The sequence below is a fragment of the Sabethes cyaneus genome, chromosome 1, assembly GCF_943734655.1.
Source record: "Sabethes cyaneus chromosome 1, idSabCyanKW18_F2, whole genome shotgun sequence".
Classification (NCBI taxonomy): Eukaryota; Metazoa; Arthropoda; class Insecta; order Diptera; family Culicidae; genus Sabethes; species Sabethes cyaneus.
In genome coordinates this window covers 100,267,212-100,555,569 of record NC_071353.1, presented here as the reverse complement: position 1 = coordinate 100,555,569, position 288,358 = coordinate 100,267,212, and the positions used below count along the sequence as shown (strand labels likewise).

The window sequence follows — 288,358 nt, the reverse complement described above, 5'->3', positions numbered from 1 at the left end:
TTCTATAAATTCGCTCGCCGCAACCAAGCCGGTGGAGTACCAGGGCGCCCTCCACAGCAATTTGCCCTTGCTGCATCAAGCCGGTCACTGATGCAGTGGACGATTTCTTACCGTGCAAGCTCTCTCTGCCGAAAAACAAAGAAACGAGTGAGGTGGAGAGAAGAGTAGGGGAGGAGCAGGACTTGAACGATGCGCTAGCAGAGGTTCAGTCCTGATCCTCGTCTATCATCAACACGCCGACTCGTTGTGAGTCGACAAACGAAGATGTGGCTCCAACTCTCTACTCACGGGTCGAGATTTACTCTATTTGCTTATTTAGATCACCGTGACACTAATATTATTAGAACTTGTTGATTCTTTTCGGTGAAAATCAAAAACTATTGATTTGGTGTGACGTTTCTGCCTACTGTTTTCCTTCGGCCATCATCAGACGTCTACAGAACAATTATAAAATTTATTTACTATTACATTTTACATACAACATAAAATTTTCAGTCAATTTCTTAATTACAGTACATTTACTTGGTCTAATTTATCACTTACAAGATTCACTTACGAGATTCACTCTGCCTGATCTCTGACTGTGTGTTGGAGGGTGAGCTGAAACAAAAGGAGAGCCGAACAGTTATGGCCAGTAAGATGGCTGTACAATTGCTCTAACAATCTATAAAAGAATATATAACGTCGAGTATCCACCCCTAGGTTACTCAAAAGTTGCCGAGTCTCAATAAGAGAGATCTCAGCAAGCTTACCGGTCTTGCGACAGGACATTATCCGAGTAAATATCATCTTCGGAATCTCAGTTTCGTACAAGATGATATTTAACCTCGGAACACTTGCTCTGCTATCGTGGAGCACAAATAGTACGCAGACTGCAGTATCTCAAAAAGGGGAGATCTGGTCGACGTCGCCGATCAGGATACTAGGTTCATAAACCTAGTCATCCCTGATTGGCACATGTCTCGCTCCAGCTACCAGCCTGTCACTTTCTCAATAAGTGATAGGTAAGCTTGAAGCGTACAGTAAAATAATGAAACGGGGCATACCACAATAATTCAAAATAATGGACGCAGTGGTAAGAGTACCCAACAGAGGAGAAGAAAACGGTACGACGAATTTAAGAAATAAAGTCAGTTGCGTAATTTCAATAAAATGGTTTAATAATCGCTTTTTCCTGAATTCAAGGTACACGGATCGGAAGGTGGGTGCGTTTGAGTCAAACCAACACAAGAACTTTTGGAGTATATCCATCCAAGAAATGATGAAAATTAGAGTGGTTTTCATTACTACGACGGGAATTAGAAATAAACGCTAGATATGTAAATATCGACTTACCATCTCAAAATATGTCGTACTTAAGGCATTGTCCTGTTCAATCATCATCAATCATCAATAAAATACATGTGACAGTTATGTTTTCCGGGATCTCAGTAAAACGATACCAAAGAATGAGAATCGGTACTTTATTTTACTGGCCTCAGAGATTTGTTGTTTTGCCAAATTTTTCGGCTAAGTAATTTGCTGTATCTCGGTGAACATCTTTCTTTTCTGATATTTTAGTATTTTTTTTAAATTGCGATAAATGAGAAATACTTACCAATGTCATGGGAAAATAGACATGCTGCCATGTAGTTCAGTATTTTGCTTTACCATATTGTATTATGAATTTAAGTGTGTAATACATACTTACGTTCATGGTTAATACTTTATTCACCTTGCTTACGTTCACTTTTATATATTTAGATTAATGATCCTCTGAAAATAACGTAATCTTCTGAAGAGAAGTTAACGTGAGTTTTCGCGAGAAAGGACGCGTAGGTAATTTAGAATGTATTTGATTTTCAAGTTCAGTGTTTAATGTAAAAACTCTGTGTAGATTCCCTTTTTTGCTATTTTGTGTTCCCTTGTAAACATTGCCATTGTACTGTTCATAATAACTGTTTGATAAAGCTATGTGGAGTTCCGATAGGAAACATGCGATTTTCATATAAATAGAAAGAGAATTGAAAATGTATTTAACGTATAAATGCAAAGAAAAATTAAAGAGGGTTATTACTATTGAGATATTGCTACAATAATATACATTTAAACTATCTTATTGAAATAGCCACTTACTATCTCTATAAACCTACGTTATACCTACTTGAGCTTCCAAAAAATCAACAAATAACGAGTTTGGCAAATTCTAAGTTTTACTAACAAATGGGTTCAAACCGGATTAAACAGCCGGAGGTTTTACGGCGTCGTTCTGTATGTGTTTCTACGTCAGCAAAGATAAAATCAGTGCGCACGAGAAAAAGGACGTTATCTCTGACGATGATGACATCCTTGCCTTGAGTTCCGTTCATTCGCTCATAAATTACCAACGTTTCTCTCGTACGCGCGTGGCACCTACAACAAAGACCAAGGCTCCGTGGTTTTATGATAAACAAATATGCCAATGAGTAGCGCCGCACCGGTGGGAGCTTCTAGCTACAGAATTGTTGAGCAAAAATCGCAATTTACAATCGGACTGAGTCTGAGGGCTACACGCCAGAGTCGGCGCCTGGGCTGAGTAAGACTTCGTGTGCCACAGAATCACACTAATGTTCACAAAAAATGCGCGAAATTTCCATCTCATCAAAACGAAATAAAACTATGAAAAATTACCGAGAACTTCCCTGTCATGCTGAAATCATGCGTAGAGTCAACTTCCTTGTTGGAATATACACATTAAATTGAAGTTTCGCGACCGATGGTTGCACAAATTGAAACATGAAAGAAGCAACAGGGCGCTCAAATTGTTGGGTTGATTTCAGGTAACGCAATGTTAATTTACCGTTTTGATTCAAGTTTCGGGCAGATGGACACGTAAGGCTTAATTTTTCAGCAACTCTATAAATCACAGTATCTTTACAGAAGCAGAGGTCTCGTGTGCGGTAATACCGGCTCTGCGATACACAGCCACTAACGTCATACTCATAGTAAAAACAGGTTCGCTTCTGCCAGGGATTCGGAAACCGGTGGTGATCTTGTTTTTTTTATTTCGTAGTATAATTCACCATAGCACTAAATCCGTTGTTGCCGATAGTGAGGATGCTGCTAAATAGAACAATTCCCCATAGCTGCACTCCGCCGCTGACCGTTTGCTAAATTAATTCTTCTTTTTGTAGGCTCTTATGTAAAAAAAAGGCGGAATGATGCTGATATTAGCATGCTAGAAAAACAAACGGTTATGTTTATATTAGTTGGATTTGATTGAATTTATCTATCTCTTATGTTATGTTTATATTAGTTGGATTTGATTGAATTTATATCATCTCTCAACATATTAAACAATATTTTACTTTAATACTTCTCTATTTTTTTCTTTGCCGTTTCATATGATGTTAAAGAGATTTTAGATTTTATTCAAAAGAGATTATATTTAACCACCTATTAGTATGATCTGAGGTCTGAGGTCTCTTTCAACATTTATAGATTCTTAAATTTTCATAAATTGAAAGTTTATTAACACATCATTTCTCGTTAACAACTAGGAATGAAGACAAATGAATCCACATAAAAAAGGTAATAATCCTTATTGTGATAGAGATCGAAAGATTTTCAAATGATTTAACATCGGTTACGGGGGGCCTGTAGTCGCAAGGTTAGTGAATCTGCCTTGACAAAAGGGTGGTCGTTGGTTCGAATCTTAGTAGAATCAGGCCATTCGATGTTAGCACTTTACGTTAGTGACTTTGGCATGGGGAATTCTACATTTACTAACAATGAAGCCTTTTGCCAGGGCGAGTTATAAGAGTGAGGAGCGAATGAAGCCTCTTGTTCGAGGGCAAATTATAACAAAAAAACACATACACACATACACACCCTCACTTTGTGCTGAACTCTGCTTTACCGACCATATAACCTCTAGTCGTGACTAATTATAAGAATGGTACTTGCTCAAGATGCGAATGAAGCTTCCGGTTCAAGGGCAAATTATAATTAATCCCCGCACTTTCTGGCTCTAAAGAGCGAGATTGGTTGAAAAGTAATAAGAAGCATAAAAGGAAAATAGGGGGAAAACACCGAAACTTAAGCACGGATAATAAGCAGTTCGCTCACTCTATAGTGATACTGCTAAAAAAGAACGAAGTACGGAATACAACACCAGAACACCTAAACGATATACCAAAAGATCGAAATACTGGTCGCAGTGATAATATCCACCCAAGCAACCAAAAGTTCGAATTTCACTTCAGGAACGAACTTGGAAGTTTATATTTGGTTAAAATTTAGTTCCGCAGAACTTTCTTGCTGAACATTTGTAAACTGAACTTCATTCTCAATAAAGTACCGTTAACATCTGTAGCAACTTGAAAGTTTAATATACAGCTTGAAACATGCAATTTGAAGGTAACCAAGAGTTCGGGTAATGATGTCTAAGGAAGCCCAAGCAACAATGTGAGTTTTATTGTACTCTTATGGCGGTTTTCATGACCAATTTTGGTCTTAAATGCCATCATAAGAGTGTAATAAAACCCAAATTGTTACTTGGTAGATTAACATGCTTTATGTTATAGTTCTATAGCTTGCTAAGCAGCTTCACATGTAGTAATCAACCGAACTTTAAAGTTGCCTTGAGTTTGCTGCATCGAATGTCAAAAATTAATAAAACGCAAATATTTAGCACTTTAGGTTATATTTTCATACATTTCTCGATCTACCTACTCCTAACTTTTGCATATTCATGTGATTAAGATAAACCATATAAAAGCTTAAGGGAGCATAATACTTTTTCAATTCTAAAACATCGAATTTTTTTTATTGTTTATTTCAAAAGTTTAACCACTGACGAACTGACATGACACATAGAAGAAAATCCTTTAAAAACCATCGTTCTACATATTTTACTTGCACACTAGCACCTTCTGTTACGCATGTTGCGGAACAGCTTGCATTTGCAGGGTTTTATGCTGCAGGGCTTTTACATTTGTATGGTTTTATACTGAAAACACGAAGCAACACTCGTGCGCCGCGGCGTGGCCATGTTGCGAAACATGCTTTTTTGAAAAATGTGTGGTTTTTGATTGGACGATGGGATTAACGCGAGTGTCTCGTCGGTTTGGCTGTAGATTCACATTTTTAGCTTATGTATTTGAAACCGTTGCGATGGATTCCAAAAAATGACAAAGTTACAGTTATTTGTACCGCGCATGTCTGGAACGATTGCACAGTACATAAAAACTTCAATGCCGTTTTTCTCGAAACCAGGTTTTCAAAGTCGGTACCATAAATATCTCAAGAACGGCTCAAGCGATTCTCTACCTGTTTTCCATCCTTTTTTCGATATTGCAATTTACATATTTTTAAAAACGTTTAAGTCCGTTTTTCGGCTAAAAAACTGATTTTGTTGTGCGTTTGAATTGAAAAAAAGAAGGATAAGTCAAGGAATGAGAAGGATGAGGATCTCATATGTAACCAAAATTGTAAATATTAGTATAAAATACAACGTTTAGAATGCAAAAAACCGAATCGATTTGCCTTCCGCGTTATCGAGAAAAAAATATTTGAAATAAGGCCAAAAATATGGTGTAAAAAAATTATGCCCCCTTAAACTACCACATTACCGCTGCTGGATTTAATCCCGAGCATTCCGCGTTGCTGACGCCACAAGTGACGTGAATTTTGCCAATGAGTTGTTCTTGAGTGTAAGTTCGTTTCGGGACTGTTGTAAATGAGAAACTAGTAAATTTGAGCAAAATTGATGCAGATCGCATATTTCCGCAACGGCGCAGTGGTATGCATCTATAAGTTACCGAAAGGATTATTCGAGTTCAAATCCCCGAGATAGTGTGTGGTGTGGTAAGTTGCAACTTATATTTATAAAAAACAGTCATTATTCTTCTGATAATCTTTCATTAACATAGTTAATATTGTATCATTGATAACCAAAATAAATGCTTTAATTAAGGAGAACTGTGGCGTAGTGGTTAACATTCACGCCTCTCACGCTAAGGACCCGGGTTCAAATCCCAACCCCACAGAAGTCACGAATGACCCAAGCTGGTTAAAGCGACTATTATCAAACAAAAAAAGGAGAATTGTCGTGAATCAAAGATTATTGAAGTTTTTTGTAACTGAACAATGTTGTATATAACGGCTAAAGTAAACTTTTTGTGAACTTTCTAGTTCTGTTTGAAAGTTGCTTTGCATTCCCTTCGAAGTTTAATTATCAAATACGGACTTGGACGTACGGTTAATTGCTTAAAAATTGGGCTGATTAGAATTCTTTTCATCATCATTTCGTTGACTGATTAAAATCCCCTTTTATCGGAACTTTTGGTTACTTGGGCATACACGTCGGTTACTCTAATCGATTCTGCATTAGTTGTCCTGTAGTTTTACGAGAAGGCGAAACAAACTCGTAAGGAAACAGAACCAAATCTAATCACAAACGAGCGCGAGGTGATCGACAGGATGAAGCAGTTTTTCGATCAACATCTTAACGGCGATATAACAGAAGAAGACGCAACGGAAGTTTACCTAGAAGTATCTACAAACGATAACAGCGTACCAGCTTCCGATCTCGAAGAGATCCGGTGAGAAATCAGCCAAGTGAAGAATAATAGAGCCGCCGAAAAGGACCGACTCCCGGCAGAACTCTACAAAAAGGGCCAAGAGCCGCTAACAACGGCACTTCACTAGATAATTTCAAGGATTTGGGAGGAGCGGAAACTACTGGAAGAGTGGATGAAAGGTGTGGCTTGTCCCATCTACAAAAAGGGTGATCGGCTAGATTGCGGTAATTACCGCGGCATTACGCTGGTCAACGCCATCTACAAGGTGTTTTCCCAGATTTTGTTACGTCGTGTATCCCCAATGGTAAGAGAATTTGTAGGGCAATATCAGGTGGGCTTTGAGGAGGCTCCTGGTACTACGGATCAATATTTTACTCTCCGACAAATCTTCCGGAAATTTCGGGAGTACAACGTGGCCTTCCTTTTACCAGCCGAGAGACGGGGTAGTTCTTGCTATTTCATGAATTCCTCTCCATTATACCCGATTCTGGGCTACTCGTCGTCAATTCGTTGCGCGTCTCGACACAGCCATCCTGGTCGAGCCATCTAGTAAGTTGGGCCCCTCTATTCCTGGTGCCGGTGGAATTCTTGAAGGGAACGGATTTCACTGCACAGTCGTCCGGCATCCTTGCAACGTGGCCGGCCCACCGTAGTCTCCCAACTTTTGCCAGGCGTACGATGGGAATCTCTCCAAGTAGTGCCTGCAACTCGTGGTTCAACCGCATACGCCACTCTCCGCTTTCCGTTTGAACTCCACCAAAAATAGTACGCTACAACTTTCGTTGAAATACGGCAAGTGCACGTATGTCTTCTGTAAGCAAAGTTACTGCCTCAAATCAGTAAAGGACTATCGGTCTGATTAGCGTTTTGTACATCGTCATCTTTGTGTGGCGGCGAATGCTCCCTCATCGAAGCGTCTTATAGTTAAACCAGGTTCACTATATGGCTCATTTGGCAGAAACCGTTTTCCTGGTCACTTTAGTCGGAATGCACGCGGGACACATCTGCAGATGATTCCTATCAAGGTGCTATCCCAGATTTTGTTACGTTATCTATCTCCAATAGCAAGAGAATTCGTAGGACAGTATCAGGCGGACTTTATGGGGGCCCGGGCTATTAAGGATCAAATTTTTTGCTCTCCGACAAATTCTCCAAAAATGTCAGGAGTTCAACGTGCCCACACATCATATTTTCGTGGATTTCAGGGCAGCCTACGATACAGTTGAACGCGAACAGATAATACACGAGAATGGTTTTCAGGACAAACAGACGCGGTTGATCAAAGCGAGTTGTGTGCTGCGTTCGCGTTTTGGAGGCGCTCTCAAGTCCTTTTAAATCGCGCAGAGGGTTACGGCAACGGGATGGACTGTCCTGTAAGTTATTTAATATCGTTATTGAAGGTGTGATCCAGCGAGCGGGCATCGAAACGTAAGTAACGATCTTCAGCAAGAATAGCCAACTCCTAGCCTTTGCAGACATCATTACTAGAAACTTTGGGACGGCGAAGGTAATCTACGCCGGACTAAAAACGGGAGCTATGAGGATTGGGTTACAAATCAATGCATCGAAAACCAAAAATGTGGTAGGAAGAGAAAGCAACATTTGCCTCCCATGGACAGTGATTATTGACGGCGATGAACTGGAAGTGGTTGATGAGTTCATATATTTTAGATCTCTGATCAACGCCGATAATAATACGAGTAAGGAGATTCAACGACGCATTCAAGTTGGAAGTCGAGCCTACTTTTCTCTCTGCAAAACGCTTCGATCAAGGGGCATACGTCGCTCAAAGCTGACGATGTAGACCAAACCTCGTGTTTACAATTGGTGAAAGGACGGTAGGGGAAAGTAATGAAGATTTTTTTAAATAGAGGGGAAAGAGTGGAGAGGTGAGAGAGGGGGGTTATTGGTAGCTACGCTTAACAAGTTGTCATTGTGACTCCTATCTTTTGTAAAATGCTGGAAGGTGCGTGGGTCGAACCAAGCTATAATCTGAGATTATAACCGGATTCGACGATGTACAAAACGCTAATCAGACAGGTAGTCCTCAGGTCTTTCTCTACGGATTTGCGACAGCACCTTTGCTCACGGAAGGCATACGTGCACTTGCCGAATTTGAACGAAAGATGTTGCGAACTATTTTTGGCGGAGTACAAACGGATAGCGGAGAATGACGTAGGCGTATAAACCACGAGTTGCAGGCACTACTTGAAGAGATTCGCATCGTACGCCTGGCGAAAGTTGGGAGACTACGATGGACCGGTCACACCTCAAGGATCCCGGATGACTGTACAGTGAAATCCATTCTCTTGAAGAACCCCAACGGCACCAGGAATAGAGAAGCCCAACATGCTAGATGGCTCGACCAGGTTGAAGCCGACTTGTGAGTATCGAGACGTGCAACGAATTGGCGATCAGTAGCCTAGGACAGAGTACAGTGGAGAGGAACTCTTGATTCGATAAAATCTACCCCGACTCTCGGCTGGTAGAAGTAGAAACTAACTCATAGCTTTTCTCCGACATTTTAATTATTAAAGTTAATTTTACGGAGACCTTCATGCTGGCCCATAACTTCTCCATCCATCGAAGTTCTAACGAGTTCGGTGGATTGACGTCGTTTGGTATAAAAACAATTGTTTCTCTGTACCAGTTCAACACCAGCCACGGGCTGTGGTAGGATGTCAAATCCTTCCAAAACAGTATCTCGCCACTGTGAGACTGCAGGACGGGCAGTAGGCATTTCTGAAGGCGCTTGTCCGGGTAGATTGGTCCGTTGGCGGTACCTGTCGTAATCTTGACGCACCCTTAGATGGTCTACCAAACAAAGAATTTTTTAGCGGATTTTTCCACCTTCTTCTTACTTACCTCGCCGGGAACGACCAATCATGATGTAATAACGTAAGGTTCTACCTAGTCACCCTAACCTTGGGGAAGCACCGGCTTAGCTTACGGTATCTCTGTAGAAAACAAAAATTAATTAAAGTTACTGTAAAATGAAGCATAATACCCATATCACGGAAAATTGTTTGACTACAAGATTGCCATATAGATGGTTTGGTAATTTGTATTATTGAGGATACGTTACGTAGAATAAATAATAATATTTACCGTTGACAGTTATGCTCGCTTTATCGATCGTCATAGAAAATAACATAAATGTCATGAAACCTTCAAAACAAGTTTATGTAATTCCTATAATTGTAGATGTTTTCTAGTTTAGACACTGTTTATATATAAAAGTCATCGTTTGTATGCAATAAAGAATGATGGAATTAACGCAAGTGTCACCAGATTGGTTCGTTCGTCATCAACGTGATGCACCAACGTCGCGGCTCACGCTGCCTTCGAAACGTCAGCGTGTTTAATCTCTCATAGCAAACGAACTCTGCGTGCTCCGTTCTCACCGGTCCTGTTTATCAAAATTATTTATAACTTTATAACCTATTATCCTAGTGGCAATGTGATGAGTTGTGTACAATGATACGGTGGCCTTAGTAGGTAGATAATTTGTATCTAGAAAGAGCGCACAGGAGTTACATAAATGTGTTTCTTTGAAGAGAATTATTGCTATTATGTCATGAATATTTGTTAAGTTAAGTCTGCTCGAGAGTTTTTTCTTGTTTACTACGAACATTCTTTTATAATATATTGCTCTTAATATTTGTTGTTATTAACCTATATTTGATTTCCCTCGTCGTAGTATTAGTTATACATTACAAGTCGGATTATAAGTCGGAACGTAAAATTTTGATTTCACACTATTTGATTCTTTAATACATTTTACATCAAACGTAATCAACGGTTGTTAACATTTTATTCATTAGATGAATAATAAAACCTTTATATTTATGAAGAGTGTCTATATGAGAGAAAGCGTGCCATAAAGTATGTTCCATTTAGAATTTGACCGCTCAAAATTTTCAATCTCTCTATGAGGAAATAAAGTGCAAAATTTGTAAAAATATATTTTGATTGGTTTAAAATTAAGCTTTAAGCAAAAACAATTCCTCTTTTCTGATAAACTTTCGTACTTTATCCGGCTGTAACGGCAACTGATCAAGTCGGACCAGACCTTCACAGGACATTCGTGTGATCGTATGAATGGCAAAATTATGTTCTGAAAATACTTTTGGCTGTAAAGTTGTCTATTCACAGTTGCACCAGTGATGAAAACCTTTGTTTTCCTTCCACAACCACAAATACCTTGCCAAATGATCAATTTCAGAGCAAAGTTATCTGCGAAGACAAATTTGAACTTACCCAGAGAATCTCCCTTTCGTTTCGCAATATTTTTGAACCGGGATTTGTCCAAAGTTCCAAACCTCGTGTTTTTAGTCTTGACCTTGAAATGCGGTCAAGCATATATTAATATTTGTTTGAAACGGTGGTTCTACAATTGATGAAGGGGCGGTAAGGGAAAGTAATGAAGAATTTTTGAATGGTGGGGAAAGAGTGGAAAGGTGAGGGAGGTGGGGGGGGGGGGTATTGGTAGCTATGCTTAACAAGTTGTCGTTGTGACTCCTACCTTTTGTGTTTTGTTCAGTGCTAGACTCCCTACCGTTCCTTCATCAATTGTGGAACCACCGTTTCAAAAAAATTCATGTTTCATCATCCATTAAAATACATCGGTTGTACTATAGATCAGAACTAGATAGTACAATCATGCTTGCACGGGTTTTAGCAACCAGGTTCTGTTTTCGAGTGTCCTACTGGGATGTTTGCTGGCATGGTACGACCGAAGTCCTTATTGCATACGGATTCGCCGAACTGTACTGTACGCCACAGTGAATCTTTTCGCCAAATCCAGGATGGTTTCGGACTGACCTAATGATCCTTACTCGCAGTTACTGGACATATGTTCCACTACTACGTTTGGTTTGCTTTGCGCGATCCAACGTCAATGTTTCCTGGTAATGATTGAACATGATTGAAAAGCCTTGATGATAATTTTTTCTGACCACGTTGGGGCTTCAACGTGAGTCTGCAGAATTTTCTCACGTCTCTTGCGTTCCTTATTCGATAAATTTTCATTGCATGCATCAATTTTTACCACTAAGTAAACATTTCTTCCAGATCAAAATACTGTCATATATAAATACTTATATTGAGATAGAGGAATGTCTTATAAGATATTAATATAAAAGCACTGCCCAGACGATATTCGAACATTCAACGACTGGCTTGTCGGACCAACATTATACCTCGAAGATAATTTGGTCGGTGTTAAATCAAACCGGACCAAGTCGCAAAATTTAAAACAAATAGTTAATTACAGCATTACATAATTGTTACAAAGAGCCAGAGTTATGAAATTATTTTGAAAGATCAATAGCTGTAAATGATACAGAGTAACAAACTTTGACTGCGTTTTTCTCGAAAGCACATTTTTGTCACTTAGTTCGGTCTGACTTAACACCGACCATTTGGCTAATCGTATATACGAAATGGTCACGTGGCTCTGTATCCATAATTTGAGCCAGACATTCGTACCGTCCACCAGAGCAGTGGCAATACATACGACCCGTATACAGCTTTTGTCGTGATGGGCGCTATGAGAAACGCGTTACGCAGTTGACAATCGACAACCGCATGTGCTAGTTAAGAATTAGAAGCCAACAGGACTCTAAGAACACTGTACGCGCAGCTGAAGTGTTAATATGACAACTGTCCAAGACACGACTTCAACATCGTTATTGGAGACCTCAACGCTCAGGTAAGCTAGGAGTTTTTTTTTTTTTTTCATTTTATTCAAACTGGTTATTGGGAAGATCAGCGCACACCGGCTTATGAGTGAAAATGGCTTTTGACCCATTGACATCGACACCACCAAAAAAATGGCCATACGAAGAACCTACTGCTGACATAGTTACGTAGATATAGTCATATCGGTATACTTGGATATAATAAATCCAGTCGCAAATTGACCACCAAGACCATTCTCGAGGACTTGTGGAATAGCATTAAATCAGCCATTAACAGCGCAGCGAGACTTGAGTCGGTCTTATTCTGTAAGACCTTAGGCTCCGCTGGGGTTCACCACCGTACTAGCTGTAGGTCTCTATAAGTACGAGACGTAAACAGTGCTTGATAGTGACTGCATCTCCTTCTGGGTTATGGCTAGAAGGTACGATACCAACTATCAAACAACGCCTCAAAAGGCTATACGTCTTACAGTGCCAGTAAACATCCGAATCGGCACTTGAAGTAGAATTTGGTAACTAATAAGTATGCTAGGCGTTTATACGTTTATACGGCGTTTATACGTTTAAAGTGCCCAAGTAACAACGGTAGCTGAATTGCAAGAGCAATGGCTGTTTACGGGTTGGTTTAAGGCGATCAAAGCTGCATAAAGTAAGCACTCAAATGGTATTAAAATAAGCGATGTTTAAGCTACTTTAAGTTTTTCAAACCAGTTCTCTCCAAAAAGCTGATAAACAAGCTTAATAGCGGATTTTTCTGCTAAAAAATCTGCTTCTAAACAGCCATAAACATCAAACCGTTTTACGGCTGCTTAAAGGTGTTAAAATGTAGAGTGGAAGCTTTCATTAGGCTCACAGCTTTCAAACTACGTTAAGGTTGCTTAAGGAGGTTAAAGTGGCTTTACAAACTTCTACCAAGTTTTCTTCCTGCTCACAGCACACATACTGTCAGATCACAGAATTTCGCAATTCGGCTGACAGCAAAAACAGTGTCAGTTATCGACATTATCGACTGCTTCACGCTAGGCGGGCTAGGCTTCAGGTGTAAAGATATTCTCACTGTCTCTTCTGCAGATGCAAATGGGGCGGATCATACGATGAGTGCTTATGGATCAAAAGATGGCGGGTTCAATTCCCGGAAAAAAGACATGCATTTTTAATTAGCTAGCCTAATTATTCGAATTAAAGTTATTCGAAATTAAAAATATCGCGTTCGAAACATGTTCACGGCAAAATAAAAAAGGCCGCATTCCATTTTTTTAAATTTAAAAATAGATTTTTTTGGCTGCATAAAGGTTGACGAAGCGTTGATTAAGCGACTGGAAAAGCAGATTGCAAAACTATTTCTCGTTCTAAAAATAGAATTGACAGCATTGCGCAAATTGGCTATTTAAAAGTGCTAAAAAGTTTCTATTAAGCTTCATAGCAGCTTCGAAAGCAGCTATATTAATTAGCCTGAAGCTTGATAAAATCACCAGATTTAGATGTTTAAGAGCTGAAAAAAGGTTTTTATTTCTAAACCTAAACCATAGATCAGCCACAGGTTGAATAAAATCAGCTATAAAAGCGTTTGATCAGCCTGAAATTGTTACTTGGGTGGTGCTAGAGTGGTATGCAGCTAATGATGTCGATTTCGTGCCAAAAGAGATGAACCCTCCAAATTGTCCGTAGTTTCGACCACCTCCTCGACATCTTTATCTTGGTTGACAGAGTTTAACAGTATCCCCATTAAGATATTCCCTCGATACTAAACGCTAAGCAACAATGGCCGTCGAATTGATTTACTTCGAAGTGATTTTCCGTTCAGTGTTTTTGACGTTTCAGATTCAGTCACAGAAAAATGGCGACGTGTCGGGGGATCGGTTTCGATCTATTGAAAAATTTTGGGCAATTGTCCACCCTATTGACATATGCATATCGAGCTGCAATAAGTGACAGCGACTGAATGTCCCGGGCTGAAAATTTGACAGCGGGCCCAAAACACTGTCGAGGCAGTCGAGTGGAACGTAGCGACGAAGTGCTATCTCATTTCTGCTCACGCTATCATGTTGGCAACCAAAACATGGTTTCCTGCAAATAGGGTGCAATTGTCCTAGGACAGGATGTGACACGTTGTATCGCAAAAGAACTATCAAAAAGAACCAGCTTTCTGATCGGCTGATTTGACGCGTGCAACTGTAGAAACAAAAATTCAAAAGGGAAGCGCAAAAGTGTTGCTGTAAACCTCAACAAACAATTAAACCATCAAATTTTTCACGTTACTAGGTTTTTAAGAGTTTGTTTGTCGTGGCGTAGTGACATAAAACAAACTAAATTGAATTGGAAGTGTAATTCGTCCAGATTGGATCTATTTTTGTGTAATTCTGTTGCTGTTTGTGATCAACTAGGACAAGTGGCTTTTATTACTGCACCTTACTTACTTACTTAATTGGCCTAACGTCTTATGACAAGGCCTGCGTAGTATAATTTCTCCATCTGTTTCGGTCCATGGCAACTGATCTCCAGTTCCGCGGGCACCCAGTGCTCGCCAGATCTCGCTCCACCTGGTCTTGCCACCTCGCTCGCTGTGCCCCTCTTCGTCTTGTTCCTACCGGATTTGATGCGAAAACCATTTTTGCAGGATAGTTGTCCGGCATTCTAGCAACATGTCCTGCCCAACGTATCCGTCCAGCTTTAACCACTTTCTGAATACTTGGTTCGCCGTAGAGACGCGCGAGCTCGTGGTTCATTCTTCTCCTCCATACACCGTTCTCTTGCACTCCGCCAAAGATGGTTCTTAGCACCCGCCGTTCGAAAACTCCGAGTGCTCGTAGGTCCTCTTCTAGCAATGTCCACGTTTTGTGCCCATAGAGGACAACCGGTCTAATTAGCGTTTTGTACAGTGTGCACTTTGTACGGGGGCTCAAATTGTTCGACCGCAAGTGTTTGTGGAGTCCGTAGTAGGCCCGACTTCCGCTGATAATACGTCTTTTAATCTCACGGCTGGTATTGTTGTCCTCTGTTGCCAGCGAGCCAAGGTATACCCCAGTAAACCATTTGGTTTGTATATCTCGATTGCAACTGAGGTATACGAAATCATATCTGGACGAAAAAGTTATATTTCACGCCATATAAGAACATATATGTACCAAAGTGGAGGCGATATACGTGCGAAAGTTTTGACAACTATTTGTAATTCTATTTTGCGCAGTTTTTATAACACGCAACTAAATACTCCTGAATATATGATTAAGATATAATCAAATATTGCAATTGTCTATCCTGCTTTATAATTCACGGTCATGAATTGTATATGAAGACACGCACGACTGCAAAACAACTTATTGTTCACTTCGATTTGACATACTCTAATCATTATACAATTCCAATGTGAAATTGACATGAAAACGATTTAATGTGAACTTTCTATTACGATTTTGTGTTATCTGGGACGAACTCGTCGACTACCTCGAACTCGAACGATTACCACGGTACTGTCCAAGCGAGCCCTGTCGCGCTCGGTCCCGCCCGCCAGCATATACTTCGTTTTAGACGTATTTATCTGCAATCCAATCTTCTCTGCTTCGCGTTTCAGTCTGGTGTACTGATCTTCCACCGCCTCAAATGTTCTGCCGACAGCATCCACGTCGTCAGCAAAGCAAATAAATTGACTGGATTTATTGAAAATCGTGCCCCGCATTTCGATCGCCGCTCGCCTTATAACACCTTCAAGCGCAATGTGGAATAGCAGGCAGGAAAGACCATCTCCTTGTCGAAGTCCCCTGCGAGATTCGAATGGGTCCGACAATCCACCCGAGATTCTCACACAGCACTGGATCCCATCCATCGTAGCCATGATAAGTCTAGTAAGCTTACCCGGAAAGCCGTTTTCGTCCAAAATTTTCCATAGCTCTTGTCGGTTTACGCTATCATATGCGGCTTTGAAATCGATGAACTGGTGGTGCGTGGGGACTCGGAATTCACGGCACTTCTGGAGGATCTGCCGCAGGGTGAAGATTTGGTCTGTTGTAGACCGACCCTCCATGAAGCCGGCCTGGTAACTTCCCACAAATCTATTGGCTATTGGCGATAGTCGATGAAAGAGGACTTGGGACAGCACTTTGTAGGCGGCATTCAGGATAGTGATGGCTCGGTAGTTTTCACAATCCAGCTTATCACCTTTCTTGTAGATAGGGCAGATAATCCCGTCTTTCCACTCCACTCTTTATCTCTGCACATTTCGGCCCGCGGCACGAAGCCTTTGCGAGATCCGTTGAGTCTCTGATAGAACTTCCGTGTGTCATGAAAGCGGTACAGCTGTTCGAGTTCTTCGCACTTCTTCTCCTCTTGGTGGCGCTTCTTTCCCTTGAAGAGTCGGGTTTGCTGCCTCCGCTTCTGTTTGTATTGCTCCACATTCTGACGGGTGGCTCTACGCAGCATTTGTACCCGCGCTGCGTTCTTCTCATCCAATATCTGCTGGCATTCCTCGTCAAACCATTCGTTACGTCGATTCGGTGCCACACTGCCTAGGACGTTCTCTGCTACGCTGTTAATGGCTGCTTTCACGGCATTCCAACAGTCTTCAAGAGGGGCTTCAGCCAGCTCACCCTCTTCCGGCAGCGCGGTTTCGAGAGATAACGCGTAGTTTTCGGCGACCTCCGGTTGCTTCAGTCGCGCTAGATTACACCGTGGCGGGCGGCGGTATCGTATGTTGTTCACAACAGATAGTTTTTGACGTATCCTTACCATCACTAGGTAGTGATCCGAATCAATGTTAGCGCCCGGATAGGTTCTGACGTCGATAATGTCTGAAAAGTGCCGACCATCTATCAGAACGTGGTCGATTTGTGATTTTGTCTGGTTGGGTGATCTCCAGGTGTACCGATGGTAGAAGTTATGCTGGAAGAAGGTACTACGTATGGCCATGCTCTTGGAGGCGGCGAAGTCGACAAGTCTTAGGCCGTTTTCGTTCGTTTGCGGGTGAGCGCTGAACCGTCCAATCACCGGTTTGAATTCCTCCTCCTGACTAACCTGAGCATTACAGTCCCCGATGATAATTTTGACATCATGTCTTGGGCAGCGGTCGTATGCACGCTCCAACTGCGCGTAGAATTCGTCTTTGTCATCATCGATACTTCCGAGGTGAGGACTGCCCCGGGTAGAAATGCATAACGAATATTAATGTAAAAACATTACGGTTACTATGAATTTTACTGTTTACAACACATTACCCAAGTAACAATTTCAGGCTGATCAAACGCTTTTATAGCTGATTTTATTCAACCTGTGGCTGATCTATGGTTTAGGTTTAGAAATAAAAACCTTTTTTCAGCTCTTAAACATCTAAATCTGGTGATTTTATCAAGCTTCAGGCTAATTAATATAGCTGCTTTCGAAGCTGCTATGAAGCTTAATAGAAACTTTTTAGCACTTTTAAATAGCCAATTTGCGCAATGCTGTCAATTCTATTTTTAGAACGAGAAATAGTTTTGCAATCTGCTTTTCCAGTCGCTTAATCAACGCTTCGTCAACCTTTATGCAGCCAAAAAAATCTATTTTTAAATTTAAAAAAATGGAATGCGGCCTTTTTTATTTTGCCGTGAACATGTTTCGAACGCGATATTTTTAATTTCGAATAACTTTAATTCGAATAATTAGGCTAGCTAATTAAAAATGCATGTCTTTTTTCCGGGAATTGAACCCGCCATCTTTTGATCCATAAGCACTCATCGTATGATCCGCCCCATTTGCATCTGCAGAAGAGACAGTGAGAATATCTTTACACCTGAAGCCTAGCCCGCCTAGCGTGAAGCAGTCGATAATGTCGATAACTGACACTGTTTTTGCTGTCAGCCGAATTGCGAAATTCTGTGATCTGACAGTATGTGTGCTGTGAGCAGGAAGAAAACTTGGTAGAAGTTTGTAAAGCCACTTTAACCTCCTTAAGCAACCTTAACGTAGTTTGAAAGCTGTGAGCCTAATGAAAGCTTCCACTCTACATTTTAACACCTTTAAGCAGCCGTAAAACGGTTTGATGTTTATGGCTGTTTAGAAGCAGATTTTTTAGCAGAAAAATCCGCTATTAAGCTTGTTTATCAGCTTTTTGGAGAGAACTGGTTTGAAAAACTTAAAGTAGCTTAAACATCGCTTATTTTAATACCATTTGAGTGCTTACTTTATGCAGCTTTGATCGCCTTAAACCAACCCGTAAACAGCCATTGCTCTTGCAATTCAGCTACCGTTGTTACTTGGGATATGCTGTAACTTCACTGTACCGTTCTTAGAAAATTTTTCATATTAATGTAAAAACTTTACGATTACAATGAAATTTACTGTTTACAACACTTTATGCTGTAACTTCACTGTACCGTTCTTGGAAATTTTTTCATATAATTCGGCAACAATGCAAATTGTTTCGAAGCAGGAAATAATCTATCTAAGGTCCAATCCTTGGCAGGTTGAGTTATTTTTACACACAAATTGTGTCTCTTCCTCCGTCTACTGTAGAAACCGACGAGCCAGAAGTTTAATCTAATTCGTTTTACTGGCGGGACGACGACACTATGCAGGCGCTTGCGAGTTGCGACTTACTTGTTCGTCTGTCAACATATTAGCCGCGATTCTTAACGCGGGTGTTCGGGGAAAGGCTCCGTTCCTATGGAATAGACCAACCTCGTTGTTTCTACGTCTTGACATCGAATGAGTGTCAGGCATATTATTAAGTTTTTATAACGGTAGATTGTACAATTGACAGACGGAACTATAGAAGACAGTAATGAAACAAAGAGTCGATAGGATCTAACAGATTGAGATAAGGCGTGAATGGGAAAGAGCGGATTTGTTTATGTAGGTGTACTGACCTCTAATACTTTCCTAATATGAGCGATGAATGCGGCTCGAAAATCATAATAGTTCGAAGTCTATCAAACTCATTGTCATCATATCTTTTCAAAAACATGAAATACGGTAATTAATCAGCCATTTTGTCCTAATAATCCGAAAGCCTACAATTTTTTTTGCAGAACTCACCTTAAATTTCATTGTAACTTCGTTGTAAAACAGTGTAAAACTTATAGTGAATGTACCACAAATTTTACTGTTTTTGGTTTTTATTTGTATGGGAAAAAGCCGAAAAAATTAGTGTTACATCACTTAATCACCACCTTATTCGCTGTAAAATTGGCGGTTTCCATTAAAATTTACTGTGAAAACAGCGGTATTCATGGTAACTTCAGTGTAACTTTTACAAAGTTTTTCACTATTTCAATGTGGTTTTTCGAAGTTTTTCAATGTTTGTAACTGTGAAATTTAATGTTTTTTCGCTATACTTTTTTATTCGGGTATTAGCCGCAATTCTTAACGCGGTTGTTCGAGGAAAGGCTCCGTTCCTATGGAATAGACCAACCTCATTGTTTGTACGTCTAGACATTGAATGAGGTGTCAGGCATATAATTAGGTTTTTATAACGGTAGATTTTACAATTGACAGAGGGAACGATAGAAGACAGTAATGAAATAAAGAGTCGATAGGATCTAACAGATAGAGATAAGGCGTAAATGGGAAAAAGCGGAATTTGTTTAAGTAGGTGTACTGACCTCTAATACTTTCCTAATATGAGCGATGAATGCGGCTCGAAAATCATAATAGTTCGAAGCCTATCAAATTCATTGTCATCATACCTTTTCAAAAACATGAAATACCGTAATTAATCAGCCGATTTTATTTTGTCCTAATAATCCGAAAGCCTACATTTTTTTGCAGAACTTATCTTAAATTTCATTGTAACTTCGTTGTAAAACAGTGTAAAACTTATAGTGAATGTACCACAAATTTTACTGTTTTTGGTTTTTATTTGTATGGGAAAAAGCCGAAAAATTTAGTGTTACATCACTTAATCACCCCCTTATTCGCTGTAAAATTGGCGGTTTCCATTAAAATTTACTGTGAAAACACTGATATTCATGGTAACTTCAGTGTAACTTTTACAAAGATTTTCACTGTTTCAATGTGGTTTTTCGATGGTTTTCAATGTTTGTAACAGTGAAATTTAATGTTTTTTCGCTATACATTTTTATTCGGGCTGTCAACATATTAGCCGCGATTCTAATAAACGCGGGTGTTCGGGGAAAGACTCCGTTCCTATGGAATAGACTAACCTCGTTGTGTACGTCTTGACATCGAATGAGGTGTCAGGCATATAATTAAGTTTTTATAACGGTAGATGTTCACCTTTATTCTTGTTTACGGCCGGATCCTGCATTCGTACGAATAGTTTGCTTCGAACGAATCGGGAAGCACTATTCTCATATTCGTATGAGCAAAAGGAAGGGGGCGTTCGAACGTTCGAATTGATTCGAACGAAAACAAGAATACGAATCGGTTTAACTTTCGAATGAATGTCATTCGAACGAAAAAAAGAATAAGGGTGTTTACAATTGACAGAGGGAACGATAGAAGACAGTAATGAAATAAAGAGTCGATAGGATCTAACAGATAGAGATAAGGCGTAAATGGGAAAAAGCGGAATTTGTTTAAGTAGGTGTACTGACCTCTAATACTTTCCTAATATGAGCGATGAATGCGGCTCGAAAATCATAATATTTCGAAGCCTATCAAATTCATTGTCATCATACCTTTTCAAAAACATGAAATACCGTAATTAATCAGCCGGTTTTATTTTGTCCTAATAATCCGAAAGCCTACAATTTTTTTTGCAGAACTTATCTTAAATTTCATTGTAACTTCGTTGTAAAACAGTGTAAAACTTATAGTGAATGTACCACAAATTTTACTGTTTTTGGTTTTTATTTGTATGGGAAAAAGCCGAAAAATTTAGTGTTACATCACTTAATCACCCCCTTATTCGCTGTAAAATTGGCGGTTTTCATTAAAATTTACTGTGAAAACAGTGATATTCATGGTAACTTCAGTGTAACTTTTACAAAGATTTTCACTGTTTCAATGTGGTTTTTCGAAGTTTTTCAATGTTTGTAACAGTGAAATTTAATGTTTTTTTGCTATACATTTTTATTCGGGTGTGCACGTTAATTATTCTTATATTGAAGAATCGGCCCTTGATTCTTAATCTGTACATTCGGGGGTTGATCGGCCCTCACCCGATCACCCGCTTCTGCATCTCGCCCATCACTATAAAAGCTGTGCCCAGCTCGTGTGTATTGCCGCAGCTCTGGTAGATGGTATGACCATCTCTATACGTACGTACCATCGTTCCTTTCCAGCATACCTCCTGCAGCGCTACGATGTCGAACTTGCGGCTCTTCACTTCTTTAGAAAGCACGTGGGTACTTCCGAGGAAATTTAGAGACCGACAGTTCCACGTTCCTAATTTCCAATCGTTAGTCCGTTTTCGTCGCCTGGGTCTTTGCCGATTGTTCCGATTAGAGTTATTATTATTACTTACGGAGTCCATTGCTTTGGTTTTTTTAGTGGTTCAGGCTTGCAAAGCCCGCAACCAACCCCACAGTATCGCCGGAGGGCCAACGTAGCTCGAAGGAGCCCTCCTTCCCTGTCAGCATACGACCTTGGTTTCCACCGGGGTTGGTTACCTGATCTCCATCCGAGGTTGCTCGTATCCCGGCTGGTACCACGAGGAGGTTGGGGTAGGAGTTGCTAGGTAAGAGGCTGTGAACCACTGTGGGGCCTATTTTATGCCCAGTGCCCAAGGCACCGATGGTACGCATTACCAAGCCGTTTACCAGCCTTATTACTGCACCTGCATTCTTGGAAACATTTTAAGTTGCCGTAGTAAATTTTGAAAGGGAGTCGCCAAAACAAAATGAAGAAGAAGCAGAAGTCACGTGTTACGTCTAGAAATACTCAGAGGTGAGAGATACGCGGAAGCAGCCATCTTGGGCAGAGCTGCCATAAATACAGATATTTGTGCATGCATAAATTTGGGACCCTACCGTTTTCTCCGGAGTATTTAATTTTCTCGATCTAATCTTTTAAATAACATAAATAGTTTATGGACTACTTTAAAATTCAGGAATATTAGTAAAGCCAGAAATCACAGCAACTGAAATAATTGATGGGTCCCAAATTTATGCATGCACAAATATCTGTATTTGTGGCAGCTCTGATCTTGGGAGCCAATCGAGCAGCGAGAATTGTCAAAAGGGAGCCAATCGAACACGCATACTGTTTGCTTAAATGTTTGATTAACAAGTATTGAAATAGTTATGAAATCTACTTAAGCTATTGTCACGCACCTTGAATATTACACTCGGACACAGTGTGTATAAAGCTTTGCAATGCATTTTACACTGGTTAAGTTGAAAGATATATCGCTACACACTTAAACGATTCGGTAAAATTTACCGAAATCTAAACAGCTGAACGTTCGGTAAAATTTTTTATTGCACCAAACATTACTAATGATCTGTAAACATCGATTGGCACCATCGAAATTTTTACCGAACGTTCAGCTGTTTAGATTTCGGTAAATTTTACCGAATCGTTTAAGTGTGTAGCGATATATCTTTCAACTTAACCAGTGTAAAATGCATTGCAAAGCTTTATACACACTGTGTCCGAGTGTAATATTCAAGGTGCGTGACAATAGCTTAAGTAGATTTTACCGAATTCGGTGCTTTTTGTTAAGTGTGTATATTGTGCAAAATTGATGTAAACAAATCAGAAGCGGATCATATTGAAAACAATCAAGTCACACTGCTACAGCATTTTGCTCCTCAACAAGTGCTGGCAGTTTTTGTACACTGATGCCAAACCGTTGGCTTTAGTTTCCGCGTATCTCTTACTGTGAGTATTTCTAGTTACGTCCTGTCCTAGCAATTGAAGATAGAATTAACAAAAGGGCGAATGTCGCAAGCGTAAACAAACCGAGTGAGGGTTGATTTCCCTATGCTGGTCCAGCAAAAAGTAACTGTCACCCGGTTTGTTTACATTTGCGACATTCGCCCTTTTGTTACTTCTATCTAGAATTGTCAAACAACGACTTCGGTGAAGCGGGGGGACAGTCAACTAAAGAAATGCGTTCAAAGTTGAAGAAACATGCTAATTCAGTCGCATCCTCAACTGTGCAGGCCTGCAGGGTATGAGGCGTTCTATTAAAAACTACAAGGTATACAGCCCTAAGGGTTGTACGAAAGGGTGACGTAGGACTATATCAGATCATCAGATCAAAGACTAATGTAAACTGCATTTCTGGCATATGTATGTTTATAAGAATCTGTGAGTGCCATTGTTTAAGTGAATGTTCAAAAGAGAAGAGCAAAATATTCAGATTCAATTCTTAATTTATTGCAATGGTGACTTTGAAAATACGTGGACGCGGGTTCATAAGTACAATACCTGCAACCTTTGAGACATAGAAATTTCTTTTAAAAATCACTTGTGTGCATCATAAAGGTTGAAATGGTAATGAATTGTCCTCCTACCACAGGAATGAGGGGTCTCAAAGCATCATATAATAAATAAATTCAAAATAAATTCATGCCTCCAAAAAACAGAACACGCCAAATTTGGTTCTTTTTGCTCAAATAGTTCTCGAGTTATGAGGAGATTTGAATATTATTGGTATGGGGGCCCCCTCATAAAGAGGAGAGGGGTCTTAATTTACCAAAGAAAAAAATTCGTGCCTTCTGAAACCCCCACATGCCAAATTTGGTTCCATTTGCATGATTAGTTCTCGAGTTTTGAGAAAATTTGTGTTTCATTTGTATAGGAGCCCCCTCTCTTACGCCCCCCTTAAAACTGCTCTCTTACCCTCTAAAAAAATGCTGGTCATTTTATCTATCCAACGACATATAAATTGTTCAGTTTCGTTCAGTAGTTTAGTAGTTATTAGCATTTGAAATCTTTCATTCAAACGTTACACTTCTATTTTCGTTTTTATAAAGTGCTACCCAGTCCCAGTATAGTAAACAAAGACGTAGTCCTACGTCAAAAAAAGTTCGAGATTTTATCACAACCAGAAAAATTCAATAATTTAACACTATGTAACTAAAATCTGAATAAAAATACTGTAATCCAGTTATTTCTGGGTTTTTCTACAAGACTTGTCCTGAGTTATAGATTGTTCTATACGTCCAAATTTACTTTTAGCCAGACTTTAATCGGACTAACTTTGATGCAATTTGTAATTTAATGTACGATAAAAAATTTAATGATCTAACGGCGGTTCTCGCCGTATTCAAAGAAGGTAGGAAAATGAAGAGTACGATAGAAATAAATTCGATTTTGTCGACTAGTGTGTCGATGCAAACACTCCGATAAGCGAAATGAATTGCTGTACAGTATTTCTTTGATTATAACTTGTCATCGAAAATGTCAGTCGCTTTTATTTCGTCTTTTTTACAGCAATATCATAGGTTGGATTCTTTGAAGCAGGTACAAGCATGACTCTCAGTTTCGACGCGCCTCCAGAGCGTAACGTGACTGTAGATTATTTAATGCTGCGAGCATAGATGCAAGATATTAAACAAAATCTTCAATCTTTTACCGCAGGAACTGGAGTTTACCGGTTGATGGACCGGTTTAATTAAATAATAAAAACACTACCTATAAAAATGGTTAGCGTCCGTCATGACTATTAGATTACGATTCCGGATGCTTAATTTGATGAATATTTTTCACTAGTGGATTTAATTTTTAATTGATATCACTGTATGTTGCCACACTCTATACATATCGCTTGAGTATGTCGATAATTATTTTGATTAATAAACAAACTGAAATTTTTAGGAGCGTCTTAGCAGAATACGAAACCTGAAATTAAATAAAACGAAAACTTTTTCTAAATTAAATTCAAGTATTTTTATTTATTCGCGACAGATACGTATTTCGCTTACGACTTGCAGGGTTCATCAGCATTGGCGGGGGGGCTAAGCCCCCCCTAGAAAAATTGACTTGGCCGACCAATAAAACGGTCGAAAAATATTCCGGGGCTGTAGCCCTCCTAGAAATGAGCGCTAGTTCTGCCAATGTTCATCAATGTCTGTTTTCGAAACGTTTATAAAAGTATTTCTTAAAGTCACTATAACATTAGTATAATATTTTACGCAGTTTTTTACACGGTTTGTTTTTTATGCGACTATTTTTACGCGAATTTCGGAGTTTGCGATAAGGCACCCCACTGAAACAATTGATGGAATACCAAATCTGTGTAGTTTTCTATTGTATATGGACTCAAAATTAAATTACTTAGAACTCTTAGAACATGAAAGATGAAATCAGGTTTCTCCACGGTCGACAGTCACCAGTGTTGGGCACCGCTAATTTGCTAATTCGCTAGCCGTTACAATTTGCTCGATAATCGAGGAAATTTCGCTAATCACTAATCGCAAACTGCAGATTAACAGTCATTGTTTATTTTCAAACATATCGCAACAACTTGCATTGTAATCTGTTACTGTACAAATTATTACTAATTTGTATATATTACACACTTTTCTTAATTTAACTAAGATCAAAATCTATTATAATGGATAAAATGCTTTACAGTTTATTAATTTTAAAATAAGCAGTGGCACTTCATTTGGAATCATGAACCAGCAATAATTCGGCTGGTCTGAGTATAAATTATAAAGTATAAGTAGCGTTTCTCGATTGGTCGGTTAGCGAATTAGCGAATTAGCAGTGCCCAACACTAACAGTCACCAACCATGGTCTCTGGCCTATCCCTGCGGATTTCAGTCGAGTACCTCGGATAGATATCCTTCGTTCATTTAAACGGACATTTAAAATAAAATGATTGATCTCTATATTTTTCTGTGAGTAATATACCTACATGCTATATTTAAATTTTGTCATAGATCTGACCCGAAAGAGTTATCTGGGTGTTAGACATGAAAAACGAAAAAGTAGACTATTTCTTACTTGGCACTACTTCAATCAATCATTTTCGCATGTATATCAAGACTTGAGCTTCTTTTTTGTTTATTTGTTTATTTGTTTATTTGTTTATTTGTATCATAAAAAAATCAGAGGGGTTGTGTACAAGACACGACCGCATATATAGGTGACGCAGGACTACGTAAGCTTCTTTGTAGTGATAGTAGCATGTATTCATGCGTGTAATCATTCGACTCTTCATGTATACATGCTATATGCAACATATATACATGCTACATGCGTTGTATGCAACATTTATCAAAGTAGTAACATTGCATACGTTCAATTCTCAAAAGATTGTACATTTGAAAACAATTTAACAAAATCAAGAACACAAACTATTGCTTTCCTGCTACCTTACTGAAATTAAAGATTGTTTTTATTACTCATGGTTCCCCACGTTGAAGGGATTTTGCCAATTCAATCCTATTTAATCAACAGCACATCTTTTCACTACACTTCTAATGAAACAGCAAGCATGCGTATTCATACAGAGTCGTATTATAACCGAACACTACAGCTGTAGCACATTTTTCCAACACAGACATCAAATTTGCCGAGGTTTAATCGTCTCGCAGTAAAGAATTTGCGATCTGTTGGGACAACGAACTTGTGTCATTTTTTCTGGCACACTTCCCTAACACAGACATCAAATTGGACTAGGTTTAATCGCGTTCGTAAGAAATCTGTTGGTACGAGGGGGCTTTGTCACTCTTTCTGGCATACTTCCCAAGCAAGGACATCAAAATGGTCTAGGTTTAACCGCGGTGTTAAGAAATCTTGTTGAAATGAGGAAACTTTGACACTTGTTTTGGCTTACTTCCCAAGCACAGATATCAAATTGGTATAGGTTTAGATCATCGTAAAGAATCTTCCAACCAATCACAAAGCGAGAATTCTGGTAAAACATAAGTTCATTATTTTCAATTTTTCAATAGTTCAACATGAAAAATCCATACTTTTCTTCATTTGGGTCAATTCTTAGAAGATTTTCCGAACGGTTGGTGTAAGAATATTGAAAATCGATCGGAAAACCGCTGAGCTATTAGCGCTCAAAACCTTTCATTTTTCGTGACGCTCGCATTTTTCGATTTTTTGGAATGACACCCTATCTCAAAGCTTGCCGTAAGACGTAGTCCTACGTCAAAACTCATCTGACTCAGTCTTAATGAATAAGGTAATTCTAACTTCTACTAAAAACATTAACTAGACGTTCACGGAAAACGTCAATTGGCACATTGAAGTCAAGCATAAAAACATTTCATTGAACCGATGGCACATAAATCTAAAGGGCTCATGAGCTCCAAATAAACGGTTCCGCGGTTCCAAGAGCAAGAAACTTAGTTGACGTAACATTCTGATTGGAGCATACATGTTCAGCTGTTGTAATAGTGACGGGCAGTTGACGTGGTTGTATAATAACTTCGCGGCAAAAATCACTTGGGCAACGCGTCGTCTGGATTCCAGAGGCAGGATACCAAGAAATCGGCAGCGATCATCATACGACGGCAGGTTCTACGGAACTCTCCAGGGCAGATGACGAAGCGCGTAGCGGATGAACTTTTTCTGCACCATTTCGATTCTATTGATCCAAATAGCGTGAAATGGATACCACACAATTGAATTCATTTCGAGGATTGATCTGACAAGGGAGCAATAAAGCGATATCAGGCATAGAGTTTCGCGAAACTCATCAGCTATTTTAAAAATGAATCCAAGTTGGCGGTTAGCCCGGGATATGATGCTGTCAAAGTGGCTCCTGGTTGCATCTTGCATGTACTTTCATGACAAAACCAGGCTTAGCCCCTCTCACCCTTCCCCTAATTCCGTCAATAGACGAAATAATCATAGGAGGTTAAGTTTGATTTTCCAAAGTGACAAAAGTTGGTTCCATAGGCTGGTGAAATCGAGCTTAAGATACGCATATCAAGATTGAATCAACAAAAAATTCGTACGTGATAGAGTACTGTATTTAGACGTTTTATCTGTTCATCTTTACAATGTTCTTAAAATTAATAAAAAAGCACCAATACCCACAACTAAAATACTCGGTTTTCTTTGGGTCAAAATTAACCCTTTCCCCTTACTCGTCGAGGAAGGCAAATCAGACAAGCCCCATGGCCTAACCTGTTTTCTTTGACGTCGTTGTACCAAATTAAGAAAATAACTCTTGTGGGTGTAACCCATGTCTAAGGTTGACTGCCAACTGTTGCTGACGAGTAAAAATCCCCAATCGACACGGTGTATGACCCTCTCTTTGCAACGTCATTCTTCCATTTTTTGTTTGTTATTTACATATTCGCCAAGCAAACCATTACATAGGTAAACTAAGCTTTTCATGAGCGTATTTAAGAAGTAAATTATATCCACCTTTTCGCGTGCGTAATGGCGGTTGGTGCGACATTTGCCCCTATTTAGACCCTATTTGGTTGCGACATTTGCCCCTATTTAGACTACCCCGATTTACACGATTATCACAGTCGAATCTCGCAGTAAAATCAACATATATTGAGATTGCTGACAGCTACCGTACGCACACTATGCCGCATATACGTACACGCGATTTGTTGCTGCTGCTGCTGTTGGTTTTTCCATGACGTTTTTCAAACTGGGGGAAAACAAACCACCAACACAATCGCAAATTAGCAAGCTCTATATTGATTATAGTTACCTGACTCATAGCGAACATACGTGTTATTGAAATAAAATGCATACTATACATAATATAATATGCATAGCGTATAGGCATATTATTCAGTTAATACGAATATCAAACAGTTTATTGTAAGCTAAGTTTTATTATTGCCTTATACCTATAAAAAGTTGCACGCATAACACGTAAACATAAACGAGTAAACTCTGTACGGGGCCTTACTGTGAGTATATTTCTAACAGTGAATTCATAAATTAACCTGGGTTCGTGCTAACTCGAACCCGAAATTTATGAACGATACGGGCAGTTTGATGTTTGGTAAATGGTTGGATAACGCGAAACACAGACCCCATTGTGGTCCCTAGCCACTTATCTAGCAACTCCTACCCCTACCTCCACGTGGTACCAGCTGGAATACGAGCAACCTTAGCGGAGATCGGGTAACCAACCCCGGTGGAAACTAAGGTCGTATACCAACAGGGGAGGAGGCACAGTATGTCTCGACACTGCAAGATGGCAGCCCCATCACGAGACTCGTTAGCGTAAGCCCTAGTACGGCTACCTATCTAAACCAAAAAACAACTTACAACAAGAGTCAAGAAATATCTTCTCGGAATATTCGGCATGGACCAAGGCGACGAAATAAGTACATGGAATGGAGACTTGGTACCTGGAACTGCAGATCGCTAAATTTCGTTGGCGGCGACAGGGTGCTACTCGATCAGCTAGAACCCCGAAAGTTTGGCATCGTGGCACTGCAGGAGATCTTTCGCAAGAGCGAGAAGGTGTGGAGGATCCGTGGCGGCAGAGCCCGATTTTTCCAGAGTGGTGGAGCGACCAACGAGCTGGGAACGGGCTTAGTAGTGTTGGGCAAAATGCAGGATCGCGTAATGGATTGGAAAGTTATCAACGAGAGGAAGCGCGTGTTGAGGATAAAAGGCCGTTTCTTCAACTGCACCATCATAAACGTGCATTGCCCACACGAAGGTAGACCCGACGACGAGAAAGAAGGTTTCTATGCGCAGCTGGAGGCAACGTACGACAGCTGCTCACCACGGGACATCAAGATCGTCATCGGGGATATGAACGCCCAAATCGGCAGGAAAGCAATGTATAGACCGGTGATCGGGACCCATAGCCCGCACACCGATACGAACGATAACGGCCAGCGATGCATCAATTTTGCGGCTTCCCGAGGCTTGGTGATCAAAAGCACCTTCTTTCCTCACAAAGATATCCACAAGGCCACCTGGAGATCACCTGACCAACGAACCTCGAACCAAATCGACCATATTCTCATCAAGGGCCGGTTTTTCTCGAACATCACCAACGTAGGCTCCCTACGGAGTGCGGATATTGACTCGGACCACTACCTAGTAGTAGTACATGCGCGCTCAAAACTATCGACGGTTTATACCTCACGACAAAGTCGCCCTCCTCGGCTAAACATTCGGCAACTAGACAACCCGCGAACTGCCGAAAACTACGCGTGCGTACTGGATGAAGCTCTGCTTTCCTCTGTAGAGCTAGATGCTTCGAACCTCGAAAACGGATGAAGTAGGATACGCTCGGCCGTCAACGAGGCCGCAACCGCGGTGCTAGGTGTGGAAACCTCGAGTGCACGAAATGATTGGTTTGACGGGGAATGCCAAGAAGCGATAGAGAGGAAAAACAGAGCTTGGGAAAACTATCTGAGCATATCCACGAGAGAGAATTTGTTGACCAAATGAGTTGAGAATGAGTTGACCACGATCCTGAGAAGAAAAAAGCGCCAGAAGGAGGACAGAGATCGTGAGGAGCTTGAACAACTATTCCGGGCTAATGATACCCGCAAGTTTTACGAGAAGGTGAACCAAACTCGCAAGGCCCACACACCAAATCCTGACATGTGTAGGAACGAGGGAGGGGATCTAATCACAAATAAGCGCGAGGTGGTCGACAGGTGGAAGCAGTTCTTCGATGAACACCTCAACGGCGATATAGCAGAAGGAGACGCAATGGAAGTTAACCTCGGAGTACCTACAAACGACAACAGCGTACCGGCTCCCGATCTCGAAGAGATCCGACGAAAAATTAGTCTGCTGAAGAATAATAGAGCCGCCGGGAAGGACCGACTCCCGGCAGAACTCTTCAAAAATGGTCAAGAACCGCTAGTAACGGCACTTCACTGGCTAATTTCAACGATTTGGGAAGAAGAGAAACTACCGGAGGAGTGGATGGAAGGTGTAGTCTGTCCCATCTACAAAAAAGGCAACCGGCTAGACTGATGTAACTACCGCGGCATTACGCTGGTCAACGCCGCCTACAAGGTGCTCTCGCAGATTTTGTTGCGTCGTCTATCCCCAATAGCAAGAGAATTCGTAGGGCAGTATCAGGCGGGCTTTATGGGGGCGCGTGCTACTACGGATCAAATTTTTACTATCCGACAAATCCTTCAGAAATGTCGAGAGTACAACGTGCCCACGCATCATATTTTCGTGGATTTTAGAGCAGCATACGATACCGTTGAACGCGTACAGCTATGGCAGATAATGCATGAGTACGGTTTTCCGGACAAACTGACGCGACTGATCAAAGCTACTCTGGAACGAGTGATGTGCTACGTGCGCGTTTCGGGGACACTCTCAAGCCCTTTCGAATCGCGCAGAGGGTTACGGCAAGGGGATGAGCTGTCCTGTATGTTATTCAATATCATTATTGAAGGTGTGATCCGGCGAGCGGGCATCGAAACGAGAGGAACGATCTTCAATAAGAGTAGCCAACTGCTAGCCTTTGCAGACGACCTCGACATCATTACTAGAAACCGTGGGACGGCGGAGGTAATCTACGCCAGACTAAAAACGGAGGCTAGGAGGATAGGGTTACAAATTAATGCGTTGAAAACCAAATATATGGTAGGAAGAGGCTCCCGAGAAAGTAACGTTTGCCTCCCACGGACAGTGCCTATTGACGGCGATGAACTGGAAGTGGTTGATGAGTTCGTATATTTGGGATCTCTGGTCACCGCCGACAATAATACGAGTAAGGAGATCCAACGACGCATTCAAGCTGGAAATCGAGCCTACTTTTCCCTTCGCAAGACGTTTCGATCAAGGAGCATACGCTGCCGCACAAAGCTGACGATGTACAAAACGCTAATCAGACCGGTAGTCCTCTACGGACTTGAGACAGTAACTTTACTTACGGAAGACATACGTGCACTTGCCGTTTTTGAACGAAAGGTGTTGCGGACTATTTTTGGCGGAATACAGACGGAAAGCGGAGAGTGGCGGAGACGTATGAATCACGAGCTACAGGCACTGCTCGGAGAGATTCCCATCGTACACCTGGCGAAAGTTGGGAGACTACGGTGGGCCGGCCACGTCGCAAGGATGCCGGACGGCTGTGTAGTGAAATCCGTTCTCTTCAAGAACCCCATCGGCACCAGGAATAGAGGGGCTCAACGTGCTAGATGGCTCGACCAGGTTGAAGCCGACTTGCGTGTGTCGAGACGCGCAACGAATTGGCGACGAGTAGCCCAGGACCGAGTACAATGGAGAGGAATTCTTGATACGGCAAGAGCCACCCCGGCTCTCGGCTGAATAAGTGAAGTGACGGGCAGTTTGACAGATCGACCCGTAAACCGTAATGATAGACAGTTTTAACCTGCGCTTCAAACTGAATGTGTCAGTTTAACCGAGATGCAATCTCGGTTAATTTATGAACGCTTTGACAGCACTTCGCTTAAAGCTGAGTGCTAATCGAGCTAATCTAGTCCTTACCGCTCTCAGGGGTGTGAAATTGTCAAAATTTTGCGGGCTAAACATTCATGGATGTCCCCAATTTGGAACCAGCCAGCTTACCGAAAATAACAGCAAATAATAGATAAATTATAACGCCGTAATGGACTGCTTTCTAATGAGTTTCAGTTGTTTTAAAATAATCTACCCTTAAGTTAGAACCAAAAGTACCAAAACCAATGAGTGGGATATAGACAATGTATGTAGTTTGACAGCCACACCACCTCTCCACTATGGGCCAGAAATTGAAATTTCGGGACAAATATATTTGCGGTTAAACGGCATGTCTCAGCTCAATGTAGTCTTCGGCAACTTTTTGAATGAAAAAATGATGCATCTTTTGAAGGGGTCGTCTAATATTTACGTGTTACTTTAACAACAATTTAAGTAATAACTTTTTGGGTAAAATATTTTCTAGAACATCTCATTGAGCTGTCTGTTGAAATAAACATGTTATAAGAAGAAATGTGTTTTGAGGGGTCGTTTATAGACAAAGGTCTATTGCTGAAAATGGGTAAAAGGTAGAAGTTTCATATCTTCACAAAAATTACTTGAAATTGGTTTATCTTTAATATTTTAAAACCAAAAAGGTAAAAAATAGTTTACTCAAAAAAATTTTACTAAAATTTTTGTTTAAGTAATGCTTAAATATTGGACGACCCCTTCAAAATATGTATCAATTTTTTATTCAAAAAGTTGCCGAAGACCACATTGAGCTGAGACATGCTGTTATACCGCAAATATTTTTGTCCCGAAATTTTGATTTCTGGCCTATAGTGCTCTCTGACCCCTCTATTCAGCTTTCCGTGAGCGACAATGTTGGCTATTGGGCAAAAGTGGGCACAATCTTTTGACATTCATTGCAGGTGCGTCGAGTTCGCCCTAACGGAGTTACTATGGAAACATCCATGGTTGTTTGCTGTTCGAGTGAAAAATGTAAACATTGTTTAGTTTTGCAGATCAGCTGAAGAGGAACATAATTGAACGGATTCAAGCTTTTGTGGTTTGTGGTCATAATTTCCTGAAAGCACCGGCTCAAATACTTTTTACAGTCGTGCGAATTAAACGCTTGAATTAAACATTAACTTCACGTTGGTAGCGCCGTATGTAAGTTTGCTCTCGAACAGCGTCTCGGTTTGATAAGAAATTTTTTGAAACGGTGTTTCTACAATTGATGAAGGTAGGGGAAAGAAATGAAAAATTTTTGGTGAAGGAGGGAAAAGAGCGGAAAGGTGAGGAGGGGGGTATTGGTAGCTACGTTTAACAAGTAGTCGTTTTGACTCCTGCCCTTTGTCCAATGCTGGAAGGTGCATGGGTCGAACCAACCCAACAAACATTTTCGTTGAATAACAGTTTATCAATCGCTTGCTTCCCGGTAATTAGCTATACAATGGTTGAATAAACTACACTCAAAATAATCCACACGTCCTTTCCACGTGAAAAATCACGTAAATTTCTCTACAGGGATTTACGTGACTTTCAGCTGATTGTTATTGGAAAAAATAATAACATCTATTTGATTTCCACGTTAACGCATTAGTATGCGTGCGAACTACCTGAAAATCACGTAAATAGTACAAGAAAAGCTGAATGGAAAATATTCACATAACTTTTCAGGTAACTTCGACGTGAAATATATTTTGAGTGTACTATTCAAAAAAATGTTTGTTAGGAAGCTATAATCTGAGATTATAACCGGATTCGAACTCACAACACCCGTCAGTGGCTCGCTGGTACTTGTACCTTTGAACCATAGAGGCGCTGGACAAAAGGAGACTGCAAAAACCACTTATTAAGATAGCGACGCGTCTGGTTGGGTTTTTAGACTTAAATTGTGCCTCTTCCTCCGTCTACTGTAGATAACCATCGATCGAGAAGTTTAATTCTAACTTGTTTTTTACTGGCAGGACGACGACACTATGCAGGCTCTTCGACTTGCAAGGTACTACACGTGACGTTGTTCGTCTGTCAGCGTGTTAGCCGCGATTCTCAGCGCGGGTTTTCGGGAAAAGGCCCCGTTCCTATGAAATAGACTAATCTCATGTTTTTAGTCTACTGTTTTACCTGACTCACTGCGAATATGCGTATTATTGAAATGAAACGTAACCATACGTTTTATTCGTTTATAACGCATATGCAGTTAATATCGATAACAAACGATTTTTTATAAGTTGTGCTTTTGTTATTGCATTTAATTTGTAAAAAGTTGCATAAATAACAATTCAGTTTCACAATACAATTATTGCGTACTACTGGCACATGAAATATAACGTTTAAGTACGTTATTTTTAGTGATCAAAATTAACGATATTTTCGATACAAGGGCGATATTTTTCGAAACCTTTCGAACCAACACGATCCCGCGAATACAACGCATTTCGCAGTGAGTCAGGTAACACAGTAGGCCTTCACTCAAAATAATTTTCACGTCGAAACTACGTGAAAAGTTATGTGAATATTTTCCATCCAACTTTTCCCGTACTATTTACTTGAATTTCACGTAGTTTGCATTAGTATGCGTGCATTTACGTGGAAATCAGGTAGATGTTATTGTATTTTCCAATAATGTTCAACTGAAAGTCACGTAACTCCCTGTAGAGAAATTTACGTGATTTTTCACGTGGAAAGGACATGTGGATTATTTTGCGTGTTGAAATGCGGTCATACACGGTCGTGTTGAAATGCGGTCATACACGCAAAATAATCCTCACGTCCTTTCCACGTGAAAAATCACGTAAATTTCTCTACAGGGAGTTACGCAGTTACGCATCCCGGTAACAATGTGACAGCTCCCATACAAATCAAACGTACCTAAAACTGCTGGTTCATGGTTCACGACCGATGTTTGAAAGCGACGTAAAAATCAAAGAAAGTGCTTATTATTATTTTTTTGGCAAAAAATCCCTTGTGCATATAAGAACTGTATTGGTTTATTATTTCAATAGAGCATTTTACGAACTGACAACATTATAGCAGAACGTTTTTCGTGGTAATGACAATAACAGCATAACTGGTTCTTCTGTCATAATAAAATGCTCTATTTGGTGCTGTCATGTAACAGTGTTTTTTGTACAACTGCAAAAATCTGTATTGCTTGGATCTACTCTTGAATTTTGTTTAACTTGTTCTGTTAACGACAAAATCGATCCAGTAATCATGAAAGAGCATTTCATTTTAAATTGCGCAGTGGATAACTTTTAATGAAACACGCAATATTTAAATACTTTAGAGCAGACAACTCGTACACAAGAGTGACAATCTTGTATTAATACCGCTATTTATCTTGTAAACAAATCAATCAAGCAACCCACCAAGAATTTAAACAGTTTTGCCGAAAACATGAAACAATGCTGAATTAGTCAATACGCACTTTTCGAATCGTTGTCCAGACAGCTTTTTGCGTTCACATTTAACGTAATAAAAGTGAACATTTCCTTTGGAAATCGAAGGTGCGTCAATTTTGACCGGCAAGTAAAAACGATCGTCGCGACATTTTTGACACTTGCGGGTATTATGGGAAACTGTTAATAACTGTCACTTTCAATAGCTAGATTTTGGAATTTTTTCTGATTTTTGTAGTTAGACGTCCGAAATCACGTATACCCTTCCTCCCCCACAGTCCAGTAGTGTCCGTTTTTTTTTCACCCTAATGGCATCTCCATATCGAGCTGCGATGAGTGACAGCGTGAGGATGTCCCGGTCTCAAAATTTAACAGCGGACCCAAATCAGACTACTGGGAGTTGAGTGAAACGAAATGCTGTCTCATTTTCGCACACACGAGATGTTGGCAGCGAAAACATCCCAGATAACCAACATTCATTACCATAAGCAGTAAATCAATCGCTTATTAGCATATCTCGCGTTTTATACAGCACACTGCTGTATATTAGCTTTTTGAATGCGTAGCTGTTGTAAATTAGCATGCAAAATTCTACAGTCAACTTTCGCTAATTGCACTAAGCTCTTAGCCCATTTAGTGAAAGACTTTCGTTAATTGGGCTGAGATGTCAAAACCGAAGGATAAATTGATTGTTTTTGTCGAAATCGTCGCAGAAAGGTTTATACAAATACAGTGGACCCCCGTTCGTTTGAACGATTCCTCATGCAAACTAACGAGGTTACTTTTTAATTTGAACAACTGGTAACCCGAAATATGCTGAAACCTGTGTAAACTGGCCGCCCTGCTCTTTGTTATTGTTTTGGTGGTTTGTTTTAGTTGGCAGTTGCAAGTGCGAATATTGCATTTTCCGATCGGATTTCTCTCTTAATCGTTAGGAAAACGAAATGTGAAACCGTTTAAACACGCTAGATCAGTACAAACGAATCGTGTTTATGTGCATTGTCTGCATAAACAAATGATGTCATGTTGAGAATGACATTTGAACCATTTTTAATTTGCACGTCGTGCAAACCAACGGGGTTCAAATTAAAAAGTGTTCAGATCAGCCCGGTGTCACCAATACACTCTCAAATATGATTTGACAGTACCCCCATACTGATGGGCCCCTCGTTGCTGGGCCCCAAACAACAATGGCCGCTCCATATATTTTCTATGAAATGATTTCCCGCCAAGTATTTTGACGTTTAAGATTGCGGTCATAGAAAAATGGCGACGTGCCGGGGGGTCGGTTCAGATTAAAAATGGTCAAACGAACGGGGGTCCATGGTATACACTTATATCAAACACAGAATCAAAGTGGAAACTAATCTTTTCGTTGTTGAAATTTATTTCTAGATTATTTAACAAGTTAATAGTATAATTTCATGCGACAATGTTAATATATATTAGCATTTTTAACTGTTTAACCGTGATGCTAAAAATGGGAGGGTCAAGTTCATAATTGATCGGAAAACGATGTGATGGAATTGTATTCCATTTAATTAATTTTATTATTTTCTATATAAAATATTTTCCACACTTGAATGAACTATATTCAAGAGCCCCTCAGAAGAAAAAATACGCTGTCAGAAATGACGTTTGACTTCGTTTTAGATGGGCTATAGCCAAATTAACGGAAACCCGATTAAAACGTAGCCCACTTAAAGATAGCCCAACGAACGAAAGTCGACTGTATTTTAAATCTTCTTGTCGGTAATCAGCTGGTAACAAGCATTGTCAGCTCTATAAGAGGTTTTGCAGTAAAGTAGCTGTATATTTTGCCAAAGTAGCAATTAAGGTGACTTAAATGCTTATTGGCTTGCATGTAAATAGCATTGGTAATGCTATGGAAACCTGGGATGGTTTTTTCCAAAGGTTTTTTCAAAGCCCGCCACCGCACAGTGGTCGGAAATTTAAAATTCTTGGCCAAAACCTCAAGATGATGAGATTCCATGTTTTTCGGGCTGCTGATTTCAAAAATGGTATTGAAAATATGAAATTCAAAATAGCTAAACCAAAATGGCGGCCTTTTTTGATAAATTTTAAAGTTTTTGCTGTAAATTTTATCTAAAGGTGACTTTCAGGTCGTTGAGCTCAACAATAAAACTCCAAATGTAAAATGGCTGACCAATATGGAGGACCACTTTTGTATCTTTTAGTCCTTTTTAGTTTATATCTGGCTCAGCACGTTTTTGGTCCCTTTTTCAAGAAACAAAATCGCCTTATTACCCCTATTTAAATTGCAAAATTCTATATTCTATTAGGTTATGCAACATTACTTTAAAAAATAATATTAATCGGAGTGATCATCGCTGCCACTTTCATCACCGTCGCCGATTTTATCGCTGTCAATGTCATTCAATGTTGTGTAGCGCAACAACGCCATTGCAAGCAATCATTCTTCGAAAAATATGTTCCTTTATCTTCTCACTCGTATATTTCCTTGATGCTTTATATTCATGTTGCGCGATTCCCAAGCTCCAGAATTTGTGCGGACACTTTCCAATATTCAATCAAACGTCTTGCAGTATTTTCGTCATTAGAATTGCCCAATCCTGGTTTCGAGCGATAAGCAAGTTTGAATGCTTATGCATGCTTGTATCTATAATTTCCATGTTTCAACCGTTTTCCTCTCAACATTCTGAGCGTTCACTTAATTCGGCAAATAATAATGTGGCCCGTCTGCCTTAATTTCTCCTTTTGGAGATGCTGCTGCACGTTACCCTCATCCATTCGTTAATTTGCAGAAGCTATAAAATGAATCGTAAGAGTTATTATTAATAATCTGTCACATTAAGAAGGATCAGGTGCTGTTAGAGTCAGTAGGATTGTTGAACTAGCCCCGTAATTGTCCTGTACTCGCGAAGTCTGTCGATCAAGAAGGGTAGTGTCTAAAGACGGTTATCCCCTAGGTTTTGCTCTGCACCATCAACAATTTATTTGTAAAGAACAGGAAAATAGCAAAAAATAAGGTAAAAGCTAGCACAGGTTGTTTGGAGTATCAAAAGCTCACACGTCCGATTTCGCCTACAAGTGCGCGTCAACACTAAATCTCCATTTTCTCGTGGAGTTGCAAATAGTTGCAAAAAAGCTACACACCTTTCGAACAGTCACAATCTGACGCTCACAAAAACATATAACATTCGACGGCACCTCGCGGCACAAAAAGTAAATGCCAATTTCATTGCGCGCGCTAATTGAAAAAACTAGCATTTGCGAAGGAAACTTCAAGCGTTGTAAAAGTATATATATAACGAAAAAAACTGAATACCCATATAACGCTAATGAACTACATTCCTTCAGAAACGTTATCCATTTTGGTTCATTGTTAGTTGATAATGCGATAACGAACCACATGCGTTATTGCCGAGAGCCACTAAACGTATGCAAGCCGCACTAGCGAAGAGTCTCTCATACACTGACGTTTGACAGTACGCCAAACCACAAATCTACATTATCGATAGTTGATATTACAGGATATGATAAAATGACTTATTCTACGAGTAATTATGCCAGAATATGTCATGACTGATAACTTTCGATTTTGGAGGTTTTGGCCAGGTTTTTAAGGTTTCCAACCACTGTGCACCGCGCTGATTGACGGACGTCCTTTGTGAATGGCGCCTAATGACAAACAAAGCTTTTAAAAAAGTAATCTGGCACCATTGACAAAATCCCACGGCGGGCGAAAATACTGTAATGTCATTTGTTGAACACTTTGCTATTTGCTTTAGCTTTACCAGGTCCAGGTTTGCTAATCAGTGAAGTGTTGGTAAGAGTTTTTCGTTTTTGCCTCGAATATTTTGCTTTATTTTATTCACTAAATTTAGATTTCAGTAATTGCATTAAGGACTCATCTAAAAGAATCCGCTCAAAATGTCTGCCTGGAGAGCCGCTGGATTGAAGTAAGTTTTTTTTTTCTCATGCAATTGTTTCACCTCGTTACGTTCGGTTGTTCCCTTACGTAACCTGGAATACGCTAAACCTTTGATCGACCAAACTATTTAATAGCATATTTTTATTTGTATTAGCTATATCAACTACTCGAACATTGCGGCAAAATTAGTTCGCCAAGCATTAAAACCGGAACTGCGAACGCAGGCGGCTCGACGAGATGAGTCGCACATCAAGTTTACCAAATGGGTGAACGGAAAACCTGAAAGTAAGTACCTTATTAGTACCGTTTGTTTCGTTGCTTGGCGGTCAAGTCAATAGCACACTGTGCTGTAAGTTTATTAAACGTAATTTATAAATATTTAACCATTTCACAGCCGAGAAGTAATGAAGAATATTTCAAGTCAGAAAGAAATAATAATACAGATGGATGTAAGTTGAAATGGTCCAGTCTTGTTTATTTGATATTAACAAATGCATCATAAACAGTTTTGACCTGTGTGTTTTACGATTCCGCAGTAATCAGTGCTTAATTACCACAACAACTTATAATACAACTAATCCTAATTAAATACTTTTCCATTTATTTTTTGTTCTTAAAACCCAATTTTTATACATTTACAATACGACGAATCTGCAAACATAACACATTAAGTTGTGGTTTTTGATAGTTTAGTAGTATAATTTTCACTAGGTTTGTCTGTCATTTTATTTACTAGTTTTAAAATTAAAGAAAAAAAAGATGCATAGTGATTTTCAAGCAGGTTTTTTACACGTAAGCAATTCTAGCTATTTTTTCGATTGGTCTCCAGAACTGCTCTAAAACTATGCCCGATCCTTCTCGCCAAATTTAACTGTGTTTTCAACAATAATGTGATGTGTGTTTTGAAATTACTAAAACGCTGCGGAAATTTGACAGATTTTATTTTTGTATCCAACATTATTTTAAAATGTGTGAATGTTACTTAATTATGCTATGATGTTTAAATACTAAAATGCAATTTTTGAAACCTTCTATAACAAAAAAAAAGTGAATTTACGAAAAAAAAGTATCTTCTATATAATGACAAATATGATTGAAATTAAATTGATTTTGAGTAATCGAAAAAAAAACCGCGTCAAAAGCGACTTTATCTGAACTTATATTTCTTTTTTGCAGAACTGGTCGAAAACTAAACATGGATGTCATCAGTACCAAGTGGAAAAGTTAAGAATAAAACTAATATGAAGAATGAGCCAATATTTTAAGGTATTTTTATATTTATTATTATTGCTTCATAGTAATCCGAAAAACCGTCCCGAAGTAAGCTCAAATTCATTGTTCCAATGCTATTCGATGCGTTTTGGACCTTCGCCTACTTTAGTATAAATGATATACTTCAACAAGTTTCGCTCATTGGCAGCAAAATATGGATCAGCCTGTGGTAGCATTGCTGTATCTACTTTTATTCCTTTTATATACTCAGGACTGCTGCATTTGTCATTTGGAAACACCTGATTAATCGTGGCTAATACCTCAGCAACATCCTTTTCCAACAAATAAAGGCACGCATTTGGACCAGCATCAAATGTGTAAGCCAAACTTATGCTGCCCTTCCGTTCATTGAATTTGTGCACCATGTCAACTATAGCATGGGAAACATCGTTCATATACACACATGGTGGATAAGTGTCTAGGCACACTGCATGGAACTGATTACTATCTTGCATGGTGACTTTTCCGAAAATCTCGAAATCCTTTCTGTAAAGAGCCTAAAAATCTAAATGAGCTAAAGAAAATTTTATTCCAATGTGTTATTTTCAAACCTCAACTAATTCCTTTGTATGCTGAGGAACACAAGTTTCCGCTCGATATTTAAGTAGTTTCGACGTTTTTACACTGGTAGACATTCCACCAGTAGAGCTAGTCTTCTTGCGGGAGTCGTTAACCACTAAAACAATAATTCGCATTTCTGGCCAAAACTGGTGATCAGCCAGTTGGGCAGCAATCGAGTCGCTGCCGTCGATCAGAGTCCCTTTTTGCCACTGCACAAAACCTGAGTGCAAACTACGGCATGCCGAACCGCTGCCTAGACGAGCGATTGAAGAAATTTCATCTTTCTCTATTCCGTATAAGCAAGAGAGGGCGTATACTGCGAAGACAAAAAAAAATTGTACTATCTGGCTAAGCAAATTTTTGATGTTACATTATTTTATTCGACAAACTGGCAGTCAACCGTCAGGGTATCCTGAAACTGTTTCGTTCGATAGAAATTAAGATACATCAGAACAGAAAACAAGGATGATGGGTATGAAATGGGGTAGGCAAACGAGAAAGCGTCCAACATAGCTTTCGCCAGCCCAAGCTCCTACCTAGCGCCTCCACGCGACCATACCCGGTAATACTCTATTGAGTAGCTAAGCTAGGAGATGCGATGTTCCTTGGTCACTGCTGCCTGATCTCAAAACTGAGATTTTAGGCAGACGGTTGAGCCGCACGGCTTTGTTATCGGGTAAGCTTAATATGTTTTTTTAATTCAATTATTTTGTTCGTTTTAGTTCAACAAGCACCTATACAGTAAAAGTTTGGCCGTACTAAGTTTAAATAATGCACATGGAAAGAAGGAAAAATTAATTATTTATTGGCTATTAGATGCACTGATGGAAACTCAAATGACGCGATAAGTAAGAAAATGTTATATTGACTCAATCAGCAATTTGGTAAGATCGTTTCAAGTCGAATTTTTTCACATGTTACCATATACGGGTCGACTCTTTTGGTAATACATACCAAGCGAGTTGAAAGTCCGAATGTAATAGTAAAATCCATATGATTCTAGTATTACCTTCTGGCGGGGCTTGCTGACTAGAAAATGATTCCGGAATGCGCTGCAAGTACTCAGGCATTCTTTATGGGTCTTTGGATAGTCAGTAGAGCTAACACCATCTATAACCCGAAACTAAGATAATTGCATGGACTAACTATCACTGCAGTTACCTTTTTTCTCATCACTGCCGGACAATGCAAGATAGATAGGAAATACACACATCAGAACAGAGAGTAAGGATGATTGTAGAAAGAGGTTTCATGATTGACATACCGATACTTTGCACTCAAGAATATGCATGTTGGTATATCGAACATATAATCAAATTCAATGAGCATTGTTTTTTCAACTAAAAGGTAATCTTCGATTGTTGTCAACTTACCGAAACATGCATACCCCGAGGCACTGGAAGCTAAACCAGCAGCAGTTGGAAAATTGTTTTCAGTCTTCACATGAATATTCCATTTTAACATTTCTGGCTTACATTGATTCGCTGCTTGTGCACGTTTTTTTACTAAAAATATCAATGTTAATTTTCTGTAACACTCATCTTCTTTCGCTTAACTTACTTTCTTCGAGGCATCTTAGCAATCGTGGGTTACCGAATGATTCCTCTTTACCATTGAGCACAATTTTATTTTCCAGATAAATTTCACTAGTAGTAACTGTTGTTCTTGTACAAAGCTAAAACAAAATTTGCATTTCAAATGAATTCTTATTTTCCTCACTGAACAAAACAAGTTTGATTTCACTTACATGGTCCGTAGACAGAGTAGCACTGACGGAATCGTTGAGTGGTAGAATAAGATCTTCATCACGCTTACCCCCTGGCAAAAAATAAAAGAATTACTCTTCAAAGTTAAGAATTGCCCTTATTATTGAAAACTTTGTATCTTATTTTCAATTTGAAATACTCAAAAGCCTATACTCTGTTTTCAACACTAAAGACGAACTTTAAATTATTTACAGTATTTTATCACAGCGATGTTAACTGGCGCAACGCACGTTACAGAGTACATCTTTTTATGTTAATTCGAACGCCGACGTGGCTAAGCTGAAAAATTGACTCGGAGACGTCCGTGCTGTCGAAGATCAGTATGATAACTGTTGATATTCGCTTTCACTCGTTACCTTTCTTTCGACTCTTTGTGATTATTTATGTGGAATACCATCGGCAATGTCAAATGTTTGAGGATGATACCTGATATACAAGATAATTATTATTATTATTAAACAAGATAATTATTTTGATATTAGGTATAGGTAAACTAAGATTTGTTTATTATTTACTAATAAACCTATTTGGTGTGTTATTTTACTATGTAAACAAGTATTTTTTCCAACTCCAGCTTCGATTTAAAAATGAGCTTTAAAGTCTTGATGATACTAGACAAGTTTACTGTTGATTAACTTACTGGCTTCTGGTCATGACGACATTGATGGGCGAGGGTACGATAAGCTCACTTGCTAGCAGCCAGCAAATTCGCTTACTGGTATTGAGGAACAGTTCCAAAATGATCTACACACGAAGCTACACGTCGCACGACCCACGCGTTTGGCTGCGTATATGAATGAATTAAAGCTAAATGTGCGCTGTATATTTTCGACTGCATTCGGAATTGAGCGAATGTTTGCTGCGCCTGTGTCTTCCTCAATTTTCCATCTTTAATCGTTTTAATAAGAGTAATTGATTTATTGGATTTTTAAAAGCAGTTTTTATGCTTAAATTAAGTTTACGTTTTTTCGCTGCAATCGCTGGTTGCAGTCGCCTTGGTTGATCAGCCTTATATGGAGCGTACTCCGGGTGGCGGATAGAAATAGAAGATTAATACCTTTTTGTTTTTGCTTAGGCCCAAGTTCCAATCTAACAGCTATCAAAATGTTTGTTTTTTCACTCAGATTGAATTTCGCTCTAGGATGCACTCTTTAGATGACGGGTTCGCTCTGGGTGTTTTCACACTTTCAACCCGCCATTATCAATACACTGACAACCCGAAAACGTTTGTTTGTTCTCCCGAAAATGTTTGTTTATTCAAAGGTTGGGTTGGTACTAACCCAGGTTAAAAAACAAGAACGCTAAGAATCAGATTTTTTTATTTCCGGTTTCTATTGTCGTTGAAGGGTTCATTTGTGTCGGACGGTCACTGACCAACAATTCTTACCGGATCTACTATATTTTATCCATGATTAGAGAATTTTAGTTTCTTTTTCAATAAGCAAACCTTCAGTATAGATGGTTTTAAGACTTGACCCTTCTTTATCGATAGACTTCGCAGCCGGTTGTTAGAGTACAGGACAATTACGGGGCTAGTACAACGATCCTATTGACTAGCAGCTCTAGCGATTGCGTTGTTAGACTGGCATCGTACCTCGGTACTAACTGGGTGGTTGTATTTTGTGTGTTTATTTGCTCTTATCTGCCAGATAAAATTCATCCAGTTCCAACCCGGATTGAATAAACAAATTTGCTATTAACGTGGACCCCCGTTCGTTTGACCGTTTTTAATTTGAACCCCGTTGGTTTGCACGACGTGCAAATTAAAAATGGTTCAAATGTCATTCTCAACACGACATCATTTGCTTATGCAGACAACCCAACAAACATTTTTGTTGATTAGTAGCTTATTCAACCGTTATATAGCTAATTACCAGGTTCCAAGCGCTTAATAAGCTGTTATACGACAAAAATGTTTGTTGGGAATGCATATAAGCACGGTTTGTTTGTACTAACCTAACGTGTTTATTTTGTTTCACATTCCGTTTTCCCAACGATTATGACCGAAATCCGGTCGAAGAATGAAATATTCACTGCTTGCAAGTGCGAACTAAATCAAACCACCACAACAATAACAAAGAGCAGGGCGGCCAATTCATACAAGTTTCAACATATTTAGGGTTGCCAGTTGTTCAAATGAAAAACAAACCCCTTTAGTTTGCATGAGGAATTGTTCAAACGAACGGGGGTCCACTGTATAAAAGTGAGCGTGAGTATGTTTGTATGTTCCGCCAAAACTTCGAAACACCATGACCGTTCTTCATCAAATTTGGCACACATGTTTCTGGACATAAGGGAATCAATACTAGAGGGTTCACAAAAGGAGGGGGTCTCTAACAGGGGGGAGGCCATAACTCCACAACGCCTTGACCATTCTTCACTAAACTTGACAACTTGACACACATGTTCCTTAACATAAGGAAATCCGCACTGGGGTTGACAAGGGGGAGGGGGGTTCATAACAGAGGGGAAGCTATAACTCCGAAATGCATGGACGATTCTTCATCAAACTTGGCACACATGTGATGTGACAGATTTCCAAGTGGCAACATGAGAGGAACTGACAAAGGAAGTAAGTAAAAGGGTTTTGTTTTTTGCATTATGAAAATTTTCGTTACCATAACAAATGGTACAAGTGGCTGAGAGACACAGGGGCCCAAGTAAGATCGGGTAATCAGCTAGTGACAAATATGTGTCGATGTCTCAAATGCCATATTATAGTACAAAACAGTTGATTTGGTAAAATTTCAATCAATTTGATGCCTAACGACATTGATAATAATGATTCTGTTGATAACCATAGCCAACTAAGCCGATTCGGATAATTCGTGGGGTGCACGGCATAGTGGATATAAAATTCTGATCTCAAGTAAATTGTCTTCTTACTTGCTCTCCACGTTCAAATAGAAAAGCAAACATAAAACTTGCTCGATCGTCGAAAGTCAAGTTCATGAAAACTCAATCACCATCTCCAAGCGTTTCAAACTCTTACTTATCCTGGTGCGATGTTCTCTAGGATTTTACCTGCATAACAATGTTCCGCCAACAAACTCGGGTCATGGTTGCCCGTCTCCAATTTCTCGACTGTCCTGCACTTTCCAGGTCTTGCTCCACTTGGTTCAACCATCGCATATGCGCACCTCTGCGTCTGGTAGCAACCGAATTCGAGGCGAACAGAATTCGAGGCCTTCAGCTTTTCCGAGTACAGCTCCCTAGTTGTCACAGTCACAGGTTGGCATCAGCTTTCTGGCACAGCTCCTTGTAGCAGCTGCTTTTGCTCAGCTTTATCTCCCGTTTCAATGCAGCCCTGGCTGGTCTGAACTTCACGCTCTGCTCGATCTGCTGCAGCTTTGGCTCTTTGGACGTGTCTTCTAGTTCTAACACAACTAGCGCGGAGGTTCCTAAGTGTATCGGTCCGCCAGTATGCTGGGCACCGGTGATTTCTCGGCTTCAGCTTTCTCGGTATAGTGGCATCGCATGCCCTCGTCAACATATCCATTAACTCGTCCATAGTCAGTATCGGTATTTCACTGTCCCCTCAAAGTGCCTGAACAAAGAGATCCCTGTTGAAAGCTGTCGTCTTTCATTTCTTCTCGTAAGTTCTAGCCTTTTGTGTAACCAGCAAATTCCGCCGGCCGATGCTATACAGTGGACCCCCGTTCGTTTGAACGATTGCTCATGCAAACTAACGGGGTTAGTTTTTAATTTGAACAACTGGCAACCCTAAATATGTTGAAACTTGTATGAATTGGCCGCCCTGCTCTTTGTTATTGTTTTTGTGGTTTGATTTAGTTCGCACTTGCAAGCAGTGAATATTTCATTCTTCGATCGGATTTCGATCATAATCGTTGGGAAAACGGAATGTGAAACAAAATAAACACGCTAGGTTAGTACAAACAAACCGTGCTTATGTGCATTGTCTGCATAAGCAAATGATGTCGTGTTGAGAATGACATTTGAACCATTTTTAATTTGCACGTCGTGCAAACCAACGGGGTTCAAATTAAAAAGTGTTCAGATTAAAAACAGTCAAACGAACGGGGGTCCACGGTATCTGATCGCTTGATGATCACTATGTGTACAATCCTCACATATTCTCCAATCCATATTTGGCATTTGCGACGGGTTGCAGAAGATTGCGTCGATGATGGATTCGCATCCGTGTTACCTTCGTTCAACAGCTCCACATCAAGTTCAGCCAAAGTCTCCAACAGACTGTACCTTCTAGAGTTAATACACCTACTATTCCACTCCACAGTCCAAGCATTGAAGTCTACTCCGATGCTATCCGGCGTTCGCCCAATGACCTTCGCGGTAAATTCATTCAGTATCTGGTGGAACTGCTCCATGGTTCATCTTGATGGTGCGTAGCAGCTGCATATAAAGTTCCCGGTGATTTTGACAACCACGATACCTTCATATGAGCGAAAAACCCCTTTCTCAATGAGAAACTCACCCATTACGTATATCGCAGTCATCGGTGCTATGTCAGTTATCATTAGAACTCGATACAGCTCTACAATAATTGCGACGTCACACATTAGGCCGTATGAATAAAACAGTTTGCTTTGCTCTTCCCGTGTAAATCTTATGGGAGAGTTTGCTCTAACTCTTTTATTCATACGATCTATTGTTTCCATTGTTGACTGCAACAACAGTTGCTGTGCTGCGTCGCAATGATTGAGATTTATCTGGGTTACCCCTACCACTGCTGGGCCGCATTCGCTTTCTTATACGCTGGGCAAGCCCCTCATCGTGTGGTAATCTATCTCTCTCTTCGTTTTTGCAAAGCATGCACCACGGTGAATTTGCGCAGTTTGCAAAATGGCCGTTCTCGCCGTATTTTTGACACGATCTGGACAGTGTCGCGCCCGGTGTCCGAAGGCCGAGCACTTGAAGCATTTTCTTGGCCACGCGAGGAATGGCTTTTAATATGCACACTGACCACCAAACTTTGTTTTTGCCCTGCGTCAATAGTTTGGGAGCTGCTACCGCCGAAAGGCGAATCGCAGCCGTCTGCATTCCTCTATAAGCCTTTTTTAAACGGATTACCTAACTCGCACTATGCCTTCAGTGCACTTCTCAACTCCTTTTCCGTAGTAACTTCGTTTAGGTCCCTGCACTCAATCACGGTTCCTTGAGAAAGCGGTTTAACGTTTGCTTCATTTCCCAACGCTTTGGCTGCGCTCCTGACCGATGGATCAATTTACCACTTTTTCGCCGAGCTCTTTCAGTTCTGAAGCCGCACGTACTTTTCGGAAGACCGCTGCGTACGAAACGTTGGCTTTCGCTTCAACAACTAGCGCATCGCCCTTAGTCCTCTGCCTTCTCTTCTGCTCGCAATTCTTCACACCATTTTGTTTCTGCTTCATCCTATCATTCTGGCTTACAGCGGCCCGCCACCCGCTGCATTCGCCTTGGTACGGGTTGTCTTCCTCTTCGTTTCTAACTTTCTTTTTCTCCTCTTCTACATCAGACGTATCCATCCTCCTTTTGTTCGTACGAGAATTCACTTTTGAAGGTTTCTTCGGCGTCTCTGATACTTAAGCGGTTCTTTTCGTAGCTTCGCTAAGTGCGTTTTCAGCAGCCAAAGGTCTAGCCTCGAGTTTCATCTGCTTGCATTCAACTACAACCATAGCAAATTTAGTGCTCGCCGCCAACTGCTTGATCTACGTGTGGACGTCTTTAACGAAATTGTAAAGGTAATCGATTTTCGTTTCGTTTCGATCATCTATTAATCCTTGTCGTAATCAATATGCCCTAATCAGAATCTTACTGGCATCGATCCTAATATACCCGGGGTTACAGTGCTTTAAGCACCGCTGACTCACTTTAACGGAGCTACTTTTCGAATATTTAATCGATCACCTCTATTTAATACATTGAACACTAAAGATGGTCAGGTCATCAGCTCGGGTACCTGTGTACGTACCCGTACTCAACGGGTTCGGGTTCGGAAAATAAATTTGCATACCCGACCATTTCTAATGATTGTGCTAAAAATCAAGCCAAAATATGTTAGTGGACCACAATGACCACAATACCTCAGTTACTACACTCTCGGTGCGGTGGAAGCATGTTAGGTACATTTTGTCATTTTCGTCTTTCGACATTTTATTGTCGTTATAATTCGATATATATTTCTAAAATGTGAATCGAAAACATGATGTTTATACTAGAAAAACTCGGAAAAATTTGAAGACAATTCTCGCATAAGTTTGCAAAAAGTCGCATAATGCATGCAAAACGGTTGATTATGCGACCTTATGAAAACTAAAGCCAAAATTTGTCCCACTGGAAAACATCAAAATTGAATAATTTTAGAAATCAGCTTTGCGAATTTCTTGAGTTTGCTTTGAGTGCGATTTTCTCATTTACGTGTTTTGTAACATGGGACAGATATGCTTCCAGCGGCAGTGCAGCAAACCGTTAAAGTTTTACCAAAAGTGTAAAAATATTCAATATTTATATTATTTAAATAGTCCACTGCCTTAAAGTAAATTGAAGCGAGCTAAAGTGAGTAGAATTTTACTCAATTTATAGTCAAAATGTACAAGGGTGTTGTTAAAACACGTGCTCTTGTTTACAAAAGCGACCAATCGCAGGGTTTGTTGTTGTTTTCCTTGAGCAGCTGATTTTGACGATTCTTTTCGGCGCTGTCATTATCGATTTTTCCACTTTAATCGATCCACCCGACCGACCACACTTGCAAGCAAGAGTGAACTTGTGCGATTGCATAGGGAAAGTCGTCCGTTGAAAAAACCTAAAAGTGAAGTAGATTTGTTCTGTTATGTCTTTATTTGTGCATAAATAAAACCGTTAGGATGGATATTTTAGATTGTGGTAGATACAGCGAAAGTTTTCACGATATTTTCGTAAGAAATCTCGCAAACAGGTACATAGCGAATTAGTTTTATGGTTTCCTTTGTAATAAAAATACAATAACTAATATTTTGTAATAATCTTACGATAACGTCCTAATTCGTTTGTAATTGCTACAGGAAAAATAGTGATGATAAAATAAAGCGTAAGGAACGTACTAACAAGGTAACAGCAAGGCGTATTTGCTAGATGTTTTGTAGTAGCTAAAAATGGCCGCCATTTTTCGTTTGTACAACTTTTGCTTATCGACACCCTTAAGACCACCCCTTTTGTCAAGTGGGTGGTGCTGAGGGTGAATAAGTTCGTTGAACTTTTGATCGATTGTTTTGGTTCGTTTTGTTTTGTGTGCGTATACGTTAATCGATTTAATACGAAATTAAATAGTACTATCGAGATCGAAAGTGAAGCTTACATTTAATTATTGTTTCGATCAACAGGATGGCGAGCCTTCTTCTTGGATTGAAATTGCTCCGAATGCATCCAAGTTTGCTGTTTACAACGCTGTCCGTTCAATTGTATTGGAGGTGGAAACTAAAAACTCGAGATGCCTTGGAGTCGGAGCTAACGGTTCTGGCAAATACGTTAAACCCTTTTGCTACCATCAAAATTCCGGTAATGACAATGAGCAAAATTGTCTTTCGTGCAAGGAAAAATCAAAGGATAGTAGTAGCCTTAAGGAGGCAGATATACCAGAATTTGATTTTGATGACAATTTCGAGAGCGATGAGCCGCAAATTTTCAATGTACCAAAAGTTTGTTACCTCATTCAGTATAAAAATGCTTGTAAATTATACTTTACGTTGGCATGTTACAGATTGTTGGCGCTGGATTGGAAAGCCTCTATGAAATCATCTCAGAAACCAGAACCGAGCATCCTAGAATATGTGCGAAGGCGCTAAAATCACTGTACGATATTATTCAAGGTGATTAAGAATATTAAAGTAGAAATATGATATAAATTTATAGCCTATTTTATTTTGTTTTTAGGACAAGACCCTGAAAGTTTTCGGAACGAGCCCGACAAATTATTCAACTCTTTGTATGATATCCTCATAGAGTTAGCGACAATGCACAGTCAATCCCCGGCAAACGCCAATCTTCACCAAAAAGATTTTAACTGGTCTTCAATCAGTTGTTCTACGTTACTGGCACTTTGCACTGCAAAAGGAGACACTGGAAAATTACTCAAAGCAGTCACCTCTATTCTAATGTCACCAAAGATTCTATCGGCCCAACTAATCCAACTACCGCAAACTATTATCAAACTACAACGCAGTGTGCACTCAGTTACGCTTGGCAAATTGAACATTCCCGACTATTACTCGTATGGAATCTCACCAAATAGTCTGATTGATTATGTGAGTTTACTGAAATTGTCTTCAATGTTTCGACTTTAAATATTTGTTTTCGCAGTTTTACATCAAGGATTATATGTTTGTTGAAAAAGTTTTCACACCAAACTGCATAGCATCCGATGGTAAATATATCTACATTCTTATTTCTAAGTCGCTGGTAAAAATAGGTTCGGGCTTTAACGGTACCGTACCGGGATTCATTTACGGTATTGCCAAAGACTTCGGCAAAGATCGCAATGAATGGATTGGTTACTGTAATGTACGTATGATAAATTTCCTCTCAATAGAAAATTAATTTCATTTATTTTTTTTTTTATAGAACAAACTTTTCTACAAGAAACTGTCAAAACGAAACATGGATAACCTTCTGGTCGTGGATACTGAAACTTTGCAAATTACAGGTTCTATTCAAACGCAAGCAAACATCTCTATGAAGGATGGCAATAACTGTCTGCTGTTTACCGACGGTGAATCGATATCATGTATATGTACTACGACAGGAAGCGTAAGTGTAGCTCATTCCTTTTTGTAGTAACTTTGTAGATTTTGTTGTCCCTTGATGCCGTCATTAGCTAATTTAAAAGAATGTTTAGGCGCGAATAAGGAACGCGTCAAAACGACAATAACTATAGAAACTATTAGGTAATATTACGGCTTCTAATCCACCTTTGCTTTTGATTGCTTTTACAATTCCAGGGGCTATTAAGTTTAGCACAATTTTTTTCAAGGATAATAATCAGTCACATATGTGATATGTCATAACTTTACAACTTTTTATAATTTTAATATTGAATTATACTACCGCTACTCGCATAACAGTCCCATTATTATAAGAAACTCCATAGAAAATGGGACTGTTATGTGAGTAGCGGTAGTATACTGGTCAAGTTTATTTGTACTTCTTATATTAGGGAGTTTTTGTGTTTTTGTGAAGAACGAACATTGGAAGAACTGGGAAAAATAATATGCAAACTGTGAAAAATAATTAACTATCCGGGTGGGACATAAACCCACAACTCTCAACTGTCCCACCTGGACAGTTAATGTTTTTTCACAGTTTGCGTATCATTTTTCTCAGTTCATCCATAGTTCGTTCTTCACAAAAACACATTTTATTTACTCCCTAATAAGAAGTCATAACTTTATCATGATTTGCTATCGTAGAAGTAGACTCACCGACAAACTATGAGAAAATGGCATTCGTACAATATTAGCTGTATCAGGTGTTTTTACTTCGCGATGATTACTTTTACTATTATAAAAACAAGCGTGGTGAATGACCACGTGGTTAAAACCACATTAAAATAATAATTTAAAAGAAATATTGTAAAAACTGTTCTAGATACTTGCTAAAACAAAAGATAAGTGTGTAATAGGGAAAGTAAATATATATTTTCATTCTTTTATTTTCTGTTTCCAGGATAACCTGCTCGTCAAGCAACTGTATTCGAAAAGTTCATTCGCCTTCGACTTGAACCTAAAGTTAGCAAGAAACGGATTTTTTACGCTTGGGTACTCAATCTTTGAAGAGGAAATCTTGAGCGAAAATCAGCTAAAGAAAATTCAAAGTTCGAGTAACAATTTCGTGCCTACGTTACCGAATGAAGTTGACTTGAGTGGAATAGCTTGTGGAAAAGAATTTGGTGTGGTATTGGGAAATAATGGCAAAGTTTTCTACTACGGTAAGGGTAGCAGTCTTGGGCTGAAGGCTGTCGGAAAAAATCCAAGTTTGAAATTAAATGAAATTGTCATTTCGAAAGCCACCACCTTTTCCCAGGTTGCCGTTGGTCATGATGGTATTCATGCACTTCTTTTGAACGAAGATGGAACCGTTTTTTTCGCTGGTAAGGATAGCTTATTAAGTTTGATCGATGCAAGCTGAATCAACTTTCTGTTTATAGGAACTGCTCGAAGAGGGGAAGACGGAGAGCAATCAAAAAATCGACGACAATTGAAAGCAATTAAACCAAAAAAAGTTAGTAAAATAGACGGATACTTCATTACTCATGTGTCTTGCAACAACGGCACATCTGCTTTTGTTACAAAAGATGGAAAATTAATTATTTTTGGAAAAGACACTAATTATTGCGATTCATCTGGAATAGTAACTGGACTAAGTGACGTTCACATTGTAAAAGTGGCATTGGGCAAGGCGCATTGCGTGTCACTTGATGCCAAAGGTCAACTTTATACGTTCGGGTTGAATAACAAAGGTCAATGTGGTAGGAAATTTACGAAGGATCGCAGCGGTACGTCATTACATTTCATTTCAATAATTATTGGCTTGATTTTTACAATTCGTTTTTTAGATGATACATTCGATCCAAAACCAAAGCAGCAAACGTTCAAACCTATGTGCCCAATCGATGAACACACCATCGTTGATGGAAAGTGTAGAGTATGTCTCTGCCATACGGTAGCTTTAGTGCAGTGTTTTTTGATAATGTCTTTTTTTTTAGATTTGCAACGTTTGTCGGGAGTGTACAGGCTATAACACCGCGTGTGTATCATCTAAGAAAATTTTTGTTCACGAGCGCATTCCTGGAACGTAAGTATATGTTGGAGTCGGGTTAGCAACATAAGGCTGAAAATCATAAGGCTGAAACACGAAAGGCTGAAATTCGAAAGGCTGAAAACTAAGTAACGCCTACATAAGGCTGAATGGACAAAAGGCTGAAATCTCATAAGGCTGAATGTTCGAAAGGCTGAATAACGAATGGCTGAAACTTTGAATAAACAATATGTATGTAATGCTAAAGGCAGAAATTTCAGAATTTTTCACAATTTTAACTTAAATCGAAGAAAACTTAATTAATTTTTGATAATTTTTTATAAATTATGAAAAATAATTACACTACATTTTATAGTGTCCTACGGGGACAGCGTATCATTTAAGCTTAACCTGTGCACTGAGAAGGCATTGCATGCTTTTCATCTCGTTTCAATGTGTTCCAGTAAATTTTTACAATGATCCCATGTTTATGTGCCAAATACATTCCTAGATGATTCAGGACGAGACGGCCGCAGGCCGCGAGTGTTCGCCGGCGACCCGCCGTCGCCGGGGGGGCAGCCCCCCCGCAGAAACCACCTCTATTTAGGTGCAAGCATTTTCCTAGGTTTACTGACTAGTAGGGGTTATCCCTTAGTTGAGTCCGAACGAGCGGCAGCGAGTAAGGACAGCATATAACGAACACTTGAGCAGGCAGAAAGCCGCGAAAGTTTTATGACATACTCGCCCGTATGAATAAAACAGTTCTGTTTGCTTTGCTTTCCCCTGGCAAACCTTATAGACGAAGTCTTATATATTTTTCAGCCTTATGATGTTTCAGCCTTACGTGATATTCAGCCTTTTGATTTTCAGTCTATCGTAGCTTTCAGCCTTTTGAAATTTCAGCCTTTCGGTTTTCAGCCTTTCGAGATTTCAGCCTTTCGATTTTCAGCCTTTCGTAGGAGACCCGTTGGAGTCAGTCGTCAGTTAAGATTTTCACATAAGCATTTTCGATATAATTGCTATGAAGATCTATATTATGGCTTACCAGTTATTTGACTTAACGAGTAAACTGGGGAGCTTCAGGACCTTATTTGGGTAATTGATATTGCTTGGTCGCACGTTAGGCCATTAAGCGCAGATGCATTAATAATACTATGCGGGGTACCGCTACCTGGTTGCCATCATTTGGTAGGCAAAAGGGAGTGGTTTGGTCCAGAGGGTAAACAAAACAAAAGAAGATTTTTGTTGAAGCAATTTCATCGTTGCTTTATTTACTTAGAGTCAAGTAGAGCAAGACGGATCACGAGGCAAGATATGTCAGATAATCTTTCAGTAGTTTTTACAATCGACGGTAGAAGAAAGTAATGAAACAAAGCTGCTTATAGTATACAAACAGAGTAGGACAAAACGTAAAGGGAAAAGAGCGGTAAATTAGGTAAGGGTGGATCATTGGAGCAACTCTTACCGTTTTTCTTTACCCACGGTAGGGATCCGCTGATCGAGTCAAGTTAAAATGAAAACCAATTATAACCGGATTCGAGCTCAACTTCTCCTCTTAGTTAATCACAATCAAACTTTTCAAAAATGTATTATAAATATCTCACATTTTTGAGACTGACCCATTGTGCCCCAGAGACTGCCGTCTTGCCCCAACAGTTTGAAGACCCATACAAATAGAAATAATGATTTAAAAAATGTTCAAATAAGTTTAATTGAATCATAAGCATAATTTTACAATTGGGTGTTTTAATAGAATTATAATGTAGGTACATCATTAGTAGCCTAAGAATAGCTTCATAGACAAAGATATTGCATTTGATCCTTACGTCTTGCCCCACCTTACCCTACTTACATTTTGGCTATTTACAGAACATGTTCCTGTGGGCACGGAAGCGCTGGATGTTCCAAATGTGGAAGTTGTAGCACATGCGTTGCCTCACAAGAAAGTGGTTCGCTAGGTAAGCAAGACATAAGAAATAGGTATTTTATGCTTCGCTTGTTACACTAGATGCTTGTGTATATTTCACATATTTTTCCCGGTTATTTTCCCCTGGTTTTGCCATATCTTCCAGAAAACAATGCTGAGGTAACGTCTGTGGTAGATCGGGTGAAAGAAGTTCTCCACAGAAAGTATGATAACTTGCGTCATGGAGAAGATGGCAATCAGCTGTCGGATGCAGATGCTCCGCGCGTTGCTCCTGTTCCACCTCAACGGGTTGAGTTACCTTCAAAAAGTCCGATAGTGCAAATCAGCTGTGGACTTCATCATACCGTCGTTCTAACTTTATCCGGCGAAGTGTTTACATTCGGTAGTAATCAGTATGGGCAACTTGGCACAGGCGATCTTCAACCCATATCAGGTGCCCATCTAGTTAAGATACCACACATGGTCAACCAAGTTGCTGCCGGTAGCAATCATACCGTTGTACTTACTTCGAAAGGAATTGTGTATACATTTGGAAATTACCAGAAAGGACAGCTTGGTCGGCTCCCGAGTGAAACAAATCTCACATCGGATTGTTATTCCGGATCTAATAGCTCGACTACAAGGCTAGAGTCAAATGATAAAAATACTGTTGGCGATATTCTATTACAACGACAAAAATTTCTATGGAATTGTTCCCCGGGTGCTGTGTCGTAAGTCATACCTAACAAAGTGCTGTACCGATGCATTAAATTAACTTCACTTTCAGGGGAATTGGACCATCAACCGGAAAAAAGGCGTCTTGGATAGGAGCCAGCGGTGATCAGACATTTATCAAAATCGACGAATCATTAGTTAACGCTTCCATGCTTTCAAAGTTCAGTGTTGTTGCCGATAAAAATACAATATTGCTTGTCCCAAATAACCAACTTCAACTCAATTCAATCGCCATAAACCGTCGCAATGGAAACTGTAAAGCTCACAACACAAATCAATTTGATTTCAAAACAATTATCGACAAAATTGACGACAAAGGATGTCAAGGTGGTAGAAAACGAGTGAAGGCACATCAGCCTCAACAACAACCTTACTACAATGCGGAAGGAATAGTGGAAAATCAGGACATGGTTATGTCTGAGCTAGACCTGTGCCATGAATCGAAGCACGCGCCCGATGGTAGTAAACAAACCACTGTCAGTTTTGCGTTCACCATGGATCCCTGTTTCAATATATTATGGGGATTTGACAGTGTCTCAAAAAGTATGATGTTTTTCAATGTTATAGCTTCGGAAATTGCACCCCATTCTGAAGTATGAGTTGGTTTTTTTTCTCTTAAAGTGAAAATTAATGTTTGGTTATTCTAGCATGCAAAGGATTTAGTTGCTATTCTAACTCCCGAAATCGCTCTGCCTATTCAAGCAGATGCGGAAGTTGCTCGGTATCAAGTTTCCCTTAATATTCTGGCTACTCTGGATATCCTGACTACCAATCAGAAAGCACTGTATGTAACTGAGTCTTAATTTCATTTGTGTTTCTTAAGTTGATTTATTGCAGCAAAAAGTGCTTTGTACCATCGGACGATGCCCATAAAGTTAATGTGGATGGCAAAGACAGCTGCGAGTACAATACGGTTTGCAGATTCGAAAGCTTCGGTGGCGGATGGGGATATTCGAGTTACAGTGTAGAGGCTATTCGTTTTATGAGTGACACTGACGTTATCATCGGTAAGCTAAACGGTTTTTTTCTGAGCATTGCCTCATCGTTTTTGAATGTTGAACACGGAATGATACTTTTTTTAAAAAAATAATTTCACTTGCTCGCATTTTGACACATTTTTTGCTTAATGTATGTTTCGCTTAAAATTACGATATTTTATAGGAGCTAATCTATTCGGCGGTTATCAGACCAATAGCAAGGTTGTCTTGATTCTTCATGCATGCCAGTAGTATAGTTTCTTACGGAGAGCTTAAATAATGTTTTATCCTTTACCTTGCAGCTGGTTTCGGGATGTACGGAGGTCGCGGCGAATACACTTGTAAATTAAAACTGTTCGATTTAGGCTATGACGGCGGCACTGTCGAAAGAGATGGAGTTTTACTATCAGAAGTCGAAGAGGTCCCGTTTGAATGTCCCTCAAAGTGCAAATATAATATCACGCTTCCAAGCCCGGTGACAATCAGTGCCGAACGGTGGTACGTGATACTGGCCAAAATTTCAGGCCCATCATCGGACTGCGGGTCTTCGGGACAAACTTCTGTAACCACGGCCGATAATGTGGTATTCCAGTTCAAGACTTCCAAGAAGGCAAATAACGGAACTAACGTAGGCGCCGGACAAATTCCGTCCATTTTGTACCGGATAATTTCACAGAACAGCAAAGCAGTATTCCCAACTGTTTTGAATGATCCGGTTTGCAAGCTTTCGAAAAATTTTGCTAATACTCTTACGAAGGATTGCTTTGAAAGTTTAGTTATGCTACTGAATTGGTCATGGAGTTCGTTCAAAATTTCTACTGCCGACATTCTGGAAACGGTTAGTTATTAATACTATTTACTATCAAAATTAAATTATGACGCTATTTCTTTTTCAGAGAAAAACGAATCAAAATATAATCTCCCTAAATAGACTTGTGTACATCTGTAAAGCTAGCTTGAGATTGTTAAGGAAGTACATAAATGAAATTTATCCCTACAAAGGATTTAACAACGGTGACAAGCTTTCAAATAAAGGCAAAGTGCTAAATCTTAAAAGTGACATTAAGCAAGAGAAGTCTCCAAAAACAAAGAGCTATGACGCAAATGCTCTAGTGTCATCAGTAGACAGCAAATCTGATTTACTCAAAGTTAATGACATTAATATTATGGAAATTAATACTCCAATGTTGAACAAAAAAGTAGCGTCTGAGAGTATTCAACTAGCTGAATGTATTGGAGACGTGCGCGCTTTGTTGACTCAAATCCTCTGTGATGAACTACCCTACCATTCTGGTAACGATATCTCCACCATGATACTAAATGTATTAGATGAATGTCATACCACGTTTGTTAGCTGTTTCAATGCATTTTATCCTACTTCGTTTCTGAAATGGAACTGCATTTGCAACCTACTTGCTCAGATTGATAAAGGAGTTCTGCATTCACGTTTACTAAGTGGTGTTTTAGCTGGTTTATGTGATCCAAACATTAACCTTCGGTCAACATTTTCTATGCTATCGCCTAATGTGGAATATAAGTCCCTTACTAGTCCTAGCGACAATCTGGGATTCCCAATGCTCGTCAGTTCGGAAAACTACCAGTATCCGATTCTTGTAGAGCAAATGTTGTATCGAACGCAGAAAGAAAAAAACATCACGTGCAGCTCGTGGACCTTCAAGGATGTACTTAACAGACTGCTGGATATCATTTCAAAACCCGTTCGATTGAAAATAGAGAATATTTATAACAACCAAAGTACTGACATCTATAGTGGAGACGCTATGAAGCGACGATTGAATAACAATTTAATAACTAATTCATGTAGATTACTATCTAAGGTATTGGCAGAAATTATCTATCAGAACTGTTCTATTGATGTAAGTATGCGAAATTTGAGTCAAGATCATTCTATACATTTCCTATCAACTGTACAGGTCGAAACGGCAGTAGTTCCATCAAACGTATTGCATTCAAGTGGTAACCGATTTGCGAAGGTAGATGTTAGCAAAACATGGAATACCGGCAATTTTGGTCCAGATGCCATAGCATTTACTGTCGATCGGCCGGGTATATCGATTGCGGGAGCCTGTGTTAGTATCCTTCATAACCTTGTAATATTAAGATTGCTAAATCTCAGAACTTTCAGGTTTACTCCGGCTCTGGTAGTTACGAATATCAACTGGAACTGTTGTATGATGTAATGTAGTCATGTTTTTTTAGATCAATAACAATAACAACTTAAATGTATCATTTCAGAGCATGGAATCCAAAAGTCAACTCCAACATAAATGGGAAGTAATCGAATCAGTGGTCGGAGCGTATGATCAAAGTATGGTTAAAAACTTTATGACAGAAATCAAATTCGATCGTTGCATAAGCATCAAAGAGAACGTTCGATACGCATTGCGTTTGTGTTCTCAAGGAGCACGCACTTGTTCCGGTGATGGAGGGTTTGCAGCTATTCGTGGCCCTTGTGGAGTGACATTCAAGTTTTATCCTTGCGATTTAAGCTTTAATGGGACTACCCCGGCTCGAGGACAAATTCCTTGCATTTTATACTATAGTATCCCAACCATCAATGACAGTTACGCCGGAAAGTATAGCAAAGAATCGCATGCTCGAGATATTGCCCTACAAATCTCAACCGATATTACATCAAGATGCAAGGATTTACTGATACATGCTAGAAACGCAATAGCGTTTTCCTCCACATCAAGCGACAAAAGCTCTAATTCGTCACACAATACTCATACCGTAGATTCCGAGCATAACATCACACCAATCGAAGAGCATCTAGATATTGCCTGGATTAACAACTCGGACATAGCAAATGTGAACAATGTTACCAGCAGTAGTTTCGACCACAATTCCTCTACAGCTAAAGATATTACTAAACGTATTGAAAATTTTTCAAAGGGCATTATAGAAACACTTAAATTTGATAAAAAGTCAAGGAATTCGATTGATTTTGATATAGAAATAGAAATTGGCGCTGAAGAAATAACTCCCAATGATTACGTTGACGACAGAAATAACAAATTAGATTCCATTTCTAATGGAAATGCTTCAGGTCTCGGAATTCAAAACAAAGCAGATAATTTCTCAATGTTGAACGATGCAGCTAGTGATGCAGAGGAATTCAACCACCAACTGAATCAGGAAAGAATTATCCAGCTTTTTTCAGCGGAAGACTCGTGTTTGTTTACAATGCTATTGCCGCTGACCTTTGCACACATCGGTCCTCTTGTGTGCAGCAATTTGAAGAGTTCCGTAGAAGTACTAAGTCTTATTCGGGCTATTTTACCGCATGTGTCGGCATTGAATCAAATCAATAACTTCAAACTTTATGAATCGAGCAAAGCCGAAAACAGCGAAGCTACACGTAAAAGTATACTCGGAGATCACAATGATTTGTGCACTACAAGTCACTACTATTGTATTGTTGAAAGTGAGCATCCTTATAAGTCTAGCTCAGTAGCGAACTATCGTGTTGAGTTTCCTCCCAGTGTTCGTTGGATGACTATAGATTTCGATCCGCAGTGCGGTACCGTACAGCCGGAGGATTATGTTTATCTGAAAACACCCAAATACCCGGAGAGAGCCAGAGCAGAGACGGCCTTTATTAATGATAATCATGCATCGACAATAAATGCACGCAAAAGCAAGGAGGTTAAATTGGAAAGATGTGTAACCAGTGAAAAGGCTGCAAAAAATGATTTGCCAGATATTGAATGGATTGTTATCAAGAAATTTAACACGTAAGTCACATTAGCCTCACATACATATACGCAAAATTAATTATTAATCTTTTTTTCAGGCCACAGAACTGGAGCACTAATGCCATAGTTCTTCCGGGAAATAAGCTGGAAATTTCATTAGAAACGGCTTCAACTTATGTGCGAGAACCAAAAGGAAATAGGTACGGGTTCAAATGTGCTATAATAGGCTACGACAATAAGAGTGTTGTAAAATATCCAAGCACTTCGTTGATTCATCTCGAGTATGAATTATCTTATTTGGGAGGTCTGTGCAGTGCAAATTTGCTAAAAAAGGATTTAATATTTTCGGGTGTGTTTCTCTATTTTTTATTAAGTTATTTTAGAATTCAACTAACGCTATCTGCTCTTCTAGATGACATCAATGAGAGCGTTGTTAATGTAGAAGACACTATTAAAAAACACTCCGCATTACTATCGAAAGGCTTGATGGTATCCGATGCAGTACTAACCATCAGTAATGCTTTGGAAGCAAATCTACCAATCACGTAAGTACAATCGAAGGTTTTTCTCAAATCCATCAGTGAAATTCACGTAAAATGTCTAACAGTAGAAAGATTGAGTAGATCTGTTTGATGACTTTAATCAAATTCAGTATTCAGTTGGAGAAATATTATATCTCTATGACTGTTAATTCAAGTTTAAGTTTGAAGCGTATTTTTTATCAAATTAGATCATAGTTAACGCTAAACGTTTTAACTGATAAATAATTTTTATACTACAGTAGTATATCACATTTTCAAGCCATTCTAGTAGTTTCATAAATCTGTTTTCAACAGACCGTGGTTTTCGATTTGCATCACAATTTGTGTTTCACGATATGTTCGTGGTTCTGGTACAATTACGTCGAGTCGTCGTTGCTTTCGCTTCTGTGCCAAACAATACCAAGCTACAAGCAAAGTAACTAGCACCAAGACGACAGAAGCTACGACAACACCTATTATTAGATGTAACCAAAAGGGATCATCCATACATCGCTTTCGCTGAATGTCGTTTAGAGATTCAAACGACTCCTTAGAACCGAAATAGATGTATTCTGAATGGCTCAACAGTAAGCTAGACTGTTTAAGGGCTGCAGTTTCTGCACAGTCTATGTTTCGCTCAATGTAGATTTCTCGTAGCTGTACGTTGAAATCATTCGAAAAATTCAATGATCGCGCATCGTCCAGATGGCTGATTCTGTTATTGTGAAACAATAAAGAAGGCTGCTCTGAATGGCGACTGTAGTAGGAACTATCCAGAGAAATTCCTGGAACAAAAAAGGCAAATTTTTTTGTCTATAATTTTAAACAGTAATCAACAAGTTTACTTACTGCGAAATGCTACTGAATCAATTTTATTAAAATAATTTCCAGTTATCTGTATACTATTTCTAATCTGCATATTCATTGAATCACCAGATAAATTTTCAAATTCGCTGAATTTTAGGGAAAAATTTGTCACATCTGTAATTAAAAATGAAAATTATATAGTCTAGAAAATATAGAGGAATACTACTTTTCATCACAAATCCACTTGGTAGTATAGCGTAGAACGAGCAATTACTAATCACGAATTGGTTAAGCACGTCAATTTCGTAGAAACTTTGCGATGGAATCGGTGCTACGAATTTACTTTTCTCTATGGTAAATTGACTAACATCGAAACGCTTGAATGCGTGGCGTTCTATACGATTAACAAAAGTTTCCAAGATGTTGATGCTTTCCAATTGTTCACGAATGTTTGTAACACTGTATGGACGAAAAACACCTACGCGGCATCTAGTAAATGTAATCTCTCCAACATAACCGCTAACCAAGTGTGAAGGAACCTCCTCTATAACATTCTAAAAAATACAGAAGATGTAGTTTTTCAGAACCTTTTTTTGTATTCTTATGAATATACGTTAGTAAGGAAAATCTTTAACCGTGCTGATGGATTATTACGTGTAAAAGCCAATGAATTCGGTTCCAATATAAGCTCTTCCACATTTATTATAGTCAACTTAGTCAGCTGAAAGAGTGCGGCAAAAGTATCCCGTCGAATTCGCAGAATTTTACAGTTGGCAATTTCTATCTCTGTTGTGCTTCCCTCGAATTGCGGAGCGGTATATTGCTGCAACACAAAAGAATATAAATTTTAAGCATTTTTGAGGAAAAGTAGGTAAAACATAAAAGAAAGAGTAATGCCGATTGCCAAACATAGTTGATCCTTGCAAGTTGCACTATAATAAGGAAAGAAACGTACTGCAAAGAATAAAATTTCTTTCAAGTGTGGAACAAATAAAAACGCGTCTCTTTCCTTCATTGATCAAATTTAATTTTCCGAAGCAGATACTAGCGGGCATGAATATAAGAAGACTTATATTGTACTCAATATTTAGTGAACGGAACACAACACTAATAGTTCTTACAAAACGGATAGTTTACCTTTTATGGGGACATAAACGACTAATTTTTTTGAAAAAGTCATACATTTTTTATTTCAGAATCTGATTTCGCAGTCCTTTCCGCTTATTTTGATACTAATTTTGTAATGATCCGACCACGGGAAGTGGCCGAAAAACGATCATACACATAAGCATTCTTAATAAAACGCCGCTCCTGAAAAACCACTATTTTCAAACTTTATGTACCTTTTTCTCAGAAACTACACAACGTATTGAAACGAAAAAGAAGAAAAACAGATGAATGAAAACATAAAATTTTGTCTTCTTTTTCTTTTTTCTCTGTCAGTGTTTCGTTTACAAAGCCCAGAAGTTATGAAAGTCTTTGCTAAGCTACTACCAACAAAACAAAAAAAAGTTTGTTTCAATACGTTGAGTAGTTTCTGAGAAAAAGGTACATGAAGTTTTCAGGAGCGACGTTTTATTCCGTCGACGTTGTTCCACACCGCACTGGAATGCTTATGTGTATGACCGTTTTCGGCCACTTCCCGTGGTCGGATCATTACAAAATTAGTATCAAAATAAGCGGAATGGACTGCGAATCAGATCAGATTCTGAAATAAAAAATTTATGACTTTTTCAAAAAATTTAGTCATTTCCGGAGTGATTCGCGATAAGGGCGCAACTAACAAAGTGTGAACAATGAGAAATATCACTGTGATAATTTGCCAGTACATTTTCAAGTCATAATTTAAATAAAGGTTACAAAAATCAAGTTTAAAGACATAAATTGGTGGAGAATAACGCAATCTTATAATTTCACAACAATACTGCATAAAATTTGTGCATTCAAGCTCAAAATCTAAGTTTTATAGTTGAACCCCTTGGAATGAGCCCTAAAAGCATTTCGACAATGAGATTCGCCCAGCCCTGTTTCGCCTTGTTTTGATTTTTTTATTTAAATTTTATGTCCCCTTAAACCGACCGGCTTCGGTGAACTATTAGTGTTGTGTTCCGTTCAGTAAATATTGTGTTATTGGTTCTTACGTTGGCATAAAAAAAGTTTTTGTAGTGAACTTATATTTTAGGTAAAAACAGTACTTTGAAAAAAGCGATACAAACAGATGTGGTCGCCCAAAATTCATTTTTGGTCGGATTTTTTTCAAACTTTCAGGGCATAAACCCCAGTATTATGGTTGCTCTCTGACACTCTGAAACCAAATATGATTATCTTAGCCGACAGACTACCACAGTTACGAGACACTCACATTGGATGAATCGTGGCCGATCTCATCGTTGAACTTAGTGAAAAATGCTGCAGTTTTGCAGTCCAGGTGCAGTGCAGAGGAGGTGCTGAACGCTCCCAAGCTACCATCTGAGGAGATAGAATGTGAAGCACACTTCCTTTCCCCCTACCAGCATGAGGAAACAGCAAGGTTCATCGTACAGCTGCCGTTTAAGGACAATCTTTCCCTGCTAAGTGATTGCCATTCTCTGGATTTGAAGTGCTTTCTAATGTAAGAGAAGCGGCTCATCCGTAATCCGGAGCTTCAAGTACAGTATGTAAACTTCATCCGATAGTACGAATTCCTCGGCTATTGCCAAGACGTCAGACAACATCGAAACTCTCCTCAAACGTAGTGCTCCAAGTCGGTCTTATTTACTTACTCACATCTCAGTGTCCGCCGGTCCGGCAGAACAAAGGAATGAAATCAGAGATCTCGACTGTTGACGGTTACCTGCCATAGCTTTGACCTGTCGCCAGAACAGGTTTTCGTCTACGCCTGGATGTCGTTGGCTAAGCTGCGTCGCCATGAGCTTCTGGGTCTGCCTCTTCTACGCTGTCCTTGCGGATTCCAGTCGAGGGCTTCTCTGTAGATCTCGTTCGCTCGTTTCCTCAAGGTGAGTCCGATCCACTTCTATTTACGTTTACGAGTTTCTGTTGCTATCGGTCGTTGATGACATCGACGATGGAGTTCCTCATTGGCTATCCAGTTGTCAGGCCACCAGCTACGAATGATATATTGCAGGCACCGTTGCGTTGTCTCCGCTGGAATGCACCACATTTCGCAGGCTTACAGCAGTGCGGACTTAACATTTGAGTTAAATTTTTTTTCGTAATGTTTCGCAGACATGCAAAGGCACCTCCGACCTTCCTGATCCGTGTGGCAATATCAGTCTTGGTACCACCATCGGGTGTTTTCTGGCTACTAAGATTTTGAAAGGCACCCCCCTGCTCAACTAGTTGTCCCGCTACTGTGTAATTGGTGGGATTATCAGTGTTACACTTAGTTTTTGCTACATTGACCTGTGAGACCTACTGCCTGGAAGCTCTCGGACAGATCATCTAACTTGCTCTGCATACCATTTCGGCGTGGTGCAAGCAAGACAATGTCGTTGGGTAGGTCAAGGCCATTTAGCTGCTTCATCATTAGAGGATTCCAAAGCAATCCTCGATCTCATCCGTAACGATGAGAAACGGAAGCGGTGATAAAATGCAGCTCTTTCGCACGCCAGTAGTAACCTCTATAAGATTGGATTAAATGCCGTTGTGCAAAACCTTGCACGAGAACGCCTCGTACTCGTTCAATGAGATGGACTACTTGAAGCTCCTCTACGCCTAGAACGCCCAGATGTTTTCGTGGTTGTGTCGGTCAAACGCCTTTTTGAAGTCAACGAACACCTGCAGAAGAGAGTCCTGGAAATCGTTGATCTGCTCCAATATAATGCGGAGCGTTGTGATATGGGCTACTAATAATCGGTTGGCACGGAATCCATCTTGCTGCCGCCGGAGAGTAACGTCGATCTTCTGCTGATCCGGTACCTTACACAGTACTTTGAGAGTAATACAGAGCAACGTGATGCCACGCCAGTTACCGCATTCAGTTAGGTCTCCTTTTTAGGGACTTTGACCAATATGCGCTGCATCCAGTCCATCGGAAAAGTTGCGGTTTCCCATATATTGCTGAAAAGCTGATGCATAATCTGGGCTGATAAAAATGGGTCAGCTTTGAGCATTTCGGTTGAAATACAGTCTATGCCTTAGAGTGACAGAATTGAATTTCATACTCTTGATGACAGGCTTAACTTCATCCTGCAATGGTGCCTCTGGGTTGACGCGATTTATTCGACGAACTGCTGGCGTCATACTTTGCTGGTTTTGTTGGTGTCTGACAATTGAAGCTCGGAAGAATTGTTCAAAATGTTTAGTCCATCATTTAAGCTGTTCTGTACGGTCAGTCAGTAGCTGACCAGCACTGTCCTTTAGCTCTTTGTATTCATCCTGGCACCACTAAGGCGGCGAGAAAAACCTTACAACAAATGGCCATTGGCGGCGACGGTTTCTCCTTGTTCGGTTAGGAAGTTAGTTCAGGCTCTCTTGTCCCGCCTACAAGCTCGTTTAACACCCCTCTCTAGTTTGGCGTATCGTTGACGGACAGCTGTCTTAGCCCATCTGACTCGCGCTCGCTCAATGCCGGCTTTCGCCTCTCTCGTCGATCTTTCTGCAAGTTTCATCCGAAATCCGCTCTCTCCGCCAGCTGCGTGCTTTGCCGAGGGTCGTGATGAAGGTGTTCTATATCCTGGTCTATTGCTCTCCGACGGTTCCACCAGGTAGAAACTCCGAGACTCGGAATTCAAGTTGTTCGACAAAGGCCCTTTTCACCTCAGGTTTCTCCAATCGGCAGACATCGTAACGGAACCCAACTTTCTGCTTCCGACTTTGGACACCTGCGATGCGCAAACGGATTTCAGCGATAACAACATGATGGTCGGATGCAATATTAGCGCTGCGTTTTGTTGCGTACATCAAAAAGGCTCCTTCGCCTTGTAGTCGTTTTGGTTTTCTGTTCGGCCGTCGCGGAAAAAAAGGGGACTTTATGTGTTGCTCTATGGGGAAAGAGCGATCTACCAATGACCATGTTGTTATTTATTACCACTGAATTTTGTAAACAGCTCCCTTGACGCGTTCCAGGTCCACATTGTTTGAGCCAATCTTCGCGTTGAAGTCGCCCTAGTGGATGTGGATATTCCCCTTCGGGATTTTCTCAAGCCCGCTGTTCAGCTGGTTGTAGAAACTCTTGTTCTCCTGCAGGTCGGCAGCGTCTGTTGGCGCATATCACTGGATTGCTATAAGGTATCTAACCTGTGTTTTGAACCTGGCAACGATTATTCTTTCTTTTATCGGTTTCCACTTCATCAGGGCTGACTGTGCCCCTGGCCTCCAACTCCTCTTTCTCGAGTAGCATTTTCAACTCATATGCCAGAGCAGAGCAAGATTTGCTAAAGGTCATTGCCAATAATCCAGATTGATTTCTCCTTTTATTTTCATTAGCTTTTTTTGTTTTCGGGTACAGTAAGTTGTTAGCCTAAGGTCCCTATCTCATTGACAGGGTTGCCATCTTTAGGTGTGCGGGTCATGTTCCCGAAGTTCTCAAAAATAACAACCTCTGGTGTACCGGTCCCGAATTCTTGCCAATGGTAGACTACAAAATTTATACTGTTAAAAATTAACCGGATGAACTGGTATCCGAACTGACAGCTATAGCGTAGTAAGTGAAATTGCAGATTGGCTATCGATCTTTCGCAAATTTAATGATTTCCGCTAAATCTATCGTGTGACAATTAAAGCTGCATAAAGTAAGAACTTAAATGGTTCTTCAAATCAGCTTTCTTCCAAAAGCTGATAAACAATCCGCTTCTAAAGAGCCGTAAACATCAAACTATCAAGCTTTACGGCTGCTTAAAGGTGTTAGACCGGCTTAGGTCGACGTACAGTAGCAAATGTCTCGAGAAATCTACTGTTTGTTTGTGTTAGTAGCGAATATAATGGAAAGCTGATGTAGAGCTGACCTGTTACGAATACAAAGCTGGCATAGTCGTCGTACTTAAGAAATGCAATACATAAATATGCAGTAACCATACTGTTGCTGTTGCGAGAAACTTCAGACACCGAAGGAATGCTGGAGTTCGGTATACTGCTTTCTTTTCGCAGTTTTTTGACGAATTAACCATTAATCGATGATTCTTGTTCAGGTGGTTTCCGCACGTCCACGAAGTTTGGTTGGTATTGTCACACAAATAAGGCCATTGCAAATCATTTTCAAAGTTTTTGTCACCCCCCCTTGGAAATTGGCTTGAAAAATCGGGGGGCAAAAAAAATAATTTGTAGGACACGAGTTAATTTTTTTTATAAAATCAATCGTCTGTGGGCTCTCTAGCCTGAAAAACTCGAAAAATGAGTGAGCGAGTTGAGTTAACGAAATAGAAATGAGAATTCAAACAGTGAAATTTCCGAAATTCGGCCTAAAAATTTTTCTTTCGTTTTTGTTTTTTTTTTCGTAGATTTTTGCATGGAAAATAATAACGAATATATTAAAAGCAAGAATAGATTTGATTTTCGCGTTTAAACTTTAAGTAAAAATGTCTAAAATCCATATTTTTAAGTTTGTCGCGCTTAATCGGATCTTATCGTATCAAAATACCTATATAAGTGTATCGCTCAAGGTTATTCTTCAGTGCATATATCGCCTTCAAAATGGCACGGATAAGCGGCTTTTGGGCGTCGAATACGATTTTGTTGGATACAGATCAGTACGTGACTCTTATTTGCAATCTAATTATACATATAAAAATGCTGACTGGGGAGATGGATAGGTTGTTCACTTCGAACCGCTGATTGTCCACAGCATTCACCTCTTCCGCCTCCGAATACGAGTCTTCCGTTCCCTTCTCAATCTTTACATTGCACATCGTGTACGATTGACGAGTCGGTCCCTGTGGCTATTGCTGAATCGACGCATCGTTTGCGAATCAATTCCCAAGTAACAATTTGGGTTGTGTTACACTCTTATGATGGCATTTAAGACCAAAATTGGTCATGAAAACCACCATAAAAGTACAATAAAACTCATATTGCTGCTTGGGTTCTGCAGGCATGGAACTCTAGCTTTCGGAGATTTCTTGCTATCTTGCAAGTTACCCTGGAACGGTAATGAGGACGCATGTTATCCTGAACTACTTCAAAAATCCATTGGTGGTGCATCGGCGTCGTGATTAGTTTGATGGGTCGCTCAAACTCCATTTTAAATGCAAGGAATGTTTCCCCTCTGTTCTGCTTCCGCTCGTAATTTTTTTTCGATATCCCTGGTCTTTGTTCGGGTTCCCGTAAATATACCTGATTCTCTCCTCAAAGTCTTGTCAGTTTGGAAAATCATCTACATAGCACAAATACCATTCATAGGGCTCGCCTCTCAATGTGGTGTGAACTCTCTGCAATAGTAAAAAGCAAAGCCATGGGTATAAACGTCCTGTTGAGAACTTGACCCTTCTTTAGCGACAGACTTCGCAGCTGGTTATTAGAGTACAGGACAATTTCGGGGTTAGTGCAACGATCCTATTGACTCTATAGCAGCACCTCCTAGGCGAGATTCGTGCATACGACGATTGGCTTGTTAGGCCTGCATCGTACCCCGAAGCTAACTGGGAGGGATAATAGTGTATGTGTTTATCTCTGCAATAGTATCTCCTTGTAAATCCTATCCATCCCATCCATGGCTAGATGCCTAGTTTTCTGCAAAAAGTCCTCTAAAATTAGCTGCCGTGTATTTCCAGTGAAAGTGAGATGCCATTTCTCCATCCTGTAATCGGCGTTCTGGGTTTCCCTGTCGTCAATTTCATGCTGTGAGAACGTCCCGATCAGTTATGGTTTGATATTGGACAGTGCTCATTACCTAACACAGTGTTAGACTTCCAAACAAACTTCCTGTATTGATATCAGATATCGTAAAGTTGTATGCGTAATAATTGAAAAATCATCAATGATCATCAATGAATGTAAGAGTAGAACACAGTAAAACCCGCATGATGGAACATTCATTTCTTACACATACATGTTAAAAACGTAACTAACATTGAGAGCAGTCCACATTAAATCTTGCTTCATACAATGTGTTTGGGGTAGTCCGGGCTTGGTCTAGCTTCGGATAAATTTGTATTATTTTTTTTAAACAGCCAGAACACTCGTACAACTTTGGTTTTATTTTTTAATGTGGAATGCATGAAGCGATGTTGATCGCTCCTTCTCGTCACCCTCCTAGTATTGTTCAGCTGTAAAGTACTCAAATGAAAGAGGACTTCAGCGAATTATTTTGCCGATCTTTAAGGTGAAATTAGTCGTCATCGATTCTGCACATTCCAAACGCATTTTTTTTAAACAAAAATTTTGCTCATGAAAATATATTCTCTGTGTTCAGATTGGCAAGAAGAATGCGGTGAATACATTTCTATAAACAGAACCCCACTTTTAGGCTCAAAAACTGCTTCCGAAATTGAGCTCTCCGACGTTAATGACTGTTAATTTCCCGTTAATTAAAACAAATACACCTTAAATAATACCATAACCATAATAAAAACATTTGAACTTGTTGAAAATGGACATTCTGATATACCTTGAACGTAGATAATCAGTTCCCAATTTAGATCACTCAACCAAAGTAGCCGATTTTTAAAAGATTGAGTTAAAATTCATAGTTTAAGGGCAAGTTTGAGCATGAGTAATCTTATTAACTATATGGCTTCTGATTCTAAAATCGACTACTTTAGTTGAGTGATCGGAATTAGGCGCTGATCGGAATTACCTGCGTTCACGGTAACAGCTATCACAATTTTTTGCCAGTAAGTAGAAGTACTACTTTTCGTTAAATACAGCCCCATGCCCAAAGTTCCATGAATAGCTCACTCATTTTTTCTTTCATTTTGCTTGTTTAATTCCATTCGCATTAGTATAGCTACCTATGACTAATACATTTCACAGCTTTTATCAATATGTGCTGTAGGTTCAGATGGATGATTTTTTTTCGATAACACTTGTATTCACATGCATGTAACATTATCACATACTTCGTTTCGATATCCACAATCGCAAATTCGCTTTCCGAAACGAGGAGTAGCATCGTGAGTACAGCTAACCAACGATAATTCTTCGCGATCGCCACGAAATTCATCAAGCTCATCAGCTTTTATACAACCGGGAACACTGGAACTGGCCAATAACAGTAGCAAAGTGTATATCTTCTTTTTCATCGTTTCATAATTCAATCGGAACTCGGCGAAGGATTCTAGACACAGATTCACTATCCGATTCACCTGAGATTAATTTCTAATTCGCACAAACCATGCCAAGACACCGAATCCTAGTGAGCTAGCTTGAAGGTAATGGTACACTAACGTACGTACTATATCTAATCGGGTAGCAATGATTGTAACGAATTTGTTATTGCAGAGTAGATAAGTATGAGTTCCCAAAGATAGCATTCATGTGATAACGTCCAAAGCAAACTTCATTTTTGTACGAGTACCTACCTTCGTGCGATGTTTACCGAACCGGGGTGTTGGTTATCGCTAGTATCGGGTTTTTACTTATGCTATGCATAGTGCCTATCGTAATCATATTTCTTTCGTTATGGCTTGCTTACAGTGAAAGAAGAGTACAATAATGGTTTTTGGTTACTTTCATTAGTAGTCGTCTGTTTTATTAATTTTCTCGAAGAATATTACACTAGTGGAGTAATGTGTTAGAACCTAGATATTGCATCGTCTGATTCTGGACTAACTTAATATCACTTTTTCAACTGCGCACCATGCTAGTGCATACACGATGTTTTGGACGTTTATTTTTCGCTAAAAATGTTTTGAAATGGATTTCGTCACGCGTCTGCATACTCAACTATGTCGTCTATTTTTACAGTAATATCACTACCACCCGAGTGTTCCGAATGGTCGGAATTTGACGTCGAGCTATCAGAATCAACTGTTTGCTCCCGACGAAGCGCGGGTTTTGGTGGCACTTTTTTAATCGGCAGCGAATATTCGGGAATTTCCCTACTAGTTGACGGAGATCTGTCCATATACCTGAGTGACTCGAGGTTCACAATGGCATTTGCTGTGCCACTGTTGTTACTACTGCTACTGGTACCACTATTCGAATTGAGAATATCAGGCAAATTTCTCGACGTTGTCGGTTGCTGTTGTTGTTGTTGTACAGTCGAGCCAATGTTGTTTCCTATTGCATACGGTGTTATAAGCGTTCGCGTGTTATCTAAAGGAAAAAGATAGATAATTCGTTACCGGTTCTAGATTAGACAGTTCTAGTTCTAGTTTAATCGATTTTACCTTTTTGTGTAATCTGTACCGGTTCCGAGTAGTGTGAGTCACTCAAATCCATCGGCGCAGAATATTCATTCACGAGCAGCGGCTGAGCCGCACTTGTCAGTTCAGCATATATATGATCGGAAGTTGCAGGAGCTTCGATCACTGTTGTGCCCTCTACAGGACCGGATGGTTCTGCATAGATTGTTTCAAGCGGTGTATTGCTTGTGCTAGGGGCCAAGTGACGATACAAAATGTCTGTGAAGGCCACAAAATCATCACCACTATTTTCGCAATCATTCAATCGTCTTACGATTTCTCCAATAGTTAAAACTTTCTCAGTTTCTGTAAAATTACCTTCCATAAGCTTTCTAGAGTAGTTCAAAATTTCTTCATACACTTCTGGAGTTTGTTTTTCTTTGATTTTTTCTAAAGTTTGATGAACAATCACTTTATCTTCCTTCGTGAACGATTTGGACGGTTTGTGAGTCATGGTAAAAGAATGATTTGAAATTACATCGGCTGAAGTACTTGATTCTCGTTTACATACTTTACAAAATACAATACTCAAGATTATTACCACTAAAACAACTACGATAGCAATTGCTATTAAAATATATTGGTAATAATCATTATACTGAACTGATTCAATTTCGTTGGGACTAACAAAGTGTGGCACAACCTTTTTCTCCTTTTGACTACGCGCGCAATCGATTGTTCGCGTCGACTCGTCGCACACTTGTTGTATATACATTTTTACATTGAAAATTGTCGCGTTAAAACAGAACTTCAACGTCTCATCTATTCGACAATAGCTTTCTCGAAGCAGTTTGTCGTAATCTCGAAATAGCAGATCCTCCAGCCATGTTTCATCACATGTACAATTTTTATTGAATGATATTTCGCTGATTGTACACGTAGGATGCTGCGTGAAGCTGAGGCTACGTTTTGCTGGCTTCGTAATTGAATTGGCATGAAACTGACAGCTCTTCGATGTTGTACTCTTTTCGATCGTAAAGTAGTTAAACTCTCCGAACGAGTTATTTGTGATGATTACGCTCGTCCAGTCGGGTTTTTGGTAAAACCAATTCTTGCCAGCTTTGATGATTTTATTGTTGATTATTTGACTCGAAACTCCAGTGAATTTTATGGCATCGTCAGCGATTTCGGTTATGCTGGAAATTAAAATTCGAATTATAAGGATACACTGATTTCAGCTAGAATAAACAGTTAGTGACTAAATCTGCGTAGTTAAAATTGTCACGACGCATTTTTTGTCTGTGTCAAATAAATACGTTGTTCCTTGTTCGTAATTTGAGATAAATTTAACCCTAAAATTCAAATTGCCATATTTCAGCGGAGCGGAAGTTCAATGAATTTTCAAATCTCTATTTTTTGCAGGAAGCGGTTGTTAAAAAAATAGAGCGAAACCATAGGATATTTTTTATAATTGTGACGTTTACATTCATCTCGAAACGCTTACTACCTAGAACGATGGTTCCTTAAAAATATTCGAAAATATGAGATATTCAAAATTATGTGTGGCATTTGATAGGTATCAGGTATCAGCATCTTTGACTCGAGCAGCAAGTTCCGCACAATCATGTGGAAGATTTGTGCCTTGCCCATCTAGCCCGTGTCATCATTTACCTGATGAGGACGGGAAGGAAAACGGGAGGCTGGGTGAAGAATTTGGACAAACACAAACACATGCATACCGAGAGATTTTTGTACCCCCGAGGAGATACTGCAATCCTTGGTAGTTAACTTATCAATAGTACACTCCCTAGGGGGTATACTCATGATAAATAAGAGCCTGTAGGTCAATACCGCTTTCGGTAAGAAACATTAAAATGTCTTGTAATTTTAGTTTCCTAAAATCGGATTCATTTAAGACGTAGCATCCAAAGATCCTATGACGCAACTGTGTTACTGCAGGACACCTACTGCATTCGATAGGACTTACTCACTAAAGGGTGTTCCACATCAAATTTCACCACGGAAGAAACGCTGTAGAAAATTACCCATTGGGTATTTTCTCTTGAAAATTTGTGCAGAAGTAGTTTAGAGTGATTGTTTACACTCTATTGCGGTCGGTTTTTCGAAAATTGGAAAAAATGGCGTCACCCGAAAAGCAACGTCGCGAATTTATTTTGCGCAAGCACCTGGAAAATCCTCTACTCTCTCATCACGAATGATGATATTTACATCAAGGCGGACTTCCGGCAGCTTCCGGGGTCACTGAACTTCATTGCCTAGCACAGGTTTGATGTTCCGGAGGAAGTAAGGATGCCTAAACTTTCAAAGTTTGTCAAGAAATACATGATTTGGCAAGCGATCTGCTCATGTGGCAAACGGAGTGCACCGTTCCTGACTACCAGGACTGTAAACGGGCAGATCTACCTCAAGGAGTGTCTACAAAAGCATCTGCTTCCTCTGTTGATGCAACATAAGGGTCCTATGATCTTCTGGCCGGATCTAGCTTCGCGCCACTGTTCAAATGTCCTGGATGTACTGGACGAAGCCAACGGGGTCACTTTCGTACCCATGAACATGAACCCGCACCTCCCCCCCCCGCTCCCCCAACGCACCGGACCCATCTAAAAATACTAGGCTATTATGAACGTTCATTTAGTCACTAATAAGATACTAGCGTTGTAGCATCGTTACTACAAACGATATAGCAAAACGTTGTTCAAAAAATTGCAGATTAGAACTAGTTTTACAAATGTCCCATATATAACATTGTTATATTTGGCTCGGCGGAGACGGTACTGTCAAATGAATCAAGATTGAGTCAAAGTGATTGAACCATCCCTGGTTTTATTGTATTAATTGTATATGCCGCTACAAGCATAAAATGATTTTTGTTCGAATACATGTGTCACACTGTAGTCTTCAGCAAGATTGATTAGATGGACTTGATCTATTCTCTAATAAGCAGGTTAGCACAGGATTTAATCAACAGGTCGCGCTAGTGTACTTGGGTTTTTGATGACATATGAAAACATCAGTTCGACTAGAGGTTGTCGTCTCCGACAACGTTATTCAAATATCAACTAGATGGTGTGAATATGTTTAGGCTCGAGTCATTTAATACCTGGACGCACTGTTTAACTTACTGCAGAGCTCCTAGGGGTCTGATGTGGAATGTTTTGACAGCAGTTTGCTTTTAAATGTTTCCTCTTCCAGTGCTGAAGTATAATTTCCTGCAATTGAAGGTGTTGAGAGCAACTAGGGCAAACCCCGGGCCGGCGCTGTCGGATTATGATATCGCCAATTCAATACCAGCCAAAGCACCGAGAGAAGAATTTGTATACGAGAAGGATTTCAATCTAGTAAGTAACCACTGAAACAGACTGTAGTGTCCAAATACCTAGGTACCCGCAAGTTGTACTATGAGGTTCTTACGCAGTACAAAGAACGCAACCTCATTAACGACGAAACGTACGTGAAGATGGAATGGTCGAGGTGATGTTCCTAACAATTTCAAATTCGTTTTCGCCAAAGATTTCGCAAGAAAGCTTATTCTTTTGCAAGCTACAAGCTGCAAAAAACCCAAGTTTTCACGGCAAACAAGACTATGAATTTCAAAATGTATATTTTTTTAGTTAGATTATAGTCACTAATAGCTTGGGTCATTCGTGACTTCTGTGGGGTTGGGATTTGAACCCGGGTTCTCGGCGTGAGAGGCGTGAATGCTAACCACTACGCCGGGACTGACCCCATCAAAATGTGTAGACAGAAGTGCTTAAAAAACGTATTGTTCCGCACATTAAAGCTCGCAATAGACCTGTAGAGTTTTGGCCTAATTAGGTAAACTGCCACTACAGCGGAACAGTTCTACAGTGGTTCGAGACGTCGGGGTGGTTTTCTTTGAAAAGAACATCAATCCATCCAGCTGCCCTCGATACCGTCCAGTTGAGAAATATTGAACAGTTGTCATTCAGAAGCTCAAGAAGAGTGAAAATGTAACTCGCGATGCTACAGAGATGAAGACATGGTGGAACGTCCAGATATTAAATGACTCAAACTTCAGATTAGGTCTTGACTGTTTGAACAACATTGCCAAAGACTAAAATCTTACATCTACACTCAAGTCTTTTTTTACACGGTTTGTTTTTTTCGATTACTCGAGAACGGTGCAACTAAGCAACTATTTACAATCTACATGAGGAATGTCGAACCACTCCCAAATGTATTGAGAAATAAATGAATGGTCTCTAAGTTACCCCGTTCATAATACTCAAAAAACCAAACCGTGTAAAAAAAGTACTTGAGTGTAATCAGAATTCTAAGATCGTCGTCGTCGTCGTCTTCGTCGTCAGGACCATACACCCACAGTGGCTCTTGCCGTTTCAGGCAGTCGTCTCCGTTCAACTTAATCTTGGGCCCCTCATCGCATCTCAATATCCCAGGCGTCTCAGAGGTCGCAAATCTCTTTCGACCTGGTTGAGTCATCCTGACTTTAAGCCTCTCTGTTCCTGGTGCCGCCGTAGTTGTTTTCCCTTTCGCTTTCGCTCGAGCACGGCCAGGAAGCGTATGTCCTCCGTGAGCAGGGTCACAGCGGGTTTTTGTACATTGTCAACTTCGTATGATGGCGCATGCTTCTTAATCGAAGCATTTTACGCAGGGCACGCTCGATTTCCCGCTTGAATGCGCCGCTGGATGTTGTCTGCGGTCACCCAGTGATCCCAACTACACGAACTCATCTACAACTTCTAATTCGCCGCCGTCAACGGATACCGTTTGTGGGAGACTCACGTTTGTCTCTTTTGGTCTTCGACGCATTAATTTTCAGCCAAATTCTCCTAGACTAGACTTTCAGTCTAGTGTAGATTGCCTTCACCGTTGCAAAGTTCCTGGCTGTGATATCAAAGTCTGCCGAGCCTAGGAGTTGGCTACCTTTGGTGAAAATCATACCGCTCGTCGGTTATCTCCCTCAAGAGCGATGTTGAACAACATGAGAGTGAAAATATTAAATTGGTGTACGAATGCCGCCTGGTGACCAAATTCTGAACCAAATTATTTGCCATAGATTTTATCTGCCACAAGACCATGGTTTTCATAGGTCTTGTCTTTCTGAACAACGTTGGATAAACGTGTGGAGATTGACAATTGTAAGAGCGTAACAGAACTTGACATTAAACTACGGAATATTAGACGGCTTGGTGGTGTAACCGGAGATTGAGAGTTGTAGATTCGAATCCCACTTTCGCTTAGCCATTATTTTTAGACTAATATCAAAATTTCCAGCCTAATATTTCTCATTAGGCATTGACTTTTCTAGAATAAAGGTATCTGAACAATTTTCCTGAGAGCAAGAGTCATTAACGCCACATAGATAGTACATCCTGTCTAATGTCACACATGAGTTTGAAATTTCCGATTTTTGCCTTTCTACTATTTAAATATATAGTACGTACTGTACAGGAATCACTCTGAAATCCATATTTTAAAAGAAGGTACAACAGGCAGAGTGACATTTATACCATTTCATTTAGTTTTTTCTGCAAAAGGGAGCACCGTTCTATTGGGTAAGCATTTTGTAAGCAAGATGAATTCGTTGAAAAATCAAAAAGTTCTAGCTTCTCAAAGTGACCTGATGTTAATTTGACTTTAAGGTACAGACAAGAGGTTAAAATATCACATCGTGTAGCGTAGCAAGTAACAGTTACGTACTATGATAAAAAATTGACTAATCATTTCGCAACAGAATCAATCAGACTCAATTACTTACACGTTATTTTGCATATTAAAGCTATTGAGACCACTATCCGCAATGAAATGTTTGCTGATCTCGGTTATCGTACATCCTGTCATGGTGAAGTGTCTGCATAAAAGCTGAAACGGTATTAAGGAAGCATTAAATTTATTCGATTACAAGTAGGGTTAGCACTCTAACTACCTTCTCAGTAATAGCCTGTGACATTAACCTTTCTATCTTACAATTTTCAAATATCAATGAGTCTATTTTAGTTACATCAAATGCTTTTGTCGAGATCTGTTCAATAGCGGTATTGATAAATTGTATCTGCCGGAAAGACGCTCGAAGTTCGGATAGTATTTTAATTCCACTATTTGTAACGTCCAGCTATAAAGAAAAGAAAACAGTTTTGTATTCACAGCCGCATTAAAATTCTCATTCGAACGCACCATAGTTGATACTGATCCTTTGAAAGCGTCTTCTTGAATCCGGATATCTCTGACGTGATTCAAAAGAATTTCACTCTCCGGAACGGAAAACGCGTCTGGCATTATAATCACTTCGGCAGCATTAGTGACATTCAGTTTAAATTCCCCTAAAAAGGTTAACGATTCTTCTACTATTCTTCCGGTCAATTTCATTGCTCACTAATACTTACGACAGAATGTTCGTTTATGAAATACCACAGTATGAATATTGTGTACCTCTAGCTCCGGGTACGTACCATTATTCAAACAGAATGCTTCATTCTGAAATTCCACATGCCTCAAACCGTAGTCTCCGGCAAAGGTACCAGTGATTAGCACGTGGTTCAATAGACTATTGACGAATTGTTTTGTGTCAATCACCAAACGCGCTCCCCGGGCTGTGAGTCGCAAATTGAGACTTTTTGCTTCTTTAGGAATGTTGTATTGGTTGGCCAATGTTGTCTGCAATAGATAGAAAACCAATACCACATGTCATAATCAATAAAATAAACATTTGTAGTTGATTTCAGCTGTAATACTTCGAATAATGAATTATTTGTTTTCATCAAAAATTTCTAAAATAAAAAAAAATATAACTTTCCCATATTTCGCTGTTGGTGGGCAGGACCATGCTTCGAGTTTATGCGACGACTCTCAATCACCATGAACAACAGACGAGTGGTTGTCACTTATCACATGGTGTAAACAATTTAATGCGGGCGGAAATAAGAAGACGCCTAAACGTTGCATGCTTATGCAATCCATCGGCACACCAACAACGCATGTATTGCCATCACTCTTAGAATGCACACTGAGCTGCATGCAATCCGACGAATGTCGTTAATGTTTCGTAATTGGATAATGCTGTTTTGTTGCAAACTTCCGCTTTTCGAGCTTCTCCGACAAATGATTGCTCTATGGAAAAAAAATCCTTGAAGTACAACGAACCCTAATGACGTCCAGAAAGAGTGGTGAGTCTCAGTATATTGTAATGTAGAATTTACTTGCTATGACAAATTATTTTCAGTCATAGTCCATCCCGTACTCGTTACTATGACCTTTGCTAAGTAAGCATCGAAATTTTCTATCAAATTCACGGCTTGATGGAATGTTTTATTTTCTATTTTTATAAACTTTCGATTCTCGAAACGTGAGGTGCGCACAGTTATTTGTATTCGGAGTGTGAAGAATATGCATTGTTAAGGCAAGCAGATGAATTCGAATTTCAAATGATGCATAATAGCTCGTACAAATAAGTATTCAACTAAATCAATTTCAATATGCCACGAATATTTGTTTCCGCTGGATGCCTACAGGCAAAAATGCGATGCTACTTAATCGTGGAGCAGAAATTATGGTTGTGCTATATGTATATATCCAAATGTCACTCAATGATTTCATTTTTGTAAGTTTTATCATACTGCAAATAAGTATTCGATATAAATTTTGCAAAAATTAATCAAATTCGTCTCCATTCAATTCGCTCTTGGGCCACTGATTTTCCTAGGCGTCTCAGATAAGTCGTAAGGTGCCTTCAATCTGGTCGAGCTATCGTTGTTAGGTCCCTCTGTTCCTGCGGCTGGTGTAGTTGTTGAAGAGAACAGCTTTCACCGCCCTATCGTCCGGCAACCTTACGTTGTATCCTGCTTACCCTAACTTTCTACCGTTCGTCAACCATGTACGATAAAAATTTCTCCATGCAGCGTCTGTAGCTCGTGATTCATCCACCTTCACCATTCACCGTTTTAAGTTTGTGCTACATTAAAAGTCGATCGTAACAGTGATTGTGAGGAACGTGCTGCTCGCGCCAAAGATGCTGAACAGTTTCCGCGCGAATACGCCAGGGGCGTTATAAACAGCGTCACGGCTTATAATTCGTAAAGAACCACCAATCTAATAAGGAGTTTCTACATTGTCAGCTTCGTGATCGCAGGGTTCTTACTTACTTACTTACTTAAGTGGTCCACCGTTAACTCAGTTGTGGGTTACCGCTATCCAATTCCTCGGACACCGAGTACTCTCCGCTAGATCTCGCTCCACCTGGTTTAACTATCTTGCTCGCTGCGCGCCTGGTCGTCTTGTTCCTACCGGATTTGAAGCAAACACCATCTCTGCATAGTAGTTGCCCGGCATTCTTGCAGCATGCCCTGTATTCGTCCAGCTTTAGGTACCTTTTGGTTACTGGGTTTACCATAGAGCGGTGCGAGTTCATGGTTCAACCTCCGCCTCCATACTCCGTTCTCCTGTACGCCGCCGAAGATCGTTCTTAGTACTCGCAGGTCCCCCTCGAACATTGTCATGCCCGCAGAGAACAACCGGTTCAGTAAGCATCTTGTACACTTTGTACGGGGACTTGTCTGTTCGACCGTAATCTCTTGTGAAGCCCATAGTAAGGACGACTTCCGCTGATAATGTGCCTCCTGGGGCTGTTCTCGTCCATGATTTTCCATAACTCTTTCCGGTCGATGATATCATATGCAGCTTCGAAGTCAACGAACAAATGGTGCGTGGGAACTATGTATTGACGGCCCTTTCGGAGGATCTCCCGCAGTGTGAAATTCGATCCGTTGTAGACTGACCTTCGACAAAGGCGGCTTGACAAGTTCTACCAAATCTGTTCGCAATTAGTGATAGTCGGCGGAAAACGATTTACGACAGTACTTTTTAGTCGGTATTGAGAACTGTGATCGCTCGATAGTTCTCACAGTCCAACTTGTCACATCTTTCCCGTTTGTTGCACCATCGAAATCGCCTTCCCCGTCGCCATGGTTCTCCGCCTGGGCACCATTCAGGTGTTCATAGAAGTGTTGCTTCCACCTATCAGTCACCTCACGATCATCCGTCAGAATACTACCATTCTTATCCCGACACATTTCGGCTCGCGGCACAAAGTCTTTGCGGGATTTGTTCAGTTTCTGTTACGTTTCCTGTGAACAACGCAGCCGCTTCAACTCTCACATTCTTGCTTTTCCATGTAGCGCTTTTTCTCCCGGAACATTTGGTTTCGCTGCATCTTCTTCTATTTGTGTCTTTCTACGTTCTGATTTGTGGCACTGCGTATCTCGGCCGCCCGCGCAGCGTTCTCCTCATCCATCACCCACCTACGTTCATCGTCTACTCAATCGTTCCGCTGATTCCGTGCCACATTCCCGATGGAGCTTTCCACTACACTGCTGATGGCTGCACCATGTCCAGATCGGCTCAAAATACATGCAAATGTGCACCCAAGAATTCATTTGGAAAAATCCTGTGATTTGATACCCCATTTGCCATACTTCCAAAGGAAATTCAAAATGGCCAATTTTGAGTTCCGATAGAACCGATAACGAATGTTCCAGAATGTGGAACATAAACCAGCGCTCTACAGGATAGTGTAAGATTCATTCTTTTTGACCGCAAATGAAATGGATAACTTTTGCGCACTCTGATAAGCAGATTTCTAGTTTTGTTTCATCTGCTATTTTTATGATGTCAAAAAAATCCAACCGCGATCTGGAATATGTCCGGGGAAATGGAACCATAATTTACCAACTTATTTGGTCATTAAAGGCCAATCTGATGTGGTTTTTTAAGACTGATTGCATAAAAATCTGTGGCGAGAGAGCCAAAAGCGTAATTGAAAGTACCTTCATTTTTATGTCGGGGACTTAAAGGTTATGTCAAAACAAAAATACGCGGTTGGTCTATTCAGTATATTGAAATACACATTTCTGAATATTCCCAAGTAACAATTCTAAAGCAGCTTGGGTTTATTTGAATTTTGTGAAGGTTTTTTTGTGGTATTAATCATTAGGCTTCGTGCACAAATTACGTAACGCTCAGAGGGGAGGGGGGAGGACAATCTAGCGGTACTTTTTGTTACGTAGGGGAGAGGGGGAATCTTTAGAAGAGTTACGTAACAAATTTATCAAATTGAAAACATACGGAATTATTTTTTACTGAATAAATCTGAGTAACTGAAAACCGTTTGACCCAACATGCAACGTGGGGTGATGCATAATTGCTTTTTCAGCTGTGTAACTCTATTTTAGCCTTGATTTCTGCTTGATCAAATCCATTTTGATCAACATTTTTGTTCCGAACTCAGACTTGGTTGTTTGATCAGAATTCAGAATTGGCATTCTGATCATAGTAGTTTTGATAGGAATGTAGAACCGATGCGTTTCTTGACTTTGCAACGATTTTCATTCAATGATAGGGGGAGGTTTAGTTAACGTTACGTAATTTAAAGGGGGCGCTATGCCAAGCGTCACTTATTGTTATACAGGGGAGGGAGGAGGTCAAAAAACTATAATTTTTGCGTTACGTAGTTAGTACCTCGCCTTACTTCTGATTTTATTATGGTATAATGTAATACCAAGATGATACAAGTTAAATCATACTCATAGCTAGCTATAAAGCCATAATAAAACTGTTAATAAAACCAATTTGTTGTGATTGTTTATATTACCACCATAAAACTTGTTGGCTCGGCCACATCTCTTATAGTATAAACTTACTTTAAGTGGGGCGTAGCAATATACTATAACGTACTAGCGCAAAATTGATCTTATTTCGGTTACTTGTCAAACCGCAATGAATCTGTTAGTTTTGCAGTGCTATTAATATGGTAGTACTCAGGCCAAACCGATTTATTGCAGCTATTATGAAGAATATTAGAGTTCAACACCGAAAACTGTTTTTTTATGCGAGGCAAGTTTGCCATACTCTAGTACCTTTTTAGCCCACAAATAAAAATGTATTATAGCATTATGTAAATTGTAGAAAGAAATGTATTATCTATCGGTTTTTATGTCACAAGAACCAACTAGAATAATTTTGTTAAAAATTGAGATTGAGTATACCTATAAAAATGGATTTCTGTCTGTCTGTTCCTATGTTCCTTATAGAATCGAAAACTACTGAACCGATCGGAGTGACAATTTGCATGCAGGAGTTTTTGGTGCCAGGGAAGGTTCTTATGATGGTTAGAGACCCCTTCCCCACTAAGAGGGGGAGCTCCCATACAAATGAAACAAATTTCTGCATAACTTGAGAACTAATCAAGCAAATGGAACAAAATTTTACATGTGGGTGTTTTTGGAGACAAGAATTTTTTCTATGGTGAATTAGGACCCCTTACCTTTTTAGGAGGGGGGCTCCCATACAAATGACATACAAATTTCCCCATAACTCCAGAACTAATCAAGCAAATGGTACCAAATTTAGCATGTAGGTGTTTTTGTAGGCAATTTTTTTTTCTATGGTGATTGAGATCCCTCATCTTTAGGAGGGGAATAATGACCCCTCTCTCTTTTAAGAGGGGGGGGGGCTTCCATACAATTGAAATACAAATTTCCTCTTAACTCGAGAACTAATCAAGCAAATGGAACCAAATTTGACATGTAGGTGTTTTTAGAGACAAGAATTTTTTCTATGGTGAATTGAAACCTCTTCCTACTTTAGGAGGGGGGGGGCTCTTATACAAATGAAATACAAATTTCCTCATAACTCGAGAATTAATTGATCAAATGGACCCATATTTGGCATGTGGGGGGTTTTGGAGGCAGGAATTTTTTTAATGATGGTTTGAGACCCCTCACCCCGGTGGTAGGGGGATAAGGACTCTCATACAAATAAATGGAAATTTTTGCGTAACTCAAAAACTAATCGAACTCGAGAAATTCTAGATTCTTTCATAAAACATTAATCAATAACAAGGCCACCAAAAACTATCAATAGTAACATTAGTTAGTTCAGCGCGAGACGGCCACAGGTCGCAAGTATTGCCGGCGACCTGCCGTCGGAAGCGCAGGCCACTGCGGGGGACAGCCCCCCTTTATCTAGGTTTATTTATTTTCCTAGATCTACTGACCTCTATTACTTTCCTTCAGTTGGGTCACCCCTGCGAAGTGGTACTTTCTACGGAAGGATTTTCCGTTAAATGGTACATCTCGCGTAAGGTTTTTCGCGAAATGGTATTCTGCGAAACTCTATATTCCGCTTTATGGTCAACCGAGAATTGGTGTTCCGCAAAATGGTATTCGGCGAAATGGTTTGTTATGATGGCGAATATTTAAATGCTATCCGCTTTATTTTATCAGGCTAAGCAATGGGGGAGTTGTTTTCTACTTTACTGGGAGGAAAATTTGTATATTAAAACACCCATGAACTCCCCAGAAATTGCAAAACTCAAGATTGTGACAAAAGTCATCCGAGATTCACGATTTATTTACAACACAGTTTAATTTGTGGCAATACCAAGTTTGTCGGGTCAGCTAGTTGAATATATTTATTTTGTTAAAGCAACTAGTTTTCAAAAATTGCAAAATTTCGATTGCGCGTTGATTTTACGCCTTTGCTGTACAACTACGGAAAAGGCCTAAAATTTATTATTTATTCTAACCGAATTTGTATCATGGTCGATATGAACCATGATATTTTCGCGTTTTTTACGATCCAAAGCTTTCTCTGATAACGCTCCGATGGGTAAATTAAACATTGAGATAATATTAGCGCTATGGATCAACATCTTATGCACAGTCAAAGGCATGTAATACCATTTGTATAATGCTAGGTATTGCTGTCTTGTTTCTTGTAACAGTGTTTGATATTTTCGTATATCAATCAAATTTCCATTAATTTCTGTTATAGAAGTGCTTGTCAAGAAATCACTGAAGAATCTGCGCACAGTATTGCCGTTGTTAAAAGTACCATATCCGGGCTTGGACTTATTATTCATTTCAGCTTAGAACTCACTTTGATTTTATTTTTGGGCTCGTCAAAGGTTTTCTTGTTTGCTTCTCCGCGAACTTGCCAAGTTTTGGATGGCAATCTTTAAAGAAGAACGTTAAGTAAAGCAATTTTGAAAACCTATGTGCAATATACAGAAGTTACTCAAATGATTTTATCCAACAATACAAATTCAAAACTCTACCAATGCTATCTACTGTTAGATTGATCTACCATTGCTTAGTTTCGGTAATAAAAAGGTTTTTCGAGATGATTTTTTTCTTGGCTTGCTTCAATGCGTAAAGGCTTGGAAAGCAATCTTTATGCTAAGCATTTACAGCACATCGAAGCATAATGTACTTTCGCTCCGTTGAAATTAGGCCTTAGAAACGCGCCAGTGTTTGAGCAGAACTTAAGCATTTGCTACCAGCTCTCAGTCGTAACGGAAGACTCCAAGCGAACTTTTGCAGGTATCCTTCTGGGGTATTCTTAAAACTAGGTCTGCAACTTATTTTTTTGGTTTTATCGTGCAACTTTCGGTACGAGCCATTTTAAGCGAGAACACTGTTATTGTTCATAGCAAACTAAGGAAGTACAAACGGTGACTGCAACCAAGCTTCATGCCTTTTCAAAAAATATTTATTCACTTAACGACATTTGGTTCACTTCCTGTTTAGTTTTGTATAAGAAGTAGCACAAAATTGGTACAAATGTTTATAAACCTCAGTTGTGTCACTCGCCGTGAAACGTCTCGAAAACCACGCTGTTACTCTACGGTCACGAAGCGTGGACGGTGGAAGCAGACAACTGATGAGCTCTAGGCGTTTTCAAGCGTAACAACCTACAGTCAATTCTTGGCGGCATGTCAAAAGGAATGTGGCGCAGATGCTTGAATCACGAAATATAGAAAGATGCGAATAATGGAAAGCGACAAACACGGCAGGCTGCAGAAGGCCGGCCGCGTAACAAGGATGCCGGATTCATTAAGACATCATTGTCAGATGGAAATACTGCAAATAAACAAATAAACTTTTATACGAAACGCTAAGAGTAAGTGAACCAAGCGAAAACCAGAGTTCTCACCCTTTTTCAGCACGTGCTAAGTTCCTACAAGCAGTCCAACATTTTAATGCCGTTCCTCACCGGATAGAGGACATTCTAACAAACATGGTTTTGCACAATAAGCATAGGATTTTACTCTATAAACAATAATAACGATTATTTTCGAAGTGTTCGAATGTGTCAGTAATTTTCAACAGCGTTGTAAGTTTGTACTCCAGGTTATGAGCAGCTCATGACAGCGTCTGACCCGGACCAGGCGGCTGAATCAAGAAATGTGTTGACTCGACACTACACCTAAGATAACAAGAAAGTGACGAAAATAGAAACATGAAACGGATGCTTGGTACCTAGAACTGCAGATCGCTGAATTTCGTGGATGGAGATAGGGTGATGCTCGGTCAGTTAGAACCCCGAAAGATTGGCATCGTAGCACTGCAGGAGATCTGTTGCAAAGGCGAGAAGGTGTGAAGAATTCGTGTCGGCCCAATTTTACCAAAACCGGGGATCGACCAACGAATTGAGGACTGGGGATGGGCAGAATCTGCAGATTCGCGTAATGGATTGAAAGGCGATCAACGGGAGGATGTGTGTGTTAAAGATAAAAGGCCATTTCTTCAATTATGCCATCATAAGCGTGCACTGTCACCGATTCGTGAAGATCGTCACCGGGGATATGAACGCTCAGATCGGCATGGAAGCAATGTATAGACCAGTGATCGGACCCTATAGCCTGCACGCCGACACGGTGATTCGATTCGCAAAGACAGATGGAGTAGGAGACGCTCAGCCGTCTATGAGGCCACAACCGCGATAGTAGATGAAGAAGCCTCGAGTGCGCGAAATGATTGGTTTGGCGGGGAATGCAACAAGCGATTAAGAGGAGAAAAAGAGCCTGTAAAAACTGTCTAAGCAATGCTACGAGGGAGAATTTGACCAAGTATCGACGAGCGCGGAATGAATTGAATAGATTTGATTTGATCCTGAGGATGAGAAAGCACCAGAAGAAGAACAGTGATCGCGAACAGCTAAAACAGCTATTCAGAGCTAACGAGAAGCAAAAGTTCTATGAGAAAGTGAGCCGATCTCGTAAAGGATACAAACCGGCTCTCGGCAGAATTCTACAAAAATGGTAAAGAACCACTAGCAACAGCACTTCACTGGATAATTTCAAGAATTTGGGAGGTGAAGAAGCTATCGGAGAAGAAGAAGGTGTGATTTGTCCCATTTATGAAAAGGCCGTGCAGCTCGATTACTGTAATTGCCACCGCGTTACGCTGATCAACACCGCCTGATTAACACGGTGCTCTTCCAGATTTTGTTACGTCGTCTGTCCCCAATTGGAAGAGAATTCGTTGGGCATAGGGTTTCAAGCAGGCCCGTGCTGCTAGGAATCAAATTTTCCAGAAATATCATATTTTCATGAATTTTAGGGCAGCATACGCAGTCAAGCGTGAACAGCTATGGCCGATAATGCACAAGAACGGTTTCCGGACAAACTGATGCGACTAATCAATGCTACCCTGGAGCGAGTGATGTATTACGTGCGCATTTTGGGGTACTCTCGAGTCCCTTAGAATCGCTCAGAGGATTACGGTAAGGAGATGGAATGTCCTGTATGTTATTAAACATCGCTATTGAAGGTTTGATTCAACGAGCGGGCATCGAAACGAGAGAAACGATTTTCAGCAAAAGTAGTCGACTGCTAGCTTTCGCAGACGACCACGACATCATCACTGAAAACCGTGGGACGACGGAGGCAATCTACGCCAAACTAAAAACGGAGGCTAGGAGGATGGGGCTACAAATCAATGCGTCGAAAACCAAATAAATGGTAGGAAGAGTTTCCTGAGAAATCATCGTTTGCCGTATACGGACAATGACTATTGGCCGCGATGAGCTGGAAGTGGTTCATGAATTCGTATACTTGGAATATCTGGTCACCGCCGACAATAATACGAGTAGGGAGATTGAACAGCGCATTCAAGCTGAGCGTCGAATCTACTTTTTCATCAGCAAGACGCTTCGATCAAGGAGCATACGCCGCCGCACAAAGCTGAAGATGTACAAAACGCTAATCAAATCGGCTATCCTCTACGGACTTGCGACAATACCTTTGCTTACGGAAGACATACGTGCACTTGCCGTATTTCAACGAAAGGTGTTGCGGCCTATTTTTGGCGAAGAGCAAACGCCAAGCTGATGGCTGCTAGATGGCTTGATCAGGTTCAAGCCGACTTGCCTGTTTCAAGACGCTCAATATATTGACGACCCCAAGAGCTACCCTGGCTATATGCTGCTGGAAGAAAAAGAACACGAATTGTTTATATTGGAGTTGATGCGTAAAAGATTTGGTTTTAGTAGAGAACGTAAAAAAATATTGACTATAAACTTCGCAATGAATGATCCATATACATTTGTTGATCAATATCGCCATAACAACTATTCTTAAACTATTATCGAAGAACAAACTGTATTTAACTGGAAAGGTGTAATGAATATACTATCAATTGGCAGTTTATATTTGCAATTATTACTCACCTCACTGTCTAGCACTTCACAATCAATTGTAAGGATAGGCTGATCCGAGCAGATGCAGCCCGGCTTTTCACATAGACTACGTGTTTGTCCACTGTAACTATCAGTTGATCGTTGGTAACGGGCTAAAATTGCTGACCCACTGCCGGTTGCACTATTCTTGACATCACCTATTCCATATAGCTGGTAAGCTAATGATGCATCAAAATTGTCACTAATGCCAAACTTTTCAGAATTCAATGATGTTCCATCGCTGAAAGTATTTTTGAGCTTTTTTTCGCCATCATCGACGTGATGGAAAACATCTGGATTTCGTGTATCGATGCTAATAATTTCAAAAACCAACACAATGGCAACGATGAGTTGAATCTTAGTTGGGGCCATATTTGCTGAGTGCAATGTATCAACACATGAATGTTTCAGTATTGCTCAAACACATGCATTATTCGATGTTGACCTCCCTTGAGAGCACCGTTAATTAACGTAATTAAATTTTTCAATTCGGCTATTCACTTGCAACTAGATAGGCCACACTTCATGCCAACATAAACTCAATGGTTTCTTCCGACGCTTTCTCATTTTTAATTACACTGACTGCAGTATTTTCAGATTTTTTCATACATCCAAACACATTCTTCACTGGGCACTATTGCATGACGCTATCACCCCTATGGATTTATTTGCTTGTTTACTAAGACAATAAACTTTGTTCTTTCAATTGATAAGGGAACACACTACTGAAGAAACTGATTCAGGTATAGGATGTAATATCTACTGTGCTGTACAATTACAGGTCGCACGTTGGTTGCACTACGGTGATCTGTGTGGAAGATAAAAAAAGACATGTGTTAATTTGACTTGCTAATTTATACTGAACAGCACTGAAATTTAAGCTAACGGTTAGAATTTCGATTAAATTTAAATTGATTGAATTTCTTCAAATTTATAAAGTCATTATTGATACAAAAATGTTTGAAATATTTCACACCTCATTTAAGCATCTTATTCCTACGCGGTTTACTACTAGAATATTAAACATAACCTTCACAAAGCGGAACCGTAAATTTGCCGAACGGAAAAAACTCAAACGCTTGGATTATAACTTATGTATGGCTTATAAATTCTTACACACATAAACAGTTAAGCCACTGACTGATGTTCGGTATCGTTCCGGCTAAACATTCGAACCATGAGTTAGTGAGGAAATACTGCTACATTAAAACGTTTATCTGCCACACTAAACAAAATATTGTTCTTTCCTTCCCTATTTTTGAATGCTGGCATATGGCTGGAAATGCCTCTTATTCTATTCTCTGTGCTACATGGAATCGCATAGAGAACCGTCCTCGACCGTGGGTCTGCCGAAGCGGAATCACCTTACACTTTTGTTTATCTTACGACGAGCTGTTTCTGTTATTTGTTTACTGCTGATAACATGTTGGTAGTCCAATTTAATGTTTCAAACGTTTCAAGGAAAGAGCTTTTTGATGAGTAAGATTTTGCAGATTTTACTTTCATTTGCTTACCCAACGTGGAAACGGTTCAACTCCTCTACCAGCGGCTAAACCGTTTTGCACGAAGCAGGGAATCTGATATAATTCATTTGTAGGTTTTCAGCTGAGGGCGGAAGACGCAGAGCAAATGAATTCAGCTCAGTGCACATGACAACCGCAGACCAACCGTATGATCTGTTATGAACAATTGCTATCAGGTTGCCAGTCGGGAGCCGAGACAAATGCTCGCACTGTCCAAGTCTTCCGGTAACATATTATGTTTATATTCGAATATTACACTTAAAATACGCTTTTTTATACAAATTTGTTAGCTAGATTAGCAGCATCTATATAAATTTAGAAATAATATAGAAATAAATTAGAACTAGCTAACCAATTGATGACATTTCAAGCTATCGTGACTACTCATGATTCTTTGTACATAAAGAAATGTTACAGACCACTATGCTTCGATATGCCAATGAACACATGCCACAAGGGTGGACTTTTGAACAAGGCAACGACATGCTATAAGGTTGGTCAAAAGCCTCCCAGTTGGCCTCAAGATACAATATTGGTCTAACAAGCCAGTCGTCGCTTGTTCGAATCTCGGCTGGGAGAAGTTGTTAGAGTCAATAGGATCGTAGCACTAGCCCCGCAATTGTCCTATATTTTAACAACTGGCTGCGAAGTCTGTCGTAACAGAAGGCAAAGCTTGGATAACTGAAAGTAGCACCTAGGTTTCGCTTTGCTTTGCTAAGACTGGTCAAATTATGGTCCTCAAAGCAAAAGTGTCTATTTTGGAATGGACATCACAATCGCCGGACTTAAATCCGAACGAACATTTCTTGGAGAAGCCCGAACGATCAATTTATGTTCGAACGCACAAGAGTTCAGGTGATTTTATGACAGAAGTCGAGCAAGAATGCTCCAAAACACCAATTCATCGCCTTTGTTGCTTTGCCTGATTCAAAACCCAATGTCAGTCCAATGTCAGTTGTCGCATTTGACTTGAGTAGCCATTTGACTCAACGATATTCTAACAGACTACAAAAATCTCATCTCATGCACTAGTACCATCTATGAACGATATAGCATAGCATAGCATAGACAACCGTACAGTAAGTACACCATACACCTGGCCATGTCCTTACGATTGTAGAAATGGGTACGTTAGTTGAACACCCAGTTTAAGAGGATACGCAAAAACTCACGCAATCTTCATAGGTGTTCATGTACCCAATAATATACAATATAAATATAATTTATGAGCGTAAAAATAAAATGAAATGGAGCACATATGAGCAAAAATAGAACAATCTCACCAGCAATTCGTGGAATGAAAAATAATTGCATTGTTTGAGTTTCCATCAGTGCATCTAATGTCCAATAATTGATTGAATTTTTCATTGTAATATCCATGTGCTTTATTTAAACTTGTCACGGCCAAAGTTTTCACTGTACATTAAGAGCTGCTTGATGAGCTAAAACGAAATAAAACATTAGAATTACATATTAGGCTTACCTAGCCGTGTGACTCAGCCGTCTGCCCAAAATCGTAGTTTTGAAATCAGACAGCCGGGAACCATCCAGCATCGCACCTCCTAGCTTAGCTACTCAATAGTAAATAGAGCATTACCAGGTATGGCCGCGTGGAGGCGCTAGGTAGGGGCTTGAGATGACAAGAGTTATTGGTCGCTATCTTGTTTGCCTTCCCCATTTCATACCCACCAGTCTATGAACGATATTTACAAATATTAGTGGTATTCACGTAGCGCTGGCTATGTTGCGTATACGGTGTATCGCGTATTCAACGGGTGGCAACTAAAATTTTGGAATTTATTTCTCAAGCTGTCAAAAAAACATTAAGATATCTGAAGAAGATCTGATGTACTGAAATTAAAGATACATTATCCATTGTTAAAAAAAATAAGTGAAAATTTGTAAACGGTCCATAATCGGCTGTTCGGCGAACCTTCTGTTTGAAGTCGGAACAGTTGCGTTGTACGGCCGTCATGTCAACTTTGCGAATGGAACGATTGTATTTTTTGGCGTAATACGATGCTTTATCTGGCAAAAACACGTATTATCCATCTGCATGATGTTTTTGTAAAAACGGAATCAAAATTTTTTTCAAACATTCGTTTTGTTACAGATCTTGATTGATAGCCAAACCAGAAGGCTTGAACCATGGCTTAGAAATACCCCTCTCGGAAATGGCAATGTACGGCATCACTTTCTGTTCAAATGTATGTTTAAATTTGTATTTTATGTTCGGAGATGCAGTGGAATTATCCATGTAACAGTATCGATCATTTCCGGGAATGTGCTTCTTCGAAAGAGGGAAGTAACTTTCGTTGTGTAAAACAAAGCCTTTTCCGGAAAAATATTTATCAACCTGCGGCGTTGGAATTTCAGCGTCGAAATCTGTCCCTCAGTATATTCCGGGGCTTTTGTCTTCTTTTGGCATTGCATTCCGACTCGTTTCAAAGTTTTGTAAAAGTACTGGTGAGAAAAGTTGAACTTTTTTACGGCATCCCATTGGCTCACGGAATCCTTGTTGTTGAAAGCATGAGAAAGAGAACGAAGTCCTTCAGCGTCCATAATTTAGGATGGTCTTCCACTACCTTGCTTGCGAGTAGTTGTTGGACATCTTAGGATATGGCATACAGTCGAAGTCGTAACTTTTTGCTTTTTAAATGTTGTACCGTATACTATTTGCCGAGATTTTTGTGCAGTTCGTAGAATTGTACAACGCACTCCCGAAATGTTTCTTGTTTCGACGGCATGTTAAGCAAAACTGGACAGAGAGAGAGAGAGAGAGAGAGAGAGAGAGAGAGAGAGAGAGAGAGAGAGAGCTAACACATACATAATCTCATTTCTCTCTGAGCTCGTTTGTTTGTTTGAAGATAGGGGCCTCGTAAAAATTCCAAAATTTTAGTTGCCACCCATTATACTGCAGCTACTCGCGTAACAGTTCCATCCTGGGACTGGGGACTGGGAATTCAGACTGGTTATTAGAAAGTTTAGTACATACCCACGCACAGACGAAATATGGCCAACGACTCATTGACTTCGCCGCCTCCAAAAATATGGCCATATAAAGTACCTACATCCGGCATAACTTCATATATATCGGTAAATTTGCAGATCTGCACAACAAATCGGCTTGCAAATCGACCACGTTTCAATTGATGGAAGTGATGGAATGCGCTACTCGGATATTATCGACGTTAGAAGCGGTCGGAGTACAAACATCGATTCTGACTTTATCTTTTAATGGTTAAAGTGCGCCAAAGACTTTCCATTGTTACCATCATTCGGTACCGTCGTAAGGTGCGTAAATTGTACAAGAAAGGATTTACGTTCCGAGCCGAAACATGTCGAGATAAAGACGGTGGGGTCTTGTTGGATGAACGTGAGGTGGAAGGTAGAAGCTGCACTACAATGAGCTCCTGAATGGCGTGGACACGGAATACCAAAATAGCAGGGAGAATGTCTATATCAGTACAACGCGGACGATGGTGATGTGCTAACTCCCACAATAGGTGAAGTGATCAAGCAGCTCAAGAACAAGGCAGCTGGCAAAGGTGGTACCGCAGCGGAGCTTATCAAGATTAGCCCGGACAAGTTGATTACCTGAGGGAGGGGATAATATGCCCAATATACAAAAAGAGCGACAAGCTGGAATGTGGGAACTACCGAGTGACCAAAATTCTCATCGCCGCCTATAAAGTGCTCTTTCAGATCATCTTTCATTGTCAATCAGCGCTAGCAAGTACATTCGTAGAAGCCGATTCTGTCGATTGGCACGAATACCAAGTCCCTACGCACCACCGATTTATAGATTTCAAGGCAACCTGTGATATCATCGACCGTGAAGAACTATGGAAAATTATAGAAGAAAACAGCTTTCCCGGGAAGCTACCAAGACTGATTAAGGCCACGATGGATGGTGTATCAGTGCTGTGTGAAAACATAAGACGCGTTATTTGAAACAGGTACAAAGGGCTATAAAACGTGCGGGTTTTAAAATGCTGATCCCGATCATCAATAAATCCAGCCAATTTTTCTGTTTCGTTGACGACGTACACTGTATCGGAAGGACGTACCAGGTGATTACTGAGCCGTATACCAATCTAAAACGTGATGCAAAGAAGGTTGGATTAGTGATGAATCCGTCTAAAACCAAGTTAGCAGTAGGAACCGAATACTATCGAGCTTGCATAGGCAGTAGTGTGGTAATCGATTCGATAACTCGTCGATAACAACTGCAGCAGAGAGATACGCGGACGTATTCTTACTGGAAGCCGTGCCTACTACGGGCTCCACAAGACTACTAAGAACTGGAAAGCTTCACCCCCGTACTAAACGTAGTCCTCTACGGGCACGAAACGATCGACGGGGGCTTGAAAACACAGGAAAGTTTTGTGTGCTTAGGAGCATCTTGGGCGGAGTATGTGAGAATGGTGTATGAAGAAAAAGGACGGCCAACCCAGTATCCAGAAAGTTGCTAGATCTGGAAAGGTACAATGGGCGGCATATGTTGTGAGAATGCCGGACAACAATCGCACAAAGATGGTGTTCGCCTCGAATCCGGTTGTGACTAGACGCAGACGTGCGCAGTATAGAGATTTCAGTACATGGTAGAGACGGTCGGGTAGCGGAAAATTTACTCGAAACCTGCACCCGTACCCGTACCCGCCGGGTTTGGGACGGGTACGGGTACTGAAAAAAAAATTCGGATTCGGTCCGGGTACGGTTACATAATTTTTGTTTCTCAATCGGGTACAAGTTTCCAAAATTATTAATAAATATCAGAAATAGCAACGGACCTATATTGTTACCTTGAGGAACTCCAATATCAATCGGGCGCAAAATGCTGCGAACACCATTAATTGTTACAAATTGTTTTCGTTCAGATAAATAGCTTTTTATTAGACTATTGGCAACGCTTCTTATCCCGTACCGATTAAATTTTTCCGGAGAACTGGTTAAGGGAGGGTGGTTAAGGGTATCAAAAGCTTTCTTGAGATCATAAATCGGCCCCTGATCAATTGATCAATAAGTTCGGTAATAGCAGTCAAAGTTCCACATTCTACCCGAAAACCATACTGATATTTATAAAAAAAACATTGTTGGTACTTAAAAAGTTTACAAGCCTGCTAGTTAGAAATTTTTTCAGTATTTTATGGAAGACACCCAAGTAACCAGTGAGCACTTAGAGAAGCAGAAATCTAGCTTTTTAGTAGCCTATGGTGCATACCATATCGTGCAGCATAGTTCAATATGCCTATAAAACGCTTCTAGAAAGCCGGTTTTGGCGAAATATCCGGATACATTAGAGCTTGGCGATTTATAAATGTCATATAACGTAACGCCTGTTGCGTAACGTTAAAACGCCAAACATAAAAAATGCGAAAAATATATGAGGGGGTGAGAAGGAAAGGGGTGTAAGAGACAAAATTGAAAAAATCGAGATAATGGTAGGAAACGATACTTTGAGTATGGTTTTATGCATGCCAGAAAATTCACGTCAAAATTTTATCGTTTAATGACTTTTTTAAACACATGAAAAAAACGAGCAAAATAAAAGTTGGTTTTCGTTTGGAAGGAAAGGGGTGTAAGTGCACTATCTGAGCAATTCTAGCTCAAGTAACAAAACGGTTTGTCTCGAATATTTTTTATTGAAATGAAATTTTGCTGATATGTTGGATGCCACACAAGGATTCATTTTCCATGAAACTTAATTATTTTCGTCAAGAGTAATTTTTCGAAAGGGCGTATTTATAAATGGGATATTTTTTAAATATTGTAACTTGGAAACCACTTCTTTGTTAAAAATGACGTCAACGGAAAAGTTATAGGAAATTAAGTATATTTTCGGAAAAAAATACACTGAAAGAAAAAACTTCAAAATCTAGACATAAATCATTATACTTGAATTATCAAAACATGTCCCCACAGATTTGTCTCATTTTTATTAAAGACTAGCTGACCCGACAAACTTCGTATTGCCACAAATTAACCTGTGTTGTACATAAATCATGAATCTCGGATGATCTTTGTCACAATCTCGAGTTTTGCAAGCCCCCCAGTGGGCGGCGCTTCCGACGGCGGGTCACCGGCAACACTCGCGACCGGCTCGTCCTGAATGATCTAGTGTTACTATAGATATTTTTTGTGGTCTTGTTATTGATTAATGTTTTATGGAAGAGTCTCGAATTTCTCGAGTTGGATTAGTTTTTGAGTTTCGCAAAAATTTCTGTTTTATTTGTATGAGAGTCCATATTCCCCTACCACAGGGGTGAGAGGTCTCTAACTATCATAAAATAAATTCAAGACTCAAAAATCTCCTACATGCTAAACTTGGTTCCATTTGCTTGATTAGTACTCAAATTATTGTATATTTGTATTTCATTTGTATGAGAGCCCACCCTCTTAAAAGGGGAAGGGGTCGTAATACACCACAGAAAAAAATTCTGCCATCTAAAACTCTCACATGCCAAATTTGGTTCCATTTGCTTGATTTGTTCTAAAGTTATGAGGAAATTTGTATTTCGTTTGTATGGGAGCCCCCCCCCCTCCTAAAAAGGTAAGAAGTCCTAAGTCATCATGGAAAAAATGGTTGCCTCCAAAAACACCCACATGCCAAATATGGTTCCATTTGCTTGATTAGTTCTCGAATTATGAGGAAATTTGTATTTCATTTGTGTAGAAGCCCCCCCTCTTGAAGTGTGGAGGGATCCTAATTCACCATAGGAAATAGTTTTGCTTCCAAAAACCTCCTCATGCCAAATTTGGTTCTATTTGCTTGATTAGTTCTCGAGTTATGGGGAAATTTGTATTTGATTTGTATAGGACCCCCCCTCCTAAAGTGGGGAGGGGTCCCAATTCATCATTGAAAAAAAATTTGTCTCCAAAAACACACACATGCCAAATTTGGTTCAATTCGCTTGATTAGTTCTCGAGTTAAGAGGAAAATTGTATGGAAGCCCCCCCTCTTAAAGGGGAGAGGAGTTATAATTCCCCTTATAAAGAGGGAGGGGTCTCAATTCACCATAGAATAAATTCTTGTCACCGAAAACACCCACATGCCAAATGTTGTTTTATTTGCTTGATTAGTTCTCGATTTAGGAGGAAATTTATATTTCATTTATACAGGAGCCCCCCGTCTTAAAGTGGGAAGGGGTCCTAATTCACCGTAGAAAATTTTCTTGCCCTCGAAAACCTTCACATGCCAAATTTGGTTCCATTTGCTTGATTAGTTCTCGAGTTATGAGGAAATTTGTATGGAAGCCCCCCCTCTGAAAGGGGAGAGGAGTTATAATTCCCCTTATAAAGAGGGAGGGGTCTCAATTTACCATAGAATAAATTCTTGTCACCGAAAACACCCACATGCCAAATTTGGTTCTATTTGCTTGATTAGTTTTCGAGTTATGAGGAAATTTGTATTTCGTTTGTATAGGAGTCCCCCCTCCTAAAGTGGGGAGAGGTTCTTTTTCATCACAGAAAAAATTCTTGCCTCCAAAAACACCTACATGCCAAATTTGGTTCCATTTGCTGGATTAGCTCTCGAGTTATGAGGAAATTTGTATTTCGTTTGTATAGGAGCCCCCCCTCCTAAAGTGGGGAGGGGTCCCAATTCGTCATAGAAAAAAATTTTGTCTCCAAAAACACACACATGCCAAATTTGGTTCCGTTTGCTTGATTAGTTCTCGAGTTATGAGGAAATTGGTATTTCATTTGTACAGGAGCCCCCCCCCCCTTTTAAAGTGAGGAGGGGTCCTAATTCAACATAGAAAATTTTCTTGCCCTCGAAAACCTTCACATGCCAAATTTGGTTCCATTTGCTTGATTAGTTCTCGAGTTATGAGGAAATTGTATGGAAGCCCCCCCTCTTAAAGGGGAGAGGAGTTATAATTCCCCTTATAAAGAGAGGAGAGGTCTCAAATTACCCTAGAATAAATTTTTGTCACCGAAAACACCCACATGCCAAATTTGGTTCTATTTGCTTGATTAGTTCTCGAGTTATGCAGAAATTTGTGTTTCATTTGTATGGGAGCCCCCCCTCTTAGTGGGGGGAGGGGTCTCTAACCATCACTAAAACCTTTCCTGGCCCCAAAAACCTATACATGCAAATTTTCACGCCGATTGGTTCAGTAGTTTTCGATTCTATAAGGAACATAGGACAAACAGACAGACAGACAGAAAGGTAGGGGAAACAAGGGAGACTTGATCCCCATTTTGTTTTATGTATATTTCTCAAAAATCTACTAGAAAAAAAACCTGGGTTTTCAATTTTTCGGCAGTTTACAATACAGCTTACTACCTACAATTTATCAATTAGTGATACGTAGCGCTTAACAAAAGGTATGAGATATTTTGGAAAGTACAGAAAATTGTACATATTCAAAATATGCGGGAGACTTGATCCCCCGTCTAGGCACAATTGATCCATTTGCAAATATATATTTTTAAAGCTCAACTTTCATTTGAAAGTTTTATTAAAATAGGCCTAGTTCATATAGTGTCATTATTTAGTGTACAACAGTTTAATTCAAAAGTATAAAAAGTATTTAGAAATCGTTAAGTGCATCGATCTGTAAAAGTATAGCTTTGGACATCTTTTATAATTTGCGACGAGAACTTTTTCGTTGGGTTTTAATTTTGGAACCATTATATTTTTCCTGTTTAATAATCATAGCGGCCTCCAGCTTCAATTTCGTTGGTGCATCTGTAAGGATGTGTATCTCCTCGTTTTCTTACTCTTCGCATATTTTTACGTGGTGATGCCTTTGGAAGTGGTTTTATATTTACAGGTGTTTTGATAATTGTATTGTACGGAATCATCGATTTTGGTACCTGATTAATAGAATTCTTCAAAGAAGATGAGTTGTTTTGTTCAGATGAATTCTTTGTCCGAGCAGTCTTTCTTCATCCTTGGAAAATGCACACGTTGCTCCTCCGTAGTCCGGTTGGTAGATGAACTTTTCAGAAGCATTTTTTCGCTCTCTCACATATCGCTTAAGTGTCATTACATTCAAATAGAACATTTTTGCGGTCGTTCTGACCGGATTTCCAAACTATTCGTGATTTTTACATAACGAATGTTTACGAAATGGAGAATTGTTCTTTTTATTATTTACGACATAACGGCCTCCAAGCTCTTCATTTCCTAACAAAAGGATCAAGTGTCACTGAAATTATGTGGATCAAGTGTACCTGTCGTAGTAAGTTTTACTGAAAATTAATTTTGTAAAATATATACAAGTTTTATTGTAAAATGTATACAGCATCAATGAATAAACATGTTTAGCTAATTTTTTGTTTGAAAAGTAATTCAAAAATTTCAAGGCAGTTTTCCGTAGCCAAAAAGTTGGACTTCACTAAAAAAAGAAGTATAGAGATTTATTCCGTTGCAAATCTTATTATTTTATATTTTCTTTGCAATGTAAAAATTTATTACATTTTTGTTTTGCAATTTTGTTACTTGAATGAAATGTACAACTTTGTTTTTTTCTGCATAAAAACAACATTGTATTTACTGAGAAACAATGAATGGATCAAGTGTCCCAAGGGATCAAGTCTACCTGGTCTCCCCTATAGATAGGTATAGATAACTTAAAACATCTAAATCACTTCTAAAATCTCTTTCGATTTTTTTTTAAACCTGATAAATTTTTCAAAAATATCTAAATTTTACATTTTTAGTAAAACCAAAACAAAATCAAATGCTACGCATTATCATGTTGTCATTTTAACTTTTTTTAGGCCCAGCCGTTCTCAAGAAATGCCATTACTTATATTTTATGAAGGTTTTGTCCTCCCGAAGTGTGGCAACTGAAGGGGGTGGAAGGGGGGTCAATGTGATTTTTTTAATCAAGCAAAAAAGCGTCGTAGGGGTTACATACAGTTTAAATTATAGAAAAATCGATGTCTAATAACGTTTCCGTTTCCGAAAAAAGTAATTTCTTCAATTACTAAGATTATGGCAATTAAAAGATGATGATACATAAACTAGTGCTTGAAAAAATTCAGAACTATTTTCTAAATCATCTTAAACATGAATGTCACTTAAACAACATTTCCGAAGACCGCAACGTTCTAGAGAGTCAGCAGCGCAAGATACAGCCCACACGAGTATATAACATGTATGGTGGCACGACGTAGTGAAACAATTCTATACTATTTTACATACTATCGGCCAGGCTGCTATTACTCAAACAATTTTCCCGAAGAAAGTAATATTTTTGGTTACTCGTATCATGATATATAAAGTATACGAATATACGCTAGAGCCGACCGATGAGAAAATTCTGAACTATTTTCAGTGCCATCTCCGAGATGACAGTCATTTGAACAACTTTCCCGAAGATTGCAACTTTCTAAATAGTTAGTAGCGTAAGATACAGACTATACAAGAATATTACATATGCACTAGCACCACGTAGCGAGAAAATCCTGAACTGCTTGTGCCTGCCCAAGCACAAATCTTCCACATGATTGTGAGGAACGTGCTACTCGAGCCAATGATACTGTGCCTGCCCACTAACCTACCTTTCAATGAAGATGATTGTAATATGATTCCAAGATATGCACTTGCACCTTTTTCACTCTAAGTAGTAATTCCTTATAATCGCTTGGAATGAAAGGGATACAAGTGCATAACTTAGAAGGAAAGGGGTGTAAGTGCAAATAACATTTTCAAAAATGTTTTATAAATTCCGAAAATCAAAGTGCTTTTCCAAGATTTCAATAGAATTTAATATAGAAATGTTAACACAACCATAGTGCGTCATTAGTTTTGTATTATTTGACCTGACGAATTTTCTAGATGATGTTAACTTTGGAGCTGATTTTCTCGAAATTCACTTTTTGTCACTTACACCCCTTTCCTTCTGACCCACTCATATGCATCCTTTTTTTATCTTCCCTCTCTGTTATCCTTATACTTTATTGAGGTTTCTCAAGATTGTTTTTTTGTTATTTTTCTTCTTCGGTTAGAATTGAACCGCCAACCAATCTGTCGATTACGCTTAGAGAGGAGTAGGGCAACTCCTTTACCAGTTGATCTGTAAACGGTAGTTGCGAGTCAGCTGCCAATAGCTCTACTTAAATTACCTAAATTCTTAACTCGGATGTTTGATTTGCTTATCAAGGTGGAATGCAGGGAAAGATTTTATTTTGCACATTTCTACCATAAGTTGCGCTTTGGGAGAATTACCTACCTTTTATTTTCTTTTTATGTGATGGCATACATATATAGAGATATTTCTTGCATATTATCCGTATGCATATGCCATGTACATTTGTGTTGATGTTTATTCTATCGGCGGTGCATGATTTTTCGTAAGATAAAAAGAGAGGGAAGCATTTTTTCTTTTATCACACGTACGTTCGCAAGTAGATTTCCTGCAAGTGTGAGCAGTGTTCAAAGCGAAAAAAAAGGAGGAGGTTTTGAGGAGGTACCCAAGGTATTGTTGTTGCAGTTGAAACCCGTAATAATCGACTCGCGATATTCGGTTTTATTCTTGTTCTGTGTGTCGCAACTACGTCGTACGTGGTGCGCTTAGGGCTGTCTAACCGGTAGTACCGGTAGTACCGAAACCGATAATACCGGCCAATTTTTGGATACCGAAATACCGGTTTTGGAAAAGCAAAAAACCGGTATTTCCGGTATCTTCTAATCTGCTTGTTTTTTCCAATTCCTTATTCGAATAAGAACTAAATTTGATAAAAGAAAATATACTCTTAGAAAAGCAACTTGGTGTTAATGCCGATGAGATTCTTCGACTACTAACAATGAAGAGAGTGAAATTGTGGGTCAAATAATTATACCTCTTGAACCCGTTTAAGGTACAGTAGAGTAACTTTGCTGTAAAAATGTTTTATTGTATGAGCCATACGTCGCGTATTCAAAAGCCACCAAATTATTCGAAGCTCTCAAATAACGAATTTAGGAAACAAGATCAGGGCCCAGAAACGTCACTTACAATAGTAAATTGTTATTCAACAATGAAGTAATGAAGCTTCAGTTTCAACAGAAGCAGCGCCGCTTCGTTTCAAAACTGGCTTCAATCAGCGTCATTGAAACGATTTTCACTTCATCATGACGACCGGTTTTAATGTTTCATTTGTATTTCTCTATCAAATAGTCAGAAAAAGGTCAGCCTAGACTTTGAATGCAATTGAATTGATTTTGAGTAACATTTCCTACAATTTAACGCATATTATGATTAATCTACACAACATCGACAAATGGTGCCTGACTGTCAATCGTCGTCATTTGACACAGTCAGTAGCTTCAGCTGAAACTTGCTTGAAACGTTCTGTTCAACAAACGAAACAAGTCGCTTCAGTATGAAGCGAAGGTAAGGGAAAGTTAGCTTCATTTATTTGTTTCGACGATGCCGGATTCTGATCAGAATACGGGGATCTTTGTGCTTTTTGAGCATTCTTGCCATCAAAGGATCTGCCAGTAAAGAATTTGGAATATTTTTCAAGTCTTTTGAGTGATACAATGATTAAACAAGGAAATGCCATCTGCATCTCACTATCTTCGAATAGTGGGATTGATAACAAAGAAGAGAAGGTATTTGTGAACGATGATGAAGAGGATGACGTTATGCAGGAGTTTCGGTTTGGTGATAGAGAAAAAATTGTTGAGAGGCTGTAGGAGACCGGGGTATTAATTATGCTGGAAGCTACAATACAAGATATTTAGTAAATAATTAAAGGCGGGTTTCCCTACTATAAATTTGAAGAAATGGAAGGAAAATTCCTGATGTGCTTAGAGCCGTTCGCCAGACATCGATGAAAGCGGAAGTTTTTTCAATTGTTGGAAGTGTAGGCAATAAAATTCGTTCTAGTAAGGGAACTAAATCGCTAAGAGTATTATATCTGCTTAAATTCTACTTTGCTAAGCAACAATACTGAAGCTAAAGTTTCGAAACGAAAAGATTTACTGAAAAACATCGACATTTCTCTTGATTTCGAATAATCTGCCAATACCGGTTTTTTACCGGTATTACCGGTATTTTCTACGCCAATGCCGAAATACCGGTTTTCACCAAAAGCGCCCAATACCGACAGCCCTAGGTGCGCTGTATAGCGCATCAATGTGCGATCACAGCGCACCACGTGCGTCGTAGTTGCGACACACAGAACAAGAATAAAACCGAATGTCGCACGTCGATTATTACGCTTTTCAACTGCAACAACAATATCAAACCCAATCACTGGGAAACCACTATCTGGTTCTCAACAAGCGCTACAAAATGTTAAGCCGATACTGTTTTCGCAAATAGTTAAACAACGTTAAGCGTAGTCGTTCTGCAAATATGTTCAACGGAAAGACAACTGTCTTCCATCAGCCATTTTCCTCTAAAACAACACTGCGATCAAATTGGATATGGTTTGTCAACTGTTCTCGTGGAAATTCCCTAGCGTCGATGAAAGACTGTCCGAAACAGAAGTACCTACTGCTCTAGGCAGCGTTCCAAATCTCGGCGATTCTCTCACTAACCTGACTATTGACAATTCTACGATCAAGCAGGCTGCTTTGAAGCTAAAAAGCTCAACTTCTAGTAAGCTGGATGCCGTACCTTCAGTCTTTCTAAATAACTGTATCGATGCCCTAGTTGCTCCAAAACTCATCGATTAGCTCCTTCAGCTTGGAAATCCGTTTACATGTTTCCAGTATATAAGAAGGGGAACAAAAGAACCATAGACAACTACAGAGGGATCGCTGCCTTATGTGTATTATCGAAACTCTTCGAGCTCGTTGTGATCGTGCCAATTTCCTCGTTCGTCCAGCAACACCTCACTAACACTAACACTAACACTACTAACACTTACTAACACTCGCTACGTACGCAACGAATTGCTTTGACGACCGTTCTCAGACAGACGTCATCTACACGGACCTCTTCGCCGCTTTTGACAAGCAGAATCATCAGATCGCTGTCTTAAAACTGGAAAAACTGAGTATTGGAAGGCCAATACCAATGGTTTAAATCTGAGAGAAAGGAGCCAGCTGGGGTTGTTTTTGTGCATCGAACTGTCAGTGGAAACCGGGTATGAACTGTCACTGCAAACCGAGCTAGTTTGATTGAATAAAACAGGGGAAGTATTTATTTGTGATGAAATTTCAAACCCCTCACAAACCCAAACATGCTGACTTGAATGGTACTATTTGAATTGTCTGCATCAAATATAAGAAGAAGATGAAAACGAAAACAATCACTCTGTCACTGAGCTGGCTTCTCTCTCTCAGGTTTAAATCGTATCTGTCGAATCATCTCATTAATGATTGATGGGTTCATCTTTTTTTTCCTATATGAACTCATCACTGCGTCCAGTTTCGTTAATCTATTATGATATCACCCGGTTGTTTGCTGTATAATATGCACTGCGTTTTTTGCTATAATCGCTAATGAATGAGCTTATACTTATTAATTTTTTGCGTGTTTGCGTATAGTGGGGTTTACCCTTCCTTCAATGCTATCTACTTTACCTACCTTGCTCCTCAATGCCAGTACTGTCTCCAATTACAGCCATCCCTGGCGAGGCGGACCAGTACATTAAACTATAAGAGTGGCTCTTTGCACTGTCAAGAGTGCTTTTATGAGGGTCATATAGAATTGAGCATGAAGGAAGGGTAATGAGGGGCCTGAGAATCAACACATGCTAAAGTCACTTGACATCGAATGGCCTGATTCGAACCCACGACCACTCGCTTGTCAAAGCAGATACGGGTTCGTCTTACCGGTTTTCACCGCATTTCCTGAAGTCCCACAAGGTAGCCATCTCGGACCGTTGGTTTTCCTTATTTATTCCTTAAACTTAATGCTCAAAGGTCTTCAGCTTGTGTTCGCCGACGACTTGAAACTATTCTCGATAGTCAACGACTCATCGGACACTCTAACACTGAAGTTTTTGGAGTTCGAAAACAGACACTGAGGAAGCCTGCAAGTCGTAGGCGAAATACGTATCTGTCGTGAATAAAATACACATAGTAGTATTAAATTGGATCAACTGTTGATATTCGCAGGACGGTACAAACACAATTGTTTGGTACTAAACCCCGATAAATGTGCAATGATTACGTTCTCGAGAAAGCTTAATCCTATAATATTTAATAACCTACAATCAAGTGTACTTTTACGCCGTGTAGATTGCGCCAAAGATCTTGGAATACTACACGACTCTAGAAAGACTTTCAAACAGCATGTTTCGTTCGTTTTCGACGATTCGCTCCGGTTACCAAGCAACGAACAGCGCTACAGATTAATCAACTTGGACACCTTGCAAACACGTGGTGACGTAACTAGAGCTGTCTTCATATCAGGTTTTCTGACATCCCAGATGGACTGCCCGTGGATTCTATAAAGACTCGACATCTTAACTCTGTCTCGCTTAACGCGGAACACTTCCTTCATGCATTACCGCACTGGCGAACTAATTACTGCACCTTCGGTACTATAACCGGCTTACAACGCAATTTCAACCATTTCGTGCCCTACTTCGACTTTGACGTCAGCCGCAACGTGCTGAAAACTCGATTTAGAATTCTAGGTAGCAGTTCTTAGGGATAGAGGATAGGATATCACTAGGATAGAGAAATCTATCGACTTTTAATTAATAAACAATAAAAAAAGCATTTTGAGGCATTAATTTGCATACCTTTCAATGTACACCAACGTAAAAGAGAATGAATATCTTCCTGGAAAGCGCAAAAGTGAGGTTTTGTTTTCTCGATATACCTTTAAATCGTCTGCGAACATAATCTTAGAAGGACGCAGTCTCCTACACAGAAAATTAAAGAAGAGAATTAACATTAAGGGCCCAAGATGGCTGCCATGAGGAACATCCGATGGTAGCACAAAATTCAACGAGCTAACACCACTAATGCTGACAAAGGCGATCGGTCAAACCGGTCGGTCGGAACCGCAGGTTGTACCACTCTTCTCCCTGAACTTTGGGAAGACAGCTTAAAATGGAAATCGTACAGTAGTTTTCAATATTTTGAATGTTTTCAGCTTTGTTACAAGCAAATGCGACTGATGCCAGTATACTGCTCATCCAATCACTATGTTCGTCCGAAGAATGAGCTAGAGAGGTATTCGAGTTCGACATTACCGAAAAAGTTTGCAAAAAGTTCTGAAGCGCCTTCAACAGCATCAGCGCGAGCATTTGTTATAACATAAAACATTGGTGACCTGTATTTTTTTAGTTTTTTAAAATACAATTTTTTAAAGTAATGAAGTTACTAAAATGTAATAGAGACGCATGGTACTTTGTTTTTAGTTACATCCATTTTTGGTAAAGACGAACTAGAAATATCCGTTTCTTTGCCAGAAATATACGTTTCATTACAGGTAAAAGAAAGTTAATAGGCAAAAAATTGCTTTCGATTTATGTAATTTTTTGCCATCATTATTTTTTGCCTCACAAAAATTAGAAAAATCGCAAAAATAGCCATTTAACTTTCACCTTAATGTCGAAATTATCATATGATAAAAAAATAACAAAAATTTTACTGAAAATAAATTATATTTGAAGTATAATTTTTACTATATAATCGATATAATATTGTATATTATCAAATCATATATAATTGAATCTGTATATATTCGAGTCCGACCTGTATTGTTCAAAAGCAAAATGTATATTTTTATACTAACAATTTTGAAGTATTTTGAACCATTGAAGCTGAATAATCGACTTGCGATGTGTAGTTTTGGTATTTTTATTTCGATGGCAAAACAAAAAAATAACAAAGCAAGAATTAAAAATAGTACGCTTATTTGTGGTCTGCACACTTGAAAATTTGGTAAAATTTTAATTTATTCTGCGTAGGTATAAAAAAAACTCAAGCGCTGCCGCACGTTATGATCTATCCACACCAATAACGCAGTTCGACGCATACGGCCTGCAGCCAGCCAACGATTTCCGGTGACAAATTTATAAATTTCAATTATGCGTCTCCTCTAGTGTTGTTTATTTTTTTCATTCATTTCTTTTCGTCTCGCGACTGTGTAGTATACGTACTAATTTTCCGTTCCGTTGTGTTCTCTAACTTTGTACAGTATTGAATGAGAAGAACCGCACAGTTAAGTGGTACTGGTTTTAATGGACTTCTGATCTTTCTATCTCGGTCTCAGAAAACAGCTTTTGCGCAGCTCTGTACCGCTTCTGTTCTCTGTATTCCGGATAATTACTTCACGACAAGTTGTACTCAAAGTGGAATTAATTCAATTGATTTAACCAAGTATCAATAACGGGATTGATGACATAAACGAATACTCACCAAACCCGTATTGAAGGTGGCAAGCAGTACGTCTATCTTTTTTCCATCACTTCACGATCGTTACCACATTTAATACCTTCACTATTAGCTCACTTATTATAGTAACTCAGAATAGCACTTTTTTAATTAGACTCGATTCATTTGCTTTCAATAGAATACCATCTAAAAGAACTGCACTGGTTCAAAAATGTAGGTATGTGCAGCGACATCCATTGACAGTGACTTTCGAGGCCTATCCCAGTCCTTCACTCATTTTCATTCGCCTATGTATTTTGATTGTTTCTTTATTTTTCTGACACAAACGTTTCCCACGGACCGAACAGAGACGACGAGTAACCGGAGTCGGTTTCTATGCGCTTACGACCGTACGACAAAGCGAACTGAGTTGAAACTCGGTTGCGCGAGTGAAGAACCGCTAAGAGCGGCCTGCTCTCTCCACAGCTGCATAAAGCTGGATCAACATCACCAGTCAACTTCGGAATGAAACGTTGGTGTCACGTTCAGCTTCGATAAAAATCCAGCAGACAGTTTAGCTGTTTATACATTATCTACATCTACTTTTCGAGATTACGTCAACCAAACACCATCGAACTGTAATTGTTTCAATTTGTATCTTCTAACCTGCATCTAATTCAAAAATGATATTATTTATCGGGAATGTTGTGACCCGTCGATTATCGTACTTGACGTTACACAACGGTGACGAAAAACATGAACGTTTCTTTCTCTATACCTACGATACCTACTGATAATTTATTGGTATGGATGTGCTGTGGGAATTCAAACTAACCCATGACATTCTCGATGAAGCCTAACAGAACTAATAGCTAAGTTTTTAGAATTAACAAGTAGCATGTTAAGCTTTAATGACCTATGCTACTTTCGAAATCTTAAATTAAGATACATGAAGAGATAAAATAAACGAATCAATTCGAATCAGAATAAATATTAATTCAAATAAAATCTGCTCAATAAAATAATTGCACTATCGTAGTTGTGCATTTGACAAGAAAATATTAAGTGCACTATATTGTGTAATTTTAAACTACTGCAAGTGCCTGAGCTCCCGATTTTGTATTTAGACATTCACAGAGCTTCGATTCTACATATCTACATATGTGAGGTACATACATAGATCACTTATGCTCTTCGTTTCATATAGAGAAGCGAGAAGCCAACTATTTAAACCAAAGCTATACTATCAAATCTATTCATTATGCGGCAGACACGTTTCTCCCCTTTCTTCTTTTCATGCGTACTGGGTAGGGAGTAGGAACTAACCAGCAGCTAGACAAACAGACAAGTTGCTTTATCACTAGATCGTATGAATCATTCTCCACCGTCGACACAGGCAGAACGAAAGGATGGGCTTCTCTGAAGCCTGTTGTGTTTTTTTGTTTTGTTTTTTTTTTCGTTTTTCAAACCAATAAAGCTAAAGGAACACCAATGCTTAGAGTGACCAATATTTAAGTTTTAACGATTTGTTTCTACAATTTCGTACACTTGTGCACAAGTGTTGGTACGTCGGCTCTCGACATCCGCCAACACCATCAACTAAAGAATCATGAGCATGACCCCACTGAAAAGCCAACAACATAGGTTGTGAAGTTATAAAAAAAATAATGAATGGATTTGACTTTACGCGTAGCTCTACACTGGACGTTGTCTCTTTCGTATTCATATGCACTTGTGAATTCATTTTTTATTCTGTTACGATGTTTGTGCGAGAAACACACGTCACCGTTTCGATTCCAGCGCATATAAAACTGGTTTCAAACTATGAGAATTCGAAATCAGTTACCTCTAGTATGAAATTTAACGTTTTGCGTTTCTACAATATAAATATACACAATAAATCATTTGAAATGGTGCTGGTCAAATTTTGATCTGAAGTGGGCCTATTTTAAAATGAAGATTTTATCATGCAAAGCCATGGGTTTATACCGTCTTTAGACATTACCCTTCTTTATCGACAGACTTCGCAGCCGGCTGTTAGAGTACAGGAAAATTACGGGGCCAGTGCAACAATCCTACTGACTCTAACTAGCAAGCACCGCCTAGCCGAGATTCGAACATACGACGACTGGCTTTGTTAGACCAGCATCGTACCTCGAAGCTAGCTGGGCGGTGACGCTTATAGATTTTATCATATACCTGCCAAAACATAAATATACAAAAATATAATCGAAATTACATACCATTTTATATACGCTTTGAAAAGTATTTACTTTTGTTTACACCCGAGATCTCTTACTTTAAGAACAAACAGAACTTTTCAAAAAGTTGCCAAAATATGTGTAATTTTTTAATTTGAAATTTAGTGTTAAAAATTTTTATTTTAAATTCTTACGTCTTTTTTTATCTCGAGTAGTGCTAGTATTGATTTGTATTGGTGCTATCTATGCGCTCCGAGACATCACTAAAGCTAGGTGTCGTTGACTACCGCTGATGAACGAACACGTTTTAGACAACCGGACACATCATGGGTGGCTAATATGGTGTAACCACAGACTAACAGACGTAACACTGAAGCCTCATTCCATTGCCAATAAAAACGATCATTTCAAATGTTCACAAGCCAACACTCAAACAACAGTCGCTGCGCGAGACGCCGCTCACTCGCGCTGGCGCTGTTGTCAGATAATATACAAGTAAATTTATAACATTGCTAAATTTTTAGCGAGCTGCTCTGCGTAGCGCGAAGACTGCACCAGGTGATGCTAGTGTTTTTTTTTTGCTTCAGTTTTAGGGGTGTCATTGAAACGATGTTTTATTAGAAAATTTGATCGAAGTGTTACGTCTGTTAGTCTGTGGTATAACCGTAAGTACACCATACACCTGGCCATCCTTACGATTATAGAAATGGGTAGGTACGTTAGTTGAACACCTACTTTAAGAGGATGCGCAAAAGCTCACGTGTTCTTGTACCCAGTAATATTTCATTTTATTTTTAATATTCTTTTCATATCGTGAAAATAATATTAAAAATAAAATGAAATGGAGCATATATGGGGGAAAACAGAACAATCTCACCAGCAATGCGTCGAATGAAATCTAATTGCGTCATTTGAGTTTCCATCAGTGCATCTAATTATTGGATATTAATTTAATTTTTCCTTCTGATATTCATGTACTTGTGCATTATTCAAACTTGTCACAGACAAAGTTTTCACAGTACAGTAGAAGGTGCTTGATGAGCTAAAACAAAACAACTTATTTACTTTAGCTGCCGAGAGCCGGGGTGGCTCTTGCCGTATCGAGTATTCCTCTCTATTGTACTCGATTTTAGGCTGCTCGTCGCCAATTTGTTGCGCGTCCCGAGACACGTAAGTCGGCTTCAACCTGGTCGAGCCATCGTGCACGTTGCGCCCCTCTATTCCTGGTGCCGGTGGGGTTCTTGAAGAGAACGGATTTCACTACACAGCCATCCGGCATCCTTGCGACCTGACCGGCCCACCGTAGTCTCTCAACTTTCGCCAGCTGTACGATAAAAATCTCTCCAAGCAGTGCCTGTAGCTCGTGATTCATACGCCTCCGCCACTCTCCGCTTTCCGTTTATACTCCGCCAAAAATAGTCCGCAACACCTTTCGTTCAAATACGGTTAGTGCACGTATGTCTTCCATAAGCCAAGTTACTGTCTCAAGTCCGTAGAGGACTACCCGTCTGATTAGCATTTTGTACATCGTCAGCTTTGTGCGGCGGCGTATGCTCTTAGATTGAAGCGTCTTGCGGAGGGAAAAGTAGGTTCGATTTCCAGCTTGAATGCGTTGTTGGATCTCCTTACTCGTACCCAAATATACGAACTCATCAACGCCGTCAATAGTCACTGCCCGTGGGAGGTAAAAGTTGCTTTCTCTGGAGCCTTTTCCTACCATATATTTGGTTTTCGACGCATTGATTTGTAACCCTATCCTCCTACCCTCCGTTTTTAGTCTGGCGTAGATTGCCTTCGCCGTCCCAAGGTTTCTAGTAATGATGTCGAGGTCGTCTGCGAAGGCTAGGAGTTGATGATGATGATGATGAACAAATGATGATTATTCTCAAACGTCAAAACGATCAAGTTACATCGAAACGAAACCGGCAATGAAAATAGGTTACAGTGTAACTTAAAAATGACGACATAAGAAATAAGTGACTACAACAGATTTAATATTGGTTACCGTATAACCGATACCGTAACCAGGTCGAAGGCTAAGGTTACGTACAACTAGAATGTAACTGAAATGTAACCTTCTATGATTAACACTGGTGGTAACTGTTTTATTCAAACTGAAACTATTCTTTGATATTAAATTAACACTTTCTTTTCACAACAATCACTAAAAAATACCTTTTCCCGATATCAACAATGTGAACAATGAACAATGGCTGCTTAAAATCATTTCATGCAATATGCCGAAAACGATACAAAACTTCAAGGACGATGGTGTAGTAGTTAGAACCAAAGGCAAAATGGCTATGAATTTTACTGTGATAGAAGTGATAGCGAAAACAACTTGATTTTTAATGGTTTCTAGGTGAATGCTCCACTAATTCATTATTGCTAAGAATAAATTTAAAAAATCAAAAAATTAAAATTTAAATTTTTATATTTGATTTACAAAACATCAATTTTTCAAAGAAGTAAGTAACGAAAAGCTATATTAAATAAGAGCGCGTGAATTTTTCAAAGCTAGAATCATGCATTTCACCATAAATTTGAAACTGCATTAAAATTTGTGTTGAAATAATAATTTATACACTCTTCTATATTCAACAGTTAAATTTACTGCTTGACGTTGACAGCCATAGATTGAAATAATAAACCTGCTACATTTTCGCTATGCAATAAAAGTTACAAGATAACTAATTTGCCACCAATTGAAAGTCAATTTACAGTTTATGTGTAACTTCAATAGTAACCATTTTGTAACTATACATGTTACATATTGGTTATTGAGTAACTGTTAATGCAACCAGATTTAGTTACATAAGTTGCGCTATTTCGGTTACACAACTGTTATATTTTAGGTTACTGTAACCGAAGTTTTACATTTAAATTTGTCGCATATCAGCCGCTGCGACTCAATTGTGATAACGTGTGCTACTTGGGACAGGACAGTCCATCCTTTTGCTGCAACCCTCTGCGCGGTTCGAAAAGACTCGAGAGTGTCCCAAAAACGCGTACGTAGCAAATCACTCGCTCCAGAGTAGCTTCGATCAGCCGCGTCAGTTTGTCCGGAAAACGGCACTCGTGCATTATCTGCCATAGCTGTTCTCGTTCAACTGTATCGTATGCTGCTCTGAAATCCACGAAAATATGATGTGTGGGCACGTTGTACTCTCGACATTTCTGAAGGATTTGTCGAAGAGTAAAAATTTGATCCGTAGTAGCACGGACCCTTATAAAACCTGCCTGATACTGCCCTACGAATTCTCTTGCTATTGAGGATAAACGACGCAACAAAATCTGGGAGAGCACCTTGTAGGCGGCGTTGACCAACGTGATTCCGCGGTAATTATAGCAATCTGGCCGGTTGCCCTTTCTGTAGATGGGACAGACAACACCTTCCTTCCACTCCTCCGGTAGTTTCTCCTTCTCCTAAATCCTAAAAATTATCCAATAAAGTGCAGTTGCAAGCGGCTTTTGGCCCTTTTTGTAGAGCCGGGCGTCGGTCCTTTCTGACGGCTCTATTATTCTTTAGCTGACGAATTTCTCGCCGGATCTCTTTGATATCGGGAGCCGGCACGCTGTTATCGCTGCCAATTAGTTGGACGAACCATAGTTAACAATTGTGTTCGCTGTGCACGTTGGAAGGCTAAAGTGGTTATCAGTTGATGGGCAGTTTACTTGCGGTTCGAACAGTTTGAACGCGTTTGAAAATGTTGGTGTGGACTTTGGACTATGACCAATCACAATAAAAACCAGCTTACTACGATTGGTGGAAACTGTGAAGGGTCATAGAGTAGGGCGGGGCATAAGTACGACGTTTGAAGTTGTCATCAATTTTCGTTAGATATAAAGAAGGACAACAACAAAATATATTTTATAGTGATGCAGTAACTCAATGTCTTCACATTCAACTATAAATCATCTGGAATAATAGTGTTATGCAAAATAAATTCTTCGTTCTTCTGATCAAGTGCCGATTCGCACTTTTATCCCACTAGCGGGGCAAAAGTGCGAATACCGTGGGGCAAAAGCGCGAAGCTCGAATCCATGAAATTAGCACAACAGTACCTAACATAACCATATTATCTTCAATCTGTGTTTCGGTAAGGAATATTCTCAATTGTCACCTTTCCTATTTTGCGCTGGTGTATTGCAGCCTCCGTTAGATCGAAACTTTTCCAAACGTTGGTTTTTTGTTTCATCAGCGGAAAAACATTGTTTTCCTTCGGCCAACATCTGTAGAGCACACAAATGAATATTTTTTCATGAAATTGAACTCAAAATTTGATTTTCATGCAAAAATATTTATCCAGAGCAGTGCCAGGAAACGAATAGTCTAACTTCTCTTTTTCATTTTTCGCATCTAACTCAGATTGAAAATTGAAATAAATCATTTAAATCACTCATAGAAAAAATTAAGGTCGATCATTTTGCTCTAGATCAGTGATGTCCAAACTGCGGCCCGCGGGCCGCATGCGGCTCTTAAATATGGTCCTTGCGGTCCGCGGACTGGTTTGATGGATGGTGAATGGGAATTATAGGTCGAATTTATGAATGTCAGAAGCCATTTCAGGCCGCGGATCTATTGAGAAGATCTGATTTAGCCCGCATTTTGCTTGTACCGTGGCCACCACTGCTCTAGATGATCTTTTTCTTCAAAAGTAAGAAAGGGAAAATTCGCGGAATATTTTTTTCGCAATTTACCTGAATTCTTGTTTTTCAAAAACATCAACATATCAATTTCAAACCAAATTTCGTATGATATTACACGTCACAATTTTAGTCAAAAGTTTAGGTTTTCTTGCCGCAGGAACTGATCCCTATAGCCAAATCAAACATTTTTTCACGAACTTATCCGCTAAAACAAACTTGCATCCGTTAAGAACCATCCCGCGAGTAGGAGCTTTGAAAAACTTGACCCCCGATAATTGGTTGTAATCGACTTTCGCATAAGTTTCACATCCATGATCTATCGCGCTTCGTCAGCACCTAGTCGTACAACTTACATGCCCGAATTCTGGTCATTTGCTCGGTACCACCCGTAGCCTTCCAAATTCGCCGTACAGAGTAGCAGCCATCTTCAGTTTTTTCTCCAAATCAATCTGAGATATTGGTATTAGCCTTAACTTTCCGAAAAAAAAACTTTCTGAATGATCTTTACCCGCAGTTGACGATCAAGGGTTTCACTTGGTTGGTTTCACGTTTGCTATGCACTTTGCAGGCAGTCGTGAAAATTTTCTAACATATTTTGTTAAAAAGTTTTTGATAACTCACGCCACTATACCTTTGGGATAATCCAGCAGTTTTGCCTGCGCCTGAGTTGACGCCGATGGATTTTGGCTTTGACTGTGTCAATCATTTTTATTTTCTCCTCTTGCATGATAAATATTTCGGAACCACATTAGTTTTAGACTACAAAAAATATCAATCAAGCAGAACTGTTTACAAGCAACATAACGCAGTCAAAAACTTGCATATCCGACTGAGAGCACCGTTATCGCCAAAATGAATTGCCCCATTTCTAAACGATCTAATCTTAAATTATTTAAATTGTGCAATTGTCTTTATCGAGACCTCAAAACGGTTTCTCAAATAATCCGACCAGTTGAAAAAATTTTCGGTCGGGAAAACCATACATAAACCGGGAAAAACCGGGAATTTGAAATTAAGTGGCCACCCTGACTCATCCGCCAGTGAACGATATGGTTTTGGCTGCTATGCCTTTTACTGCCCATCGTCAGTCGGTCAGCGGCTTTCGTTGGTGACACATCGGTTTATTATATTTTCTTGCCCAGTTAATACCATAATAACACAGGCAACGAGGAAAAAGTTGAACTTTTCGTCATTGCGGACGACCAACAAAACAAATGGTGGGAATAAGTTTTCTGGTCACGGGCGACATTTTCTGCCAAGGATTTAACGTATACTATATTAGTACTTTGATAAACGTTGCGTATGTAGGTTGTATACATGAAGAATCGTATTATTACATACATGGATACATCCTACTATCGCTACGAAGAGACTTACGTAGCCCTACGTCACCCATGCGGTCGTGTCTTGTGCACAACCCATCAGATTTTTTGTTTGATTATAGTCACTTTAACACTTCAGGCCATTCGTGACTCATTTTAATGACTTGTCCCGGATGATTAAGCGTCCCGGAAATGACCCACGTTGATTAATTGTTTTATCGTGTATCGTATTTAGCCAGAAAAAAAATCTGATCACTTTATATTTACATACGTACCTACATCAAATAGTTGAATACCTATATCAACCATTGATGCCGGTAACTAATCTTTTCCTAAATTAATATTTTTTTATAGCGAGCAAAGCTACGAAAAGCAATTTCTGAAGGACTTCATCTATGTGGCGGCAGGGTCTCCCGGTGCTCGGTTGGCGGCCTGGCTGCAACCGGAATCACGCCTGGATCCGAATAAATGTGAAATTAAAATGTCACAAGAGCCACTACGTTGCGGTTGGCCTTCCCATTTTATCATTGAAACACGAGACCAGTATGGAGATGAAATTTTTGTGCCCGGAATTAAGGTAAGCGATATCACGCCGGCTTAAGCCAAACAACTAATAATAATGGATGATACATTTCGTATATTTTTTTTAGATCGAAGTAAAGGCTTCACTTGGAAGTAACATTATTTCCGAAAGCAACAGGAAACTACATATGAAATCGCGCAATGATTCGCTCTATTTGGGAGGTGCTGCACTGCCTCCTAAAATGAGCTATGAGTGTACGTTTAAAGAGAAGGAAAAAAGCTGTCTTAAAGCCATAACCGCTATGAAACCATTTCAACCGTACTCATTTGAAGAGCTGCGCTATTGTAATACGATACAAAATAAAACCACAGAGATCCTGACCGCAAACGATCTGGGTAATAACACTTACGGTGTATTCTGGACTCCGAGTGTACCGGGCAACTACAGCTTAACTATAACGATCGATGGCGTTTGTGTGGAAGAAATTTACCGAGTAGATGTAATCGATGCCGGTTTGCCGCCTTTATCGCAAGAAACCACATTGAAGAAAGTACAACCGCCGACTAAGTTGAGAAAGTTCATTGCAAAAAACTCCGCTGGCTTGCGAGTTCGACTGCATCCAACGTTGCAATCCGATCAAATCGGAATCGTTAAACTGAACGGTATAGTTTCTTATATTGATGAGGTAAGTTTGACATCGGTTAGCGCTGAAAATGATGTAATTGTAATTTTGTACCTATAGATGGAAAATGACGATGGCTTATGGGTTCGACTATCAACAGAATCAATCCGCGAACATTGCACCTCGAGTTGGTTTCCCACTGAAGCTTGGTGTTTACAGTACAATCAGCATTTGGGCAAAACGTTGCTGCATCCCATTTTGGAATCGAGCTCCACCAAAGCTTTGATGGAACAGGTAGATCAAAGCAGTCCCACAACTTCTGATGCTAATGAAGAAAATGAGAATACTATCGATTATTTTGATTTTATGAAGACGGATCATCCTGCTGACGAGGCATCATCTACAATTGATGAGGAGTTGGCGACTGCTAAACTGCTCCAGATAACGGAAACTTCTGAAGAAAGCTCCGTCAATGCACCGAATATTAATATCGGTAATCTGAACCAGAGTAACATTGGGGCGGCTATCGCCGGTGTTGTCGGTGGTGGCGCTAAAAAGATGCAAGCTCTGCAAAAATGGCTTAAAGGAGACAGCTTCGAGGAGAATGAGTCGCCTAAAAAGCGGAAAAACGAAACATGCGAACCGAGAAGTAACGGTAATCGGTCATTCGATCGCAGTAGAAGCGTCAGCCCAGAAATGTTTTCTCGTATTTATACTTATTCGCCAGATCAATTTTCAGATAAATAACTCATTTTTCATTTCCAGTACGGCGATGTGATTCATCTAGCAGCACGAAATCGGATGCATCGAAACATTTACCTAACAAGGGGGCATTAAAATTGGATGAGAATGTGGAAGTAAGTATTTCGTGATCTTGTTTGATTTGTACAGTCACCCAGGCGAGCGGAGTCACCCAGGTGACTGTGAGAATAGGGCCCATAATATTGTAATTTTGGGATATGTACTTGCATAACTTTTTACTATTTCTCAGGAACGCAAATCGGTAGAAAACATTATAGCTCCCCCAGAAGGTACATACTCTACCGGAATACCGTTTAATAAATCGCTGAAAATTGAATCGAAAGAGTTGCCCAAAAGAGCGTTATCTCCTTCGATTGCTGAAACACTACGAGCCGTGTTCTCGGCCTTTCTGTGGCATGAAGGTTTAGTACACGATGCAATGGCTTGTGCATCATTTCTAAAATTTCACCCTAGCATATCGAAAAAGGAAAGCGAAAATATGCCAGTTGGGAATCCTCATGAACGTCTGCTGACAAGGGAACAAAAAGTACTGCAAAGACATTCAGTAGAAATATCTAACGCCGGTACTTATCTGAACATACGTCCATCAACGTTGGAGACTTTAGCTAAAATTGGAAATTGTTGTGTCCATAATCGAAAGCTTCGCAACAGAAATGTAGGTTTCGTACTGTAGTTTTTAATTAAAGCTAAAAGATTATTTCATTTATTCTTTCTCAGGCTGATATCTTAACATACAGAGATGGAGAGTTTCCTCAACCAAGTGCTCTGCCGCCTGCATTACGATGTTTAGTGTATGTTTGGGACCAACTTTGCTGCAACTTCATTCACCTAGTTGAAACAAATTCCAACGATAAGGAAAATGATTTGTGAGTGTTAGAGTAATGTTTAAAATTAACGTATAACCAAAATAACGTATCTATTCCCTAAATCAGTAGCTCATTGAAGTCGAACAAACCGGGTGAGGAAAAAGCATACAATGCTAAAGGCGTGACTCAGAAAAAAGTCGAAGACGGTTGTTGGTGTGAGCTGTGTGATGTATTTTTACCGATTCCTGTAACGTATCATATGAGGATCGTACATCCCGGCTGTGGCAAGTATGCCAAGGGAAAAGGTTACAATTCGATAGGTGTTTACTGCGAAGGATGGGCTGGAAATTGTGGTGATGGCGGACAAGGCGTTTCCAGCTGGTACCTGATGTGCGAAAAATGCCGACAAAAGTAATGGTTTCAAATTATGATTATGATACATTCGAATAACGGAGCATTGTTTTAGATACGTTAATTCTGCTAAAGTAACAAATAACGTTAATTATAATGAGGGGAATAATGGCGGACATAAAGCAGATGGAGGATCTAACGTCATGTTGGGTTTTGGAGCTGAATCGACGATTCCTTCCGAATTATTCACTATAATGAAGGAGAATTCGTTTTTTCTGCTTGAACTAAATTCTTACAATGGAGGTTAGTTGAATACAATGAATTACAGCATTCTTATTTTTATTGGTCATTTCAACGCCTTATTTCTAGGTCTAATCAATAAACCATCAAACGGAGCAACAGAAGTAGGCATACAGGAGCAACCGAATAACAGCAGGTATACAAATGTCGATTTAAATGATTCGTATGACTCGAGCTATTATTTCGATGAAAAAAATGTAAATTGGAGTAGTGGAGGTTTGTTTTATTTGAAAGAGGCTAAGTAATTGAAAAAGATCAACGCAATTTTATTTTCTATTTCAGTAAAAAAGGACTCAAACCGAATTTTATGTGACACCTCGTCTGAACTAATGTGGCCACCACCCGAAATGTTGTCGTGTTTGGAGGCACTGGGAGCTAAAGCCAATAATGATCTTACTTACGATATGTTTGATATTAATATGACCGCCATGCACGCCTACGACATAAAGGTAGCATGTCATTGCATTCCGATTACACAAGTAACTAATATTCTATCCAAACAGGGGTTCGACAACGCTTCGATGGAGATGGCTGATTCATACGGAAAAAATGTTCAAGTATCCCCTGCTATCCCATCGACTAGCAAATTTCACCGCAGTTTTTCGATGGGACAAGGCTGGCATACACCACAAAACAAAATAGGCAATGATTTTAATATGCAGCATAAAATGGAAAATGGCACGAAACCTGAAGTTACAGGCAATGTTGTCCTACGACGTAAAAAACAATGCACGTGCACTAGTGGAGACTCGAACCTGCTCAACTATCCCTCCATTAATTTACAGAAATTAGTACCAGAACACTTGTTAAACAATAGTTTCTCCAAAGATTCTACACCAACCAGCAGGAACAAGCATAAAGTAAACAGCAAAATAAATGACAAAAATAATATTCAAACCAATCCTCGAGCGGCCCTGATGGCGAATGGAAAACGTCCTGAGGAAATCAATTTTTCGGAATTCCTGGAACTGTACCACAATAATGCCCGTGACAATAGCGAAAAAATCAAAAATGCTAATGAGAAACCAGAATCTGCCATAGGATCGGAAGGTTCAAACTCAGCTTATAAGCTAGATGCACAAGTCGGTGCCTTGTCACTTCTTAACAGACCGTCGATGACCTTCATGCTGGAAAAGCACGATCTGAAAAAACTACGCCATTTAATGACCCGAAATCTTCGAAAAACAGTATGTAATATCTACAGTTTACAAGCGTTAAACTGGTTGTTGAGGTCTGTGACGCAACCAATTGGCCTGCATGACATCATGTGGTGGTTTATTTCCTCTCTATCTTATTCTACGCATGACAACGAGGATGAACCAAAATTGGACGAAGGCGTATTGGGACTTGAACATCCGGGATCAAACCAATTTAATGGTCCTCTTTCGCAAACCCTTTCCCAAAGCTTACATTATCTGTTGCAAACAATTGCTGATCTAACCTTACTTTTACCTTCGGGATCTGCGCTTCAGAAAACAGCCGTACAATGTTTCGGGCTCAAGTTCAAACAGTCCGATCACCAATTTCTGCACCGGTCGCATGTGTTTGGCAACATTTCAAAAATCTTATCCAAATCTGAAGAACAAAATGAAGAAAATCTGGTACCCTCGATGGCAATGCTAAGTTCATTTCCAAATCAAATAGATGTTTACCCAGAGGACTGCATAAAGATCAATTTACTCAATGACATTACGGAAATATTTGATGTAAATATTTAAATTATACCAATATTTTAATACCATGAATTAACACATTTTCTGGGTGGAATTTCAGTTGGTCGTATCATCACGGCCAGCCCTTGCGAACTCGCTGATCGACAATTCGACAGAAACGTTCTGGGAAAGCGACGAAGAAGATCGTAACAAACCGAAGATTATCGAGCTTACAATGAACCGCACAAACTATCATTGCAGGGTTATATATGTGCATATCGACAACAGTCGAGATATTGGGGTAAGTCGAGTGAAATGAATTGAAATTGAAACAGTAGATAATTTATTTTCTAGTAGCGTACAAATTAGTTGTTTAACAGTTAAGCAACAGCAGTGTTGAAATCTTTGACGGAGGACACAAGCATTATCAAACATTAGTGTAACTTTAAAGAAAACTCGTTTAGCACGTCATCAATTCAACCTCCCCCCCCCCCTCCTCTCACGTTTCCGCTCTTTCCCTTCCACACCAAAAAAAATTCATTACCTTCTCCTACCGTCCCTTCATCAATTGTAAAAGAACTTCCGTTTAAAAAAAAATATTAATTTATATGCCAAACCATATTTCAAGGTCAAGACTAAAAACACGAGGTTGGTCTAATACTTACTTAGTTGGCCTTACGTCTTATGACAAGGGCTACCTAGCATAATTCCTCCATCTAGTTCTGATCTCGCTCCACCTGGTCTTACCTCCTCGCTCGCTGTGCCCCTGTTTGTCTTGTTCCTACCGTATTCGATCCGAAAACCATTTTTGCAGGATAGTTGTCCGGCATTCTAGCAACAAGTCCTGCCCAACGTATCCGTCCAGCTTTAAACACTTTCTGAATACTGGGTTCGCCGTAGAGACGCGCGCGCTTGTGGTTCATTCTTCGCCTCCATACACCGTTCTCTTGCACGCCGCCAAAGGTGGTTCATAGCAGCGTTCGAAAGCTTTGAAGGAAGGGTAAACTCCAATACACACAAGCACGCATAAAATTTAATAAAGCATATCGCTCACTCAATAGCGATTATAGCAAATGCAGTGCAGGTCATGCAGCAAACACCCGGGAGATATTACAATAGATCAACTATACTGGTCGCAGTAATGAGTCCACACAAGGGAAAAAACATTCAGCATTCGAATTCCATAGCGTTTCCGAAATCTATCATACTAACCGTTCGTAGCAGCAAACGTTACTTTGTTGGAATATTTCTGCTTTTACTGCAACATCAAGAACATCAACTCCGCTTTTATTTTCACAGCATCGGGTGTAACTGTGTGCTTTTTATTCCTGATCAACAAATCTGGCTACCTTTACCGTACGTCTACCTGTTACGCCAGTCTCGCTGAATTGATTTTCGGCTGTACGAATTGATTCTCTATTGCGGGAAATATTGAGAACCGTCTATTTGCAAATGTTGAATCTTCGTGCAATTTTGTCAAGAGAGAAACCATCCGAATCCAGTAGGTGATAATTTCAAGTTTTTGCTCCAAGGTAAGTGTGTGTTGATAGATGGAGGCGCTGACATCACTGTACCAAGTACAGTGCGATACCTTTAAATTTTTTCAATCTTCTTTGGCGTACAATTAAATAAACCAACACGTTGTTTTTCGAATCAAGTTTATTTTTAATTCTCTTACGCTGAAAATCCGTTTATTGTTCGTGATTCCACTGTCGCGGGGACAATTTCTGCCGACAGGTTATCGGCCCAGTAGAGAATTAGTGATTCGGTCGGTTATTCGAGTATAAAAAATGTTTTTTCACCGCGACGTCGGTTTGTGGTTATGGCGGATCCGGGAAAATTTACTATCGCCAAGCTCGGCAACAGTAATTATGCGACATGGAAATTCCAGATGGAGATGTTTCTCATACGGGAGGAACTCTGGCACGTCGTAGAGGAGGAAAAGCCGGAACCAGTTCCAGATACCTGGAAGAAAGCAGACAAAAAGGCCCGCGCTACGATTGGTTTGTGCATCGATCAGAGCCAATATACGCTGATCAAAGATAGTGCTAGTGCAAAGGATGTGTGGAACGCGTTAAAATCGTATCACGAAAAGGCAACTACAACATCCCAGCTATCACTGTTGAACCGTTTAATTGACTCCAAGGTGACGGAATCCGGTGACGTTGAAAAACATCTGCTGGAGCTAGACGTATTGTTCGGACGACTGGAGGATGCAGGCTTGGAGTTGGCTGAGAAGCTGAAAATAGCAATGGTGCTCAGAAGTATGCCAGACTCGTACCACACCCTGGCATCGACATTAGAAGCTCGTCCTGACGAACAGGTAACAATGGAATTGGTACGTTCGAAATTGCTTCAGGAGTATCAAAGGAATCTTGATCGAAGCGGCACGAATCGAACGGGGGATGAAAAAGTGCTAAAAACACAAAAGGTAAAAACAAAAACGTGTTTTTATTGCGGCAAAGCTGGGCACTTTAAAAAGGACTGCCGTAAGTGGCAAGCTGAAAAGGGCAAGCAGAATGACACAGGTGCTTCCGAAATTAAACCGGCTAACAAATGTCAACAAGCAAAGGCGAAACAAGTGACGGATGCAGAAAAAGATGCGGTTTGTTTTTCGGTGTTCGAGAAGAAACAGGTTACGTGCGTTGCGTCAAAGGTTAGCCAACTATGGACACTTGACAGTGGCGCTTCTTGTCATATGACAAGTCGGGAAGATTTTTTCAGTAAACTTGAAAAGCTTTCGGGTGTGAATGTAGTAATGGCAGACGGAAGCAGTGCTAAATCAAGTGGTCATGGTAGGGGAACAGTAAAAAGTGTTGACAGTGCTGGCAAAATGGTTGACATTGAACTTGAAAAAGTGTTGTGCGTACCGCAGTTAGATGGAAGTTTGCTGTCAGTGAGCAAGATGGCTGACCAAGGGTATACCGTAACCTTTGCGCGTCATAGTGTAGAGATCCGTAACTCATCCGGGTGCGTTGTTGTTTTGGGTGAGCGGCACGGTGATTTGTATTACTTGACAGAAGCTGAGCGTGTTTCGATTGCTGCTGATCATAAGCATACGGTAAATTGTCAGCACACATGGCATCGACGACTAGGTCACCGCGACCCTTCTGTGTTTCATCGCGTCGATAAAGAAAGGTTAATGACGGGAATAAAATTGACGGACTGTGGTGCCAAATTTGTATGTGAAATTTGTCTAGAGGGAAAGATGGTACGACTGCCATATCCCCAGCAGTCACAGAAGAAAACTACACAGCCACTGGAGCTCATACATACCGATTTGTGTGGGCCAATGAAAAATACTACCCCCGGCGGTAATAAGTATTTTTTGACGCTTATAGACGACTATAGTCGATACGTCGTGTTGTACTTGCTGTCCAGTAAGGATGAAGCGAAAAGTTGTATTAAGAACTTTGTGAGATTGGTGGAAAACCAATTCGGAAGAAAACCTCAGATAATTCGTTCGGATCGAGGCGGTGAGTTCGTGAATAAAGATCTCCGAAGATTCTATCGTGACGAAGGGATAGAAATGCAGTTGACGGCTGGATACGCACCTCAGCAAAACGGTGTGGCGGAACGTCGGAACCGCTACCTACAAGAGATGGCAGTATGTATGCTGTTAGATGCTGGATTAGATAAGCAGTACTGGGGAGAGGCGATCGCGACTGCTGCTTATTTGCAGAATCGACTGCCGTCACGTTCTGTGAGTAAGACCCCGTTTGAGTTGTGGAAAGGTAAGAAACCAGATATTAGTCATCTCAGGATATTTGGATGCGAAGCTTTTGTGCACATTCCAGATTCAAAGCGAGGAAAGCTGGATAGTAAAGCGGAAAAGTTAATATTCGTGGGCTACGAATGTGGTTCGAAAGCATACAGATTCTTAAACAAGAATACCAACAGGATTGCGATTAGCCGAGATGCAAAGTTCGTCGAGCTAGGTTCTCATCTTCAGGAGGAGAAAAGCACAACGTCGTTGGAATGTGAAGAGAAACAAGACGAAGTTGAACTTCAGTTGTCTTTCAGTGATGACGACTCACAGAATGAACCAGAAGAGTCGTGCGCAGGTTTTTCGGATGGCGATGACTCGAACCTGCAGTATTTTGACATCGACGAGTTAAACCACAATGAAAATGAAGAACTAGAGCAACGTCGGGTGCAACGTCAAGGTGCTGCCACAAAGGCTCAATGACTACATTGTCGGTGTAGCCAAAACAAATGAACGGGAACCGTTGAGCTATCAGGAAGCAATTCAGAGTGCGGACAAAGCAAACTGGATGCGAGCAATGAATGACGAGTACAAATCTCTAATGGCAAGTAAAACTTGGTCGCTTGTGCAGCTGCCTCCGGGGCGCAAGGCTATCGGATCAAAATGGGTCTTTAAGCAGAAAAAGGATACTTCTGGAAATGTCGTACGCCACAAGGCAAGGCTTGTTGCCCAGGGCTACGCGCAAAAGTATGGCACAGATTTCGGTGAAGTGTATGCGCCAGTTGCCATGCAATCCACTTTACGAGTGTTACTTACAGTCGCTGGTCAGAGACAATTACATGTACGGCATATTGATGTTAAGAATGCATACTTGAATGGGACGCTTGAGGAAGAAATCTTCATGCGACAGCCCCCTGGTTATGCTGTTGCTGGAAAGAAAGAATTCGTATGCAGATTAAACAAAAATTTATATGGGCTTAAGCAAGCGGCGAGAGTGTGGAACGAGACCGTGAAGACTTTACTACGAAAACTGGGATTTCAACAATCGGAATCCGATGCTTGTTTGTTCACGATGAAGCTAAACAATGAGTGAATTTATTTACTTATTTATGTAGACGATATGCTCGTAGTCAGCAGAGATGAACAATGGGTCGCCAGTTTCGAGGAAAAGCTACGTAACGAGTTTGAAATTTTGTCACTTGGTGAAGTGCATCAGTTTCTCGGCGTGAAAGTTACCAAGGATACAAATGGTATCTATTCACTCAGTCAGAAAGCGTTCATTCGGGAAATAGCGGAGCGATTCGGGCTGGAAGGATCCAAGAAATCTAATATACCGTTAGATACGGGTTATTACAACGGCAAGGATAGCGAACCTATGGAAAGCAATGAGCAGTTTCGCAGTTTGGTTGGAGCGCTGCTCTATGTGACAACCATGACGAGACCCGATATTGCTGCAGCAGTTTCAATTCTAAGTCGGCGATCCAGTAGCCCAACGCAGCGTGACTGGGTCGAGTTGAAACGTGTTGTACGATATTTGCTTGGAACGGAGGATTACGAGTTATGCTTAGGAGTTGCAGGTGCAAATAAATTAACGCTTGTTGGGTTCAGTGATGCCGATTGGGCTGGTGACACGACAGATAGGAAATCTACAAGTGGTTTTCTGTTTAAACTTGGCAATGCGATAGTGAGCTGGGCTAGCCGCAAGCAAAGTTGCGTATCAACATCGACGATGGAAGCGGAGTACGTGGCGCTTTCCGAAGCAGCACAGGAAGCAGTTTGGCTACGTAGACTACTCAGCGAACTCGGCGAAACACAGAAGAAGGCGACTCTGGTATACGAGGACAATCGCAGTTGTCTAGATTTCGTTTCTCTGGATCGGCAGACGAAGCGGAGCAAGTATATAGACACCAAGTTCTATCATGCGAAGGATTTGTGTACAAAGGGCATTATCGAATTGCAGTATTGTTCCACGGACAAAATAGTTGCGGACATCCTAACGAAGCCGTTGGGTCCGACAAAGATGCTGCAACATTCCGAAACGATGGGATTGAAACGGAACTAGTGGAGCTACAGTGTCTCAGCGAGGAGGAGTGTTGATAGATAGAGGCGCTGACATCACTGTACCGCGTACAGTGCGATACCTTTAAATTTTCTCAATCTTCTTTGGCGTACAATTAAATAAACCAACACGTTGTTTTTCGAATCAAGTTTATTTTTAATTCTCTTACGCTGAAAATCCGTTTATTGATCGTGATTCCACTGTCGCGGGGACAATTTCTGCCGACATTGTGATATGTTTTCGTTTCAAGCTGGTCACATTTTCTGTATTTTCACCAGCAGGTAATCTAAATTTAGTATGACGTTCATTAAAGCTGCATTAGATGCAAGTGAAAGATAAATATTACCTTTTCCCAGAGCTAACGTATTTAATTTTTTCCACATTATGCTTTTCAGCTACTGATTATCAACGTTTGATCCAAGAAAATTTTTTCGACGGTTGCACCTGCTAACACGAAGTATCAAAACAATAACAAAAAACAGGGCGCCCAGTTTATTCATCTCTCAACATATTTAGGGTTGCCAGTTGTTCAAATTAATAACGCACCCCGTTAGTTTGCATGAGGAATCGTTCAAACGAACGGGGGTCCACTGTATAGCTTTTCCCGAACAATATCACATAGTCGGGTGGAAGAAATGCTATCTAGCACATTGTGGCACTATTACTAGCGTGAAAGTGTAAACCGGTGTCGATTGTGCATAATCACAATCGTGACAATAAGTCTTCCATTGAGGCGGGCGTAGTACCAAGCCATTTTTGACTTAGTTGAGTCTGAAAAACTTTGGATTTTTATATCCAAGCGCGCGCGATAATGCGAAATCACTTCTATCTAGGTTTATTTGTTTTCCTAGATCTACTACTAGGTCTATTACTTTCCTTCAGTTGGGTCCGAACGAGCGACAGCGAGTAAGGAAAGGTTCACCGCTGCGAAATGGGACATTCCGCAAAAAGGTGTTCCATGAAATGGTACATTCCGCGAAAGGTTTTTCTGTATTTTATCTGCTCTGAATTATCAAAGGTTGAACTCGTCAGAAACTTGCAAAACTCGAGATTGTGACAAAGGTCATCCGAGGTTCACGATTTATGTACAACACAGGTTAATTTGTGGCAATACGAAGTCGGGTCAGCTAGTAGTTTGTAAAATAGTACTACATATCTAATTATTAAAAAACAATCAAGAAGAAGTATAGTATACCAATTTTCAAAGCATGTTCTTAACATAAGGGAGTCCGCACTGGGGGATTCACAAACGGGAGTAGTCCCTGATAAGGGGGGCGGGAGGTTCAAATAAGTAAAAGGGATTACGTTTCTTTTGCATTTAGACAGATTGCAGTTGCGCAACCACTTGTGGAGTCAAGAAGGGATTATAGAGGAGGGCGGTTATGAAGCAAGGGAGTTGCTGTGGAAGGATATTAGATAAAATAGACTTTGTTTCTTTTTCGTTATAGGGATTTTCCGAAAGCAAACGGATGCATAATTGATTACTTGAGGGTGAGCTGACTGGAAGGGAGCCGACAGGGAAGGGGGAGGGGAACGAGAGTATGGAAGACGCTCCGCCTTAACTCCAGAACGCTTGGACAGTTCTTCATCAAACTTGACACACATGTGCTTTGACATAAAAGAATCAGTGCAAAGGGGGTTGAGCTGACAGAGGGAATTGACAAAATCAAATGAAGAAAAAGGATTTTGTTTCTTGCATTAATAGAATTTTCGTTGCAATAACAGATGTACAGTCAGTCCACAATCATGAGTCACGAAATGATTGTGGGTCATTTTAACTTTAGCTGCTGATTTTCGTTTAAATGTCACCTACCTAATGACTGTTCAAATTATTAGTGCTACTTATGAGTAACGATTTTATCAATCAATTAATATAATATTTACGCATTAATCGCCCAGATAAAGCTAAAATGACCCTTGATTGTGAACTGACTGTACAAGTCGCTGAGAGACAAGGGAACCGAGCCGAGGGACCCCAAGTAAGATCGGGCACTTTGCAAGTATATAAACATTATCCATAATAAGGCACCAATATCATTTAGCTCAGATCTTCAATCTTTTAATTTACCCGATTTGTTTATGACTCACGCAGCAAGCAAAACTTATTTATTTCTCCATTGCATCCATTGCAGAGCAAAGTGTCCAGCATCCTAGTGTATGGAGGAAGTTCATTTGGCGAAACAACTTTGCAGAAAACAATCGACGTTGATCCGCTAGCATGCTGTTGGATATCCGCTCCTATTACGGATGATGAATGTACTCACTATCGCTTGGAGTTTCGTGGACCGGAAGCCACTTTGCGGGTGCGACAAATCAAATTACTTGGTTACAGTGCTGATGATAAAGCTGCACAATTCAGGCACAATTTGAAGATGATAAACGCCACTTACATCCAGCAGAAAAATTGTGAAACAGAAACATTGCGTGTATTTCGACTTTTAACGGGACAAGTAGCTATGAATGTGTTTTGATCAGTAGAACAACTTTTAATAATCAATTTTCGTTTCATTAGGTATTTGGTAAGCTTATTTTGGAAAGTGGCAAGAATTTTAACTATGCTGGATCCAACACTCCGACTTCGTCGAAAATTAACGACTCGACAGTAATATCCTCATCGACAGAATCGCTAGATTTGCGCGAGCACATGGTTGGGATTCTGTTCAGTCGTAGTAAATTGAGCCACCTGCAGAAACAAATCATAGTCCATATCGTGCATGCCATACAAAAGGAAGCACTACGCTCGCGAGAAGAGTGGGAACATAATGTTTTGTACAGTGCTGACAATGAAACTGACTTCGAGGACAATCTAAAGTTGAACGATACTTACTGCTTCGAAATGTTGAGCATGGTACTAGCCTTATCAGGGAGCGCCGTCGGCAGGTCCTATTTATCCCAGCAGCATGGCTTATTGAAGGATCTGTTTTCATTATTGCATACAGGTAGTGACAGGGTGCAACGCCAGGTTACTGCATTGATACGACGCATTCTACCAGAAATTTCACCCGAAACACTCTGTGAACTGCTTGGAGTCGAAAAGGTGCCAGAAACGGACTTCAATCTGCTCAGCCAGAACAACGAAATGTTCAACATGAACAAGTATAGTTCTGCTAATCGAACGAGTAAAAAAACATATTCAACTGATTTTCTTTTTAGATGCGGTATCCTAGATATTTTCTTGGCTGTCATTGCTAAAGCCCTACAGGTACAGATTAAAGTTAAAAACAATTCCAACAAAAATCCACCTTCGATGAAATTGTGGCGATATATGAATGTCTGCAAAATTGACGATTACGAGAAGTCAACTCTAAATAAACTTTCGCTGACGAATTCGCAGATCAGCAACGTCGAATCCGATCGCGTGGCCAGCAACATAAAAGAGAGTCCCGTGGCAGAACCATACGATTTCGAAGCGTCATCTTCGGAGTTTCTTGATGACAAAACCAACGACGACTACTCGCTGGATTTCGATGGTTGTAGAAGCAAACCGGGCATTCGCGTCGAACCGGTTATCAAACCGCGCTGGTTTCTGAATGGAACCATTTCCTCGAAGCAGGCCGAAAATATTATGTCTCTTATTCGCGATATGGCGCATGGTAAACTGTCAGAGAAATGGTCACTTATTACGAAAGCTGCCATTGCCGAATGCATCTTGAATATTACGCGCCTGTCTGATGTTTATCGTGTACCAGAAACCTGTATGACCACACCAACCCTGTGGCTAACTCTGGCAAGTCTTTGTGTTCTCGATCGAGATCATGTGGAAAAGTAAGTTGGTTGATACAGTGTGACAACAATACTCGAACGATTTGAATAATTTTAGGTTATCCTCCAGTCAGTGGTCCAAACAATCAGAATCAAGACCGCTGTGCTCCAACCACGACGACGACGTCACGTTTGCGATGATAATCTGTAGTCTGTGTGGGTCACTATGTTCCGATTGCGATCGTTTCCTGCACTTGAATAGGAAAACAAGAAACCATTATAGAACGGTATGATTTAAATTTAACTAAAATTAGCATCGTGTTTTATCTATGCTATTCTCACTCGGATTCTATAGGTTTGCAAAGAAGAGGAGGAAGCGATTCGTGTGGAGCTCCACGAAAGCTGCGGTCGTGCGAAGTTGTTCTGGTTACTTGCTCTGGTAGATTCCAAAACACTAAAGGGTATGCTAGAGTTCCGAAATGGCAATAATACACTAGTATGCGATCCGCCGAACGCGATCGGCGTTTGCCGCTTTTGTGGTGTAACCGGAAATACCGGTCTGCTAGCTGTTGGAAACGTTTGTGTTGATCAGCAGTGTCAGGAGTATGCAGCAAATGCTTGCACGAAGATCCATCAATGTGGTCACTTATGTGGAGGCATTATTAACGAGGAACGATGTCTGCCATGTTTACAGCAAAAGTGTCTTGCAAGTGAGAGCAACATGAGTGAGAAAGAACCAAAACTAACACAGGACGCCGACGACATGTGCATGATTTGCTTTACGGAGGCGCTCTCGTCGGCACCATCTATTCAGCTGGACTGTGGGCACGTCTTTCATTGTCATTGTTGCAAAGCGGTCCTCACCAGGCGATGGAATGGACCGCGAATCAGTTTTGGATTTTCGCAATGCCCTATTTGTAAAATGGATATACAACATTCGGCACTTGTCGATTTATTGGAACCTATCGTTTCATTAAAAGTCGACGTAAAGAGAAAGGCTTTGATGAGGTAACGGAATCCATTTTATTACTTCACATTTTACGCTCGTTTCATAAGACACAACGCTACTGCAGAAATGAATATACCTAGTAATCGTTTTTATTCTTCTTTAGATTGGAATACGAAGGAATAGCCAAAACTATGGACAGTAAAAATCTGGCTGTTTATGCAATGGAACGCTACGCATATTATGTATGCAGTCAATGCGGCAAGGTAAAAGAAATCCATTATGACATCAGTATCAAGGTTGTCACAAGCTGGGGGTTGAGCTGAAGCGGTTTGTGATGGGACTGACGGAAACCGAAGACACGATGTGGGAGCTTGGAGTTTGATGTTGTTGTTTAGTATTAGTACTATTCCTACAGCAAACAGCTTCGGCGGTGCTCCCAGCTTATTTTGACATTGTATTTATTTGAGAAAGTTGTTGGGGTTCGAGCACTAATAATTCAGTGATTTCCTGATCGATTTTGAATAGTTTTACACCAATCGATCGAAAAAATTACACCTCAGCTGGATACGCAATACGTATGGGATCTTATATGTAGCCGCTATACTCACATCATTGTCTCTACGATTGCAACGTACCAGATAATCGAATTCCTCGATCACTCCTGAAGTATCTCCATCTATCACCACTGCAGTTCAAAAACCCGAAGAGTTACTCTACCAGCCACCATATACTTTGTTTTGGCAGAGTTTATGATGAGTCCTGTCTTCGCTCCTCGGTGGCCCTTTAAGAAGGTAGACCTTCCAACCAGGGTTGCCACATGCACAGATTATTCTGTGTTTAACAGATATTTAAAAGAAATCGCCTGCACAAAATTCAGATTTTCGCCAATTACACAGATTAAACAGATTTTTGAGCTTTTACATGAGAGTGAAAGAGACGGAAATAGTCAGCCAAATGACTCTCCATCTCTTTCACTCGCATTGTAGTTTTGCATTGGACAGATTTTTGCACAGATATTTTTCCTCGTTACACAGATGGCCAGATTTTTCCAACAAAAACACAGATTTTTATGAGGCATCCCTGCTTCCAACCAGTGCATAGGTAGTTCCTCCACAGTGCATATCTTAAGTATAACCTGATGGATTGCAGATGCCTCCCGGTTGGCCTCGAGGTACGACGCATATGGTCGCATCTCGACTGGCAGAGGCTGTTAGGCAGTAAAATCGTAACACTAGCCCTTGTTTATACAGTGCCTATAAGTTTCGAAAACGGAATGTAGTACCTAGGTTGTGCTTTCTTTTTATAGATTGCATAATACAGCCGTTTGCCATTGGTGTTCAACATTTCAGCGGGGATGCTGTCCCTGTAAGCTGCTTTGCCGTTTTTCTGCTCTCTAGTTGTTTTTTGCACCTTGTCCAAAATTGGTGGATCCTCAGCTTGTCCATCATCTTCAGCCATTATTCAGTTAATGTCGATAACTCCATTTTTTACTATTCACAAGCACAGTAAGAAGTTGTTTGCAATGCCTGGTTACTTGCGGATGCGATCTTTCAGTAATCAGGTTCACCCTTTTGTCGCTGCGCGATCCCTGACTCAGATCTGACTTGGTTCTTCCTGTCAGTTACCCTTGGCCACTCCGTGTCAAATCGTTTACTGGAAGCGGTTGCAGCAAATGTACTCAATACTCCTCGCAGTATAGTATTGATTTCATCGTGGATGTGTTTCCACTGCTCATTAAGATTCTTTCCAACTCGTTCACCGATTCGTTCGTCAGCTTTCCGAGACTACTCTGTAGCAACTATTCTCAATGAAAATCGCTAAATGTTCAGGCGTCAGCCGAGCACGAATCTTGCTTACTCAAGATAGCGATCCGAGTCGAAGTTGATCCCCGAAAGGACCGCACGCCTGTAACATCAGAAAGTGCCTATCATCAACCGGGACGTCCATGGTCCATCTGAGAGCAGCCCTCTCCATTAGGGTATTTTCAGGTATTATTTTGAACGTTCTAGCGTGCAAAATAAGTACTACAGACCCATTCCTTTGGCAGCGGGCGGCGAGGTGGATTAACCTCAGGCGCTCCTTCATGTCAACGAGTTTGTCGTTTGCGCATGCAAATTGGTTAGATTGTAGTTGAAGAGTTTGCTTTGATGCCTCTGCGCTGAGGCGCAGCCGGGCACCTGATAACAAAATGGCAATACACCTTACAGTGGGATCACCGCCATGAGCCACTTGGGAACAGACACAGGCACGGCTAGCAACGCTATTTTTTGTGGCATCATTTAGCTGAAGCAAAAGTACCACCTTCCCTATCAGCATACGACCTTGGTTTGCTTCCTCGATTTACACCTTGATTACTCGTCTCTCAGCAGGCACCAAGAAGAGATATGGACCGCAACGAATAGAGGTCTTTTGTTGTATCGTTAGTCTTTGCTTCTTCTTCTTCTGTTGGGTACTCTCACCACTGCGTCCATTATTTTGAACTATTGTGGTATGCCCCATTGTTTCTTTTACTGTACGCTTCAGGCTTACCAATCATTTATTGAAGAAGTGGTAGGCTGGTAGCTGGAGCGAGACAGGTGCCAATCAGGGATGACTTGGTTTATAAACCTTATAGTCCTGATCGGCGACGCAAACCAGATCTCCCTAGGCTCTAGTAGGGCCTTTTTGAGATACTGCAGTCTGCGTCCTATTAGTGCTCCACAATTGCAGAGTAAGTGTTCCGAGGTTTCGCTCTCGGTATTGCACAGGCGACAAATATCATCTTGCACGAAACCGAGATTCCGAAGATGATATTTACTCGGACAATGTCCTGTCACCTGTGTCCTAGTCTTTGCTTACATTAGACCTTCTAATGGACACGACAACTAATGATTTTATAAGCAAGGACATTTTTTATTTAAATTTTTAAGAAGAATCAATTATTTTTCTTCTACCTGTTAGTTTTTTACGCAAAATTGGCTGTTCGCGGTTAACCGAGAAAAAAGTTCTAATTTAAGGCTTTATAGCAAACCATGCGGTCGGGTCTGTAACACAACTCTTGTGCTTTCTTACCACTAGGCTTACTATGGAGGTGAAGCACGATGCGATGCCGAACTCGGTGAAAACTATAATCCACAAGAGCTAGTTTGTGGAGGCTGCAGTGACGTAGTAAAAGCACAGGTAACTAACTATCCACCTCACCTCATGAGAATCAGTAAACTCAACTTACATTTTACTTATTTCAGATGTGCTCCAAACACGGAACGGATTTCCTGGAGTACAAGTGCCGCTACTGCTGTTCAGTGGCTGTGTTTTTCTGCTTCGGAACAACTCATTTCTGTGACACATGTCACGACGATTTTCAGCGGCTTACCAATATTCCGAAAATGAAACTGCCCAAGTGTCCAGTTGGACCGAAAGCTAAACAACTTATTGGCGAGGAGTGTCCATTACATGTAATACACCCACCCACGGGAGAAGAGTTTGCCCTGGGCTGTGGAATATGTCGAAATGCTCATACATTTTAGACAGTTTGGTTTTGTAATAACCATAGAAATTCTACTATATTGCACATAACTATGTCAAAACAAAACTAATTGACTAAATATTCCAATTCGTGAACGACTGTTCCCGACAGATCTCATGCAAGTGATATAATATGCTTTTAGAAAATACTAATTTATTATCTAGACTTTAGAACAAAACAACAAAGCCATCTAAACAATTCTAGCATGGCTTTAAAATCACCATGCAAGTTCCGTTGATTCTAATACGTGAATAAATTCTTGGAAATTTTTAAATACATGCTTTGGATTGATTTCCGAGTTTAGAGAAACTTCCCGCTCTGCTTCCACCGTCACATTAACCAGCACACTAGACCAACCTGCACGCTTTGCTCCTATGTAGTCCAAACTGGGTGTGTTTCCAATGTGCAACGCTTCACTAGGAAGCACGATGGCATTGCATCGGCTTAGGGCGAGATCAAAAATTCGATAGCACGGTTTTTGGCTGCCAGCCTCGTAACTAGTGAGGACGAAGTCCACTTTCGGCAAGGCCATTGCTTCTAGAATATCACATAACCGTGGGTCGAAGTTTGATATAATTCCTACATGTTTTTGGCATGACCTGGCTATTTCCAGCACTTCATTAGCTAATTCAACTTTGGTCCAGCAGTCTTTTGTTTTGTAGTTTTCAATAAGCTGATCGGCAAGGCGACCAAGCATTATTTCATCGATATGAGTATGGGAATCACGAAATATGTCCATCACTAAGGATCTCCACCACCAGTGCCAGTCGTAGCCGGAGAACTTCCCAAAATTAGGATATTCGCGAGCCATTTTCTTGAAATGAACTCGAAACCGTTCAGACAATGCTCGTTCATCTATGCCTGTACATCCATTCTGTCTGGCTGCCAGGGCATACTGGACTTCAGGCGGTCGAGAAAACTTCAACAACGTATCCGTAACATCAAAAGTAATCAGCTTGAAGCGGCCCAAGTTTTGCGCAATTCGACTGGAACCGATACCAATCGCCATTATTGTTGGTCAAAACTGTTTGAAAATTCAAAGAAGCCGGCTTTTGTTTTCGATAAGGCTTATGCAAACCAAAATTAAAACTTACCGTACATGCAGATAATTTCGACGTTCACCTGTTGCGATTAAAGGCTGATAATATCTATCTTATCCTTATGTCAAACTATACTGCATGCTTGCGTCTGGTGCTCAGATTTATACCTTATTTATATTTGCCGGCCAAATTGTTTTTTATTTCCTTGCATCACAGCACATTGTGAATTTACTTTCCCCTGACATTTTGAGGTTCGAGGATAAACATTTTCTTCTCGCCCCTTGGTAGTATGGCAATGATGCCAGCAAACATGGTAGATGGTTGAGGAAAAAATGGAAATGCTATGTGCAAAGAACATTAAACGAAGGTAACCTATTACACGTATCTTGAAAGTTTATAAGTTTATGATGTTTAATATCATTATGTTTATGTTAATGTTAGTTGAAATAAGGTGATTTATGATCACAGTTATTGGTTTATTCGAGCAGTGCAGCCTGTTGTTGTTTGCTTTTTTAAGGTGCGCTTAGATTGGCAATATGTGGCATGCAACTTTTTCCAAACTGTTGCCCGGTGTTTCCGAGCAACATGGCAGCGTATAACAACGTTCAGGTGGCAACAGAAGCAGCATTGAGCAACAACAGGTAACATGTCGCTTACCACATTGTGTGGCATAGAAATATATTTGGGTGACATGAGCTGAATCGTTTATATGTTGCTCAGTAACACAACAAATATGTTGCAGGCATAGTAACTACGTTTGTTGATTTCACACGTGGTAAGCAAGACACGAGGAGAATCGTCCTCTTTCATAATTGGACTTTCGACTAGGTAAGTCATATTCGATCATCGGTCTTAATAGATAATATTGTGCTTTGCAGCTGTACCTGGATTAATCCAGATTATTTTCTCTAATGCCAACGTATATGGCAAAACAAAACAGCAACATTGCAATTGTCAGTCATTCTCTTTCTTACTCACAGCATTCGCATTGTCGCACTTTTTGTGCCAGTCGCACTTTTAGACTGCGGTGTCCAGTAAGGTGCAAAATGCGGGATAAAATTAAAGAATACACAATGGCGACCGTGACGGGGCACATAAAAAAGTGAAAATCAATGTGTAGAAAGACTACCTAATTAAGACCATCAGCAATAGTTGGTCGGAAGGACCGCCCAACGGTGGGTCAGAAAGACCGCGCAACAGCAGGTCAGAAGGACCGCGCAACAGCTAGTCGGAAGGACTGCGCAACGGCGGTCGGAAGGACCGCGCAATGGCGGGTCGAAAGCATTGCACAAAACGAGTCGAAAGAACCGCTACGCTGAAAAAAAAGAATCAATTCAATCAGGTTGTTCGATTTATACAACCTGCACCTATGAACCCGAAAGAGCGAAGCGAATCTCAAGATTGCGCTCCAAAATTAGTACAGGTGTTAATCTTTACTTGTCATTGCAGATTACGAAATAACCTTGAAAAAAATGCCCAATAAAGGAAGATTCGTCCGCCGTATCGTCGACTCTGAATCCGAAGATGACGAGGTGCGCAGCCAAAATTTCGAATATCAAGCAAACATGAAGAAAAATGGAAGGGAGCAAAACCTAGAAACACCCAACAATAAACCCGATGCCTCGTCCGATGACGACGATGACATGTCCGGTATCGAATATGACGGTGACGAAGAAGACCTAACATTGCAAAAGGACCAAAAACAAGTGATCGCAGGGCGTGTTGCTGAGCAAATTGATCGTATGGAGAAAATGATCTCTAAAATAAATGATTTCCTGAGCCGCTTTGATGCAGATCCAACTCGTGATAACGATGCTGAGAAAAGCTGGAACTTCTCAAATGGCGCGGGCCGATGTGAAGGTGTCGGAAACACTTCGTGTAGCATCAGATCATCTCAGACCATTCCCGAGTGGAATTTCAGCAAATAAGATGTGGGAGCACTGAAACCGCTACGTGGAAAATTTTGAAATAGCAGCCTCCCTCAACAATGTACTCGATTCTGTCAAAAGGACTCAATTATTATACCTTTCCATGGCAGTGAATTACGAGATATCACAAAAGCGGCTAAACGGCGTCCGAACCTGTCAAACCCCGACTGTTACAATATTTTTGAGTCAAATATCCAAAAATATCTACGATCAATGACGGATAGCACCGCCGAACGCGAAGCGTTTCCTGAATTGAAACAAGAAAACGGTGAATCTGCGGTGGCTTTCCACGCTAGATTAATGGGGAAAGTTAAACCATGCAACTATAATGATGATTATGAAGATCGATTTGTACGAACACAACTACTAAAAGGTCTCAAAAACCGAGGTCTAATCAAACATGTTAGGATGTACGGCAGTGAAACGAACTTTATTGTTCAGTCGGCGACACGGAGCGAAGCATTCGAGTCTGAAAGCAGACAGCAAGATGATAGTAGCGTAATGGAGATTCGAAGCGCCCGTGGTCAACCATCATATGACCAATTCAACCGAAAGCGTACGAGCATGGATCGTCAAAAAGTGGTGCACCGCCAGCTAGGCAACAACGTAATACCGAGACGAACCGGCTGTCACAAAGACGTCGATGCACCCAATGTTCCCTATTCAACCATCGTAACGGACGATGCCCAGCAATTGATCAAAACTGCAACAGATGTGGTAAACGTGGTCATTTTGTAGCAGCTTGTCGACAGAGACATATTAACGTTGTGCAGAATAAAGCAACATTTCGACCAATCCCCGGACAAATCTGACAACTCAGATGATGAAAAGCAGCAGAACAAGCAGGTATTGACATAGTAACATAAAAAAACATGATCACATAATATAATAGCTAGAGCTACTCAGAATAAAACAAAATACACAGACAAGATTAATAGAAATAGACTCAGACTCAGACGCGGATGTAAATGTCATTGGAGGGCATGATTGGAATCAACTAAAGCAACAAGCCCGAACTGGAGCGGCAAGAATAGAAATGGTTGAAGCCTCCTATTAGATAATCTCCTTCTAAGGGCTAAGTCACCTGAGTCAATCGTTGAATAAACCGTCTTAATGCAGAATGACTCCAGCAGGTGGGGAGAAGAGCCCGCTCATTAACCACGATGTGTTGTTAATCGGGCCAAGATTAACCCTAGAAAGTTGACTGTTTCACTCTCGCTAGGCCCACCGCTTCAAACAAGTGCTCTGATGGTCCCTCCCTCTTCCCGATTCTAGTTTATTTATGAAATGTATATATGGGTTAAAATAGAACAATCTCACCAGCAGTCCTTCGAATGGAATAGAGTTGCGTCCTTTTAGTTTCCATAAGTGGTTCTAATCATTAATTTAATTTTTTCTTCTGGTATCCAATATTCATGTGCAGTATTAACACTCGTATCGGCCAAAGTTTTCACTATATAGCAGGAAATGCTTCATAAGCTAAAACGAAAAAAATAATTAAAATAACTTATATTATGCTTACCTATTAACAAGATCGTGTGGCTCCGCCGTCTGCCCAAAACCTCGATTATGAGATCAGGCAGCCGGGAACCACCCAGTATCGCAGCTTCTAGCTTGGCTACTCAATAGAGCATTACCGGGTATGGCCACGTGGAGGCGCTAGGTACGGGCTTGGGATAGCTAGAGCTATATTGGACGCTCCTCATTTGCCTTCCCCATTTCATCCCCATTTAGAATACACAACTTAATACTCCTGAACCCAACAAACACCGAAGCTGAATTAAACTGCTACTGATTTGGTTACAGCTGATTTAACTCTGAATACAGGTGGTAGACGAGATTGCATCTCGGTTAAACTGACAGAATCAATTTGAAGCGCAGGTTAACCCTCTAACGGGCAACATGGTAAAAACGATGCGATCAAGCTAATGACTCTTTTATCATAAAAGTGCACTCAAAAGAACCTTAAATTCTGATTTTCATGCAAAAATAATTATCTGGAGGAGCGCTAGGTTACAAAAAGTCCAATTTCTCTTTTTCGTTTTTCATGTCTAACGCGCTACCCCGATATTTTTTCAATTCAAAAACATTACAAAATTGAAATAAAGCATGAAATTTACTCATAGAAAAATTTTAAGGTCAATCATTTTGTTCTAGATATCCTTTTTCTCCAAAAGTAAAAAACGGAACATTCGCGCAATAATTATTTTCGAAATTTTTCGGAATTTTTGTTTTTGAAAGATGATAACTTTTGAATGCATAGTCAGAATGTTGTGATATTAATACCAAAATGTCAAGAAATCTATTCTGAACAATTTTCGTATGCAACTCTGGAGCACCAAAAGCGAAGGCCGTCTACAGACGGTCTTACCCGTTAGAGGGTTAAAACTGTCTATAGCATTACGGTTTACGGGTCGATCTGTCAAACTGCCCGTATCGTTCATAAATTTCGGGTTCGAGTTAGCACGAACCCAGATTAATTTTTGAATTCGCTATTAATAAAGGCCTTTTCCGCACTTTTAAATAGCCAATTTGCGCAATGCTGTCAATTCTATTTTTAGAACGAGAAATAGTTTTGAACGAGATATTTTTAATTAACCTGAATCAGCCGATAATGTCGATAACTGACAAACTTTTGCTGTTAGTGGAAATATGAAATTCTATGACCTGACAGTACGTGTGCTGTGAGCCGAATGAATTAAATGTTATAAACTAAAATGTGTGTTATGTTTAGTTCTTCCTGTTTCTGGTTATTTATCCTCAGCTTGATCCTCAGAAATAAAAATCAGAGGGGTTGTGTACAAGACACGACCGCATATATAGGTGACGCAGGACTACGTAAGTCTTTTTGTAGTGATAGTGGCATGTATTCATGCTTGTCATCATTCGATTCATCATGTATACATGCTATATGCAACATATATACATGCTACATGCGTTGTATGTAACATTTATCAAAGTAGTAACATTGCATACGTTTAATTCTCAAAAGATTGTGAATTTGAAAACAATTTAACAAAATAAAGAACACAAACTATTGCTTTCCTGCTATCTTACTGAAATTAAAGATTGTTTTTAATACCCATGGTTCCCCACGTTGAAGGGATTTACCAATTCAATCCTATTTTATCAACAGCACATCTTTTCACTACACTTCTAATGAAACGGCAGGCATGCTTATTCATACAGAGTCGTATTATAACCGAACACTACAGCTGTAGCACATTTTCCCAACACAGATATCAAGTTCGCCGAGGTTTAATCGTCTCGCAGTAAAGAAGTTGCGATCTGTTGGGACAACGAACTTGTGTCATTTTTTCTGGCACACTTTCCTAACACAGACATCAAATTGGACTAGGTTTAATCGCGTTCGTAAGAAATCTGTTGGCACGAGGGGGGTTTGTTACTCTCTCTGGCGTAGTTCCCAAAACATCAAAATGGTCTAGGTTGAACCGCGGTGTTAAGAAATCTTGTTGCAATGAGGAAACTTTGTCACTTATTTTGGCTTACTTCCCAAGTACAGATATCAAATTGGTATAGGTTTAGATCATCGTAAAGAATCTTCCAACCAATCACGAAGCGAGAATTTTGGTAAAACATAGGTTCATTATTTTCAATTTTTCAATAGTTCAACATCAAGAATCCATATTTTTCTTCATTTGGGTCAATTCTTAGAAGATTTTCCGATCGATTGGTGTAAGAATATTGAAAATTGTTCTGAAAACCGCTGAGATATTAGCGCTCAAACCTTTCATTTTTCGTGACACTGCATTTTTCGATTTTTTGGAATGACACCCTATCTCAAAATTTGCCGTAAGACGTAGTCCTACGTCAAAAGTACAAACCCAGGGTGTCGATTTCCTGGAAAAACCTGGAAAATCAGGGAATATCAGGGAATTCATTTTTGGATCAGGGAAATCAGGGAATATCAGGGAATTTCGAAATTCTATCAGGGAAATTTTGTTTACCCGGCAATATTGTTGATCAACTTTGGAATCAAATCAATTTTCGTGTAAAATATACGCAGATTGATCGGTTGAATTAAAACTTGTTACATGTCTAGTGGCGATTCGATTATCTTTCAGTTTGCCGTAAATTTTTTATTTGTTTTGCGCCGTAAAATTGTCAGACTTTACTCGCTGTAGTGCTCGAAATCGGCAGGCCTCACGCACTTCACGGTGCAGACATCAAGAGCACAAAGCGGGATACAGACTGTTATTTACACGCGATCTACAGCGTTTTCACCAATTGCAGAATTTTACACTCAGAAGCCCCAAGCATTGATCATCTTCCTTCAGTGTTCATGATTCATGTCCGTTAAGGGTTACCGGAACATTAACGTTCTATAGAATTTGCGTTTATGCGAGTTGGCAACCTTCGGGACTGGTTCAGCTGGTTAAGTAATACGCAGAAAGCTTACATGTTTCTCTGTTCTGACGTGATCCGCAGTGAGCATGCGACTCTTGGCCTGGTTCTTCTCATCTGTCGTTTTCTGGCATTCGACATCAAACAAGCTGTTATACGTATTGAGTCACGTGACTCGCAGAATAAGGGTGATTGTCTTCCCCACGTCGTGCCTATCACTTCCCTCGTAGTTGTTGGCGCCATAGCGGATCCTCCATAGCCTACTTACGTCTTATTCCTTTTCGTCATACTGTTCTGCGATTCGTTGATCAAGCTTTCTGGTCTACTCTACTGCAACGTCATATGCCGTAAACCGCTAGATGTTGAAATGCAACATCCTCTCAGTGCGAGCCTTCGCCGATTTCGATAACCTTGCGTGGATTTTACGACGAGATAGTGGTCAAAGTCGCTAAGAAAAGACTGTATATTGTGACTTCCAAAAAGTATTGACCGATAAACAGGATCAATCTGGGAGCTAGAGTCTTGAATTTTCAAGTCGTGCACACCCCATAAATCCTTTCGAACCTGTCATAGAATTCGTCCCTAGCAAAGCAAAGCAATGTCTTGAGCATTAACCGTCACTAGACATTATCCTTCTTTATCGATAGACTTCGCAGCCGGCTGTTAGAGTACAGGAAAATTACGGGGTCAGTGCAACCATCCTACTGATTCTATCTAACAAAAACCGGCTAGCCGAGACTGGCTGTTAGATCAGTATCGTACCTCGAAGCTAACTGGGCGGTTCAATTCGTCCCTAGTATCATCGAATTTATGATTTGTTGGTGACTATACGTTGATTAAGCTGTAGTTGAAGAATTTGCCTTAATTCTCAACACCCATATACGGTCATCGGACCGAACGGCCGGCCACCGAACTACCTTCGAGTCAATGTTGCTCTCAAGTCTCGATAGTTGCAATCCGAAATCATGACACACAGCTTTAGTCTTAACTTCGTATACTGTCCACCATTGAGGGTTAAAATATTTGCCATTTGGACATTTTCTAACAATATATCTAGCTAAAGTTTTGCCGTACCTCGAAGCCAGCAAAACGCACATTTTTGTACCAATCTTTGAGGAATCATCTCTTTAACCCCATACTTTTTGCAGCAAAGATAACAAGCTGAAACTTCCAGGAAAATTTTGTTTTAGTTTAACTGAAAACTCGCAGACATGTGTCCACCTTCCAGCGGCAAAGTTACTAGTTTGAGCTGACTGAAAATTAGCAAGATTTGTTATGTTTACACGGCTGTAATTTTGTTGTATGTAACATCTAAGCTTTGTGCAAAAACAGGTCGATTAGATTATTTCTCAATCTTTGTTTCTTTGGATTCAAGTTGATACCTCAAACATAACTGTCCCTAGACTCGATAGAAAAGGGCGTTTTCGAAACAACGTTTTGTGCAACAACGTTAATGGGAATAAACACTACAGAAACAATTATAATAGATTGTTTAGATCAAATACGTTTATTCTCTACAAGCGTCGTTGGTACAGATCGGTATGAAAAAGGTTACACGTTAATCATTTAGTGCTCGAACGTCTAAAGACTACCCTGAGGGGTATGACACTTACTTCAAATAACATAACATCTTCTCCTTTTTGAAAAAAAAATCAAATCAAATAATATAGTCCTTGAATTTAACTGGCAATCGAATTTCTCTCTTTGGGCGTTGGTTAACCTGTGTGTGATGTCTTTTCTCTTGGCACGGTTCAGACTCCTTTGGTTGCGGATGCTCCGTTGCTTCCGGATTCTCACATATTTCCTGCTCAGGCTCGATTATGTCGTCTAGAATTTCACTTGAGTTGGCAGAAGTGGAAGGTTGCATTGATTCCTTCTGTGGGCTGTTGCATAAAGGTGGAACGGCATTCTGCCGCTGTTTGACGTTCACTGCGTCTCGCCTATAATTAGTACCATCAACGTTAATCAGATATGATCGGTCGCTAAGTTTATTGCTAATAATTCCTGGTGTCCAAATTTTCGAAATATCCGGTCTTAACTGTACATACACTGGAGATCCTATATCTAGTTCTGGAAGATGACGAGATTTTTTATCGTAGTGATATTTAATCTTTTGACGATTCAGTTTAATAGATTCAGGAACAGCTTCGATAACTTTAGGCAGTAAGTTTGTTACGGGCATCGGAACACTAGAACGAGTACTACGAGCAAAAAGCCTAGTTGCCGGACTTGATCCAATATTATTTGGAACATTTCGCCAGTGTTGTAAAATATACCATAAATCCTGATCGGATTCCTTTGCTTTTTTAATAAGTTGTTTAGCAGTTTTTACAGCAGCTTCTGCTTTACCATTGGCCTGCTGATGGTACGGAGCCGAAGTAGCGTGCTTAAATCCCCATTCTCTAGCAAAAACTGTCATCTCGTCGTTTGAAAAATTGGTTCCATTATCCGTAATAAGTAGTTGAGGTGTTCCATATCGTGCAAAATTGCGTTTGCATATTTCGATGACGGATTTAGGCGTCAAATCTTTGAGAAGGTCTAACTCAAAAAAGTCTGAGTAATGGTCTACAGTAACTAAAAATTTGCATTGTTTGCCTCGATAGTCGGTGAAAAATACGTCCATTGACAACAGCTGCCACGGGTATATTGGAATCGCATGAGTTTTCATAGTTGGACTAGTCTGTGAAGATCCGAATTTAGCGCACACGTCACACTCCTGAACTTTGTCCTTTATTTGACTGCACATCCCTGGCCAAAAAACATTTTCTCTAGCTAGTCTTAAAGTTGACTCAATTCCAGAATGGCTTATGTGCAATTTTCCAAGTACTAAGCGTTGCAGATTTGCTGGGATCACAATGCGGTCATTTCTAAAAATAAGACCATCCTGAGTAGAAAGTTCATTGCGGTGTTTGAAATAGCGCTTGACTGCATTTGGCACTTTGCTGATCCTCTCAGGCCACCCTTCCCGAATAAACAGTAGCACTGTCTGCAACACCTCGTCGCACGCTGTTTGTTTTATGATTTCATTGATCTGATCGTCTGATATGTTAAGGTAACTGCTTAAATTTATGTTTTCCAATTCTTGAAACACTCGGAAAATATTTAGTTTCCTGAATTGTCCCGAATCATTCGTCATTATTTCAGGCGCCCGAGAAATTGCATCAGCAACTACGTTGTTTTTTCCGGTTACGAATTGTAATTTAATATTATATCTTTGTAGATTTAAAAGCATGTGTTGAAGTCTTTTCGGAGCTTTTAGAAGCGGTTTTTCAAAAACACTTATTAAAGGCTTATGATCTGTCTTCACAATCGTTTCTGGATTGCCGATGATGAGTTGATCGAATCGTAAGCACGCAAAAAGAACCGCAAGAAGCTCTTTCTCTATTTGGGCGTAGTTACGTTCGGTTTGCGTCAACGTTCGGGATGCATATCCGATCACTCCCTTATCTTGATACGCAACTACCCCCAACCCAAAACAGCTCGCATCACATTCTATCCAGAGAGGTTTTGTTACGTCATAATACTGCAGGTTATGTATATCACTGACTATTGCCTTGATTTTATCAAACTCTAGTTGCTCAACGGTGCTCCATGTCCACGGGATCTTCTCAGAAGTTAATTTTCGTAGGGTAAAGAAAGAGGCGGTGAGATTCGGTATGAAGCGGCTCAAATAGCTAACCATACCGATAAAACGAAGTAATTCTTTCTTGTTTGTTGGTGGTGGAAAGTTCCTGATGACCTTAACCTTTGATTCGTCTGGCTTTAAACCCTTATCTGAAAGTATGTGACCGTAAAACTTAACTGATGGAAGACAGAGCATCAGTTTCGATATATTCAATTTTACATTTTGGGTCAGCAATCGAGACAATAGAGCAGTGAGACATCGATCATGGTCCTGAAATGCTTGAGTCAATGTATCTCCTCGTCCAAAAACTATCAAATCATCAGCCAAACATTCTACACCTTCGAGGCCCTGTATGACTTCGCGGAGCTTTATTTGGAATATCTCGGGAGCTGATGATATCCCGAACGGTAATCTCATCCACCTATATCTTCCGAATGGCGTCCAAAACGTAGTAAGGAGACTGCTCTTTTCATCCAAAGAAACCTGCCAGAAGCCTTTTTTAGCATCTATTGTAGTGAAAACTTTCGCTTTTCCAAGCTCAGGAAGTATTTCGTCAAGGGTTGCGAATTGCAAGTTTGGACGTTTGAGGGCTTTATTTAGCGGAATTGGATCGAGACAAATACGAAAAGACTCACCCGATGAAGATCGTTTAACCAGTAAAATGTTGCTGACCCAGTCAGTATGCCGATGTTCTTTTGCGATGATACCTTCTGCTTCTAATTTATCTAGTTCCTCGTGGAGCTTCTTCCTAAGCGCTATAGGAATTCTACGGGGAGGTTGGATCTGCGCAGGAACCTCCGGATCAATTTCTAGCGACACTTCTCCTGCTATTTTACCGTACCCTTGAAACACTTCTTCGTATTTTTTCACAATAGCCTGTGCATTAATACGATGCACATTCCAAGAATCATGATGTTCTTTAGAGCACTTGTGTGAAACTGATTTGCAGAATTTTACTAATCCCAATACTTCACATACGTTAGCCGACAAAAGCGGACGATGATCAACGTCAACCACTTGTAGTACTAACTTGAACTTTTCATTATTATGCTGGCAACGAATTTTTACTTCACCAATAACGGGAATCGTACCACCCCCAAAGCTTTGCAATTTGAACTTAGATGGCAAAATTGTAGGCAAATCCTCACCACACAGCTTTCTCAAATAGTTATAACCGATTAAGCTGGTATTTGCACCGGTGTCTAGTTCGCACTTCACTTTTCTCCAGCTACCGTTAAGCTTCAACAATATATCTGCAAGAACGTGTCCACCCTCTGATGCATAGTTGTATATTTTGCCAATTTCACGCTCACATCCGGATTCTTCCGAATCAGCACTTGCAACAGAATCACAATCTTCCGAGTCAAACATCACTTCCTTAACTTTTTTCTTGTTCTTCAGACACATTTTTTCGAAGTGATTTCTTCCCTTGCATTTACGACATCTTTGACCGAAGGCTGGACAAGAGCCTTTAACGAAAACGTGACGTCCTCCGCAGAATTTACACTTTTTTTCTTCTTTTGCCTGTTTCTTCGCGATTTTATTCACCATACTGCCTGCTTCAGCGAAAATTCCCGCAGAGCTCAACGCTGAAACCTCCTCTAAGCGACACTCATCAATAGCTTTTTCGAGTGTTATATCGTTATTCGTAATTAACTTTTGACGTAAACGGGGCCATCTATTCGACGTCACAACTTTGTAGGTAAGAAAACGGTTTTCCAATACATCAAGTTTGCACGGTTTCACCAAAACTTTCAATTTAGCCACAAAATCGTCTACGGATTCGGTTTCTTGATGGGCTGAAAGAAACTCCATCAAGTCTAGATTAAAATTGCGGGGACGAACAACTTTACTTTTAATGGCCACCAGAGCGGCATCTGGTGTAGCTCTTTGCTCAGCCGTCAACTCGAAATTAAAGTATTTCTTTAATGCATCGAAACCAATCACTGACAACATAAAACTAACTTTTTTCGCGTTTTCTTCGGCCGGCCAGTCATTCATTCCTATTGCAGTAGCATATGTTTTCCAGTTTTCTTCGAAGAAATGGAAATTATTATCCATGTCCCCAGTCAAACAGAGAGGAGGCGGCTGTGGCACTTGAACTGATGATGACGATGCTGCCGGAAGCGTTTCTAGCCGGCGTACCAGATCAGTAAATATTTTGTTTTGCTGCACGAGCAGCCGCTGTAACTGTTCTTCCATCATGTAAACTACCACTAAAGAAATCTATTCGTACACGAAAGAGTTCGAACTTATTGCCTAATGCACTAACACAACAATGAATGAAGCGGTTTTATTTGAATTGTCCTTTTGTCTTGCTTCGGCAATCATTAATTTTCGACACTTTCAATATTTATTTTCCAAAATAACTATTGGAAAAGACAAGCTATGGTTCAATACTTCTGACACCATGTTTGTGTAACAACGTTAATGGGAATAAACACTACAGAAACAATTATAATAGATTGTTTAGATCAAATACGTTTATTCTCTACAAGCGTCGTTGGTACAGATCGGTATGAAAAAGGTTACACGTTAATCATTTAGTGCTCGAACGTCTAAAGACTACCCTGAGGGGTATGACACTTACTTCAAATAACATAACACTGGTAAGAAATAGGTTAAGAATCTTTGATACATGTTCTTAAATCATGAAGAAATCTAGCTTTAGTTAGTAGTTTCAGTAGCTCGCATAAGCCATACTAAAGGGTTAAAAACTTAAGCCAAAAATCGCCCAAATAAGCTTGATATTCGAGTTTTGAGGGTCAGGGAAAAATATTTGAAACATCAGGGAAAATCAGGGAAAGTCAGGGAATTTTATTTTTTGATTTGAGTCGACACCCTGAAACCAGTAAACGCTGAAATTGTACCCGAAGGTCCACTATTGGTAGATAGTTACATTTTCATTAAAAATACATGTTTGCAAATGGTAATACCTGAAAATAAATTAATGTTTTATTGTTATTCGACTCTATCATACTTGCAGAGCAATTAGGATTAAAAACAAATGTACGAAATAATGAACTGTTGAACATCTTACCATCACAACAAAAGTGGCTGAATCATCCTAATCCGAGATATTAGCATCATCCTGTTGGTTTGATTCACCAATTAGTGGTTACTGAAAAATGAACAATATTAAAAAGTTATTAAAATTTTCAATAATGGCAAATGTTTGCAAAATATACCTTCTCTATCTCCTGAGGTGTGTCACTTGAAAAAGAACTAGCTAGCTTCTGTATTACTTTTTACAGCTTTAAATAAAAGCGGCTTTAAAAAATAACTTCTTTTAATTGCATTTGTTCAATAATATGTATTTACCGTGGTATTTACCTTCATCAAAATAGTTGTTTGGCCAGTGACGTAGCCAGGATTTTCGTTCGGGGGGGGCCAACTCATTTTTTTATTAGAGAAGTTTTAAACTTAAGAGGTTCACTCACCTCTGGAGGGAGGCCAAGTTAGTATGCAGAAAACCTTTTGTTTAAGAAATATATTTAATGCTTATGTTACAGAATGTTCTTTCGAATTAATTAATTAATTTGTTTAACTAAATATTCATGTAACACAAGTAACTTTCTAATGGTTTTCATAAGTTTGCGTACAATATGATTTATGCTTATTAGTTTGCTGGTGAGAAAAATGTTTTACAGGATTTTTAAAAACTTCATAGCTTCTGGCACTCTCGCATCGAACCTACTTTTCCCTCCGCAAGACGCTTCGATCAAGGAGCATACACCGCACAAAGCAGACGATGTACAAAGCGCTAATCAGACCGATAATCCTATTCTTCAGCAGACGGATTTCTCGCCGGATCTCTTCGAGATCGGGAGCCGGCACGCTGTTGTCGTTTGTAGGCACTCCGAGGTTAACTTCCGTTGCGTCTCCTATTGCTATATCGCCGTTGAGATGCTCATCGAAATACTGCTCCACCTATCGAACACCTCGCGCTCGTTTGTGATTAGATCCCCTCCCTCGTCCCTACACATGTCAGGTTTAGGTGTGTAGCCCTTACGAGTTTGGTTTATCTCTTCGTAAAACGTGCGCGCGTCATTAACCCAGAATAGTTGTTCCAGCTCTGTCCTCCTTCTGGCGCTTTTTCCTCAGGATCATGGTCAACTCATTCCGCGCTTGTCGATTCTTGGCCAAATTCTCTCTCGTGGATATGATTGGATAGTTTTCCCAAGCTCTTCTTTTCCTTCAATTCTATCGCTTGTTGGCATTCCACGTCAAACCAATCATTTCGTGCACTCGATGTATGCACGAGCGTATCATACTCCATCCGTTTTCGAGGGTTGAAGCATCTAGCTCCACAGAAGAAGGCAGAGCTTCATCCAGTACGCGCGCGTAGTTTTCGGCAACTGGCGGGTTGTTTAACTGCCGAATGTTTAACCGAGAAGAGCGGTTTTGTCGCGAGATATAAACCGAGTTTTAAACGCACATGTACTGCTACTAGGTAATGGTCCGAGTCGACAGGGAGCATACGTTGGTGATGTTCGAGAAAAACCGGCCCTCGATGAGAATATGGTCGATTTGGTTAGAAGTTCGTTGGTCAGGTGATCTCCAGGTGGCTTTGTGGATATCTTTGTGGGAAACGAAAATGCTCGGGAACTGCAAAGTTGATGCATCGCTGGCTGTTGTCGTTTGCGTCGGTGTGCAGGCTATGGGGCCCGATCACAGGTCTATACATTGCTTCCCTGCCGACCTGGGTGTTCATAACCCCGATGATGATCTTGATGTCCTATCATGAGCAGCTGTCGTACGTTGCCTTCAGCTGCGCATAGAACGCTTCCTTCTCGTCGTCGAGTATACCTTCGTGTACGTTAATGATAGTTTAATTGAAGAAACGGCGTTTTATCCTCAACATGCACATTCTCTCGTTGATCGTTTTCCAGTCCTTTATGCGATTCTGCATTTTGCCCAACACTACGAAGCCCGTTCCCAGCTCGTTGGTCGCTCCACCGCTCTGAAAAATTTGGGCTTTACTGCCACGGATCCTCCACACCTTCTCGCCTTTGCGACATATCTCCGCTGCAGTTCCAGATGCCAAACTTTCGGGGTCCTAACTAATCGAGCAGCACTCTATCGCCACCAACGAAATTTAACGATCTGCAGTTCCAGGTACCAAGTCTCCATTCCATGTCCATATTTCGTCGCCTTTGTCCATGCCGAATGTTCCAAGTAACGGAGAGCTACATAGTTGAGAATTTTCACAGACTATGAGAGATACAAAATGATGTCGGTTATATTGTTATTCAAAGGCGCACTCATAAAAAATATACTAGTGCTACAGTTTTAGCTTGGTGTATTGTTATTCTGCATTGAAATTTTTTTGAAAAATGTAAGCCAAAACATTTCGGGGGGGGCCAAGGCCCCCAGGGCACCCCCCCTGGCTACGTGGCTGTGTTTTGCTCCTCCTCCTCCTCCTTCACAACCGTCACCAATTGATGTTTTTTTCAGAAGTTGGGTGATTTCAGATGGATTGTTCTCATCTACATTTGAATCTACGACAAAAAAATATAATTTAAAACTAATGTCTAAACTAGTTGTACAAATAGAGATACTTGCTTAACAAAAAGTTCTTAATATATTCTGGTAATCCAGCTGCACAAGCGTCTCCGGTTTGTTCTGCCGCCATTTTGTTATGGTTAATAGAGATGTCACATGACACTTAAAAGCAAAATACGTAGATCGAAAGTGTTTTGCACATGAATATCACTGTAGTAAAACAGTAGGGCTGATTCTAGTGAATTTCTTTTATTTTATTTATTTATTTAGAATATATTAACAGACAGTGGCTGCCCTAATGATAATGAATTCGTCTTAATAATAAATCGATTTTTGAGCGTAGTACGGTGCGGGGCAAGTGAAAGTCGAAAGCAGACGATACTCTATTGAAAACTTGTTGCAAGCCAATAATTACCACTTCAGACGTCCTTTGAATAGTGGCACAAAGCTAGATCCGACCAGAAGATCGTAGGGCCCTCGTGTGTGTTTATTTATTTATTTATTTATTTATTTATATATTTATTTATTATTTCTTTCATCTGACCTCTAAGGCCTCAATGAAAATTGGGGGTGGGGAAAAGTCCACCTGAGGTCGACCCTCAAGTGCGCGTAAAAACCCCACCATCTTTTGTTCTTGATACAAAGATGTTACAATATTCAGTCTTACAAACTATGTACATTACAATAACTAACATTTAACAAATTTAAATAACATATTTTGAACTAAGAAACGCAACAGGAGGAAGCAGACGCTTCTGTAGACACTTCTTGAAGTAGATCTGCCCATTTACAGTCCCAGTAGTCACGAACGGCGCACTCTGCTTGCCACATGAGCAGATCGCTTACCAAATCATGTATTTTTTGGCGAACATTGAAAGTTTCTGCATCCTTACTTCCTCCGGAACATCAAACTTGTGATGGGCGTTGAAGTACAGTAGCACCGGAAGCATAAATGCCATTTTCACAGATTTTTTCACACGCATAAATTTGGGACCCTATCATTTCCTCCGCAATATCTAATTTTTCTACTATATACCATTTTCGAATTAACGCGTTTTTTGTTCACATAATTTTCGAATTAAAGCGGTTCTTTCAGCGATTTTTAAATTCTAGTGGCTTTGCGGTTATTTTTGAATTAACGCGACTTTTTACGACGATTTTTGAATCAACGCGTTTTTGTTTACAACATTTTGCAAATTGACGTGGTTTTTTAAACGGTTTATTTTTACGCGCCACATATCCCCCGTGTAGAAAAAGACTATTCATATTCAATGCAGCAAACGCATGTTGAATAATGTGACCATATTTTCTAAAATTATTTATCGATTCAAAGCAATTACTAGTTAAAGCAACCAGCAAATGTACCTCGAAATATATGCTGATATTTAGTAGTTAGTATTTCGGTGAATGCGTAATAAATCGGTGTTCCAAATATACCACTTTTGAATGTAGTATGCTGCATATAGCCCAAGTTGGAAATAACTTTAATCTTCTTCGTTAATTTTAGCATAATTAATTGCTTTATCGATATTTGTTTAGTTTTGTCCGGCTAACAAAAGCAAAGCAATGTGTATAAACGTCCTTCAGAACATGACCCTTCTTTTTCGACAGACTTCGCAGCCAGTTATTAAAGTACAGGAAAATTACGGGGCTAGTGCAAAAATCCTATTAACTCTATAACAGCATTGCTCAGTCGAGATTCGAACATATGACGACTGGCTTGTTAGGCCGCACAGTAGTCCAAAAGAAAAGGCGGCGAAAAGTGGAACTTTTTTCCTAGTGTCTCTTGTTTTCATTTTATCATTTATGGTCTTCAGCACTTTTGTTCGTATGAATATCCCCCTTAATCTAAAACTGTCAAAAGTTAGTTATCGCTTACTATAATGAAAATAATTAAATAACTTTTTTGTGTTAGGAAAATATAGACATAGTTTCTTCGGCAAAGTTGTGAATATTGTAAAAACAAGCAACTTTGCTGAAGAAATAAATTTTCTATCTTTATCGACTGCTGAACTATAGAGCATATTCTTTAAAACTTCTTTAAAAATTGATTTTTCATACTTAGCTTTTGTTAGTTACATTTTACAAGAATACAATGTTCTAGGCAATTATCTAAGCACTCAAAATACATGTTTTTGCAGAAGACCGCAAATCTCTTGGACCTTTACTTGCTGAGTTATCGCAAATTCAAGCTTTAAATTTCCATAGCTTCACGAGCCCATGAGGTAAAATGAGGCAAGCGGATTTATGAAATCAGTGCTTCATCTTAAAACTTAAGTCGAATACAATAAACTTGTATGGGTTCCGCTTGTTCCCAACCACCCAAATGATAGCACGGCAAGCATGCGTTTTATGTATTCCTCGTTCGCGAAAGACTCGATACTCGTCCATTTTGACGTAGGACTACGTCTTACGGCAAGTTTTGAGATAGGGCGTCATTCCGAAAAATCGAAAAATGTGAGCGTCACGAAAAATGAAAGGTTTTGAGCGCTAATAGCTCAGCGGTTTTCTTATCGATTTTCAATATTCTTACACCAATTGATCGGAAAATCTTCTAAGAATTGACCCAAATGAAGAAAAGTATGAATTCTTGATATTGAAAATTGAAAATAATGAACCTATGTTTTACCAGAATTCTCGCTTCGTGATTGGTTGGAAGATTCTTTGCGATGATCTAAATCTATACCAATTTGATATCTGTGCTTGGGAAGTACGCCAAAACAAGTGACAGAGTTCTTCATTTCAACAAGATTTCTTAACACCGCGATTAAACCTAGACCATTTTGATGTCCTTGCTTGGGAAGTACGCCAGAAAGAGTGACAAAGCCCCCTCGTGCCAACAGATTTCTTACGAACGCGAATAAACCTAGTCCAATTTGATGTCTGTGTTAGGGAAGTGTGCCAGGAAAAATGACACAGGTTCGTTGTCTCAACAGATCGCAAATTCTTTACCGCGAGACGATTAAACCTCGGCGAATTTGATATCTGTGTTGGAAAAATGTGCTACAGCTGTAGTGTTCGGTTATAATACGACTCTGTATGAATACGCATGCTTGCCGATGCCGTTTCATTAGAAGTGTAGTGAAAAGATGTGCTGTTGATAAAATAGGATTGAATTGGTAAAATCCCTTCAACGTGGGGAACCAAGGTAGCAGGAAAGCAATAGTTTGTGTTCTTGATTTTGTTAAATTGTTTTCAAATGCACAATATTTTGAGAATTGAACGTATGCAATGTTACTACTTTGATAAATGTTACATACAACGCATGTAGCATGTATATATGTTGCATATAGCATGTATACATGAAGAATCGAATGATTACAAGCATGAATACATGCTACTATCACTACAAAGAGACTTACGTAGTCCTGCGTCACCTATATATGCGGTCGTGTCTTGTACACAACCCCTCTGAATTTTTTTTGTGTTCGTAGATAAACACATGGTTTCTTCGGCAAATTTGTGGAAAATATAAAGATAAAAAATTTTGCTAAGGAAATGACATTTCTATCTCTATCGAGTGCAGAGCTGTAGAGTATTTCTTTGGAAATTTTTTAAAAACAAGTTTTTCATATTTAGCGTATGTTCGTTGCATTTTACAAGAGTATATGGTTCTAGACGATTATTGAAAGACTCAAAACACATGTTTTTGCAGAAGGTTGCAAATCTCTAGGACCTTCCCTTACAAAGTTATCGCTTATTTAAGCTTTCTTTTTCTTTAACTTCACGATCCAAAAGCGATAACTTTGTAAAAAAGGCGCTAGAGATTTGCAATCTTCTACAAAAACGTGTATTTTGACAGCTTAGATAATTCCCTAGAACATTGTATTCTTGTAAAATGCAACTAACAAAAGCTAAGCATGAAAAACCAATTTTTAAAGAAGTTTTTAAGAATATACTCTATATCACTAGACACAATCGCGGACAAGACACTTCTAACTCTTACAAATAAAAGACTTACAATAAAACAAATTACTTTAAACTTACACGTCGACCGGTTTCAGGCATCATATGCCTATCTTCAGGACGAGAGCCGATGTCCAATCCTGAAGATTGGCCCTCTCGTCCTGAAGATAGGCATATGATGCCTGAAACCGGTCGACGTGTAAGTTTAAAGTAATTTGTTTTATTTTAACATTTTGTAAGAGTTAGAAGTGTCTTGTCCGCGATTGTGTCTAGTGATTGTGGTGCTCTTACGTTGCACAAAAAAATTTATTTGTTAAATATACTCTATAGTTCAGCAGTCGATAAAGATAGAAATTTTATTTCTTCAGCAAAGTTGCTTGTTTTTACAATTTTCACAACTTTGCCGAAGAAACCATGTCTATTTTTCCTAACACAAAAAGAATATTTTTTTATTTTCATTATAGTAAGCAATGACGAACTTTTGACAGTTTTAGATTAAGGGGGATATTCCTACGAACAAAATTGCTGAGGACCATAAACGATAAAATGAAAATCAAAAGACACTAGGAAAAAAGTTCCGCTTTTCACCCTTTTGGACCACTGTGGGCCGGCATCGTACCCCGGAGCTAACTGGGCGGGTCCGATTAACATAGTTAATATTGACATTTTTGATCGCGTCTTAGCTTATTTGTTGAAAATGCATTTGTTTTTTAGTAAACAGGTGTGTTACCTTGCTTTATGTATAAAGGAATTTGTAATTTCTGTTTTAAATGAAGTAATTAAATAATTTGAAAAATCTTGCACTTTCTAGCCCGTATATTTTATATGAACCTGTCACTTTTGCCTGCCCAATGGCTCTTCAATACATATGCACTCTGCAAACACCCTATTGTAGTTTTTACTTTAGTTATTTATTTATTGTCCAGCAGCGTGAGACATAAACCTTTTAGCTGCTTCCGGCTTTCTATCATTTTAGCTACATTAGTATTATTGAATTATCTAGCTAACACAACACTAATTAACAATTATCATTGCTTCATTCACTAAAATCTAGTTTACACGGTTCCAAAAATTATTGCTGCCTGGCTAAAATCTAACAATATTACAACAAATTTTGATACAAAAACAAAACTTGTAATAATTCTGTTAACCTTATTATTTTGGTTGATCAGAAACAGGATAACAAGGACAAGTACTGTTATTTCTATTTAATTCTGATACAGTTTTGCTATCAGTTTGTTATAATCATCTGATCGAAAAGTTATGCTTCTATGTACTAGTTTTAATTTACAGCTCTCAAAAAATAAATTGCTCAAATCATTAATAACTAATAATTTTTAACGCGTATCCGAAGCAGCAAAAATAAGTCTACTACAGGTAAATGTACTCTATCGCGGATACTTACAAACACAGTTTGATATTATGAACTATTGATTACTCTCTTGTAAACGAAGCGCGAAAGAGCATAATTGTGTGCTTGCAATGCAGCAGCACAACGTGCGCTCTCGGATCGCCAATAAGATCGTGCTGCATTCGCTTTCATTCCGAATGCTATAGTGAACATAGTTTACTTTATATATGTGGAAGCTTTTTAAACTTTCATCTCACGTCCAGCGAAGGTGTTGCGCGAAACGAACAGCCTCGAAAGCATTCATCAAATTCATTTCGTTGCCTCTTATCGTTCAATGGACTCCAACAGATGATCCAACGAATCCAAAGCTGAAACATAAGAAATGAATTTTTCCCTCATTTTAAGAACACAGGAGAGCAAAAAAATTATAGGTATGTGTGTCAGACCGTTGCATCCGTCGACATGTACACAAACGTGGGCGGCCGCGATTTTGGAAGCTCTCCTCCCTTAGGCGTCGCAGCGCAGCGGCACGTTCGTCGTGGTCCACGGGAACCTGCTCGCGCGACTTGATTTAAGCGCAGCGACTTAGCGAGCCTTTCTTGCTTGCTGGCGCTAAACTCCGCAAGCCAATCAGTAGTCATCGGTGACTCGAACGGATCGGAAGTGAGTGCGCTGCGGCCAAAAAGTTGAACGTCGATTGCCAGTTTACCAGTTTGGCCCGCCGGCTAAAGAGAGTGCATTTCGCGATTCAACTAGTAGTTGCTCGAAAACAAGTTGCAGTCGCATCAAGCTCTGTGTGAAAATTACATAATTTCTAAATGATATCGATGCGTTTAAATATACGTTGCAGCCATTGAAATACTTTAATGCGTGGTCATTACGCAGTTACGATGTGCTCGAAGTAGGTGCAGAATTACCGTCGTCGAAGTGACTCAATAAACGCGCCAATCTATGGCTGCAAAGTGCTACTCTACATTCGGAAAGGTTAAATAATAATCATTGAAGTGAAAAAACCGGCTGTGCTGGCGTGTTTAAAATCCACGTCTAAAATATGGCATGAACCACTCGAAACAAAAGAGTTAAGTTCCGAAAAAGAGTGTTTTGTGCGATCTATGCAATAATATTGCAAGTGAAAGCAACATGTGAAAGCAGATATTCACCTCTTTGCCATCTACTACCTTCCCACAGTTTGGAAAAAAGCAGTTGTTTACACTTTGCTTTGGAGCTTTTATTTGCCCACTGAAGCTGCTACTTGAACTTTTCTTTCCTCCTCTTTATGTGCAAACCAAACGATTACGACAGTTAAGTTTTCCTCGAAAAATAAAAACTCTAAGAGATGAAAAATAAGGGCTTACCACAAATTTCCTAACATTTGACCTGCCAAAAGTAGCTGCTCCGCATATTTGAGTTATAACGGTACGTTGGCTTGCGGATCCCCATAAATGTGCAACATTACGCATAGTCGTCTCAAGAGCACATTCGAAGTGATATTGCAGTTACTAAACCATCGAGGAGATTCCGACTCGATCTGACGAGCCGCAAAATAATGCTGTCGGCCAAAGCACTGATAGTATGCTGCTTCACGATCTTTGCCGAACTAAGCCTGATTGAAGGTAAGAAAATCATGCCGTAGCCAATTGGAAATCTATGCACACACTGGACTTGGCATGAAACAAGTGCTGCTGTGATAAAACGAAATTCAGCATTCACAGTGTATGAAATGGAACTGCATGCTGGTTAAAAGTTTTTAGTTTTATGTAGACTTTAGCAGCGGGAACTTTCACGCAAGTTCCGGATATTGGTCATGGCCGGAAATAATTTGATTGACTCGAAATTTTGCGTTATTATTGCCGACATGAACTTCGATTGGAGTAAATTCAGACACCGGTAAACCAGAGTTTGATAAGGAATTATTCTAAAAAAATCTCGGATCATTGGAACTACGCTAATAAGCTTCGTGCTCAAGCCAAATAATAATAATATTAGTTAGAGATCAATCGAGTTGTTTTGAGAAGACTTGATCAGATGAGAAGTGAAATGCGTTGTTTGATAGTCGAATTATAACGAAAAGAGCCTGTACTTTTTCTCGATGAGGTTCAAAAGAAATTTCAGCTGAACTTACATCAAACTATCAGTGTTTCTTTTATTTGTGTGATCCTATATGAAACGGGCTTATCATGGAAATCCATCGAAAGACGAACTGTATGGATATGGTCTATATTTATGTTGATGAAATCATCAATTTGTCAAGGTAATGCAGTCAACCCCTTTGGATATCCATGATTTTGTTTTTCAACTGCAAAATGCTAAGAAAAAAGGATACGCAGTTGTTAGAAAAAAAGTTATCGTCCGTGGAAAATTTTCAGGAAAACCACGGGAGTCTTTTCTCTTGTTTTTGGGGATAAATAAAATTGGGGATAAATGGGAATACATTTAAAAAAATGAGTTTTTGGACGAATGGCACTTTCAACAGGACAAGGATAGCAGCAAACTGCAACCACATATTGTCGCAATATTTTTTCGCGTCAAGAATTTTCTACTCGTAGCCTTTTTAATTATATATTTTGGAGAAGTGATAAGTATTTAATAGGTAGGACTTAGTGATTGAGTGACGAATTTGACGTTTTTGACGCCAAATACATTCCCAGAATTGCAACCAACGGAGATACCGGAGGAACGGAAACAGGAGAAAAGTCATACATGCAGGGAAAGACACAGTGTAAGCAGTGCCGGAGAGGATGCATATTCCCATCCCGGATAGCCCCATCTTTGAAAAACCGAACAGTGTGCTGTTCTTCGCCGGACTGATTTCTTCCCATGGCAGTATTTGTATAGATATAGAACATCTTCGCTACCTTGGGTGGCAGGAAGTTCACAGGACATTTAAGCTAATGAAACACACGAGACACACAGGAAATGCCGACGAGATCGTTTCGTAATTTTATTATTCATCATAACTGAGCAATTTTTCATCGTAATAATTATTAAGCAATTGTTTTGCAACTTTTATTGTTAATCTACGCTATCATATAATTGGTAGTCAACGGATGTTATTTCATTTTAGAGAGCAAAATAAGGCGCTATAACATTGGCCTATTGCAGCCAGACTTTTGGCCAAATGCCATAAGTTCATCCCCGCGGGTCCGGCGTATTATTTAACCTTTACTAGCAAAATACGCCCAACGACAATGACACATAATTAATTTAATAATTAATCAGAAGCGGTTGGTACGAGACGTCCCCGTTTCTTCTTCCCCTGTTGGTTCAGAAATGTATTTTTGTATGAATAACTCATTCACACAAAATTCATTTCACAGAATCGTCTTTGCGGCAATACGTCACAGTTGGCTTGGTCGGTTTAACATTTGTAATACATCTTAGATGTTTTGCAAAGGTCAATACTGACAAGAATCCAATAGAAAACGTTTTCAGCCAGATAAAAAACATTTTACGAAGACATAACCGAAAATCTATTTCCATACTATGTGACGTTTACAAAGCTATGAATCATTACAAAATTTTTCTAGCTAAATTGCTTTTTGAGCATTGTGGCTACCATGCGGAAGGACATGGCCAAGATACGAAGAGGTTGAGGTTTGCTTAAAGTCACTCAAGTCAGTCGAAAATCAAACAAGCAGACTTTACTGTATTTCTTTTTATTTTTATTTTACATGCCGAACCAGTCGCTCTTCTGCATTTAATTTTGCAGAAACCGGTTCTAATATTGACAGCACTGAAGATACGTCCTTTTCAATTGCAGATATTACTTCTTTCATTCACTACATTTGCTACGATCATTCCCCGATACCTATACCGCTTGTAACCTTACCGACTGCAGCACATCTGAAATACTACATTCTTAAATGCGTATGCGTATAAATAGGTTGGACCTAGCTAAAACTTGTTTAAAACAACTCAAAATGCCCTTAAAGTGTACAAACTCAGATTCTTAGTAGTTTTGCAACCAAAAAATTGGCAGGAAGCTTAATTATTTAATACCCAATTTAATTATTCAATTTAATCATTTAATCTTTTAATTTAATCAGCAAGTAGCCAGTATTGATTTAATTTTCTACCCAAATAACGAATTGGTACACTTTAAGAACATTTTGAGTAGCTTGAACCAAGTTTTAGCTAAATCCGACCAATTTCCAGGTAGACCCAGTTAAGAGTGTACGCTAACTCCAATGGGAGAGAAGCTGTTTTTTAAGCGGTCTTGCTTATGTGTTTCATGTCATTGTACTCACTGAGAAAAATGTAAAATTAATTTTCAAATCGAAATAAATAAAATATTTGGTAGCACTACCGCTAAAAAATATTTTTTTTATTGGGCCATTACAAATATTTTATAAAGTTTTTGTTCTTCCGATGCACAGTGATCCGGTTTCGAAAAAGTGCGGACATTAGCAATTGGGTAAAAATAAAAATGCGTAGTTTTTCAGGGGTAGTGGCTTCGGAAAAGTTTAATAATAAAATATAGCGCAACTTTTTACTCTATATTAGGGTGACTGTAAATGCACCAATTAGGGTGATATAAACTTGTTTTTTTAAATATTTCCAAAAAAAATTTCAAGAACATACTAAAATAAGCAACTTTGCTGAATATAGTAACTATCTATCTCTTACCAGTTGCGAAATATGAAAATCAATTATGCTCAATAACTTTGCACACGATTTTTTTCATTGCTTTCGAGCGTTCTACAAAGTTTAAACACATGATTATATTTCGCAACCAGTAAAATCTAGATAGTTATTATATTCAGCAAAGTTGCTTATTTTGGTATGTTCTACAACTTTTTGGAGAAAAATTTTATTATTTTGCAATTATTTTAAAAAAAAGTTCGTATCACCCTATAGGTGAATTCGCGGTCACCCGTGTTTTGAAATTATTAAAAAAAAAACAAAAGTTTATATCACCCTAATAAGTGAATTCACGGCCACCTTAATAGTGTAGAATGTTTGCCTCGTTTATTTATTTCGTTTATGTGTTCAAAAGGTTTGGTGTTTTCAGAACAGTTGTAGAACACATTAAAATAAGCAAATTTTGTTAAATACAGTAATTCTATCTCGTTCCCTTAGCGAGCTATAAAAATTTTTATAGAAAAATAACACATCTTTCAATTGATTTTTCCTTGGATTCCTTTGGAGATCTCCTGATGTAAATATTTTTTTATAGCCACTATATAGTATAAGGTACCCCGGGGCAAATGGGACCTAAAAAATGCATAGTTAGTGTTTATTCCACTGTGTTATCTATAACTATGATTATTTCAAAATTCTTTCAACACAGAAACTCTTCAGTGGTATCACTTCGAAGGTTTATTTACGAAAAAGGCCTATCAATTTACATGAAATGACTCTGGAGGAGAATTTTCAAAAATATGGCGATAGGTCCTACTTGTCCCGCACTCAAAAAATAATTTTCACGTCGAAATTACATGAAAAGTTATGTGATTATTTGCCATCTAACTTTTCCCGTACTATATTTACGTGAATTTAACGTAGTTTGCATTAGTATGCGTGCATTTACGTGGAAAGTCACGTAACTGCCTGTAGAGAAATTTATGTGATTTTTCATGTGGAAAGAACGTGTGGATTATTTTGCGTGCGGTAAATGGGGCAAGTGGGACCTATGTTCAAATTTGATTAAAAAGCATAAAATAACAGAAAATTGTGTAAGTAAATATACAACAATGTTAAAGCACTGCAAGAAGCAATCAAAGACAATATTTGTACGAATGGTCCATCTAAAAAAACAAAAATCAGATCACAACGGGCGACTTCATAATTTATATAAAACACAGATCGTGAGCAATTATGCTGTAATGCATTATTGTCATGAGATGTAGTTGAATATGTCGCTGTGTCCAATTCTTGCGCGACATAATTTAGGATTAACCAATGTTTAATAGCTCGAAAATACGATTATGATCTGTTTGTTCTACCATGTCCAATTCGATAGAGCTACTCATATAGTTACGCTATAATAACACATCACTTTATTGTTCCAATTCCAGTTGCAAATTTGCTTAATTGTATATCAAATTTGCTTTTCCAGATTCAAAAACATCGTTTAAAAACTAAAATGTGACCAAACTGTTTGTTCCCTTATAAGCTGTGCTAATGATCTTCTTTTTTGGGTGCCCTTGGTTTAGTCCTTTTCGGTTTTATTTTAAAGCTTCACTGATATAAATATTATGTAATGGAACTGAAAATGTACGGTAGTACATCTAAAAAAAGTATTAAGACAGGAAGTTTTGTGCTGAAACACTTTATTCTTAATAGGTCCCAGTTCCCCCGGGTGCTTTTAAGTGCCGATCTTATTCCGACCCATTTTTTTAATACCGTTTGTCAAATTAAACAGCTAGTTTTCGGGTTTATTTTTTTATTACCCTCATTATGTTTACCTACTGCCAGAAAAACATGTACTTTTACGAAAAACCTGGGGCCAAAATATCATTTATAGAAAGGTGCGTCAAACTTACAACGCAAATTGAAAATAACGCTCAAATTTAAAATTCAATTTTGGTTTTTGGAATGCCAGTTATAAATAATCTATAATTTTAATACATGCGTTTGAGTATCTTTCATTTCTAGAAAGGTTCGTTTGGATAAAATGAGGTTGAAGAGAATTATGAGCTCCGTTCCGTCTTACCCCGTATTCCCACTTGCCCCGGGGTTCCTTATATAGATTAATATTTTCAGTCCATCTTATTTTTGATTTGTCACATTAAACATTTACTCTTCCCGTAAAGAAAAAAAGTAAAGTGTCTTATTATCAACCCAAAAAAAAAGAAAGAAAAATAGGGAACAAAATATAATACTTTCACCTAATGGTTGTCTGGTTTGCGCGAAGTTGCCTGAAATTTAAAAAAACTGAATAGTGCAAATTTTTCACATATTGTATATTAAATATTTTCATAAACATATTAAATATGCGTCCTAGCAACAAGTAGTCTTCAGAGAAAATGTGTATTTTAGTATACTAAATAACTTTGTAGAACACTCGAAAGCAATAAAAAAATCGTATGCAGAGTTATTGAGTATAATTGATTTTTAACCCTCTAACGTGCAACATCGTAAAAACGATGCGATCGAGCAAATGATTACTTTATCACTTTATCATGAAAGTACACTCAAACTCAAGTGTTGATTTTCATGGAAAAAAAATATTTATCAGGAGGACCGCTAGGTATGAAATAGTCCTATTTCTCCTTTTAGTTTTTCATGCCTAAATCTCTACCCAAATAGTTTTTCAGTTCAAATATATCACAAAATTGAAAAATAAGCATGTAAATTACTCATAGGAAAAATTTGAGATCGAACATTCTGTTCTTGATGTCATTTTTCTTCAAACGTAAAAAAGGGAATATTCGCACCATAATTTTTTTTTGAATTTTTAGGAATTCTTGTTTTTGAAAGATGATAACTTTTGAACGCATGGTCAGAATGTTGTGATATTAGTATCAACATGTCAGGAAATCTGTTCTGAACATATTTCTCATATTGTCAATTCAAGACAAATTTCGTATGTGGCTGTGGAGCTCCAAAAGCGAAGGCCGTCTACAGACGGTCTTACCCGTTAGAGGGTTAAATGCTCTTTTTTAACACATCATTATATTTCGCGACCGGTAAGAAATAGCTAGTTACTATATTCAGCAAAGTTGCTTATTTTAGTATGTCCTCCAACTTTTCCCGGATTTTTTTTTAGATTGGGTCATTACTAATATTTTATAAAGTTTTTGTTCTTCCGGTGTTGGGCCACTTCAGTGCTTGAGTCGTCTTCTTCTATGAATTATCTTGAACTGGTAATGCTAAATACTCAACCATTGTCACTTACAATATTAGCAACTTTCGATCAAGCCTAAAAAATATCAATTTATGTTGTAAATCTATATATTTTACATAATTTTCAAAACATTTAAAACTGTCCGTTTTCCTTTAGTGGACCATTAAAATTTACAAATAAAATAACGACCGGGTTCATTATAAGAATTCTAATGTATTTTGCATGGAAAGGGCGTCATTCTTTGCATTGCATTTTTAACCGTATGATGGACCCTCACTTGTTGAAAATTTCGATTTTAGAGCATCATAAAATGCAGCTAAAATTTTATAATTTAAAATGTGTGATTTTTTTTCCATGTGTGGACTCATTACTGCGACCAGTATAGTTGATCTATTGTAATATCGCCCGGGTGTTTGCTGTATGACCCGCACTGCATTTCTTTTTGCTATAATCGCTATTGAGTGAGCGATATGCTTATTAAATTGTATGCGTGCTTGCGTGTATTGGGGTTTACCCTTCCTTCAAAGCTTGATCTACTTTACTCACATATTACTCGCTGCCAGCGCTATCCCATACTATAGCCGTCCCTGACGAGGACTCTTTCGTACCTCTGACCAGTACACTTAACTATAGGAGGGACATTTGCACTGTCAAGAGGCTTCAGAGAGTAAATATAGAATTTAGCACGAAGGAAGGGTAAATGGAGGGGCCTGAGAATAAACCCATGCTAAAGTCACTTGACACCGAATGGCCTGATTCTACTAAGATTCGAACCCACGACCACTCGCTTGTCAAAGCAGATCCGGTAACCTTGCGGCTACGGAGCCTCCCCCCCATTGTGTGATATGCATAGAGTACTTTCTGTTTCATGTTATACATCCTCAGATATAAACGCCGATTCTGTACTCGAGGTCCATTATAGGTAAAGGGTTCACTATAAAAAACCCTACATTCTTAGAACTACTGTACCACTTTTGTTTCGTGCGTTAACACTCAGTACACTAATTTTTTGAGTTTTTTAGACTTTATCTAGCCCACAGATAATTGATTTTGTACAAAAAAAAATTACTCAGGTTCAACATTATTTTACTGATCTTATATACTTACTAGCTGACCCGACAAACTTCGTATTGCCACAAATTAACCTGTGTTGTACATAAATCATGAATCTCGGATGATCTTTGTCACTTCTCGAGTTTTGCAAGCCCCCCAGTGGGCGGCGCTTCCGACGGCGGGTCACCGGCAACACTCGCGACCGGCTCGTCCTGAATGATCTAGTGTTACTATAGATAGTTTTTGTGGTCTTGATGTTTTATGGAAGAGTCTCGAATTTCTCGAGTTGGATTAGTTTTTGAGTTTCGCAAAAATTTCTGTTTTATTTGTATGAGAGTCCATATCCCCCTACCACAGGGGTGAGAGGTCTCTAACTATCATAAAATAAATTCAAGACTCAAAAATCTCCTTCATGCTAAATTTGGTTCCATTTGCTTGATTAGTGCTCAAATTATAAGGAAATTTGTATTTAATTTGTATGGGAGCCCACCCTCTTAAAAGGGAAAGGGGTCGTAATACACCACAGAAAAAAAATTCTGCCATCTAAAACTCTCACATGCCAAATTTGGTTCCATTTGCTTGATTAGTTCTAAAGTTATGAGCAAATTTGTATTTCGTTTGAATGGGAGCCCCCCCCCCTCCTAAAAAGGTAAGAAGTCCTAATTCATCATGGGAAAAATGGTTGCCTCCAAAAACACCCACATGCCAAATATGGTTCCATTTGCTTGATTAGTTCTCGAATTATGAGGAAATTTGTATTTCATTTGTGTAGAAGCCCCCCCTCTTGAAGTGTGGAAGGATCCTAATTCACCGTAGAAAATATTTTTGCCTCCAAAAACCTCCACATGCCGAATTTGGTTCTATTTGCTTGATTAGTTCTCGAGTTATGGGGAAATTTGTTCCCCAAGCTCCTCTTAAAGTGGGGAGGGGTCCTAATTCACCATAGAAAATTTTCTTGCTCTCGAAAACCTTCACATGCCAAATTTGGTTGCATTTGCTTGATTAGTTCTCGAGTTATGAGGAAATTTGTATGAAAACCCCCCCTCTTAAAGGGGAAAGGAGTTATAATTCCCCTTATAAAGAGGGGAGGGGTCTCAAATTACCCTAGAATAAATTCTGGTCACCGAAAACACCCACATGCCAAATTTGGTTCTATTTGCTTGATTAGTTCTCGAGTTATGCAGAAATTTGTGTTTCATTTGTATGGGAGCCCCTCCTCTTAGTGGGGGGAGGGGTCTCTAACCATCACTAAAACTTTTCCTGGCCCCAAAAACCTCTACATGCAAATTTTCACGCCGATTGGTTCAGTAGTTTTTGATTCTATAAGGAACACAGGACAGGCAGACAGAAATCCTTCTTTATAGGTATAGATATACTGATCTTATAACTCTGGTAATTTAGTAATAATTACAATAATCAATCAAATGGTTGCAAGTAATTCACAGTGATCGAAACCCCTTGGTAATGTGAATGTGAATAAATACAATAAACACGTAAGACATATTCTAAGTTTCTCACCTTATCGGACGCGATGAATTAAACCGTCGCAAACCGAAATCGTCGCCAGATCCGTCGCGAGTGCAAATTTGGTTTATTTTGTCAAGTAAATCAACAGCTTATGTTCTAGTCAAACGAAATATATACGTATATAGCTCACTCACAGCCACGCATTTTTTGCGACGATTTCAAGCTGCCAAAAAATTGTACGGCGCGTTTTGTTAGCAATGAAACTGCCAATATCCTTAAGGAAACTGACTAAAGAAATAACAAAGTAACTTATTTTCGGTTCGTCGAAACCAAATGGGTCTGAATACTCGATGACAACTTCTGAATCTTTTGCTCGAAAACTTGCGAAGTATAACTCGATGAACGCGGAAGAAAATATTGACTGCAAGCAAACGGCAGCAAATATCATCCACTCAAAATATATTTCACGTCGAAGTTACCTGAAAAGTTATGTGAATATTTTCCATCCAGCTTTTCCTGTACTATTTACGTGATTTTCAGGTAGTACGCACGCATACTAATGCGTTAACGTGAAAATCAGATAGATGTTATTATTTTTTCCAATAACAATCAGCTGAAAGTCACGTAAATCCCTGTAGAGAAATTTACGTGATTTTTCACGTGGAAAGGACGTGTGGATTATTTTGAGTGTCGTATCATCACGAAATCGATCCGTGCTGCCTAACGAAAACATCAGGCAATCAAATTTGCAGCGTACCTATAGTTCATAAAATCGCCTAAATGTTGAGGTCGAAAAAATATTGTTAGAACTTTTTCGACCAACTTTGAACAGAGTCGCGCACAACAATCATCGATGAGCAAATTAGATTTAATGATGACAGGTGGCCGCGAGTGACTGAGCTCCAATGTCATTTCTTTAGTCAGTTTCTTTACATACCCTGTACTACTCTCAATTCCTTATTGAGGTTTGCTTATAGCGGCGAGACCAGGTGTACAAAATTGCATTGCGACCTTATCGCGCACTCTTTCCTTGTTTTACTATCGAGCTGGAAACATCTACAAAGGTGAGGTGACATTTGTTGCATAAAATGGTCCTTCGAGCCGGGTGCGTCATGCACGCAAAGGAGCAACAAAAACAGTTATCGTGTGTTTGAGTCAAAGGCAACAATAGTTGGATGAGATCTTTAAAATATTCTAAATTACCTGAAAAAATCATCACCTTAGTTGGAACGATATGGATGTCGTTAAATCAAATCAAATTAAATTGCGTGACATGCGGATCATCGCTTTCTAGTTAAAACGACACGAGTGTCGTTCAATTATGCATTCTTTGTGAGATATGATCCAATAAGAATATAAATGCAAGCACAGATGATTCTAACACGTGAGTTAGAATTAAGGAGGAGGGTCGTCTTTATTTTCATTGAAGCAACACGCGGATTGTTGAATGACAACATAAGCTTATGTGTAAGTTCATTAGAAAATAAGGCTGATGCGTGAGACAGTGCTTGTGTTCGATTTTTCTCAACTTACTAGTGCCTTTGATCACAGCATATTTAGGTAGAACACACAAGCAGTGTTAGTAAAATATGGTTCACTTCAGCAGATTTGACGCAAACAGCATGGAGAAGATTTATGCGGAACAGGACAGATTTGCGTTGCCAAGATATCATGCAGTCGAGCAAATCAATGCAATAATCGTGAATATTGGGTCCTATAAGAACGCTGTTTTCTCACTAGAAATCAGGAGAGAAAAGATGAAAGAGTGCTACAACTTTGATTTAGCACAGAGTTGTTTATGGGTTCCCGATGAATCAATTAAGCGAGATCCTGTTTGGATGTAATACGTGAGTATGAACTAGCACTGTTTGAAAAAACAATTACCAATAAGAAAACTACGTCAGAATCAACAGGTAGATACAATGTACGCCTTCCGTTAGTCGATTTGCCAATTTTCAACGGTAGCTGTGAAAATTGGCTCGAATGGCATGTACAATCCACAGTCTAGACTAATTTCAAAGTCCAATTTTGGTTTGATCTCATTTCCAATTTAATGTCCTATTTTAAATCCAATTCTGAGTCTAATTTAGTTCCAATTTCATCTCCGATTTCAGATCCAATTGCAAGTGTAATTTATTGTCCGGTTTTAAGGCCAACTACAATTCTCAACTGCAATTTGAAATTCAATTTATGTCTAATGTTATTGCCCCATTATAAAGCCAATTTCCAGTCTATTTAAATTTCTATTTCATCACTGATTTCAAGTCCAATTGAGGCCCAATTGCAAGCCTAATTTCTAATCGAATATCAATTTGAATTTCAAAGTTCAATTTCACTTTCTGTGTTGGGCTGGGCACGCCAGTGCTCGTCACCAACCACCGAATCGAACTATGCTATTGCATACGAGCTTCTAACTAAACGTTATAATAACCCCAAGTTATTAGGTCAAGAAAACACAAGAATGTTTTTAGTGAAAAGGTGTGGAGGAATAATCTGCATCTGCTTTACAATATCTGTTTGGTTCTACTAGAAAACATCTGAGAAGCTTGCAAATATTATATCAACCAGTAGAATCGTGGAATGCTATTCTTATTCATCTCATGTCGAATAAACTAGATACAGCAACTCGACGAGAATAGGAATCCTCCATATCAGGAACCTCGCCTCCCGTATATAATGAACTGAGGCCATTTGTGTTGGGCTGATGTCAAATGTTAGATGAAATACCAAAAAAACGTGCACATCGGAACAGTTTGCTCAACAGAAAAAATAGCGCCCAGAAGTAAGGAAGTAGGACTGATAGCGCACAAGGATGTATTGCCTGTGAAGCAGAACACTTCGCGGGAAAGTGTCACCGATTCGTGCAAAAGTCATTGGAGGATTAGCTGATTAAACGATTCGCATTATGTTTTAACTGTCTGAAGTCAAACCACACGGCAGACAAGTGTCGTTGCGAATGCAACGTTGGTATGCTGACTTTGCTATACATTAGGAGGATACGATTTTGGCCGTTTCATAGTTGAAGTCTGGTGCAAAAAGTTGTACACCAATGTATAACAATGACATGTTTCAGAAAAAAATCCCAGGACCCTATGATAAATAATGGGAATACCTCAAAGCCATTCCAGTTCCAGTGCTGTGAAGTGGATTTTGGAGGACCCATTACTATAAAGGAGAACCTAGTACATACTAATAAATGCCCAAAGATGTACGTGACACTGTTCATTTGTTTGGTGACTCTTGCGGTTCATATAGAGCTATTTAATGGGTTGTCAAACGCGTATTTCATTGCGGGTCTTCGAAGACATGGCAGTCAGTTAGCAACAGTATCTTTTGTGATAATGCTGGGTCCCACTGATCTGGACCAAAAAACGCATTAAAAGAGATCTTAGAAAGTTGTAATTCGCAAGTGGAACCTAAACTTAAGCAATTTTGCACAGCTGAAGGTATTGATTGGCAGGTTATTCCTCCACTTTCGCCTAATTTGGTAGGATAGGGGGAAGCGAATATAAAAAGAGTTAAACACCACATGAAATGCAAAAAAAATTAATTGTTATGCAATTGTTGACAAAATCATTCTATTCGAAAAATTATAAGAACTAAACGGGACTTCACAAATTGCAATGCGATTACACGGAATCGTGTAAGCAACGGTCAGAAAATTTGTGATTTCAAAAGCAAATATATTTCTGTCTCTTTTTTACCAGTTCTATGTTGTAAACCGGTGAACGTCAAGATCATAAGCATGCAACAAACATATGATAGAGTTTATTTCTAATTCCCGTCGTAGTAAGTATAGCCATTCTAATTTTCATCATTTGATGGATGGATTTAATAAATACTCCAAAAATTCTTGTGCTGATTTGACTAAAACACACTTACCTTCCGATCCGTGAACTTTGAAATCACAGAAAAGCGATTATTGAAGCACATTATTGAAATTACGCAACTGACTTTATTTCTTAAATTCATCGTACAGTTTTAAAATGCGTCCATCAAAATTCATCGTCCGAACTAAAAATCACAACAATGTTTACGAAACTAAGGCGCATGTATTTGTGTAGGACAGCATGACAAATGTTATTCTGCAAAATTTCTGCAGGCCAGGCAAGTTTTCCTGACTGTAGAATAACGACAATGCCTTGCGTGAGTTATTTTCATTTATGAATGACGGAAATTAAAACGATTAGTCGACATTTTCTTCTTCGTCGCACGAAAAAACGTAGGAAATTTGGCTGGTAGTACTTCTTTAATGATAAAAAGCATTTAAATAGATCTCAGCTCACTTTGATTGATCGCGTATGATAGACAACAAACTAAAATATTAGGGAATAGCTAGTTTTGCATTGTGTTTCATAAAGATGCTGATATTTTTAATAATTTGTGTTGGATAGGACGGGAATAGGCAATTACGACGAAGCAGCAACATACCCTATTAAACGTCTCGGAAATCACCTAATTGTAGCAGGTATGATGCATTATTATAAATTACGCGTGGATGTTTGCTATCAGGGGGACCACAGACATCAGCACAGCTCTAGTCCGTGCGATCGGTTTGTTTGTGTAGATTTATTTCTACTGAGAGTGGGTAAAACTTATCAAATGGAGCAGAGGCATAATTATATAGTAACTTTTATACACTGAAAGTTTTTCCCATAATGCCAGGCGTGCGGCAGTAATATTCTATTGTTTTGCGTTTACGATTATTTTACAATTCCTTTTCACCTAGTTATGTGTGTCCTTTTCCCATTGTGCAGCGGTCAACTTGAAATATGCGGTTTCGTACAGAGTCCTCTCAGTCGCAGTATGACGCTCCAACCAGGTTGCACAAGACGAAGACTATAAAAACGCTTCGTTGGGAAACGGCGAAGTGTGAACCGCGAGACGTGTGGCAATTGCAGCTGCCCATGCAATAGATCAATAATAAAAAAAGCTATTTGGTGGAAAAACGTCAGATTTCCTTTCGGTGAACGCTCACCCCGTGTTTCATTTTTTATATTTTGCGGCAATATAGAGTCTAGTAAATAGCCATCATATACACAATATAAGGTTAGCGCATTCCTACAATTTGTAGTTGGATGTTTGATATTCACAAGGTACACCATGGTGCATTTAGAAAGTAGTTCGTAAGTTCATCATGATTAGGTTACATTTGATAGACGTTTTTAGGACAGCTGATTCAAAGATTTTCTCTAATTTGGCAGCGCTCATCTGCATCCGTTTGGTTAAGCTAATGCATTTCATGTGAATGAGTTACATAGTATAATCCACAAAAATGTAGATAAAATTACTTTATACAAGATGTATAAAATACGTCACATGTCAATTACTATAATCACTTTTTTACTGTTCCACTATTTTAAAGGTTTGACACAGACTAACAGTTCTTTTAAGGAAATACTGTTTAATGAACTTTCTTTATTTTTATAACTAACAAAAATTGCTAATGGACACTGGCCCAACGATAAATAGGTTGACTAATAGCAAAATTATTTAAAATTGTAGAAATTGTGATCACAACAGTCAAGAATGATTAGAATTGACGGTGCCTTACCCCTGGGCATACCATACCAAATATTGTACAAATCCCTATGAAACAGACCAGTATTTCTATAGAATATATCTGGCCTGAATTTTGAATAGGTCATAACTGCAAATGAGAGATTCCCTTTGCGTCTTCTCTCTTACGTCTATTACAGGTGCATGAAAGCATTTCAATGCGAATTTTCTTAACGATTAGCTACACTGAGAAAACTTTTCGTATAGTTTCTATGTGTTTCACACATAGATTTTTTCCATGTGCCCAGTAAATGAACTTTATGTGCCAAACAGAATGCCAAACAGAATGCTGCGTCAACGCATCCGTCAGCGTCAATTTGACAGTAAACGCATGGGTCAGAATAACGCTGACGGACGCGTTGATGCAGCATTCTGTTTGACCCTTTAATGTGTCGAGTTTGTTTCGCAAAGCACTAAAATACTTAGAGTAATTATTTTTCAGCCACTTCCAAAATAATTTTCAACTTTCAAAAATGTTCTGCGGGCAAATCCCTTTATAGAGAGCAAAATTTAGTCATTTATACTATCTTTTTTTATTCTATATTAGAGAGTTTTTCAGCCTGCGGCTGGTTCGCCTCTTTTATACTTTTTTTTATATCTTTGAAAGTCGTAACAACGTAAAACTAAACATTTTTATTAGAGCGTACATTTGAAAATGAGCTTAATACAAAGATATTGAGAAATTACTTTTTTTTCAAAATAATGTAACCATATCCAGGTCACACGAAATCCTCACATAACTTATTCATCGAGCGTTCAAGCAGAGCCAAACCATTACTTCGATATGGTGCCCGCCTTTGGACCGATAGCAGTGCGCAATTCGTGGTCCTACAGTTATGACCGACCGGTTGAGCTGTCGATGTAGGAATGGAAGTGAGACGCTTATCCTATTTATTTATTGAATCGATTAGTATGCTGCACCATGTTTCCGCATATCTATAACGTGATTGCACATTTTTGAACTTTGCTCAATACCAAATCATCTTGCTGTACGATATGGAGAATCACATTATTCACGGAGGCGGAATAACAACATTAGGTGAACTGCTTTCTGACCGTGCATCACGTTGTGAGATATAAATTATATTACACTTCAATGATCCGTTGAAACTAATCTGCTGCAACTTAATAAGAGGTGTATTGATATTATGAAGTAATACGAGTGAAGTTAGAAAGGTTTTCCGTTTTATTCTACTAAAATTATACTACACAGCGGAAAAACGGAAAACCTTTCTAACTTGACTCGTTTTCTTTTAATTAGTTAATTATGAAGTAAGCTTGCCTGGCACCAGGAAACACAAATAAAGTTTACCAGATTTATAAATACCCAAATTATGAAGAATTTAAAAAGAAGCAATCTTTGGTGCTAAATTATTTTGTTTTATGCGTTCTGTAGAATCTTTAACCCCTCTAAGGTCTACATCATTTTTAGCACCGCAAAATTCACTAAAATGGCCGTAACTTTTTTATCTTTCAATATTTTTTCACCAAATTTGGGAATTTTGCCGAAAATATTTAATAATATCAAAAGATTTCAAACAAATTTTAGATATTTGGCAACTTTATCTAAAAAAGCCATATCTCGGTCCCTCAAGGAACTCCGGAATAACTCCGGGACCATATGACATATGGCCATTATCTATTGATATTATGAAAATAGAAAATATTTTCGGCAAAATTCCCAAATTTGGTGAAAAAATGTTGAAAGACAAAAAAGTTACGGCCATTTTAGTGAATTTTGCGGTGCTAAAAATGATGTAGACCTTAGAGGGGTTAATCGTTGCTAATTTTAGTCAGAGTACATTTATGGCAATATTTCATGCATTATTTCAAAGATATTAGATAAATTAAAGTGTTCGAAGTTTGAATCACATTTTAAGGCGTGATTCAAACTTCGAACACCCTTAAATAATATCAGGTTTTTCCAGGTTTTCCTTCGGAAAAATTAATTGTCTGCGTAGCAAAGCTGGATAAAGTCAATTTGCTTTAGATGTGGTACTTGGAATTCGAAAATATTGACTACAGAAATATGCATTAAAATTAATTATTGAGTGAAAATTTAAATCACACTGTTAGGTGAATTTAAAAAGACAGTGTTTAGAAAAAGGATGTAATTTCAGTAATTTAAGTTGAGTGACACAAATTACATTAATACTTATCATAGTGATACAAGTGTTCGATGTGTGAGACTGAAATATTCGAGATTTGAATGTCGACCATGAAAGTGTTCGAAGTTTGAATCAAAACCGAACTGTAGTTTTTTGGTGTTTTTCAATGTGAAGTAACATTTTATCCTCATTTTTAAATTTACCTACAAAAACAAATAAATTGTCATGCTATTAAACCATTTGTGGGGGTAGAATAAATATGTTTTCGGACATTTTACTTTGAAAAAAGTTTCAACACAGCTTAAGTGTTCGAAGTTTGAATCAAAACGGTATGTTATTTTAGGTATTACATTCACGATCTTTGAAATAAAATTACATAACCCCACAATTGTCATGTATACCAGCGGTTCCCAAACGGGGGTTCGCCAAAACTTTAGTTCGCTGCAGAATAGTATAGGAAAATCCGTCAGGGGGTACGCGACGCGAACCAAAAAAAGGTTGGGAACCGCTGAAGTATACTAAAGGTTGGCTGCGAAATCTGACGAATGAAAACAGCAGTTCAGATTTCGAGAACGACATGTAGCCTGTCAGACATTAGGCCATATGAATAAAAGAGTTAGAGCAAATACTCCCATACGATTTAAACGGGAAAAGCAAAGCAAACTATTTTATTCATACGGCCTATTGCTTTGGTTTTACTTAGTCAGTTTTACAATGTATTTAATTAATTGATAGACAATGCAGTCAATATGAACAATAGACAATAAAAACTACAAGGTATACAGCCCTAAGGGTTGTACAAAATGGTGACGTAGGACTATATCAGATCATTAGATCAAAGTCAAATGTAAACTGCATTCCTGGCATATGAATGTTTATAAGAATCTGTCAGTGCCATTGTTTAAGTGAATGTATAAAAGAGAAGAGTGAAATATTCAGATTCAATTCTTCATTGAATGCAATGGTGGCTTTGAAAATACGTGGACGGGGGTTCATATGTACAACGGCTGCAAACATTGAGATATAGAAATTTCTTTTAAAAATCACTTGTGTGCATCGTAAAGGTTGAAATAGTAATGAATGACCAGCCCACAGATTATTGTATTATATATGATTATGCGTAGCTTGACATGTTTCAATAATCTTGTTTGCACTCGCTTGTGGCCTTTAATGGCCCTTAGTTACAAATTACAAGATCACAAGACAAATTACAAGATTACAGGTTACAAGATCAAACCATCATAAAATACATTCATGCCTCCAAAAACCCCCACGTGCCAAATTTGGTTCCATTTGCTTAATTAGTTCTCAAATTATGAGGAAATTTGTATTTCAATTGTATGGGAGCCCCCTGTTAAAAGACGGATAGGTCTCAGTACACTATAGAAAAAAATCCTGCCTTCTTAAACCCCCACATGCCAAATTTGGTTCCATTTGCTTGATTTGTTCTAGAGTTATGAAGAAATTTGTATTACATTTGTATGGAAGCCCCCCCCCCCCCTCTTAGAGGAGGAAGGGGTTTCAGTACACCACAGAAAAAAAATTCTTACCACCAAAAATCCCAACATGCCAAATATGGTTCCATTTGCTTGATTAGTTCTCGAGATATGCCGAAATTTGTATATTATTTGTATAAGAACCCCCCTTCTAGATAGGGAACGAGTCTCAATGCACCATATCAGTTACAGTTATCAGAAACGAATAGAATCAGTACAAAAACAATTCGTGCTGTTTGCTTTGCGTAAACTAAATTGGACAAGCTTTCCTCTTCCCTCTTATGAAGCCCGCTGCTTGCTTATAAATATACAGACACTAAAACAGCGACGTGAGTTCGCCAAAGTGTCATTTGTAAACGATATTGTTTCACACCGTATAGATTCTATGGAAATTTTATCCAAACTCAGCTTTTATGTACCGAACCGTCAATTGCGGAACCGAAATATATTTAGCATAAGTCACTGTCGCACAAACTATGCCAAATTCGGGCCTTTAAATCAAATGATGATCGCCTATAACCAACATTGCGAAAATATTGACTTTACTATGTCTAAATTAAAATTAAAACAATACTTTAATTCTACGCGTTAGATGCAAATGTAAGCAAAAAATTCTTGCCTTCTGAAACCCCCACATGCCAAATTTGGTCCCATTTGCTTGATTAGTTCGAGATTTATGAGGAAATTTGTATTTCATTTGTATGGGAGCCCTACCTCTTAGAAGGGTAAGGGGTCTCAGTACACAATAGAAAAAAATTTCACCTCCAAAAATCCCCACATGCCAAATTTGGTTCCATTTGCTTGATTAGTTCTCGAGTTATGACAAAATTTGTATATTATTTGCATGTGAACCCCCCTCCTAGAGAGGGGACGGGTCTCAATGCACCATAGAAAAAATTCTTGCCTTATGAAACCCCCACATGGTTCCATTTACTTGATTAGTTCTCGAGTTTTGAGGATATTTGTGTTTCATTTGTATAGAAGCCCCCCCCCCCGTCTTACGCCCTCCATAAAATTGCTCTCTTACCCCCTACATAAAATTGCTGATCATTTTATCTGTCCAACGACATATAAATTCTTCAGTTTCGTTCAGTAGTTTAGTAGTTATTAGTATTTGAAATCTTTCATTTAAACGTTACACTTCTATTTTTGTTTTCACAAAGTGCTACCCAGTCCCAGTATAGTAAACAAAGACGTAGTCCTACGTCAAAAGAAAATTAACTAGAGGGTCACAAAACGAAACAGCGAAACAAAGCTCAAGTTCTCTGTGACTCAAGTGTGAGTGGAGAAAGACGAGAAATTTCTCTAAAACAGAATAGCAACAAGTAACAGTCTAGAGCATGACCTAATTTGCCCACATAATTTTATCACAGTCCGTTACTCCCTTGTGATATATTACCTGATGTCTGCTGGAGATTGACTGCAAACTTCTTTGGCGATAGATGGGGTATGGGAGGGTATTTTCAGCAGGTTTATAAATTCAGCCTATTTGCCTTTTCTACTACCAATAAAAATACTTTGCCGACATATAATTTTAATATGTTATAACTATTTTCTCAAGACTGGAAGTACTATTTTTTATTCAAAGAACGTCAAAACCACCTGTTCTTCCACTAGAACTAGGCCATAGGCCGAAAAAATAGATGCCATCGCCAGCCACGTAGCCAGAGGTGGGGGCCAGGAGCCCTATCTTGGCTCCTGATACATTATATACATAACTTACTGCTTATAACTATAATACATTACAATACATTTAATGTATTGTAGTTCTAAACGAAAAAATATGCTTTTAAAACCGTCAAAATCAAAATTGGGCCCCCGGGCCCCCCCTTCTAGCTACGTGGCTGGCCATCGCTTAATGGGCTGAAAATACTCTCCAGTGCCCTACATGATCGATGGAGGAGGTATTTTGGAGCAGATATAATGAACTAAATCGAGCTCCACAGATACAAGTTAGATAGGTCTAACTCCTCAAACATAATAAGGGTATTCACGAGCGCTTGGTATGTTGCGTACACAATGTATTCCGTGTATATATTGCCACTATTCGCTTAACAGTCCCAGTTTCTATAGAGATGGAACTGTTATGCAAATAGCGGTAGTATGAATATGCAATACATACATCGTATACGCAACATAGCAATCGCTACGTGAATACCCCTAATGATTTACAGCTTATCGAGCAAGTGTGGTACAGTATCCCCCCGTTAATCTAACAACCAGTTATCCGACGACTCAATGATCACTAATCCGTAAAATTTCGAATTAAAAAGCATTGTACTTGGCATCTTTCAATCAAATACTGCCTTTGAATTACTGTTTAAGTCAGGATGATATTCCTTCCAACTAAATGAAAATGGTAAATGATCACTGGCGTGCCCAGTTCAGAACACAATCGACCTTACGAAAGCAAGTTTTAGACAAAAAACTAGCAAGTTTTCGTAGGATAGTCGATCTTTTTTACGCAATTAATTTATTTATCGCAAAAATTCAGGTCGATAAGTTTAACAACTCCAAAGTTCAGAGTTCCACTCTTAGGACTTTTTTATTATTGAATTTTATAGATAAGGCGGGATGTGTGTTGCAGTCTGGGCCCACCCGTGAAATGAATTGAATCAAACTTAAAATTGAATCTGAATTCGGACTTAAAATTAAAATTAAGCTTTTCACTATTAGTGAAACTAATATGTCGATAAGAAATCGGTTAAGAAATGAAGTCATATTGTTTGATAAGACCAATTTAAAACACCCTTACTCTGTAGTTATGACACGTAGTGTAGTGGGAGATCACCGCAATTTGTATGGAACAATAACCCGATAGCGTTACGATAATTATGAGCATTCCTTTTCTACACGCATAACAATAACCGGACGAAATTGCACACACTTCCCCTTGCACTGCACTGTTATCCAATTAACCGGCTATGTACTGACTTGTTCCAACATAAATCATTTTTACATGATATACGTACGAAGTTTACTAATATTTGCAAAATTAAAACGCTTGTTTGAATGCAAAGATTTCTCGAGCATTTTATGAAAATCAATACCACTGTCGAATCTGTTGAGATGCCGGAACATGATCACATGTGAAAAACGGCTCAATGCCCGATGCAAAGAAGGGCAAACATACTGCATGTGAGGGTGGTACGATGGCAACTTTAAGTGCACTTCCAAACGCGAAGTTATGCGCAATCGATCGTTCGCATCATGGTTTGTATATGGTGAGAACTCAGACTTCGTTTTTAACTCTTCAATTCTTCCTAGCCTCGCTAGTAATTGCAAGACGCCAGAAAAACAGCTCCAAGAGATTTTGCTTTCAATGAAGTTTTGTAAACAGAGCGGACTACATGAAAGCAGTTGAAACCGTTAGAGGGCCCTTTACATTCACGCATTTAGGTGAAAATGCGGTAAACGAATTACTCGTTGTTCATGTTTGATAAACACGCTTACCTTATGCATAAGTGCTTCCTTGGAATACCAAACAATAAATTGACGGTCAAACCAAAAGAAAGCTTTTATAATATAAAACTTGTCAACAAGATCAAAAAGCGAAACAAACTAGAAACATTACGCTGAAGCTGTTACTAATGGGTGGATTGCTACTAATTTTCTTCGATGGTTTTGTTTTCCCATGCGATTATAATCTGGTTAATGGTGCTAGCTGATGATCGCGGATTCTCGTTCGTTTGGAATGCTCGTTCGAGCTCCGCTTCTCAAGATTAAAATTCAACAAACAAGCATGTAAAACAGAAATGCTACGACCTTAGCCCTTTGCCTTTGCCTAAGATAAACCCGATTTAATCCACCTAGTGGTGAAAGGAACCTTTGTTATACCAGCTTATATGTCATTTGAAATGGGCATTTCCAGATCAAATATTATTTTTAATTTGTATTTGAATTTGTAATTTTTATAAAACTGACAGAGTCAAATTCTATATACATCACTTTGAACTAAAGTCTTAAATAAGCTGTTTCCAGGCCCAGCCATTCTCAAGTTATTCAGATGTGAAATCTGAAAATTATCTATTAAAGTTAACACATGCAAAGTATCCGATAACCGTGGAATCGACCTTCACGAATTCGAACCAAATTTTGTCAGATTGTTCATTATAGGTCAGAAAGCAAACATCTTAAATTTGGTGCCGATTGATACCCCCCACGATTAGTGGCAGTACCTCCTTTTTAAAAGAAAAGACCCGTTTTGTCAAACCTTTTTGCCTTTCTACTATATAAATATATAGTATAAAGGTATAGAAATCACTTGGAAAACCGGAAATGGAAAGAAGGTCCTGCGGGCCGAATGTCATATACCATTCGACTCAGTTTCGAAAACTGAGCATTTTCTGTGTGTGTGTATGTATGTGTGTGTGTGTGTGTATGTGTGTGTGTGTGTGTATGTGACGCTTTTAATCTCACTCACTTTTCTCGGAGATGGCTGGACCGATTTTAATGTTCTTAGTGTCAAATGAAAGGTCTAGATGTCCCATTGGTCGCTATTGAATTTCATACTGATCGGACTTTTAGTTCAAAAGTTATGTATAAAAATATGAAAAATATGGGACTTCATTATCTCATAGGTCCCTTAACCGATTTGAACAAAATTGATTGCATATGAAAGAGGAGCCTTGCAAACCCTTAACTTCCAAATTTCATGACGAATGGGCTTGTAGTTTGAAAGTTACATAAAGAAATGTGAAAAAATAGTATTTAAAACATATTTTTGTAACATATAAGCATTAATTCAATGAAAAACATCACACATTTTATTATTATTTGAAAATTACTACTGAGATCTATCAAACGAAACCGAGTTATTTAAAATCGGACAGTTCATTCAAAAGTTATTTAAACTTTAACAATTAAGCACCGTATATTAAACCGTTAAAACGTGTGAATTCAAAACAAATGTTGATTGTATTCAATGTGTGTGATGTATGTGTGTATGTATGTATGTATGTATGTATGTATGTATGTATGTATGTATGTATGTATGTATGTATGTATGTATGTATGTATGTATGTATGTATGTATGTATGTATGTATGTATATATGTACGTATATATGTATGTATGTATGTATGTATGTGTGTGTGTGTATGTGATCCCAAGCAACAATGTGAGTTTGATTGTACTCTTATGGTGGTTTTCATGACCAATTTTGGTCTTGAATGTCATCATAAGAGTGTAATAAAACTCAAATTGTTACTTGGGATGACAATTTGCAATTTTTAAATTTGCATTGAAATTCAAGAAAAGATGTTCCTCACTTTTCTGAATCAATTGTCTGAAATTTTTGAAGCCTCTTAGTGGAATACGAAATTTGAAATTAAAGAAAAGAAAAAACTTTTACCGACTAAATCCCACTATTTAATATTTATTCGCAACAGATACGTATACGCTTTGAAATAAGACGCTGTTGAAGCCTGCACGTCGTAGGCGAACTACGTATCTGTTGCAACTAAATATTAAATAATGGGATTCAATCGAAAAGCTTTTTCTTTTCTTTGATTTCAGATTTCAATTGTCATTTTGTTCACTTGCTGTTACTCACAATTGTACACGAAAAGCAAACAGCGAAGAAAAGCAGTTAATTTAAGCATGAAGGTATAGTGGTGTATAGGATTAAAAATGAGTTGATTTTTCCAAATAAATTTATACAAATTTCAAACAAATTTTGCGCATCAATAGATGCTCTTTTCAATCAATAGATACTAGAGCTTAGAAATGTTATATGAAAAATAGGAAGTAAACGTTGCACGGTAGTAATTTTGTAAGATTTGTTTTCGTTAATGACATTTTAAAGGACAGATGTCTTATGTCATGTATCATGTTTCAACAAATAAATCAAAAATGACAAACACTGAAAATCATATCGATCATATTTCCCATTCTCAAGCATGTTTAAGGCGCAGCTTTTGCAACCCTCTTGTTTTCCTAACCCTCCAACATTGTATAAACGATGCGATCAAGCTAATGACTATCTTTTAATGAAAGTACATTCAAAAAAAGCATAAGTTTTGATTTTCATGCAAAAATAATTATCTGAAGGAGCGCCAGCTAAGAAAAAGTTCAATTTCTCTTTTTCATATCTAATGCTCTATTCAGTTATTTTTTCTAATTCAGATATACTGCAAAATTGAAGCCAAGCAAACTAATAGTAAAATTTTGAGATTAATCATTTTGTTGTCGATATTCTTTGTCTTCAAAGGCGAAGTATAATAATAATTTTTCTGAACTCTTGTTTTTCAAAGATGCTAACTTTTGAACACATGGTATTAATTAATTATCAAAGAATCTGTTCTGAACACATATTTCATATTGTCAATTCAAAACAAGTTTCCTATGTGGCTCTGAAGCCCGAAAGTTTAGGCCGACCGATTATAAAACTAAATAAGGTGTTACAAGTATTTACGCACACAAGGAAAGAAAATTTAATTATTCTACGCAATACGTTGTGAATTTTACTGGCAAATAAGGATTTTGAGGAATACGGAACTGATATTTAAAAATATAGTCAAGCTAATTATACATAGATGTTCCTGAGAAATTAAATGATGATTATTGTGACAGGTAGAAAGGCTAGGTCACGCCGCTAGGTGGATTAATTCGGGTTTTATTTTTTACTTACAGATAAACGTGGAAATCTCGACCAACATGTCAAAAGGTTCAATGTGTAAATGAGAGATTCTCTACACACTTAATCGGTTCGGTAAAATTTTACCGGAATCTAAACAGCAGAACGTTCGGTAAAATTTTTTATTGCACCAAACATTATTAATGATCTGTAAACGTCGATTGGCACCATCGAAATTTTTACCGAACGTTCAGCTATTTAGATTTCGGTAAAATTGTACCGAATTCGGTGCTTTTTGTTAAGTGTGTATGCGTCTCCTCTCTTATGCTTATTACGGAGACATAAATGCATTTCAACCCAATTGTTCTAAAGGATTTTAGCTTTCCAATAACACCGGCAACCGTTCCATGCAAAATAGATGCATTCAAGTGCATTTATGCCGCCGTAATAAGCGTAAGAGAGGAGGCGCAAAAAGAATCTCATTTGTACATTGGACCTTTCGAAATATTGCACGTCAAATATTAGGATTAGAAAGAAACTATATTCACATTCAAATTCCAATTCCAATCGAAAATAGTCGAGAAAAAAATGTCTTTTTAAGCGTTTTGAGCTGGAAATGATCATACAGATATCGACACGTCTTCGGAACTTAATTCAATTGTTTGTTAATGCTGTGCTAGTTATCATCCATATGCATCCTAGCGATAAACAATCTTCAGTGTGTATTTTAACCTACTAAATAACTTTATAGAACATATGAAAGCAATGAAAACAGCGTGTACAGAATTTTTGAGCAGAACTGATTTTAAAGCGGCTGTTTGTCTCGGGTACAATGCTAGCCTAACAAGCCAATCGTCGTATGTTCGAATCTCGACTGATCGGTGCCGTTACAGAGTTAATAGGATCTTTGCCCTAGCCCGTAATTTTCCTGTACTCTAATAACCGGCCCGGCTGCGAAGTCTGTCGATAAAGAAGGATTAAGTTCTGAAGGACGTTTACACCCATGACTTTGCTTTGCTTGAATTTAAACTGGTTTCTTTAAACAAATCATTAAATTTCGCAACCAGTAAGAGATAGATAGTTACTATTTGCAACAAAGTTGCTTATTTTAGTGTGTTCTACAATTTTTGTGAAGACGCTATTTTTTGGACGCGTTTCAAAAATAAAAATTTGTGTCACCCTTCTAAGCGGATTCACGGTCACCCTAAAAGTGTCAGGAAATGTGCTATATTTTATTAATTAACTGCTGCAAAGAAACGCCCGTTGAAAAATTACACATTTTTAATATATTATTCTGTTTTTGAGGTTTAGTTCCATTAAAGGTTTGGTTATTAAGGTTTTCTTGAATAAATTTCATCAATCATTTTTAAATATCTTTTGACCAGTAGAACCAATCCTTATGAAATTTGGTAAATACATTTACAGTGTTAAGGCCTCTCGTTTAATACTAAAACAATTGAAACTAGATAAATTATCTTGGTTAAAATCGCTATAAAGTATTGTAAGTTTTAACGTGTAACTTCAATTGCTCATAACTTTCAAACTAAAAGTCCAATCAAAAAACCATTCAATAGTGATCTATCCGGATATATTATCTTTCAAATGAGACTAATAGCGCATAAATCGGCTTGGCCATCTCTGAGAAACAGGCGATAATTATTACGTTGTCAAAACACGTTTTTAAGCATAACTTTTAAACTACTTGTTTGTTTTCAATAAAACTTTCTGAAAATTTTTATAATTCAGCAAGAGCTTTCATTTGGTACTAAGATCATTGAAATCGGTTGTGTGGTTCCGGAGAAAATCGTGTCATGTAGTTTTCACATTTTTGCTTATAACTTTTAAACGAAACATCGGACCACGAAGTAATTCAATAGTGATATACTAGGCAATAATACCTTTCAAATGAGACTAATAACGCATAAATCGGTTCAGCCATATCCGAGAAACAGGCGATAGAAAATGAGCTGCACACACACACATACACACACACACACATACACACACACAGACATTGCTCAGTTCGTCGAGCTCTATCGATTGGTATATGTGATTCGGCCCTCCGGGCCTCGGATCAATTTCGTGTTTTTCGACCAATTTCTAAACCTTTGTTATATACTATAACAAAGGTAAAACATGTGCTTCAACATTGTCCATCGGAGTACTTATAACTTCAAATATCAGATGAGGCGGGTGTGATTTCACCAGTTTGGTTTTAAAACGAATTGTTGTTAATTCAACCAAGGGCATATGCCTTAGCAAAACAAGCTATCATGTGCGTTTTAGGTCAGAGGCCCATGATGTTCTCGATCAGGTAATGATTATGGTTAAGAGTTATGCCCATTGTATTCAAGGTGAATTATCGTGTACAACAGATACTGCGTAACTAGATGCGAATTGACGATAATTCTACTTAAGATTCAAATACGCGTAATTAATTTTTGGGGTTTCGAAAACAGTTTGTTGCTCAAAATAAAAAATGTGTTTAAGAAATTTTGGGATTGTGTTCTGATCTGACAGAGATACAAAGAATGAGGTGAAAACAGTTTCATGAATGTGTGTTGATCTTGACCTGTATAATGAGGTCAAGCATTAATTTTTGTCTTAACTTTATTATTTTTCAAGCAATCATTCCTAGATTTTTTCAGAGAGATTCCTAATTCCTAAAACCTAATTCCTAGACCTTTGCATCGATGTATTTAGATTATCGAAACTTCTTTTTTTGGGCGAATGCCAAAAAGTGGCGCAATCACGACAACATTCCCCTACGTATTATCCTTTTAGATTATAAGGTAAGTGGAACGCGATGTGAAGTAGTAGAAGTGTGGAAAAACGTACCGTTTGTTTGTGTTAGCAGCGCGGATAATGTAAACAGCAAGACTGACGTCAATCTCGCCCTATTCTACTACGGGCATAAAAAAGCATAAACATTGTGCCGTACAATGATGACACTAACGCACCTATACTTTTTAGCATATTACGAACACAAACATGCCGCGTTTGCCGTACCTAAGTAATAGTGTACATAGAGTGGAACGGAGCTTATAACTCGCTCCAACCCCATTTTTTACAACTGAACCTTTCTAGAAATCATAGGTACAACTCCATGTGCATACAATAAAATTATAGATTAAAGCTTGCTTCATTCAGAATTGGAACAAACTTTTGCTCATATTGTGGCACTCTTGGTGAACGGATTTGGAAGTTCCCACGTGTCGGAATTTTTGTTAGCTTCACCTAGTTGCTAGTGTGCGACTGTATTGGTGGTTTGTGTGCATCGCGAAAAGATTTCGCTATGGAAAAAAAAATTTTTCCAATGAATACAAATCGCGTACACGTTACGTATACGCGGCGAAGTGTGCGTAAGACAAATGTCAGCAATCTGTATGTATTTTTGACATTTCGCAAAACGACTGTATTTGTAAACAAACAACATGGAAACCGAAAGAAGGGAAAAAATTGTGCACAATTATTTGGAAAATCCATTGTGGTCTGCATCTAGGCTAGCTAAACAGCTGAAATTGCCCAGAAATGTCGTATGGCGCGTTATCAAACGGTATAAGGAAACATTGACGACAATTCGGAAGCCTCAAGCTAACCATCGGAGTGGAACTGTCGACCGGAAACTGCGTGCTAAGATTTTCAAGACCATCAAGAGGAATCCCAATCTGTCGGACCGTGATTTGGTCAGAAAATTCGGTGCTGCCCATAGTACCGTGAGGAGAATTGGACTCCGGGAAGGAATCAAGTCGTATCGAGCTAGCCAAACCGAACCATAAAACAGAATAGTGTGGCCAAAATCCGTGCTCGAAAGCTATACGACCGGGTTGCTAACCAAGTTCGACGGGTGTATTCTGATGGACGATGAAAGCTATGTCAAGGCCAAGGATGGCACGATCACTTTAACTCAATTCACATTCATTTGACAGTACCGTAAATTTGACAAAGTTTGATATGGGACATTTGTAGAATAAGTTATTATCTACAATTTTGTTGAATAAAGTTTTGCTGTATCTTTAGTAGTTACGGCGCTACATTACTCATTAGTGGCTAAATGAACGTTCAATTAGTCACTAAAGAGGTACTAGCATTGTAGCATCGTAAATGCAAAAGATACAGCAATACTTTATTCAGAAAAGTTGTAGATAATAACTACTTCTTCAATCGCCCCATATATAACTTTTTCAAATTCTGCATGACTGAGATGCTACTGTCAAATGAATGTGAATTGAGTCAAAGTGATTGTGCCACCGCTGGTCAAGGCTGACTTCGGACAAATGCCAGGTCAAAAATTTTACTTTGCAACGGTTCGGGGGGATGTTCCAAGCAAATATAAATTTGTTTCTACCGACAAATTTGCACGAAAATTTATGATTTGGCAGGGCGATTGTAGCTGTGGCAGAAAAACGAAAGTTTTCGTTGCAAATAAGACAATGAAGTCGGAACTGTACCAAAAGGAGTATCTCTAAAAACCAATTTTGCCGTTCATTCGATCTCACCACTATCCCGTGATGTTTTGGCTGGATTTGGCAAGCTGTCATTACAGCAAAATCGTTCAAGACCTTAACCCACCCAATTGCCCCTAGTTCCACCTTATTGTTAAATACCGGACAATCATGAAGAGGAGAATTAAGGCAAAGGAAAAAGTTGTCAAAGACATCAATCAGATGAAGAGCTGGTGGGTAGCCAAAACGATGGACGAGGAAAGTGTGCGCCGCCTAATGAGCCACATTACAGGAAGAGTTCGAGAACCATGACGAATCATTTTCAATCTGAAGCAAGCTTTATTTGTAATTGGCATTCCAAACACCAAAATTAAACTTTAAAGTTGAGCGCCATTTTCAATATGCGTTGTAAGTTGGACGCACCTTTCTATAAACGATATTTTAGTCGCAGGCGGTCGTAAAAGTATATATTTTTTGACAGTAGGTAAACACAATGAGTGTAAAGGGTCCCACATCAAATTGCACCACGGAAGAAACACTATAGAAAATTACCCATTGGGTTTTTCTCTTGACAATTTGGGTAGAAGTAGTTCAGAGTGTACTGTTTATCTACCTTTTCGCGTGCGTAATGGCGGCTGGTGGGCACAACTTTCGAAAAAAGTATGCCTTTGGCAGCTTTATTCACGTCAAGTTAACATTTCGCCCCTTGATTGTTGTTGTAGAATTATCAAGCGTACGTGAGCGGAGTTGCCAACAGCAAAAAAAAAATTGGAGCCCCCATTAGGCACGTGAAAAGGTGGATACTGTATTTTTATCGTTGTCAGTTTTCCAAAAATTGGAAAAAATGACGCCAAAGGTACAAGTACCAGCGAACCACATGCCCTGGCGGGTGTTGTGGGTTCGAATCCGGTTATAATCTCAGATTACAGCTTGGTTCGACTCATGCACCTTCCAGCATTGGACAAAAGGTAGGAGTCAAAATGACTACTTGTCAAGCATAGCTACCAATACCCCCCCCCCCTTCCTTTCCGCTCTTCCCCTCCTTCACCAAAAATTTTTCATTTCTTTTCCCTACCGTCCCTTCATCAATTGTAGAAACATCGTTTCAAAAAATATTAACTTAAAAGTGCGTTATTTGTCATAGAGAATAATTCAATTATCGGTAGCAAGTAGCCAAAATAGGTTGAAATTTTTACCCAAACTTTGACTTTGTACACTTTAAGGGCATTTTGAGTAGTTTCAGCCTAGCTTTAAACTAAATCCGACCTATGTACAGGTAAAATTATTTAAGAGTGTGGAAAATTCTTAACTAACCTATCGAGACATCAGAAAACAATTCGGAATCGTGCACTAAACTGTGTGTCGTGTGTTCAAACGTTATTACGAAACTCTGAGCATCGAACGGAAGCAGAAATGCGGTCAGAATGTATGTTCTATTAGTGAGCAGAATCACAAGCGTGTCGTGGAAGCGTTTAAGGAGAATTCCAATGCTTCGATCAGGGATGTTACCAAACAGTTGAATCTGGCCAAGTCTTTCGTTCAGAGAGCCAAGGTACGGGAGGAACTGCATACGTACAAAGTACAGTAGGCTACAAATCGTGACGAACAGCAAAATACGGTGAAAAAGTCACGGGCCCGGAATGATGTTGACGAAGGCTCATTGTCTCATTATGGCTAACTAAAGAGACTTACGTCAAGACGAACTTTTGCCAGCTTCCGAGGTTACCCAGTAAACCACAAATCGTATATTATTGTATCAAAATAAGCTTAAATATCTCTAAACAAACTCAGAATCGTAAAGAAAACTTAACAAAAAGCACGTTATTGTGCACGATTTTCATCACAGAATTGTATAGCGTTACGAAACTAATCATGCTGAGTCGAATCTCATCGTATACTTATGAATGTGAGTTGTTTGCAAGTAATCTGCAGTACGTATATCGCCTCCAAAGTAGTACGCATATGCTGGTTTCGTGCATCGAATACGGTTTTGCCTTTCTACTATATAAATATATAGTATAAAGGTATAGAAATCACTTGGAAAACCGGAAATGGAAAGAAGGTCCTGCGGGCCGAATGTTATATACCATTCGACTCAGTTTCGAAAACTGAGCATTTTCTGTGTGTGTGTATGTATGTGTGTGTGTGTGTGTGTGTATGTGTGTGTGTGTGTATGTGACGCTTTTAATCTCACTCACTTTTCTCGGAGATGGCTGGACCGATTTTAATGTTCTTAGTGTCAAATGAAGGTCTAGGTGTCCCATTGGTCGCTATTGAATTTCATACTGATCGGACTTTTAGTTCAAAAGTTATGTATAAAAATACGAAAAATATGGGACTTCATTATCTCATAGGTCTCTTAACCGATTTGAACAAAATTGATTGCATATGAAAAAGGAGCCTTGGAAACCCTTAACTTCCAAATTTCATGACGATTGGACTTGTAGTTTGAAAGTTACATAAAGAAATGTGAAAAAATAGTATTTAAAACATATTTATGTAACATATAAGCATTAATTCAATGAAAAACATCACATATTTTATTATTATTTGGAAATTGCTGCTGAGATCTATCAAACGAAACCGAGTTATTGAAAATCGGACGCTTCATTCAAAAGTTATTCAAACTTTAACACTTAAGCACCGTATATTAAACCGTTAAAACGTGTGAAATCAAAACATATCAATCAAATGTTGATTGTATTCAATGTATGAGATGTGTGTGATGTATGTGTGTATGTATGTATGTATGTATGTATGTATGTATGTATGTATGTATGTATGTATGTATGTATGTGTGTATGTATGTATGTGATGACAATTTGCAATTTTTAAATTTGCAATGAAATTCAAGAAAAGTGAGAAACATGTCAATTGTCTGAAGTTTTTGAAGCCTCTTAGTGGAATACGAACTCTGAAATTAAAGAAAAGAAAAAACTTTTACCGACTAAATTCCACTATTTAATATTTATTCGCGACAGATACGTATACGCTTTGAAATAAGACACTGATGAAGCCTGCACGTCGTAGGTGAACTACGTATCTGTTGCAAATAAATATTAAATAGTGGGATTCAATCGAAAAGTTTTTTCTTTTCTTCGATTTCAGAGTTCAATTGTCTCTTTCTTCACCTGCTGTTACTCACAATTGTACAAGAAAAGCAAAAAGCGAAGAAAAGAAGTTTATTTAAGCATGTAGGTATAGTGGTGTATAGAATCAAAAATACTAGTGAGTTGATTTTTCCAAATAAATTTGTACAAATTCCAAACAAATTCTGCGCATCAATAGATGCTCTTTGCAATCAATAGCTACTAGAGCTTAGAAATGTTATATGAAAAATAGGAAGTAAACGTTGCACGGTAGAAATTTTGTAAGATTTGTTTTCGTTAGTGATATTTTAAAGGACAGATGTCTTATGTCATGTATCATGTTTTAATAAATAAATCAAAAAAAGACAAGCACTGGGAATCGTATCGATCGTATTTCCCATTCTCAAGCATGTTTATGGCGCAGCTTTGGCACTATTTTTCAACCTCATCTTGTTTTCCTAACCCTCTAACATTGTAAAAACGATGCGATCAAACTAATGACTATCTTTTCATGAAAGTACATTCAAAAGAAGCTTAAGTTTTGATTTTCATGCAAAAATAATTATCTGAAGGAGCGCTAGCTAAGAAATAGTTCCATTTCTCGTTTTCATATCTAATGCTCTATTCAGTAATTTTTTTCTAATTCAGATATATTGCAAAATTGAAGCCAAGCAAACCAATAGTAAAATTTTGAGATCAATCATTTTGTTGTAGATATCCTTTTTCTTCAAAAGCGAAATATAATAATAATTTTTCTGAACTCTTGTTTTTCAAAGATGCTAACTTTTGAATGCATGGTATTAATATCAAAATATCAAAAAATCTGCTATGAACAAATACTTCATATTGTCAATTCAAAACAAGTTTCGTATGTGGCTATGAAGCCCGAAAGTAAAGGCCGTCTGTAGACCCGTTAGAGGGTTAATTTCTAATTTTCTATACATATTCATTCAAGTCTGTAAAAATTATCTTTTGTGTTTACATTATTTTTCTATAAATATTATAAAACTAAATAAGGTGTTCATCAAGTAACATAAATGACGCTTACATGTATTTACGCACCCAAGGAAAGACCCAAGGATTTTAAGGAATACGGAACGGATATTTAAAAATATAGTCTAATATAACATCTATACATCTACAATTAAGTTCCTGAGAAATTAAATAATGATTATTGTGGCAGTAGAAAGGCTAGGTCACGCCGCTAGGTGGATTAATTCGGGTTTTTCTAGATACTTATCGGTACATATATCTTATATCTTGTTACTTTGATATACATACGAAAATGTTTACTGGGTACTGTTCTTTAACGCCCAGCCAGCACTAGTATGCTGCTCCGGAGGAAATAAGGAGGCAGAAACTTTCAAAGTTTGTCAAATCTGAGAAAGACATGAAAAAAGTGGGTTTCCATATGCCATATTCAATATGCCAAAAGCTTACTTATGGGTTATATTTTATTGCCTGAAAAGGATACTCAACTAGGTAATTTTCAACAGAGTTTCTTCCGTGGTGCAATTTGATGTGGGACACCCTTTCAGAATTTTCTGTTATGATTTTGAAAATTCTGCCTAGATTATTTTCTTGTGAATCGATAGTCCAAGTTTTGTAACTAAAACTTCGAAGAGATTCCACTGAAGAATGTTTGTGCTGAAAGAATTTTAAAATAACCATAGGTGTAGATTACGCACTCGAATAAACCCTAACTATGAAATTTTTAGGTTCCGCTTGCCCCGGGGTACCTTATCCAGTTTTACTGCCTGGAGTGGTCGCTGAGACTGTGCAAATAAAGCAAATTAATATCAAACTCAAAACACCCCGACTCATTCTTCTACTACTAACCTCAACACTAAAAAACCACTTCAGCTCAGCCCCTTGATTTTTTTAGTCCACGTTGTTAAATCCTAGAAAGTTCAATCAAATCATTCATCAAAAGTTGAATCTTTTAAGTTCAAACGGTTTAACGGCAGTTCAAACGGTTTAAACTTTCGCTGCGAATGTCACATCTTTGTATAACATATTTAACAGCACTGGTTTTGCCTTTCTACTATATATGGGTCATTCCACGGGAAATTTACAGTCAAAATTTTTTTTCTCTTCGGAATATTTTTTTTACGTTCTTTGTTCAAAAAAAATCGACACGTATTTTTGTATTTCGATGTTACTGTTGGAATTCGCAAGATATGATTTTTTAAAGTATTGTAATCTGGAAAAATCACTATTTTTTAAATACTGATTGTAAACATTGTTTGTAATATCAAAAAATGACTTTCTACCAAATGTGTTTACTACTCCACAAGCTTTCAAAATTGGTATACCATACCTCCTCTCGATTGTTTTTCAATAGTTAAATAGTGCATTTTTATAAACAATTTCAATTTTTTCAAAGTTGGAACTTTTTTTTCTCGATTTTTTTTACTTTAAAATATTTGTTCATCTTTCTCGAAAAAGCATGCAAAATTTGGAAATGGAGAAATGAAAACTCTAGAAGTTATGAATTTTTATATCGAAGCGCGCACGTTAATGCAAACGAGAGGACGAACACGCGTGCTTCAACGACACGTTACACTTAATAGCATCAAAGGCGGCCTCGTTATGAAGCTGCCCGTGGGTTAGAACATCGATTGAGCATAACCGCTCGCTTCACATTGACACACGCGCTGAGACATAAAAACTCATAACTTCCAGAGTTTTCATTTCTCCATTTCCAAATTTTGCATGCTTCTTCGAGAAAGATGGACAAATATTTTAAAATAAAAAAAATCGAGAAAAAAAAGTTCCAATTTTGAAAAAATTGCAATTGTTTATAAAAATGCACTATTTAACTATTGAAAAACAATCGAGAGGAGGTATGGTATACCAATTTTGAAAGCTTGTGGAATAGTGAACACATCTGGTAGAAAGTCATTTTTTGATATTACAAACTATGTTTACAATCAGTATTTAAAAAATAGTGATTTTTCCAGATTACAATACTTTAAAAAATCATATCTTGCGAATTCCAACAGTAACATCGAAATACAAAAATACGTGTCGATTTTTTTTGAACAAAGAACGTAAAAAAAATATTGCGAAGAGAAAAAAAATTTTGACTGTAAATTTCCCGTGGAATGACCCATATACTATATAGTATAAAGGTATAGAAATCACTTGGAAAACCGGAAATGGAAAGAAGGTCCTGCGGGCCGAGTGTTATATACCATTCGACTCAGTTTCGAAAACTGAGCATTTTCTGTGTGTGTATGTATGTGTGTGTGTGTGTGTGTGTGTGTGTGTGTGTGTGTGTGTATGTGTGTGTGTGTATGTGACGCTTTTAATCTCACTCACTTTTCTCGGAGATGGCTTGACCGATTTTAATGTTCTTAGTGTCAAATGAAAGGTCTAGGTGTCCCATTGGTCGCTATTGAATTTCATACTGATCGGACTTTTAGTTCAAAAGTTATGTATAAAAATACGAAAACTATGGGACTTCATTATCTCATAGGTCTCTTAACCGATTTGAACAAAATTGATTGCATATGAAAGAGGAGCCTTGGAAACCCTTAACTTCCAAATTTCATGATGATTGGGCTTGTAGTTTGAAAGTTACATAAAGAAATGTGAAAAAATAGTATTTGAAACATATTTATGTAACATATAAGCATAAATTTAATGAAAAACATCACACATTTTATGATTATTTGAAAATTACTGCTGAGGTCTATCAAACGAAACCGAGTTATTTAAAATCGAACGCTTCATTCAAAAGTTATTGAAACTTTAACACTTAAGCACCGTATATGAAACCGTTAAAACGTGTGAAATCAAAACATATCAATCAAATGTTGATTGTATTCAATGTATGAGATGTGTGTGATGTACGTGTGTATGTATGTATGTATGTATGTATGTATGTATGTATGTATGTATGTATGTATGTATGTATGTATGTATGTATGTATGTGTGTATGTATGTATGTATGTATGTATGTGATGACAATTTGCAATTTTAAAATTTGCAATGAAATTCAAGAAAAGTGAGAAACATGTCAATTGTCTGAAGTTTTTGAAGCCTCTTAGTGGAATACAAACTCTGAAATTAAAGAAAAGAAAAAACTTTTACCGACTAAATTCCACTATTTAATATTTATTCGCGACAGATACGTATACGCTTTGAAATAAGACATTGATGAAGCCTGCACGTCGTAGGCGAACTACGTATCTGTCGCAAATAAATATTAAATAGTGGGATTCAATCGAAAAGTTTTTTCTTTTCTTTGATTTCAGATTTCAATGGTCATTTTCTTCACTTGCTGTTACTCACAATTGTACAAGAAAAGCAAAAAGCGAAGAAAAGCAGTTTATTTAAGCATGTAGGTATAGTGGTGTATAGAATCAAAAATACTAGTGAGTTGATTTTTCCAAATAAATTTGTACAAATTCCGAACAAATTCTGCGCATCAATAGATGCTCTTTTCAATCAATAGATATTAGAGCTTAGAAATGTTATATGAAAAATAGGAAGTAAACGTTGCACGGTTGAAATTTTGTAAGATTTGTTTTCGTTAGTGATATTTTAAAGGACAGATGTCTTATGTCATGTATCATGTTTTAATGAATAAATCAAAAAAAGACAAGCACTGGGAATCATATCGATCGTATTTCCCATTCTCAAGCATGTTTATGGCGCAGCTTTGGCACTATTTTTCGACCTCATCTTGTTTTCCTAACCCTCTAACATTGTAAAAACGATGCGATCAAGCTAATGACTATCTTTTCATGAAAGTACATTCAAAAGAAGCTTAAGCTTTGATTTTCATGCAAAAATAATTATCTGAAGGAGCGCTAGCTAAGAAATAGTTCCATTTCTCGTTTTCATATCTAATGTTCTATTCAGTAATTTTTTTCTAATTCAGATATATTGCAAAATTGAAGCCAAGCAAACCAATAGTAAAATTTTGAGATCAATCATTTTGTTGTAGATATCCTTTTTCTTCAAAAGCGAAAGCGAAGCAAAAGCTATGAAAAAATACTTCATATTGTCAATTCAAAACAAGTTTCGTATGTGGCTCTGAAGCCCGAAAGTTAAGGCCGTCTGTAGACCCGTTAGAGGGTTAATTTCTAATTTTCTATACATATTCATTCGCCCAGCTAGCTTCGAGGTACGATGCTGGTCTAACAAGCCAGTCGTCGTATGTTCGAATCTCGGCTAGGCGGTGCTCGCTATTTAGAGTCAGCAGGATTATTGCACTGGCCCCGTAATTTTCCTGTACTCTAACAGCCGGTTGCGAAGTCTGTCGATAAAGAAGGGTAATGTCTAAAGACGGTATAAACACATGGCTTTGCTTTTTTACATATTCATTCAAGTCTGTAAAAATTATCTTTGGTGTTTACATTATTTTTCTATAAATATTATAAAACTAAATAAGGTGTTCATCAAGTAACATAAATGACGCTTACATGTATTTACGCACCCAAGGAAAGAAAATATAATTATTCTACACAATACGTTGTGAATTTTACTGGCAAATAAGGATTTTGAGGAATACGGAACGGATATTTAAAAATATAGTCTAATATAACATCTATACATCTACAATTAAGTTCCTGAGAAATTAAATAATGATTATTGTGGCAGTAGAAAGGCTAGGTCACGCCGCTAGGTGGATTAATTCGGGTTTTTAGGTTAATAAAGAAATAAACATATAAATGAACTGACGTGCCTAATTTAAATAAGAAAACAAGCGATAAACGACTTCTGTGTTGATTTCAAACAACGAAGTAAATGCAAAGTGGGTAGCTTTCAATTCTTTTCATTAAACCGTAAAGTCGGTGAACTTTCCAACAAACCGTCTCAAAGAAACGAATCGGTGTTATAACTTTGATGAACTAGTTTCATTTCTCAACTGGATTGATTTTCCCTCTTTGTAAGGATACAATAGAAATCCCAGAGCCCAGTGATACGCAGATTTCATAACACCATAACACCTATAGTTGCTGTTGATCGATACGTATGGTTGAAGCGAAAGTGCATTTGGGAAACTATGTCTAATTTATCGCATATCGGACACGCTACGCTCGTGCGCCACACTGTCGGAACTGGCTTAGATATTTTATTTTATATTTGTATTTTCGATGCTTAATTGCACTACCGACGGGTTTTATCGCCCTCTTAGGATGTAAGCAAATCTTTTTATTTGTGCCGCATAACTATGCTATTTGATTGAACTCAGTTGTATATTTCAGTGCTCAGGTGCTTTTGATAGTATCTATGTCAGTGCCTGTATTAATGCATATCTGTTACTGGATTTGTAATCCTTTCGTAATTAAGTCCAGTAATTTATTGTCCTTATCATCAGTAACAAAAAGAGTAGAACACCATCTAACAATCACCTTAATATTTAGAAAGTAGTAATGGTCCCAGATTACTTCCCAATTGCACTTTTAATTAGTTTCAAAACCATTTCAGTGCCTTATTCTATCATGTTCCACAAAAATTGAAACAACTGTGAGTTACACGCAGGTTTCATTTTCAGTTTTTTGCTCAGTAGATGCTCATTTGACTGCAGCGGCTCAACGAAACAAAATTCGAAAAAGTAGTGTAAAAGGCAATGGCAAAGCTAATTATTATCTATATTATTGTTGAAGAAAGTATAGTTCTATCTTTTGTATTTACGGCACTAGCAGCGCCACCCCGTTGGTGGCAAAAAGAGCGCTCCCTTTTGGCTACCAACGCAGTATGGTCAAAAACGAGCGAAAAACAGACGCAATTAAGATACGGCCTGCAGGCTGATAAAATATAGGTGATCTTATGTAAAATTTTCCGGAGAATCACGTGGTGCCAACCCCTTTCCTGTTTGCATCGGGAAGTATACCATTTTGCTCATTTTCCCATATTTCCCCTGTTAGTAGATGCGAGGTGCCGGGTTTTTAATACTATTGTTATTGCATGTTTGATTTTGATGTGTCTTCTGACATTTACAAGTGTTGTTTTTACAAATGTTTGTGCTAATTCAGTTTATAATTTAGTTGCCATTAGAATAAGCCATTTTCTGTTGACTAATAAATACAAGTAATTTGAATAATAATATTAATATTAATAAATATTATTTCACAAACAATCAAAAATCGATCCCAAAATGTATGACGGAAATTGTAAACTCGTATAAACAGACTATTAACCTTGATTTATTTACGTTAGTTAGGACATTCGTTGGACTTTTCGAATATTTCGTCATTTGCGCAAAGCGTGCCAAACGAAGCTCCAAACCGGCGAGTTCATGACACAAACAGCATTGTTGTGAACAGGTTTTTGACCGGATGATTTGCAGTACAGTATTGTTGTTAATGGAAGAGCAGCGCGGTTCGTTTCGGATCAAAATTGAAAGTACAAACCGATACATACATTTGGCAAAAGAGAACGGTTTTACGTATTTATTGTGTTGAATTTAAATATATTTCCAAGGTTGTGAATCTAAATTCACTTTCAAGGCTGACGGTTTAAGAAAGGGAAAAACCGCTACGTAAAGTATAACAATTATTGTCATATTACGAACTGGGTTATGAACTCGTAAAACTGCCTTTTAGATTAAAAGTCAGTCATATCTCGATTTATATTGGGAGCATGGATAATTAGTGAAACCCTCTTAAAGGTAATGAATAGAAGAAGTGCAACAAATGACGTAATTATCGCCGCAACTGAGACTAAAGTTGCCAGGCAGCACTCGCTGGTGATTATAAGAAATCGGCTTTCCCTAGACGCTACTGGACAACCACAATTGAGGGATGGTTCCCAGCCCAGCATTGCATTGATGTTGGCTCACTGGTGATTTTTTCGCGGTTTACTGATTTTTATACCGTAGGTACTGCAGGTATACTTTGTTGGCAAAAAAAAAACTTTCTATGCCGCGCAATTAACCAAAAAGTACGGTTAGCTGCTAGCCTAGCTAGGTTCAATTTTGAAGCACAAAGGAGAATGAAACTTCGTTGAGCCTTTGGAATTCATTATTGTAGAAAACTCTCGAATCAGCATTGCCGATAGAGTGCATTTCTCAAACATTTATTTATATCTCAAAAACTGATAAGGACAATTGAGAACTATTCTGATTTATTTTTTTTATTGCTTGTAAAAAGCGTTTTTTTTTTTTCAAATGTCAATGATTATGTAATTTCCACAAGACTTTAAAACGGGCATGGTAATCAACCTTTTTTGGATCCCAGCTCCCAGTAGATTATAGTATGGTTCGACTTCCTTCCAGCATTGGACAAAAGGTAGGAGTCAAAACGACTACTTGTTAAGCGTAGCAGCCAATAACCCCCCCCCCTCCTCGCCCACAAAAATTTTCATTTCTTTCACCTACCGTCTCTTCATCAATTGTAGAACCACCGTTTCAAAAAATAGAACAAAATGTTCGATCTCAAATTTTTCCTATGAGTAATTTACATGCTTTTTTTCAATTTTGTGATATATTTGAACTGAACAAATATTTGGGTAGAGCGTTTGGCTTGAAAAACTAACAAGAAAAATTGGACTATTTCATACCTAGCGGTCCTCCAGATAAATATTTTCTCATGAAAATCAACACTCGAGCTTCTTTTGAGTGTACTTTCATGATAAAGTAAGAAGGTTAAAATTGTTACTTGGGAATAGTTATATGAAAATTGTGAACCTTGCTACAGATAATTAAATTGGTTGTTTCATTTCGTTAATGCCAATGCACACCTAATTTTATGAATGTTTCCTATAGCATTTTTTCTCAGCTTTCCAATGGTGGTCTTAAAATGAAAATCGGTTGGGGTGCTCATAGTGCGATTTTTTTTATTAAATCCAATATGGCGGTCAAATCTAAGTCGGTGGCCAAATTTTGTTACTACATTTGAATACTCTGTTCTTCTACTTTACAGAACCATGCCATTTGTAAGTTGTTTCATTGCAAATTTAGGGAATATCACGTTATATAGATCTCAAGGTTTTGCTTTAAATTCAAATTTTTTTTAAACTTTCGGGCCCCTTGGCGAACGAGAGGTCCACTGCTTCGAGGTATTAGAAGTGCAATTCTTATTTTTTGACGTAGGACTGCGTCTTTGTTTCCAAATGCACATAGAAATAACTCTGAAATCTTTTGAGGATTGAACGTATGCAATGTTACTACTTTGATAAATGTTACATACAACGCATGTAGCATGTATATATGCTGCATGTAGCATGTATACATGAAGAATCGAATGATTACAAGCATGGATACATGCTACTATCACTACGAAGAGATTTACGTAGTCCTGCATCTCTTATATATGCGGGCGTGTCTTGTACACAACCCCTCTGATTTTTTTAACCATTTTCAAAGTTCCAATATTTAAAGACCTCATATCAGTGTAGCCCCGTTTCAGCGGGAATTACTCACAGTCGACTGCAAACAACTAGGGCAGATAATGCGCGAGAACGGTTTCCCGGACAAACAGACGCGGCTGACCAAAGCTACCCTGGTGCGAGTGATGTGCTACGTGCGGCTTTCTGGAACTCACTTGAGTCCTTCCGAATCGCGCTGAGGGCTTCGGCAAGGGGATAGATGGAAGGTGTGATCCGGCAAGCGCGCATCGAAACAAGAGGAACGATCTTCAGCAAGTGTAGCCAACTATAAGTCTTCGCACACGTCCTCGCCATCATTACTAGAAACCCTGGGATAACGAAGGTAATCTACGTCAGACTAAAAACCGAGACTAGGAGGAATGGTTTACAAATCAACACGTCGAAAACGAAATATATGGTAGGAAGAGGCTCCAGAGAAAGCAAAGTTTGCCTCCAACGGACAGTGACTATTGACGACGATGAGCTGGAAGTGGTTAATGAGTTCGTATATTTGGGATCTCTGATCACCGCTGACAATAATACGAGTAAGTAGATTTAACGATGCGTTCAAGCTAGAAGTCTAGCCTACTTTTCCCTCCGCAAGACGCTTCTATCAAGGAGCATACGCCGTCGCGCGAAGTTGACGATATACAAAACGCTTTTCAAATCGGTAGTCTTCTATGCACTTGAGACAGTAAATTTGCTTATGGAAGACATACGTGCATTTGTCGTATTTGAACATGCGGATTATTTTTGGCGGAGTACAAAGGGATAGCGGAGAGTGGCGTCCGCGTATGAACCACTCCATTGAGAGATTCCCATCGTATACCTGATGAAAGTTGGGAGACTACGGAGGGGCAGCCGCGTCGCAATGATGCCTTACGTCTATGCAGTGAAATCCATTCACTTATGCTAAAAAATACTATTTTTTGGATTCGTTGGGAAATTTTCCTACAAAATATGGAAACAGTTTTTTTACTTACTTACTTTTTCGGCGATAATCCGCTTTCAAATCCATACCAAATTCAGGAGCCGTCTCCACATTTGTCGGTCTTGGGCTACCGCTCTCCAGTCGCCCCTAACACCCGCTGCTCTAGCATCCTTGTCAACAGCGCTCATCCAACGGGTACGGGTCTGACTCGAAATCGTCGGCCTCTTGTATACTTGGTATATTTTATGATTCATGCGCCTGCGCCACACTTCTTTGTCTAATATGCCGCCAAGAATTGAACGCAGAATCTTACGCTCAAAAATGCCAAGAGCCGTAAATTACTACCGCGAGAATTAGCATCTTATAGAGCGCGAGTTTTGTATGGAGTTGTAGGCTTCGGGACCTCAGTTGGCTACATAATCCGTAGAAGGCCCTGTTCCCCTTTTTACTTCACGGCTCACATTGTTGTCACATATCACTAACGTACCAAGGTAAATAAATTCGTCGACCACTTCAAAAGTATGACCATCTATCACCAGTGCAGTTCCAACACCAGAAGGGTTACCACGCTCTCTACCAGCTACCATATACTTTATTTTGGTAGAATTTGATATACCCTATTCGCAGCCTCCTCCTTAAGATACGTGTACGCTTCTAACACAGCTCTACGGTTAACACCGATGATATCGATATCGTCCGCGAACCCTAGGAGTATATTTATTTATTTTTATTTTATTTAACACCGCCTTCGATAAAAAATCGTACAGACTGAATATGCTTATAAACTATGTTTTACTGTGTAATTTCGCTGATTCGTTTTTTAAAAAGTGATTTTGGCATGTCGAAGTCAAAAATTTCACCAACAGCGTTGAAGGCTTAAAGACATGAGTTGTTCTGGCCAAAGTGCGTCCGGTGGAAAGGTATTGCAAGTAACTGCGTATCGCGAAACCGACGAGGAGGGACGTTGATTGGCACCTGTTCTAGTAATACTGGAGAGTCAATGTTTCCCTGCATTAGGTCAAAAACGAACATTCTTTGTTGAATGGTACGCCTACCCGACAGTAGATCGAGTTTGATCAGCTGACACCGAGCTTGATAATGAGGAGATTGATCGGATCGTTCCAGGGCAAGTTGCGCAGAGCAAAACGTAAAATTTTTGTCTGTACTCGTTCGATTACAAGGGTTTGGGTTACCTGATGCGGGCACCAAACGACAGACGCGTACTCCAAGATGCTACGCACCAACGCGCAATACAACGTTTTGAGTGCGTAAATGTCGCTAAAGCTGGAAGCATGACGACAAATGAATCCTAGTGTAGTGAATGCTTTCGCGGTGATAATTCCGATGTGCTCGTTGAATCTGACTTTCGAGTCAATTGTGACGCCTAAGTCGCATATTGAGTAAACGCGATCTACAATGTCTAACCCCAATGAGTATTGATGGTGTAGAGCATTATTGCTTCGAGTGAATGTTACTATTTTGCGTTTCTTGTAGTTGACGCGCATGCCATTGCTGTCGCACCAAATTAATAGTTTGTTTAAGTCCTCTTGCAGTGCCACGCAGTCCGAAACCGACAGTATTGTTCGAAAAAATTTCAAATCATCGGCGAACGAAAGTACAGGAGATGACATAGATGAACCCAGGTCGTTTACGAAAATGTTGAACAGCAGTGGCCCAAGTACGCTTCCTTGGGGTACGCCGGAGGAAATGAGAAACGTTCGAGAGCGAGCAGAATTCACTACCACGTATGCCGTGCGGTCCGTCAGATATGAGCTGAGCCATTCCGTAATCCAATCCGGTAGACCCATTTGCTTCAACTTGGCGATAACCAGAATGTGTGGAACAGTATCAAAAGCTTTTGCAAAGTCGATGTATACCGAGTCCACTTGTCGTCTAGCTTCGACTTCTCTGGATAAAGTAGTAACGTAGCACATCAGATTAGTAGTAGTTGACCGGTTCCTCATGAAGCCGTGCTGACTTTCAGAGATGACTGGTGCAACTGCTTTATATAGCGTACTGAGGACTAGCTGTTCTAATACCTTACTAAGGCAACAAAGTAGCGAGACACCACGGTAGTTAGACACACAGCTACGGTTTCCTGATTTGTAGATTGGAACAATATAGGCCGATTTCCAAACAGACGGGAAAACCCTTTCTCAGAGTGAACGATTGAAAATCAGTGCAATCGGTTCCGCCAGACTATCAGCACAGTTTTTTAAAAGCACTGGAGGAATGTCGTCCGTTCCTGACCCTTTGTCAGTGTCCAGCTCTTCAAGAGCGGCGATGACATTGTTTCTGGATATTTGAATGGTGGGGAGATTGAAGTCGTGTGCTTCAATGGGCAAAACAGTTGACATTCTGCACTGGCGCTGCTCTGCTATACACGGTTTCGAAGAACGATACGAAGAGCTCAGCAGCGTCCCTGCTTGTGCAAGCGTCGGTGCCATCGAAGTGTACGGGATTAGGAATGCAGTCGCTCTTTTTCAGTTTCCTGATATAATCCCAGAAACGTGCACGGTTTTGTTTGATGCTGGACTGGATGCTTGAGATGTAGTTGTCGTAAGTAGTTTTTAATGTTTCTTGATAAGTCGATTCAGCCTGGCGAAGGGATGGCCGATCCGTTTCTGACTTGGAGAGAAAGAATCGTTTCCGAGATTTACGAAGTAAGTTGCGTAGGTTGCGCAGTTCCGAAGTCCACCAAGGATTGGTAAAGAGAGAGAGTTGGATGTGCGGCGTCTTCTGTGTGGAACGAGATCTCTAATGATTCCATGGAGTGTGCTATAGAATACACCTAGCGCTTCATCTAGAGAACTGTTGATAAGTGAAGGCGACCAGTTGATCATCTCCAATGTACTGTTTAATGATATTTCGTGATGATGGTACTGCTTCTCTGCGCGCCTACTCTTCGCATAGCACCTTCCAATGCAATGTTGAACAGCAAATTCGATAGTCCGTCACCTTGCTTCAAACTATCCAATGTCACAAACGAGTCCGAAGTCTCACCTGCTATCTTGACGCTTGATTTTGAACCATCAAGGTTAGCACGTATCAGCCTAATCAGTTTTGTTTGAAAACCATGTTCAAGCATAATCTGCCACAGCTCATTTCGTTTAACTGGATCGTAGGCCGCCTTGAAGTCTATGAACAAATGGTAAGTCTGCAAGTTGAATTCTAGGAATTTATCGGGGATCTATTGCAAGGTAAACATTTGGTCCGTCGTGGAGCAGCCCTCTCGAAAGCCGAACTGGTATTCGCCAACAAAGGTTTCCCCAGCAAACAATTTGGTTTGTATATCTAGGTTGCAATTGAGAGATACGAAATTATATCCGCACAAAAAAGTTATATTTCACACCACATAAGAACATATAAGTACTAAAGGGGAGGCAATATACGTGCAAAAATTTTGACAATCATTTGCAATTCTATACAACAGTTTTTGGGACACGCAACCTAATACACCTCAATATGCAATCAAGATATAACTAAATGTTACAATCAACTATACTGCTATATAATTCACAGCCATAAGTTATATATGACGACACGCACGACTACAAAACAATTTATTGTACACTTCGCTTTGATGTACTCTAATCATTATGCAATTCCAATTTAAAACTAACATGCATACGACTTAATGAGGACTTTCTATTACGATCTTGTGTTATCTGGGTCCTGCAACGGCCTCAGTCTTGTTCACCATTCAACAATGCATCGAAATGTTGTTTCCAACGCCTAGCCACCTCCGATCTTTCAGTAATCAGGTTCCTCTCCTAGTGGTTACACATAACAGGAGTTGGTACGGTCCGGTTCTTGATTCCGTTGATCGTATTAAAGAAACTTCTCGTATCGTGCCTCTCGAAGCAATTCTCCGCCTCCGCAAGAACGCGATCCCAGTGTTGGCATTTCCTACGACGGTGAAGTCTCTTTTCGGTAACCCTAGCATCTTAGTATCTCTGTCTCTCTTTACTCTGGCGTATCACAGATGCAACCAATGTGTCACTTCTGGCTCGATTCTTCTAATTAGTCATCAGAAAATACTGAAGTTTTAAGAGCGTCTTAATAGAATACGAAACCTAAAATTAAATAAAAAAAAAAGAAAACTTATCCAATTTAATTTTACTATGTATATTTTATTCACGACAGATACGTATTTCGCCTACGACTTGCAGGCTTCCTCTGTGTCCGTTTTCGAACTAAATTTAATTTTAGATCAGAAAATAGTTTTTTACTAAACCTTATACTTCCGGAGATATACACAAAAGAAAATAAGAGGTTTGCAGAGTGTCGATTACCTGGAAAATCAGGGAATTCGTTTCAACCTGGAAAAGTCAAAGAATTTCATTTTAAGTCAGGGACTTTTGGCAAGGAAGGACCGGAAAAGTTGTAACTTTCCAGGGATAAAATTCATAAAATTCAAGTATCTGGACCCTTTTTATTCAATGTCTTCGCATGTTCCTAAATGGAATAGAACATGGCACGTTAGTTATACTTACTTCCATGCAACCAATCTGCTGTGGACAAATTTAACAAAGCCTTGATGTTTCGAATTTCATGAATGTGCGACTGACCCGTTTATACCGATTCTTTTCAATGTTTTGCAGATGTACTGGTGGGTACAGTAGAACTTTTTTGCGGCACCCGTTGGCCCACGGAATCCGTATTGTTGAAGGCACGAGAAAGATTTTGCGTCTATAATTTTGACTGGTCTTCCACGAGGGGCAAGACACTTCATAATATTATCATATATTAATATATTAGGCCCTATGAAAGCCATATAAATGTAATGTATACCTTTATAGGGCTTTAGGCAGAAAAAATTTTCGAGGCTGGCAAATGAGTGAACATGTGCAAATATATCACCTCTGTTTTCTAACTCCTATCTCTACCTCCACGAGGTGCCGGCTGGGGTACGGTAGCCAAAGTTGCGCACCTGGTGGTACGCAACTTTGGTTGTCGTATGCAGACAGAGAAGGTGGAACACTCGCCGTGTGGTTTCCGGCTACCTAATCGTGCAGTTCGGCGCAGGATTTTCGGAGGGCGCGGCTGCGGGGTGGGAGCACACCGGGAGAGAGTTATTTTCTCAGCTGGCTTAGCACAGAGAGAGAGAGACTCTTAATCGGTCTGTTTTACACAATCTGCACTTACGCCCTTTGGCGGTTGGTGCCGAATTGTACGTTTGGGCAAAAATTGAGCCACGGGACCTGATCCTGCCGGGAGTCGGCAAATCAGGTGCCCCTAAGTCAAGGTCTATCTCCGTGCCGATGACTGAATGTCTGGAGGGGTGAAAACATACCAGTCGCGAACGGAGTGCTTTGGGCATCTTGCCCCTACTGTGCCATGCGGGGCTCTGGTACGGTCGATCTTTGTTGTCCCTTGCGTTTCGTGGGAACAGCATAGTAGTCCTGCCCAATTTCCCTTATGGGTTTTACGCCAAGTGCGTTCTGGCCAACTTAATTGGCTTAGCTTACAATTTGCTGTCTGATCTGTGTTGGAGATTGTTTGTGCATATACTCCGCTAGTCAAATAGTTAGAGTCGCACAAATAAATCTTCAACACAAACGGGCAGCAAATTTGTATTTATGCGAAAAACTTTTTAATGGCTCTGTCACCATCGCATTGGTCCAGGAGCCATATTTTCGCAAGGGGTATTTTCATTCGACGGATATTGGAAACCAGAACTTTGCTGTTTTCAGCAAAACTGGTATGACAAATCCTCGTTTGATGCCCAGGGCATGCATATTGTTGCATAGGTCAATTAGTGCATGCCTTATCTCTGAGTTGACTACTCGAGATATTTGTGCAGTCACAGTAGAACTCGTCGTGGATGATGTCCATAGGCGCTATGTCTACTGTTCTGCATACTTACCACACGATGAACCGTCTCCCAGCGACGATTTCAGAAATGTGGTGAGATACTGCCAATCTAGTGGGCTTCCGCTCATTGTAGGCAGTGATGCCAATGCCCATCACATCATTTGGGGCAGCTCGGATATCAATCTGAGAGGCTCTGATTTGATGGAATTTTTGAGTGGTACCAACCTTGGAATACTCAACATTGGCAATTGTCCAACTTTCATACGAGCTGGTAGAGAGGAAGTGTTAGATATAACACTCTGCTCTAACAGGATCAGTCATGAGTTGGCACAATGGCATGTTTCAAATGAGACACCAATATCTGATCATTGCTTTATATATTTTGATCATTTGGGTGTCTCCTTGAACGCTGCAACATTTCGCAATCCGAGATTTTCTGACTGGGAACTCTTTGAGGAGGAACTGGCGACGAAATTTCAAGGATTCGAACCAACGATTGAGTCATCGATCGACTTGGATGTGGCTGTAGATGTCACAACATCTTTTATTGCGGAAGCTTTTGAAGTAGCTTGCCCACTAAAAACTATTAAAACGACTAGAGGAACACCATGGTGGAACTCTCATCTCGCGGAACTAAAGAAACGATGCAGGAGAGCCTGGAATAGACGTCGGAGGGATGGCGTGGAGCCTTTCAAGCAGGCCCGGAAAGCCTATGCAAAGGCTTTACGATCTTCAGCACGCACGAGCTGGCACAGGTTCTGTAGCAACGTTTCCAGTTTCGGCGAGGCAAGTCGACTTAATAAAATACTGTCAAAATCGAAAGATTATCAGGTTAATAACATTCGAAGTTCGAACGGTGAATACTGTTCGAATGACAATGAAATCCTGGAATGTCTCTTTTGTAGTCACTTTCCAGGCTGTGTGGAACCTGAAGTTCGAAATGATCCACAAATCGTTTTAGGTGGCTTAGACTCATGGGCTTTTGCTCGGAGACTTGTCACAACTGAAGCGATTGAGTGGGCCGTGAACAGCTTCTCTCCATACAAATCTCCTGGAACAGATGGAATATACCCTATTCTACTGCAGAAAGGATTCAAGTACTTCAAACACATTCTGAGAAGGATGTTTGTGTGTAGTATTGCTATTGGGTACATCCCAACTCAATGGCGTGAAATAACCATTAAGTTCATTCCTAAAGGTGGACGCGCGACATACGAGCAAGCCAAAAGTTTTAGACCAATCAGTCTAACGTCTTTCTTGCTTAAATCACTTGAGCGGATTGTTGATCACCACATCCGCGAAACAAGCTTAGTAGAAGTTCCTCTTCATTCAGCACAGCATGCTTATCAAAGTGGCAAGTCTACAACCACTTTATTACATGATGTGGTGGATAAAATTGAGGTTGCTTTTTCACAAAAGGAATCTTGCTTAGGAACTTTTTTGGATATTGAAGGCGCGTTTGATAACGTATCTTTCGCTTCCATTTTGGAGGCTGCTCGTTATCATAATGTGCCTTCAATAATCATAAAGTGGATAGAACAAATGCTTAGTAACCGATTGCTTTTTTCGTCCTTACGGCAAGCAAGCATTTGGAAGCAAAGTGCTTGTGGATGTCCACAAGGTGGCGTTCTCTCGCCTCTTTTATGGAACCTTGTGGCGGACGGCCTATTGAGGAAACTCAATGGTCTAGGCTATCCGTCATATGGTTTTGCGGATGACTATCTCATCCTAGTAGTTGGAAAGTGCATAAGCACATTATTTGACTTAATGCAGCAGGCACTACGCGTCGTGGAAACGTGGTGCCGAGAAACTGCACTTTCGGTAAATCCGAGCAAAACATCTATCGTCTTATTTTCAAGACGTAGAAATACCAATGGAGCTCGCGCTCTGCGCTTTTACGATTCGGATGTTGATGTTGTGAACGAAGTGAAGTACGTGGGGTTGATTCTCAACTCCAAGCTTGACTGGTCCACAAATATTGATTTCCGAATTAAAAAAGCGTGCATGGCCTTTGGGCAATGTAGACGAGCAATTGGCAACTCTTGGGGGCTTAAACCCAAATACATACACTGGTTATACACGGTCGTTGTCAGACCAATACTGGCGTATGGTTGTCTTGTATGGTGGCAGAGAGGGGAAGTTGTGACTGTCCAGACAAAGCTAAACCATCTTCAAAGGATGTGTTTAATGGCAATGTCTGGTGCATTTACTACAACTCCTACTGCCGCCCTAGAAGCTATTTTCAATATTAAACCTCTACACTTCCACCTGAAGCAAGAGGCACTAATATGTGCTTATCGACTACACGCGATTGGCCTTTGGCAGTCTGTGGACGATTCCACTGGTCATACTCGACTGTGGTCGCAAATTGTTGCTGAGGACAAGTTTGCCCTTGCTCCTAGCGATGTAACGCTCATGCGTACTTTCCCGTATAGGACTTTCTCAAGTGACTTTCCTCCTAGAGAGGATTGGATGTCAGGCTACATGGAAAGGAAAATTTCCGACTATGTGGTCTGTTATACCGATGGTTCCTTGTACGAAGGTCGCGCGGGTGCTGGTGTTTACTGCCGTGAGCTGGAATTGGAGGAATCCTATTCGTTGGGTAGTTACTGCACCGTTTTTCAAGCTGAAATCTTTGCAATTATGTGCGGAGCTCAGTTTGCACTTCAGAAAGAACTGATAGGCAAGATTATCTACTTCTGTTCTGACAGTCAAGCCGCTATAAAAGCCCTTTGTGCGGCTAATTCTAAATCTAAAACAGTCATCGCCTGCCACACCCAATTAGAAGAACTAAGCATTCTAAATGCCGTTCATCTGGTTTGGGTTCCTGGCCATTCTGGTATAACCGGAAATGAATGGGCTGATGAACTAGCAAGATCTGGAGCAGAAAAGTCGGTTTTCGGACCGGAACCTGCTTTACCAATTGCGGCATGTTGGATAAAACAAAAGATTCGATCTTGGTTTTCATCTGAACATGTACGTTATTGGGAAAATCTTGAAACTTGTCGTCAAACGAAAAGTTTCATTGTTAAGCCTTGTGAGAAGGTTGCGAAATTTCTTTTGCAACACTCAAAGGTAAATTGCAGTATTCTTGTCAGATCACTGACTGGTCACTGCAGACTAAATTATCATATGGCTACGATTCAGCGAGCTGAATCGTTTCATTGTAATTTATGTGAATCCGACTACGGTACACCATATCACGTAATTTGCAACTGTCCTGCAGTAGCACAATTGCGTCATAGGATCTTTGGATCCTACGTCTTAAATGAATCGGATTTTAGGAAACTAAAATTACGAGACATTTTGATGTTCCTTACCGAAAGCGGTATTGAGCTATAAGCTCTTATTTATCATGAGTATACCCCCCAGGGGGTGTACTTTTGATAAGTTAACTACCAAGGATTGCAGTATCCCCTCGGGGGTACAAAAATCTCTCGGTATATATATGTTTGTGTTTGTCCAAATTCCTCATCCACCCCTTCCTATTCCTCCTGTTTTCCTTCCCGTCCTCATCAGGTAAATGATGACACGGGCAAGATGGGCAAGGCACAAATCTTCCACATGATTGTGAGGAACGTGCTGCTCGAGCCAAAGATGCTGATACCTGATACCTGAATGTATACCTTTATAGGGCTTTAGGCAGAGGTGGGCACCGCTAACCGATATGTTAGCTTCGCTAACAACTAAACCGCTAATTCAAAACGTTAGCTTCGATAACCGTTAACCGCTAAATTGGTTAACGGCGCAAATAAAATATATCGAAAATTTTTTCCTGACCCTTTCTGAGATTATAGGTGATCGCAAGTTTTTGAAATATTGATTTATTTTATGAGTCCTTTAACTGTGCTCACAAAAGTTTATGAAGTTTTGGAACTCTTCGATCCAGATCTATGGGTAATATTGATAGATAATTGACACATTCCAGCATTACGGGAAACCATCCCTACTATGTAAATCAGTTGCTATTTCATCAAATCCCTGGAATTCAAGTGGAAGGTCATGTCTTCTTTAATCAACTATTTTACAAGGTATTTGCCAAAAAGCTGGTGAAACAGGAAGCATTTCTCACAGTAAAAATGGGTGCTAATTGTGTCCCGGAACGCTGGAATGTGTTCTAAAGAAAATTTAGGAAATTCATATTTCACAATTTTCCTTTTGCTAAAAAAAGTTAGCGGTTTATTTAGCGGCACATAAATTTAGCGGAAGCTAACGAAAACGCTAACGGTTTTAAAAATTAGCGAAAACGCTAACCGCTAACCAAAATGTTAGCTGAGCTAATTAGCTGTTAGCGGATTAGCGGTATTGCGCCCACCTCTGGCTTTAGGTTATATTTATGGGTGGGAACGGTAAATATATCAAGGGAAAAGTAATATATTTTCGACAGTGTCTTGCCCCTCGGTCTTCCACTACCTTAACCTGTAACCTTTTCGCTTTTAGAATGTTGCACCGTATACTTTTTGCTGATATTTTTGTGAAATTCGCTTTTTGTTTTGACGCCATTTTGAGCAAAACTTGGCAAGCATAAACAAACCAAAAAATACTGTCAGAAAAAGGAGAGAGAGATAACACATACACACTCTTATTTCTCTCTGAACTTGTTTGTTGTTGTGCATAGCTTACTTACTTACTTATGTGTCCATATCCGCCGGTCCGGCAGAACAAAGGGATGAAATCAGAGATCTCCACTGCTGACGGTTACCCGCCATGGCTTTTACCAGGACAGGTTCTCGTCTACAGCCTGGATGTCGTTAGCTAAGCTGCGTCGCCATGAGTTTCGAAGTCTGCCTCTTCCACGCTGTCCTTGTGGATTCCGGTCGAGTGCTTCTCTGCAGACTTCGTTCGCTCCTTTCCTCAAGGTGTGTCCGATCCACTTCCACCTACGTTGACGAATTTCTGTGGCTCTCGGCCGTTGATGACACCGACGATGCAGTTCTTCATTGGATATCCAGTTGTCAGGCCACCAGGCACGAATAATATATTGTGCACCATAGCGGCCCCGAAAAAATTCCAAAATATTAGTTGTCACCCATTATGAATTCCTCCACTACTTCATATCGTTTCCCATCCAGTTCCACATCGGCACCAACACCATATGCACTATCCTTTACTGAGCAAACAACAGCAAATGAAGCCTGCTTAACACAACATTATCTTGAGCGACATTGATTTACAGTAAAACTAAATAGATAAGAATACATTTAGCTGCGATAATCATAATAAAAAATATAACAATGATATGTTAGAAACAAGATAGGGTGATAAAAATAAGGAAAAAGTGTGGCGAGAAAACCATTCAGAGAAAACTTGGACAAGAGAGTAGAAGAATATCACAATAAACTATACATAGAAATAAGGCAAAGATAAATCAAGACTAAATTAGATAATTATTATTTAGCAATTTTCTGTTGTTTTCGACTAGTTGAAACAAATGTTTATCTGAGGTATCTGAAAGGCTATATTTCTTAGGAAAACAACATAGTTAAACTTTTTCCTGAACTCTCGTGGAAAGCCTCGATTCGACACAGGTATGAGCCTAGATTTAACCTAGTAAAAAGGACTGCAAAATTTATAGGCTGAAATTGTCGCAAAATATAACGTTACAACTTTACTGAATGGCGGATTATTCATTTGAACTTCCGCAACATTAGTGTCACCACATAACTGTGCTATGTATATTGTATATTGAATTTTACATTATACCGGCATAATCCGTAACCATAATCATTCTTCCATGCCCGGTGCTAATCATTACGGAGATCAACCAGGCGTGTGGCTGCGACTCTACAATGCCAAACGAATTAGTTGTTAATGGATAAAGTGGAAGAATCAACTAGCGGCAAGCACACCACGGATGAGTTGCAAGTTTCTGACGTAACGTTATCAACGTAGCGTAAAATGTTTTAGCGTCTTCTTTTCTCCGTGTTGCCTCTTGTCAGTTGATGGTAGGTTCAGTCTAGGAAACATGCAATCAGTAACTGTACTAATAGCAGGTTTTAGAGCAAAACTTTAGTTTGATCAGCCAAAAGTGCAGATAGTGTAACGGTAGCGCAGCAAAGTTACATGAACAATTGTTATCCCACGAGTTATGATAGGTTTAACGAAAAAAGTTGGTAGATACGACCGCACCAGATATGCAACGACGCATTGAAAATTTAAAACACTTTAAATAAACGCATATTGTCAGTGTCACACACCTGAACTTTTGTGCTTGATCATCCCTTTCTGAATCATGTTGTTCTTATTTCTTGTAAACTTTCGAAGTTACAAATGAGTCAGTCGATCTCAATACAAGTAGATTCTGTTAATTCCTAATACATATAAATTTACTACTAGTTTTGCATATACACTCAAGTCGATTTTTGCACGGTTTGTTTTTTTTCGATTACTCAAGAACGGGGCCATTTAGGGAGCATTTACAAGTTTGCATTGGGATATAAAAATTGCATAGTTAGGGATTATTTGACTGTATAATCTACATCTGTGATTATTTTAAAATTTTTACAGCACAGAAACTCTTTAGTGGTATTACTTCGAAGGTTTGATTACTAAAAAGTACCATCGACTTACATCAAATGAATCTAAGGAGAATTTTAAAAATCATGGCGATAGGTCCCACTTGGTTTATAGCAACCAAAGACAATGTTTCTACTAACCGTTCATTCAAAAATGCCGTAACAAAATTAGATTACTATTAAAATACAACGAGTGACTTTATAATTTATAGCAAATACAATTCGTGAGCAATTGTGTAATAATGCAGTACTGTAATGCAATGTAGTTAAATATGTACTTACTTACTTATTTACTTACTTACTTACTTACTTCCTTCTTTACTTACTTACTTACTTACTTACTTACTTACTTACTTACTTACTTACTTACTTACTTACTTACTTACTTACTTACTTACTTACTTACTTACTTACTTACTTACTTACTTACTTACTTACTTACTTACTTACTTACTTACTTACTTACTTACTTACTTACTTACTGACTTACTTACTGACTTACTTACTGACTTACTTACTTACTTACTTACTTACTTACTTACTTACTTACTTACTTACTTACTTACTTACTTACTTACTTACTTACTTACTTACTTACTTACTTACTTACTTTACCAGCCGAGAGCCGGGGTGGCTCTTGCCGTATCAAGAATTCCTCTCCATTGTACTCGGTCTTGGGCTACTCGTCGCTAATTCGTTGCGTGTCTCGACACATGTAAGTCGGTTTCAACCTGGTCGAGCCATCTATCACGTTAGGCTCCTCTATTCCTGGTGATGCCGGTGGAGTTCTTAAAGAGAACGTATTTCGACGTGGCCGGCCCATCATAGTCTCCAGATCCGGCCCATCGCTTTCGCCAGGTTTACTACAGGAATCTCTCTAAGTAGTGTCTGCAACTCGTGGTTCATACGCCTACGCCACACCTTCATTCAAATACGGCAAATGCACGTATGTCTTCCGTAATGAAAGTTATTGTCTCAAGTCCGTAGAGGACTACCGGACTGAATAGCGTTTTATACATCGTTAGCTTTGTGCGGTGGCGTATGTTCCTTGATCGAAGCGTGTTGCGGAGGAAAAAGTAGGTTCGATTTCCATCTTGATTGCGTTGTTGAATCTACTTACTTGTAGTATTGTCGGCGGTGACCAGAGATCCCAAATATACGAACTCATCAACCCCTTCCAGTTCATCGCTGTCAATAGTCAACGTTGTTTTCTCTGGAACCTCTTTCTATCATATATTTGGTTTTCAACACATTGATTTGTAACCTAATCCTCCTAGCCTCCATTTTTAGTCTGGCGTAGATTCCCTCCGCCGTCCCAACATTTCTAGACTAGAAATTCTACCCAGGTAACCAATAAGCATTTCCAATGCAATTTAAAAGCAAACCAATAAGCATTTAAGTTGCCTTAAATGCTACTTAAATGCTATTTTGGCAAAATATGCGGCTGATTTACTGCTAGCCCTCTTATAGTGCTGAAAATGCTTATTTGCAGCTAGTTACCAACAAGAAGAATTTAAATAGAATTGTGGATGCCAATTTACAACAGTTATGCAGTCAAAAAGCTGATAAACAACAACCTGCAGTATAAATCGCCAGGGATGCTAATAAACGACTGATTTACTGCTTATTTTAATGCTTATTGGTTACCTGGGTAGTAATGATGTTGAGGTCGTCTGCGAAGGCCAGGAGTTAGCTACTCTTTCTAAAGATCGTACCTCTCGTATCGATGCCCGCTCGGCTTCAATAGCGATATTGAATAACATACAAGACAGTCCATCTCCTTGCCGCAACCCTCTGCGCGATTCGAAAGGACTCGAGAGTGTTCTCGAAACGCGCACATATCACACCACTCGATCCAGGGTAGAGTGCGTTAGAGTGAGTAGCAGAATAATGTGAATTGTGAATCTTTTTTTTGTGTAAAACCACCCCATCGGCAGGCAACCATGTTTTCGCCGCTAACATCTCGTGTGTGCGAAAATGAGATAGCATGTCAGCACTGCGTTTCACTCAACTGCTAGTAGTCTGATTTGGGCCCGCTGTCAATTTTTGAGCCCAGGACATGCTGTCGCTGACGACCCCCTGGCTCGTCGCCATTTTTCTGTGACTGAAACTGAAACGTCAAGAACACTGGGCGGGAAATCACTTCATAGAAAATCAATGCGACGGCCATTGTTGTTTGGGGTACAATAGTGAGGGGTCCAACTTAATGGGGGTACTGTCAAACTTTGTAGACCAAGATAGCGATGCCGTGGAGGTGGTCGCTGACGTTCACTGCAGCTCGATATAGAGATGTCGATGGGGTGTGTAAAACTGAGCATTAGTGAGCTCTTCTCAAGAAACGTTCAGGTGAAAAAAGATTCCGCGGCGTGCCCGTTAGAAGATATTTCGTGAAAAACTGTTCATGTAAGCGAAATCAGATTTATATAATCAAAATGTTACGAGAAAATTTATTTAAGTTTTAAGCTGCACAAATAAAAGCTGCTCTAAGAATTTAGTTCGTTCACGATCCGAACAAACCATAACGATTTATTGTTTAATTTTCAGTTGCAAATCAGCTTAATTATGTCAACTTTGCCTTCCTAAATTCAATTAACATCGTTTACGTGTCGCGTGATCAAACTGTTTTCTCCCTCATAAGCCATGAAAATACACTTCGTTTTTGGGACCTCTTTGTATAGTCCTCTTCGGTTGTATTTTAAAGCTTTACCGATATAAATATTATGTAATTGAATGTTCGGTAGTACAGTAATACCTCGATATAAAGCAACCTCGATTCAAAGCAACTTCGATATAACGTAACTCGATATAAGACAATCAACTATCATTGGGGTGCCGCCTCGTATTTCTACTGAGTGAAAATCACTTTTTATTTTTAAAATTTTGTAAGTTATCATACAATTCCGTTATTTAGATTTCCAAATTTCAATTAACATGATCTTTACACACTCTTCCCTTCTTCGCATTTCTTAATGTATCTTTCAAACTACAAGACCAATTATCATAAAATTTGACACTTAATAGTTTGAAAGGCTCCTCTTTCATTTGCAATCAATTTCGTTCGAATAATCATTTATAAAAAGGTGCGTCCAATTTATAATGCAAATTGAAAATGACGCACAAATTTAAAGTCAATTTTGGTGTTTGTGATGCCAATTATAAATAATCTATGATTTTAATGTATGCGGTGGAGTTGAATATTTCAATTCTAATTCTAGAATATTTCAATTCTAAGGTTCAGTTGGAGAAAACAGGGTTGAAGGGAGTTATGAGCTTCGTTCCCACTTACCCCGGGGTGCCTTATATAAAAATAAAGTATAGACTAAATCATAATACCGTCAATTGACTGCTACTGGCGTCCTTGTTTACATTTTGGACTATTTTCTTTTTCATATATTTCGAATGTAGCGTGTGTATTTAATATTTTACAGGTATAATGGCTTTTTTAATTTAACCATATTGGCCAGAGGTGGGCACCGCTAATCAGCTAACCGCTAACATTTTAGCTAGCGAGTAGCACGTTCGCTAGGTTTTAAATGTGCTAGCGCTTCTATTACCTTCCGATAAACATAAGTACTACTAAATAAACTACCAGCCACTAATTTTTGAAAATAATTTTTGGAAATAGTTCAACTAGCCATGAATGAACTATATTTGCTCGCGTCGCGAACAGCAGCGAGCAATTTTATCAATTTGTAAGAAACCGCACACTTATTTTTGTTATTATTTTCAAAAATTAGCGGCTAGTAGTTTATTTAGTGGCACTTTAACTTATCGGAAGCTAATGAAAGCGCTAACATATTTGAAACCTAGCGAACGCACTACTCGCTGGCTAAAAGGTTAGCGGTTAGCTGATTAGCGGTGCCCACCTCTGCATATTGCTATTTAAACAACAAACTTGCCGTTTAAGCAACTGAATCTTTGTTGGATGCTGTGTTTGTTATGTAAACAAGAGTGTCAGTATCTGCCAAATGACGTCACCTCGATTTGGTCTTAGCGATTTTAAGAGAAATACTCTTAAGCCGCCAATAGACCAAATCAAGACGTCATCTGGCAAATACTGGCGCCCTTATTTATAAACTCACAGAGTCCAACAAAGTTCCAGCTGTTTAAACGGCAAGTTTGTTGTTTAAACAGCAATATGACTAAATTAGCAAAGCCATTATGCCTGTAAAATGTTAAACACCCGCGCTACATTCGATATAAATGAAAAGGAAAATTGTCCAAAATGATAACCAGTGATCTGTCGCCAGTATCGCCAGTATCTGTCAATTGACGGTATGGGGATTTGGTCTATAGATCATTTTGCGATGACGTCATTTTGCCGTCAAATGACACCACTTGGTGGTTTGTTTACATGTTTTTTGTCATATCCAGCAGTTTCGATTTGAAATTTCGTGAAGGATTACTGCATCAATTTCTGTAAAACGCATGTAAGGCACTTTCTCTTCAATAAAAACTATAAATTTCTATCATTATCTGCCGGACAAAGATAGAAAACTCAATTCAAAATTTAACACCACGTAAACAAACCACCAAGTGCTGTCAAAAAAGTGTGGTTAGGAGCTCCCGTGTAATGATCTATTGGCGTGGTTAGGCACTAGAGGGTTAATAATAAAATTTAAGAATTTCAATGTAAGTCGCTGAGAATATTCCGTTCACCTCATTCATAGAAATTTTGTTCAGTCTGTGCTTTACTGTGCCACTGAGGTTTTGATCGTTTTGACAATAACAAATATAGACCAAATCATCATCAGAGCTGCCATAAATACAGATATTTGTGCATGCATAAATTTGGGACCCTACCGTTTTCTCCGGAGTATTTAATTTTCTTGATCTTTTCTTTTAAATAACATAAATAGTTTATGGAGTACTTTAAAATTCAGGAACATTGGTAGAGCCAGAAAGCAAAGTAACTGAAATAATTGATGGGTCCCAAATTTATGCATGCACATATATCTGTATTTGTGGCAGCTCTGATCATCATACCGTCAATTGACAGATACTGGCGCCCTTGTTTACATTTTGGAAAATTTTCCTTTTCGTTTATAGCGAATGAAGCGTGTGTTTTAACATTTTACAGGCATAATGGCTTTTAAATTTAGTCCTAATGCTGTTTAAACTCGGTTTAAATAACAAACGTGCCGTTTAAACGGCTGAAACTTTTTTGGACTCTGCGGTCTGTTTGTAAACAAGGGCGCCAGTATCTGCCAGATGACGTCGCCTTGATTTGGTCTATTGTAATCAACGAGGTAAGCTGTTCCCTAAATTGAGCCTGCAACAATGTTCTAAGCGACTTACCCTTGGTCACAACCATTTAGATTTATAGGTTTACACAGAATAAACACGAAATCCAGCTGCTGACAATCGAAAATTCTGTCAGGATGGTTGACCCTAGAAATACTCAGAGGTGAGAGATACGCGGAAGCAGCCATTTTGGGAGCCAATCGAGCAGCGAGAAATGTTAAAAGGGAGCCAATCGAACACGCATACTGTTTGCTTAAATGTTTGATTAACAAGTATTGAAATAGTTATGAAATCTACTTAAGCTATTATCACGCACCTTGAATATTATACTCGGACACAATGTGTATAAAGCTTTGCAATGCATTTTACACTGATTAAGTTGAAAGATATATCACTCTATTGTGCAAAATTGATGTAAACAAAACAGAAGCGGATCATGTTGAAAACAATCAAGTCACACTGCTACAGCATTTTGCTCCGCAGCAAGCGTTGGCAGTTTTTGTACACTGATGCCAAATCGTTGGCTTTAGTTTCCGCGTATCTCTTACTGTGAGTATTTCTAGTTGACCCACGTGGCTGATGAATGTTCTGTAGTTTGATTGTCCACGGAAACCAGAGATGCCAGAAGTGAAGACATGTCTTCATTTTGAAGACATTTTTGTTACAAAAAAGTGAAATGTCTTCACTTGAAGACATGTGAAGACATGTCTTCACCATGCAATTTAAATGGGCGGAAAGCCGAAAGCAGACAAATGAAGACATTTTTCCTTGATTCGTGAAGACTTTTCAAAAAATCACCTGGCATCTCTGACGGAAACTCTCCTGCTATGTGAGTTAGATGCCTCTTAGTGTGAGATCGAATGATTTAAGTGTATTTTCGTTATCTTTGTAGTTTACCAAGGGGTGCAAAGTGTTGTACTAAAGGGCGTCCCCCATCAAATTGCACCACGAAAGAAACGCTGTAGAATACCCATTGGGTATTTTCTCTTGACTGAAGTTTTTGGCATTGGCGTAACTAGGGGGGGGCTAGGGGGCGTAACTAGGAGAGCTTTAGCCCCCCCTAGAAAAATTGACTTGGCCGACCAATAAAATGGTCGAAAAAAATGCCGGGGCTATAGCCCCCCCTAGAAATGAGCGCTAGTTCCGCCAATGGTTTTTGGAGCGTTTTTCTCTTGAAAATTTAGGTAGAAATAGTTTAAAGTATATTGTTTATACTGTATTTTTATCGCTGTCAGCTTTTCGTAAAATGGAAAAAAATGGCTTCACCCGAAAAGGAACATCGCGAATTGATTTTGCGCAAGCACCTGGAAAATCCTCAAATTCTCAACTATCTGGACATCAGAAAACATCTCGGAATTTGAGTGCACTCAACTGTGAGTCGTGTGGTTAAACGTTACTACGAAATTCTGAGCATCGAACGGAAGGAGAAATGCGGCCAGAATGGATGTTTTATTAGTGATCAGGATTACAAGCGTGTCGAGGAAGCGTTTAAGAAGAATCCCAATGCTTCGGTCAGGGATGTGGCCAGAAAATTGAATCTGTTCAAGTCTTTCGTTTAGAGAGCCAAGGAATGGGAGGGGCTGATACGTAAAAAGTGCAGATGGCTCCAAATCGTGACGAACGGCGAATTCGGTAGGAAAGTCATGGACCCGGAAACTGTACACACAGATGCTGACGAAGCTTCATTGTCTCATCATGGATGATGAGACTTACGTCAAGGCGGTCTTCCGGCAGCTTCCTGTTCATCACCGCCCAGCACAAGTTTGATGTCCCAGAGGAAATAAGGAAGCAGAAACTTTCAAAGTTTGCCAAGAATTACTTGATTTGGCAAGCGATCTGCTCATGTGGCAAACGGAGTGCGCCGTTCGTGACTATTGGGATTGTAAACGGGCAGGAGTGTCTACAGAAGCGTCTGCTTCCTCTGTTTAAGCAACGTGAGGGCCCTACGATCTTCTGAGCGGATCTAGCTTCGCGTCACTATTCAAAGGATGTCCTGGAGTGGTATGAAGTCAACGGGGTTACTTTCGTACCCAAGAACATGAACCCGACGCACCGGAACTAAGGCCCATTGAAAAATACTGGGCTATTATAGAGCAGGCACTACGGAAGCATCCCAAGGAGGTCAAATCTGAGATAGACATGACGAAAAAGTGGATTTCCGCACAGAAAAAAACTGCAGCCAAATGTTGTATAGAACCTTATGAGAGAAGTTAAGCGTTTGGTGCGAGCATACGGTTATGGTATTGAATTTGAATGGAATAAATATGCCATAAGCTTACTAGTGTGTTATATTTCATTGACTGAAAGTTTGAAAAGTATCGGATTTAAAGGTAATTTTCTACAGCGTTTCTTCCGTGGTGCAATTTGATATGGAATATCCTTTATAGTACAAAATTGCATTACCTACTGCAACATTTGCGCATGGCAATCTTTGAGTACTAACGCGGGTTTAATCCTTCCCACAAGAAATATAGAAGATATGTCCTCTGTTAATGCCCGGTGCATGTTCTTACGTCAACACATGCTTTAGAAAGGGAAACTTTGCTTAAGCTCAAAAACAAACACAGATCAATGGTTTATGCTATAATTGATTCAACAGGTGTAATTAAAATTTCTATTTTTATATAGAAAAATATAGCGTGTAGGCATTTTCTGTACCCTTTCCGTAGACAAGCGTGGATATTTTCATACCGCTCCTAAACGGTCAACGTCGTACATGGATTGCCCCTAAGCAACACCAGAAAAAAATTAACCGAGAGAGCTATGTTTTATAGAAGAAAATGCTATTCACTTTGTTTCCGTACAGCCTAATGGCCCACTAAAATGAAACTTGCAATAAAGAATGGCATGCGAAGAAACATAAAAAAATTTATGCGGCTTCTTTTTGTATCTCCGATCAGTAATGCTGCAGTAATATTATTTTATTTTAAAACATCAGCCACTTCTGGGCTATTGTTTGAGTAAATTAGTTTCGCTCTGAAACGGGGTCAGGGTTGGACGCCGTACGAAGAAAGTGCATTTAGGTTATCCGGGAGAACGGTAATTCCACGCCTAACCGATTAAAAGAAAGAGGCCAGCGAGCTGCGCTATCGGCCCTGCCGGCCGTGATCGTCATAATATCTTATTTCGTGTCTCGTAGTAAGGAGAATTGGTTCAAGCGTCGGACAATGGCACGTTTTGCTTCTCAGAGAAAAAGAAATCACGGAAGCCTACAGCCAGGAGAAATGCGATGTGCACAGTTAAAAATCTTCATTCGAATGGTCTGCCCGATATTTCTTGGCGCAATTAGCTCGGCCTTTTCTATTATCTCATCGTAAAATATTTCTACTATATCACCTGGTTCGTATTACTAACCTAGCAATCAACTCGTATAATAACCGTGAACCACAATACCTACTAGCGGTTGTACAGGTTGTATCATTCGTCGTAGATTGCAGATTGGCTGCATAATTTCTACCTAGATATTATTTTACGCAATAACTGGAAACACAATTAAGAAAGAAATCTGAATGATTATTTTTGCTGTCAGTCATTGTAAAACAAATATATTTTCTACAGTTTAAATAGGGTCTTTTTCTAATTCCCGTCGTAATAAGGAAAGCCATTCTAATTTTCATCATTTGCTGGATGGATTTAGTGAATACTCCAAAAGTTCTTGTACTGATTTGACTAAAACACACTTACCTTCCGATCCGTGAACTTTGAAATCATTGAAAAGCGACTATTAAAGCATATTATTGAAATTACGCAACTGACTTTATTGCTAAAATTCGTCGTACCGTTTTAAAATCCGTCCAACAAAATTTTTCATCGTCCGAACTAAAAATCACAACAATGTTTAAGAAGCTAACGCGCATGTATTTGTGTAGGACGGCATGACAAATGTTATTCTACAAAATTTCTGCAGGTCAGGCAAGTTTTTCTGGCTGTAGAATAACGACAATGCCTTGCGTGAGTTATTTTCATTTATGAATGACGGAAATTAGCACGATTAGTCGACATTGTCTTCTTCGTCGCACGAAAAAACGTAGGAAATTTGGCTGGTAGGACTTCTTTAATGATAAAAAGCATTTAAATAGATCTCAGCTCACTTTGATTGATTGCGTATGATAGACAACTAACTAAAATATTAGGAAATACCTAGTTTTGCATTGTGTGTCATAAAAATGCTGATATTTTTAATAATTTGTGTTGGATAGGACGGGAATAGGCAATTACGACGATGTAGCAACATACCCTATTACGAAGAGCTTATAATACCACGTATGAATTTGTATAATCTAGAACTTTGAAAATTGCTCTAATATCATTAGAAGCTAGTCAAAAGTTCATTTGATATAAGACACATTAGTAGCAATTCAGTAATAACGAAGGGCTCACGACTGCTGGCTTTCAAATGAATGACTTAATTAAGCATCAGAAAACTAGAACGTACTTGACTATGCGCTGTGTAGTGCTAAATTATATGCAAAGCTCTTGTTTTATGGCGGGTGCAACAATAATCAGGTCGGTCGAATGTAGTTCACCTTTCTCTGCACCATGATGTGTATATCTATGCATTAGTCAACCAGTTTCCTTTCCTATACGTTTATCCTTGACTCACAATAAAACAAGAAAATAAAATACATAAAGCTTTACTATTTTCCTTTCCACTTTGCAGCATTCGAAAACAATCACTACATCAACGATCTGCTGGAGGAACGCAAACACTACGAGGCTGCGCAAAAATCTATTGCTGAGTGGAAACATACACTAACTAGAAACAGGTCAGTTTTTAAACGCTTGATGTATTACCAAGCTTGGCGTAAAGCGTACTCGTACCATAAACTAAAAAGAAAAATTTTGTTGAGAGGAAACTTTTTTTTCTTTCCGAAATTTCCGAGATTTTTATCTCATGACTTCATGATTCATCTTGTTAAGTGGAAGCAAAAAAAATATTTCATGTGTGTCCTTTTCTAGAAGAGATAAACGAAAAAACAGAAAGCTGGTAAAATCCATTTCTTTTATCATCAGCCGATCAAATATCTTTACTAACTCTTTGTCTGAAATAAAATAATAAATGTCGTTATTATTAGTCTTTCTGTGTGGCACTTAATAAGTGAGAGAAAGTCATGTAAATTGCCTAATTATTTCTTTCACCAAAACGGCACTGGAACTATTGGTCGAAATTTTAGTAATAAATAAATATTAAAACTTTCACAGATGAACCTACAAAATATAGGCCATATCTGGCAGCCCAAAGCATGTAACCAGAACCAGCTCTAACCACTAACATACTAAGATAAAAAATATATTATGGTTTAGCACCCAATAAACTCCTTGTTGCAATAAATCACTAAACTACACCTCACTTTGCTCGTCAACAGGAAAAAACGGGCTGACAAGGTGGTCTGCTATGGAGAGCTGGGTTGCTTCGAGGAGACGGCGTATCTGGAGATGCTTCCATCGCCACCGGAGGAAATCAATACGAAATTCTTCGTCTATTCTGCCAAGCACAGGTGAGAAACGCACGCAGAATGAAATGTTTGCAATCAGCCTCGGTTGCGATCGAAACTTGCTGGTGAAACGATTTCACGCACCAGTAATGGCTGCTAGAAGTCGTTTTCCTCGAATAATGGCGAAGGTCAGTGCCTTAGGTGAGAGCACTAGACAGGTACATGTGATGTTTGCAGTTCATCACCGTTCTGTCTCTTGCCTAACAGCATATCGCATCGATCAGTTGCAGGTGTACCGCCCGTCCGTCGCGGTTTGCTGCCTTGGAGAGATCACACTACAAATTAGCGTGCTGCCGGACGGGTAGTGGCGAACGGGACGGGTGAAGCTACAAAGAAATAAGTGGAAATTCAGTTCGGTTTGAGTGCTTGTCGCTTTTGCAATCGACAAATTGTTCACGCTATGGTGCCATTGAACGATGCAAAGGATACTGACATTCAGATACGAGCTGCGGGTTTGAAAATCTGAGGTTAAAGCGCTGCTTAAAGGCTATCTCGATAGACGGCGTGGCTATAATTAAAAAAATTTAAATCGGCAAGTTTCCAATCTTTGCATAATACTTTCAAATGAAGTCGACTGTAAATATTGAATTCCTGAAGCGAAATAGAGCATTTACCTTTCTGAGCTGTTGTAATAAATAGCCATATTAACATATTTACATGCTGACACATTTAGGTACAATGTGCTTAAATGGATTGAAATAGATTTAAAGTAAACTTAAACTTTTGACGGTTTTCCGATCGTGAACACACTACACTTTTAGAGCAGCATTTTATTTGGCAGCTTAAATCTAAGATAAATTTTATTGTGTATGTAAACACAATTATTCTTACATTAATAGTTTTTTCACATTATATCTTCTATTGGGCAAGCTGCGGATTTTCGTGTTACGTCTTGATTTTGAATCTTTCGTTACGGATGTTTGCATCAGGTTATTAACTGAATAATTATTGTTTTATGGTAGAATTTCCAACTTTTTTCGCGAAAAGTTAAACATTGCAAAGTCTAAAAACAGACTTTTTGAACAGCGTTGCCGTTTATATTATGGTTCAACCATCATTATTTTGTTCATGATATCCTACACTACAAACATATGTATGGAAAATCATGCGTTTTCGTATGGTGAACATTCTTAACGACCTATTGGTTTCACGGTTGTTAGCGAATCTTTCGGGAGGAAACAGTAAGACATCGATCTTTCAGTAGCACATACTGGTGCGGAGAGCACGGTGTCTTGATGTTTCCTCCTGAAAGTTCCACCAACATACTTTAAAGATTTTTAGTATGTCCGTAGTTTGAGTGTAGACGCGTAGAGTGTAGAGGATGGAGAACTAATACGATGGGCATACCCGTTCCCGTGTATCCTCAATGCTTGTTTATCCTTCTCCAATAGTGGATAATGTTTAATGCTTGCTTCATCTACCGCTAGGAACTTCCTGAATAGTGTTCGACATCGGAACGAAAATTGAAGTCCGGGTTCCGGTCCGGTTCGGTCCGGTTAAAAATCGGAACGAACTTTCTTAGTCCGACTTTATTCCGGTCCGATTTGGCTCTGTTCCGGTTCCGGAACCAGAACAGAGCCAAATCGGACCGGAATAAAGTCGGACTAAGAAAGTTCGTTCCGATTTTTTACCAGACCAGACCGGACTTCAATTTTCATTCCGATGTCGAACACTGTTCCTGAACAATTCATGATGTTCTGACTTCTGACCTTTGACCAGTACATTCCGTATGCACGTTTATATACTCTTCGTGGTGTGGCCTCAGTGGCGTGCCTCCCATACACGCACCATCCGAGACGGGTTTTAGCTAGAGTTTTGAATTGAGAGACTGACCATGTCACTCAACAACTCGCATCGTTAAACCAACGACACTCACTGATAACGTGAAACGTGTGTCGCTGGTTTAATGATGACTAGTTCTCGCATGATGCCCAGTTGCCATGGCCAGTCTCTCAATTCTGAACTCTAGTTTTAGCCGCTACCAATGCTCCCGTACTGCTCTCCCGACTCATGAGTGCACTGACGATATGAGCGTTTTCTACTCCGATAATCAACCCAGGAGTGACTTAGTCGAAGCTACTCAGTAGAATCACCTTCAAGTGACGAAAACATGCACATAGTTCAGCATAAGCCACTGTTTGGCTGGGTACCTTTAATCGTCCCACCGTTCTTGCCTTCAGGGAAAACTGTCTTTTCTCGTTCCTTCCTGCGATCACGATTTCGATGCGCTGCAACTCTTTCTCCGTTCGCGTTACATCTCTCGCCCAGCAAAGAGATAAAGGCTCTCTTGGTCCTTCAATCCCAAGCAAATTAGCTACTTCCGCTGCTAGCATCGTTGATGAGGACACGTCATCGAAGAATGCGCAGACTTCCACGGACTTGCCATTGGCGTATAGCGTTACTGATAGATATCGTATAAAAGTCGATGATGTCAATGAATGATGATGTTGATGTGCAACGTAGCTGCTCAAACATGTCAAACCTGAAGGAGGACTCGACTCATATTCCTTCGAATGCAGCATAGAATGATGACGCATACGACAGTCTCCAATCCCACACTCCCTTTTGGAGCGGCATGGCCATGTACGATAAGGTATTAGACAAATTCGACATAACCGCCTTTGCTTCATTACTTTCCAACATTCGTCCGTGTCCAGCTCCTTGAAATTCAGACAATCAGCAATTAGATAATCTGGGCGATCATATCTTTCGTTCTATCTTCATACACTCTTCGGTATCGGGGAAAAATGTCACCAGGCTTGGAGACACTTTTTCGTATTCTCTTTTGCTGTTGCGCACGTAAACCAAATATACAGCTTTTCCCCAAATAACACGGTTTTATATAAGAAGGTCCCCAATACACCTTATTTTCTATCATTTCTCCATACTATTCCAACTACAACTGTAAGCAAAAAGCGGAAAATACATGTCATTTCTACACGACATTTTGTATGAATGGTCAGCTGACGTACGAAAATGTTTGCTTATCATCATGTACGTATTCGACTGATCTCGACACTTACAAGAGATAGGCACTGTCGATACAGAAACAATACAGAGCGAAGCGATGGTATTAGTTAGACTTTGACATGGCATTGCATGCTGGTAAATGTGAAGAAAAGTTAACCGTTTCGGTCCCTTCTCCTTCTTGTTCTGATTTGGTTGCGATATACTGCCCCGGATCTACACTCAACGTCACCTCTACAGAGACTATAGATTACAAAGGTGACTTGGCACTCAAAACCCGCTAAATTTTGAATCAAAACGGTGAGTTACCTTTATTTGTGATGGTACTCTCCGTTTTGATTCAACATCAACTAACATCAACGCTTCTCAAGTTGATGGAGATAATCACGGATAACTATACCCACAATGAGTTTTTAAAAAACTTCGTTGCATGGAAATCGACATGCATACCTACACGTAGATCTCCAGAAACCACTAAGCACCGCGTAGTGAAGCTAGTCGAGAAAACGTTCTAATATCAAGAGGCGGTATTTTGTGCTTTCCTTGATATTGAAGGCGCTTTCGATAACACTCCCTTCGCTTTAATTATTACGACTGTAGTGTAATCATGTGTGGCTCTCTTTCAAAATGAAATCGATCACACTACAATTAGCTAGATTAAAGAAATGTTTTCGAGCAGAGAAATCAGAGCATCATTGGGAGAAACGTCTCTCACGATTTTGGCGATGAAAGAAAGTACACAAGTAGTTCTCTGCTTCTTGCTTTGGTCACCGGTGTCCGACGCATTCCTTCACAAGGTATTGCAGCTTGGTTATGGGACTATTGCTTGCACCGCCAGAGGAAAGTTTGACGCAGTGCAGCTAGGAGCTATAAAAACCACAACGTTATGATGTTTAGAATGGTGGCTTAATGTAAACCACACAAAAATAGTCGTTATACCATTCACTAGGCGAAAAAAACATATTGTTACTCCCCCTATACTGATGTCCAACTGTCAGGCTGAGCTTCAGTAATGTAGTCAAACTCTTCGGAATAATTCTATATAAAAACTGAACTAGGCTGCCCACCTAGATTATGCTGTTAAGTAAGCATCTGGTTGGAATCAAATACAGGATTGTAAACTAAATAGGTAAACATTGAACTACACACAATCAGGGGACTTGTAATTGGACACAGTCTCGCTCTTTATTATTTAAAGTATATTGGATGATGTCGACACCTGCCGCTTTTGTAACTCGTTTGTAAAGCGTGAAAGTTCAGCGCATCTGTTCTGCAATTGCGGGGCTCTTGCTTTATCTAGGCATATCTTTTTCAGAAGTTTCCTCCATACCATAGTACAGCATATCGAGTATATAACCCAAATCCCAAAAAGTCATTGATTTTATTGGCCATGTAGGACCGAATTGGGGCACAGGATTACTAGCCCAACTTCATCAAAGAGTTTGAGCAGTCCGTAAACCGTGACACTAATCGAAGCCTGTTCCACAAGACAAAAAAGGCCTCGCTGCTTTTAGATCATCACCTTTTGGAGAAGAAGTTTTTCGCATCCGCTTAAGCAGAGAATGAATTACGACTTCCGGTCTCCCATAAAGTCGTGCAAGCGTAGCCATCACATGAGGCACAGACTCGGGAATCAGGAGCCGACTGCGAACACTATGCAGCGAACATGTCCGCGAAGGCACCGATGCAGTATTGCTAGATTCTCAGCATCGTTGAACCCGCTGGCTTCCTTAGAGTTGGACCACGGAGAGCTACTTACACACGTGTTCTGTCTGCTCGACGGTCCCGTTCGATAGGGAAAGGGCACGAGTCAGCTTCGCGCAGCTTCAAGCAACCAAAGCGCTTGCAAGAGAGCGGAGAGGGAGAGAGAGTTTATGATTGCATTCTATTATGACGTTCGCTCACGGCAAGGGGTGGATATAAACCGACGGGATTACAACGATAAATTAACTCACCATCAACGAGGGGATAATAGGATTACCAATATTTCCTTATACCGTTTGATAACGCACCATAAGGTATTTCTGGGCAATTTCAGCTATTTAGCTAGCCTATATGCAGACCACAATGGATTTTCTAAATAACTGTGCGCAATTTTTTCTCTTCTTTTGGCTTCCATGTTGTTTGTTTACAAAATACAGTCGTTTTGCGGAATCTCAAAAATACACAGGTGAAGCTAACAAAATTTCCGGTACGTGGGCGCCAAGAACTTCCAAAGAGCTACGATATGAGCAAAAGTTTGTTCCAATTGTAAATGAAGCAAGCCTTATTGATTTAAGTGCGCACTATTGGAAAATTAAAAATAATGAAGCATGGTCAAACTGGAAATCTTTGCCTCGTGATTAGTTGCAAAAGACGTCATTTAACATGTTTTCAGACAAAAGTGACAAAATTCCCCCGTCCCAACAGATCGAAGATTCTTTTTGACGATTGAACCTAGTCCAATTTTATAAGTCTAACGATGTCCGTTTATCGTTCGATTAGTTCAACTAATCGAATAACTATATAAATATTCGAAGAATTTTTAATCGAATACTGCCAGCACGAATAGTTGAATTAATCGAATATTTCAAAGGAAATAATCTGAATGCGAATAATCCCCGAATAATGGCCGCTAATCGTTCATAATCATTCGATTAATCGAATTAATGAAAAAGGTATTCAAATATTGCTCACTCCTTTAGGAGGGGGGAGGGGGCTCCTATACAAATGAAACACACTCAAAAAAATCAGCACGTCAAGTTTACGTGAAAACAGTAATAGGTCATCCATCACAGTTTTCGTGTAACATTCACGTGAATTGTTGGTAACTCGCACTCATACTAACCAGTTTACGTGCGATCCCGTAGATTTTATCAATATTCCCGTTAACTAGTACATGAAGTTCACGTAAGTTGCTGTACAGAAGTTTACATGATTTCCTCATCATAACTCGAGAACTAATCAATCAAATGGAACCATATTTGGCATGTGGGTGTTTTCGGAGACAAATTTTTTTTCTATGATGAATTAGAACCCCTTACCTTTTTAGGAGGGGGGGGGGGGTTCCATACAAATGAAATACAAATTTCCTCATAACTTGTGGACTAATCGAGCAAAGGGAACTAAATTTGCCATGTGGGGGTTTTTGGAGGCAGGAATTTTTTCTATGGTGAATTAAGATTTTTGCCATCTTTAAGAAGGGGGAATCCCATACAAATGAAATACGAATTTCCTCATAACTCGAGAACTAATCGAGCAAAGGGAGCTAAATTTGGCAAGTGGGGGTTTTTGGAGGCATGAATTTTTGACGTAGGACTCCGCCTTTTTTAACCGTTATGTGTACGGGAAATTTAACACCCATAAGTGTTCGGATGGGTACCCGGGTACCCACCGAAATGAAATGCTTCTAACTTTATCAATTCTTGACCGATTTTGGATCTTGAACCGTCAAAAGATTGGAAAATTTATCTATTTTTAGAGCATGAGACTTACCAAGCCTGGGACCACGTCTGGTTCCCGTAAATCCGGATCTCCAGGACCATGTTCCGGATCCAAAACAAATGTGTACAATTGTCAATAAAACCACACAATATTGGTATCAAAATTCATGAAATCACTCCAGGAGTTGATGTTTATCCATTTTGAGTCCATTCAACTTATAGTCTTTGGAATGGCCACTCCGGAACAGGTTCCTGTGGGGCCTTACGGGACCGCTAACATATTTGAATAGAAAACTCTAGCAATATGTATATCAAAATTCACGAAATCACTCCAGGAGTTGAGTTTTATCCATTTTGAGTCCATCTGATGATTTGTCCCCGGAATGGCCACTCCAGAGCTTCCTGTGGGGCTCTATGAGACCAGTAACATGTTTGGATAGAAACCCTAGCAATATGTATATCAAAATTCGTGAAATCACTCCAGGAATTGAAATTTATCCTTTTTGAGGTCAGTTGATGACATGTCCTTGGAATGGCCATTCCGCGGCAGGTTCCCGTGGAGCCTTATGAAACCATTAACATGTTTGGATAGAAACCCCAGCAATATGTATGTCAAACTTCATGAAATCACTCCAGGAGTTGATTTTTATTCACTTTGAGTCCATTTGATGAGTGGTTCCCGGAATGGCCACTTCGTAGCAGATTCCCATGGGGCCCTGAGGCCACTAACATGTTTACGTAGAAACCCTAGCAATATGTATGTCAAAATTCATGAAATCCCTCCAGGAATTGATTTTTGTTCATTTAAGTCGATTTGACGAGTTGTCCTCGGAATGGCCACTCCGGGGACAACTTGTCAGATGGACTCAAAATGGATAAAAATGAACTCCTGGCGTGATTTCATGAATTTTGACATACATATTGCTGGGGTTTCTATCCAAACATGTTAATGGTTTCATAAGGCTCCACGGGAACCTGCCGCGGAATGGCCATTCCAAGGACATGTCATCAACTGAACTCAAAAAGGATAAATTTCAATTCCTGGAGTGATTTCACGAATTTTGATATACATATTGCTAGGGTTTCATTCAAACATGTTACTGGTCTCATAGAGTCCCACAGGAACCTGCTCCGGAGTGGCCATTCCAGGGACAGCTTATCAAATGAACTTAAAATGGATAAAACTCAACTCCTGGAGTCATTTCGTGAATTTTGATATACATATTGCTAGGGTTTTCTATCCAAATATGTTAGCGGTCCCGTAAGGCCCCATAGAAACCTGCTCCGGAGTGGCCATTCCAAAGACTATAAGTTGAATGGACTCAAAATGGATAAACATCAACTCCTGGAGTGATTTCATGAATTTTGATACCAATATTGTGTGGTTTTATTGACAATTGTACACATTTGTTTTGGATCCGGAACATGGTCCCGGAGATCCGGACTTACGGAAACCAGACATGGTCCCAGGCTTGGTAAGTCTCATGCTCTAAAAATAGACAAGTTTTCCAATCTTTTGACGGTTCAAGATCCAAAATCGGTCAAGAATTGATAAAGTTAGAAGCATTTCATTTCGGTGGGTACCCGGGTACCCATCCGAACACTTATGGGGTAAAAAAATTCGAAGGCCCCCCCTTCAGCCCCCCCTGCTGCTACAGGCAATCTGTTGATGACAAATGGTTTATTCCCACTAGTTAGGAGCATTCTACGAGTTTTAGCTGGCTGAGTTGTCGTAAACCTTGTTTTTCGAGGCTATAAAGTCTCAAAAGGTACCCGGGTACCCAGCCGAACACATAACGGTTAAGGAAGGTAGCTGGTATAGGAGGATAATTCCAAAAAATCGAAAAAAGCGAGCGTCACGAAAAATGAAAGATTTTGAGCGCTAATAGCTTGGCGGTTTCCAGATCGATTTTAAATATTTTTGCGCCAATCGATCGGAAAATTTTCTACGCATCCCAATAATGAAACCTAATGATTTCATTCGAAAAATTGAAAATAAAAAAGCATTGTCCAACCGGAAATCCTCGCTTCGTGATTGTTTGGAAGATTCTTTACGATTATGTAAACCTATACCAATTTGATATCTGTGTTTGGGAAGTAAGCCAAAACAAGCGACAGTTTCTTCATTTCAACAAGATTTCTTAACACCGTGGTTAAACCTAGACTATTTTGATGTCCTTGCTTGGGAAGTACGCCAGAAAGACTGACAAAGCCCCCTCGTGCCATCAGATTTCTTACGAACGCGATTAAACCTAGTCCAATTTGATGTCTGTGTTAGGGAAGTGTGCCCAGCCAGAAAAAATGACACAAGCTCGTCCCGACAGATCGCAAATTCTTTACTGCGAGACGATTAAACATTGGCGAATTTGATATCTGTGTTGGAAAAATGTGCTACCGCTGTAGTGTTCGGTTATAAAATGACTCTGTATGAATACGCATGCTTGCCGGTTCATTAGAAGTGTTGTGAAAAAATGTGCTGTTGATAAAATAGGATTGAATTGGTAAAATCCCTTCAACGCGGGGAACCATGGGTAATAAAAACAATCTTTAATTTCTGTAAGGTAGCAGGAAAGCAATAGTTTGTGTTTATAATTTTGTGAAATTGTTTCCATATGCACATAGAAATAACTCTGAAATCTATTGAGTATTGAACGTTTAAAATGTACTACTTTGATAAATGTTACATACAACGCATGTAGCATGTATATATGTTGCATATAGCATGTATACATGAAGAATCCAATGATTACAAGCATGGATACATGCTACTATCACTACAAAGAGACTTACGTAGTCCTGCGTCACCTATATATGCCTTTAAAAGGACATCAAAATGGTCTAGGTTTAACCGCGGTGTTAAGAAATCTTGTTGAAATGAGGAAACTTTGTCACTTGTTTTGGCTTACTTCCCAAGCACAGATATCAAATTGGTATAGGTTTAGATCATCGCAAAGAATCTTCCAACCAATCACGAAGCGAGAATTCTGGTAAAACATAGGTTCATTATTTTCAATTTTTCAATAGTTCAACATCAAGAATGCATACTTTTCTTCATTTGGGTCAGTTCTTAGAAAATTTTCCGATCGATTGGTGTAAGAATATTGACAATTGATCGGAAAACCGCTGAGGTATTAGCGCTCAAAACCTATCATTTTTCGTGACGCTCGCATTTTTCGATTTTTTGGAATGACACCCAATCTCAAAACTGACTCAAAACTTGCTGTAAGACGTAGTCCTACGTCAAAAATCTCTATGTCTCAATGGTTGCAGGCATTGTACTTTTGAACCCCCGTTCACGTATTTTCAAAGCCATCATTGCATTCAATAAAGAATTGAATCTGAATATTTCACTCTTTTCTTTTAAACATTCACTTAAACAATGACACTCATAGATTCTTATAAAGATACATACACTCAAGTACTTTTTTTACGCGGTTTAGTTTTTTGAGTATTAAGAACGGGGTAACTTAGAGACCATTCATTTATTTCTCAATACATTTGGGAGTAGCTCGACATTCCTCACGTAGGTTGTAAATAGTTCCTTAGCTGCACCGTTTTCGAGTAATCGAAAAAAACAAACCGTGTAAAAAAGACTTGAGTGTATGCCAGAAATGCATTAGTCTTTGATCTAATGATCTGATATAGTCCTACGTCACCCTTTCGTACAACCCTTAGGAATCTATACCCTGAGTTTTTAGACACACACAAATTGTACCTCTTCTTCCGTCTATTGTAGTCAAACCACCGGACGAGAAGATTAATCTAACTTATTTACTAACCGGGACGACGAAACTATGCAGGCACTTGCTACTTACAAGGCAGCAAGGCACCTGCACGTGACATTGTTCGTCCGTCAGTCTGTTTCCCGCGATTAGGTTTCATTGATTGATGGATGTGAAGATTCGAACTTGTTGCTTTCACTATAGTTTTTGAATTAGGAAGGAGTGCTGATTAATACTGTGCTCTGTAGGTACTTGTTGTTTCATTATATCCATCAAGATATTCTCCCAATACAGCATATATTACTAAAGCTGCTATTCGGCTCTCTTGGAATTCCCTGCTAGAAGATAAAAGATGATACAATTGATAATTATTGCTTTAGGCAAGATATTATTTGTCTTGCGTAAAACTATTTTGAACTTCAGCTTTATCAACAACAGACATACGATTAGCAGCAAAATTATTGAACTTCGGATCCATTTATAAAGCAGCTTTAAATGGGATGGTGTTTGTATGCAGTTTTTAGCACTTTTGAACTAGAGAGTTGATTTTCATTAAACTTAAAGATGCTTGGCAAATCAACCACTGTGCGAAGAACTCGGAAAGTGGAAAAAGGTCTATAAGTGCAACTAAAAAAACAAATTATAAAGCAGCGTGAAGTTATCTATGAAAGCCCAGTACATAGTGAATGTTACGAATATTTTTTTCTACTTTAAACGGGATGAAATAAAATAATTTTTATATTTGCTCAACTCTTGAAATTTGCTTTGCTTAATCAAATAAAATGAGTATTACTCTCGAAGAATTGCATGCACTGGATACATGGCATTCCATCGTAGTCGTTCGTGACAGGAGTAAGATGAGCTTTATGTTTCCTTTTATTTTGATAAACGCGTCAATTAGTTGGTCAAATTCACCCCATTAATTTGAGAATTATGCTTTTTAACACATCAATCACCAACAACTAGTAGGCAGCGCAGCGAATTCCACCGAGTGTAATCATGAAATTATCGTCTCCCAAATTGCTCATATTCAATGTATTGTCAGTTTCTGCATCATATCGAGTATGATCGGAATGATTGAGGATCTCATCATTATTATTCTCGTCATCGTTCACAAATCGCTCCTCGCTTTCTTCTCGTTCATTGCTTCGTCCATTTCATCTAAATTCAGGCGTTGGTGGGATTCCGTTGAATCAAACACTGATTCAATTGCCAATTGTTATGACTTTCGCCAGGACACGTTCTTGTCAAAAACCCGGATATCGTAGGCTAAGCAGCGTGCCATTAGCTTCTGGGTCTACCTCTTCTTCATTGTCCTGGCGGGTTCCAAACAAATTATTGTTAAAAAGTTGGATTTATTTTCCGTATGTAATTGTGATATACAAAAAGCGCCCGAATGCTACAGCTTTTACATTGTATCTTTACCGTCCGACATTCTTGTTGTTTGTTTTGTTTTTGTTGTTGGTTATAAAACAATAAACTCGGGCAACAAACAGTCAGTGAGAAATTTTATTGTACGAGATAATGTAGTTGGCAGTTGCAAAATATTGCTTCGTGATGTGCATAACAGTTTATGGTTTGACCTGCCGAAAATTCAAATTTCACTCATTAATTTCGGGCTAACGTTAGCACGAACCCAAGCTAATAAACAATTTCGCTATTATACGTAGGTAACAATAAACTAAACCAAGTGGTAACGAACAGAGGAAAGCCATGCAATTTTCTGGAAACGTGGTTCCACAGTCCACAAATCTCATGTCAAATTATTCGGTATCATCGTCTATTTTGCTAGGAAGTTAATGGAAGTTAAAAACGATTTATAGCCTACGCAATTAAAACATTTCAGCTCATATTCGAGAGAGCTACACGATTCTTGCGAGGTGGAAAATGTCAACAACCTCAGAAGGTTGGGGAAGTTTGAACTAACGTCAATCATAAATTAAATGTTAAGACAACTTCCTTATGGTTCAGTTGCCAACGCAATCTGTTTAATGTAGTTATAAATTTCGCTATCTTGAAATGAATACATTAGTCTGTATAGATGGCTTAAATCGTAGCTTTAAAACGCGTACCAAACTGGATGAAGAAAAAACTATCTATCAATTATATCAGGCCCAGCACTACATGGCACGCTATTTTCGTGGACGAAAGTTCCGGAGCGAAATCTACAAAATCTGAGGGAATTTGGATCTGAGGGAAGTTTATTTGAACTAATTGAATATTTCTTAATTAATGAACCAAACGATATTTCAAAATTTACCGTTTTCTTGATCCATCTGCGGTATAGTTTTTATTTGAGTAGGACGAAATATTTTCTAATTGAAATTGAAAATTGTACAAATTTTTCGTTATCTCTCTATGGCAATAAGTTAGATCTATTGGACAGTAAATTGTTACCTTCTATTGCGATCAGGAAACAATTTTTCAATCAATTTCTTCTAGATATCATCAGATAAATAAGTATGAAGCTATTCGACGTCAGAAATCAAGTAATGATGTTTCTATTTTGAAAAGGTTTAAGCTCATGAACATGGATGACACGGTGATGAGCTATGATTTTTAGAAAGTAACGAAACTAATATATTCCAAATATCCACGAAGTTGTAAGATATACCGGGGTAAGTGAGACCTAAAAATTGCATTGTTATCGTTTATGCAGCTGTGTAAGCTGCAACTATCATTATTTGAACATTCTTGCAGCACGGAAACTCTTTAGTAGCATTACTCTTGAACCTTCTCATAGTACCTGTGCATTTCATTAACCCGGAATAGTTGTTCAAGATACGATCTCTGTTTCTTTTGTGGTGATTCCTCATCATCAGAACTTCCTTCTCAGGACCGTGCTCAACTCGTTCTGCGCCAGTCAATACTTTCTGCCTCCAAACTGTCCCTCGTGGCAAAGCTAAGATCGTTTATCCAAGCTCTTGTTTTACTATCCAATACCCGTCAAACCATTTCGTGCACTTGTGGATTTTTTATTTAGCGCTGCGACTGCAATCTCTTTGACGGTCGAGTGTATCCAGATTTCGTGCAGGTCACTAAGGTGTTTGTCCAAATTCCTCATCCACCCCTTCCTATTCCTCCTGTTTTCCTTCCCGTCCTCATCAGGTAAATGATGACACGGGCAAGATGGGCAAGGCACAAATCTTCCACATGATTGTGAGGAACGTGCTGCTCGAGCCAAAGATGCTGAAGGTTGAGATATGCAAACCAAATTGGTCACCTTCTTTAAGACGGCCAAGCGGTAAGATATTTTGGATAAAAAAAAATATTTTGATGCTTATGAAATGCCAAATGGTATTTTAACTTTATTATTGAATTTAAATTTTCTAATAACAAAGCTCACTAAACGTGATTTAGTTCAAAACTAATATTTCAAAATACTGGCAAAAACATTCCAAACACCTCAAAGAGGTGTTGACGACTCATTGTGAAAACTGAGAAATTTATCTCACGGAGTGATATATATGGGAAAGTGCAAATTACTCAGCTGCATTTCGCTTACTGTCGCCATTTATTACGTCACATGTTTATACTTTTACTTTTATTTCTCGCATATGTGCAAAGGTATAGGATAAATTGAATTATCACGTTAGGCGCTAAATAAGATTACCATTGCAAAACACGCTACGATCTACAACACTAATGTGAAGAACGGGTAATAAACCACAAGTAGTATGTTCATCGCTAATATCCAACAACTAGTATGCATAATATGATTATATAAGGTTACGAGAAAAAGATTAGCACGTCTGTAACTAACATAGGGACACTTAATTATCCAAGAATTTACTTGGGATGAGCAAACGGCTCACGTGGCATTCAAATGAACCAGTTCACAGGAAAGAGCGTTCAAGCGAACGGCTCTTGAAAAAGAACCACGAAGAACGTACCCAAGAAAATAACAAAATCTATGATTCGCGAATCATATTTACTGAATAGCTTACGAACTTTCAACGGTTCAGAGCCGCTCTCGCGAAAGATTTGCTTTGCCCACTTTTAGAATTAGACCTAAATACTTTAATCTTTCATTAAAAACCTCACTTTCAATCATCTCACTTGCTCGAGCGCTACCCTTAACTAATTATAGCAAGACCGCCTCCGTGCGTTTTTAATAGAACTAGTATATCAAAAAATAAAAGGAAATGCTATAGCAAGCATTGTTCTTACACACTTAAGAAGTTCGGTAAAATGTTACCTAACTCTGAGCAGCTGAACGTTCGGTAAAAATGTCGGTGGCACCAATCGACGTTTACGGATCATTAGTAATGTTTGGCATCAAAAAAAATTACCGAACGGTCTGCTGCAAGTTTTACCGACCTCGGTACATTTGTTTAAGTGTGTAGTAATCCTATTTTTCCCCTTTTATTCAGGAGTGAAAAACCCATATTGGAGTTTTATTACGACGAGATCGCGAAGATTAGCAACGGGACCACCCCTCCGCCAACGCCAACGCCCAAGACCGCCAATACAACCGCTCCAATCAAGCACCGTTATGCGCCGGATAAAGTCTACGAAAAGTTTGGAAACCTAGAGAACGCCACTGCGCGTGCAATCATCCACGGTTTCGGTTCTGCCTGTACCCACGTGTGGGTCTATGAGATGAGAACTGCCCTGATGGCCGTGGTATGTTGAAACTCTGTCCACAAAGGACTCCCTTTTTATGGAATTGATTCTCAAGTGATTATTATTTACACAATATATATCTTTCGATTTGCGATTTGCAGGAAGATTGCATTGTCATCTGCATGGACTGGGAAAATGGCGCCACACTGCCCAACTACGTCCGGGCAGCTGCTAACACACGTCTCGTCGGCCGGCAACTCGCTTTCCTTTTACAAAGACTCGAAACGCATAACAAACTGAACATGTCTCGAGTACATTTAATAGGTTTCAGCTTGGGTTCGCATGCAGCTGGATTTGCTGGTGCTGAGTTGAAGGGTTTAAACCGAATCACGGGGCTAGATCCAGCTGGGCCTTTGTTTGAATCCCAGCATCCGCATGCTCGGCTTGATGACAGTGATGCTGGTTTTGTTGATGTAATTCACTCGAACGGGGAAAACTTGATACTCGGTGGTTTGGGCTCCTGGCAACCAATGGGTGCAGTTGATTTCTACCCCAATGGAGGAAGGGTTCAGCATGGTTGTTCGAACTTATTTGTAGGAGCTGTCACTGATATCATCTGGGGTAAGCAGATATATTCTATTGGAGTAAACCATTCTAACAGAGTGTTTTGATTTTAGCACCACCATCAATCGAAGGTCGTTCATTGTGCAATCACCGAAGAGCGTACAAATTTTTCATCGATTCGGTAGCCCCAAAATGTTTGTTCCCAGCCTTTCCCTGTGATAATTACGAAAACTTCCTCAAAGGAGATTGCTTCTCGTGCAAACGGATCGAGAATGGTACGGAAACGTCTGTATGTGGTAATATGGGTTATTACGCCGACCGATCTGTTGGTCGAGGACAACTGTACCTGAAAACGCGCGAAGAGGAACCATTTTGTGCCCATCAGTACAAACTACAAATACACAGTTCACCGAATGAACTACCTTTGCGGACCCTCGGAAGGCTAGAGGTGGAACTTGAAAGCGATGGTGGACTTACGGAGGTGTTCACGATTACAGAGTAATGTATTATTTGATTTGCATCTTTGTTTTGTCTTTATTTTTTAGCCTAGACTATGTGACTGTACGTGGAGGCGTCCGTTGTCCTCTGTTGAGTCTAATTATCATATATTTGGTTTTCGATGCATTGATTTTCAGGCCAATCCTCCTAGCCTTAGGCATTTAGACTGAAAAAGATTGCCTACACTGTGACAAAGTTCCTAGTTCTAACTTAGAAGTTGGCTACTGAAAACTGTGCCTCTCATTTCGCCCGCTCAATGATTCACAATACAGAACACTGAAATGAGAGAATGGTCAAAATACTCAAAAACTCACACTCGCATCATTAATCCAGTGACACTCATTGATGATAGAAATTCCGGCAAAACCGTCATCAAAGCGTGTCGCTGGTTCATTGGTGACAAGTACTTGCTAGCTACTGAGCTACTTTGGCCAGCCTCTCATTTCAGTGTTCTCTAATTCACACCCTTAATGACGATGCGCAACTATATACGAGATAGTAGTCCATCCTCTTGTCGCGCAAATCAAAGGTACTTGAGTTCGGTCTGGACTAATTTTGATTAGCCACGTCAGTGTATCCGAAAACACATTATCTGTTAAAGCTGTTCACGTTCGACTGTATCATATGCTGCTCCGGAATCCACAAAAATATGATGCGTGTACACATTGTTTTTCCATTTCACGTTTACCTGCCTGGTATTGTCCTACGAATTCTCTTGCTATTGGGAACAAACGACATATCAAAATATGAAAAAGCACTTTAGAAGCGGCGCTGACCAGCGTAACGCAGCAATAATTATATCAATCAAGCCAATCCCTTTTTTGTAAAAGCGACAAACCACTTTTGCCGTACATTCATCCGGTTGTTTCTCCTCACTTTCAATCCTAGAAATTATCCAATGATGTGCCGTTACTGGCAATAGCTTAAAGTTTTCTGTCACTAGTCGGTCCATTCCGGTGGCTCTTTTAATCTTCAGCTGTCTAATTTCTCGCCGGATCTCTTCGAGATCGGATGGAAACCGGAACGTTGGTATTGTTCAGTTTCGGCAGGTTTACTTTCGTTCCACCTCCTAATGTAGCTGTTTCGGCATTGTTTCAACCTTTCATAGAACTTGCGCGCTTTATTAGTCTGGAATGGTTATTCTAATTCTTCACGATCTCTGTCCTTTTTGCTGGCCGAATGCAGAATACATTTGACACATTCGAGCGTTATGGGACACATTTAGCAACTATATTTTTATGTTCGAGTAGGTTCCTGTTTCGCGAAACTTCTGGCAAATAGCTTACAAAATAGGTGACAAAAGGGAACCTTGTTTTGTAGTGGCATACCAGAGATTTCGTGAGCTAGGAGCTGATTTACGAAGTGGGATGATGTCTCGTAACGCTGGAATGTGTCATTTCACTTTCGTTCGAAAAACCTATCCATCGAAATGCAAAATTAGGCTGTTAGACAAGGAAGAACTGCTACTGCTAATGTACTGCAACTAGGTGATTGTTTCAGTCAATGTCCGCAGTCCTTAGGGAACGTATGTTGGTGATATTCGAGAAAAACGTGATCGATTTTTGGTTTGTTGATCATTGATTAGGTGGTCTCCTTGTGGATATCTTTGCAGAGAACGAATGTGCTTCTGATTTCTAGTGCTCGGGAAGTTCCAAAGTTCCTCTGTTCGCAACTGTTGAGAGTTGGCTAAAACTGATTTTCGGAAACTACTCTGTAGGTTGATCTGGAACGTAACCCCTCTGGTAGCTGTCCCAGGTAACCAATAAGCATTAAAATAAGCAGTAAATCAGTCGTTTATTAGCATCCCTGGCGTTTTATACTGCAGGTTGTTGTTTATCAGCTTTTTGACTGCATAACTGTTGTAAATTGGCATCCACAATTCTATTTAAATTCTTCTTGTTGGTAACTAGCTACAAATAAGCATTGTCAGCACTATAAGAGGGCTAGCAGTAAAGTAGCCGCATATTTTGCCAAAATAGCATTTAAGTAGCATTTAAGGCAACTTAAATGCTTATTGGTTTGCTTTTAAATTGCATTGGAAATGCTTATTGGTTACCTGGGGTTCTGTATCTCAAAATATTACCAACAGCCGGCGCAGACGCGAGACCAACAAATTTAAAATTTTTAACTCAAATAACGTTACTTATATCGCTTTGAATTTATCCGTATATTACAGGAAAGATGATTCGGAAATATTCGCCGGCGAAATGATCTCACAAATTTTGGTACCGCATCCGGCATTGGGCTTTCCGAAAAACATAACACTAACTTACTTGGCATACAAAGGTTGGCTTACGAGAGGATTAGCGTCGTGGAGTATCAGCAAAATTATCCTTAGTGATGGATTTGGTAAAAGGTATAACAGTTATGAGCAGACTTGATAAACCCGAAACTCACCTCACATTTATTCCTCCTATTCCAGTTTCTCGTTGTGCAAGCAGATGCATCTGGATTCAAACAATCCCATTCATTTAACACTTTTACCGGGTGAATGCGAATCAGAGGATGATTACGTTCACAGTACAACTAATGACAATCATTCGACGGATTCTCCGGCAGATACCGGAGAGGCCGATATTGAAGACAACTCAAAGGCACAAAGCAACGAACGAAACGATGTTGATCCACCACCACATCCTTCACATTTGCCGCATGACTTCCGAGGAAAAGGAACACATGATAAGGAAAAAAATATTGATACTCAACCATGGCAGCCAATAGTTATAGATCTTCCACGAAGTTACCGAAATATTGATGTAAACACTTCCTACCCGATTTACGTAACACCAACGGCGTTAACCTCAGTGTCTACTACTTTGCCACCCAATAATTCACAAAGTAATATTAGTGAACCAGTACTAAAAAGAGGTCAACAGGAACCAAGAAAATTGCAAAATAAAACAAAGGACCGGAGTAGTGACAAACGCTCGATAGAGACTCCGTCGAGCAAAGATACTACAGATTTGCCTTCCGAAAGTAAATTGATTACCGTACAACTATTTCCATATCGTTTTGCTAATGTGTTCGAAAAAGCCGAAAGGTATGCAAGACTGACTTTATTGCCATTGCTAACAGAGCAATTTACACAGTTTTTTAAACCAAAACCGGAAGACGAAGAGCTTTCAGATTTGGAGAACATAGAATTCAATCAAACTGAACCAGTACCAACCATTTACAAAAGTAACAAAACAGAAAGATCTATGGCATTGTCCCGACGAGTGGATTATGGCTATTCCAGTGCCAGCAACCCTTTAGGAGAGCATCGTAATTTTAAGGAAGATAGAACTGAAAGTGTATCACCGAGCACGCGTAAAGCCTACATAAGCGAAGACGTGCTGTTTCAAATGCATCGTATCGAGCAAACCAGTGAATCGGTAAATACGCCCGATACCAGTACTGGATCCGAAAGTCCAATTAGAATTGATTTGCCAACGTTCCGTCCTCCGAAGTCGAAGATGATACCACTAGTTGAACAGCCTCAGACGCGGTTCATTCCACTAAACTACAATGGAAACACTATGGTAGCAACGAGAAGCAAAAGCAACGTTATGGGTGATACAAAACCAAATGATAGCAACAGTTGAGAGAGAGAGAGAAAATGGAATGACAGTATTTAATAATGTGTAATTAGTTTAACGTTAAAAATTGGTTTAAATATATTAAGAAAAGTATACTATTGAATGTTACTGCTATATAGAAGTAATTTAATCGTGCAGAAAGCCTTATCGGAGTCTAAAACTCAATGCTTCTGGACCCTATAGTCCCGGCTAGTGAATTCTCTTCTGAATAACTCATAGTAAGTGAAGTTTAATATCGACGTGCTTAAGTCGTCAAAACCTTCTTGAATTTCCGGATAACCACATGGCAAATTGGTTATCTAACAGAACGTTGGTTTAAGACAGCACTTTGTAGGCGGCATTGAGAACGGTCGCCCTTTTTGAAGATCGAGCAGATAACCCCATTTTTCCACTCCTCCGGTAGCTGTTCCGTATCCTAAATTATAACAATTAGCCGGTGCATCATAAACGGCCGGCTTTGTTGTGTAGCAATTAGGGTCATTAAATTAGTTTGTTTCTGTAGTTTCGATAAGTTTAGCAAGTACAATATGTGTCACTAGAAATTATGGTTAGTTGGCTACGCATACGCCATACACCTTGCGTACAATTTAGCCGAGTTTTCTCTTTCCTAGAGCCGCTCATTCGCTATTCGCAAAACTCAAATTTCGAAGCACGAAGCGTAAACTGCCTTGCCATGTTCTTCTTCAAATTAGCCGAAGAAAGTTCAATAAACTCGGGGAAATGAAATGGTTAGATGCATAAAACCATAGGGAAAAAGAGAGATTTGTTCGCGTTTGAATTGGTCGCAGAAGTTCGTTACAAAATTCCGCTTTCAAATTTGAAAACCTCGTTCCTATCTGAGGGTATTTCAAATCTCGCTTCGATCATTTCTATCTGATCAGTGGAGCAAGTCAGAGTGTGTGTTTTGTGTTTCGCGACTTTAAACGAGGTTTGTGCTAATAGTGAGTTATCTTTAGGTTAGTTAGCTTTGTTAAATGTTCTTTCATTAAATAGTTAGATAGCGCAGACAGGATTAGCTACGTGGTGGAGACTTTGCTAGCAAGTGTGGAGAACATCAAAGGTATTTAAAAATTTAAAACTTAGCTATTCGAATAGTTGGCTCACCGCGTTGAACAGCCGTTCGACGGCTTTTTGTGTTGGATTGTTTCAACTTTTTTTAGCGCTCGGCGAAAAGCTACTAACCACACCGCCAGCAAAGCTCATCCCCCCCTCCTGCCGCACACTCTTCGACCCACTTTCGGCTAGAATCGGGGATTCTGGCACCGCTAAACCGCCACCGATTGGAATAATCGGCCCCCGCTGAACGTAAACCGCCGCCGATTGGATTAATCGGCCCGTGCAGCTCATAAAAACCGCTGGTTGGACTAGCCGGCATATGCTGAGGTAGACGCCATTTTGTTATGGAGCCAGCATAGTGCAGTTCGGAACATAAACCGCTTCGGGCGGTGAATGACTGTAGCCGGAGCTACTGGGAAAGCAGCATCCTACGGTAGTGTGAATCTTCGCTAATTTCGAGTGAGTACGCTATAAAAACCCTGCGCAGGGTGATGCGCTAAAGCGCTACAGTAAGCCAACCCACACCAATACGTGTATAGCCAATTAAAACTCGCGAGCCAAGCCAATTATAGTGAACAAATTAGAGCGTAGTGTCGTGCTTGTAGAGTAGATGTAGGCGTATTACGAATCCTCCACCCACGCAATTATGGCACCGTAAGAAGTATTAGAGTGGTTCAAAGAAAGTCCTAGGTTAGAGAAATGTTACATGTTTAGAATAAATTGTTAATATTGTAAATTACGTTTCTGTTAGTTTCTGTCTTAATGGAGTGATATTTGATGCGGCTTAAATAGTCTAAAGGTGTCTCACGTCTCGCGTCCGTCTTAGTTTGTTTGATTTTGTGATTTAGTACTCCAGGTTGGACTGCCTGGGAAAACAGTCCCCGCACTCGGACTTTCGAAGCTGGTCAGTGATCTGTTCGTACAGAGTTTTGGCCGGTGATGAGAAATACGAGTCGGTTTCTGATAGTAGGGATTTTTAGTGAACTTCTGAGGACTTTAGAGACATTATCGTTCGTAGACTGAGTACCTTTGGCGGATTGCGTCTGCTGTTTGTTCTCCCCCCTTTTGAGTTTATTTAACTGACCCGCCCTGAGGCGGAGTTTCTGGCCGGGCAAGCCTGAACGTGGCAAGTGACCCTCTCACGAGGTGGCGCTTAAGTCACTTGCTTCAGAGATTTGGGGAAGCGAATAGCGGACTGATTAGGTGGCCGTATTTCGGCAGGCTACAGTTGGTCCCATTTCAATAAGCTCCGCTTCGATGCCATCTTTCGCAGCTGGTTTATTGTTCCTTAGCTGCATGATGACCTTTTTAACTTCGCCTGTCATTGGGTCTTCTTCCCCTTTGTTGTACCGTCAAAATCGTATTCCCCGCCTCCATGGTTCTCCGACTGGGCACCATTCAGTTATTCATCGAAGTGCTCCTTCCACCTATCGGTCTCCTCACGATCGTCCGTCAAAATATTGCCATTTATCCCGACACATTTCGGCTCGCGGCACAAAGCCTTTCGCGTTTCCTGAGAACGATGCAACAGCTCCAACTCTGCATATTCCTGCTTTTCCAGGTAGCGCTTTTTATCCCGCATGATTTGGTTTCGCTGCATCTTCTTCTGTTTGTGTCTTTTCACATTCTAACGTCTGACACTGCGCATCTTGGCCGTCCGTGCAGCGTTCTCCTCATCCATCATCCTCATATATTCATCATTCATCGTCAAACCAATCGTTCCACTGATTCTGTACCACATGCCCGATGGAGCTCTTCGCTACACTGCTGATGGCTGTTTTGATGGTGTTCCAATAGTCCTGGAGAGGGGCTTCGTGAAGCTCGTCCTCTTCCAGTAGTGCAGCTTCGCAGTCCAGACCAGACGTTGGTCTGGGGTCTGGTTGCTTCAGCTGCGCGAGATTTAACCAAGGCTGGCGTCGGTACCGAATGTTTTTCACAACGGAGAGTTTTGAGCGTATCTTAACCATCACTAGGTAGTGGTCCGGTTCAACGTTAGCGCTTCGATAGGATCCGACGTCGATAATGTTTGAGAAGTGCGGATAGTCGATCAAAGCATGTTGATCTGTGATTCTACCTGATTTGGTGACCTCCGGCCATGTTCCTGAAGGTGGTAAAGTTGGCGGCAAAGGCCCATTTCGTTGGTCAGCTGGAGTGCGCTGAACCCTCCAATCACCCGTTTGTGTACCTCATTCTGGCCGACCTGAGCATTGAAATCCCCGATGACGATCTTGATATCGCATTTTGGGCAGCGGTCGTGTCTCGTGTTTACTCTCCAAATACGCGTAGAATTCAACCTTGTCGCCATCGGTGAAGATCCGGCCATTGATTCTCAACCTGCACATTCGAGGATTGATTGGCCACTACCCAATCAACCGTTTCCCCTTCTCGCCCATCACTATGAAAACTGTACCCAGCTCGTACGTGTTGCCGCAGCTCTGGTAGATGGTATGTCCATCTCTGAACGTACTCTTCCAGTACACCTCTGAACGAGCTCTTCCAGCACACCTCCTGCAGCGCTACGACATCGAACTTGCGTTTCTTCAATAAGTCGGATAGCACTCGAGTGCTCCCTTGGAAGTTGAGAAATCGGCTATTCCATGCCCCGAGTTTTTAATCCACAGTCCTCTTTCGTCGCGAGAGTCTATTCCGATTGTTCTAGTACGAATGTTCTTGTTCTTCGTTCAATGCTTTAGTGTTTTTCGTGGTAGCAGCTGGCAAAGTCTGCAACGCCATCCCCCTGTGACAATCGAGGACTAATCGAAAGAACCCTCGCCTCTTTCCCTGTCAGCGCTCAGCGTATGACCTTGGCAGACGCTGAGCACGTTATGCTAGGCATTTCTAGGAAACAAGATACACACTTACACAGTTCACCTCGTTGATCACAATTGCGGTACATTCATTGCACACGAATAAGATTAGCACGAATAAGGTATACCTTATACTATAGAGTGTTCCAAGCGACTTACCCTTGGTAGTGAGGTAGTACGGTGCACCAATCAAACTGTCGAAGTGCGTACCTATCGTAATGGTACGTACAAAATGGCTGCCATGATACTTCGCCTCGAAAACTTACCGGATTTAATTAAATTTTGCTTGTATTTTTGGAGCGTTTAAGATGGAATTTAACTTTTCAACACTCAACTGTAGCTCTTAAATAAAAACAAAACTTGTAGACAATGGTCCAGAAAGCGATTTTAGACGGACAAAAATGATTGCGCCTAAACGGAATATTCTAGCTCAATGAAGTCTTCGGCAACTTTTTGAATGAAAACATGACGCATCTTTTGAAAGGGTCGTCCAATGTTCAGATGATACCGTAACAAGAATTCAAGTAATAATTTTTTAAATAAGTTTTTTTTCTATTTTTTAGTTTCAAAACATTAAAGATAGATTAATTTCCCATAACTTTTCTAAACATTTCAAATTTCTAACTCTTACGTATTTTCAGCAGTGGACGTTTGTTTATGGACGACCCGTAAAATCATATTTCCTCTTATAACTCATTTATCTCAACAAACAGCTCAATATGATGTTCTACAAAAATTTCTATACGTAAGAGAAGAATATTTTTGCAGAAGACTGTTTTGCTTTATCTTTATGAGTTAATAAGTTATAGCCGAATTCAGGTTAAAAACAGACCAATTTTACTGAAGCATAACTCAAAAAGCGGCAAACGGATCTTGATGAAACTTTGGCGATTTAATATACACATATGCATAAAGTTTTTAGCAAAAAATGGTGGAGGTGTTATTTTTTTAAAAAAAGATAAAATTCTTTGAATTTTATGATTTACTATAGCTAAAATTGTCGTTTTCTTCATAGATTCACATTCAAGTAATCAAGTATGCGACCACGGAATACTATACACAACAAATATACTGGCAATAACCATGGTGGATACTAAAATAGTGAATGCATTCAAAGAGTTACATTCGCAATCTTGTTTTTAAGCGAAAAAACTAAAAGAATGTTTAATAATAACCTTGAATTAAACGATTTTTACGATCCCTTTAGATACTAACACGGACCAGGGATGGTTCGATCACTTTGACTCAATTTAGATTCATTTAACAGTATCATCTTAACGGGGCCAAATATGACAAAGTTATATATGAAATATTTGTAGAATAGGTTATTGTCTATAATTTTGCTGAATAAAATGTTGCTGTATCTTTTGTAGTTACGGCGCTACAATGCTAGTATCTTATTAGTGACTAAATGAACGTTCATTTAGTCACTGATGAGTTACTAGCGTTGTAGCACCGTAACTACAAAAGATACAGCAAAACTTAGTTCAGAAAAATTGTAGATTAGAACTAGTTCTACAAATGTCCCATATGTAACATTGTCATATTTTGCTCGGCTGAGACGGTACTGTCAAATGAATCAAAATTGAGTCAAAGTGATCGAACCATCCCTGACACGGACTTTTACTGTTATACGCGTATATTCGCAATATGTTTTGAATGTTTTTTGAAAATATTTTATAGACTAAAAATAACTGCGATGTGAAAAACGACGAAGATGAAGCAGGGCTGCGGAAAACTTATGATTTGCGCGTAATCGAACTACTTACGAAGGAAATTCCACTAATTGTTATACTTTTCGGGAAATTTACCATTGAAATTCAAGAAGAATTCTATTATGATTTTTAAATCCATTTAAAACTATAAAATTAACAATGGAAATAAATCGGGATTTTTTTTTTATTTTCAATCTTAGTATTCCACTGAAACGCTCAAAAAACTTCAGTCAATTTCAACATTTATTAAATATACACCACGTTGATTTATTTGAGCGAATGCACGAGATGCTAATAATTATTAGCAAACATATAACTAACCCTTCAACGGGTAGACTTCTGTAGATAGTTTTTGCTTTGAGAGTCTTAGAGCCATATATGAAATTTATTCTAATTGGATAACACAATATCTGTGCTGAGAATAGATTGACATTTTGGCATCAGCATTGCAACATTCTGACTATGCGTTTAAGAGTTTTTATGTTTTAAAATCAAAAATTCAGGAAAATTGTGACGAAAATAATTGCACGATTTTTGTCAATTTTTACTTTTGAAAACATAGGACATCTAAAACAAAATGTTCGACCTCAAAAATATTCAGTGATGAACTACGCTCTGAGTTTTGTAATATTTGGAAAAAACAAGGATTGGATATGAAACCCAAAATACAGATTTTATAATATGCCTTAACTGTTGCTAGTCCAGATTATTACTTTTGCATGAATATCAAATTGACTTTCTTTTGAGTGTGCTTTCTTGAAAAATAGTCATTATCTATCGTTGCCTCTTTAGAAGGTTAAATATGTACAGTTTCGGGAATACACAGAACAATCTATATGTATAGCTCTATCCTTTGCCTCCGACAGTGCAGTGCAAATAGTATTTAGATTTCTTAATTATGTAATTTATCAGCGTATATATAATAGTTTTTCTCTCAATGTAGGCATTGATACTAAACGTATCAAATAAACTTCATGAATATTTTTCACAAACAGATTGAAAAGACCGCGATTGTCGTAAGATAAGCGTTCGTATTTGTCTCGATAAAACATAAATAGTAAAGCAACAAGCTTTGTATTATGTTTTAGACATTTTCTAAAAAAATAGTTACACAAAATTATGTTTTAACGCTTTGAAACTGAGCAAGAAACTGTACCTGGGCAGTTAGGGATGGATAAAACGAAAACTTTAGCTATAGTAAATCATAAAGTTCAAAGAATTTTATCTTTTTTTAAAAAAATAACACCTCCACCATTTTTTGCTAAAAACTTTATGCATATGTGTATATTAAATCGCCAAAGTTTCATCAAGATCCGTTTGCCGCTTTTTGAGTTATGCTTCAGTAAAATTGGTCTGTTTTTAACCTGAATTCGGCTATAACTTATTAACTCATAAAGATAAAGCAAAACAGTCTTCTGCAAAAATATTCTTCTCTTACGTATAAAAATTTTTGTAGAACATCATATTGAGCTATCTGTTGAGATAAAAGAGTTATAAGAGGAAATATGATTTTACGGGTCGTCCATAAACAAAGGTCCACTGCTGAAAATACGTAAGAGTTAGAAATTTGGAATGTTTAGAAAAGTTACGTGAAATTAATCTATATTTAATGTTTTGAAACTAAAAAATGGAAAACAAACTTATTTAAAAAATTATTACTTGACTTGTTGTTACGGTATCATCTGAACATTAGACGACCCTTTTAAAAGATGCGTCATGTTTTCATTCAAAAAGTTGCCGAAGACTTCATTGAGCTAGAATATCCCGTTAAGGCGCAATCATTTTTGTCCGTCTAAAATCGCTTTCTGGACCATAGTGCAATGCATTCTTGCTCAAATTTCCGAGTTGCTGATTCAGTTATTGAGCAGTAGTGTTGGTAAAGCTGCGGGATTTTTTGTTGCCATGTTCTAGTTTTACTAGGGCTATAGTGCGCTGCATAGCTTAGCGGTTCAAAGATTTTCGTTTTTTTTTGTGTCAATCGGAAAATCTACGCATCTACCCTAATAAAGAAACCTATTGATTTCAAAGTACGCTCTATTGAAAAATTGAAAATAACTAACGAGCAACTAACTGGAAATCCTTTCTTCGTGATTGGTTGCAAAAGACGCCATCATAGTTTTAACGTATTTTTAGAAAAAAAGCGACATGTTGCCACATTCTATTTTTATAGGGCTTTACTACGCCTCACACGAGTTAGCTATACGCAAAGTCAGTGTATTGACATTTGAAAAGGTATGATCGTAGGCATTGACGTTTACTAACACCAATAAAAAATAGTTACGAAAAATGCGTATACATATAGGGAAGAGTTAATCGTTAATCGTTTACTGTCATTAACTCATTTTTTTAAATTTTGCGACTTGGCCCGGTCTGATTTAACACCGACCATATTATAACCGAACACTACAGCTGAAGCACATTTTTCCAACACAGATATCAAATTCGCCTAGGTTTAATCGTCTCGCCGCAAAGAATCTGCGATCTGTTGGGATAAAGGACTTTTGCAATTTTCCGAGCACACTTCCCCAACACAGACATTAAATTGGGCTAAGTTTATACGCGTTCGTAAGAAATTTTTTGGCACGAGAGGGCTTGGTCACCCTTTCTGGCATACTTCCCAAGTAGGGACATCAAAATGGTCTAGGTTTAATCGCGGTGTTAAGAAATCTTGTTGAGACGAGAACACTTTCACTTGTTTTGGCTTACTTCCCAAGCACAGATATCAAATTGGTATAGGGATTGTCGTAAAGAATAGTCGACCTGTTGGGAAGATTTTGTCACCTGTTTTCTAAAACCACGTTGAAAGTGTGATGGCGTCTTTTCCAACCACTAACCTAGTGATTTCCAGTTGGACAATGCTTCATTAGATAGACTAATCTCGAGTTTTTAGTCTTGACCTTGAAATGCGGTCATACATATATATTAATATTTTTTGAAACGATGGTTCCACAATTGATGAAGGGACGGTAGGGGAAAGAAATGAAAATTTTTTGGTGAAGGAGGGGAAGAGCGGAAAGGAATTGAAATTCAACAACATCTATCTGATAGTGCAGAATCCTAGTATGGTGTTTATTAATAGATATATACAGTATTTATACTCAAAAATAATTATAAAATCTTCGATCGAAATATATATACGCTCGTTGTGGCTATTGTTCAGCTGCTGATGAGCGTCATGTCCAATCGAAACAAAAGACTAGCCATGGATGAGTGTCTGGCATGTAATTCTGCTATCAAGACGGACGAAAAACAAGTGAAGTGTGTTTATTGTGGCAACGCCTACCATATGAAATGTGCGGGTTTATCCGAATCTCGCTACAATAAGATACAAAAACTCAATTATTACTTCTGTTCAACACCATGCGAATCTTCATATGAGAACAACAAAAAGATGGATGAACTGCTAGCCACGATGAAAGCACTGCAAACCTCGGTGGATTGTATAAATAAGAAATGTGAAGAAAATGGCTTGAACCTCAAACGATCAGATGATGCTATGCAAAACTTAAGTGTGTCTATTAGAGAATTGTCGCAAAGTCAGAGTGAAATAAAATGTTCAGTCGAAGAAGTGAAAACATCTCAAATGTTTATATCTGCTCAATATGAGGACATTAAGTCTCTACATGAGGAAATGAAGAAGGACTTTGCTAGTTGCTGTAATAAAGTGGATGCTCATGACAATAAAATTACGGCTATTGATAAATCAATTATCGATCTAAAAAAACGATTGCGCTTCGCGGAGCAGAGTGGTCTAAAGAACGAAATTGTCATCAGCGGTGTACCTAAAGAGCTCTCTCTGTGCGAGCAAACCATAGTAACCAAGGTTGCTGCAGCTGTTGGGGTTCAACTATTTACCACTGACATTGAAAAAATTCAGCGTATTAAGAATGGAATGGTTCTGGTTGAATTTTGTAGCTCCAAAGTACGTAATGACATTCTGCGCGCTCGTAAGGGTAAATCCATCTTCGTCGATGAAATCGACTTTGGCAACGCAGTGCTGCCGGGGAACTCCAGATCGTCTCCTAATAACAAGCGTTACCACTCTAAAGTGTTTATAAACGAGAATCTAACCAGAGAAACCAGATTAATCCTTAAAGAGGCAAAATCTCTCAGAGCGACCCACGGTTATAAATACGTTTGGTGCAGCAAAGGCAATATTTACTGCAAGCGGGATGATTCGTCAGAACCCCACGTCATCGATTCCATTGAAGACTTAAAAAAGCTGCGCTTATCTCCAAAGAAGGCTTGATGCATCTGTTGCTGTTGTTGCGGCTGCTGCTGTTGGTGGCTACTGGACTCATTACTTTTGATCTAGTCACTATGACGGATACAGCGGAAACAAACGATGCAGATGATTTTATTAACACTGTACAGTTAGGAGACAACTTGAATGTCTACTATCCATGCATGAGTGAAACTTTCACAAATACCAGAATTAATTTATTGTATGTTAACATAAACTCGATACGAAACAAACTTGATGATCTACTGATATATATATCTAATTTTGGAACTGTTGTTCACCTTATTTGTATAACTGAAATTAGACTGAGCCCAGACGAACTTTATATGTGCCACTTACCCAACTATGAAGTAGTTTGCTGTCCGCGCTCCAATCGAACAGGCGGTGGAGCCTGTATTTTTATTCATCAGTCGTTGCAGTATAATGTCATCAGAAACGAAGAATTTTTAGAAGGTAGTTTGGTAGTTATATCTTTATTAAATCCCAAAATAAACATCGCAACAATTTATAGGCCTCCTCATGTTAGTTTTAGAGACAGTGTAGATTATTTAGATAATTTTCTCGAACGATCTAATAAACTACTTTGCGTGGGAGATTTCAACATTAACCTACTCAACGCAACCCATCGTAGTTATGTGTCGGCGGTAGAGTCTAATGGGTTTACGTTTTTGAGTTAAAGTTGATAGCAATTATGCCACTCGTGGAAGTGGGGCCTCAGGTTCGATCATAGATCATGCATTTACGGACTTATACTGCCAAAAATTTTACTTTTGTTTAGATAACATAAGTTTCAGTGATCACAAATCATTATTAGTTAGCTTCGGGCATAGGCGTACACCTGGTTATAAAGAACGACATAATGTCAAATATAATTTCGATCGCATTTCGTCTGAACTGGCACAATCTATACATACGACAGACACCCTAAATAATCTAACGAAGCTCATAACTGATACAATGGCAAGAAACGCATACGTTGTCCATACTAGTAAAAGATACTGTAGTAAAGCACCCTGGATTGATGAGGTTGTCTTACAAGAAATTAGGTCTAGGAATCAATTGTATAAAAGAACAATTCAATGGCCGGCAAATCAAATAATTCATCAAAATTACAAAAGACAAAAAAACTACGTAGCCCGAATTATTAAACAAAAACAAAAAAGTTATTACCAAAGCTTAATAGCCCAGAATCGTTGCAACATCAGAAAGGTATGGAGCATATTGAACGAAATTGTCTTCCACAAATCTAATACCCGCAAAGAAATAACGGAAATAGTTGTTGGTGAAATTACATTGAAGGATAAAACAGCAATTTGCAATGCTTTCAATAGTTACTTCGTCAAAATTCCATGCGAACTACACAATAACTTGCTACAAATTTTCAATCATGATGCGCAGACATTCACGCTTCACACTACTACTCCAGGTTCCATAGTTATGCTACCGGCTACAAATAACGAAATCTGTAATTACGTTCATGGTCTAAAAAGTTCAAGCGCAGCTGGAACCGATGGAATTCCATCTAAATTGATTACAAACAACATGGCTATCTTTGTTCCCAAATTAACACATTTGTTCAACCAGATGCTCGAAGAAGGTTCGTTTCCTGACTGTTTAAAACATGCAAAAGTAGTACCTATTTTCAAAAGCGGTCAAAAAAAGTATACTTGTAACTATAGGCCTATTTCAATACTCCCAACTCTTTCCAAAGTATTTGAAAAGTTAATCGAAAAAAGGTTACGCAGTTTCTTCAATCGACATACCACAATTCACAAAAACCAATATGGTTTTCAGCCAAACTCGAATACCACGAGTGCTACCATTAACCTTGTTAATGAAATTCAACGAAATATTGATCAGCGTAAAATTTGCTCTACTATTTTCATCGATGTGTCAAAAGCCTTTGACTGCGTTTCTCATTGCATATTGCTGACTAAACTGCAAAGGTATGGCATAAGGAATCAAGCCTTGACATTACTTGAATCATATCTGAACGGCAGACAACAACGCGTAGTAATTGAAAACCAATCAAGCTCCGATCTCACCGTGGGATTTGGTGTACCCCAAGGTTCCATATTAGGTCCCCTGCTCTTCAATATTTTTATTAACGACATTTTTGAGCTGCCGTTGAAGGGCAAACTTCAACTGTATGCCGATGATGCTGCGGTAGTGTTCGAGTCCAATAGTGTAGAACGATTATTTGAGGATATGCAACATGACCTAAATCTAATCTATCGATGGTTTTATGACAACGGGTTAACAGTCAATGCGTCTAAAACCAAATATATAATTTTTGCCAGTACTAATCATTATGGTGACTTGGACTATGTTCTATGGCTAGGAAAAGAAAAGCTACAAAGAGTCGACTCAATCACATACCTAGGGCTGATATTACAGCAAAATCTTAAGTGGAATCTACACGTTGAACAAATACACCGGAGAATAGTAAAATTTCTCGGAATTCTTCGTCAAGCTAGCCATATGTTGCCTATGAGAGAGAAAAAGAATCTTTTCTATGCTCATGTACACTCACAAATTAGCTATCTAAATATTATATGGCAGAACGCGCCCAACTATGTTCTAAGCAAAATTTCCATTACTCTAAATAAGTTCATGAGAATCATTTTCTGGGAGCAGTATTTAGACCCAAATGTAAGAACTTTAGACTTATATGCTGTTAACAAAGTGCTGAACCTACGCCAAATTAATTATTACGAGTCTGTGCTATTTATATACAAAGTAAAAACAAATCTGATCAAACACAGTCTAAACCTACGGTTATTAAATGAAGCCCATCGATATGAAACTCGCAATGTGAGTAACTTCAGCGTCGTAACCCCAAGAACAAATTACGTTAGACTTGGTTGTATTTATCCGGCAATAATTAATTTTAATAATTTGCCAATATATCTTAAAAATATTTTATCTATTTACACATTCAAGAAAACTTTAAAAAAATACATTATAGATAATATTATATAAACACAAGTGATCTGTATGCTCTCTTATGCACAAACAGACAGCGAAGGAGAACCTCCCAATCAGTCTTATGACTGCCTGAGGTCCATAAATCAAACCGAACTGTATTGTAATTTTTTAGCTATAGGGGAAGAAACCGCGATTTTTGTAATTAGTGGTTAAGGTACATGTAAAGCTCTTTCAAGGGGTTTTTATGCCTGAGATTGAGACAAAAGTTGTTTGAGACCGTTTCCATCTTGGCTTTTCCCCTTACTGAAAAAATAATTGAAATAAATGAAAATGAAAAAAAATGAAGGGGGGGGGGTATTGGTAGCTATGCTTGACAAGTAGTCATTTTGACTCCTACCTTTTGTCCAATGCTGGAAGGTGCATGAGTCGAACCAAGCTGTAATCTGAGATTATAACCGGATTCGAACCCTGGCGGGTGTTGTTCATTATTTTCAATTTTTCGATAGTACATACTTGGAAATCAATAGGTTTCATTATTGGTATTGATGCTTAGAAGATTTTCCGAACGATTGGCGTAAAAATACTTAAAATTGACCCGGAAACTGCTAAGCTATTAGCGCTCAAAATCTTTCATTTTTTCGTGACGCTCGCATTTTTCGATTTTTTGGAATGACACCCTATCCCAAACCTTGCCGTAAGACGTAGTCCTACGTCAAAACCGGTTCACAACGCTGGCTGTCAGTGAGACCAAGGACCGAGGGCCCGTAGCAAGGTTAGCACTTATCAACGTTGCCAACGCAAAGTAAAAACGATGAAGTTACTAGTTAACTGCAAATTTCGCGATAATTCGCTATGTGTGCAACACGGTGCTGCTACTTGCGAAAGTCCGTTCTATTTGTGATACAGAAAAGCGGTTTGTTAAAGTTTAACAACCTTAAAAATCAGAGGGGTTGTGTACAAGACACGACCGCATATTTAGGTGACGCAGGACTACGTAGGTCTCTTTGTAGTGATAGTAGCATGTATTCATGCTTGCAATCATTCGATTCTTCATGTATACATGCTATATGCAACATACAAACATGCTACATGCGTTGTATGTAACATTTATCAAAGTAGTAACATTGCTTACGTTCAATTCTCAAAAGATTGTGCATTTGAAAACCACTTAACAAAATCAAGAACACAAACTATTGCTTTCCTGCTACCTTACTGAAATTAAAGATTGTTTTTATTACCCATGGTTCCCGTCGTTGAAGGGATTTTACCAATTCAATCCTATTTTATCAACAGCACATCTTTTCACTACACTTTCACTACATACAGAGTCGTATTGTAACCGAACACTACAGCTGTAGCACATTTTTCCAACACAGATAGCAAATTCGCCTAGGTTTAAATTAAACCGTTTAATCGTCTCGCAGTAAAGAATTTGCAATCTGTTGGGACAACGAACTTGTCATTTTTTCTGGCATACTTCCCTAACACAGACATCAAATTGGACTAGGTTTAATCGCGTTCGTAAGAAATCTGTTGGCACGAGGGGGCTTTATCACTCTTTCTGGCGTACTTCCCAAGCAAGGACATCAAAATGGTCTAGGTTTAACCGCGGTCATAAGAAATCTTGTTGAAATGAGGAAACTTCGTCACTTGTTTTGGATTACTTCCCAAGCACAGATATCAAATTGGTATAGGTTTAGATCATTGTAAAGAATCTTCCAACCAATCACGAAGCGAGAATTCTGGTAAAACATAGGTTCATTATTTTCAATTTTTCAATAGTTCAACATCAAGAATCCATACTTTTCTTCATTTGGGTCAATTCTTAGAAGATTTTCCGATCGATTGGTGTAAGAATATTGAAAATCGATCGGAAAACCGCTGAGCTATTAGCGCTCAAAACCTTTCATTTTTCGTGACGCTCGCATTTTTCGATTTTTTGGAATGACACCCTATCTCAAAACTTGCCGTAAGACGTAGTCCTACGTCAAAAACAGTATTTTGAGCACAAAAAGTATTTCTGAAATCTCAAAAATCAATGATGCGTGTTTGAATCTTGATGAGTGCAAAAGACAAACAATACTTTCACTAACAAATTTTCACAAACAATCCACATGGACAGTTCTATCTTCTATGAGTGTATAAAAGTTCGATCTCTGCTTACATAGCGAGTAGTCTGTAAAGTTCTGAATTGAGATACTAGCCATGTCACTCAAAAGCTCGCATCATTAAACCAACGACACTCATTGATTACGTGAAACGTGGTTTAATGATGACAAGTTCTCGCGAGCTACTGAGTTGCCATGGCCAGTCTCTCAATTCAGAACTCTATACGTAACGCACTTAAGGGAGAAACTGTATGTAGCGATGTGTTACGATCCAGCAATCTACTATACAAAATAGCGTTACGAGGAGCCACTCTCTCAATTCTCAATCGCTGGTTTTCAGCTCTTGCTTTGCGCTACCTGCTCTCGAAACGAAAAACAGAGAGTTTATCAAAGAAGTAATCACCTCTCGACCGAGTGCCGATAGTCCCGAATACTATACTGACTCAGCAGTCGCGCGTCAGAACGCAGAGTGAGTGGACTTGTTTTTTGTTTTATGCTGTGCATCGCAGTTCACGTTCGCCGGTGTCCTATCATCTGAAGCTAACAGATCCCATCATTTCGAGGAAAAGTAAAATGTCGATTAACAAAAACACAAACGGAGCCGAAAGGTGAGTAATAATTAATTATTCATTTAAATCGAATCAGCACGTACTAACTAATATTACTGATCATATCCGAAGGGCAAACTTTTTATTGATAGATGGCAAAAATGGAATGCTTAATTGCCACCGCGTATTGCATCATTCGTTCAATTATGCCAATTCAAAATAATATTTATCAATATAGAGCACACCTTCCGGTATACGATAAGACCTGCCTGTGACGTTGAACTTAGCAATTCTACAGTCTTAAAAACATTTACGTACACTGAGAAAATATCATAAAATGTTTCTATGTGTTCCACACATGGATTTTGTCAGTGCTGAATAAATGAAATCTATGGTACATATTCTATGCGTGCGTAAATTGATCAACCAAAAAATTAACGCAATCCGATCAACCGGGTACAGGTGTACCCACCTGGTAAAAAGTGCTCCGATTTTGTTCAAACTTTACATGATTGTTCGTTTTCTGAAAATTTAGGACTGTAATTTTGGACGTGGGACTACGTCTTGCGGCATGGTTTGGGATAGGGTGTCATTCCAAAAAATCAAAAAATGCGAGCGTCACGAAAAAAAGATTTTTAGCGCTGATAGCTTAGCGGTTTCAAGATTTTCGGTTTTAAATTTTTTTTGTGTCAATCGGAAAATCTACGCATCTACCCTAAACCTATTGATTTCAACGTACGCTCTATTGAAAAGTTGAAAATAATGGAGCAACTAACTGGAAATCCTTTCTTCGTGATTGGTTGCAAAAGACGCCATCATAGTTTTAACGTATTTTTAGAAAAAAAAAAAGCGACATTCTCCCCATCCCGCTTGCAGTTTCTTAGCGACGATTGAACCTAGACCTGTACTTGAAAAGTACGCCAGAAAGAGTGACAAAATCTCCTCGTCCCAACAAAATTCCTTACGAACGCGATTAAACCTAGTCCAATTTGATATCTGTGCTTGGGAAGTACGCAGGAGTGCAAGACCACCCTCTTCTTCAACCGATGTTATCGTTTGAACATTTACCCTAGTCCAATTTGATGTCCTGAAAGTAAACAATTTTATTAAAGTGTAAAACCATCCCTTTTTTCAACCGAGTTTATCTTTAAACATTGAATCTAGTTCAAATTGATGTCCTGAAAGTGAAACGTCGTAGAAAATTAAGCGGTAATCCTTTCCTTTCGCCTGACTGTATCCATACGTGTGCTGCAGAAATTTATTCGGAACTGTTGTCTTATAAGGAAACAGTGCTCAAGGAATAGCTTTTCTCAAAGCGAGGAAAATCAACGACTCTTATCCGAGAATAGTTTTGAACGTGTGCTGCTGCTTTGCGTCAGTTAGTTACCAACAATTTTTTACATAGTTTGAATAGTCAAGCATTACATTTAGATTAATTTATTTCGAAAATGATGGACAAGACAAGGCAGAAGGGATCCGTAGTGATGTCAATATTTATTTGACCGTCAACTCAGTATAAGGCAGTAAGGTACAAAACATTTTGCAAACATTTTTAACTTACTTAGTTGCTGTCAATCATGAAAATGAATAAAATCCATGTAAAAAAACTACAAGGTATACAGCCCTAAGGGTTGTACGAAAGGATGACGTAGGACTATGTCAGATCATTAGATCAAAGACTAATGTAAACTGCATTTCTGGCATATGTATGTTTATAAGTATCTGTGAGTGCCATTGTTTAAGTGAATGTTTAACAGAGAAGAGCGAAATATTCAGATTCAATTCTTCATTGAATGCAATGGTGGCTTTGAAACGCCTACAACCTTTGAGGCATAGAGATTTCTTTTAAAATCAATTGTGGGCTTCATAAAGGTTGCAATAGTACTGAATGATCAGCCCACAGCTTATTGTATTAAATATGATTATGCGTAGCTTGACATGTTTCAATAATCTTACTTTAACTCGTTTGTGGCATTTAAAAGGGCCATTGGTTACAAATAATCAATTAGAGCCAAAGCACGTTTATCGCAAATATGACGTGCCATTCGAAAGTCCTCTTTTGACATGAATGACAATAGGAACGTAAGTTAGCAGCGGCGATTCACTGTCTTTCTCCGAGAAGGTTTTACTAGTTTAGTTTCACAACTTACCGCTTGTTACATAGCAGAAAATATTGCATTACGCAAAAATTTCTGTTTTATTTGTATGAGAGTCCTTATCCTTCTACCACAGGGGTTAGGGGTCTCAAACCATCATAAAATAAATTCATGCCTCCAAAAACGCCTACATGCTAAATTTGGTTCCATTTGCTTGATTAGTTCTAGAGTTATGAGGAAATTTATGTTTCATTTGTATGGGAGCACCCCCTCTTACGCCCTCCTTAAAATTGCTCTCTTACCTTTCCATAAAATTGCTGGTCATTTTATCTATCCAACGACATATAAATTGTTCAGTTTCGTTCAGTAGTTTAGTAGTTATTAGCATTTGAAATTTTTCATTCAAACGTTACACTTCTATTTTCTTTTTCACAAAGTGCTACCCAGTCCCAGAATAGTAAACAAAGACGTAGTCCTACGTCAAAATTATCAATTTGCAAATATTTGGATTTCTCAACCTGCAGCACAGGCAAACCATTTTAACATAACAATTTTTTGATGTCATCAAAATACATATACATATGTATGTATATGTAAATAGTGTTTGATGTTGAAGTAAGACTTGGAGCGCTATTAACAATCATTTAAAAATAATCGAATTTTCTCAACCTACAGTTAGTCACAACAAATGCTGCATGTAGCATGTATATATGAAGAATCGTACGCGTGGACACATGCTGCCTACGCTACAAAGAGACTTACGTAGTCCTGCTTCCCCAATGCGATCGTGTCTTGTACACAACCTCTTTATCTGGCGCTTACGGTTCTCCCTCCTGACTTAGGGTGGTCCCAACCATCCACTTAACGAACCCTCAATTAGCGAACCATTGCTAACCGCTACATACGCGTCTCAATGAAAAGTGGTATCTTTACGTTTAAAATGATACATTTATCACGCAAGGGTTAGACACGTCGAAGAGACATGGAAAAACTGTCAAATTACTGCAACACGGAGCGAAAAAGCTCCAGTTTGTTTCGAACAAAATGATTGTTGCTTTAAGCCTCAATAAAATATTTTTATAACAACCTGAAAATATTGTTGTTTTCAAACGAGATTCTGTTTGAATCAAGTAAATAACAGTTTTGAATTAAAAGTAAAATATTTTCAAATTTGAAGTTAACATTGATGTAACAATAAATATTTTCATTTCAATCATACATTTCAGTTTGAAACAAAACGAAATTTTTGTTTGTGCGTAAAACAACCATAAATATGGTTGAAACTACATTTTTATTCTCCGTGAACGTATTAAAATTCGTATGCATTGTGTTTAGGCCTAAATATTAGCGCGAGGGAAAAATTTTAAAGCAAAAATAACAATTTTAATGTCCAAGGTGATAATTTTATTCCAGTGTCTTGCCCCGTTTCATGACGGGTGAACAAGAAAGAAAATATTTTAATTTTATCATTTACTAGCTTACCCGACAAACTTCGTATTGCCACAAATTAAACCGTGTTGTACATACACTCAAGTCTTTTTTTACACGGTTTGTTTTTTTCGATTACTCGAAAACGGTGCAGTTAAGGAACTATTTATAATCTACGTGAGAAATGTCGAGCTACTCCCAAAGGTATTGAGAAATAAATGAATGGTCTCTAAGTTACCCCGTTCTTAATACTCAAAAAACCAAACCGTGTAAAAAAAGTACTTGAGTGTAAATCGTGAATCTCGGATGACCTTTCTCACAATCTCGTGTTTTGTAAGTTTCTGAAGAGTTCATGAGTGTTTTAATATACAAATTTTCCTCACAGTAAAGTAGAAAACAACTCCCCCCATTGCTTAGCCTGATAAAATAAAGCGGATAGCATTCAAATATTCGCCATTATTACAAACCATTTCGCCGGATACCATTTTGCGGAACACCAATTCTCGGTTGCCATAACGCGGAACATAGAGTTTCGCAGAATACCATTTCGCAAAAACCTTACACGGGATGTACCATTTCACGGAAAATCTTTTCGTAGAAAGTACCATTTCGCAGGGATGACCCAACTGAAGGAAAGTAATAGAGGTCAGTAGATCTAGGAAAATAAATAAACCTAGATAGACGTGATCTCTACGGGGGGCTGCCCCCAGCAGTGGCCGGCGCTTCCGACGGCAGGTCGCCGGCAACACTTGCGGCCTGTGGCCGTCTCGCGCTGAATTATCTAAGGTTACTATTGATAGTTTTTGGTCAAACCACCATTAAAAAATTCCTGCCTCCAAAACCCCCCACATGCCAAATTTGGTTCCATTTGCTTGATTAGTTCTGGAATTATGAGGAAATTTGTATTTCATTTCTATGGGAGCCCCCCCTCCTAAAAAGGTAAGGGGTCCTAATTCATTATAGAAAAAAATCATGCCTCCAAAAACACCCACATCCCAAATATGGTTCCATTTGATTGATTAGTTCTCGAGTCATGAGGAAATTTGTATTTCATTTGTATAGCCCAAGTAACCAGTAAGCACTAAACACTAGTCCTTTGACAACATTGTATAAGCATACAGAACTATGTTTAAAAGCTTATTTCTCGGGTACTTTTTCATTTCGACGTATCTGCAAATGAGAGACTCTCTTCGTGTCTCCTCTCTTCCGCCGTTTACGGCGATACTAATGCATTTTGATACATCAGCTTTGCATGAATCGGTTGCCGGAGTCACTAGCTAGCTAAATGTTTTGAAAATTTTGTTTTTAATGCATTAGTATCGCCGTAAAAAGCGGAAGAGAGGAGACACGAAGAGAATCTCTCATTTGCAGATACGTCTAAATGAAAAAGTACCCGAGATTTTTCTTTATATACTTCTGTAGAACTCACATAATGCTAAAAAGACGAAACAGCGGGTTATTAAAATGCTACGCCACAAGCATTCAACAAACATTATTAGTGTCTGTTTGAGGCTTAATCGAAACGTCACTTTGTCTACATTATCGACATATCGAAAAAGTATCGACGGCATATCGTTTGCTTGTTATGGAAAATAAAAATAGATTCGGTCGGAATTTTAAAAAACTTAAAAAGCAAGCGATTTTTTTTTGCTGCATCTCAAGAGGAGCAGGATAAATAGAACCATATTTGTAATGCTGAATAATGTTACCACCTAGACAGGGCTCGAACCGGGAGTTAGTCATGCAACCTCATTCGTTTCCTTGCATCTTTGCTATCAAAAGCATAGCGGACGCGATTGAGTGAGTTGAAATTAGTCGTACACTCGAGTCTGTTTTACACGGTTTGTTTTTTTTTTCGATTACTCAAGAATTGAGAGAGATTCGCGAAGAGGAAAAATTCTAACGTAACGTCAAATGCAGCCAGTACGATCTGTCAAATGCAGCCAGTCGTTATCGTTGGCCCAAAATGGAAAAGTATTGATAATTCTCATAAGTTTTCTGCCGATGTTTTTTTGTGAAAAACACATTTGGAATTGAATTAGTCTTGTTTGTCTCAATTGTAAACTAACATTTTTGCAAAAACTGAAATACCCGTGGGCCAATTAACACCAAAATATGTTATTATAAAGCGCACACTTCACACGTCCAATGAGATGTTCACGCACAAGTTTTATTTATTTGCCCGAAAATGAAAGCAAACGTATAATAGGAAGAAGAAGAACAGCCAAAGCATGAGAAAAAGAAGACCGTCTTCGCAACTCTCTCTCAGCTCAAGAACGGTGCAATTTAGGGACCATTTACAAAATACGTGACGAATGTCGAGCCTCTCCCAAACGTATTGAGAAATAAATGAATGGTCCCTAAATAGCCTCGTTCTCAATATTCGAAAAAACTAACTGTGTAAAAAAAGTACTTGAGTGTATTGCTAATTGCAAGGAAAATTGTATCATCCAAAGTGCGATGTCGCTCATAAAAGTACTATTTTACTTTAAATCGTTTCGGTGTGTTCGGCGCACTTTTTCGTTACATTCCAAGCAATAAGTGCGCCGAAGAGACCGAAACGATTTAAGCTAAAATAGCACTTTTTAGAGCGTTTTCGCACTTATTGATTGGAAAATTTTTCTTGCAATTAGCAATATTTAAATCTTGGTGATATTCCCTCTCATATCATAGCTACTTGTCCTGCATTACCAATAGGGTAGAAAAAGACGGCATCCGTATCCGTTAGGTGGAAAAGGGCACGAATAGTGGCCGTAGAATAACAAAATAAGAAGTCAAGTACAAGCGGTTTATCAACACTTACTGCTCGTTTTAATGCAATTGACTAAATGCATTATATTGTTACGTTATATGCGCATATATTGCTTTCGTTAATGCCGATTTACGTTAATGCTTCTATTCATTAACAATGTTAATATACAGTTTAAAAGCATTAAGATTGCTGATATACAAGAGTTTGGCACCAGGAATGCAGAATTATTACCAATATACGGTTTTGGATTAATGCTTATGGTGACTTGGGAGGAGCCCCTCCTCCTAAAGTGGGGAGAGGTTTCAATTCACCATAGAAAAAATTCTAGTCTCCAAAAACACCCACATGTCAAATTTTGTTCCATTTGCTTGATTAGTTCTCGAGTTATGAGGAAATTTGTATTTCATTTGTATGGAAGCCTCCCCTCTTAAAAGGGAGACGATTCATTATTCCCCTCCTAAAGAGGGGAGGGGTCTCAATTCACCACAGAAAAAAAAATTGCGTACAAAAATACCCACATGCTCAATTTGGTTTCATTTGCTTGATTAGTTCTCGAGTTATGAGGAAACTTGTATTTCATTTGTACAGGAGCCCCCCCCCCTCCTAAAGTGGGGAGGGGTCTCAATTCACCATAGAAAAAATACTTGTCTCCAAAAACACCCACATGTAAAATTTTGTTCCATTTGGTTGATTAGTTCTCGAGTTATGCAAAAATTTGTGTTTCATTTGTATGGGAGCGCCCCTCTCTTAGTGGGGGGAGGGGTCTCTAACCATCATAAGAACCTTCCCTGGCCCCAAAACCCCCTATATGCAAATTTTCACGCTGATCGGTTCAGTAGTTTTTGATTCTATAAGGAACATTCGGGTAGACAGCCAGAAATCCATTTTTATAGGTATAGATTTGTATGGGAGCCCCCCTCTTAGTGGGGGGAGGGATCTTTAACCAACATAAGAACCTTCCCTGGCACCAAAAACCCCTACATGCAAATTTTCACTCCGATCGGTTCAGTAGTTCAGTTTCGATTCTATAAGGAACATAGAGCAGACAGAAATCCAATTTTATAGGCATAGATTTGTATGGGAGCCCCCCCCCTTTTAGTGGCGGGAGGGGTCTTTTGCCATTGAGAGAACCTTTTCTAGCCCCAAAAATCCCCACATGCAAATTTTCACGCCGATCGGTTCAGTAGTTTTCGATTCTATAAGGAACATAGGGACAGAAAGACAGACAGACAGAAATCCATTTTTATAGGTATAGATGACAATACATTGTAAGTCATTTAAAACAAGTTTAGCTGAATGATGCGAAGCGTTTTCTGTCATATATTCTTCCAGCTGTTCAGAAGTAATTTGCAATGGATTACTAGACGTGTCTGTCCTCAGTTGTGTTTGCACTGACCGATTGTTTAGAAAACTGTACTACATTCGCAAACTACAATACTACTCTCCTTATCTTTCCACTTGTATCCATGTAAATATCACATTCTAGCAAGCAAAACTAAAATAAATAATTGCAATGACGGTAGTTGCTGGGAACCGGAAAACTGTTTGGCTGACTGCAAAAGTCGACCCATCTCTGTTTTAAGTGGCGTGGCTGGTTTTACAACCGAAAAAGGCCACCTTTTTTTATTTTTCTTAGCGTTTTTCCTAGGTAAAAGCTGTCTTGTCTCCGAAGAAATTCTGGAAACATGCTTGATTAGTCGCTTCAGCACGTATCTCTGCAAAAAAAAACATTGTTTCGAATCACATGCTGACTTTGTGGTACTTTCATATCTTTTTCCATTATCATTATTTTGAAAACAAAACAAAATACTGCCACACGTAATCTAAAGCATGATTTGCAACGAACTCTCAAAATTGACTTGCGGTTATCACGAAATGACTTGATAGCCAGTTCAACTTGTTTCTACCTATAGATGCCCCGAAATGTTTGTGGAGGATCCATAGAGAAGGCACGTTCAATGGGTGCTGCTTGTTAAATGTTGATAAGACGTGCCTACATTTATACTGTAAGCAAGTCAATTCTATGCTGGAATGACGTACATCGACCACGCTAGACTAATAATTATTAGCAATATTAGTGTTTTAATTCTATTTTACAGTAATTTGGGCAGTTTACGGGAAAATTCGATTATTTTTAAATGAATGTAAATAGCACTCTAAAGTCTAAACATCAAACCTACACCTTCGCTTATGCTTAAATTAATTTAAAAGAAACTAGACGCATATTTTCTTTGTGAGCCGATTATATAATACAAAAATGGTTTTAAAAAAATATTAAAAGCTTTTTCGAACCAACATTTTTAATATTTTCTTATTTTCATTTTTAAAGTAGGACTACGTCTTTGATTTCTATATTGGGGTGCGCTTTAGAAAAACAAAAAGGGAACATGCAACGAAAAGTGGTTATAGTTTGTTCGCATATAACTTAGTCATCCCTCTATAGATTATAGAGATATTGGTATCAATCGATTGGATTTTTTTTATGAAACCATTACTATACAGTAGATCACATATTTCCCTAACAAACTTATAAATAATTGAAAAATGTTAGGTATTGTCTAACTAAAAATCCACGCTTGCGATTGGTCAAAATACGTAGTTCTAATTTGCCGTAACGATAGAGATGTTTTCTTTTCACAAGCAGTACGATTGCATATAACCGTGATTAACTTTACACTCATTTCAGTTTTTACACTAGCATTAAATGGTTCTTGTTACATTTTCATTTATTTTTAGAAAAAAAAAACTACAAGGTATACAGCCCTAAGAGTTGTACGAAAGGGTGACGTAGGGCTATATCAGATCATCAGATCAAAGACTAATGTGAACTGCATTTCTGGCATATGTATGTTTATAAGAATCTGTGAGTGGCATTGTTTAAGTGAATGTTTAAAAGAGAAGAGCGAAATATTCAGATTCAATTCTTCATTTATTGTAATGGTGACTTTGAAAATACGTGGACGGGGGTTCATAAGTACAACGCCTGCAACCTATGAGATAAAATTTCTTTTAAAAATCACTTGTGTGCATCATAAAGGTTGAAATGGTAATGAATAACTAATTTTTGTATGAGTAGTCCTTATCCTCCTACCACAGGGGTGAGGGGTCTCAAACCATCATAAAATAAATAAATTCAAAAAAAAATTCATGCCTCCAAAAATCCCAACATGCCAAATTGGGAGCCATTTGCTTGATTATTTCTCGAGTTATGAAGAAATTTGTATTTCATTTGTATGGGATCTGCCCTTCTTAAAGAAAGCAAAGGTTCTAATCCACCATAGAAAACATTCCCCTATTAAAAGACGGATGGGTCTCATACCATAGAAAAAACTCCTGCCTTCTAAAACCCCCACATGCTAAATTTAGTTCTATTTGCTTGATTAGTTCTAGAGTTCTGAGGTAATTTGTATTTCATTTGTATGGGAGCCCCCTTCTTAGAAGAAGAAGGGGTCTCAGTACACCATAGAAAAACATCTTACCTCCAAAAACCCCCACTTGCCAATTTTGATTCCTTTTGCTTGATTAGTTCTCGAGTTATCAGGAAATATGTATATTATTTGTATGGGAGCCCCCCCACTCTCCTAAAGAAGAGAGGGGTCTCAATTTACCATAAAAAAATCCTTTCCTTCTGAACCCCCTACATTCCAAATTTGGTTCCATTTGCTTGACTAGTTCTAGCCTGACAGTACACCGTAGAAAAAAATCCTACTTTCTGAAACCCCCACATGCCAAATTTGGTTCCATTTGCTTAAATAGTTTTCCAGTATTGAGGAAATTTGCGTTTCAGTTTTATAGGAGCCCCCCCTCTTACGCCCCCCTTAAAACGGCTCTCTCAACCCCTATAAAATTGCTGGTCATTTTATCTATCCAACGACATATAAATTGTTCAGTTTCGTTCAGTAGTTTAGTAGTTATTAGCATTTAAAATCTTTCATTCAAACGTTACACTTCTATTTTCGTTTTCACAAAGTGCTACCCAGTACCAGTATAGTAAACAAAGACGTAGTCCTACGTCAAAAAATTTAAAAAATCTCCGTGACAAGTTTTTCTAACATTTATTAAGATTTTTTTTAAACGATAAGGCACTCTTTCCCCTCCATACCCAAAACAATTCTTCTTCATTACTTTCCCTTACCGTCCCTTCATCAATTGTAGAACCATTGTTTCAAAACAAATATTAATATATGCCTGACCGCATTTCATGGTCATGACTAAAATCACGAGGATTGATAAAAAAAAATTATTAAGAATTTTATACCTGGTAGGTAATATTTCTTACCGCTCAGTTAGCTTCGAGCTACGATATGCTGGTGTAACAAGTCAGTCGTCGTATGTTCGAATCTCGGCTAGACGGTGCTGCTAGATAGAGTCAGTAGGATTTTTGCACTAACCCCGTAACTGTCCTGTACTCTACCAGCCAACCGCGAAGTCTGTCGATAAAAAAGAGTCAAGTATAAAAAAGACCTTTAAGCCCAAGGATTTGCTTTTTAGGTAATATTTCTTCTGATTTGCTAAGAAAATTTGCTTACATTTTCCTTAAAAAAACATTTTTACGACGCTGGGCTCAAGAGCTTTGAACGATTTAAATAAGCGCAGTTCGAGAAAATCGGAGAATTTTCTGAGAAAATTGATGATGTCGAATTGTTATAAATATTGTTTTCATCATTGACGGAACTAACGCTCATTTCTAGGGGGGAGGGCTATAGCCTCCAGCATATTTTTCGACCATTTTATTTGGTCGGCCAGCTCCATATTTCTAGGGGGGGCTAAATCTCTCCTAGGAGGGGCTTAGCGCCCCCTGGTTTCGCCAAAGGTTTTCGTTCATAAGTCTCTAAACTTTACCTGTGAATAAAATTATATAAAACTCTGAGATCGGTTTCTTCGGCTCACCGCCCCCCCCCCCCCCTAGGAGAGATTTAGCCCCCCTCCCTCCCTAGAAAAATTGATCTGGCCGACCAAATGAAATGGCAAAAAAATGCCGGGCCTATAGCCCCTTCTAGAAATGAGCACTAGTTTCGCCAATGTTTAGCAGTGTTTTTAACTTTCTTAAGTAAAACAAATCCCGGCTGGGAGAGACTGTTAGAGCCAATACGATCGTAGCAACTGGTCCTGCAATTGTCCTGTACTCTAACAGCTGGCTGCGAAGTCTGTCGTATAAAAACAGAAGTTCAAGTTTCGATAACGGAATGTAGCACCTAGGCTTTGCTTTTTTTACAGTAAAACAAACACAACCCTGGGTCTGGGACTTTATACTTTTCTATCAGAATATAACTTTATGTATTGAATTATGATTTTCTTTCAGAATGATAGCTGACGATGGCTTTCTAGCTCAACCGAAAGGATTCGCCACGAAGGCGATACACGTAGGTCAAGAAGCCAGTCAATGGAAAAGCAATGCGGTCGTTCCGCCAATAAGTATGAGCACAACATTTAAACAATTCGGTCCGGCTCAACATAGTGTATGTATTCTAGTGTGAAGTAATAGGAATATTTTGTTATACAATAAAATGTTCTACAGGGCTTTGAATATGGTCGCAGTGGAAATCCGACTCGAGATGTGCTAGAAAGATGTCTTGCGGCTTTAGATAATGGCAAATACGGTCTTACGTTCTCATCGGGTTTGGGTGCAACGACTGCCATGATTACGATGCTAGAAGCTGGTGACCATGTTGTCGCTGGAGATGATCTATACGGTGGTACCAATCGGCTGCTAAGAAAGGTAGCGATGAAAATGAACATCACGATCGATTTTGTGGATTGTACTGACTTGGCCAAAGTCGAAGCGGCGGTGAAATCTAATACCAAGCTGTTTTGGATTGAAACTCCTACTAATCCGTTGTTGAAAGTTATTGATATCGCAGCAGTATGTGCAGTGGCGCATAAGTTTCCTGGGGTAATGAGAAAATCATGCGTATACTTCAAACCGTTTTATGTACTATATCTTTTCTCTGCAGGTGGTTGTGGTGGTAGACAACACATTTCTGTCTTCCTATTTTCAGCGCCCGTTAGATCTTGGGGCTGACATCGTAATGTATTCATTAACAAAGTATATGAATGGCCATTCCGACGTTATTATGGGCGCAACTGTTACAAATGACGAAGCCCTATATGAGAAGCTCAAATTTCTTCAGAATGGTAAGATCCATAGAGAGCTTGTCATTTACTGTTGATTGGATAAAGCTCTTGGTTCAATCAGAGTGCCTTCAGTATTTTCTATTCACCGCATAATTTTATTTATAGCTACCGGTATCGTGCCTTCACCATTTGATTGTTACCTCGTGAACCGCAGTTTGAAAACATTGTCTCTTCGAATGGAGCGGCATAAGATGAATTCACTGGCAGTAGCAAAGTTCTTAGAAAATCATCCGAAAGTAGAACGCGTGTTGCATCCTGGCCTACCGTCCCATCCTCAGCATGAATTAGCCAAGCGTCAAACATACGGTCACAGCGGTATTATGTCCTTCTACATCAAAGGCGGTTTGGAAGAAGCAACAAAATTCCTGAAATCATTAGAAGTTTTTACCTTAGCCGAAAGTTTGGGCGGCTACGAGAGTCTTGCAGAGCTGCCATCAGTAATGACACATGCCTCCGTACCCGAAGAACAGCGAATTGCCCTAGGAATCACGAATGGATTAATCAGAATATCAGTTGGACTTGAAGATTCTGACGATTTAATAGAAGATTTGAAGCAAGCTTTGAGCAATATTTGAAAAGCATTTGGCTGACTTGCTAAACTCAAGAAACTCTACAGAAAAAATATGATTATTCATATTTTATTGTGTCAAGATTAACTGTTGTAAACTTGTCATGGTTTTTAAATAAATGACTAAAACAATAATTTAGAATGTTTTATTTTGCGCTTGAAGCTTTGCTGTTCCAGCGGATCTATGTATGTAGGTTAGGACGGGGCAAAGTGTGTAACGGGGCAAAGTGTGTCAATGAAGCTTTCTATGTCCTAATGACATTATTCCACGTTTGAAATATTTTTCTTCCAAACATCTTATCACTTATCAGTACCTATTTCTACCCAGACCTGAATGACCAGATATGGTTAAAAGGTCTCAAATATAAACAAACAAACCTATTTCTACCAGGATAAATAATAATTAGCAAGTTATGAGTTTGTACTTAATAATCATTGAAATTTTTGGCACTGTCGCTAATGCGATACTTCAAAATGGAAAACTAGTTATCGTTTGAAAATTCAATATCTTTAACCCATATTATAGATAAATTATTTATGTAGGTTTAACTAGTGTATAGAAAAGTGATTTAAAGGCTATTTATTTGCAAGCAAGCGTTAATTTTCATGTTTATTCAAATAACATGTGTGTCACAGTAGTCTGAAGGGAGGGTGTAAATGTAAAGTTAGAAGAATATTGCTTTGAATACGTTTTGAACATCTACCGTTCAATCTAGATTACCATCTGACATAACCGTGCATAATATAACAACGATAGAGAAAATAACACATGAGGTGCTAAATAGACCAAGCGATAAAATGGCCAAAACAACGTGTCGAAAATATTAAATACACGTTGCGGGAAACTGCACAACTTGCACTGATTGACTTGAACATGCGACTACAATTGTTTTTCATTATTTTAAATAACTTTGCTGGATCCCACAAATTTAAACGATCCTAGAATTTATTTAAAACTGATCTTGTATATGAAAACAGGGTTGGCTGAATATTTCTGCATGCGACGTGACGCAGCTATTCTTAATTCATTGGATTTTACTTTATCCAATATACACCAAAAGTAGACCAGTCAACATGTTTTTAAGAGCGCCCATAGCATACAGTTTGATTCAGATAGGAACGAAATTTCTAATCCGAACGGATCTGATCGCGTTACAAAATAGATGTGATAGTTTTTTTTCGAAAGCGTATACATAAGACTTTTCAATCAATCTTTTTAATTAACATTGTAGAGCATACCAGAGGCAACCTGCTTTGTTTTATCTAAGCCCACTAAAATTTCTCCTAGCTTCAAAGCAAAATCGAACGCCGTTCCAGGACCACGACTGGTTACTAGATTGCCGTCAACGACGACACTTTTATCGTCGATGTATCTGAAACATACATATAGATAATTCAATTTTTGCAGTTAAATGATGAACTATAGGTACTAACTTATATTTTTCAGCAAGCTGAAATTTAAAGGAAGGATACGATGTGAGCGACTTTCCTAAAGCAATCGAGTGTGTTAGCAGTACTGTTGGGGCTAAAAATGAATCGTTATTTGAATTACAAATCGGCAATACAATCATGCAAATATACCTGCACAAATTGCTGCAATCACCTTTCCTTTAGATTCGAAAGATTTTAAAACATCGCCCAGTAGGGAGGATTCTGACATAGCTGTTGAACCACCCAACCCACCGGGAAGTGCAATAGCATCATATTCGTCCTGATGAAGTAAAAAAATATGTGTGAACGATTTACATTGTGATTCTGATATTTGCCTACCTTAGCAGCTTCTTCGAATGTAGTATCTGCATTAATAATCACATCTCTCGAACATTTGATTTGAGTATCCCCAAGTCCTGCCACTGTTACAACTACCTATTGTTATTTAATTTTAAAAGGCAGCGTACACAAGGTGACCTTACGCTTTGCAAAATGATTGAAAATCTTACCCCGCATCTTCTCAGCACGTCGACGGTAATAACAAACTCCATTTCTTCTGCACCGTGAGGCAACAACATTAATAACTTTTTAGACATTTTTCCAAAATTGGTTGAATCACCAATCTCGACAAAACCTAGAATATCCCAACGACCAAACAACCAGTTAATCGATCTATCTAAAAATTGCGATGGGAATAAGAAATATAAGAATATTGGTAAAACTGCATATACCGGTGTTGAGTTGACAGGACAGACGGACTTCACCAATGATCATGTACAGGTGAGGAAATAGTGCATATAAATATAAATGAAAATAGAATTAACAAAACGGCGAATGTCACAAGCATAAACAAACCGAGTGAGGGTTGATTTTCCTATGCTGGTCCAGCAAAAAGTAACTCTCACCCGGTTTGTTTACATTTGCGACATTCGCCCTTTTGTTAATTCTATCTAGAAATGATATAAATGCTATAATGCTATAAATATAATCAACGAGAGCGAGACTCCAACACCAAGGTATCCAGCTTTTTACGAGCTATCCAGCTTTTCACGCGCTATAATGATGGCCGCTATAAATTGTGTTCGTAATATGCGAACAATCTTTTTGACAACTCTGCATACATCAAATCTGACACTTTTCTCTTCCAACACTACCGTGCTCTTTCTTTCGTTTACGCCAAAGAAGGAGAGCAAAAATGTGCGAAATGTAAACAAAACTATTGCTCTCCTTCTTTTGCGTAAACGAAAGAAAAAGCAACACTGCGGTACAGGAGAAGAGTGCCCAGTTTTGATGGATGCAGAGTTGTCAAAAAGATTGTTTGCATATTACGAACACAATTCATAGCGTCCGCCATTATAGCGCGTAAAAAGCTGGGTAGCATAAACAAACGTTTTCGGGTTGTCAGTGTATTGCTTATTGCGAGGTTCCAACTGTGAAAAAACTCAGTGCGAACCCGTCGTCTAAAAAGTGCAACCCAAAGCGAAACTAAGTTCAACCTGAGTGAAAAAACAAACGTTTTGACAGCCGTTCGATTGAAACTAGAGCGAACCTAGATTGGACCTAAGCAAAAACAAAAACGGTATAAGTGTTCACTGGTTACTTGGGAAAACTTGTTGCTGGTTGTACCAAATGATGGCAGTTTAAGATTATTTATGCAATTTAGTACAATTTGCTGAATATTCTTGCGGTTTTATAATATATTATATCCTGCATTTTGCACCTTACTGGACACCGCAGTCTAAAAGTGCGACAATGCGAATGCTGTGAGTAAGAAAGAGAAAGACTGACAATTGCAATGTTGCTGTTTTGTATTGTCACATTGGCATTAGAGAAAATAATCTGGATTAATCCAGGTACAGCTGCAAAGCACAATATTTATTTCATATATTTTTCTGTAGAATGAGTGAAAATACGACAACAGTTTAACCAGTTTTGGTGAAAGCGGAATGAAAATAGATGTTCGTTACGCTGATATCTTAGCGTGCCACCCCGTTGCTGCTTCCGCGTATCTCTCACCTCTGAGTATTTCTAATTTTAACCACTCGAGGAGAAAAATAACCATCGAACTGTCAAATTTTAACTAAAAAGTTACAAATTTCGCGAAATGGTTCACAGCCCACACTGAGAAAACTTTTCATATAGTTTCTATGTGTCCCACACATAGATTTTTGCAATGTGCCCAGTTAATGAACTTTATATGCCAAACAGTTATAATTTATGGGTACGCGAAACTTTTGCACATACTATTCATATGCATATAATTTTTATGTGTAGGGTAACCAACCGAATTTGGACCCGTAGAGGAAGTAATTTTACATTTATTGGAATAAAATATTTATTACCTTCTTTTGTTATGCAATTCATGCACGACTCTCTTTTAGAACAACTTACCTAATACCAGAGACAGACATACAATTGTACCAGCGTTGTACCTGTACAATTGTATATCTGTCACCGTGTACAACGATAGAATCACGCAAGCAAAGTGGTACAACGGTGGTTTCTGTACCTACCTCTTTCACCGTTGTACGAAGCTACAACTGCTCGATTTTTACTGCGCGCAGCGCCAATGACTGGTAGTTGTGATAACAAAAACTAGGCAGAATTTAAAATAATTATTATTTTGCAAGATTTTGGCAAAGATTTAACGCTAAACGCTCGGCATCTTGAAATTTGTGTTGACATTTCGTGAATAGGAACAAAAACCAACGCTTAGGCCGTTCGCAACGCTGTTATATTTTGTATGGCCTGGTCTACTTTATAACTACAACTGAAACTGCTCATCCGCAATGCTGAGTTGCAGTTCTACTTTTCGAGTACTTTTTTGGAACGGATTTACAACTGCTCGACAGTTCTGTTCTACTTTTGACCGAATCTGAAACACGGCTATAACTCAGTTTCAAATATATTTGTCTGTATGTGTGCGACTGATATCTGACAGGTGACATTGAGTACTGCCAAAAAGTGAAAAACAATCAGGCAGGCTCAAAGCGAATGTTTTTAAAAGTTTTATTAAGATTTTATTAATCAAGGTTTAGGTAGCAAAATGCTGCCAAAGGTAATTTTTTTTTGCTTAGATTATAGTGCTTAGTTTTTGGGTCATTCGTGACTTCTGCGGGGTTGCGATTTGAACCCGGTGCAGGCGTAAATTTCCGGCGATAACCGCACGTTGGAGTTACTAGTTATCCTCGTCGATACCGTATGAGTGTCCAGATAATGCACAGCCGTTGATGGAGTCCAAAACGCGCGGCTCAACATTGGACCCCTCTACTCCTGTCGGTGGGATTATTGAATATAAATTTTGCCACACAGTCGTCCGGCAACTTGGGGTTACTAGTCCATTTTAGCCTTGCAACTTTTGCCAGATGTACGATGTAAATTTCTTCAGCTCACGGCTCATACTATCTACCCCTCTTCGCTTTCCGATTGTAAATACAGTCGTTCTGATTAAGGTTTCGCATATGCGGTGGCGTATGCGCTTTGATCGAAATGTCCTTCGGAGAGCAGTCCCGGATTCCATTTTACATACATCGTTGAATTTCTTTGCTCTAAGGTCGGTGGTGACCGGTGATTGCAATTTAACTAGGTGAACTCTTCGACCCCTTCACTTAGGGGTCAACGCCGTCAATAGTTGCTCGCCGTTCTACGAAATAATTGATTGTGCGCATTGTAATATAGTTCCACTTTTACTGCAAATTGTTCAACTAAAATTCAGCTCAAAACTTGCTACCCAAATAAATACTATGCTGGTGAATGACACACACACACACACACACACACACACACACACACACACACACACACACACACACACACACACACACACACACACACACATACACACACACACACACACACACACACACACACACACACACACGCACTCACACACGCACTCACACACACAAGCACGCACACAAACATACATGCATGCATGCAACCGCAATTGACCGCAGATTCAGTTTTTTTGATCGATTAATTTACAGAGCCAGACGCCTAACACCAAACGTGGGAAGAATTTTTCTGCGGCCGAAGACCGCCAACTCTGTTTATCTTGGATAGCAGTCTCCGAAGATCCTATAAAAGGTACAGACCAAACACTTACAGCCTTCTGGGGTGCTGTCAAAGAGCATGGGAAGTTTGAGCTACGCCAAGCTGATGGTTTACGGCAACGATGGGGCCTAGTAAGCCGGGCCGTGGCCAAATTTGTTGGCTGCTACAACAGCGTCTTGTTACTCCACCAAAGTGGTACCACTCCAGAAGACACATTAGAAAAAGCATTGACAATATACAAAACGGAACAAAAAGACGAGTTTAAATTTCTCGAATGCTGGGAGGTTTTAAAATCTTATCCTAAGTTTTCTTCGAACGCTAATCGTGGTAGCGCTGCTGGCAATAACTCACAAGGTAAATAAAATGTTTGGCATTTACTACTACTACTAACTACTACTACTAACTACTACTACTACTAATAACTACTACTACTACTAACTACTACTAACTACTACGTCTTTTCCCAGTTTGCACCCCACCCTTGATGCTGGATACGCCCTCTACCGCCAGGCCGGTTGGTCGCAACACGACCAAAGCTGTGCTACTTAACAGCCAGCTTGAAACCAGGCGGGTAGAGGCTCTAGAGCGGATCGCAGCGGCCGCAGAGGAAAAGACCCGGCTCTTGAAGGAGTACAATGAGACGCTTTCAGAAGCGAATATTGTCAAGATAATTACTCAGCCGTTGGAGGGATTAGACGCTACATCGCTCGAACTGCTGAACTTGAAGAAGCAGCAGCTCTTGACAAAAATGCTAGCGGAACGACAAAAGGATGAAGGAAATGATGAGAACGTGGCAGAGAATGATGTAATAGAATTTCTTTACGAAGAGGATGAACAAATGTCGGAACACACACTGGAGGATATCCTGCGTGGTAAGGCGAGTATGTATGGATATATATATATATATATGTGTGTGTCTGTGTGTGTGTGTGTGTGTGTGTGTGTGTGTGTGTGTGTGTGTGTGTGTGTGTGTGTGTGTGTGTGTGTGTGTGTGTGTGTGTGTGTGTGTGTGTGTGTGTGTGTGTGTGTGTGTGTGTGTGTGTGTGTGTGTGTGTGTGTGTGTGTGTGTGTGTGTGTGTGTGTGTGTGTGTGTGTGTGTGTGTGTGTGTGTGTGTGTGTGTGTGTGTGTGTGTGTGTGTGTGTGTGTGTGTGTGTGTGTGTGTGTGTGGGTGTGTGGGAGAGAGAGAGAGCTGTGTTTGAGTGAGTTGTGAGGGTGAGAGTTTTAATGTATTACACGGTCTGTTGATTTGAAAAATAAATCTGTTTTTTATATCGTTGGTGAGTTTTTGGGATAGACATAACTAAGATTTACATCCAAAATGCTGCCACGCGTGATCAACTAGATCGTGCCGCAAAGCAGCAGATTCCTGTGTGTTCTTAATTTTTACTCGTTTGGAGCAATATTGTTGGAAAAGAGCATCTACACTATTCAGACCAGCGGAACCATTTTCAACCTCGAGATCTTGTTGCTCATCGCCTTCCTCCTGTTCATGATCTTGTTCGGTGCTGATTTTTAATTCGACTCTCATGTTGTGAAGAATAATGCAAGTCTGCAATACGTTTTTTAAAACGTTAACGTCAAACAAGCGTGCTGGATAGGCCAATATATGGAAACATTTCACCATGATACCGAACGCGCGCTCCACGTCCTTGCGATAGGACTCTTGCAGCTTAGAAAAGTTTTTCTTTTGCATTTTTGGGGTTTGAAATCGTCTCCACAAACACGGCCCAATCCGGATATATTCCATCGGCTAGTAATTATCCCTGATGCCGCTGCTTGCCATTCAGACGATATTTTGCGTCCAACGTTCCTCCCTAGAAAAGTACACATTTTGAATGACAAAAAGAAAACAATTTATACTCAAAATAACTCACATTAACTATGTTGTTGACCAGTGGCGACCGATCTAAAATGTTGATGTCGTTTAGGCTACCAGGAGATCCGAAGAAACTGTGCCAGATATGGAGGCAATAGCCTCCAGCACTATTGTCGCTTTCCCTTCCTTGCCTGTGAACTGACCTGCATTAGAAAAAAGGTAATTAACTAATTAATGAGGTAATTAATCTTTTGTAGATCTGTGGAGATTTAGTTTGGATTAGTCCTTGAGCTACGAGAACATTTGTATTTCATTTGTATGGGAGCCCCCCACTATTGAAGGAGGGAGTGGTCATAATTCCCCGCCTAAAGAGGAAAAGGGTCTCAATTCACCATAGAAAAAAAAGTTGCCTGGAAAAACACCCACAACCTAAATTTGGTTCCATTTGATTTATTAGTTCTGGAGTTATGAGGAAATTTGTATTTCATTTGTATAGGAACCCCCCCCCCCCCCTCTCAGTGGGGGGAGGGGTCTCTAACCATCATAAGAACCTTCTTTGGCCCTAAAAACCTCTTTATGTAAATTTTCAAGCCGATTGGTTCAGTAGTTTTCGATTCTATAAGGAACATCCCAACAGACAGACAGAAATCCATTTTTATATATATAAGACTAGCTGACCCGACAAACTTCGTATTGCCACAAATTAACCTGTGTTGTACATAAATCATGAATCTCGGATAATCTTTGTCACAATCTCGAGTTTTGCAAGCCCCCCAGTGGGCGGCGCTTCCGACGGCGGGACACCGGCAACACTCGCGACCGTCTCGTCCTGAATGATCTAGTGTTACTATAGATAGTTTTTGTGGTCTTGTATTGATTAATGTTTTATGGAAGAGTCTCGAATTTCTCGAGTTCGATTAGTTTTTGAGTTTCGCAAAAATTTCTGTTTTATTTGTATGAGAGTAAAATAAATTCAAGACTCCAAAATCTCCCACATGCCAGATTTGGTTCCATTTGCTTGATTAGTTCTCAAGTTATAAGGAAATTTGAATTTCATTTGTATGGGAGCTCCCCTCTTAAAAGGGGAAGGGGTCGTAATTCACCATAGAACAAATTTCTGCCATCTAAAACTCCCACATGCCAAATTTGGTTCCATTTGATTGATTAGTTCTCGAGATAAGAGGAAATTTGCATTTCATTTGTATGGAAGCCCACCCTCTTAAAGGGGAGATGGGCCATAAATCGATTTCTAAAGAAGAGAGGGGTCTCAATTCACCATAGAAAAACAATCTTGCGTCCAAAACCACTTACATGTCAAATTTGGTTCCATTTGCTTGATTAGTTCTCGAGTTATGAGGAAATTTGTATTTCGTTTGTATAGGAGCCCCCCCCCCTCTTAAAGTGGAGAGGGGTTCTAATTCACCATAGAAAATATTCAAGCCCTAGAAAGCTTTCACATGCCAAATTTGGTTCCATTTGCTTGATTAATTCTCGAGTTATGAGGAAATTTGCATTTCATTTGTATAGGAGCCCCCCTTCCTAAAATGGGGAGGGGTCCCAATTCATCATAGAAAAAAAATTTGTCTCCAAAAACACCCACGTGCCAAATTTTGTTCTATTTGCTTGATTAGTTGTCGAGTTATGCATAAATTTGTGTTTCATTTGTATGGGAGCCCCCCCTCTTAGTGGGGGGAGGGGTTTCTAACCATCACTGAAACCTTTCCTGGCCCCAAAAAACCTCTACATGCATATTTTCATGCCGATTGGTTCAGTAGTTTTCGATTCTATAAGGAACATACGGACAGACAGACAGACAGACAGAAATCCTTCTTTATAGGTATAGATAGCTGACCCAACAAACTATATTGTGCTTTGCAGCTGTACCTGGATTAATCCAGATTATTTTCTCTAATGCCAATGTATATGACAAAACAAAACAGCAACATAGCAGTTTTCACTCTTTCTCTTTCTCACTCACAGCATTCGCACTGTCGCACTTTTTGTGCCAGTCGCACTTTTAGACTGCGGTGTCCAGTAAGGTGCAAAATGCGGGATATATTGCCACAAATTAATTGTGTTGTTCATAAATTATGAATCTCGGATGATCTTTGACACAATCTCGAGTTTTGCAAGTTTCTGAGGAGTTCAACATCAGGTGGCATGATCATTTTGGCAGTTACGTAACTATGAAGGCATCCCAGGTAACCAATAAGCATCACCAATGCTATTCAAATGCAAGCCAATAAGCATTTAAATCGCCACAGGGGTGAGAGGTCTCTAACCATCATAAAATAAATTCAAGACTCCAAAATCCCCCACATGCCAAATTTGGTTCCATTTGCTTGATCAGTTATGAGTTATGTGAAAAAAACGAGGTTAGATTTAACTCTGTACGTATTTTAGATAATTTCCGACCAAACAAAAAAAAATGTTAAAACCTTTTATTGAGCTATAACACAATATTGAAGAATTTTTTTATTAGTCTCTTTACAGCTTAGCTACCGCCGGAAGCATATTTGTCCCATGTTACAAAACAAAACACGAAAATGAGAAAATCGCACTCAAAGTTGAAAAACTGATTTTTTCTAAAATTACTTAGTTTTCATGTTATTATTCATCCCTCTTTGAGATAATGTTGAAAAACTTCATTAAATTTTGTATACAACTTGAAACCATTTTATATGAAAAGGTATATGCAGCGAGACAAATATGCGTCCATTTTTCCAGTGGGACAAATTGGCTTCAAATTTTTTCGAGTTTTTCTAGTATAAACACCATGTTTTCGATTCATATTATAAAAATATATATAGAATTATAACGTTAAACAACAAAATGTCGAAAATAACCAAATGTAACATGGGACAGTTATGCGTGAAAAGTATGAATGCTAATCACTACGCCGGCATTGACCCCTAAATAATTAATTCTGTCAATTATAATCAACAAAAAAAAATAGTAATTTCACCTGAAGGGCAGATATAAAAACATGCTACTTACATTTTCATGATTCCTTTTGGTCCCAGGTTTATGCGCAATACATCCGGGATACCTTTGGCGGCATCAGCTTGACTAGCCGGCAGTGATTGATCCTATCGTCTTTTTCTTTAATGTCTCTTACATCCTCTGCTGGTGGGCGACAGCAAAATCGGCCTGCTGGTCGAATGCCGAATTGAAGATCCAATCTCGTTTCCTCCAGTCAGTCGCGTTGCACTTCCGCCTGAAAATCATACAGGCTATACGCTCCGCCGATCGTGACCACTAAATGGCCTCATATTTGCTGTTGGAACTGAAAACCGTAATAATCCACGTGCGACATTCGTTTTTTTGTGTGTCGCAACTACGTCGCAAGTGTACGCTGTATAGCGCATCAATGTGCGTTCACAGCGCACCACGTGCCACGTGCTTGCGACACACAAAACAAAAATAAAACCGAATGTCGCACGTCCATTATCACGGTTATCAACTGCTACAGCAATCGGCAAATGCACAAACCATTCCAACGTGAGGAAGGTAGGCAATTTTCGCTTCCTTCACGACATACTCGGCCAGCTGGCGCTGCATCCGGTCGAACTGCTCCTGCCAGGCGTTCTTGCGGATGAAAAATTCGCTCGGTGAAACCGAGCACGTTATCCGGGCCTTAAACACATCGTCCAGCTCCAGTTCGCGGGGCTTGATCTGCCGCTTGTATTCTGCGTTCCACTTCTGCAGGCTCTTTTCCAGCTGGTTACTCCTAGCTTGCGCATCGGGCGACCATTTGGCGCTGCCGGATGCAGCTGCGGCAGCGGCAGCAGGCTTCGGATTCGATTCGCTTTTGGCCACTTTTAGATACATCAGTGCACCGCGCAACGATTTAGGGTTATCGACAGTTTGCGAAATCAAATCCACCTGCAACGGGTCAGGGCTTGCTGCGTTTTGTACCACGTACATTATCATGTGTTGGCTGCAAATTTAATTTTAAAATAAAAAATACTTAAAAATCTCAGCAAATATTAAAACATAGCAACACTTACTTATCGATGAAATCGATCATCAACTGACGCGCCTCGGGACTCCATTCGCAGCCGGCACCAGCCGACGGAACCAGATCGAACAGCGAACACTCGCAGGCAAGCGGTTCAGTTGCCTGCAGTTCCTCGGTCATTTCGCGAAAGTGTCCCCGCGGGATTTCGTCCGTACGTCCGTAATCGACGAAGCAAACTTCGTACAGCTTTCCGTGCTTGCCCCGGTTTAGTACCTTCGCCCGGTACCAGCTGCGTTCGGCAATCGGTTGTGCCAGATACATTGAACCGACCTTAATTTTCTCCGGTTCCTCCACCTTTTCTGAATCGATTTCGCACAGTTCGTTTATGATCAAGAACTGCTTTTGATTCGTGATCACATAGAACTTGCTCGGGCTAACTACGCAGGTAACCTGTACCTTTTGGCTGTACTTTATAAAAGTCGCGTTATCCGGATTGATAGGGTTTATTTCCAAAATCGGTTTACGAGCCGGTTCGTGGGCAGCATCTGCCGGCCGGATGGCCGGTGCCGCTGGGTTTGAATTACTTTGATTTGAATTGGAAGTTGAGCCATACGATACAAGCCGGCTACCACTTCGTGCGACTTTGATCGATAACGGTTGCTGTCCTTTGTGGCTCTCAGCATTGCTGTGTTGGGAATTCTGCGGGTCTGTTATAGTGGAAACAAAAACCACATGCATGTGAATTGAGGCTTTCGATTAATTCATTCAACTGTTCTTCTGTGTGATAAAAACACCAGCGCATAGAACCTGGATAGTTATCGGTATTCACAGGGCATGCCTTCGAATTGGCTGTACACATCATTAGCTTGGCAATAGTCGGTGCTACTGGCTCTTTTTATCAGACACGGATGCGTCGTCGAGGACATCGTTCATAGCCGTGGCTTACTGCGATTGGTGACTTGGATTAACTTCATTCAAATGACCGACCTGAAAAAATATAATATATCTAATGTATTATATATTTAATCAAAATAAATAATAATATGCTACAAACATTACCTCCCTCCACGCCGAACGAATATGCATCAATGAAAACGTCATACGTCGTCGTGTACAAACGAAACAAACACACAGAAAGAAGGTGTAGGCGCTGAAGTTTTTTAAAACAGGCGTTGCGTCTAGCGTTGCGTAGTACACGATCTAGTTTTATTTTTGACAGTTGGAAATAGTAAAACTGTCGAGCAGTTTATAACATATTTGCAACTTTGCGTTGCGAACGGCCTTAGACCAAGCAATTAGAGATTATCGGTGATGAGCACAACCACGTACAACGTACAGCAGTATGTCTGTCACCCTTCCGTTGTACATGTACAACGCTGTACACGTACAACGCTGGTACAATTGTATGTCTGTCTAGGGTATAAATGGCAAAGTGTTGTTGGGTCATCTATTGGTCGATAAAAATGTGCTATAGACATTTTTATTTACTATGTAGTTTTCATATTTTGAACCCTCTCACTTTATTTTAGACAGTGTCCAAAAAGTATTTTGGACATGGCAAATGTCAACGAATATATTTTGGACACTCTAAGATTCATTCAAACAGGATGATAGTGCAGTCTACTTTCAGTATTTAAATTCATTTAATATCAGAAATTTATCATGGGATGAGACCATAAATTTGAATATAAAGTCAATCACCGCTTTATATGCTTTAAATCCGTGTTTTAATTATGATTTTTTGGAAGACTTCTCAGCACAATTTGATTATTGTAAATAAAAAACCCTCCGTTTATCATGTAACATAACAGTTATTAGTCTTCATGTTTATTGATTATATCGGACGTGAAATTAAAATATACGACTTAATATAGTTGAAACGTTAGCAAATATCCTCAGGCAGGAGGATAAAATGTAAGGATGTAAGTAAAGTCCAAATTATTCCATTTTTGGTATTGGATTCGTCGAGAAAATCCCATCGAGAAATACTTCCTTCTGCGTCCGATTGAATTACTGGAAACGTTTGCAGTGGAGTTAGAGCTCTAATTTGCAGCTCACTACCAGTCTCGATTTGCGAATCATTCCGTTCATGATACGGTATTTAGTGACAGGGCATTCCTTCCGAGCCATTTTCTTCACCCATCCAACAAGCTCAAGTTCGTCAGCAGGATCAGGTATTGGAGCATTTCCAGGTCTTGACTGGTTTTTGTATTGATTGCTTAGCCGAAACTTGATCGTCGATCTGGGAATACCGAACTGGCGACATGCTGTTTTAATTGCCACGCCGTTACTGATTTCCTGCCAGCCTCCTTCGAGCGGGCCACTCTACATGACTTTGTTGTATTTTGCATGATGTATTCCCTGATAAACATGATATTTTAAATAATGAATTGTTATAAATGTTCTTTTTACTTAAAATGCTTACCAATTCAATCACAAATCGAAGAAATAGATAGACGGGTGCATTCAATTTTGCTTTCCACTGAATCTTAATAGGTAAACAAACTGCTGCCAGAAATCAAAATACAGGGGTGTCCAAAATCTGATGGTAAGAAAATTATCACGATACAATTTGGACACTATTTTTTTGTGGTTTTATTTTTACTACGTCTTCAGTTAAAACTGTACAGACTGGATGCTTATGATCTATGTTAGTTGTCTAATGCTTAAGCGGGGTACGCTGCTGAAAAGAAAACAGCTCAAGAAAAAATCTTGCTATTTACCGAAGAAATTTTGACAACTCCAATGCAAGCAACCACCTGTCATTTTTTCTTGTGGTAATAATTGCGCCGGATATTATTCCGTACGGAAAAGTGACGTTTTAATTCACCTGCATGTAAAACTGCGCCATCTGAACGTGAAATAATATTTCTTACACACTTAGAAATTTTAGCCGGATTTCGGTTTTGTTTTGCCGAAATCTCAACAGCCGAGCACTCGGCAAGGAGCTCGGTGGAAATAAGGTTTGACGAGCTCTCGGCGAACGGATTTTGACGAGCTCTCGGCAAAAGGACTTTGACGAGCTCTCGGCAAAAGGACTGACAATTACCGAAATTCTCGGCATGAACGAAAATCAGTTATGCCGAAAGTCAGTATACTGAAACGCTGAGCACAGCATTTCATTTCGACGGCAGTCGGTAAAAAAATCTACCGAAGTTTTCCTTTTTTTTAAGGTTTAACCCTTTATAAGGCAGTGGCAACTATATTGCCACCAAAAATATTTATTTTGCTTCTATAATTATACTGATGTTATCATAGACTCAAAACAAATATTTTTCGTTGGTAACAATATAATTGCCATTGCCTTATAAAGGGTTAAACAAAATAAATTTCAATACTCTGCCATTCACTTATCAAGATGTGAATTGAATTGAATGCCAATGAAGTTTGAAATAAAAATCGCATATCTCACATGGTATTCGAGTCCCTAACATTCTTATATGTAAATGGATGGCAGCATAATGGAATTTCCAACGTTACTTTCTAGTTCCTAATGTGGATTTTTGTATTTGCAATAAACATGTTAGAAAATAAGATTAGAGCAAGATTTAGAGCTTTATTTTACAAAAAAATTCAGAAGTTTGAATAGCTATTTGAATTATTTTCGGGAGATTCATAAGGTTTCATTTTTCATACAACAGACCTATATTACTGTATTTAGTTGTTGGTTTATTTTGTTGAACTTATTTTTGAAGAGCGCCGTTACTTTTCTACCAGAAACATAAATTTAACAGAATTTAATTTATCTAATCAGTAGGTATTTGTTTTAAATTGCCAGGCTCCGACATAGCGTGAAGGCAAATAGTGAATAAGAAGCAGAATTTTTCAATTCAATGTTTTACTACATTTTTGCTTTGTTCTATTTACAGATGGTAGTTAAAATGTTAATAAAAGGAACATTAGTTCTTTTCATTTAGGGAGCATCATCAAAAACTTATTCGCAGTTGTGCTAAATGGCATTATTTTTAGCATTGCCGCATTAAAAAATGAAAAAAACAGTTTGTCGGATGGCAATGGCTGTGTGTTAAAGACTGTAAAGCCTTTACATAGCAAAATAAAAGTGTGCTTCAAATCTTGCCCAGTGCTGATAACGACGTCTTTCCAGATCAGGTAACAATCACCAGATTTAAAGTTTTCTGCAGCTACAAAAATTTGCGGGTTCTCGCATACTGGAAATGCGGCCTCAGGCTATAATAGAATAGAAGGTTTCAGAATTTTGAAATATATAATATATATAGTATGTGCGTATTTCTTACATCAATCCAATCGATAATTTTATGTAATGGATTCGTCTTTTGTGAATTGTCACGAGATTGTCTTGCGCCTCTGGTAGGGTTTTTGACCCTAATAATGGCCAAACTTCGTAGAAATGGATCAGAAATGTGAAGAAACATTTCATCAAAGCAAGCTATCACTTTTGGCTGCAGATTATTCCAGGTAATGTCAAAATTATCTGCTTTTGGTTTCAGCATCGCAGTCTTCTGCAAGCTGAAAATAAATACTAAAGTTATTGAAATGTTAAAGTTCACGAGTAGTTATTACTACTGTTACCAGTTCTCCATTAAAAGCTGAAGCAACGGGGAAATCTTTCAAAAATTCCGAAAATGTTCCGGCAGTTCGCTGCTCATTGCGGTATGCAATGGTTGCTTTCCATACGGCAACTAAACGCTCCTTCGATTGATCATTAGGTATAGAATATTGCAACTCAGTAAGCTAATAAAAACATTGACAATTAAACATATATTTATATTGTACAGCTTATATGTTTACCATATCCTCAGCTGACGGTAGCTCGTCCAAAATTTGCACAGGTTCTAGATTTGATACATTCAATGGTTTATTTCCCGATTCGCGCACAAAAAGTCTTTTTTCCGCCTTCTTACTCAAAAATTCCATTCTGTAGTGTAGTTTTCCAGCATGTTTGCCAATACCACGTCCGTGTTTGTGGAACCACAGAGACTGCAAGCATGTAAATTCATATTCAGATAACGATCAAATAAAACGGAAAAAAGACTTGTAACACTAAAGCGTGAGACTGGTTTAAGTTTATAGAATGCAAGAAATGCATTTTTTAAGCACGCAATCACTACTCGCATTTGCCCGTATTGCCAAGGGGTTTCCAACAGCAGTGATTCCTTGCCTTCCTTGCGCACCTTTGAAAAAGTTAACTCTGATTGCTCTCGATTACCATTAATTTTTGGTAATCAATCTCTTGATAGTTATTAAAAATTAATCATGATTACTCAATATTATGATTGATTACTATACTAATTATCATTGATTACCTAATTAATTTGTGAAAGATTACAGAAGTAAACTCGGATTACTGCGCACCTATACGCCGTACTGGAAACCCCTTGCATATTGCGCTCAGGCTCAAACTCAAACTGACGTTCC

General features: G+C 39.1%; 8 protein-coding genes and 1 long non-coding RNA gene across 10 annotated transcripts; 4 read left to right on the top strand and 5 right to left on the bottom strand.

The window, feature by feature from the left end:
• Nucleotides 1–41,020: 41,020 nt before the first annotated feature.
• LOC128733120 (diphosphomevalonate decarboxylase) lies at nucleotides 41,021–44,014 on the bottom strand. Its single transcript, XM_053826738.1, has 7 exons — nucleotides 43,925–44,014; nucleotides 43,573–43,806; nucleotides 43,362–43,432; nucleotides 43,175–43,289; nucleotides 42,988–43,119; nucleotides 41,605–41,930; nucleotides 41,021–41,550 (listed from the first exon to the last, which is right to left on the bottom strand). The coding sequence occupies exons 2-7, from the start codon at nucleotides 43,622–43,624 to the stop codon at nucleotides 41,128–41,130; spliced, it is 1,119 nt and encodes a 372-aa protein (XP_053682713.1). The 5' UTR covers nucleotides 43,625–43,806; nucleotides 43,925–44,014; the 3' UTR covers nucleotides 41,021–41,127.
• Nucleotides 44,015–50,204: 6,190 nt separating this feature from the next.
• Nucleotides 50,205–135,369, top strand: LOC128746021 (E3 ubiquitin-protein ligase highwire). The gene is given in 42 exon segments (XM_053843073.1): nucleotides 50,205–50,255; nucleotides 50,700–51,014; nucleotides 51,077–51,185; nucleotides 51,250–51,620; nucleotides 51,676–51,876; nucleotides 51,937–52,122; nucleotides 53,038–53,461; nucleotides 53,519–54,015; nucleotides 54,077–54,165; nucleotides 55,978–56,066; nucleotides 56,181–56,745; nucleotides 56,802–57,342; nucleotides 57,397–57,533; nucleotides 57,587–57,756; nucleotides 58,029–58,564; nucleotides 58,623–58,740; nucleotides 58,927–59,603; nucleotides 59,661–59,816; nucleotides 59,873–59,923; nucleotides 59,983–61,484; nucleotides 61,544–61,794; nucleotides 61,858–61,990; nucleotides 116,786–117,008; nucleotides 117,082–117,639; nucleotides 117,697–118,282; nucleotides 118,342–118,433; nucleotides 118,568–118,993; nucleotides 119,032–119,210; nucleotides 119,274–119,555; nucleotides 119,611–119,798; nucleotides 119,865–120,011; nucleotides 120,078–120,244; nucleotides 120,299–121,501; nucleotides 121,569–121,748; nucleotides 129,345–129,662; nucleotides 129,725–130,467; nucleotides 130,693–130,977; nucleotides 131,033–131,201; nucleotides 131,270–131,922; nucleotides 132,027–132,126; nucleotides 134,921–135,022; nucleotides 135,088–135,369. Coding segments are annotated over 42 exon segments (14,052 nt in total).
• Nucleotides 72,276–110,574, bottom strand: LOC128737730 (uncharacterized). Of its 2 annotated transcripts, none has more exons than XM_053832439.1 (8): nucleotides 110,502–110,574; nucleotides 89,500–90,316; nucleotides 79,380–79,650; nucleotides 79,171–79,316; nucleotides 78,923–79,108; nucleotides 78,755–78,858; nucleotides 73,039–74,189; nucleotides 72,276–72,964 (listed from the first exon to the last, which is right to left on the bottom strand). In XM_053832439.1, the coding sequence occupies exons 2-8, from the start codon at nucleotides 89,878–89,880 to the stop codon at nucleotides 72,573–72,575; spliced, it is 2,631 nt and encodes an 876-aa protein (XP_053688414.1). In that variant the 5' UTR covers nucleotides 89,881–90,316; nucleotides 110,502–110,574; the 3' UTR covers nucleotides 72,276–72,572. The 2 variants fall into 2 exon arrangements, with proteins under 2 accessions (XP_053688414.1, XP_053688406.1); XM_053832431.1 differs by lacking the exon at nucleotides 110,502–110,574 and adding an exon at nucleotides 108,304–108,668.
• Nucleotides 135,370–135,411: 42 nt separating the features above from the next.
• On the bottom strand, nucleotides 135,412–136,566 carry LOC128732485 (rhythmically expressed gene 2 protein). Its single transcript, XM_053825743.1, has 2 exons — nucleotides 136,463–136,566; nucleotides 135,412–136,392 (listed from the first exon to the last, which is right to left on the bottom strand). Exon 2 carries the CDS (start codon nucleotides 136,375–136,377, stop codon nucleotides 135,586–135,588), a length of 792 nt encoding a protein of 263 aa, XP_053681718.1. The 5' UTR covers nucleotides 136,378–136,392; nucleotides 136,463–136,566; the 3' UTR covers nucleotides 135,412–135,585.
• Nucleotides 136,567–158,634: 22,068 nt separating this feature from the next.
• Nucleotides 158,635–243,321, top strand: LOC128738017 (uncharacterized). Its single transcript, XM_053832822.1, has 8 exons — nucleotides 158,635–158,701; nucleotides 223,164–223,269; nucleotides 223,870–224,001; nucleotides 238,483–238,735; nucleotides 238,837–239,296; nucleotides 239,353–239,737; nucleotides 241,914–242,093; nucleotides 242,160–243,321. The coding sequence occupies exons 1-8, from the start codon at nucleotides 158,635–158,637 to the stop codon at nucleotides 243,319–243,321; spliced, it is 2,745 nt and encodes a 914-aa protein (XP_053688797.1).
• Nucleotides 243,322–252,095: 8,774 nt separating this feature from the next.
• Nucleotides 252,096–253,142, top strand: LOC128746020 (uncharacterized). Its single transcript, XM_053843072.1, has one exon. It carries the CDS (start codon nucleotides 252,096–252,098, stop codon nucleotides 253,140–253,142), a length of 1,047 nt encoding a protein of 348 aa, XP_053699047.1.
• A 5,474-nt stretch (nucleotides 253,143–258,616) lies between these two features.
• On the top strand, nucleotides 258,617–271,834 carry LOC128745144 (cystathionine gamma-lyase). The gene is made up of 5 exons (XM_053842148.1): nucleotides 258,617–258,780; nucleotides 270,299–270,455; nucleotides 270,515–270,889; nucleotides 270,951–271,131; nucleotides 271,237–271,834. The coding sequence occupies exons 1-5, from the start codon at nucleotides 258,746–258,748 to the stop codon at nucleotides 271,704–271,706; spliced, it is 1,218 nt and encodes a 405-aa protein (XP_053698123.1). The 5' UTR covers nucleotides 258,617–258,745; the 3' UTR covers nucleotides 271,707–271,834.
• Nucleotides 271,835–272,615: 781 nt separating this feature from the next.
• On the bottom strand, nucleotides 272,616–273,810 carry LOC128742539 (protein dj-1beta). The gene is made up of 5 exons (XM_053838941.1): nucleotides 273,640–273,810; nucleotides 273,470–273,565; nucleotides 273,281–273,410; nucleotides 273,134–273,224; nucleotides 272,616–273,072 (listed from the first exon to the last, which is right to left on the bottom strand). The coding sequence occupies exons 1-5, from the start codon at nucleotides 273,724–273,726 to the stop codon at nucleotides 272,916–272,918; spliced, it is 561 nt and encodes a 186-aa protein (XP_053694916.1). The 5' UTR covers nucleotides 273,727–273,810; the 3' UTR covers nucleotides 272,616–272,915.
• A 13,053-nt stretch (nucleotides 273,811–286,863) lies between these two features.
• LOC128732533 (uncharacterized) lies at nucleotides 286,864–287,978 on the bottom strand. The gene is made up of 4 exons (XR_008411812.1): nucleotides 287,732–287,978; nucleotides 287,513–287,674; nucleotides 287,218–287,449; nucleotides 286,864–287,149 (listed from the first exon to the last, which is right to left on the bottom strand). It is a non-coding gene; the product is annotated as an uncharacterized LOC128732533 (long non-coding RNA).
• Nucleotides 287,979–288,358: the final 380 nt, after the last annotated feature.

Coding starts and splice junctions, on each gene's coding strand:
- LOC128742539 (XM_053838941.1), bottom strand. CDS start 273,726: ATGTCTAAAAAGTTATTAATGTTGTTGCCTCACGGTGCAGAAGAAATG. Junction 273,411..273,469: donor CATTCGAAGAAGCTGCTAAG/GTAGGCAAATAT, acceptor TTACTTCATCAG/GACGAATATGATGCTATTGC. Junction 273,073..273,133: donor CAGCTTGCTGAAAAATATAA/GTTAGTACCTAT, acceptor TGTATGTTTCAG/ATACATCGACGATAAAAGTG.
- LOC128745144 (XM_053842148.1), top strand. CDS start 258,746: ATGTCGATTAACAAAAACACAAACGGAGCCGAAAG. Junction 258,781..270,298: donor AACACAAACGGAGCCGAAAG/GTGAGTAATAAT, acceptor ATTTTCTTTCAG/AATGATAGCTGACGATGGCT. Junction 270,456..270,514: donor TCGGTCCGGCTCAACATAGT/GTATGTATTCTA, acceptor AATGTTCTACAG/GGCTTTGAATATGGTCGCAG.
- LOC128733120 (XM_053826738.1), bottom strand. CDS start 43,624: ATGTACTCTGTAACGTGCGTTGCGCCAGTTAACATCGCTGTGATAAAA. Junction 43,290..43,361: donor CTACTCTGTCTACGGACCAT/GTAAGTGAAATC, acceptor ATTTTGTTTTAG/CTTTGTACAAGAACAACAGT. Junction 41,551..41,604: donor ATACAAAGGAATTAGTTGAG/GTTTGAAAATAA, acceptor TTAGATTTTTAG/GCTCTTTACAGAAAGGATTT.
- LOC128738017 (XM_053832822.1), top strand. CDS start 158,635: ATGCTGTCGGCCAAAGCACTGATAGTATGCTGCTTCACGATCTTTGCC. Junction 224,002..238,482: donor GTCTATTCTGCCAAGCACAG/GTGAGAAACGCA, acceptor CCTTTTATTCAG/GAGTGAAAAACCCATATTGG. Junction 239,297..239,352: donor TGTCACTGATATCATCTGGG/GTAAGCAGATAT, acceptor TTTTGATTTTAG/CACCACCATCAATCGAAGGT.
- LOC128732485 (XM_053825743.1), bottom strand. CDS start 136,377: ATGGCGATTGGTATCGGTTCCAGTCGAATTGCGCAAAACTTGGGCCGC.
- LOC128746020 (XM_053843072.1), top strand. CDS start 252,096: ATGGATGAGTGTCTGGCATGTAATTCTGCTATCAAGACGGACGAAAAA.
- LOC128737730 (XM_053832439.1), bottom strand. CDS start 89,880: ATGGCCCCAACTAAGATTCAACTCATCGTTGCCATTGTGTTGGTTTTT. Junction 74,190..78,754: donor TTTAATATGCAAAATAACGT/GTAAGTAATTGA, acceptor TTTAATTTCCAG/CATAACCGAAATCGCTGACG. Junction 72,965..73,038: donor GGTACAGATTACACAAAAAG/GTAAAATCGATT, acceptor TTTTTCCTTTAG/ATAACACGCGAACGCTTATA.